The 288,358-nt window shown below is 36.8% G+C and overlaps 2 protein-coding genes and 1 long non-coding RNA gene across 5 annotated transcripts in view; 2 read left to right on the forward strand and 1 right to left on the reverse strand.

Annotated features, from left to right (window-relative positions):
• Positions 1 to 37,186: 37,186 nt before the first annotated feature.
• On the reverse strand, positions 37,187 to 206,882 carry CFTR (CF transmembrane conductance regulator). 3 transcript variants are annotated; one of them, XM_082692270.1, is made up of 28 exons: positions 206,678 to 206,882; positions 206,359 to 206,588; positions 176,544 to 176,654; positions 172,354 to 172,462; positions 160,566 to 160,781; positions 157,776 to 157,865; positions 156,756 to 156,919; positions 155,853 to 155,978; positions 151,780 to 152,026; positions 149,790 to 149,882; positions 142,500 to 142,682; positions 134,698 to 134,889; positions 113,401 to 113,495; positions 110,956 to 111,042; positions 108,288 to 109,017; positions 106,203 to 106,331; positions 98,524 to 98,561; positions 97,808 to 98,058; positions 96,337 to 96,416; positions 91,655 to 91,805; positions 90,534 to 90,761; positions 87,023 to 87,123; positions 73,057 to 73,311; positions 58,357 to 58,512; positions 49,481 to 49,570; positions 41,046 to 41,218; positions 40,109 to 40,214; positions 37,187 to 38,899 (listed from the first exon to the last, which is right to left on the reverse strand). In XM_082692270.1, exons 4-28 carry the CDS (start codon positions 172,381 to 172,383, stop codon positions 38,699 to 38,701), a joined length of 4,212 nt encoding a protein of 1,403 aa, XP_082548396.1. In that variant the 5' UTR covers positions 172,384 to 172,462; positions 176,544 to 176,654; positions 206,359 to 206,588; positions 206,678 to 206,882; the 3' UTR covers positions 37,187 to 38,698. The 3 variants fall into 3 exon arrangements, with proteins under 3 accessions (XP_082548396.1, XP_082548395.1, XP_082548394.1); XM_082692269.1 differs by having other exon boundaries at positions 206,359 to 206,882; XM_082692268.1 differs by lacking the exons at positions 206,359 to 206,588; positions 206,678 to 206,882 and adding an exon at positions 205,930 to 206,105.
• Positions 206,883 to 213,846: 6,964 nt separating this feature from the next.
• On the forward strand, positions 213,847 to 214,598 carry LOC309844902. Its single transcript, XR_014300954.1, has 2 exons — positions 213,847 to 214,037; positions 214,194 to 214,598. It is a non-coding gene; the product is annotated as an uncharacterized lncRNA (long non-coding RNA).
• Positions 214,599 to 244,439: 29,841 nt separating this feature from the next.
• Positions 244,440 to 288,358, forward strand: part of ASZ1 (ankyrin repeat, SAM and basic leucine zipper domain containing 1) — a 56,475-nt gene continuing 12,556 nt past the window's right edge. The window contains exons 1-8 of the mRNA XM_082692518.1: positions 244,440 to 244,574; positions 245,012 to 245,111; positions 247,278 to 247,400; positions 250,129 to 250,240; positions 285,234 to 285,345; positions 285,859 to 285,993; positions 287,148 to 287,272; positions 288,121 to 288,196. Of these exons, the coding sequence (XP_082548644.1) occupies positions 244,470 to 244,574; positions 245,012 to 245,111; positions 247,278 to 247,400; positions 250,129 to 250,240; positions 285,234 to 285,345; positions 285,859 to 285,993; positions 287,148 to 287,272; positions 288,121 to 288,196 (888 nt within the window). The 5' untranslated portion in view covers positions 244,440 to 244,469. The remainder of the gene's footprint in view (positions 244,575 to 245,011; positions 245,112 to 247,277; positions 247,401 to 250,128; positions 250,241 to 285,233; positions 285,346 to 285,858; positions 285,994 to 287,147; positions 287,273 to 288,120; positions 288,197 to 288,358) is intronic.

A 288,358-nucleotide genomic window follows, 5' to 3' on the forward strand; every position in this document is an offset into this window, starting at 1 on the left:
GAAACAGGAGAAAATCTGAGCCAGAGAATAGTTTAAGAAACCTTCACAAATCTCTTCAGAGAACATTCTAGATTCTAAGAAAGCTAACAAAAAGCTGCAATCTGAGGATTGTACTATCTTCACAGACTGCACACAATTATTTTCCTTTTTATAGAACAATGATATTATGAAATTTTTACAGAGAAAAATAGACAATTAAGTTTTGAATCTATCAAAGCCACTCAAAACTCATTCTAATTATTGACAGTATGGACAAGATTTTTTTTTTTTTTTTTTTTTTTTTTTTTTTTTTTTAGCTCTATTGGTAATGCTATGGTGCTATTTCTGGCTGTGGGCAAGATGGACCAGATAGCCATATAGGCTAAGTCATAATGGTCTGGATTGGAGAGAAAAGCAGTGACTCATTCAGTTTCTTCTCCCTGGGGCAAAAGAGAGGATTTGATGCTGACGGAGGTCTACCAGGATCAAATTCTAGAGTCAAAGAGGTAGAACTGGTCCAGGACCATCAAGGTTTCAAGTGAAGTGCCCTGTATTTCTAACATGCTTCGCTACTATCTTATCCTGCAACCTCTGAGAATGTATGGAAGTTTGGAAAGGGTTGATCCATGATACAGCCCATGAACTGAAGCTTCATTAGCTTTACGTGATTTCCTTTGGCAGATTCCTAAGCGTAGGCTTGAGAACTGGCCATTTATCTAAATTGTGAGTCTCTGAGTAAGTCAGAAAGGAAGGGGAGAGGAAGAAGATTATGAGGAAGGTAAGGGCTGAATATGGACATGAGGCAGTCAATATATTTCGGTGGTCTACACACAAGTCATTTTGAGACACTAAACAAGTAATTCTATCACATTTTATAGGTGAGGAAAAGAAAGCCTAAAGGTAGGCTGTCAGCTCAATGTCACAGGTAGCCTAGCAGTCAAAAAAGCAAACTTGAGAGGTGGCTGAATATTACGCAAACTTACAACAACCGTGGGTCAATGAATTCTTCATGTCTTAGAGGTTTTCTTGCCAAGGCAGCATGAAAAGTGTTTGGCCACGTTTATCCACCTGGCACTTACCTAATGAAAATGATGGTTGTAAGCACCGTGTAAAAAACAGATCTTGAGAAGGATTGCCAAATTCTGGTTCTAGAGGATTATTGGATCAGAGATGCTATCATTTCTTGAAATGGAGCTCTGAATGGCCTCTGTGTGCAGACCAGACAGTGAGTTATACATGCAAAATGTGAGAACCTTAAATCAAAGGAGAGGCAGCTTACCTCCCCAACCCTCAGAGAATAAAGTGCAAAGGAAAAGCTTCAAGTTAGATACATGGAGAATTGAAAAAAAGATTTTCAGGGCGCCTGGGTGGCTCAGTGGGTTAAGCCACTGCCTTCTGCTTAGGTCATGATCTCAGGGTCCTGGGATCAAGTCCCACATCGAGCTCTCTGCTCAGTGGGGAGCCTGCTTCCCCATCTCTCTCTGCCTGCCTCTCTGACCTCTTGTGATCTCTGTCAAATAAATAAAGAAAATCTTTAGAAAAAAAATGAAGATTTTCATATGGGTTATGGGACGCCTGGGTGGCTCAGTTGGTTAAGCGGCTGCCTTCGGCTCAGGTCATGATCCCAGCATCCTGGGATCGAGTCCCACATTGGGCTCCTTGCTTGGCAGGGAGCCTGATTCTCCCTCTGCCTCTGCCTGCCACTCTGTCTGCCTGTGCTTGCTCTCACTTCTCTCTCTATGACAAATAAATAAAATAAAATCTTTAATAAAAAAAAAAAGATTGTGTTTATAAAAAAAAAAAAAAAGATTTTCATATGGGTTAGAGAATGATCTCACATGGAAGTTTCTACCACACCTGAGAGAGAATAAACCTCCCTCATTCACTGGGGAGCCAATTCTTTATCTGCCCTGAGGTACTAACCACTTACATTTTCCTTTCCTTTATGATATTAAGTTTTCAGCCTCTTCTCTGACGCTAACACAACACCAAACCACAACACCCCCCTGCTTTGTTCCCAAGGGGCAACAACCCAACTTGCTGTCTGGGAGGAAAAATATAACTCAATAATCCTAAAAGTAAATACTGTTGATACAAAAGGATTATTAAATAAAATCCACTCTGTGTTCTGTTGACCTTGACAAAGTTTCCTAAAAGAGGTCTTTTCCTCTGAAGAAAAGAAACTTTGATAGACCAATGGTAGCAATATAATAGGCAGAAATTGGAGCTGAAGTCTTTGTTTTCAGTGTTTACCTTTAAATGGAGAATAAAATGTCAACCTGCAGAAAGTATGTAAAATCATTAATTATGAAACATCAAAGCATTGGTTATGTGAGTAAACATCTGAAAAGTCTCTTGGAGTGGCTTACCATATTGGACAAAGCTTCTGTGATTTTTATTCATTCATGACTATTTATTGATACCTCTGAGTGAGTGAGGGGTCTTAAAGGAGATCTCTTGACTGAAGTCTACTGTTCAACATTAACAATGAAGATAATGAGTCTAGGTATGGCTAGTTGAAGTACTGTATTAAGCTTCATCTGAATAACTTAGCGATAGTACTGAATAACCTCCAGACTGTACAGTAAGTACATTTCCCAGAAAGAGTGGCCATTTTTACATCATTAGATGGAGACCCTAGCCGACAATGTTACTCTTACTATATTACTAGTAGTTCTTACTCCAAGTTGTTTAAAAGGCAAAAGAGAAACTCATGATAATTTTATCACAGAGAGGTGAAAACTTCATTCCATATATTCCATATAATTCCATATATTATGAACAGTGGGAATCTCTACCTATTGGAAACCATTAAAACGATCCAAGTGAAGAAACGCCATAGAATGAATGTTTGTGTCTCCCTAAAATTTACTTTTTTTTTTAAGTATATGTGCTGCCAAAGTGAGTACCTCCCTAAAATTCATATGTTGAAACATAATTCCCACTGCGGTCTTATTAAGGAGGGAGATGATTAGGTCAGGTGGATAGAGCCCTCATGAATGGGCTTAGTCCCCTTATAGAGACCTCAGAGTACTCCTTTGCCCCTTCTGCCATGGGAAGACACAGGAAACATAGTTGTCAATGAACCAGGAAACAGGCACCCCCAGACACTGATCTTGCTGGTGCCTTGATCTTCTTGAACTTCCCAGCTTCCAGAACTGTAAGAAATACTTTTCTGTTGTTTATGAACCACCCAGACTATAGTGTTTCGGTATAGCATCCTGAACTAACTAAGCCAAAAATCAACATTGAGAATAAGCTTGTTTACTGGTTAAGGTAAATTAGATAACATAGCGGGACTACCTCCCTTCCTATCCAAAGCCAGACCTTGACTATGATTTACAGACTCAATGGCAGGTGAGAAAGCTAAGACCTTATACCAACAATACTAGGTACCAAACACATGTCATTTCCTGCCCACAGGTTATCACAGTCTTGTAGAGGGACACACTCTACTGTAGTAAGACATTGTGCAAATGCGCAAAACTTGCAAATGTACAAAAAAGTGCAAAATGCAGTAGCATCCGTTATACCTGAGAAATAGGAGAGAGGTCTCCAAAAACTTCTGGAGTATATGAACAACATAACTTATCCAGTTGTGTTTGAAACCGAGCATATGAGACAGTAGATTTAAAGAGGGACTCTGCGGCTGATTAGCAACCTAAGCATGAGGTGGTCACTATCCAGCCCAATTCAAGGCCCTAAGTAGGAAGCCTAAGAACAGGGGAGAAAAAGGGTTGGTGCCCAGTACTGTCTTAGCACTGAAAATGACAAACGTCACAGTAATACTCACTCCACAAGTCCCAACCTAAAGCCACTTATACAAAGCCACCTCCAACCTCCTATCCCATCATCCACTCAGGTGCTCTTCTGAAGTCCCACAGGCTTTACTTGTGCCTCTCTTATACCTCTTATTATCATCTGCCTTGTGTCTGAGGTATTGCTGTTATTAACACAATCCTTGAGGGCAGAAACCCATATTTATATCTCCCTCTGTACTTTATACATAGTAAGTGCTCAATAAATCCATATGTATTTTGCATTTAATTAAATGAGGAATAACTTAAGAATTACAAAACTGAGGCAGACCTGGAAGCAGGAGTGCCTGTAAGAGGAAAGGGGGCAACAGTTGTACAATCTATTTTATTTATTCTTACTATATCCCTTGCCTTGGTAGTGCCACTCCCAACCATCACAGTCCAGTCCAGTCAATGTTTAGGCTCAAAGAGATCTTGAGGGGCACAAAATCTTTTTATTTCATTTTCTGTTCTTCAAAAACCTCATCATGCAAGTACTTTCCCCAATACTGTTACCTCCTTTTTTCTCTTTCTAGCCTGACTAAAGCATTATGCTTCCTATTCCAAAGATAAATGAGGCCACTGTGGGAATGCAAGCTGGTACAGCCACTCTGGAAAAGAGTATGGAGGTTCCTCAAAAAGTTGAAAATAAGCTACCCTATGACCCAGCAATTGCACTACAAATGTAGTGATCCAAAGGGGCACCTGCACCCCATTGTTAATAGCAGCAATGTATACAATAGCCAAACTATGGAAAGAGCTTAGATGTCCATCGACAGATGAATGGATAAAGAAGATGTGGCATATATATATGTATATGTGCACACACACACACACACACACACACACACAGGAATATTATGCAGCCATAAAAAAATGAAATCTTGTCATTTGCAATGACATGGATGCTAGAGGGTATTATGCTAAGTGAAATAAGTCACTCAGAGAAAGGCAATTATCATATGATCTCACTGGTATGTGGAATTTGAGAAACACGGCAGAGGATCATGGGGAAGAGAGGAAGAAATGAAACAAGATGGAACCAGAGAGGGAGATAAATCATAAGAGACTCAATCTCAGGAAACAAACTTGGGGTCGCTGGAGTGGAAGAGGTGGGAGGGATAGGTGGCTGGGTGATGGACATTGGGGAGGGTATGTTACTGTGAGCACTATGAATTGTGTAAGACTGATGAGTCACAGACCTGTACCCATGAAACAAATAATACATTATCTGTTAATAAAAAATAGATACGTAAATAAATAAATAAATAACAAATGAAGCTGCCAGCTAGGAATTCCCTTATCCTCCTATTCTTATTTCTTGACGTACAAATAGCCAAAGCATTACAACAAAGCTTTCCCATGAAAAGGCACCATCCAGATTTCCTGATGTGCAGGTGTAAATGCTGATGACTCCGGCTGCTGTCCCTCGGGGTCTTGTGCTGCATTTGTTTTGAGGCCAGGCTTTCTTCATGATACTCCCAGCATGACTGAAGATGGAAGGGATGCTGACAGGCCCAGCCCCTGAGACATGGGACTTTTTCAGTTGTAGACCTTGGCATTCCATGGGCCTAGCCAGAACTTCCTTGGGATGGAATTATACGTGAGACGCTTCCTGCCTAATCTCCTGGTGTCCCTTTCCTTCATAGTTGTAGACCTCCATGGTTAGAAGGATCTCCCCAATTTCTCTTGCTCCCTCTTCTTGATCTTTCCCCAATAAATGTCTTACACATCTAAACACATCTTGGTGTCTTCCCAGAGAACCGTAACTAAGATACTTCTATCACGAATGAAGTTTTCTCTCTCACCTGTATGATTATCCCAGGACCTAGCTCATTCAGACCTATTGGGTACCTTTTATTTTCCCTCACTGTAGTTCTTTCCCTGAAGCCTACATGTGAGCTCAAAAAGCCCCCATTAAGAAAATAAAAAGGATCACCTTCTAACGAATGACATCTCTTTCCATGTCTTCTCATCCAGCCCTTTCCTTTGCTCCTTTATTCTTTAATCAACTAAAATGTGCTCAGATAGTGAAAGTGCTATTCCTTAAGTCACCAATGACTTTCTAATTCCCAGAACCAATAGACAGTTTTTAAGCTTGAAATTAATATATTTCTGTGTTGCATGTGTCTCCATTGACCATGCTTCCCTTGCCATGAAGACTTTCTCCTCCCATGGTCCCCAGGTCATCAAGCTTAGTCTTCTTTCTACTCCCCAGTGGCAGCCTCTCAGCCTCCTTCACTGACTCCTCGAGCTGTTCACCTCCAAAGTCCCCACACCACAGCTTTTGCACTTGTTCTTCTGCTCAGTGCATTTTTCCTCAGAGAATCTCAGTTACTTCGATGATTTTAACAACATATATGCTGAGGCTTACCAAAAGATGTGTCTATATGGCGGGTGGGACCTAGCTGACTGTGAAATAGACATCAGATAATTGCCTCCGATTTGACATGTCCACATCACAACCTATCCCTTCACCTTTCCCTTCAGGAGTTCATATCCTTAGTTTCTTATCTTGGTTGTCAGAAGCATAAAGACAAAACCTGCCCATCACCCTTATTTCTTCTCTCCAGGTGGAAACTTCATGGATGGTGGTTTCGACTATAAAACACAGAGCTTAAGTCTCTATAGCTCAATTTTGTGTGATAGCTTGGAGTGTCTCTGATAGACAGGAAAACCAGAAAGAAGAGGACAAAAGACAAGCAGAAAAATAAAGTAGGGCATAATAAGATTTAAAAACAAAAAGAAACTATCTGTTTAGTTACCTGCCTTTAGACAGAAATGGAAATAGTGTTCTTATCCCCAATTTACAGATGGATAGTTTCGACCCAGATTGATTGACTCAAGGCCAGTTAGCAAGTCTGCTGCAAAAGGGAAACCAAGACCCCAGATTCTGGTTTATTAGTGCAGAGCACCTCGCGCTACATGACAATGACTCAACGGTGACAAAGTAAATATAAGGGAGGCCAGGTGTTTCAGCAAGCACTGTCCCGCCATAATGGGACACAGAGACATCTTTCAGAGAAAGCCCCCTCTCCTCACTCCATGCAACTCTGAGCATTGGACTTAATCTCAAATACCATCTGCGCAGACAGTGCAGCATCTGTGTAAGGAGAGCAGAAGGCAACTTACTCTCCTCTGCTTGTCACCTGAAAGGAATAAATCCTTCCTGGATGACAGCCCACCCTGCTACCACCACGTCTGAGAAGCCATCTGGGGCAGTCATTCTCCTAAAATCCATGAACATCAGTGGACATCACTTCATCAGAGCAGTATCATTGGTTTCAAGGAAATTCTCGTGCTGGGAGGGAGCTCTGGGTACCCTAAACCTGACACAACATATCTCAGAGAATTATATGCTATCTGGCCAAACATGATAATGATTTCACTGAGGTGTTGGAGAGCATGCTGAAGTTATTACAAACTCAGTTTTTATAAGTCTGTCAAATCACATTGTAAAGTGGGCTCTTAGCAGAATCTAGAATTAGGACTTTTTAAAGAACAACATTTTGGTCAGCCATGAAGAAAAACAGACTAAGTTCACTGATACTTAGCAAAAGAACTTTCCAAACTTTTCTTTTCTTTTTTAAGATTTCATTTTGAGAGAGAATGAGAGAATAAGGGAGTACACGCAGGGGGAGGCTCAATCCCAGGACCCAGGAATCATGTCCTGAGCCAAAGGCCAACGCTTAACTGACTGAGCCACGGAGGTGTCACCTAACCTATTCTTTACACAGTAGATAATATCATGTTCTGACCTTCTACAACATCAAAGGCCCTGTGAACATTTCATCTGACTTAATAAACACCATAATCCTAGTGGGTACTACATTTTTGCATTTGAGGAAAATGAAGATCATGTAGATTAAATTAGTTGCCAAACCCACAGAGAGCTTAATATACCAGGAAGAGGCAAGGCTGGAATTACAATCCAGGTATTACTAATTCCAAAGTTCTGCTCTTTCACCATCTTCCAAAATAGGCTGTGAAAGGTGTCTGGCTGGCTTTCTCAGTAAAGCATGTGACTCTTGATTTCAGGGCCACTCACTGAAGCCCCACATTGGGTGTGGAGCCTACTTAAAAAAAAAAATTATGAATTCTAACACTTTGAGGAGGGCCAATCTTGAATGAAAGAAAAGTATCTTAGAAAGTGGTGACTCCCTCTTAATTGAAGAATACTATACCTTACAATGCAGTGGGAGCCCACATACCACAAATAGTTACTCCGTGGGCATGGGTGGAGTTTTTGGCTCCTTGTAGGCAGCCATAGAGCTTCTGTTCCTTCTGGTGTTCTGAGGAAGTGCAGAAAAACCAAGACCAGGGCCCACAGAGGCTCACCTGAAGTTGCCCCTCCTGCCTCTTTTCCCTTGTTCCCTGTGGCTGTCTTCTGACTTTCTAGGCTGGAATCGTCTAGGTTCCAGCTCTCCTTTCTTTCCTCTGACACATCAGATTTAGGGCTTTCCAATTTCTCTTCCCTCCACCTTCCCCCGGATCTTACAAGGCTGACCACTTCTGTTCATTTGTGTTTGAGCTAAAGTGACACCTTCTCGGGGATGCCTTCTCTAGCTCCTGGCTATCCAAATAATTATCTTCCTTCCCATGCCTCCTCTCTATTATGCTCTGTTTGCCTCACAGCACTTTTACTATCTGACTGTGCTACAGTCAGATAACCGCTGGCTGTGCTACAAAATCGCACCCTACCTGGAAATAAGGTTTTTGCAGATGTAATCACATTACATTGAAGATGAAAGTGGGCCCTAAGCCAGTGACTGGTGTCTTTCTAAGAGGAAATAACAACACAGAGAGACACAAAAGAGAATGCCACGTGATGACAGAGGCAAAGATTGGAATGATGCATATACAAGCCAGGGAATGCCATGGATTGTTGGCACCTACCAAAACTAGGAAGAAGTCAGGAGGATCCTCCCCTGACTTCTCAGAGAGAGCACAGCCTTATCAACAGCATGCTTTTAGATTTCTAGAACTTTTAGTACTGTGAGAGAGGAACTTTCTGTTGTTTTAACATACTCATTTTCTGATATGTTGTTACAGCATCCTGAGTAAACATAACATACCACTTCTCTCTTTTAAAAAAAAGTTAATCAAAATCGACATGATGGTATCAAAATTAAAAATATGATGAAAAGAATTCAAAAGTGATCTCTGAAATTTTGTCTATTTTAAATACTGGAAATTCTATAATCAAAAAGATTGTTTAAGGAGAGAAACTAACCATGATCTGGTCTGGCCTGTTAGACATTTGCTTGAAGAAATTAGAAGTCCTATTCCCATGCCAGAGAATAAGTGCTCAGTTTACAGCAGGTGAAGTGAACAAGCATACACTACTATAACCTTTACTGACAGAAAGCCAAGAACAAAGAATTAGTTGATTCATATGAATATATCCTGAGACAGCCTCTAGGAAAGCCAAAATTTACATATGCATAACATGTAACACACCTAGACAGGTAAAATACTCTTTAAACCACAGCATTAGGTAAGGAATGGTATTTATTTGGCCTATACTTTTTGGGTAACACAATCCTAACTGAAATGATCAGTTGAGGTTGTGTGTGTATATATATACACACACAAACACATTATATATATATATATATATATATATATATATATATCTCCAAAAAGTACATATACATATATGTATATGTATATAAGTACATATATATATGTATATACATACATACATATATATTATACATATATACATATATGTATAAAATCTCACTAACAATACCTAAAGGAGTTCCTTAACGCAAGAAATTTGGAAATAAAAAGAATTGAGAATAACTAAACCTACCCTATGGGAAAATAATTTTATACACGAAGAGAAAAACACTCCCTCGCCTACCCACATCCTCCCTCTGCCCCAGTAAACATGTGAGGCTTAATTACTTGGGATGGAGAAGGCTGGGTCTCCGGAAAGAACAGGCAGAATGTTGAGGTTTCATGAGACACTCCAAGATATTTTGTGATACTGCAGAAGGATAAGAGAAAAGGAAATAATTCCTTGTGCATTCTAGAGGCAGAACAAGTGGCCAACTGGGGATTTCTAGTTAAGCATGGGAAGGAGAAAAAAATGAAATAGGCCACACACAATCTACTTTATGGAAGGAGCTGCTGCTGATCCTAATGCTTCATGAATGAAAGTACTTATTTTGTTAGGCAAAAATGGTCAATATCAGCAATTTTAGAAGGTTCAACTTCATGCATTCTGCCTGGACTTCTTAGGCAGAGGACTATCTTCTTTGCTCCTTTTTTTTTTTTTTTTTTTTAAGATTTTATTTATTTACTTGAGAGAGAGACAGTGAGAGAGAGCATGAACGAGAAGGTCAGAGAGAGAAGCAGACTCCCCATGGAGCTGGGAGCCTGATGCGGGACTCGATCCCAGGACTCCAGGATCATGACCTGAGCCGAAGGCAGTCGTCCAACCAACTGAGCCACCCAGGCGTCCCTTCTTTGCTCCTTTTGGTGAGAGAAATAACATTCACATTGAGTCCAAAGGGAAGATTTTTCCACTGTCTATAACATTATTAAATAAGCTCCCTGATGCAAAGTGGGTGGGGTTTAACCTTTTACCATTCCATGCCAAATTATCAAAGCTCAATGATCCTTAATTTTATAAATGAAAATGTTTAAATCAAATCTAACTTACAATTGCACCAAAAAGAATAAAATATCTAGGAATAAACTTAGCCAAGGAGGTGAAAGACCTGTACTCTGAAAACTGTAAAATACTGATGAAAGAAACTAAACTGTGAAACACTGATGAAAGAAATTGAAGATGGCACAAATAAATGGAAAGGTATTCTGTGCACCTGGATTGGAATAATTAACACTGCTGAAATTTCTATACAATCAACACATTCCAAAATAATCAACACATTCAATGCAATCCAGTCCCTATCAAAATACCAATAGCATTTTTCACAGAACTGGAACAAATATACTAAAATTTCCATGGAACCACAAAAGACCCTGAATAGCCAAGGTATCTTGAGAAAAAAGAACAAAGCTCAAGGTAACAGAATCCCAGATTTCAAGATATACTGTAAAGCTGTAGTAATCAAAATAGTATGGTCCTGCCACAAAAACAGACACATTGATCAATGGAAGTGAGAGCCCAGAAATGAACCCATGCTTATTTGGTGAGTTAGATTAATTTAGTCAAAGGAAGCAAGAATATACATGAGGAAAAGACAGTCTCTTCATAAATAGTGCTGGAAAAACTGACATGTAAAAGAATGAAACTGGACCCCTTTCTTACAACATACACAAAAATAAACTCAAGATGGATTAAGTACCTAAATAGGAGACCTGAAACCATAAAAGTCGTAGAAGAAAAGAAAGGCAGTAATTTCGTTGATATTAGCCTTGGCAACATATTTCTGGGTATGTCTCCTCAGGCAAGGGAAACAAAAGCAAAATTAAACTACTGGGACTACACCAAAATGAAAAACTTTTGTTCAATGAATGAAACCATCATCAAAACAAAAAGGGAATCCACTAAATGGGAAAAGATATTTGCAAATGATATATTTGATAAAGGGTTAATATCCAAAGTATCTAAAAAAACTCATACAACATGACACCAACAAAAGAATCCCATTTAAAATGGGCAGACCACCCAAATGGACATTTCTCTAAGATATAGAGATGACCAGGGGACATTGGAAATGACACTCAGCATCACTAATGATCACAGAAATGCAAATCAAAACTACAATGAAATTATCATCTCACAGCTGTCCGATTGGCTAGAATCTGAATGACAAAAAATAAAAGTGTTCATAAAGATGTGGAGAAAAAGGAGTTTTGTGCACTGTTGGTGTGAATATAAACTGGTAAAGCCACTATGGAAAACAGTATGGAGATTCCACAAAAAATTAAAAATACAAATACCATATGATCTAGTAATCCCATCACTGGGTATTTATCCAAAGAAACCAAAAACACTAATTTCAAAAGATAATTGCCTCTCTGTATTTATTGTACCATTGTTTACAGTAGTCAAGACATAAAGAGGCAACTAAGCATCTATTGATAGATGAATGAATAAAAATATGTGGGGTGTGTGTGTGAGTATTATATGTGTGCATGTGTGTTTATGAATATGTGTTGTGTATATATGTATATATATATACACAATATGTATGTACATATATATGTATGAATAACCACTTAAATACAAATATATATACATTATAAAGGTATATAGGTTAGGTTTCTGCAAAACCTGACTCTGGCATATGTCCATAACTCAACTCTACAGAGAGGTCTCCACTGTGCTAGCAGATAAGACCCACCAAGTTCCTGGGCCCTAATACTAACCCCAGATTTGTTTCTGGCACTACTGAAGCTCTAAGCACTGGTCTGACAATGAAGGGATTTTGGACACCTGACCAACAACAAAAGACTCAGGCAGTAACACAAGAAATCTTGCCATTTGGAAGACCAAAATGGGGCTAGTGCAGGAAGAATCTGAATGAAAACCCACACCAACAGACATATTCACGCCCCCTGAGCACAAACCCTTAAGCCTGACCTTCATCCTAACCTTAGTATTCAAATCAGGCCTCCATGGAGGTCTCCATATTGTCAGCAGATAGGACCCTCCAAGCTCCTGGGGCCTAACCTTAGAATTGATTCTGGCACTAACATGGCCCAAAACGTCTGTCTGAAAACCAAGGGATTTCAGACACTTGAATGACATCAGAAGACGCAGCCAGCAACACTGCAGGAAATGAAGCCATTTTGAAGACCAGAAAGGAGCTAGCACAGGAGAAATCTGAATGAAAAAAAAAAAGTCTATTTATACATTGAGGGCCTACCTGAACACAAAACCCTAAGCCTGATCCTCACCCTCAAATCAGTCCAAAGGGAAAGACTGCAGGCAGATAACACCCTCCAATCTCCTGAGCCTTACTTCTAACCCTAGACTTGGCTCTGCCACCATCAAGGCCAAATACCTGATCTAGAAACCAAGGGATTTGGGACACTGACCAACTGCAAAAGACTCACCCAGTAACACAGAAGGAAATCATGCCACATAGAAGACCTGAATCAGGCTAGTACAGGAGAAATCTGAAAGAAAACCTAAGCCAACTCATATATTCAGAGTCCCCTGAACACAATCCCTAAGCCGAACCACAGCCTATCTCTTACCTTGCACTCAGGCCTCTGGGGAGGTCTCCAAACTGCGGGCAGATAGGACCCTTCAAGATCCAGGATTGTAGTGTTAAGCCTAGTCATGGCTTTAGCCACCCAGGCCTAAAGCCTACTTCTGAAAAACAAGGGATTTGGCACACCTGACCAACATCAGAAAATTCAACCAGCAGCACAGAAGGAAATCCCGTCATTTGGAAGATCGGAATTGGGTTATATCAGAAGTAATCTGAATGAAAACCTAAACCAATTTGCACATTTAGTGCCTCCCTGAATACAAGCCCTAAACTGAACCTCATCCTAACCCTAACCCTTGTCCTCAACTCAGCCCTGAATGGAAGTCTCACACTGGGGGCAGATAAGACCCTCCAGTCCCTGGGCCCTAACACTAACCCTAATCTTGGCTCTGGCACTACCCCATCCTAAAGGCTGTATTCAAAAAACAGCAAATTTGGGACACCTGAAAAGGACTGTTTTTCAACCATAAAAAAGAATGCCATCTTGTCATTTGAGACAACATGGATGTGCCTACAGGTAATTAAGCTAAGTGAAATATGTCAGAGAAAAACAAATACCATATGATTTCACTAATATGTGGAATTTGAGAAACAAAACCAATGAACAAACTGAAAGGAGAAATAGCCCCGTAAACACAGAGAACTAGGATTGTTAGAGGGGAGGGAACGGGCATAATGGGTGGAGGGAGTGGCAGATACAGGCTTTCGATTGTGGAATGAATAAGTCATGGGTAGAAAACGTACCACTTAGGGAATATAGCCAATGGTATTGTACCACCTTAAGCAAAGCATGGTGTATGGAGTTGTTGAAATACTATGTTGTACCCCTGAATCTAATGTAACAGTGTAATAATTATGTTACCTTATAGTGGGTCAACTATACTTCAACAAAAAAATAAATCACTCAAACCTAGATGATATTTCTTTATATTTTTAAAATCTAACTTGCATATCACTTTGTTTTAAATATAAATTGTCTGCTTACTGTATTGATTAAAACCACAAGGAAATAGATTAAAAAGCACAAGGAAATAGATTATTTTCTTTCATCTCTTTTCCAACCTAAGGCAAGCCTGAAGAAGTCTCACAGCCCACAGAGGCTGCATTCCAAAGATAGCATCTTGCCTAGGGAGAGCGGATGGTTTCAGACGTGCTGTCAACTATGCTAACCTAAGGCAGTCCCGTGGGCCATAACTGCGCATGAGGGGAGAGAAAACTGGTCACCGAAGTAAGATACGGTTGGCATAGATGTTTATATTGTTTTTGTCTTCATAGCAAAAATCCTGAAATCAGTAACTCATTTGTTTATGAGGGAGAAAGGAGGCAACTTTTTGGACTCTGAGAGAATGTACGCAACAGCAGTAGATGGAAATCATCCAAGAAATACCTACAGGAGAGTTGTTTATTTCACATAGTAGTAGTAACACACGCCCAACCCCTCACCTTGGTATCAGTCAGTGCCTGAGTCTCCACTGCTTTCCATGGCTAATCTCAACAAAAATCCCTTCCATTAGGAGAGATTTTATGCAGGCCGACCTACCTTCTCTCCGCTACTGTTCCAGAGTCAAAGATCTCACAGGATCTGCAACAATGATGTTTCCAGAAGATCCAACACACATTCCTTTGGGGCATCTTGTGTTTGCCATGGGTTTTTATAACCTAGACAACAAGAGCCGTGAAAAGAAAGTTTGGTGGGAGCTGACGAGATAATTTAATGGAACTTCTTCCAACAAACAGGATGTCTGTTCAAATGAAATGAAAAGAACTAAGCCCTCTGAAAACCAAATGAACCACAGTGTAAAAGGCAAGGTTAGAAGATAGCCAAAAACATTTTTAGAAAAATGCTGAGAGGATAAACATAACGCCAGCCAGTTGTGTTAATCTGTCTTCTTTCATAAGGGTATTGTCTCTACTTGTTCCAATTTAAATGTTGTTCCAGCCCCTTCCAATTCTAAAGAGCAAAGTAAAATGTAACCAGCATGCTTTATATGCCTTTCCTGGAGACTATTACATATTTATATGGGAACAGTATTCAAGATTTGTATAGAGCATGTTAATGAAATACTGGCCTTTTTTCACCCTAAAGGATAGAATATTGTAAAGACTTGATATTTATAAATAATCCTCCAAAAACAAATGTGGAAAATACAAATGAAATCCCTAAATGCTCTTTTGATTGGAATGAGTTTGCGTTCCCTTTTTTTTTTTTTTTTTTAAGATTTTATTTATTTGAGAGACAATGAGAGAGAGCATAAGAGGGGAGAAGGTCAGAGGGAGAAGCAGACTCCCCATGGAGCTGGGAGCCCCATGAGAAACTTGATCCTGAGACTCCAGGATCATGACCTAAGCCGAAGGCAGTTGCTTAACCAACTGAGCCACCCAGGCACCCCCTCATTCCCTTTTTAAAAAGAGTTTAGCTTTTCCAAAGGATAAATGCATTTCTTATAAATTACATTGATCTTCACCATGAGAAAGCTTCTACAAAAATTAGAAATAACCCTTGATGCCAGTGGAATTTAATAGAATAGTGACCATGTCTGTTTTCAAGAGTTGTCTTTAAAAATTATAAGATGTTTATCATATATTCACATTATCATATTTCTAAACCATTTCATTGTCAGTGAACTGAAAACTCTGTTGAGATAAATTTTACTTCCTAGCATTGGTTAATGCTACTGGCTAAGTCACTTACAGAGTCAATGATATCAGGTTGAATTTCAACCATATGTTGCATTGCTCCAAAGCCAAAGAGTATTCAAGGCCCTTCCCATTTTCTCTAACTCTTCAGTCTGAAGCCGGGGCAGACCTACAATCATGAAAGGGGTGAATTATATTAAGAGGGAAGTGAATTTGACTTAGAATGACTAAAAAAAACCAACACAAATTCATGTCACCCATTCCACCTTTGTGATTGAAGAACACCATTTAGACTTTCTTCTGAGACTTGCTGTTTGTTTTTTGTTCTTTTATTTTAATTGCTGTTATTGATCAGGTCTGAGTCAACCCTCCTAATACTGAAAACCCTGTTGGAGGTAGTTAAAAATTTACCTCTGCACAAAGGCATGAACCAGAAGAACCTTTGGGGTTGCCTGGAATTCTTTTGTATATGCAGTTGTAGAATCTTTGCTACTGAGTGTGGGAGACTGATGTTTAAACTGTCTATATTCTAATAAGTGAGAATCCTGGAATACCTTTCACTTACTCAACTCCAATCACTTAGGAGATAAACAGAACCAGGTGGAACTCTGGAACCTGGCATTAAGGTCATAAAGCAGAGTCTACTTGAACAGCTTGAATGGGATTGATTTAACCTTAGAACCACATAGGAAAAACTATCTGCATTCTGTCTCTAGGTCAGGGGACTGTATAAGAGCACGTGCAGACAGATGGGGAAATCTCTGTGACTCATGGAAGGACCAGAAGGAGGTATATGAAATCAGTTTGAGGAATTGAGAAAACTGCCTCACATAATACATTACTATGTGACCAGCTATAGAGGAGCCTCCGAAGCCTCCAGTTCCTGCCAGAACAGGAATCCCCTTTGAGGGTAGTGATTTGGACAAACTCATGCCGGCCTACTCTGTCATGGGCCATGATTAACAGGCAAATCTGGTATATTAGACCCAGTCAACTGAAGGATTAAGGCCTCTTTGGAAATGGGACTGAATCCTCTTCCAAGAAAATGACATATGACAGACCCACATTCAGGCATATAATTCTAGGGGTTGGGGAGGTTCATGGATACACAATGCCACAGATTAAAAATCTCTGATGCTGGAGAAGCTGACCACCAACAAGGTGAATTATTGGGACCCAATTATAGTTGGGTAGCCCCACAGTCAGCAGCCAAAAGCTGATTCAATCACTCCGTTGTGTGAAGCGAACAAACAGAAAACACATTACTTCCCTCCCTTTTGATTATAGGTTAAGAAATAGGTTGTGCATCATCATCATCATCATCTCAGCTCTGAAACCTTGAGACCAAGAGGAATTGTAAAGCTGTTGAGAAATTTCCCATCCTATCCCATGTTCTCACATAGATGGACAATAAAATCCCATCACTAAGGTGATGTGTACAGAACTTCTTGTGACCTTCAAGAGCCAAACTAATACAACTGCCAAGATATGAGCTGGGATGTCCCTTTGGGTTACTCAACTGGCTCCTAGAAAGCTGGTTTCTCTTCTCCCCACTTCCCTGTAAGATCACAACAAAGATGGGACCACCCCACATGCCAGCCCTTATCCTAGCTACTGATTAACTTTATTGCAAACATCTGTTGTTTGTCTCTTATTGTGGGCATGGAAGTGGGAAGTTTCTGGGTACTTGAACTCTGAAATGAGTAATCTGGTAACTTGGAAAACAACTGCTCATAAAGGTTGCCTAATAAAAGGTTGTGAGGGTGGGGGATTGAATCTCAATTAGAACTTGGACATATTCCTAGGATTTTCTAACTGTCCTTCAGTACACAGTGTTTTTGAAGAGAGCACTAGCCAAAATGAGTCACAACAAAAGTTCCACAGGCTACAGGAAATAGAAGCACCACAGAGATGCATAAAGATCTGGTCTAAAGAGCATTCAGGACACCACCACTTCCACTCCAACAACCACACACATGTACTCATATATACCCTCACTTCTACAGCAAAGGCTCATATCCGGATATGTAAGATTAAGATGGAACCAGGGTTAAGATTTAGGTCAATGTTCAAATCAAAGAAGACTCAAAGAGTCTTTAAAGAGAAAGTCTTGAAGAAAATGGATAATCACTTTTCTAGAATGAATTATTTGAAGGCAGGGGATTGGACAAGATTCTCTTGCTCATTTTTCATTTCTGGAATTGATAATCTTAAGGAAAATTTCAAGAAAGTGTTAAGGAAAGACAAAGCAGTTTTCTCAGCTAGATTATGAAAAAGATTTTCTGGTTTTTTGGTTTTTTTTTAAGTTTCTCTGAAAAGTAATGTTAGTGTATAGATGCACAGGTAGAGAAAACTGAACTACCTGGAATTATTGTTCACCCGTAACCATAAAAGCAGCAATAACAGTAGCAAGAAACCCACCACCTCATCACCTGAGTTCTCACCCCCTGGACTCCACATACCAACCCCCCATTCGATCCCATTTCTCAGATCTCCCAAACTGCCTCAAATTCTCCCATTGTTACCCTTTGGAATCACAGCCCTCACATCTGGCCAACTGTTTCTTTCATCACATTGTTTTAATGAAAACCTGGCTCCTTCCGAGCACACTATTTTTTTCTGCGGCCCATTCAAGTGGAATGTTCTCTTTTTCACACATCTTGTACCACCAGATCTGGAGGTAGAGGATTTCCTCTTTGACCCTCACTGTCCCATTCACACATTGTACCTCCCTCCTCCACAAATGCCCTTCCCTGAAGTTCTGACAACCAACTCTACCACTACATTACACCAGTTCTTTCTATAGTAGCTATGTCTTTAGGGTTACTCTCCCTCAATTGTTGAAGGTTTTTATCTCCAGGTTTACTGTTACCCTTATCTGGTATCATTTTTGGCGATTTTAATATTAAGGTAAATTATTCCTGATACCCTGGCATCTCTCTTGGCAACCTCTTCCTCTACCCTACTTCAACTACATACTCCTGTGCAGTACCTTGGCTTTATCATTACCAGTCTCTACATCTCACCATATTTCAAGCATTCTATTCTCCAACCAACTCCTTCTCTATGGTATCCCAGCTACAAAAACATTGAGACACCACAAAATTCACAGTCCTTTGAACCACTTACCTTTTCAATATACCACACTCATTCTGTGTCCTAATTTCTCTCCTCACTTAGTTTACATTACTGGATTCCAAAATGTCGTTTTCCCTTTGTATTCTTCTCAACTCCCTCACACTTTTTCTCTTCCCAATGTACTGCTTGTACAGATCAAAAACATTAGTACCATCTTGAGTCTTCTCATCCTGTATCTAGTTTATCATCCAATTTTGTTGCTTCTGTCTCAAGATACACATGTGCAAAATCCCACCACCTCTCAGCTACCCCATAGTTTCCACCTTGGTCTGAGTGGCTGGTCTCTCACTAAGATTATTGCAAGATATTCCTAACTGGTCTCTGCATTTACCCTCTATGTCTTTCAGCCTAGTCTCAACATAGTTGCAGAGTGACCCAGTAAAATATAACTCCAATCACTTTATTTCTCACCCAAAACATTCCAATTTTTTCCCTTATCACTTGGAGTAAAAACCAATGTTCCTATAGAAGCCCATATCATCTGCCCCATTCTTGATTCTATTTTCCTTTATAATCTGGACACAGTGCCTCTCACAGTGCCTGTACCTCCAAAGTATTGACGGTGATTTTTCCTTGCTTTTGTTCTTCCATCTGTAGCAAATACTTTTCTCCACCATACCAACACAGATTACTTCTTCACTTCTTTCAGGTCTCTGCTTAACTGTCATCTTACTGGGCCCCCTAGGTGGCTCAGTCATTAAGTGCTGACTTTGGCCCAGGTCATGATTCCAGGGTCCTGGAATCCAGCCCCTCACTGGTCTCCCTACTCAGTGGGGAACCTGCTTCTCCATCTGCCACACTCCCTGCTTGTGCACATGCTCTCTCTGTCAAATAAATAAATAATCTTTAAAATATTGCCACCTTACTAATGAGGGCTTTTCTGACTATGGAATATAAAATTATCCCTCTAAATTTCTTATTTTTCTCCTTACCATCTGCTATATTACAAAGTTTAACCACGTATTTTCTGTGTCTGCTCACTGGAATATAAACTCCACGAGACTGAAAACTGCCTTTTTGTTTGCTGCTGTATCGCTAGCACCTAGAACACATGAAATAGCCTTCAATCTGTTGAGTATCTGATTAAGAATTTTCACTGGATGTCACCACCAATTTTTTAATAAATGCCTCTCATGTACCCTCAGATGGGGTATATGGGTGGTTCAGTCAGTTAAGCATCTGACTCTTGATTTTGGCTCAGGTCATGATCTCAGGGTCATGAGATCAAGTCCCACGTTGGGCTCCATGCTGGACATGGAGCCTGCTTAAGAAGGAATCTCCCTCTGCCCTTCCCACCCAGGCCTTTCTCTAAAAAAAGAAAAAAGAAAGAAAGAAAGAAGGAAAAGAGAAAAAAAATTTTTTTTGTTTTGTTTTTCAATTTTTTTTAAATTTTTTATTTTTTATAAACATACATTTTTATCCCCAGGGGTACAGGTCTCTGTGAATCGCCAGGTTTACACACTTCACAGCACTCACCAAAGCACATACCCTCCCCAATGTCCATAACCCCACCCCCCTTCTCCCAAACCCCCTTCCCCCAGCAACCCTCAGTTTGTTTTGTGAGATCAAGAGTCACTTATGGTTTGGCTCCCTCCCAATCCCATCTTGTTTCATTTATTCTTCTCCTACCCACTTAAGCCCCCATGTTGCATCACCACTTCCTCATATCAGGGAGATCATATGATAGTTGTCATTCTCTGCTTGACTTATTTCGCTAAGCATGATACGCTCTAGTCCCATCCATGTTGTCGCAAATGGCAAGATTCCATTTCTTTTGATGGCTGCATAGTATTCCTTTGTGTATATATACCACATCTTCTTGATCCATTCATCTGTTGATGGACATCTAGGTTCTTTCCATAGTTTGGCTATTGTGGACATTGCTGCTATAAACATTCGGGTGCACGTGCCCCTTTGGATCACTACGTTTGTATCTTTAGGGTAAATACCCAGTAGTGCAATTGCTGGGTCATAGGGCAGTTCTATTTTCAACATTTTGAGGAACCTCCATGCTGTTTTCCAGAGTGGTTGCACCAGCTTGCATTCCCACCAACAGTGTAGGAGGGTTCCCCGAGAAAAAAAATTTTTAATTAAAAAAAAAAAAGGTACCCTCAGGTGCCAAGTACCAGTCTACTGTACTTATCCCTGGTTGACAAGCCTCAGTCTCTCTGGTCAAACTGCTGCTGGGCTCCACTGGTTTCCTGAGCATCAGGACTCCATAAACCCACTTTGAAAGCCCACTCTACATGGTCAAAGATTCTTAGCTGGATGCACATTAGAATTACCTGGAGAGCATTTTAAACATCAATAACCTAACCCCATGCTCCTAAGATTTACGTTTAATTGGTTTGACCTGGGGCCCTGTCTCCTGTCTTCTCAAGTTCTGGAGGTTTTCACAAGGACTACTCTGTTGATTATCTCAATCTTAGCTCAGTCTGCATAACAAAATACCACTGACTGGGTGGCCTAAACAACAGAATTATTTCTGACATTTCTGGAGGTTTTAAGTCTGAGGTCAAGGTGTCGGAAAAGCTGGTGTCTGGTGAGAGAGAGCTGGCTTCCTGCTTCCTACCAACCTTCATCTTGGTGCATCCTTGAGGAAAAAGGGCCAGAGAGCATTCTGGGATCTCTCATAAGGGCATGAATTTCATTGTGAAGGCTCCACCCTCATCACCTAATTTCCTCTTAAAGGCTTGGTATTAGGGCTTTAACATATGAATCTGGGGTGGGAAAACACAAATGTTCAGTCCACAGGAATCACTTTGACTTCAAAAGGGTAGTCTAGATCAATGGCTTTTTAAAACTTGAATGTGAATAATAATCACCTGGAGGGTTTGTTGAAACAGTTTCCTGGGCAAATCCCAGTGACTCTAATTCAATAGGTTGGGGAAGGGTTTCTATGAGTTTCTAAGCTCATAGGGAATGTTAAGATGCTACAGGCCCCAGAATCACCCTCTCAGAACCACTAGTCTAGTTCTTTCAGATTGATTAATATTTCTGTGGAGTAACTTCAGTATCTTTCCAGGGACTGAGTTTAGGAATTTTTAGAGGGACAGCATTTCCTGCACCTGCTCCTAGAGATCCCACAGCTGAGGCTCTTTCACTCACCCTTTCCTCAAAATAAGTCTCCTCCCCAGTAGTGAGGACACAGCTAACTTTCCTTTTTTAGAAAGCTTGACTCTGAATTGTGTTGATTTAGTATTTATTTAAAGTATTTATATGAATATTTGTTAAACTCCTATGATTCACAAGGCACCAGGCTGGGCACTGGAGAATACAAGTGTGTTGCCATAGCAAGATTAACCACCTGTCCCAACGTGTTTTTCTGAATTCCTTCCAAGGACTGGCATTTAGTCTATGGGATTATTCCAGAGATCTCCAGGTGGGAATGCAGATTAGGTTTCTGTGGAAAACTGGGTGTGCCCTCACAACCCTAGCAGCTACTAGCAGTTTGTCCAAGAACTCTACCTTTAAGAAACAAAAATCAGGGGACGCCTGGGTGGCTCAGTTGGTTGAGCAGCTGCCTTCGGCTCAGGTCATGATCCTAGCATCCTGGGATCGAGTCCCACATCGGGCTCCTTGCTCAGCAGGGAGCCTGCTTCTCCCTCTGCCTCTGCCTGCCATTCTGTCTGCCTATGCTCACTCCCCCCCCTCTGATAAATAAATAAAAAATCTTAAAAAAAAAAAAAAAAGAAACAAAAATCAGGTGCTATCTTCCCTAAACCGACCCTAAAGGATAACAGATGGAAACACTGTTGATAAGCAATTATTTTACAGCCAGTGGTAAGGATTTCCCATGTCCTTTCCTTGCTGAATAAATGTTATAGGCCAACCTTCCCCAAAACACGGGTCAAGTAGAACATGGAAAAAAGGTTGCATGCTCAAATATACTAGAAACATTGCATACGATATTATACTCTTATAAAGTCAAAAATGAACCTCTGCATATTATAGGCTCTGAGGTTACTACAACTAGTTAACCTAAAACATCCCACTAAACAGACTGAGAAACTACTGATACAGGTTATTTCAAACCCTTTGTTATTACAACTTTATAGACTTTGGAATATGTTAAAAAGAAGCACTCAGACATTAGCAAAGACTATTAAAAATAGATGACAGAGCCATAATGCCGAATCTTGGTAGTGCTTGAAAACATGAGCTTGATCCTGCTGTGAGCCTTCTGTTTTTCTGAGATTTTCTGTAGTTTAAGACTGTGGGAGGGTAGAAAAGAGCCAGTAGGCTCTCTAAAGATGAAAGCATAACTAGGAAATGATTCTCTGACTCTCCGTGTGGCAAACTCAGACGACTTTCCTCTGATTAGAAATGAGTCTAAATTTTCCAGTGGCTCAAAATTCAGGAGTGAGATGTGATTTCTGGAAAGACCTGCAACCTCTCTGAGCCTCAGAATGAAAGAACCTCCTTAGATTATTTAAGAAACAAAATGAGAATTATATATAAGACAGCTGCGGGCTTCCCTCTCCCCAAAGGTTAAAGTCGGACCATAGTGTCTCCCTAGGGGTGCAGGTCAACAACAGTTCTCATTACTCGATCCCACAGCTCTGTGTTGCAAAGGCTAACTCCAGATGAGTGCAACGGGGAGGTCATGGGCTCCCTTCCTCCACCAAGTCCCCTTTGTAGGATAGAGGATCATCCCAGATATGGCAGGCCAAAAATACTGCCATCACTCCAGCTCATTCATAGCTGGAAGTTCTATACCAGGAGATACAAGCTTGGAAGACCAGAATCTACCCCCTCCCAAAACTTTGCTATAAAGCTAGGGTGTAGCTCCAAGAGAAATAGAAATTATATTTGCCTCCAGCTCTGAAGCAGAAAATCTGACTCCCAGATTTTGTCTAGGTGGAAAGCCACACCATGAGGACAGAGAACTCTTGCCCCCAAAACTGACTCAAGCCTGAAAACACTCTCAGAAACAATGGAGATTTAGGTGGTAAGTAATTAAGAGTTGGTTGGTAGGGCGCCTGGGTGGCTCAGTGGGTTAAGCCGCTGCCTTCGGCTCAGGTCATGATCTCAGAGTCCTGGGATCGAGTCCCACATCAGGCTCCCTGCTCAGCGGAGAGCCTGCTTCCCTCTCTCTCTCTCTGCCAGCCTCTCCATCTACTTGTGATTTCTCTCTGTCAAATAAATAAATAAAATCTTAAAAAAAAATTAGCTATAAAAAAAAAAAAAAGAGTTGGTTGGTAACAACATCAGAACAACACGCACAACAAGCTGAACCACTGGGTCAGTTAATTTATCAGAGAGCATTGGGGGGGAAGAGCTAAGAAAAAAAAATAATAAATCTAAGTATGTCTCCAGTTGTAGTTTAATCACATAGAGGGATTCTGCCAAGTGATTTTAAATCATAGTAATATTCCTGCATCTCTCTGGTGGAATATACCCTAAAGACGAAAACAACTTGAGGGAAAATAAGAAAAAGGAAACTAAATATTCCTGAAGAATAATCACATTGTTGGTGTTGTGTTGTACTGTTATTTTTTTTTATAAGATTTTTTTTTTTAATTTATTTGCCAGAGAGAGAGAGGAAGAGAGCGAGCACAGGCAGACGGAATGGCAGGCATAGGCAGAGGGAGAAGCAGGCTCCCTGCTGAGCAAGGAGCCCGATGTGGGACTCGATCCCAGGACGCTGGGACCATGACCTGAGCCGAAGGCAGCTGCTTAACCAACTGAGCCACCCAGGCGTCCCATGTACTGTTATTTTGAAGCTAGAATGGGATAGGACAAGTGGAAAATTATATAGTATCCTAATTCTTATCATTGTGGGTGTTGTTGAGACCTAAGACTCTTGGCATGGAAGAAAGAAAATACATATAGATGATAGAAGAGGGTAAGCAAAAACCCTGAAGTACAGAATTTGAATTGGAAGTAATAGCATAAACTTATGATGTATTTTCAGGATAGTAAATATAAAAATAAAAATAGAAATATATGGAGATATATTTCTTGGCTCACTTCAAGTCTGTTATATTTTTTGTTTATTTCTTAGGTCAATCCATTGGAAAGACTAATTCAAGGACCAATCCAATTTAGCAACTCTATTTACCAAATTTTGGTCTTCAAACCCCATTTCCCACTGAAAGGAACAACAGCTCCTTGAAGGAATGATTAATTCCATGTTTGCAAGTAAGGTGAGTCAGCTTAGAATATCTTCATATACCAAAATGCAAGGAGACTATCAAAACCTATTAGAGTATATCAAAAAAGATTTAGAAGCCAAGAAAAAGCTTCTGGATCTAACTGCCAATTTATAGGAAGGAGGATAGTAACTTGTTAAACAAGACTGTGGAGATGAAAATAGCAAATCCCAGACTGGAAAACTGCAAAGGATAAATAATCCCGTTCTTCAACCAGTAAGTTGCATGGGAAAAAAAAAAGAGAGAGAGAGAAAGAGAGAGAAGAAAATGTAGGGACACTCTATAAAGGGCTTAAGAGATATATGAATCAATCACAACAGGTAAACCTTAACTGGATCTTGATTCAAACAAACTATAGGCAGTCTATGTTTTGTACTGTTGGTTCAAATTTCAGTTACCACAGTATTATCAACAGTGAATTACCACATAAAGCGTAAACGTCACTACTAGCTTTTCAGTGCACAAATCACTACCTAAATAACAGATCTGCACCATGCTCAGTGACCAATCATATCATTTTTTTTCATAGTTTGTGGGTGATCAGTCACTGTGCAATTGTTACTCAGCACACTAACAAACAACAAGGTGTGTGGAGTGTGTGGTTATGTGGCCTCCTTGTCTCACAGTGATAAACCTAAATGATACTTTACAAAAATGGAGAACCAAAAGAGACAACTGGCCAAAAAAGATGAAAATGCAGCAGAGGTAAAAAGCAATAATGACAGAAATGAGATTCAATGGAGTTACAGAAGAAAGAGCAGACCGAGGACATGCTGATACTGCGGCCATTCAAGAGACGGTAGATACACAGCCAGAAGAACTTAGTGAAGGCAAACGTAGGGACATAAATGAGGGAAGCGTTTGTGGCAAAAAGACAAAGATGTCCCAGAGAAAGTGACATCTTGGAGATATTTCATAACTTTGGAGGCCCAAAGGATAAAATGTTGGAAGGCAATCCAAACTTAGGAAGGAGTTGCCAAGACATAGAAAAGATTCTGTCTTCATACTGTAAATCTCTCGACCACAAGGCAAGTACTGCTCAAACTCTTCTTGGTAAGTATTTTACCAAGAAATAAAACTTTAATTCTCAATGTTCATAATGTTTTAAATTACAGTGTAGTAAATAAATATTAGTAACACTAGATTTTTCGTTTTCTTCCATATGTATAACCAATAGTAAGGGAGTTTTAAATGTTTAATTGTTTAATATTTTTAAAGATCATGGAACAATTATAATTTTTCTCTTCAATTATTTGTTTTATCTTTGCATGGTCACTTTTATAGTTCAATACTACTATGCAAAACAAAGACCATCTATATCTGAAAAAATGAGACAAAGACACTTGTATATTGAGTGGATATTTGAGGATATTAAGGACTTTTTTTGGTTGTGGCAATGGCACTGTGGAAATGTTACAAAAAGGGGAAACAGAATAAGAGAAAAAGTCCTTGTGTTTTAAGGATGTATGCAGCTGAAGTTATAAAATTTCTGGGATTATATTGGAGCCCTTGGTAACCACTATTCTGCCTTGTGTATTAATCTTTCTTTTTTTAAAGAAAACAGGAAAACTTATTTTTATATTAAAATTTTTGTTAAATTATAACTTTCATTTCATAGGAGTTAATTGCAAGGTACCTTTCTGTATTTTTTTAAGCATTTGTGCCAATACTTGCCAATCAGAATACAATTCAGTTTTAGCTCCATTTATCAGCATATCTGTCACTCCTGATAATTAAAGATCATTGCTATTATTCCATCAAAGTCCAGGTGAGCTAAAGAGTTGTTTATACAGCAAAACTTTTACCTTAATTTCTAATATTCACAATGGTTTAAGGAGAAAATGTCTTGGTGGTTTATTTAAGTTGGTGTGTGACTCTCTGTGCTCAATTTAGTAGTTGGCATATGTGTTTTTTTGGAAAACCAATTATACTAAAAATAAAACCAAATATCCACAAGGGGGCAGTTCTTAAAGGTCATTCTGTAATTTGATTTTTGGCCGTTCTGAAGATTCCAAATTTTTGGAAGATTCCATACTTTGAAGAATGGAAGATATAAATTGTATCTTTTTATCCAAGTTACTATTCAGCATTATTGTTGCATTAATTCATTTTGCTATTTGAAATTAAAGCCAGCATTAGCATATTCACTTAAAAATTTTTGACCACCTTTTCCAATACACTGTATCATTCTACAACTAGAGAAAACTGAGTTATTAAAAAAGTGAGCATTCTTACCATAATGAATTAAGACTATACCTTAAAATTCTGCCAAGAATTCTCACTTCTCTGAGAAAGTACATAGAGACTAATTCCCCCAATTCCCTTTCAAATGACAAATAATGACTTGGGTCTCTTTGGGTCTACACATTGGAGATAGCTTATAATTCCCAACCTATTGTTTTGGACTTCTCATGCCCTAATGTATTTGTCTTGAATTTATAAAGATTTAAAGGGTTTTTTTAATACAGAATTGATAGTCCACACCTGTTTTAACAGGCCAAGCAGGTTTTTATATTAAGCTCTTTAAACCTCATTCTAAATTGTCTTCCACATAGTATTTGAGGTTCTTTATTTAGCAAGCTACTAAAATATTTACATTGGGGGTTTTACTAACCTTTCACTCTAATATGTAACAATTTCCCAGCTCCAGAAGATCCCTGGCTACTGGAAGGAAATGTATTTGTTTTAACTTCGTTTTTGTTTTTATTTTTGTTTTCTCATAAAGAGGATGAACAAAGTAAAAGGGCTAAGAAATAAATGAAACAGTGTGTGTCAGATGGAATTAGGCATAGACTGAGAAATGGGAAACCCACTCACAACTTGAATATAGAAACAATTATTTAAAAGTAGGAAGCTGTCACCAAAATAGCTTATTTTTTTTTTAAACATTAAAGGAAAGGGGAAAATTTTCTGATATAAAGAAGGGCCAACTGTTAGTTGGAGCAATGGAGCTTGGGTGACCAATATTGACTTTCCATCTTGTTTCAATACTTTTCTTCTTAAAGTAGCGATTCTTTTGTCATATATTGTTTGCATTTGACTCCTTCTACCTGGAAAGCTCTATTTTTTTTTTTTTTTAACTCAAAATGAACTACAAAGACTCCTGCTTTTAGTCATGACTCCAATAAACCTGACAACAAGTAAAAAGTTGAGCAAACTGAAAAAAACAGTAACTCTTCTTAGATATGTCAGAGAAGTAAGGTCACAGGGCAAACAGTTGACCCCACAGGTGGAGAAACAAGAGAGTTGGATACAGACACTTACCTGAGTAAAAACCACCAAGCAGAAAGCTATGGAACCAGTACTGGGTTAGGAAAACCTAAACTATAACCACTGACTTGTTAGAGGCTCAGTGTGGACAAGCCTGAGAGATGAAAATTCTAAGGAGACCCAGCCTTCAGAGGAGAAGGACATACACATCCATGTTTTACCTCCAAGACCTCAAACAAACAAACTCACACCCTCACATCTGTTGCTTCTAGCAGAGTGAGGGTAAAACTAACTATTGGAACTCACACACACACACACACACACACACACACAGCCTTCTATTTTTCTTACCAAGACCTACCCTCAGGAGAAACTATTTTCTCAGAGCCTAACCTACCTAGGTAAAAGAAATACCCAATTCCAGTCTATTCTAACCATCCTACTCCACTTAAAAGAGGAGAAAAAGCTAAGAAACACTAGTGAAATTCACAGTCTAAAGACAGGCTTACCAAAAGACTAGGACCTAATTAGAGGACTGCAGAATGGTTGCCTTCTCCCAGACATTATTACTATACAATTAAAGATCTCTTTACCAAAGCTCCTTTTCCCTATAATATCATGTATGACTTTGAAGAAATATTACAAGGCATACTCAAAGGCAAAAAGCACAGTTTAAAGAGATCAAATAAGCATCAGGACTAGAGGAAGATATTACAGAAATGTTGAAATTATCAGATGAGAAATGCATAAAAACTATGATTAATATCATAAGGGCTCTAATAAAAAAGTAGACAAGATAGGAAAACAGATAGATAATGCAAGCAGAGAGATGGAAATTTTGATGGAATCAGAAAGAAATGCTGAAGATCAAAAACACTGTAACAGAAATGAAGAATGTCTTTGATGGAGACTCGTGTAGGTGGAACATGGCGGAATCCCTGAGTTTGAAGACATAAAAATAGAAATCTCCAAACTGAAAAGCACAGAAAAAAACAGACTGGAAAAATATAACCCAGAATACCCAAGAACTGTGAATAACTAGAAAAAGTATCATACACCTGTAACTGTAATACAGAAGAAAAAAGAGAGAAAGAAACAAAATAAATATCTGAGACAATAATGACTGAGAGCTTCCCAAATTAATGTTTATAGCAGCAATGGCCATGGTCGCCAAACTGTGGAAAGAACCAAGATGCCCTTCAACGGATGAATGGATAAGGAATATGTGGTCCATATACACTATGGAGTATGATGCCTCCATCAGAAAGGACGAGTACCCAACTTTTGTAGCAACATGGATGGGACTGGAAGAGATTATGCTGAGTGAAATAAGTCAAGCAGAGAGAGTCAATTATCATATGGTTTCACTTACTTGTGGAGCATAACAAATAGCATGGAGGACAAGGGGAGAAAATCAATTAAAAAAAAAAAAAAACTTGAAAGAAGCCAGAGAAAAAAAATACTTATATACTTTATCTATGAGGAGAAAAAATAAAAATTACATATGATTATTCCTCAAAAACCATGCAGGCAAGAAGAGTGGAGTGGAATATTTAAAGCACTGAGAGTGGGGGGGGGGGAGCCCCACCAACCTAGAATTCTGTACTCTGCAAAAATTATCCTACACAAGTAAAGGAGAAATAAAGACAGTCACAAACAAACAAAAATTGGGAAAATTTGTAGTCAGTAAATGTAACTTAAAAGAAATGTTGGGACGCCTGGGTGGCTCAGTGGGTTAAGCCGCTGCCTTCAGCTCGGGTCATGATCCAAGGGTCCTGGGATCGAGTCCCGCATCGGGCTCCTTGCTCAGCGAGGAGCCTGTTTCTCTCTCTGCCTCTGCCTGCCTCTCTGACTGCTTGTGTGTACTCGCTTGCTCTCTCTCTGGCAAATAAATAAAAACTCTTAAAAAAAAAAAAAGAAATGTTAAAAGAAGTTCTTTAGAGAGAAGGAAAATTATTTAAGTCAGACACTCAGATCTACATTCAAAAAGGAAGAATATCAGAGAATGAAAAAGTGAAGGTAAAAAAAAAGGTTTTTCTTTTCTCATTTTTTTTTTCCTAAATGAAAGGTCTCACATATTTATTACTGAACCAACCTAACTGGTACAGAAACAAAGTAACAGAAAAATCATTTTCCCTGATAAAACACATTTATTGTTCAAGTATAGTGATATCTACAGAGTGATGTGATACAAGCAAGTGACCTTCATGCAGTATAAATACTTATACCATCTCATGTGTGATTCCTTATAGACCCAGGTTCTTGGTTCTTCTCTAATGTCTCTTGTTGGAGTTGTACTTGATTTTAGTACCAGTTTTCATTCAAATCCACTGGGGAATGGGACAATTCTGCTCTTGTTTCTTGCCCTGGAATCGCTTGATCTTGAAAATCCTGGGAGAAGACATGGTGAGGAATAGTCAACTGTAAAAGCTGCAATGGTAGAGAAAAGGAGAGCTTTTTTTTCTTTTTCTTAATTGATCAAAAAAAGCCACCTGGGTGGCTCAGTCAGTTACACCTGATTTGATTTCAGCTTGGGTCATGATCTCATGGTCCTGAGATTGAGCCTCATGTCGGGCTCCAGGCTGGTCATGGAGCCTGCTTGGGATTCTCTTTCTTCCTCTCCCTCTGCCCCTCCACCTGCTCACACTCTTGCTCTCTCTCTCAAAAAAATAAAAATAAATAAAAATTTTAAAAAAATCATAGGCTGTTCAGTAAGTAGTAACAACAATGTATTTGATCACATATACTATATATAGAAATATGATTATGTTTAAATAAAATGTAATTAATGATAGCAATTATACAAGGAACAAGAGAGAGGAATTAGGAATATTTTGTGATTCTGAGCTGCCTATACTACCAATGCAGTGGTATAGTGTTACTAAAAGAGACTTAGATAATTGTAAACAAATATTGCAAATTTTAGGGTGACCACTAAAAAAAAACAGAAAAAGTACAATTGCTATGCTAAAAAAGGAGGGAAAAAGGAATCCTATAAAATCCTCAAAGCCACAAAGGGGAGAAAAAGTGAGAATGTCAAAAACACCCAATAGAAAATAGTAAAAAATACAGTAGCTATTAATTGAACTGTATCAATAATCATTATACATTTCAATAGTCTAGAAACACTGAATAAAAGATAGAAGTTGTCAGAGGGAATCAAAAAATAAGACCCAGTTATATGTTATCTACAAGAAGCCTATTTTTAATACTAAGAAGCATAGATTAAAAATAAAAGCATGAAGAAAGTTATAGCAGGGTAATGTGATACTCATTAATGCACATGTCCCTAATAGCAGCAGCACATAAAAATACATGAAGCAAAAACTGATGGAACTTAAGGAGAAACTGAAATAGATTACAGTTGGAGACTTTACTATCACTTCAAAGTAAATAACAGATTCAGCAGACAGAAAATCAGTATGGACACAGTAGAACTTAATAATACCATTAATCAACTGGATGCAATTGACATCCATAGACTACTTCATCCAACAATAACAAAATACAAACTCTTCTCAACCTCACATGGAACATTCACTAAGCTAGATCACATTCTGGGCCATAAAATACCTTAACAACTTTAAAAGAAAAAAAATTAATTGTTGTCAGACTACAATGGAATTAAACTAGAAATCAACCAAAAAACTGGAAAATTCCAGAATGCTTGGAGATAAAGCATTACATTTCTAAATAACATGTGAGTCAAAGAAGAAATCTCAACATAGATGAAAAATATCTTGAACTCCATAAACATAAAAAATAACTTCTCAAAACTTGTGGCATGAAGCAAAAGTAGTGCTTAGGTGAAAATTTACTACATTGAATGAAGATATTAGAGAAGAAGAAAGATCTAAACTTATTTATCTAAGCTCTCACATAGAAAATTAAAAAAGGAAAGCATATTAAATGTAAATTAGGTAGAAGAAAAATTAATTAAAATTAAAACTGATTAATGAAATTGAAAATAGGAGATCAATAAAGTAAACCAATAAAACAAAAAAAATGGTTCTTTGTAAAGATCAATAAAATAGATGAGCCACTAATCTGGCTAACTAAGAAAATAACAGAGAGGACATAAATCAATAATATCAGAAATGGAAGAGGGGAAATCATTACTGGACATTAAAAGGATAAGAAAATAATATTATGGAAAACTCTATGCCCATACATTTGATAACCTAGATGAAATGGACCAATTCCTTGAAAGATATAATCTGCTAAAACACAAGAAGAAGAGTCAATCTGAATAAGTCAATTAAAGAAATTAAAACAATAGCAACTTTCTTTTATTAAGATTTATGTATTTATTTATTTTAGAGAGTAAGAGAGTGTGTTTGAATGGGGAGAGAGGTGGAGGGACAGAGAAAGAATCCTCAAGCAGACTGCACTGATTGCAGAGCCTGACACAGGGCTTGATCCCAAGACCCTGAGATGATGACCTAAGCTGAAATCAAGAGTCAGATGCTCAGCCAACAGAGACACCCGGTGCCCCAGTAATTACTTACTTTCTGAAACAAAAAGCACCAGACCTAGATGAGTTCACTGATGAATTTCACCAAACATTTAAGGATGAAATTCTATCAATTCTCTACAATTTCTTTCAGGAGATAGAAGCAGAGGTGATACTTTTTAAGTAATTCCTTGAAACCAGCATTACCCTAACACTTCAAAGAACAAAGAAAAGAGATCATTATTATCTCTCATAAACATAGATGCAAAAGGCTCAATAAAATATCAGTAAGTCTAATCCAATAATGTATAAAAAGAATTATACACCATGATCAAGTGGGATTTATCCTAGGTATGCAAGGCTGGTTCAGCATTTGACAATCAATTAATGTAATCAGGTACCTGGGTGGCTTAGTTAATTAAGCATCCAACTCTTGCTTTCAGCTCAGGTTGTGATCTTGGGGTCATGAGATTGAGCTCCCTTTCGGGCTCCATGCTCAGTGAGGAGTCGGCTTGAGGCTGCCTCTCCCTTTCCTTCTGCCCCTCCCCGCTCCCTGTACTCTTTCTCTAAAATAAATAAATATATCTTTTTTGTTCTAAAGAAAATAAATTAATGTGATCATAGTTACAGACTAAATAAGAAAAAATCATGATTATATCCATAGATACAGAAAACACATTGACAAAATCCAGTACCAATTATTGATAAAAACCCTCAGGAATATAAGAATGGAGGGGAATGTCTCAACTTGATAACAAACATCTACCAAAACCCTACAGCCAACATACTTAATGGTGAGAAACTTAGCTCTTTTGCTGCAAGATAAAAACAAGTCAAAGATGTCCCCTCTCACCATTGCTTTCAGCATCCTACTGAAAGTCCTAGCTATGGAAGAAGACAAAAAAAGGAAATAAAAAGTATACAGATTGGGATGCCTGAGTGGCTCAGTTGGTTAAGTGTCCAACTCTTGATTTTAGCTCAGGTCATGATCTCAGAGTTGTGAGATTGAGCTCCACATCAGGCTCTATACTTGGTGGGGAGTCTGCCTGAGATTCTCTCTCTCCTTCTGCCACTCCCCATTCCAAGCTGGCTCACATTCTCTCTCAAATACATAAATCTAAAAAAAAAAAAAAAAAAAAAAAGTTAAAAAATTAAAGAAGATACACTGATTGGAAAGAAATTAAACTGTCCTTCCTCACAGATGACATGATCATGTATGTAGAAAATTCAAAAGAATTGAAAAAAAAACCCTCTTGAAACTAATAAGTGATTATAGCAAGGATGCAGGATACAAGGTTAATATCAAAATTCAATCACTTTCCTATTTCTAGCAATAAGCAAGTGGAGTTAGAAATTAAAAACACATCACAGTTACATTAGTAGTCCTCCAAAAATGAAATAATTATAAATCTACCAAAATATATAGAAAATCAATATATGAAGAAGATTATAATAAACTTTGATAAAAACTTTAATGAACAAAATCTAAAAAGAATTAATTAGGGAGAGATCGATGTTCATGGGTAGGACGATTCCATATTGTCACGATGTTCTTCTTCCCATCTTGATTTATAGTTTCAACATAATCCCAGTCAAAATCCCAGCAAGTTATTTTGTGGATATCAGCACACTGATTCTAAAGTTTATACAGAAAAAATAAAGACAGAGAATACCTAACTCAATAATGAAGAAGAATAAAGTCCAAGAACTGATACTACCCAATTTCAAGATATTCTATAAAGCTACAGTATCAAGAGTATAGTATTGGCCAGAATAAACAAGTAGTTCTGTGGAACAGAGGAGAGAGCCCAAAACTAGATCCACATAAATATAATCAACTTACCTGCAACTATGAGGAAAGGCAATACAATAGAGAAAAGATAAGATATTTTCAACAAATGGTGCTGGAACACCTGGACATCTTAATGCTAAAAAAAAAAAAAATGAATCTAGACACAGACATTATATTCTTTTTTTTTTTTTAAGATTTTATTTATTTATTTGACAGAGAGAGATCACAAGTAGGCAGAGAGGCAGGCAGAGAGAAGGAGGAAGCAGGTTCCCTGCTGAGCAGAGAGCCCAATGTGGGACTCGATCCCAGGGCCCTGAGATCATGACCTGAGCCGAAGGCAGCGGCCCAACCCACTGAGCCACCCGGGCGCCCCCAGACATTATATTCTTTACAAAAATTAACTCAAAATGGATTACAGATTTAAATATATAACACAGAACTGTAAAATTGTAGAAGATAACATAGTAAAAAACCTAGATGGCCTCCGGTATGATGTTGACTTTTTAGATAACAACACCAAAGGTACAATCAGTGAAAGAAAAACTGATAAAGTGGACTTCATTTAAATTTAAAACTTCTGCTCTGCAAAAGAAAATGTCAAGAGAATAAAAAGACAAGCCACAAACTAGGAGAAAATATTTGCACAACAAGACATATCTGAAAAAGGACTAGTATCCAAAATACACAAAGAACTCTTCAAAGTCACAAGAACCCATAAGAAAACAAACAGCCTAATTAGAAGATGCACAGAAGACCTGAACAGACACCCCACCAAAGAAGATAGACAAATGGAAAATTAGTATATGGAAAGACATTTAATAGCATGTATCATCAGGGAAATGCATATTAAAGCAATAATGAGACACCACTAAGCATCTATACTAGAAGGGTCAAATTCCCAAACACTGACAATGCAAAGTGCCTGGAAGCTTGCAGAGAAACAGGAACTCTCCTTCACTGTGGTGGAAATGCAAAAAAGACAGCTACTCTATAAGACAGCTTGATAGTTTCTTACAAAACTAAACATACTCGCATAAGATCTCTTGTATTTACCCAAAATAACTGCACAAGGATGTTTATAGCAGCCTCATTCATAATTGCCAAAGCGTGGAGACAGTCAAGTCCGTCAGTAGGTATATCCAGATAATGGAATATTATTCTGCCCTAAAATGAAATGAAATATCAAACCATGAAAATACATGGCTCCATGTCTTTAAAAGGAAATTTAAATGCATATTACTAAGTAAGAACAGCCAATCTGAAAAGATTACATACTCTATGATTCTAACAATGTGGCATTTAGAAAAGGCAAAACTACGGAAACAGTAAAAAGGTCAGTTGTTGCCTGGGAGTAGGAAGAAGGAGCAGATGACTAAGGGTTTGCCAAAGGTGAAACTTCATGTAAATCATGGAGTTTGGGTGATAATGATATGATTATAAAAAAGGTACTACTCTGGTGTGGAAAGTTGACACTGGGGGGAGGCTATGTGTATTGGAGTGCAGAGAGTTTATTGGGACTGTACCTTCTGCTCAATTTTATTGTGAACTAAAAACTGCCCTAAAATATAAGGTACATTAGTTTAAAAAAAAAAAAATTAGAGTAGCACATGCTCTGAGACTGACCTTTTGGGGTCATGTGTGAAAACAAACCTCTCAAATAAGGAAAGACGTGGTTGGAGGACTTAGTAGGGGTCTACTTTCTATCTACCAGACCATGGCCCTGCAAGTTACTGTAGAAACTCTGCAAGGAACAAAGGGAGACCGAAGAACCCTCACCTATTAAACATAAGGATTTAAATAAAGAAAAACCACTCAGCTTCTAGAAATACTATTTCCCTTGATGAGATTTGCTCATCGAGACTTATCAGATAGCTACCACTATTTGAAAAGGCTTTCAAATAAATAAATGGACACTCACAGAATATACAACTTTTTTTTCGATTAGCCTCAGCTTTAAAACACAAATACCGTCAAAAGCATCCTAAGTCATGAAGTGGGGAACACAACAAGATATTTGTACAACCCTGTTCATAAAAGCTTTATTCAACATAGTCAAAGGTAGAAGCAACCAAAGTGGACAAATGAATAAATGCCATGTGATATGTCCATATAATGCAATACTGAGCTTTAGAAAGTAAGGAAACTCTGACATATACTGCAAGATGATGAACTATGAAGGCACAGTAAGTGAAATAAGCCAGTTGCAAAAGAACAAATACTCTATGATTTCACTCACAAGGTACTTAGAGTTGTCACATTCATAGAAACAAAGGTTGCTTGGGACTGGGAGGGGGGAAGAAAAGAAGTTTTTGTTGAATGGCTTCATAGTTTTAGTTTTGCAAGATGGAAAATGTCCTGTGGAGGGATGATGATGATGACCGCGTCATAATGGGATGTACATAAGGCCACTGAATGGTAAACTCAAAAATGGTAAATGTTAAGTTATGTGTATTTTACCACAATTTAAAAAAATAAATAGGGGCGCCTGGGTGGCTCAGTGGGTTAAGCCTCTGCCTTCGGCTCAGGTCATGATCTCAGGTCCTGGGATCTAGCCCCGCATCGGGCTCTCTGCTCAGCAGGGATCCTGCTTCCTTCTCTCTCTGCCTGCCTCTCTGCCTACCTGTGATCTCTGTCTGTCAAATAAATAAAATCTTAAAAAAATAAATAAATAAATAAATAATTTTTAAGAGCATCTTAAATTTATGTGGGATTCTCAGGAAGCTGTATTTAAAGAAATGATTCATGTTTTGTGTTCCATGATCCTTAGAGACTGAAGTAAGAGATCAATGGGACATGAGTAATGAACACATCTGAAGACAGCTAAGTTTCACACAAATATAGGGATTTTATTGGCACATGATATTTTCTTACAGTAATAAATAGAATGTAATATTAACAGTTAGTTTGGAGTTGGGAAGGCGTGTGTCCTTGATAGGAGAGGTCAGATTTCATGGTACCATTTTCCAAGAGGGAACCTGTATGCTGGCAGGGAATCGTACAGAGGTGCAAATCTTTGTGAGCCCCCATGCTTCTCTCTACACCATCAAGGTAATTTGTAACTTCTGGTCAATAGCCCCCCGCCCAGTTTTTTTCCTTCAGTTTTACCATATCATAAAAAGAGCTAGTGCCATAAAAAACCAACATTTCACATATAAAATTCTTTTAATACAAATATAATTCATAATAGAATCATTGTAAAATACAGCCATTTATAAGTTTGAAATATTAAAATAAATATTTCCTAGAGAAAATTTTACTTGCATGACAAACTTATAAAACAGAAGCATATAAAATGAATTGATTGACTCTTCCCTGTGTCTCCCATTATCTGTCCCACTCAGTCTACACTAGGAGGAAAGGCCTACAGTTAGCCTGAAACTGTATTGACATTACCCTATACGTACCCTACATCTTTCAATTTCATGTACATCTACCTGCAGTGCCCACAGCCTATATGCTTACATATTCTTCCCAGAGTTTTTAGGGGCAAGAAGGATTTCCTGTGCCAATTTTCATTAAAGCATTTTTTCCTAGCTATCCTTCTGTTCAAAGGTCTTATGAGCCTGTTACTTTCTGGAAACTGGGGAAAGTCATGTCAACTTCTGCATCAAGGCAATTATCCTGTCCCCCACATGGGACTGTAACAGCCCTCTTCCTGGGTAAGGGATGTATACTAATTGCCTGAATTATTTGGATTTTTGGTAAAGCAGTGAGTGGTATTAACACGGATTTTCCAGATCAAGAAGTTCTCTCTCCTGACACTTAGATGTTACACGGTGTATACTGTGATGAGCTGACTTGTGACTTTTGCAGTACTCTAATACTTGCTTTGAAATAGAACAGTCCAAATACATAAGAGACAACAAAGTTGTATTTTTAAGTATCTGGGGAGAGTAGAGGCAAAGTGATATAAACTTACATAAACCACTAAAGTTTCCAATCATCTTTACTTAATCATATCTTGAAGTAGTATGATTACAGTTCTCCTCCAAAAATACAAATTAGCAAGTCTCACTAAACAGTACGTTGAACAATTACACTGGCTGACATGGATAGCTACCCTTCCAATTACTACCAAGAGGAAAAAGTTTTCAGGAAGATCTGACTTGCAAACACAAGTGGTAAATCTTCAAGGCTTTGAAGTACCTTTCACACAATTTGACCACTGCCAGGAAGCTACTTATCCAGACCCATCTGAGCGTCCTTAATTCCTCTTCTCAAAATTTTTCCTTTTAAAAATAAACATTACTCATCCTTGTGGCAGAAAGAAGGGGCAGAAACTGGGTTCTCCTCCAATTTCATGAGCGGCCAGCCCATGCCAATATCTGGAGTGTTCTCTAAAGCCTTGTTTCTTGCACCTCTTCTTCCGTCTCCTCCTTCAGAGCAGCAATTTGAGAGCGAGACTTGTGCTTGCTCGAGTTCCGGTGCGGGAAGAACCTCAGCCGGTCCGAGGGGCTGATGGCCTGCCGGAAGAGGCTCTTCTCGCTCAGCAGCCTCTGGAGGGAATCATACTGCCGCACCTTGTTTTCCTCTATGACCTAGGGAAGTGGCCATTAGTGAGGTCTTGGGCAGAAGGCAGGGTGGACCAGAGGAAGGACAGAAAGTGGCAGAGGCTCAAAGGAAGATAAAAGCCAAAAAGCAAACAAGGTGTCCACAGGCTGGCAGGCTGGATAGTCAGAGATCTCATTTCCCTGGGGAGTCCTCTTGCTTCTGGAGCTTCTCCATTTGTGAAATTAGCTATAATTGTCTACTTAGCAGCTGGAGGAGTTTTGTTTGGTTGCTTTTTAAGTGGTATAGGACTGAGCAATGTGCTTCTTCAGAGAACTTTAAAGCAACTAACATTGCTTGGTAAGCCAGAACAATCTCTGACAGATTCTCATTTATGACCTTAAAAATGAATGTAAATCTGCAGGATGAGAAAGAGTTGAGCCTCTCCAACAGGGGGCTTGAAGCTTAGCAATCCCAAATGGGTTATGATGTGCTTGAGTTTAACAGGCCTCCCTGACACGTTCAAGTTGGGGAAACCCAAGGCCAGATGATGGAGGGGTTTTACCCAATCTCTTGAACCTGGCAACAGCCAGGCAAGAGGCTATGGGCTGCCCCCCTGATTTGCCACTTGATGCTTATTGGTAATAACAATCCTTCAGTAGGAAAAGCATTTACCTCCAGGAGCCTCAGAAGCCTTAATAGAAAAGGACGAGCTATAACATCCCCAGAACTTCCTTGTGACTAAACCTGAGGGAATATGTAAACATCACATTAAAGAGTCTGTGACAGTTCTGAAAGTGTGGTAAGAAGGTGGATGGGAGAGGCACTTAACCTGAGCTCCAAACAATGACCAGAAGAATGAAACGAGTCTTTCAAACTATTGCATTAAAACCACACATCGGATTGCAAGACAATGAAGGCCTGTGCTGGACCCCATCCAAGGGAGACTTAGTTATTAAAAAGCATCAGGACTTAGACTTTATTATGACTTGATCCCCAAATAAACATCAAATGTATAGATGTTTCAATTTATTAATGTAACTTAATAATGTGCTGCTATTTTAGATTTACAGGATTCCAACCTCACCTCAGAGCTCAAACTTGTGCAGCTCTTTTGAGCAAAGTTGGGTGGCTGTGTGATACTTATTTTAAGGAATAACCGATACATTGTTGTGTTGTGATTTGCAGGAACTCCTATGTAAGATGTGGTTAACAAGAATGAAAGGAGAAATGAGATCTTAAGCAAATTATAAACTCACCAAAAATCGCTGACATTCCAACATAGCTTCTATCCTGTGTTCAGAGAGGATTACTGTGCAATCTGCAAATGCTTGTTTTAGGGTTCTTCGAATGATTTGATATGTTCTAGAAAAGAAAGAAAATACCACAGTAACATCATAGATTCTCAATAATCTGCCCTTACCTTTGATGACGTACTTATTTTCCTATTGATTTGGTTCTTTAAATTACTTCTCTTTCTTAAATAATTCTATTAACATAGTCCTGATATAGAGTCAGCCACAATCAACTTTTCAACTATGGGGTAGATCCTAAGTTTCCATAAACAAACAGGACAGATACTTTGAAGAAAATGTCACAAGTCAATACATTTTATTATCATGTGGAATCATAAGTGGTTCTTTTTGTGCTATAAAAATTTCTTATTGTATAAATAGCATAGAAAGGAAAATCTTAAGAATCAGATTTGCCTATGTAACTAAATATTTCCTCGTGCGTTGACAAGGGGGTAAATTTGTATGAAATTCCAAAAATTACACACAGAAGAGAACACAGGGTTCTTATACCAGGAAATAAGCACTTGTGCTCATGTCAAATAGTGACTTTTCTACTGGGCAATCATTTCATATCCTGGGGGGGAAGGGTGGCCTCCCCTTGCAGACATGACCCCTAATGAGAATTTGTATCAATATGAGGTAAGCATCAAAGATTCTGCTCCCTAGGGCACCTGGGTGGCTCAGTTGGTTAAGCAACTGCCTTTGGCTCAGGTCATGATCCTGGAGTACCAGGAACAAGTCCCGCATCCGGCTCCCAGCTCCACGGGGAGTCTGCTTCTCCTCTCTCATGCTCTCTCTTTCACTGTCTCTCTCTCAAATAAACAAATAAAATCTTTAAAAAAAAAAAAAAAAAGATTCTGCTCCCATCCTGGTATTTAATAGCAGGAATTCTGAAACTCACATTGGATCCAAATGAGCACTGGGTTCATCAAGCAGCAAGATCTTTGCCTTACTGAGAACAGATCTGGCCAAGCACATCAACTGCTTGTGGCCATGGCTTAGGACACAACCTCCATCCACCAGGACAAAATCAAGCTTCCCAGGAAACTGCTCTATCACAGATCTGAGTCCAACCTGCAGAAAAGAAAGAGGGAAAACACTGTGATTAGAAGGACAACTTAGATACCAGAAGGTTAAAGACACTTGAGAGGTCAAAAGTTTCTATTTCACATCAACGACCCACCACTCTTGCTCTTTGGGTTTGACTGAACCAAAATCTACATATAATCATGGCAGCTCTAAAGGATAAACCTATGACTGGGTTCAGTTCCATATTTCATTCAGGAATTTTTAAGTGAGTGCTTATTCTGTGCCAGGTGCTCCAAGTAGGGATCAAAAAAATGATAAATGGCACATGGCCCCTGCAAGACTCAGGATTTATAAAGACATACACAAATAATTACAATTGAATATGCTAGAAAAGATAATCTGTATATAATGCAGTTATTTGTATATTACAACAGATTCTTTTGTTCTACCTTCCATCCCCTACTCTGTCATAACAGAGCGTTAAAGGTATGAGAAAAGAATTGGGGAGCTTCCTCAATTCATAAAAACTTTTTTTTTTTTTTTATTTAAAGAAACTGATGAAACTATGAAGTAAAAAAAAAGAAGTTAACATAGTGGTATATAACTAGGAGATTTAAAGGTACTTAGATCTTGAGGTGGAATATGCGAGTTGTGTTAGGGCCAACAGCTTACTTTTTCAAGCTAGATGGGAAATAATAAGGTGAAAATGTGAACAAGATATAGAAATAAATTCTTTCAAGATAAAACAAAAATTATTAAATCTTTGTCTTTTATCACTTACTCAGATAAGTATGCTTTAATACTTTTTTTTCATCAAATATTCCTGAGTGTTTGAGGGCCAAAGAGATACATGGATGATTGTTCCTACCCTTGGGGAATCTGGGATTTAGTATTGGGAAGGAAGATATAATACTAATTGTAATACAGGCAGAATGGGATTATGGTTTTAGGACAGAGCCCCAGGTTCAGTGATGAATTCACTGATGGCCCATATCATCATGTCTGATCAGCAAACACTGTGTGTCCATGACAGGTACTGCACGTGATACTTCTTTCCTTGGCTGGGCTCTCATTAATGCAATCTCACTTTGTGAGAATTCATTAATTTTGAAAAGAGTTTCTGAGATGGTAGGGAAGGTAAACATATTAATTAGACAAGGTAGATTAGGCTGATGTATCTTAGAAGACTCAAATGTAAAACTGCTTTCAGATCCAAGGATCTGAGAATGTGAATAGAGACACTGGGGAGGAGTCAGAGGACCTGTGTTCTTTTTTCTCATCTTCATCTTTTTGCTTTTTCTTGGATTCAGTCTGTGAACTTTCTATGGTCTCTCCCATCACGTACCTCCAGGCTGTACTTTAGCTACTATTCCATATCTACCCTCTTTGTAGGAATCTCAAAAAAAAAAAAAAAAAAAAAATTAGGATGCGCCTGTTGTTACCACTGCCTCACAATAGAGAACATTTTTTCCTTCTTTGAACATATATTCCTTGGCTTATGATAAGCCACATACTCTATGACCACTTATTATCATGTGTGGGAACGTCTCCCTCTTCCTATCTCTTGAATATCAGTCTTCCTCACCCCTAACAGTCCAAATTCTCCTTCTGAGAACTCATTCATTTTTAGGGTATTAATAACCACTGATAAGCTAATGATTTTTCAAATCTTTATCTCTAGTCCCGGCCATATTCCGAATATTTCTTAAATCCTTCACCTGGCTAGCCCCATTTTGGTGCCATCATTATCCCTTAAGCTTCACACGGTAAATCCCAAGGGGTCAATCTATCAATTGACCACACAAACACCCCAGGGATCCTTCTAAAATACAGAGTTGACCACCTCATTTCTCTGTTTGAAACCTCTTCCTGACAGAATAAAAAGCAAGCTCTCTCATGTGACATAAATGGCATCCAGAATCAAGTCCCCTCCACTCTTGCTTCCAGCAGCAGCAAACAGCTTGTAGTTCCCTATACACTGCGACATACCCTTCTAAATATCCCTGATATTTAGGGATATTTAGAAGGGCAGTCAGGCATGAAGCCATGGCAGTATCTGTGTAAGTTTTCCCTGTTAGACTGCTTCCCGAGGGTAAAAACATATGTTCTTTAGCTCTATGTCCCTCATGCCAATACTGGGTGTACTGCCAGCCTCAACATTTGTTTACTTGTTCAACAATTATGTACTGAGACCCTAGACTGATGGCCCAAAAAAAGGTTGAAACATGGTTTTGATGATCATAAAAATGAATCCAAACTTAGGAATGATACCTGCTAAGTGAACAAGGCCTGATTTTGTTCTGCCAATATAGAATGCAGTCTAAGACAAGCCACTCCCCCTGTGTGCTCTCTTTTTCTCATTTTTTAAAAAGATTTTATTTATTTATTTGACAGACGGAGGTCACAAGTAGGCAGAGAAGCAGGCAGAGAGAGAAGGAAGCAGGATCCCTGCTGAGCAGAGAGCCCGACGTGGGGCTCCATCCAAGGACCCCAAGACCATGACCTGAGCTGAAGGCAGAAGCCTTAACCCACTGAGCCACCCAGGCACCCCTCTTTATCTCATCTTTGAAACTCTATAAAATCTCTTGAAAATAGAAGTATAAAATTAGAAGTTCCTTAACACTAATAAGAATTTTTTATATAATTTTTAAGTCAAATTAACTATCAGGAAAAGTACAGATTAGATGGATGTTAACAAGGATTATCATGGTGGTATTTTCACACTATACAATTATCAAATGATTATATTGTACACTTGAAACTAATACAGTGTTATGCATCAATTATACTTCAGTTAAAAAATAAAAGTACTGGTTAAAGATTGCAGTTCCGAAGTCTAACAGAAGTGGCTTTGCATCTGCACTTCACTCATTTGCTGATGGTATCAGGTGTGCTACTGTAAGTCTCATTTACCTCCCTTGGAAAAAATGGGGAAAATACTAGTATGGACTTCAAAAAACTATAGCATAGATTAAGTGAGATAATTTCTGGAAAGAGATTGCCACACAGTGCTGAACATGGTAAGTACCTAATCCATCCTAACTAGTAGTACAAATTGGGAAATCCCAAGGGCAGGGGCCTGGTCCTGAAATACTACCCTGGTAAGACAAGATTTGCAAGATTTTGCCTTCATAAGTTGCGTTGGGAGGTGCACTAGCAGGAAGTACTGCAACATTATTAATTTATATTATACCTCTAGTAACAACATTGAGGTATTGGTGAAAATGTGGTTGCATATACGGTATTCTCCCACAAGATCCATACCAATCTTATAGTCTTTTCCCAAGCCCTCTTACTATCTTATATTTTGTGTGTGTATTTTCCCAAATGAAACTATTTCTTAGGCAAATAATTAAATACTTAAATATTTATCACTGTCAATATTTGGAGAACAAAATTATAAAAATAAATGAGAGTGAGACATAACAATCTAGGGTCAATTCTGCAACATTCCTATCTCACTGTTTTACTATCAAGTAGAGTAAAAAATTTTTTTGAATCACATTCACTAGAGAAAGATCAACATGAGTTAGTAAAACTTTAAGTTTTGAAGTAAGTGCACATTTGACAAATTTATCAATTACCTATTTTACACCAGATATTGTGGTAGGTTTTAGAGAGAAAATTGGGAGGAAGACAGACTAATAATTGTTTTTGAAAAGATACAAAGTTATACTCTAGGTGTAACCAACTTTATGTGCTGGTAAGAATGGCTTAAATTAGCCTGAAGATTATTTGAATGTAAATGACTATTGAGTCATGCATTCTTTAATAGGCTCTTAATGAGGGTTTATTAAATTCTAGGTACAATGGCAGACCCAGGGATTCGAAGATGAATAACACTAGGCCCTTCCTTGAAGAAATTCATGGTCCAGATAGGGAGAAAATTAATATGTGAGAAATTACTGTAAAAGTGCTGTGAAGAAAAAAAAAAAGTATTGAAAAGGTAATTGCCATAGAGATAATCTTAATTGTAGCAGAATTCTTTATATGTTAACATGTACATAATATATTCATACATATTCCTGATATAATGTCATTGATATATATCACAAATTATTTTTCAGTAGGTTTAAAATAAATATAAATTTTCACTTATCTCTGTCTAAACAAAGGTAAATTAAAATTTACTAGAATCCAAACATTTCTAATTAATTTTATCTTAACTTGGCCTGGAAAGTAAATAAAAGCATCAACAGTTTTTGGAAATAAAACTTTATAAGAAAAGAATTTGCCAGCTTAACCCAGTTGAGCTGATAAATCCTGTATTTACAAGGAAAAATTTTTGTTTTGTGACATATCAAACTAAAAAAAAAAGTACTACGGTCTGTAAAGGACCAGACATTTTCTTCAAAATGTTGACTCTGCTATTGCCACACTCTGGAATGTTATTATGTAGCAAGAGTTTGCTCTTGTGACAAGAAAACATGGGGAAAGAAAACAAAAAAGTGAATTGTGTTTGGACTGAACAGTCCATTAACAGGCAGCTATAAAAATAGACACTCTCAACACCTTTAGGCACTTCTTTTGTTGCTCTGCAGGTTTTCCAAGGCAGATTTTCAAGTTAAAAGGCCACTGTGTCTCCTACTTAGCTTGCTCCTTAAAATAACTTACCTGACTATCCATGTGTTAGGAAGAGAACTACGTTAAAGGTATCGAGAAAGCAAACAATTACCAAAAAAAGCTTTCATTCTAAAACTAACAGATGTGCGGCTCCAACCATGGACTAAGAAAGCTCACTTCAGTAAGAGCCTGTGAACCTGAAGTCCAAGCAGGCAGAGAGAGCTGTTCCTGCATCCACCAAGCCCCTCAAACTGCTCAAGGCTCAGAAGGCTCATTACTAATGGCAACATCTGCCGCATACCAATCACAAGGTTGTCTTTGTGATATATCATAGGTGAATCAGTTGTGAATAAACAAATGAATCAAATCATTCATTTAAAAAATGAATTAAGCCATTTATGTATTTATTCAATCAACCAATATTTACTGACCTCCATCCACAGTCCAACCCTACTGTAGGTACTGGAAATACTGCAGTGAATGGGACAGAAATCCCTGTCCTCAAGGGACTTCCAATCCAACGGGGAACATGGACAAGTTAAGAGGTGAGTCTATCCCACGCAAGGAATGTTATGAAAGAGCTGAGGGTACAGGGCACAGTGAGGAGGGGCTCCTCCTCAGGACTGCAGGGTGTTGGTGTTGGAAGAAGGAATATGTAAAAAGAGACCTGAATGATGAGGAGAAGCAGGTGTGAAGGGCTGGCAGGGTTTCCCAGGTGCAGAGAACAGCATGAGAAAAAGCGTCGGGAGGTGAGAGAGCACATGGTACTTTAGAGGAACTGGATCATGGTAAGCAGGGGGAGGCTGGGGCATGAGTTTAGAGAGGCAAGCAAAGATCAAATCATGAAGGACCTTGGAAGCCGCCTCAAGCAGGGTGGACTTCATTTAAAGGATGATAAAGAACCCTAGGAAGGGGAGAAACAAGCAATCAGATAGGGTTAAGACAGATCACCAGAGATACAAAGAGCAGACTGAATTGTAGGAAGCCAATGAGAGGGAAACCAGTTAGGAGGCTATTTCAAACATCCATTTGAGAGTTAGTAGTGTTATCAGATGGGAATGGAAAAATTCTAGATATTTGCAGGAGATGGTATTAATAGGACTTGATAGGTGGAGAGAGGTGAAGAAATTGGGAGTTAAGAATAAGTCCCAGGTCTTGGCTTTGGGCACCTGGGAGGTGCTGATGCTATTTTTTAGAATTAGTAAGACAGGATGGCTGTGTGCACTGGGGCCGAAAAATTTACTATGGAAACAAGGTGCTTGACCACTCTAAGATGTCAGGTAGGGAACTGATAGGCAGATTTGGGAGTCACAGCATCGTGGTATTAGAGCCAAGAGGTTGCATGAAATGTTCCAGGAAGAAGGAGTAAAATAGGACTTCTATACGGGCAAACACCAACCTTTAAGAGATGGCTAGGTGAAAATAGGATCAGATAGCCAACAGTCAGCTAACACCTATTATTCACCAGGCACTGTTCTTGCCCATTATATGTGTAAGTCAGGAAAGTTACAGCAACTTTATCAATTATGATAGGGGTCTATTTTTTTTTTTCCCCTCTTAGGATTCAGTCTCTTGAAATTCTTTTTGGTCTACACAGCTGATAAAGTCAGTGCCCCTGGGGAGAAGTTATCTGGCTCGGAGGCATTTGGGGATGGGAAAATTAGACCATCTCAGTGTGAGGTCTCAGACAGAAACCCTTTTGCCCTCCTTTGCGCTTGCTTTAAATTCATCCAAGAACGATGAGTCTCAGTGTGCCAGGACGAAGGTGTGGGCCTAGGGCACAAAGAGTAAGGAAGCTATTTATGCCAGCTTTGCTTCTAAGCCTTAGAACTAGTAACTAGGCATGATCCTCATGGCTTCACAAAATCTCGTCCAGATCAGCAAGAATAAAGTTTCACACTGGAGTATGTGGCCAAATGCAAGGTAGGAATAAAGTGTTTCTTGGCCTGGTGTTGTCATCATGTGCACTTGTGATTTTCATTTGGTGGAAAACTGAATCATTAAGGAGGTGCTGTTGAGATAAGATTCAGGTGTTTGGCTAACCTGTTACTCAGTTCATTTTCCTGTACTGAAACAAGTCACAACAAGGTCACAGCGAGGACTAGATGAGATGCCATGTGTCCTGGTTTGCCCCAGACAGTACTGGTTTATGCTTTTTGTCCCAGTATCCTGTCCAGTTTAGAAACTGACACACCCCAAAATGTTCCTGTTTGGATAAATTATATGATCAACCATGTGGACAAAAGCCCAGGACTTGTAACTTTTAAACCAATGATTTTCTGCTTCTCAGCTCCTCTGAACCCTTGCTTATTTGTATGCTATGTTTGGGCCTCCTCAATAGAAAGTAATCATTAGTATTCAAAGCACATGACATGAATGTAAGGACAGCATCATCTTGGTTTATGAGTAGCAAAGTATTTTTTTTTTAAATCAGTAAAAAAGACTTAAATAAGGGTTGATCAAATGTAAATACAGACAGGTAAAATTTACGCACTACAGCAATGTTAAAATTTTAACCATGTTTTCTAAAATTTTAGATTATTTTTATGATCCTGATTCCTATAAATTTTATTGTGACTTGGCAACAGTTGCAGATTTTATAAAGCCTAATGTCTTCTTCCGCAGTTTCTGTCCCACCACATCGTGTTCCTATAGCTCATTCTCTGAAGTCACATCAAAAGATCTTCAAATGAGCCACTTGCAATTTAGTTAATGTTTTCTTTAAAATCCCTGTTTGTTGGGTAATAAGGAAACTTTGATAATAAAAATAGTTAATCTAACTGTATTTTATGAGGGGCACATTAAGGTTGGGCACTCAGTGGGTAAGTGTTTAACACTCACAAGGCTGTCAAAGCTCCTGGCAAGACCCAGTCCAAAGGGAAGCACAAAAGGGAAGAACATTTGGGATAAACAGAATTGGGCTATAATAAAGACCAAAACTATGGGAAATAGTGAAATAAAGTTGTTCTCTAAGAAGACCTTTGAATCTCAGTGTTCTTGAGGCTCATAATTACAGTCTGCTACCAACCAGGGCTTTGGATGTAAGCCTCAAGCTTAATAGAACAGTTTATGTTTATAACCGCCTAGTGGGTAAATACAGGGGATTTATTATTTAGGAATTTCAATTCCATTTTAATCCATATATTCCTAATATGGCCCTACTGACCTTAAGGGATGGTGTACGCCACAACTAGGTCATGTGACTTTTTGCCTAGAAAGACTCATAGCCACATCCCCTTAAAGCAACTGACTCCTGGTGACTTCCAGAGAAGGCTGCGGCCATTTGCAGGTGCTCTAGAACGATCATCATTTCTGAACTCATGCTTCCTAGAGAAGTACATCATGTTAGGCTAAGGCCTCTCCTCATGCTAGGAAAGCTTCAGAACCAGAAGAGGGTGGATGAGAAGATGTGGAGAGATGATACTTAGAATCCCAAATAATTCTGGTGCCCTGTAGGGTGCCTGGGTCTCTCCCAGTCTATTGTTTCACTGACATACACTGGTAGGGAAGCAGGCCAATGCAGTGCTACCTCTGGGGTCTGAGAGTGGGGGACTCACCACAGAGGAAGAGGGAGGCCTAGTGCAAAGTACTGGGGGCTCCAGGTATATTAGTGTTTTCCACTCGAAAGTTATACACATACCTACAAGCCTAAAGGTTACCATGTAAAATTATCTTAGCTATGACAACCACTCCTGCGTGTGTACAAGCTACCTCTTTCAAAATTAATTTAGTAGGCATCCTTACCTCATCTGCAACCTTCCATATTTCTTGATCATTCCACTGTCCATAGGGATCCAAATTTTTTCTAAATGTTCCAGAGAATATAAATACTTTCTAGAGCAATAAAGAAACAAAAGAGGAAAGTATAAATAACATAAACATCTTTGTATGTTTCCACTATTTTATTGCAAAAATACTTGAAGCAGAAAAAAATACTTTAAAATCAAGTGTCCATATACTTACCATCTACTTTTCTTAAATTTTATTTTTAAGATTTACGTATTTACTTGAAAGAGAGAGAGAGCATGCAGAGAGGAGGGGCAGAGGGAGAGAGTTCAAAGCAGACTCCATGCTGAGCACAGAGCCCAACATGGGGTTCGATTTCAGGACCCTGAGATCATGACCTGAGCCAAACCAGGAGTCAGACGCTTAAGTGACTATAACACCTAGGCACTCCTGGTTTTCTTAAATTTTAAAATTTTATCATAGTTGCTTTGTGTCTTCTTTAAAGAAATAAAACATTACAGCTACATTAGAAGCCCCTAACAAACACTTATCTCATCCCAATTTACTATCTTGTTCACATATGTTCCTTGGATTCCTTTGATAAATCTAGCTTCTTAAAGGATTTTGAGATTGTTTGAATGTACAGACAGTTTCTTTAAGCACACATGTTCATCTGGTCTGTAAACCAAGGCACACCTTGACTTGCACAGCCAAGAGAAAGCCACAACTTAGGAATCAGTGCAAAAATGGAAGTTGAGTCTTTGTCTAAGTGAGATCACGAACCAGATGTGGTGGAACCCGCTGAGTGGACAAAATGACCATCTAATGTCCTGCCAGGAGAAATGCACAATTACCCCCCTGAGTCACTTTCCTTGACATATCACTGTCTACTCAGGGCTACCTGGGGGCTAAAGAAAATGTTTTAAAAGAAAATCACTGTCTCACTGAGAAGTGCTGATGTCACAATACTAATATTTAGTCCTCTTTTTGTGCATACGGGTGAACTGAAAAATACTTTTGATGTTAACACTCAGAATAATATTTTCTTTGCCTCTTTTCTTTTGCCTTTGATTAATATCCAGTAGAGAATTAAGAACTACACTTTTTAAGTCTTCGTTTTCACAAGCTGCCATATACTGAGAGAGAAAGCTCAGCATCCATTTCATCTAAAAGGAACTGCACAAGACAGGTGGGTATCTGCACCTCTTGGATAGAACAAGAGTATCCTCACCATGGCAGTCAAGTTCAAAGAGGGTCACATTAAAGACCTCATTCTCCAGTGCACAGTTTAAGGCTTAAAGAACAACACTGCACCAAATATCTCAGGAACCATCTGCAGAAGGAAGAAGAAGACTGATGCTGGTATTTCTTAACCTGCATCAAAATCATCTTCCTGGGGCACCTGGGTGGCTCAGTTGGCTAAGAGTCTGACTCTTGGTTTTGGCTCAGGTCATGAACTCAGGGTCATGAGCAGGGAGCCTCTTAAGATTCTCTCTCCTTCTCCCTAGCCCCCCGCCCCCCATTCCACTACCCACTTGTGCTCCTGCATTTGCTCTCTCTTAAAAAAAAAAAATCTTCCTTTGGGGGCACTTATACTGCTTTACAGAAGTGGATATAAGGGATGAATATATAACTCATAAGACAATGGATATATTTGTGTGTCTTCCTCCTAGCTTCCCAGGAAATGAAAGTAATGTCCAAATAAGCTAAGGAGAGCAGACAGACAAAGAGCATTATCAGGGAATTCTGATAAATGAAGAATAAAATAAGAAGTGGCTCTAAAAACTCGAGTCAATTCATTATTTAAGCAATGGGGTTTATTTAGTACCTAAAGTTCAAAGACTTACCAAGGGAATTTTGCTTTTTATAGTTTTTTCCATTTTCTTAAATATTATAGTTCTTTATATAAAAGGTTTCTTGCATTACTGAGAAAGACAGGAAATAACCATTGTGAGGTTTACCAAATATCAGACAATGCATGACACGCTTTGGAGAAGCCATCTCCATTGGGAACCAAGCAGACAGAATACAGAGCTTCGTTTTATGGTAGATTTGCCATAGGCTAGGTAAGGTTCTTAACATGCATTATCTCTTTTCATCTTCCAATCAGCGTAACAAAATAAACCCTTTATGGCCCACAAAGAAATTGAAGTTGGGAGACTTAAGAGACTTTTCCGACATCACTTAGCCAGTAGATCATAGAGTTAGAATTCAAACCCAAGGGTATTTGTTTCCAAATATGTGCTCCTTATTACCACAATGAAATGTCTCAAGTCCTAGGCAGATCAGTTTTTATTCCTGATCTGGGACTCGGGAATGATTAAAGGTTGGGCAGAAGCAGCCCAATGGGTCCATAAAGAGCCGATCATTGCTCAGCAGCATAGCCTTGTGTCAGTATCACTAGCCATTCCCTGGCAACAGGCTCAGTCCCTGCACCTTGAAGGAAGAGGCTTGCTTCCTCTACCTAGGCAGAACCAGAGATGAAGGGTTTTTATACAGGTTACAATGTCTTTGTAACCTTCAAGGATATTTATACATCCAGTGGAAGAGAACACTAGGAGATTTTAATTTGGCCAAATGGAATAATGTCATTATTCTGGAGGGCCGTGGGGTGGAGGCCAAAGGTATCACGACAACAGAGCCACCACAGAAGTGATTAAAGGTAATGTGACTTGCAAAGATGCTGTAACAATGCAACTCTATAGATAGGAACCCACGCTCTTTGAGCCTCTGTGTTCTCACTGTCAAATGGGAGAAATGGCACCTTTCTTCTCAAACCTACTCTACCTATAGGCTTTCCCATTTTGTTAAGTGTATGGCAACTTCACTTCCTCAATCCAGAAACTTTGGGGTCATCCATGACTTCTTTCTCCCTGGTCCTCCCAAATGGAATTAGTCATCAGTACTGTGCATTTTCCCCTCAAATATATCTCAAATCCAGTTATTTCTCCATCCCTACTGCCACTAAAGAGTTCAAAACACCAATATTGTGCTCTGGAACACTGCAAGAACCTTCTAATTGATTTCTTCCTTTTCTCTCTTGCTTCCCTTCCAGTCTATTTTTATTTAGCAACCAAAGCAATTGCTACATATCTAAACTGGATTATCATTAACCTTTGGTTTTCCATTATACTCCAGGCAAAATGTAAAGTCCTTCAGATGGCCTGCAGACCTACCTGATTTAGCCCCTTCTACTACTTCTGGCTCATTCAGCATCCTGCTCTGTCCTCTCCCCTTTTCACCCCATCCACATGGCTTTCTTTCACTTCTTCAGTTTCTTTATAGATTCCTTCATCCCGCTTACGAATCTCAGCCTGTACATTCTTCCCATGGCCAGTCTTTAAAAGAATAATAGTAACTACCCATTAAAACTTTGATTTTTCTGTCATTGTTGGAAATGGTATACCTAACTTTATCTCGTGACAGCTTAATCATTTATACAAAAGATTTACCAAGTGGTTGTCAGTATGTTATATGCTCATTTTATTTAAAATAGATACATATTCAAAATTGTGAAGGAGACAGATGTGGAAACTGGACATCCAAAAGTCTTAGATGTAGTGGATTTGAGACTACCCAGAAATTCTGTAGGTCTTTTGTTTATAGTTTATTGTCTAGCATTAAAGTAATGCTTTCATTTTATTTTTTAAAAAATGAACTGAATGGACCGGTTCAGTTAGAATTAAATTTCATACAATTAACTACACATTTCATTCCTGTCTTATAAATAGCATCTCTTCCTTTTGGAGGTGCCAGCCAATGTCTTGGTTCTGTTTTCTAAACTGTATGAGGTTTCCACAAAGGCATCTTAGAGAGGTCCTTGCAGGTGACCTACGGCCTTTCCCCAGGTTTACAAATGAAACAGCCAAGGCCCTGAGAAGTTATGTGGCTTGGCCAAGGTGACACAGTCAGATGGATTAGACAGCAAAAAAATACGGCTGAAATGAAAAATCACAATGCTCCTCTCTTTTAAGAACCTACTCACCAATAGAAAAAAGGGGATGTGCAAATATTTGATATTTATTTAATGTCATGGATGTATAGCACAAAGAGCAATTCTTGGGACTCCAGGAAGAATGAAGAGAGCACCATTGTTCACTGGCTGACTAATCTCTTTCCTGGAGCTGATTCCTCTACTCCTCAACTCCATGGAGCCCGCCGGGCCTACGTGGGGTGCTCACATACCTCAAAGGGGCTTATATCCCACTACAGCAGGCAGTAGGCTTTAGCCTTGGATGTCAAATGAAACAAAAAGCAATTTGGCTTCCATGGTGATTGAATACAGCATCAATTAAATTAGTGGGAGAAATATTTTGCTTTGGCGAGAAGGGAAATATATATATGCATATATCATGTAAAGCTCTATTAAAATGTGGCCCCAATGCTTATAAGCAGCAGAGTGGCTATGAGCTTACCTTCTCGCAATGTCTGTAAAATTTTATTGTAAGTTGAATCTATACAACAAAAATCTATTCAATTTGAACAAATCAAGATTCTAAGATTGCATTATAGAATGTCTAAAAATAAGTTGTTTGGCTTTTAAGAATACCTATTAATGAGAACAAGGTGAATAATATTAGAAATGTTTCAGATTTGGGTAGAGACTAATTTTATAATGTTAAGGTACATATTATTTACTTATATGTAAATGACTGCATGTTGGATGTTCAAATATCTGGTTCCTGTAAAGTCATTTAATGTGTCACAACCTTTTATTCTACAACTTTCCAGTATACACTTATTAGAGATAGCATTTTAAAAAATGATTTCCAGATCTGACCAAATTATTAAAATTTTCAAGTTTTTCAGCTCATAAATAAAGTTGTGTCATACTACTATCTATACTAGCTATTTTTCTCTTCTCCCTTTTTTTCCTAAGCAAACTCCACCTGCAACATGGGGCTCAAAGTCACCACTCTGAGATAAAGAACCCCCACTGCACTACCCACTGAGCCAACCAAACACTACTTCTCTATTCATTTGAATTTGGCACCCCCCTCCCCACCATGGTCTTTGCTATAGTCCAAGATCTCACCACATCACAGCTGGAGAGTTTCTCAGCCCATCCCCTGCCTCTCAAGCTCCTTCTCAGAAGCCGGTCCTCTACACACTGCTGTCAGCAGCAGGCACTTCCGCCACCCCTTCACTCTGCTCTTCCTGGCTCAGGAAGAGTCCATTCCTTCCTCACAGACCCACGTCAGTACTTACCAAGTCTTTCCCTCTTCCCTAACACTCCCTAACAAGTGGCCTCTCCTGCCTTTTGTACCCCAACTTTTTCTAATCTCCTTCTCTGTACTTGTTCATAATATCCCTGTCTGTCTGGGATCCTGGATTATCCTTTCCACCACACCCTGCCCCCAACTTTCTAAAACCTGCAAATGTTATGGCCCATTATGACCCACCTTAACTACCACTTTCTCTATGAAACTGCCTGTATCTAATTTGTTCCTAGTAGTGGGAGGAGAAAAGGAAGGATACAGTGAAAGTGAGCTGGTGGAAGCAGCAACAATAGGGCTTCCGGCTGTCCTCAGCCTCAGAAGTACTCACAGCACCCCTTGAACAGGTGCCCTCTTTGACTCTTAACTATATCTAATTAACTATCTTTGGTTTATCACTTTGGTTTCTTCTTTTCGTCTCTGACTTCAATTTTGAACTTCTCATTGGAGGCTCATAGGTAGGATTCGGACCTCAATATCTTTCACATAACTATAGAATCTATAGCATATAGAGTTATAGTATGCTATAATTATAAGCTTATAGGAGTTTTACAACTAATTATTTAATTATTAATTGTTATTATGCTGAATGGGAACTGCTGCACTCCCAATTCCATTTCTCAAATCTAGAGATACATGTTTTGGCCCTATTTAATACCCTTCACAGCAAAAGACGTTCTAACTCTGGCAGACAGTCATATGTGGGCATGGATTATTTTCAGGTCATAAGGTCTCATTGCAGGTATAACTGATCATTTACTTGAAACAGCTTGCAGCCTTTCAAAGTCCTAATTGAAGTTTTACAAGTACGTTTAAAAATCATTTTCTTGTCTTTCAAGAATAAAGTACTCTACAAAGTTCAAGGCTAATAAACAATTTCAAGTCTTGATATTCAAATTGCCTAAGGCAATGGGGCTCTGACTGGAGAGCACACTGTCTCCCCTTCATGCCATCAGACAGAGCTCACAAGTGAAGTGAGCCAAATTAAAGAAGGCCCCACCTTGAAACATACACAGTACCCTTTTCTCTAGGCTGGTGAGTTCTCCAACATTGCTTTTTAGCTATAGTGTGTGCACACAAACACAAACACACACACACACACACACACACACACACAAAGCAAGAATCTGCCAAAACTAATAACATCTTGTGATTCTACAGCTGATTTCTCAGAATCACTATGATGGAGAGAAAAAGTTTTTTGTCTAATGTTTGTTCCTGTTTAATATGTCTCAAAACAAGTGACTATTTGACCCAGAGGTATCTGATGTTTCCAAGTCAGAGATGCCCTTGCAAGGTCAGCAAGATGGAAGGAAGCAAGATAGAAAAGCAAACAATAACAGTTCTTGGATTTTTTTTTTTACCCTTTCTTCCTTTTCTTCTTCTTCTTCTTCTTTTTTTTTAAGATCAAACTCCAGACAAAGAAAAAAAAATCACTTAATTTGAACTTCTAAAGGAAAGTTAGGAAAATAAAAGCATCTCCTAGTTAGGATATTAAAAAGACATGAGAAGTTTGCCCTCTCTCTTTCTCAGTCATTCACTTAATGTTCTCAAGCCCACTGTAGAAAAAGTAGGACATTCTGTCTTCAGATATCCCTGTGATACTAGAAGACAGTCCCAGAGGCCTGGGTCATAAAAATGTTGAATGAGATGCACCAGTTTTAGCTTGATCACACATTTTTGAAGGCATATCGCAAAGTATTTCTTGTTTAGTTTGTATAATTTTATAAAGCATGGGACGCCTGGGTGGCTCAGTTGGTTAAGCAGCTGCCTTCGGCTCAGGTCATGATTCCAGCGTCCTGGGATCGAGTCCACATTGGGCTCCTTGCTCGGCAGGGAGCCTGCTTCTCCCTCTGCCTCTGCCTTGCCATTCTCTCTGCCTGTGCTCACTCTCTCCCCACCCACCTCTGATAAATAAATAAAATCTTTAAAAAAAAAAAAAAAAGCTTGAAGCCACAGAGAGGGAAAACGAAATAAAAGCAAGTTTGGAAGATTCACTTCAGCAGAAAGAGAAGATAAAGAATTTTCATAACTGGTTCATTCAGTTTTCCTTTAGGTCTTGTATACTTAGATTTCTTAAATAAAACACATAATTTTAAAAAAATCTATCACACGGCAGATAAACTAAAGGATCCCCAGTAAAATTTAATATTTTTTAGAGCAGTATTTATACTAATACATAGATCTCTATGAATAACAAGAACAACAAAACAACAACAACAACAAAACTGAAAGCTTCGCTACTGCTTGTTAAAAATGGGACCGGGAAACTTAGAGTCAAATGAATAGCAACGCGTCTTGGACAACCGGACAACCAGACTCTATTCTGTGTTCTTCAACATTGTTATCTTGCCTAAGGCTATCTCCTCGGGATACTTGTATTCCCAGTGTTTCTTTATCTTTAGACCCTCTGACAATCCTTTTTTTCTTTCTGAAAAACAATACTGTTTTTCAAGGGTTCGACCAGGATTAAGCTTCTGGCAATATGGCAAAGTCTAGACAAAAAAATTAAAAGCATCAATCTAGCAGCTACAATATTTAGTGCCTCATTAGGTGAAAAAAAGCAAATGCTCCACTAAGGTAATCTGTCAAGAAATACAAGCTTTTTTCTCAGGCTAGATTTATAGTCCATCTATCTGGAGATGTTCCTGGCATTTGAATTTTGTGTTAAATGTAGAGAATTGTTAGAAAGTGCTGATGGAACTTGGCCCATCAGTACAAAGGGAGCAATGTGATTACTAAAGCAGGGTCTATGCCCACAGAGAAGCAAGCAAATGTCAGTAGGAATCCAACACGTGCCTTTCAGATTTGGCTCTAGGAACGACATTCCTTGGTTTCCACTGAGATCATTTTAAACTGAAACTGCTATTTCTCTCATATATAAGAAATCCTCCTCTGCAATGACACAGAGAGAATGCTACTAAGCCAGGGAAGCTAGTGATCCTTTGTGACCGGAATCAAAGAGTGACATTAAAAAAAAAAAAAAAAAAAAAAAAGCTACAGATTAATCTGACATGCTTCATTTTATCCAAAGAACAAAAAACAATCATTATACTTTCTATTTTCAATTCCACTACTTCATGCTTCCAACTGTTTCTTATTTCAGCAGCATCATTTACATCTTGCAAAGCATTTCTCAACCTGCTGGGATTGCTAAATTGGAGCTCAGACCACTGAAGGAGGGGAGAAAACACTGATTAAAAACAAAAGTGCCAGGGTGCCTGGGTGGCTCAGTGGGTTAAAGCCACTGCCTTTGGCTCAGGTCATGATCTCAGGGTCCTGGGATCAAGCCCCGCATTGGGCTCTCTGCTCAGCAGGGAGCCTGCTTTCCTTCCTCTCGCTGGCTCTGCCTGCCTCTCTGCCTACTTGTGATCTCTGCCTGTCAAATAAATTAAAAAAGAAAAACAAACAAACAAAAAAAACAAAAGTGCCATGCTTCCATGTGGATCGTGTCTTCTGGGAAAGGCTGTCAAAACTATTAATAGTTCAATCACTGTATGGCAGAGAGTTCCAAACTTTTAGAGATAGTTTCCTTTTTCCCTACGAAAACACTGCATTGCAGAATAAAAGATAGCAATAAATAACAAAGATTTTTTTTTTCTTAAGTGTCAAATAATGGTAAAAAATATACAGTCTTCTTCTTCCTTTTTTTTTTTTTACTGAGTCTTTCTGATTTACCTGTGGGATCACTCCAAAGGCTTTCCTCCACTCTTGCAAAGTTATCGAATCCCAAGACACACCATCTATTTGGATTTCTCCCTCAGTGTTCAGCAGTCTCAAAAAAGCAGATAACAAAGTACTTTTCCCTGATCCAGTTCTTCCCAAGAGGCCCACCTAGAAAATAAGAGTGACAGAATCACTCCTGTGACATACAGATACCATGCAAGAAATATAATCTGATATTATAATTCACTAAAAAAACATTGGAACTGTGTTTTTGTTTTTAATGTCACCAGGGGAAGATTTCAACTTATTCATTCAAACCTTTCGGTAACACTCCCAATTCTGTCCAGTAGTGACCTGGGGCAAAGCAACCCTGGAGAGGAATACGGAAAGTGGCCATAAGGAGCTGGACTCATAACCCTGGAGCCTTCATTTATCGCTGACCTTTACTAATGGCATATAGGTTAAAAATACCCATTCTGCATCAAGGAAAACAAAGATACAGTGTCTCAATGCATATCATTTCTAAGGACAGCCTTAAACCAAAAGCAGGAACCTATATAGCTTGATCTTGTTCCTAACATGAGTATGAGCTTGAAAATTAATGAATCTGAAAGAGTTCTAACATTCAGATACTGTCCATAATAAATTAAGTACCAGTTTAGGCCTGACAACAAACAAGAAAATCTTCAGTGAGCTCTGTGTTCCCAGAGAAGGCAGGCCAAGCCTTGCCATTTTGTGGATAAGTACTTGGACAGTTGTCAAATCAAATTCTTACATCTACCCTGCCTGGAAGGAAGAGAACTTGGAGAAACAAGAGATATTAAGGAAAAGAAGAAGAAGAAGAAAAAAAACTATTCTTGTTTCCAAAAGACTGTTAAGAACACAGAATAGAAGGGACAATGCCATGCATTGCTAGGGGAGAGCAGGTGCTACAGGGAGCCCACTGGGGCCCCACCTCTGTATTCCATGTGGGTTCACATCCAGCACTTGGACGAAGATGCTTTGAGTGGGCAGAACATTGTAGCAGTCATTAACTGAACACTGAAATATGGCCCAACATTTAGTAGCACTGAATAAATGTTTACTTCCTTCCCCTTCCATGACTTCTGTTTCTCTTTTATCATTTAGATTTTTTTTTTACAGAACAGCTGAGCCAGTGGTCTTTTAGAGTAATGCTTTTTACACTATCTGTGGCAAAGGACAGTTTCATTTTGATTTGGTTATTTTTAGTTTCTGATCCACTGCATATCAGTACTTTAAAATAAAAGATAATAAAAATGAATTTCAACATGCTTACTCTCAGTTCTTATACTTATCAGAGACCACTAACAGGTTATAAACCAGAATAAGTTCATGGACCACAGTGAAAGCTTTAGAGCTTCCAACAACCCATGATAATAATAGCTTATTGAATACTTGTTAGGAAACTGGTAATAAACTAGGCCTTTGGAATAAGTTGGAAAATAATAATGGTACCATGTCTTGTTCATAAGAGCTCTGTAATGAACCTTTTACAAATGTTTATTCTCTGAGACAACTGAGAAAATCAGATAAGCCAAAAGTTATACACAACACCCTTTTGATGTTCCTCACACAGCTAATCAGAAGCAGCTGTATTTACTTTTTCTTGATTATTACTCGTGTTAGCCCTAAGGGTTGAAACTCAATAAGGAGAGGGTAGTCTACATGTTTCCCACTGACTTCTCAGCATCTGCCATTGTGGGTGCACATGAAGTACTCAATAAATGGTTGTTTGGATTGACTGAGGGTCAGGTAGATGGAAGGATGAATGAATGGACAAATAGGATATGGATTAGATGGATGGGTGGGTGGGAGAAGGGATGGGTGGAAAGAAGGAAGAAAGAGAGGAAAAGGGAGAGAGAGAAGGCAGATGAATGAATAAACCTATTTAGTTGATCTAACAAACAAATGAATTTAGTTAATTTTGGTCAAATACCAAATCAAGTTTTATTTAAAAATCTTGTGAAATTTAATATGCATCCCTCCATTTTTGAATCAGCCCATGCTATACAAATATATTCATCATATGCCATGATTTTTCAATCACGACAGTAAAGCTTTTATAAGTAATCTGAATATGCCTTGTGAAGGTGAGGTATAGGAGATGGCAAGTTCAATAAGAAGAAGTGATTTTGCTTTAAAGTCATATCACAAATTTAATCAGACAACAAAAAGAAATAAAAGGCATCTGGATTGGTAAGGAAGCAGTAAAACTTCCAATATTTGCAGATGACATAATACTCTAAATAGAAAACCTGCAAGACTATTTGCTAAATTTCTAGAACTGAAACACGAATTCAGTTCAGCTACAGGATACAAAACAAATGTACAAAAATCTGCTGCATTTCTATATACCAAAAATAAAACAGCAGGAAGAGAAATTAAGAAATCAATACCATTTACAACTGTACCAAAAATAATAAGATACCTAGGAATAAATCTAACCAAAGCAGTGAAAAACCTCTACTCTGAAAACTACATAATACTGAAGAAAGAAAGAGAAGATGACACAAAGAAAGTGAAAGACATCCCATGCTCATGGATTGGAAGAAAAAAATACCATTAAAATGTCTATACTACCTAGAGAATACTACACTTTTAACACAACCCTTATCAAAATACCAATAGCATTTTTTTTTTTTACAGAGTTAGAATAAACAATCGTAAAACTTGTATGGAACCACAAAAACCCTTAATAGCTAAAGCAACCTTGAAAAAGAAAAGCAAAGCTGGAGGCACCACAATTCCAGACTTCAAGCTCTATTACAAAGTTGTAATCAAGAGACAGTACAGTACCGACACAGAAACGGACACATAGATCAATGGAACAGAATAGAAAACTCAGAAATGGACCCACAACTATGTGGTTAGTTAATCTTCAACAAAGTAGGAAAGAATATCCAATGGTAAAACAAAAAACAAACAAACAAACAATACAAAAAAACCAGACTGTTCAACAAATGGTGCTGAGAAAGGTAGAAGACAACATGCAGAAGAATGAAACAGAATCACTTTCTTACACCATACACAAAAGTAAATTCAAAATGGATTAAAGACCTAAATGTAAGATCTGAAACCATAAAAATCCTAGAAGAGAACATAGGCAGTAAATTCTTTGACATCAGCTATAGCAACTTATTTCTTGGTATGACTCCTGAGGCAAGGGAAACAAAAGCAAAAATAAACTATTTGGACTCCATCAAAATAAAAATCAACAAAATTAAAAAGACAATGACAGAATGGGAGAAGATATTTGTAAAGGATGTGTCTGATAAAGAGTATCTAAAATCTATAAAGAACTTACAAAACTCAATACCCCCAAATGAATAATCAATTAAAAAATGGGCAGAAGGCAAGAATAGACATTTCTCCAAAGAAGACATTCAGATAGCCAACAGACACATGAAAAGATGCTCAATATCATTGATCAGCAGGAAAATACAAATCAAAACTACAATGAGATGTCACCTCACACCTGTCAGAGTGGCTAAAATCAACAACACAAAAAACAAAAGGTATTGATTGGCAAGGATGTGGAGAACAAAGAAACCACCTGCACTGTTGGTGGTTGTGTAAGCTGGGAGCTCGCTTTTGCAGCGCATATACTAAAACTGGGGATGCAAACTGGTGCAGGCACCCTGGAAAACAGTATGGTGGTTTCTCAAAAAGTTAAAAATAGAACTACCCTATAATCTAGCAATTGCACTACTAGGTATTTATCAAGAATACAAAAATACTAATTCAAAGGGATACATGCACCCCAATGTTACAGCAGCATTATCTACAGTAGCCAAATTATGGAAACAGCCTAAGTGTCCATTGACTGATGAATTGATAAAGATGTGGTGTACATACAGTGGACTACTATACAGCCATAAAAAAGAAACCTTGCTGTTTTCATCAACATGAATGAAGCTAGAAAGTATTTAATTTTCTCTCTCTCTCTCTTTTTTTTTTTTTTTTTGAGAGAGAGAGAAAGAGAGAGCACGAGCAGGGGAGGAGCAGAGGGAATCTCACTGAGTGTGGAGCCCAATACAGGGCTTGATCTCACAATCCTGAGATCATGACCTGAGCCAAAACCAGCATCAGAATCTTAACTGCCTGAGCCATTCAGGTGCCCCTGGAGCTAGACTGTAATATGCTAAGTGAAATAAGTTAGTCAGACAAGCATAAATAGCACATGCTTTCATTCATATGTGGAGTTTAAGAAACAAAACAAATAAGCAAAGGGGGAAAAAAAGAGAGAGGGGAAAACCAAGAAATAGACTCTTAACTATAAAGAACAAACTGATGGTTACCAGAGGACAGGTAGGGGGTGGTGGATGGAAAATGGATAAAATTAAGGTGATGGGATTAAGGAGGGCACTTGTGATGAGCACTGGGTATTGTGTGAAAGTACAGAATCACTGTATGTGCACCTGAAACTAATACCACACTGTATGCTAACTAACTGGAATTTAAACAAAAACTTTTAAAAATAGATAAAAAATAATAAAGTCATGTCACAAATTTTTTACAAAAAGTACCCTGAGGTCCAGACCTCTATATCATTAGCCAGGGTTCTAATAATTAGGATAAATGACCAGGTTCCCTTTCAAGAAGCAAATATAGAATGTTTTAGAGAACTCAGTTTTTATGTTGGTATAAGACTGAATTGAGAGGCAATTTGTAAATCTTTTGTTTAGCTTTAAAGTTTTGTAGCTATTCTCTGGTTCTTCTATATTATTAAACTGCTGATATTGCATTGTGTCTGACAATTTTTAACAGCAAGGAATCTTACTTGTTCATACCTAACAAAGTCTTCTTGTTTATATAATTGGCACATGATTCTTTTCCGGGATTTGTTTTTCCAGGCTTCTCAGTGATCTGTTGGATAAGGCCAGAGTACTTCCCACAAATGAGCTTTTAAGGTATATCCTAATTCCAAGTCAGTGATTTCTAGTAACTTCAGTGAACTTCCTTTCTGAGAATTTTGGATCAAGATAAATCAAAATATTATGTGGACAGCTAAACAGTGTTGAATTTGGTGCTGGCTGTAATTGCATTGTACCATGAATAGAACAGTCTCAGTATAGGGGTGCCTGGTGGCTCAGTGGGTTAAAGCCTTTGCCTTCAACTTGGGTCATGATCCCAGGGTCCTGAGATCGAGCCCCGCGTCGGGCTCTCTGCTCAGCGGGAAGCCTGCCTCCCCTCCTCTCTCTCTGCCTGATTGTGATTTCTGCCTGTCAAATAAGTAAATAAAATCTTTAAAATTAAAAAATAACAGTGTCAGTACATTCTTTTCAGAGCACTTGATTCATGATTTTAGTATTGCAACAGACTAAAACCTACTATAATTATTTTTCATCTTCTATGGTCTCCAGAAATCAAGATACCAAATAAAATGAAATTTAGATCTCCAGTGATAATAGCTTTACCTTTATATATTTATTATTAATGAATCATAATTTTTTAAAAGATTTTATTCATTTGACAGACAGAGATCACAAGTAGGCAGAGAAGTGGGGAGAGAGAGAGAGAGAGAGGGAGAGAGAGGGAGAGAAAGGAGGAAACAGGCTCCCTGCAGAGCAGAGAGCCCAATGTGGGGCTTGATCCCAGAACCCAGGTGCCCCAATGAATCATAATTCTAACAAGTTCTTGAGAATATGCTCCTCATAACTCCAAGATAAATTACTGAATAAGATCTAGCTACTGAATAACAATTTTTATCAAGATAGGATGCTATGTGTATTTAACAAATCAAACAGACATGTAAGTGTATGTGCTGCTATGATCTGAACCCTTGATTTTGAAGAGACTACAAATAAAGAAGGCAGGTAAACTCACCCCAAAAAAATAAACCTTGAAGTACTATTAAATATCTATTTAATCAGAGGACTGTACAGGACTGTGATAGACACAACTTATCACCTAAGGCATTTTGATAAGTTCACATTTATCATGAAAGACATGGCTCCAAATTAGAATCCCAGTCTGCACTTTGAGAGGAAAAAAAAATGAAGAGATCTTCTGTTGGGGAAAGGTAATGTGGATATTAAAATTCAGACAAAAAAAATCAAAAGCTTTTAAGAAAACAGCTATTTGAAATTACAAAGAAAAAACAGGTTTTTTAAAAAGTAAAAGTTGTGAAAATCTTGCTCTATTTCTCATGCACTGAAAATAAAATTTAAAATACAGATTCTAGGAAGTAAAGGCCTAAATTAAGAGCAAAGAAGATAATGAGACACCACTTCCCTAAAATAATTGTTACGGACAAGCTGTTTTCATATAAAGACTGAATAACCATTCTGCATAAAATATAGATTTTTTAAATCTTTCACTATGTTATGAGTTGAATATTTGTGTCTCCCCCAAATTCATATGTTGGCCTTTGGCAGGTGAAGAGGTCATAAGGGTGGAACCCTCATGAATGACATTATGGCCCTTATAAAGAAACTCCAGAAAGCTCCCTCACCTCTTTCACTATGTGAAGATACAATGACAAGACAAACATCTATGAGGAAGTGGGTTCTTACCAGACAATGAATCTGCTGGCACCATGATCTCCGACTTCCCAGACTCCTGAATTGTGAGAAATAAATTTCTGTTGTTTATAAGCCTACCCTGATCTATGATATCTTGTTACAGCAGCCCAGATGGACTCAGGCATACCATCTAGCCTAGAATGCTGAAATCCATTAAAAAAATCAAACAAGAAATGTCCCCTTGCATCCTTTTTAATTTTTTTTTTCAAATGAATTAGATCACAGCTGATCTTGCAGGATTTTGGATAATCAAAATAATGAAATTGTTAAAAAAATAAAAACACTGAAGTTGAGTCTTCCTCTTAATTTAGCATGCAAGAAGTATGTTTGGGGCATTTTGTTATAGATGCTGTTATAGGTTCCAAGGGTGAGACAGTAGAAATAACAATCTTAAGAAAGCTGCTCAGAATAATATTTTGACAATTCCTACACTAAACAACCCTATGGCCTAGAAGTAGGTATAAGTTATTCACTCATTCTTATTTAACATATAGTAAGCTAGGCAATGTGCTATGCAAAGAGATGAAAAGATAAAAAACAGGATTTCTGGTTTCTAGTCCAAAATATGAGGAACTTGAATATTATTACTCTGCCCTAACAAGTAAAAAGTTGAGCAAACTGAAAATCAAAAGTCTTCTAACATCGCTAGAAAGTGAAGATCCAGAACCACAACCACTATAAATGAAGAGACAGATCGACAGATATAGAGAATCACAAATTACTAGAGAAGAAACCATGATCAGAAACCCCTGCAGAAAACAGAATCAGGGTAAAAAAAAAATCCTAAACTGTAACTGACAAATTCTGGAGGCTCAGTGTGGACAAGTCTGAGAGGAAAACAGTCCGGGGGAGGCCATTTGCAGAGGGATCCCCAGACTTTTGTAAGTATTACCTCCAGTAGCCCCAAAGTGAAAAACAGAAAAATCCCTTGGTGCATCCAGCAGGAGGAGGGAGAAGGCAACAATTTTGCAGTATTCCAGAGCATTAAAGAATTCTGCTCTTCACAAGGCCTCCCTCAAGAAAAATTATTTTATAAGACCATAACCTACTGGGGTTTTTATTAGAACCCAACTGATATAGGGAATGAAAATACCCAACTCCTGCTCACACTAACCATCCTGTGGCATGCAGAGAAAGTGGTACAGAGGGAAATTTATAGTATTAAATGCATATATTAGAAAAGAAAACATATCTAAAATTAATAGTCTAAGTTTCTACCATAGGAAACTAGAAAAAGAGTAAACTAAATTGAAAGGACACAGAAGAGAAATAATAAAAATTAGAGCATAATTGAAAATAGGAAATCAGTGGAGAAAATCATTGAAGGCTGATTCTTAGAAAAGATCCATAAAATAAAAAGCTTCTAGCCAGGCTAAGAAAATGAGAGGTGACACAAATAACTAATATTAGAATTGCAAGAGGGGACATCACTACATATCTCATTGTAAGAGAATAATAAAGGAAGACCATAAATAACTATATGCCCACCAATTTGATAATCTAGATGAAATGAACCAATTCCTCAAAAGATACAATCTTCCAAAGATCATCCAAGAAGAAATGGATGATCTAAAGTAGACATATATCCTTTAAAGAAACTGTATCAATAATTAACAACCTTCCAATTCAGAAATTTCCTGGTCCAGACAGATTTGCTGGTGAATTCTATCAAATATTTAAAGTAGAAATTCTACCAATCCTCTACTTCTTCCAGGAGATAGAAGCAGAGGGAATACTTCCTAACTATTCTTTGAAGACAACATTAACAGAATACCAAAACCAGGCAAAGTCATTAGAGACCAAGTTTCTCATGAGCATAGAATCAAAAATCTTCAACAAAATATTGGCAAATCAAATCCAACAATGAATAAAGAGATTATATATACCATAACCAAGTCAGATTATTTCCAGATACACAAAGTTCATTCAAAATTTATAAGAGAGTTAATATAATCCATTCTATCAGTGGGCTAAACTAAGAAAAAAAACACATGATTGTAACAACAGATACAAAATTCATTTGACAAGATCCAGTGCAGATTCCTGATAAAAACTCTCATCAAACTAGGAACAGAGGGAAATTTCCTTACCTTGTTAAAGACATCTATAATAACCCTATAGTAAACGTTGTATGTTGAGAAACTCAAAGACTTCCTGCTAAGGTCAGGAACAAGACAAGTATGTCCTTTCCCATAATTCATTTTCCATATTATATTGGAAATTTGTTAATGCATTAAGACCAGAAAAGGAATAAAAAGCCTCCAGATTGGGAAAAAAGAAATAAAACTGTCTTTGTTCACAGATGATATTATTAGATATACAGGAAATCTAGAAGAATCCCGAACAAAACTCCTGTAACTAATAAGTGATTATGTATAGCAACGTTATAGGATACAGAGTTAATATAGAAAAGCCAATTGCTTTCCTAAACATCAGTAATGAACAAGTGGAGTTTGAAATTAAAAACACATTATCAGGCACCTGGGTGGCTCAGTGGGTTAAAGCCTCTGCCTTCGGCTCAGGTCATGATCCCAGGATCCTGGGATGAATGGAGCCCCACATCAGGCTCTCTGCTCAGCAGGAAGCCTGCTTCCTCCTCTCTCTCTGCCTGCCTTTCTGCCTACTTGTGCTCTCTGTTTGTCAAATAAATAAATAAAATCTTTAAAAAATAATAATAAAATAAAAAATAAAAATACATTATCACTTACATTAGCATTCCCAAAACAAAATACTTGGATATAAATATAAGAAAATATATACAAGGTCTAGATGAGGAAAACCACAAAACTCTGATGAATGAAATCAGAAAAATTAAGTAAATGGAGAGATGGTCCATGCGCATGAAAAGGAAGATTCAATATTATCAAGATATCAGTTCCTCCCTACTTGATCAATAGATTCAATGCAATCTCAGTCAAAATCTCAGCAAGTTATTTTGTGGGCTGACAAACTGATTCCAAAATTTATATGGGGATGCAAAAGACCCTGAATACAACCAACACATTACAACACATTACTGAAGGAGAAAAAAGTTACAAGACTGACACTATTCGATGCCCATAACTTTGACTTATAATTGACTTAAAAGATCAAAGCTGTATAATATGAACTCCTTCAGCTTCCCAACTCTTTACTCATCCTTATCTTTAACTCCAGTTATCTGCTTTCCTTCTGTCTCAAAATAAAATAAAATAAAATAAAATAAAATAAAATAAAATAAAATAAAATTAAATTAAAATAAAAATAAAACAACAACAAAACACAAAATCTCTATAGTATAAAGGCAAAATCCCTCCATGTAGCCATCCTCTTAGGCAGGAGTTCTTGCTATTTCTTTCCCACCACCAACGTTGGTGTTCTATATAACTCCTCATTTCAGTATTCACCCATTCCCTAACCCTTTGCAGTTGGACTTGTACCCTCATTTCTCTACACCTAATGATGATCTCATTCTTGGAAGAGCATATATCAGTGATACAGATCACTGGCCTTACACCTAGAGTTTTTGTGCAGTAGAGTTGAGTGGGACTCAAGAATTTACATTTCTCACACATTCTCCAGTGATGTAGGTGATCCCGTCCAGAGAACAACATTCTGAGAACCACTGCTCTCTTGAAAATGACCAAAAACCACTTAGTAGCTAAACTGGGTAGGATTTTTAAAGTCTTCAACTTCCTTTATTACTTCAACTCTCAAGATTCATAATTTCCATCATCTTGCTTCAATCTTGTCTTCTATTTTATCCTTTATGACTCTCCCAATGTGCTCAAACCAGTCACTGTTTTCTGCATGTGCCCCATGGCTTGTATTATTCCTTCTGCCTATAGCACCCTTTCCCACTCACCTTTGCCTGTTCAAATACACAGTTCAAGTCTCAAAGTCTCCCTCTAAATGCCACTTCCTATAGAAAACTTTCCATGAATAGCCCAACTCCATGAATATTCAACTCCATGAATAGCCAACTGATACTAATTACTTCCTCCTTACCTTAGAATTTTACCTATATATTTTTTATTCAAGGAGATAACAAAGCTTTTGGAATCTGAAGCTTATACAATATGGAAGAAGAATTCTTTCCAAGAATAAAGATTTTCAAAATTATAAATAAAAAATTAAGTACAGGGCCTTGAAGGGGCTCAGGCAAATAAACTTCTCTGAAATTTAAGCTTTGCTAACTTCACAGTGGCCTGCCTCAGTTCTTACTGGATCTTGAATTTCCCCTCTTAGATGGCCATCCTCTGGGACAGATACCTCTTTTCTCTCTTTCTCCCTCTCTCTCCTTTGGCGCCTTCTTTTTTTACTTTTAAGGGAAGCGGTGAAAAAGAACTTTAAAGTCAGATAGATCTGGGTTTAAGATCCCTGCTAACTCACTTACTCAAGTGAAATTCAGTTTCTTACACTGTACAAAAGGGGTAATAATGCCTACCTTTGGAATTAAAACAAGATCAAATTTGGTAGCAAATAAATGTCTTTAAACAGTGTCTAGGAGATGATAAGCACTTGATAAACTTTAGTTTCCCTCTTTGGATGGCAAGATCTGTAGCTTTATGTAAGTAATCTTCAATTCCTCCAAAAGAACCTACCATTCCTTGCAAAGAATAGTTACTGAACACACATGGCCTATTTTCTATATAAAGGTTCAGAGAACGTGAAGTGCCTAAGCATACTGCTTCTTCCTCATTTTACAGTAGCTCTCATTATTACTTTTACATCAAGGAAACTATCTATAGAAATGAGGACTCTGCAAATTCTGTCACTCCATTAGGACTTGGTTGAATTTAATTTAGTGGGCAACTGAGCATCACCAGCACAATGGGTTGGGAGGGTGTCAGGAGGAGGGAAAGGAAATAATTTACCAGGGCTTTTCACTCTGGTTTATATCAACCTATTTGCTGCTATTGTTTGTAACTTGACATCACTTTTGGAATCTATCATGGTGGTCTCAAGGACATTCTCAGCTTCCTGTGGCATTCACTTATGTGCAAAGCAAGAGAATACTTAATTCATTGTTTTCTCAATGCAAGGGAGGAACAAAGGCAAATAATTAATTTTACATAGTTCTAAAGCATGATTTGAACAATGCAAACAACCTCATTCTAGTATAAGGGATAAATTTAATCGAAATCCAATCTTGCCATTTATCCTGATTTAAAACTGTTTTCTCTCTAAAATAACAAATGAGAGAAGAGAAAAAACAACCAACACCACAGAAATAGATAATGCACTGTTTCTCACTGTTGGTGGGAATGTCAACTGATAGAGCCACTGTGGAACACAGTATGGAGATTCCTCAAAAAGTTAAAAAATAGAACTACTCTACAACCTGGCAATCACATTACCAGGTGTTTACCCAAAGAACACAAATGCACTAATTCAAAGGGATACATGTATGCTTAATATTTACAGCAGCAGTATCTATAATAGCCAAGATATGGAAGCAGACCAAGTGTCCACTGATTGATGAATGGGTAAGAAGATGTAATCTATCTATCTATCCATGTAAAGGAATATTTTTTATTTTTTATTAATATATAATGTATTATCTGTTTCAGGGGTACAGGTTTGTGACTAATCAAGTCTTACACAATTAAAAGCACTCACCATAGCACATACCCTCCCCAATATCCATCACCCAGCCACCTCATCCCTCCCACCCTCTCCCCTCTAACAACCCTCAGTTTGTTTCCTGAGATTAAGAGTCTCTTACGGTTTGTCTCCCTCTCTGGTTTCATCTTGTTTCATTTTTCCCTCCCTTTCCCTATGATCCTCTGTCTTATTTCTCCAATTCCTCATATCATTGAGATCATATGATAATTGTTTTTCCCTGATTGACTTATTTCGCTTAGCATAATACCCTCTAGTTCCATCCACATCATTGCAAACAGCAAGATTTCAGGTTTTTATTTTTAAAGGTTTTATTTATTTATTTGACAGAGATCACAAGTAGGCTGAGAGGCAGGTAGAGAGAGAGAGAGAGGCAGAAGCAGGCTCTCCACTGAGCAGAGAGCCCGATGCGGGGCTCGATCCCAGGACCCTGGGATCATGACTTGAGCTGAAGGCAGAGGCTTTAAGCCACTGAGACACCCAGGCGCCCCAGATTTCAGGTTTTTTGATGGCTGCATAATATTCCATTGTGTGTGTGTATGTGTGTGTGTGTATACATACCACATCTTCTTTATCCAGTCGTCTGTTGATAGATACCTAGTCTCTTTCCATAGTTTGGCTGCTGTGGACATTGCTTCTATAACCATTGGGGTACACATGCCCCTTTGGAACACTACATTTGTATCTTTAGGGTAAATACCCAGTAGTGCAATGGAATGGAATATTTTTTTAACCATGAAAAAGAATGAAATCTTATTATTTTCAGTGACATAGATGGAACTAGAGAGTATTACACTAAACAAAGAAAGTCATAGAAAGACAAATACCATATTATTTCACTCATACATGGAATTTAAGAAACAAAAGACATGAGCAAAGAGGAAAAAAGAGAGAGAGAGAGAAATTAAGAAACAGACTCTTAATTATAGAGAACAAAGTGATGGTTACCAGAGAAGAGGTGGGCTGGGGGATGGGTTAAACAGGTGATGGAGATTAAGAAGGGCACTTGTGAACACCAGGTGTTGTGTGGAACTGTTGCATCACTATATTACACACCTGAAACTAATATAACACTGTATGTTAAATAACTGGCATAAACCCTTAAAAAAAACTATTTTCTCTCAAAAAAGGAAAAAAAATCCCATTCTTTTTTTTTTTTTTAAAGATTTTATTTATTAATTTGACAGAGAGAAATCACAAGTAGACAGAGAGGCAGCCAGAGAAAGAGAGAGAGAGGGAAGCAGGCTCCCTGCTGAGCAGAGAGCCCGATGCGGGACTCGATCCCAGGACCCTGAGATCATGACCTGAGCCGAAGGCAGCGGCTTAACCCACTGAGCCACCCAGGCGCCCCAAAAAAATCCCATTCTTGATGAGCAAAAATATAATAAAGAGGTAATTTTAGTAGTATGTGAATTTATTTATCCTAACAATAATATTAAAAAGAAGAGCCAGAATTTCTGCTGTACCATTTCAAGCCATTTAGCATGGTATACAGAAACATTCTTCCTCACCCTATATTTTCTTTAATGGAATTTTTTCCAGTGCATCAAATTATGAAATATCCCTAAACCAATGGATCAAAGTAAGTGATAATAATCTGTGTTGGTGACAGTGATGGTGGCCTAATGAAGCTTACTGACCATTATTTCAATGGTAAAAAAAATCTCTATTTGAAATAAAACCATGAAGAGAGAAAGTTTTAAAATTCAGTTTTCATAAAAAGTGGCTCTATTGTATTCTATCTCAATTTTTTAAAATAATCAAAAGAATATAATAATCCTATCTAGATTTATGGAGCAGCCCAAAATAAGAGATTTGAAATATAAACTATAATTTGAAATAATTTAAAATATAAAATACAACACCACATTTCTAGAACATGAAATATGAGAATAACTGCCCCTTTCTCCAAGAATCAGTTCCAGAATTGGTATATCTGAATACCATCCATGTACTCAGCCCAGGGCTGAGATCTATGAGGACTTCTTCAAAATAATACATGGTTATTTTTGCTTATTAAACAATAAAATTGTTGCTTTGTAAATAGCTCTTGTTTGGCAAATTACTGGGAAAAAAATCTAAATAATCCCTACCTTGATTAAAATTCCAAATAAACAAACTGAACAAAACTAAGAAGAAAAGTACCACTTTTTTGAGAGTGTCAACTAGGTAAAATTCATGAAGAAATTAGATAACGTCAACAACAAAATATTTCTCTTACCTGAAATGGAAAACAGTTTCAAGATGCAAAATTTAGATCATGTGATAATTTTGACTTCTTCAACAGCTTCTTTTAGTTAATAAGCTAGCAATCGATTAGATATTCTACAAGTAGAACCACATTTAAAATGAACCAACTATATAATTTCTGGCCTTGGCAAACTAAATAGCATATGAAAAAATAATGGCTTCATAATTAATAACTTGAAATATGTATATTCTGTATTGGCCTTAGTCTACAATAATAAGGTTACCCATGGATTTTACCAACACATAGCTTGAGGCTCCTGAGATTTACTTACTAAGCACAGATCAAATAAAGCAAGGAATATTTAAATCTCACCCTCTGGCCAGGACTTATTGAGAAGGAAATGTTCTCTAATATGGCATTCCCACCATCTATATACTTTGCTGTGAGGTCTTTGACAGTCATTTGGCCCCCTGAGGGCCAGATGTCATCTTCTCTCACATGATGATTCTCAGTAATCAAAACTTTTGAGAGCTGGACATCCTTGGATGGTTTGAATGACTTGGTGGGTGGTTTACTTTCTTCTGCTGGCATGTCAATAAACTTGAAGACTCTGCTTACAGATCGCATCTGAAATGAAATAACAGCATTTTATGTTTGTTTGTTTAATAACTGTAGGCAATGTCATAATTAGTGTGATGATTCCTTAAAAAATAACATGTAAGACGTGACGCTGCTCATCGTCACCTGGTTATTTATCAGGAGGTTTTTCAATGAACTAACAGGAAATACTTGGATATAATTAAAAGCTTAACCAAAGAGAATTAACTAAGATTTATATAAATGGGCTCTGTATAGACCTGTTTATTTTTGTGATCATTTAATTCAGTTATGCAAGCCACACATAAATGGCCAAATTATACTCAAAGGGATAGATGATGTCAGGGGGAAATTTTTTCTTCAACTATGAGCAACACTGCACACTGTTGTACAAGTGGTATATTATAATAAAACGCCCCATGCCTCAAAACCACTACTGAAGATTCTCCCCTTTCTCTCAAACTGCCTGAGAAACGGTCTATAATTCTGTATGTCAGCTGGGTGGCAAGTGATGCTTAGTAGATTTTGAATGACTTCACGATAATCTTTAAACAAATTTAAGTCATTGTCCTGTATCTGTGGTTAAATAATTACATTTTTTATATAAACTACTTACAGATCAATTTCCATTGCTGACACTGTAAAATGTCACTGCATATAAAAGTTGTATTTGAAATTAAATACATGGTTGCTCTATAAATCTATTCATGTAACATTAAAAAGTATATCTTGAATGTCTACAGAAATAAAAGAGCTCAACTATTTCTCAAAGGTGCTTAAATTCTTTAACAAGAACATGTTCCTTTGGCTAGTTATGATTTATTGAAATTTTGAATATAGTTTTTAAAGTAGACTTACAAATAATAGGTACCTTAATAAATATTTGAAAAATCCATAAAAGAATAAACAAATGAATATGTGAATGATTACAAATATATGAATCAGTAAATGAACAATAAGAAAGAGTTGAAGACTTTGAATTCACTCAATTCCTATTTTTAATAGATATAATCCTTGATGGCTCAGCCCTGCCCAGGAATTACTAGCTTACTGGAAGGAAATTCACTGCTTTTTTTTTTTTTTTTTTTTGTCTTTAAAGTAATTACTGATTCTGGCTTTCCTTGGTCAAGAATTCAACCCTCTTGGGTTGAACCCTGGGTGGCTCAGTCAATTAAAGTGTCTGCCTTCAGCTCTGGTCATGACCCCATGGATTAAGCCCATTAAGCCCTCACTGGGCTCCTTGCCCAGTGGGGAGCCTGTTTCTCACTGTCCCTCTGCCTGCCACTCCTCCCTGCCAGTGCTCTCTCTCTCCTTCTCTCTGTCAAATAAATAAATATAATCTAAAAAAAAAATGCATTTAAAATATTTTATTATATTTATCCTGCATAAGAATAAGAATAATATTACACTCTTGAAATGATTGAAAGAAATGCAAAAATGAGGCTTAATTTTATGAAATAAAGTAAGTCTGTTGACATTTCTGCATGTCAATGTTGTGAAGAATTCTAAACTAGTCTTTGTTAAATGCTTTTAGCACATCAGAAGAGACACCATATTTTAAAAACTTTTTATTTTAATACTTCTAAACAGTAAGCAAAACACTTAAATATTGCTATCTAAACTACTCAAAAATTTATGTAGTACTATTAGAAAATGACATTTAAAACCATTATTTTGGCAGCACTGAAATGTATACAATTTTTTTTTTTTTTTTTTTTTTTTTTTTTTTGCATAAGGAGTTGTAAAGAGTATAGCAAATTATGTACTCCATTAGTAAGGCTTACCACTGAGGGTGAACCTAGAACTTATAATGTCAAATTAGTAAATGGAATGTACCTATCAAATTTAGAAAATGGGGCACTTAGGTGGCTCAGTTGGTTAAGTGACTGCCTTTGGCTCAGGTCGTGATCCTGGAGTCTTGGGATCAAATTCTGTATCAGGCTCCCTGCTTGGCAGGGAGTCTGCTTCTCCCTCTGATTCTCCCTCTTCTCAAGTTCTCTATCTCTATCTCAATCTCTCAAATAAAAAAAAAATCTTTTAAAAAAAATTTACGAAATGAAATTTTCAACTTATCATCTTCCATATAGTCTAGTTGCTTAAAGTGACCCCAAGACAGACTGTTCTAGTTACCCACAACTTAGTCAAATATCCCTGACCAAGAACAAGTTCGTCTTAACAATGGGCACTGATCCATAGCATGTAAGCAGACACCTGTTCAGTTCAGCGGGTTAGGACATTTTCTGATGAGACAGAAAGGTGGCTAGTGCAGACACCTGCATTATGGCAAGTTTTGCAACCACTGAAATGCTGTTACTGAATAGATGATGTGGCCAGATAATATTATAAGTTACTAATTCCTTGTCCCTCACAGGTTCTCTAACTGGCACATTCTACTTCCACTGCTTTTTAAAGAAGAAGCCACAACAGAACCAGAGTAGAAAAAATGAATTTTGGTCCTTCAAGTTTCAAAAACTGGCTTTTGGAACCAGTGATGGATAGTTTGAAAATTTTGAGCCACCTGAATATTGGCTATTAAGTTTCAAAAATCAAAGCTTGAAAGACTCAAAGCAGTGTTTATGCAAAAACAGTAGCCATAGACGAATTTATGATGGATGAGAAACAGCTCCTCTCTTCACCCCACAATCTGACTCATGAATGGGGCAACAAGAGGACTTAGGTACCAATTCCTTTAAAAAGGAGTCCTGACTTGCAACCAAACTCTAGTTCTATCCTTGAGTAGATTTGGGGACTTTTTGGACACAGGAGGCCTATGCCTTAATATCAAGGTGAAGCCCAGGAATGAGGCATGCCTTAGAGAAACTTCCAGTATGTGGAATAGCATGGAAGCAGTAGAGTGGACATGGGTGCTTGGCATGTCTAGATCCAGACAGCTTTAGACTTCCCTTTATTTCCAGAGTGGTGCTAGATGAAAACCAAATTCCAATCCTTTGGTCCCTCAGGGTCTTCCATGCCTTGGTCATGGGAGAAGTTGAGAGAGAACTCATCAAAGTAAGGCTCATAATCAGGATCAGAAAAACAAAGATGCAGTCTCCATGGACTATACACCTCTAGGTCAAAGAGCAAAGTCAGTGCCTCAGAGACAGCACAGACAAGGGGAAACCTAGGGCCAGATGCTCCCTCCCCCAGTGCTTTGGCATTCTGTAAACTCCATTTAGAATTTAGATTCACTTCCAGCAGAATTTCTGAACATGCTGAGATTGCTTCTTGTACTCCGCAGCACATGTATTCAATCAGAAAATAAATTCAACTACAGCAAAAGGAGAGTCATACATCTTACACACTTGATTTCATAGCCAAAGTTTCATGGCTGACCAGGGATGGACCCCAGTTTGGTGGAAACTAAAGCTTAAATAATTGAAGGGTTTCTTCTTATGTGAAAGCATCAGAATTATGCATTTATAATTAAGTATGGGGCCTCAGAAGGTGTCCATGCAAGAGAGAGGATCTGAAGCTGATCCTCCACAGGCTTCTGGTTGAGGCCACACTGCCTATTACAGTCACCTGATTCAAAGCATTCCTTATTGTATCCTCCCCATCTAGGGCTTAGCACCAAGCAGTCCCTTAATAAATCTTTGTTAAGGATGAGTGACCCCATTGTTCTACCTCATCTGCAGAAAGCAGGGTGAATGACAGTGCTGAGTCCCTCAGCAGGCAATGGAGGCAGCCATTGTACCTCTCAGCTTCTCAGTCTGAAAATAGACATTGCTATTTGGATTTGAAGGAAATGGCAGCATACCAAACTATTTTTAGTCTCATCTAGTTGTTTTCAGTTGAGCTTTTTATTTTAACTTAATCCTTTTTCTAATTTAGAATATCTATTAACACTGTCAGGTGATATGTAAAAACCACTGTGCCACTGGACGGAAATTCAGATTTGGTAATTCTCAGAGTGACTGTAGACTGTGGACAAGCTGCCTCTTCCTGGGCAGTGAAGGGTGTTCCCGAGGAGGAATGAGGAACAGCTCTGCCTGGCCCTCTGACAGGAAAAGTCTCAAAGTAGCCATTACCAGCTTAGGTGAGAGCATTTGTCTTAGATTTTCAGAAACTAACGATGAAGGCAAAATGAGACTCAGACGCTGAGATGCTCAACATGTTCTTCATGTGAAGAGGAAAACCTGAGGTCATCTGTACAGACTTCTACAAAATTAAAGTTTAGCCAAAATGAGGTGGGATTTTTACTTGAGAAATGGCTGCTTTAAATTTCTGGTTTTGCTAAAAATAATAATAATAATAAAATTAATTAACTAGTTAATTAATCTCTGGTTTTGTTATTTAAATTTATTATGCTCCAAAACTTCTCCCAAATCAATCTTTAACACCGAATCTCATTATCTTTATATTAACTTCTCAAGTTTCTAATCTAAGCATCAGAAGAACAAAGTCTTTAGGCAATGTGATGGTTAATGAAAAGAAAGCTCCACAGCCTTATGACAACCTTATTTTATAAGTGATGTGTTCAGTGGAGGGGGGAGGGGTGATTCCTGACTTTCCTTTTCCCTCTCTGTTGATGGTCAGTGAAGAAAATTCTTTTTTTTTTTAATTTTTTATTTTTTATAAACATATATATATATATTTTCAGGTTAATTAACATATACATTACATCACATATTTACTCAGTTTTATAGTGACGAGAGCACATGTGTTCTACTTAACGAATTTCACGTGTACAATAAAGTTTTAGTAACTATAACCACCATGTTATACATTAGATATCCTGAACTTATTTATCTCATAACGGAAAACTGGTACTCTTTGACCAAGATTCTTCATACATCTCTTTTTCTTTGCTCTTGAGCTTATGCTTGCTGCTTTTTTTCTTTTAAACATCAAATTTAAAGAACTCAAAATTTGCAGTCTTCAGAGAAATCCAATTTTATGAATTCAACATCTTTTCAAAGGTTTAGGGACTACAGAGCTAAGGATACCATCTTCTATCATCTTGTTTGCCTCATGCTTTTACAGTCTTCTACAAGTCCTCCTGAGCTGGGAAATGAATTCTGTCTCCTATTTGAGCTGCCCTTGTGGGGAACAGCTGGAGCAGGTAAGTTCTTTTTCTAACTTCTCCTGAATTTGGAGAGATATAGCATTCTGTAAATTGTTAAATTATACTAGGGATGTTTTAGTTAATTTTGACAGAAGCTAAATTAAAAGTTATCGGGGTAAAATGGGAATTTATTGATTCATAATACTGAAAAGTCTAGATATAACATTGGCTCCAAGTTTGATCCAGGAGTTCTCATGACATTATCAGGACTAGATTTTTCTCTGATTTTTTTTAAAATTTTTCATTTTTTATAAACATATATTTTTATCCCCAGGGGTACAGGTCTGTGAATCACCAGGTTCACACACTTAGTGAAGAAAATTCTTAAAAACCTTTTCTAGAATAAGTCAGAAAGCCAGACTCCCCTCCTCCACAAAAATATTCGCTCTATTTCCTTTTATCCTTTGGGTTGTGTAGAAAACAGGGCATTAAAATTATGCATGGACATCAAAACTATATGCTTAACACCAGAAGAGTTATGATAATAAAAATATATTTCCTAAGCCCGACGTCTAGTGGGCAACACTTACAGAGATTTCACAACTGGTTTTTATAGGAGAATCACAAGAAATAAATGTGAGGAGAATCATTGGCAAAACTGATACAAGGTGAAGAACTTCACACATTATATTTTCGAACAATGAAGTATACAAAAGGGAGGTTTTACATCGTAGATCCTTCCTGCTAGGTCCAAACAAAATGTTTTTCAGGACTCACTAATACAACCTGTGACCCAAAGCCACATTACAGTCATTAGCATAATCTTTAGGCCATGCACATAGACTTATGAGATAATGGTTATCATGTAAATATTTTCTCTGCCTAAAACATATTCCTGAAACTTTAGTCTATCCTTCTGTGTCTATCACTTAGGCTCCTAGAGCATTAAAAAGTCAGTCAAGGACTGCATTGTTATAAATTATTAACAGCATAAGTGAGCTACTTATAGTGCACTATACACTCTAAGTCTTTGTAAATTATTATACCCTGCTAGCTACACAAACTGTTTACTGCAAACCTGTGGTAAATCACATGGCAAATCAATATTACCTTTTCTGACTGCAAGAAGTAATAGAAATGGTGTTCTTTAAATAAGAGAAAGAAAGTCCATCACAGCTAATGACAAAAGGAATAACCTAAGAAACACAGAGGTATCAAATATGTTGGTGTCTATTTTCGGTAATTAACAATGTCAGTAATCATGGTTATACTAAGTGTGCCAATAGGCAGGAAAAACTCTTAAATTTTAATTTGAAAAATACCATATCACTTACTGAATCTACTACTCATACTTGAACTTACACTCTGTCTGGTATTACTATTTTTTAAAAGCAATGACAGGCCATCAGCAAGTACTTAATGAATAAAATTGAGTACATGTGGTATCCATTACAAGTATTTCAAAGAAAATCTCAGGAAGAGGGGTCTAAAGTATCATATCAAAATATTTTTTCAAGGACAGAAAAACAAAGAAAAATATGATATTAAACAATTTTAATGAGATTTTCTCTAAACATCTTAATTTTGAAATATTTTGGCTTCCCCAAAGTACTATTACTAAGCATCATCCTTTTATATCCTATTACAGATATATTAGTTAATATAAAAGGCAAAAATGATTTGCTGGTGGTCCATCAATTCCCAACTAAATTCTATTCCATAGACCAGAGATCTATGGACCAATGGTCAAATCCAGCTACATCCAACTGTTTATATTAGTTTTGCCCTACAAAGGTTGAGTTGAGGAGTTACCATAGAGACCATATAGCTCTGAAAGCTGAAAATAGTAACTTTATAGAAAATGTTTGCTGACCTCCTCCTATGACACACACAAAAAGTCAGAGCTAAAATGAATGTTAGAGAGTATCTACTCCAGTGATTCACAAGTCTAGATACACATTGGAATCACCTGGAACACTTTAAAAAATATAGACATCATCTCCAGCCACTCTGCCCCTGACCAGGAGAAATGATTTCATTGATCTTACAGGACCCCGGGTAATCTATATTGTTGTAAACTTTCCTCATGTGCTGTTGAGGTTGAGAACTTCTGATCTAATCCTTTAATTCTTGGTACAAATGAAAAAACCTAAACCCAGGGAGCTAAAGTGACAGTCGCAAAACTCAACAAATTTTCTCAACTTTCCAACACTCCAGCAGTTCTTTATGGCTCTCATAAGCCTCCCCTACAAATTCAAGACTCTAGAGCGTCTCAATAGCACTTTCTCTGTTGGCTCTAATAACACACTGGTTCAGTTCTTTGTTCCGCTCCAACAACTGCAGTGGTAAATGACTTAATCAGTGGAGTTTAGGGGTGAAGGACAGTGGCAGGTAAGTCTGATTCCTGTGGACATCTGGAATAATACCTACATCTATGTCAATCAAGACTTGAAATCTTTCATGTGAAAGATTAGATTCAGAAGAGAATGTCAGAGCTAACATGGACCTTAAAAACATTTTGTAACCAAACTGTTTCCTTTTACAGAGAGAAATGTGAAGCCCTCAGTGGGGGTGATGACTTGCCTAAGACAACACATCTTGGTGATAAAAGAGTAGAATACAGAATAGAAGAGCCACTCTGTAGGACAGAAAGGACATGTTTGGAGGAAAAGAAGTCTTGGGACAGATGTCATGAATGGAAAACATGCTACAAAGCCTCATGAGGACAGAAAAACAAAGAAAGTTATGATCAACAGACCACTGAAGAAAGGGGGAAAGAGAAGAACTGAATTCTCCCCTCAAATTCTCAAATTCTTGGAGCAAAACTGGATTCAGTACTAGAGAACTGGGCATCAGGTGCAACAAAGAGAAGCCAGGTTCCCCTTTTTTGTTCTCTTGTTGGTTACTGTACCAGTCACTTGATCTTTACTGGAATCCAAAAAAACCAAAAAAAAAAACAAAAAAAAAAAACCCCAGAGGTAATAAAAGGATAAAGGAGAAACAGAGGGAGTCTCTATTGACACAAAACTCTTCTCATATTGCATCACTCTTGCAAGAACTTTCTGGAGCCTCATTACCTGGAATCTAAATGTGAGCCCTGCAGATACAGTGTCTTCCCTCTTGGTGGTTTCCTTCCCCTTGTCTTGTTAGGAACACATAGTACAATAGGCATGTCTTATCTGCTGCTGTAGTTAGAGAATTAAGGAAGCAGGATACTATTCACATGCTCAGATCTTTTAGTTGTGCTCACTAAGTGGTAGACATTCCTGAAAAATACATGAATTGTCAACTGCCTCATTCAAACTGACTTTGAGTGTGGGTAATCCACCAGTCACCAGATAGCTTGATGTTGCTAAGTCTGAAACATCACCTCTGCACCCATTCTAACTCTTATTTATTTAATTATCATTCATTCATGGGTTCAGAAATATAGGTATATACATTGCCTGTTTAAGATATGTAATTGCTTACATAGCTAAAAATAGGACAAAAAGACACCTAAGGGTACTAAAAATGGCAGGTATCTTGTGAGTCCAAAGAAAATAAATTAGTACACAGATTTGTTAAGAATATAAAAAACTGGGTCTCAGAGTGGCTCAGTCAGTTAAGTATCTGCCTTCAGATCAGGTCATGATCTCGGAGTCCTCAGATGGAGCCCCACATTGGGCTCCCTGCCCTGAGGGGAGTCTGCTTCTTCCTCTAACTCCACCCCTCCCCTGGCTAATATATTCTCTTTCTCTGTCTCTTATTCACTCTCTCTCAAATGAATAAATAAAAGTTGCTTTAAAAATATACAAAAATTTAAAACAGTAGCTTTAGCAATAACAAATGTAATTCATTTAGTACTTGAGGTATGGAGTTAAAAGGAATTAATACTTCTTTTTCACCCCATCTACAGAATGGTATAAAATATACAAATCAAATAAATAGACAGACATATACACATATACACATTTATATACATAAGTGAAGAGTGAATTTGAAATAACAGTATTTAAAATATCATGATATCAACTGAAATAATTGGAAATTCCCTAAAAGGGGGTTTTCAGTGGGAATTATTAAATTTGACTTTCTGGCAATTTTATTATTTTTTTAAAAATTTCTGGGTGACTCACAGCCTAGTAATCTGTATCATTCATAAGGTGACAATGTTCAGATGATTTTTCTTTCCAAACTACTATATAAAGCCAGACAAATTAGTAAGTAGAACAGAAGTTGTATTCCCTTTTAATGGTCTCATGATACCACATGTTGTATTTTGAGGAGATTCTAGATAAGAACTTAGGCCCCAAAATGTCAAGTTTACTGGAAGACATTCTTATCACTGTGCTTTCTAAACACAGAGAGGCATCAAGTTGTAGTGTATCTTCAGAGAGTCTGGTTTAGACTAGAGATAGGAATGAGTGATTGAGAGATGGTTTCTATAGCACAGCGTTAGATGGCAGCAGCTAGCGAGAAGACAGAAGAAGGCTGGAATATAGCTAATGTTCAGAGACCTGTAAGAAGAGGAGGGGCCAGCAAAGAGAAGTAAGGAGGAACCCAAGAGGTAGCAGAGACGGTCAGGAGGATCATCATGGTGGTGAGAGAAGAAAGTATCCAGAAGAAGGATTTGTCTATGGCATAAGTACTGCTGAGAGGGTAAGGGAGACAAGGACATTGGACCTGGCAAAATATTTGCCATGAGTCATGGGGCTGATGCAAACAAAGAGAAGTAGGCTCTGGCAAGAATGGGAAGGAGGAAATGGAGATAGGCCCTCTTTCAAGAAGTTGTGCCATAAATAGATCAAAGAAAAGAGGTGCAAGTTATACATCAAGGGAAGATAGTTTTATGATGGGGACAGAGGTCCCACAAAGAGCAGTTAATTGCGTGTTACTCGCCTTTAAATGGGAATAAAGACACAGAGGGAAGGTAGGGCATATAAGTAGAGGTGAACAGGCTGGTGCCACTGGTAGAAATAAGGAAATTCTTGTTGGTTGCATCTGGTTTTTTCTATGATGTAGCAAGGTCATTGGCTGAGAGTGCAGGAGGTAGAATCACCAGAGCTCCCAAGAAAAGATAAGAAGGTGGGAAAGAACTATCTTAGGGAATATAATGAAGAATTTATTAGGAATATGTAATCAAAGGGTTTTTGGTCAGCTTTGAGTGCTGATAACTGAGATGTGCAGTCAGTTACAAAGTGACATGAAGTAACAATGAGGAGGTGTTATCATCCAAATATTACCCTTACTGGCTGAAAGCTAATAAAATCCAGGCACCTGGGTGTAAGCAAATGATGCGCAGTAAAAGAAAAGTCATTCTGCCGTTTTATAACTTCATAGTTCTGTTTATGTTTGATTCTGTGCCCGTATCTAAACTAGGCTAGAGAGGTAAATGAAATACACTTTCTAAGTCTAGTTTTGTTTTTTGTTTTACAGAGTAGCCCTGTACTGGAAAACTGGAAGTCCATATCATACAAAACTCCCTCTTCACTGCATTTAAACTCAGATCTAAATTCAGTTAAGACATTCAGTAATGTAACATGAGAACACAGTGAATTTCTCCTTCAGAGGTCACAAGGATCTTCTGTGTTAATATCACATAGATGTAGAATTTGAGGGCACAGCTATCTCCCCTCCTATTCACAACATATGCCAGGTGAAAACAACAAGATTACTGTACAACTTTAGTAGGGATAGAGGTAAAAAAGGTAATTAATATTAATAACTAGATGAATGTCCACAGGGGCCCAGGAAAGACCGCTTGTATATTTGGCAGGGAAATGAAAACTAACATGATCACTTTTTTTTTTTTTTAAGATTTTATTTATTTATTGGACAGACAGAGATCACAAGTAGGCAGAGAGGCAGGCAGAGAGAGAGAGAGGGAAGCAGGCTCCCCGCTGAGCAGAGAGCCCGATGCGGGACTCGATCCCAGGACCCTGAGATCATGACCTGAGCTGAAGGCAGCGGCTTAACCCACTGAGCCACCCAGGCGCCCCTAACATGATCACTTTGATATTTAAACAAAAGAACATGAATTTTTAAAATGAGATCAAATGCAAATATTGATACTTTTCATAGGCTGTATTAAAATATAATAGTTCTTTGCAAAATTCTTTCATGCCATAAGATCAAAGACACAATGTCAAAGCACAGGGTTACAAAGCTCAGGAATGCCCATGTGAAAAACTTAGAGAAGTCAACATACCTTAAACAAACTATTTTTTTTTTACACTAAACTTTAATGGAGATTGGACAAACAGAATAGAAATGTACCAGACAAAGGTTTCAGCATCAAATATATACAGGTTGTTTCATAAACCAAGAAAATTAATACAACAAAGGAACTGTGCAAATACAAGGTGAAGAGATATTTTTAGATAAAGAAGTAAAGTACATGAAAATTTTAATTGTAAAGTCAAAGTTGTAGAAAATTTGAACAAAAAAATAAATGCAAGCACAATACTGATTTATTCCTCTCCTGCTATTTTCCAACAGAAATCTCTTTCTTTTTTTATTTTATTTACTCTCACTTTTATTTATACTCACACTCACAGAGAGAACGAACACAAGTGGTGAGAATGGCAGCAAAGGGAGAGGGGAGAAACCGACTCCCTGCTGTGCAGGGAACCCAATGTTCCCTGCTCGACCCCAAGACCCAGGGATCATGACCAGAGCCAAAGGGAGATGCTTAATGATTGAGCCCCTCAAAAGCCCCTCAACAGAAATATTTCTAAGAATATGAGACCCAACTTTAAAAGTGTAAAGAGTTAAGTGAGGAAATAAATGGAGTCACAGAAAAAGCTAGCCAACCCCCCAAAAAATAACATTCAAGGAAAAGAGAGAAACCTTACTATAAATCGTCTTAGGGTTAAATTACATTTCAAAAAATTAATAAAATGCTTTGCCTAAATAAAATATTAGATACATGGGCAGGCATAAGGCATGAAAAGTTGTTTTTTCCCCAGAGATATTGTTTTATAATGATATTTGTTCTCTTTTTTTTTTTTAAAGATTTTTATTTATTTATTTGAGAGAAAGAATGAGAGCATGAGAACAGTAGGAGGGGCAGGGAGAGTGACAAGCAGACTCCTCTTTGAGGTCAGAGCCCAATTCTAGGCTCCATCTCTCTTGACCCTGAGATCATGACCTGAGTCAAAATCAAGAGTCCGCCACTTAACCGACTGAGCCACTCAGGTATGCCATGATGATATTTCTTCTGATAGGAATTGGTTATAAAATTTTTACAGCTGAATGAACATGTGCATTCTGGGAACATGGGACCTATTAGGAGAGTGGAGAAGGAATCTAGGCAAAAAGTGTAATGATGATGTTATATGTATGGTCATTTTCAACTTGGCTGTCTAGCCCCTCTGCAAACGCAGAATTGGATGACTGATTTTTAAGTACGTTATTCCCGGCAGACTAATCAAAGTTGACAATGCAGCTATTCTTGAAAATCATGTATTTTTTTAACTAACAGTGGGAAATCTGTCCTTCTTCCTTTTACCTCTCATTCTTGCTGCCATGGGATTTGTGCTGCTGACACAGTATTCACTCAGTTATATACTACAGCAGGCTCTGCATTCTGGAGACCCAAGACAAGAGAAACAATGAAACCAAAACATGGTCTTTGTACCCACTAATAAAGTATATAAGTGTGTGGGGATATTGGCCCAAAGAGAGAGAGAGAAAGCAAAAAGAAACACTCTGGGGCGCCTGGGTGGCTCAGTGGGTTAAGTCTCTGCCTTCGGCTCAAGTCATGATCTCAGGGTCCTGGGATGAAGTCCCATATCGGGCTCTCTGCTTGGAGGGGGGCCTGCCTCCCCCTCTCTCTCTCTGCTGGCCTCCCTGTCTGCTTGTGATCTCTCTCTCTCTGTCAAATAAATAAATAAATAAATAAAATCTTAAAAAGAAGAAAAAAAAAAGAAACACTCTAGGAATGAGAAAGGAAATATCACTAAACACTGGAAATTTAAAAACTAAGAAATATAAAAAGAATACTATGAAAAAGATAATGCTGAGGAACTGGAAAACCCAAGACAGGGAAGGGTTTCTTAAACAAGATACCAAAAGATAAAGGGTAATATTAATGAAATTAACTTCGTTAAACTTAGAAGCTTCTTTTCATCAAAAGATACTATAAGCTAAGCCACTGACTAGAGGACCATGTTTAAAATATACAGAATCGACAACCCAGAATTCATAAACTTTCATGAATCAATTAAGAAAAAATTCAGCTTACTACAAAAATGGGCAATTGACAGAAACAAATAATTAACAGAAGAGGAAGCCCATAAGCCAATAAATATGTATTAAGCAGTCCTATCTCTTTAGTAGTCACTTCACATCCATCGGATTGCCAAAACTAAAAGGTCTGACAACCTGCTGAAACTGAGAATTCTTAAACTCTCTTGATGGGAGTATAAATTTATACAAGATATTTGAGAATAATTGGGTACCATCTGGTAAAGCTGAATGTGGGTGAATTCTATAACCCAGTATAGCCATTCCTGTGTATCCATCCCTTGACAAGGGTTTTTCACTGCAGCATAAGATCTTGACTGTGGCTGTCTATGTGGAGAAAGGAAGAGATACAGGTCTAAGCTGAGATACATAGTAGTCTTTGATTCTTCTGTAATGTTTTATTCCTTAAGCTGGGTGTTGGATATGTAGTCCTCTCTTATGTCATTATCTATGCTTTTTGGTTTGTCCAAATTTTTTCATAAAAGTTAAAAAATAATAATTACTTACCAAGCTGTCCACATCTATGCTGGAGTTTACAGCCCATTGCAATGTACCCATGATATTCATGGCTAACGTTAGAATAATACCAACTGCTCCTACTCCTTCACCTATAGGTGGGGAAAAAATATAAACAGGCTTTATGTTATTCTCTCTGCTGTGAACCTCTTTATGCTTCTCCTAGGGCATGCATCATATCAAAGTTACATTCTAATTTTGTGCTAATTTTAACCATCTTTCATCTCAGTTCACCACAGTATCTACCACTAGTAATAATATCTTGCATATAGTTAAGTAATAAACCAATGTTTTAAGTTAAAGAGTGACTGGGACCCTCTGGGTGGCTCAGTTGGTTGAGCAACTGCCTTCAGCTCAGGTCATGATCCTGGAGTCCGGGGATTGAGTCCCACATCGGGCTCCCTGCTCAGCACGGAGTCAGCTTCTCCCTCTGACCTCTCCCCTCTCATTCTCTCTGTCTCTCAACTAAATAAATATTTAAAAAAATAATAAATTACGGGCGCCTGGGTGGCTCAGTGGGTTAAGCCGCTGCCTTCGGCTCAGGTCATGATCTCAGGGTCCTGGGATCGAGTCCCGCATCAGGCTCTCTGCTCAGCAGGGAGCCTGCTTCCCCCTCTCTCTCTCTGCCTGCTTCTCTATCTACTTGTGATTTCTCTCTGTCAAATAAATAAATAAAATCTTTAAAAAATAATAATAAATTAAAGAGTGACTATTAGGAAAGAGTTGCCCTTAAAAAAAAAAGTGTCAGGTATTGAAGGGGCTGCTGGTGTCAGGTAAATACCACGGTCATCTCTTCTACTACTCCTCTGTAATACCTTCAAAGTCTACAATGGGCAATGACAAAAAACTTCGATGTCTGGATGAGGTCCTCCACAAAGAAGTCAAAAGCACGAGGGCACCTGGGTGGCTCAGTTGGTTAAGTGACTGCCTTCAGCTCAGGCCATGATCCTGGAGTCCCAGGATTGAGTCCTGCATTGGGCTCCCTGCTCAGTGGGGAGTCTGCTTCTCCCTCTGACCTTCCCCTCCAATCTCTCTCTCTCTTTCTCTCTCTCCCAAATAAATAAAGTCTTTTAAAAAAAGTCAAAATCAGGAGAAAGGTTTGAGCAGTATCCATTAGATGATTAGATATGCTTCCTGCCTTTGTGAGGAGAACTTTTTCTACTAAGCAGACACTTTGGGGTACAAAGTGGACTTAGGGTTTCATGAGGAAGTCAAAACTCATGGGTCTGCCATTGAGAAAGGGAGAAAACTGCCTTTTATATAAAAAAAAACAAAAAAAAACTACTAAAAAAAAAACGACCAGTTTGCCCAGGATGAATAATACTTAAGTGTTTAATTAGAATACATAGCTTCTATGTATGGGGCTGGAGAGGACCACTAATTTATGACTATAAAAATTTTCTAACAGAAATGTTTTTAAAACTTTAGGTTATCAAGTCTCCATTGAGAGTCAGTCCTGGCAAGTATACTATAGGATAAGATCATTACTGGGTTCTAAAATTGGGGGAAGTAATTTGTCCTATTATTAATTGAAATTTTTTCTTCCACATTTCCTCTGACAGAAGACAAACCATAGACAGTAGGCATGTGCTTTTAATACTAAATCATTTATTCCAAATAGGTAAGATTTATCAGAACCCCAGTATATTACTCATTCTGAAGATTAAGATGAGAGTAAGATAAAATTTTAATAATAACAAGAATAAATAATATAATATTTATGGGTATTTAGTAGGAACCAGCACTATACCAAGTGTTTTACACAAATTATCTCATTTAATAGTCACCCAAACCATATGATAGATAGGTACTGTTATCCTGTGTATTCACAATATGAGGAAAATGAGGGCCTTAGAGAAGCTAACTAGTATGTACAAGTTATCACAGCTGAAGACTAGGAGAAGCGGGATTGCTATTCATCAGGTGGCTAACATTCACTCTGGCTTAGAATCAGGTTTGACTAACTGGTCCTGAACTAAAGTGATCTATCAATGTTTTGACTACCGCCCTACTATATCAGGACTTAATCAGATCCTTAACCACGATTTTACAGCACATGACACATTGTTAACAAATCTTCATCCATTCAGCCCTCTTTGATCTTGTTTCAAATAACTTAAAGGAAAAATTTTAAAATTCTGAGCCTAAGAAGAAAATTGACTATAGTATTAAGGATTTTAGTTCATTTGCCTGTTCACTTATATTCATCACAGAGAGTCATTTCCCACTGCGAGTTGAGAGAAAGATGGATGTGGGGAACCTACTCCTCTCACAGCAGTCAAGGTGAGCCTGTTTTCTGTTCTTTCCAGTACTCTGTACCTGGTCAAAGGAACGCTGCTGTTAACTTCAGGGGCCATAGGCAGTCACTGTGGCACAGCTCTGGTTCACCCAGAAAACCAGTCATCAGAGAGAGAGATAGAATACAGGAAGCAGCCACAGAGGACTACACTCAGGCAGCATCCAGCCACAAGAGATGAGGATGTCTCCTCTGTTCCCTCTGGAGACCCAGCATGTTCCTGCCCTGGGCTTCACGGGACCCTCCTGGGATTCCAGCCTGTGCTTCCTTCTGTTGGAGAAGGATTCTATTTCTAACAACTGAACGATCCCTCAGATTTGGCAGGTACTCTAAATCTGTCCACTGTGGCATGTATAAGCTATTTCAACACTTCTAGCTCAGTTAATTCAGCTTCTTAACTTAGAAGAACTCATTTGTTCATACAGAGTTTCATTGTACTTATGGTGAAAAGTTCTGTGTATTTCACCCAAAGATCTTAAAATTCAAGATCTTAAAATTCAAGACATTATTTTTTTAAGAATATGGTACTTCTGGGCACCTGGGTGGCTCAGTGCCTTCAGCAGGGTCATGATCCCACCCTCCTGGGATCAAGCCCTGCATCAGGCTCCCTGCTCGGTGGGGAGCTTGCTTCTCCCTCTCCAGCTCCCCCATGCTTTTCTCTCTGTCATAAATAAATAAAAATCTTAACAAAAACAAACAAAAAAAGAATATAGTACTTCTATCTAAGTTATTCACTCCTGTGGTAGTTTTTCATCATGTAAAATTCACATTAGGATAGTGAATTGCACAACTGGTAGTAAAAAGAAACAAATTTACTAGGGTGGGGGCATTTTGTGTGCATATGTGTATAAACAGGGATGTTTCTTTCCCCCATTCAGAAAGCACTTGAATAAATGAAATCTATGATTTTTGACACCAGGATTCTTTATCAATATGAGAGTCAAAAGATGATTTTTTTTTCTTTCAATCACAGATTTGTATCTGACCTTCTCTGTGTCTCTTTTTCAAACTGTAAAGCTAAAATAATAGAGCTCTCATTCAAAGAAATTATTTGTCCCACAATAAATGAAGTTTCAGATTAATAAACTCCCTCCAAAATCTATTTAAAAGTATCTAAAATGTTCAACCAATGAGAATGTAGCATTTTTAGGGTTGACAAAGTTTTAAATTAAATGGTCAATTCAGTAGTTAACGAGTTCATATTACCTGTTGTTAAAATGGAAATGAAGGTAATAGCAATGAAGAATATGACAAAAATAATTTCCATTCTCATTTGGAACCAGCGTAGTGTGGATAGGTACAAGAACCAGTTGGCGGTATGTAAGTTCAGAGCCTTGTGAAATAGAGTTTCGAAGTAAGGCTGACGTCCAAAGGCCCGAAGTGTCCATAGTCCTTTCAAGCTTGTGACAAGATGAGTGAAAATTGGACTCCTGCCTGCGAAACAGTCCACAGAAAACAATGCAAATGATGTAGCGATATAATGCAAATTCTTACTACCAGTTACCTGAAAAAGATTAGCTTAAGGAAGAGTAATCATTCACCAAAATCATTGATTAGATGTTTTTCATACTGGTGCCATACTTTGAATAGTTGTCTTTCTTAAAGACATCTTAAATAAATTAGTCTCCTTTGTTACTTGGCCACCATGGATAGGAGCTTATCATAAAATCAATACCATGTTTTATTTATATTTCTTGGCTACCCTAGCTAATCCTAAATTTTAACAAATGATTTATTAATTTATTCTAAATTAATCACTGCTGAGAGAAAATGTTTTTTTAAAAGACAATTTATTTAAGTTTATATGAGTTCAATTAGATAATAATCTCAGAAGAAACACACTGTGTATTTAACTCTGAAAATGCACCAGCAGCAATGCTATTACTGAAAAATGTGCTTCCCAAACAGCTCAAACAGTGCTCAGGCAGCACACAAAAAGGTAGTCCCCAGGGGAAAAGAAAGGGTATCTGAAAAATTTTATCCAGTGTTGTTTGGGAACCCAGACAAAACTTTAGTAACAGTAGCTCTATCATTTTAAAATTTAATTTATATAATTATGTATATTATATATGAACATCTTACACACCAGCCCTCATAAGACCACACACTTATTTTAAAACCAAAATGAAGTCCCATGGTCATTAACAAACACAATCTATGTGTGCTTTGTAATTTACTGTGTCCTTTTGCATACACCTTCTTACTGTGACATAATGTAAGAGTTTAAAAGCAGGGGGAAAAGTGCGAAAAGTAGGTGAATGATCGAGAATCACAAATAGCCTTTGTGGTCGTTTTCCATGGCGAGCATTGCATGGGCAGCTTCATACCTTCAGATTCCAGTTGCTTGAGTTGCTGTGAGGTGTGGAGGAAGTAGGCCCTCAGCATAATGAAAGCTGCTATGACGGGCACTGTTGCTAGGAAGATGTAGGGTTGCAAAGCCGAAACTACTGTTACAGCTCCAATCACAATTAGTAACAACTGCAGGACCAGAGAAAGCACTTGGGTGAGTAAATGTTTTCATGTTGTAAAGCACACAAGAGTATGCCAGAGATGTCTTTCTAAAGACCCTTTTCACACTCTGTTCCATTCTTTTTTCTTTTTTTTAAGATTTTATTTATTTATTTGATAGAGAGAAAGAAAGCAAGAGAGGGAACACCAGCAAGTGAAGTGGGAGAGGAAGAAGCAGGCTTCCCAATGGAGCTGGGAGCCCTGGATGGGGCTCAATCGCAGGGCTAAATCCCAAGACCCTGGGATCATGACCGGAGCCAAAGGCAGCCTCTTAAAGACTGAGCCACCAGGTGCCCCACTCTGTTCCATTCTTAACAAGAGGCAACTAACTTCTAGTAGGAAAACAGCCATGTGAACATAGTGTTTTTCATAAGCTCTATCAAAATTCAAAATATTTGTCAGGTTGCTTAGAATAACATTCTGAAGTTTTGAAAACATGGTGTTCTTGGATATCAGGATATTCTCATTTCCCATATGCCTTAAAATGCTGTATGATAAATAATCATAGATGAGTATGATTTTTTTCCCTAGCCTGGTCTTCTTTCAAAATAATGTTTTTTAATTTTGAAATAGTTTTGGCATAAATGTGAAATTTTAGGATTGATTTAATTTAATTTAATTTAATTAATTTAATTTAATATGATTTAATTAAAATGGCCCATCACATTAAGTACCAGTATGTCTAAAAGACCAAAGCTCTTGCATTGGCATAATAGAAACATTCAACGATTCCATTAGGCTAGGGATCCTTCACTTGCTGTTGACAGTTGTGAACAGCACTGTATTTGTTTGGCTTGTGCTATTTTTACCATATAATTACAATTTGGTACTGTTGGATTATAATATTAGTTAGAAAAAGTGATGGTTCTGTTTTCATGATTGTCGATATGCTAGAGATTCTTAGGACTGAAAATGCAACTATGTTACAATAGAATAGGTAGAACTGGGTAGACCCAAGATGTCATAGAGAAAAACGAGAAAGGTGGGTACAAGTGGAAATTATGAAACAGTCACAATATAAGTTTCCAACAATTAGAATCATCCTGAACATTGCTCAAACTGAGACATAATAGAAAAAGAAGTCTAAACATTGAGAAAAACAATTCTATTCGCTCTATAAGAGGCCATCCTTAGGAACTGAGGTCAGAAGCTAATAATTTAGCACTGGGGCTTAACTAAAGGCACTGGTGTAATATATTTGATATTCTCATTACAAAAGACACCTTAAATTCTGTTCTAGTTTTTAATTCACAGTGGATAAGAACCCAATCATTTTAGACCAGGTGTATTCATGAGACAACAACAAAATAAATAAAAGGAATTCAAGACAAGATGAAAATATGGACACAGAATTCTAATTCCTAATCACCCTTACCCAAATCCTAAACTTCTTCAGGAAAAAAAATTTTTTTCAATAGACAGTAAAGCCTGCAAGGCACCATCCATTCATGGGCCCAGGAATTAGACAGCACATTTTCACTCCCTGAAACCAGCTCAGAAGCATTCCTGTCACTGAAGAGCACCTACCACTGCCTGGGAAACTAGAGTGGATAAGAGTGAAGGATCACTCTGAAATCTACAGTAAGTTAATGAATGAACAGAAATAGATATATAAATAAATACCTATTTAAAACAAGGAGATGAATACCAGGTTTGAAATTTAATCCATAAATGAATTTTTAAATAAGGTATTAATGGGATTAATAGAATGAGTGATGGGGGGAAGATGTAAAAGAAATCAATGTAGTAGGACTCTGTGGAATCATATATTGGGATAAGAGAGAAGAAATCTAAAGACCTAAATGTTTTAAGGCTGAAAAGAGAAGATTTTGGTATTTTAAAATACATCAGCTTCAATTTAATAAAAAAAAAAAAAATCATTCACCCAAACACGGAGATAAGTAGGATGTTAAGACATGGTTTTTCTCTGTCTCACAAATATACCTGGTCTAAAATGAATTGTTTCTTACCCACTCTGAATTCAAAACTAGGACACGATTTAAGGTTTCTTTGTGTAACAAGAATATCAACTATATTAAACCAGTGCCTTTAGTTTTGCACACACTGCTAAAATTATTAGCTTCTGACCTCAGCGCCTAAGGATGGCCTGGGCACATGCGTCAATATGGGCCATTTCCAGTATGCTAACGTGAGGCGAAGAAGTTGAGTACTGAAAGTGACCATCATCAGATTTATCTACCTTATTTTATGGGTTAGAAATAGAATCACACCTTCCATTTCCACTATACAATGTTCCAATACAGAAAGCAAATTTACTAGAACATTATTAAATATTAGAAAAAAAGAGTAAACAGAAACTAATTTTTTAAAGGTATGCCTTATTCTGGGCAAAAATCTTTTCCTGGAATGTTCTGAATTGAATAAATTTCTTTAATATGAACATTATTAATATAACCAGAGAAGCTCACAATCTAGACAGGTTTTTTATAATAAAACTGTGATGAATGACTGATTTTTTTTTTTTAAGATTTTATTTATTTATTGGACAGAGAGTAAGCAAGCACAAGCAGGGAGTAGCAGAGGGAAGGGGAGAAGCTGCCTCCCCACTAAGCAAGGAACCTGATGCAGGGACTTGATCCAAGGACCCCAGGATCATGACCTGAGCTGAAGGCAGACACTTAACCCATTGAGCCACCCAGGTACCCCGAATGACTGATTTTTTAAAAAAAGATTTTATTTATTTATTGGACAGAGAGAGATCACAAGTAGGCAGAGAAGCAGGTAGACAGAGAGAGAGGGAAGCAGGCTCCCTGCTGAGCAGAGAGCCCAATGCAGGACTCAATCCTAGGACCCTGAGATCATAACCTGAGCCCAAGGCAGTGGCCTAACCCACTGAGCCACCCAGGTGCCCCCTGAATGACTAATTTTTAAATAAAATAAAAACTAAACAGATTTTCCTGCCATTTGGTTATTATATATTATGTTTCATGTAAAGCCCTCTTCTAAATAAAATAGGGAAATTAAATAAATAAAAGAGTCCTTCCAAAATTACTTGTGAAACCACAACAAATGGATCGAAAAAACATTAGAAGTTGAAGAAAAACTATTTGCATTGCTTTAAACAGAAAGGATTTCAGGCCCATTGCCAGGTTTCTAAAAAGTGTTAATTTATAAAATAGAGACTAAAAAAAATGTTTGTCCCACAGGATTTCTGAAGCAAGCTTCACACTGATTCAGAAAATAGTAAACTACTAGAATAAAAAAAAAATTATCAAGGGCCAATTTCTGAATCCTTTTGCAATCATGTCAAGATGTCCATGCCCCAGTTTGTACCTAATTTAATAATACTATATTTGGGACCAGTCCATTATGCTCCTAGAATGAGGAACAGATCAACTGCATTTAAAGACATGGGACATGCTCCTTCAAATGTATGGCCCCAAAGCATCAGTAAAAGAATTCCAGCAGCAATTACTGAGTTATATCTTTAAACAGAGAAACTGAAGGAAATCCAAAATGCTTATGTGGAACAGTTAATATGTTTAATTGTGCCAATCATTGCAGATGAGGCAAACTGACAATCTGGTTTTTCTGCACCTGCCAATGTCAGTTGTGTATACACACAAATGTGGTAGCCCTTATTTTGTTTTACAGGTCTTCTCTATAAAGTATTATTATGGGGGAGGGGGAAGAGAGAATGACTCATCATAAGATGGGCTGCAATGTTCCAGCTGTCTCTCCAAGAAGATCATGGAGACTGTATTTGCTTGACCTAAGCCACACAGGAAGCTGTTTTCAAACCTGGTCCAATAGCCAAGGTCATTAACTCACAACATTCCTTAAATCCTGCCACTCATAGAGTCCTAATATACATCCCCTAGGTCATCTTCATCTCCATGTTTTCCTTTTTTTCTCATTCTCACTTTCAGTCAATCATCACACCTCAGGGATACACGCTCAGAGCCAGCGGCCTCTTCAGATCTGTCGCCCAGGGACAGTCCTCACTAGGGCTCTTTCCCCTCTCATCTGTTTGGAAATGTATCCGTTCTTCTGTCCTGTATTATGGTCCTTACTGTGAGGATGCTGGCTAGCCAGTCTGGGCTACTATCCATTATTATTGGATAAGATTGGTTGAAACTGTAGCGCATCAAGGAATAGCTTTTTATTTTTAACATGGGCCCCTTGGAGACAGGTGACTTCCATGAAACAGTAATGCCGATTCAAGAATGTCATACTTTGTAGACAGTGATTTGGGGAAAGATGCTCTATTATATCTTTCAAATCATCCCCAAGCACATGGCTATTATATCTAAATGTGGAATTGCCTTGGGTTTGGGTCCGGTAAACAGTTCTGACTTATCACTGAATTTACTAAATTTATGCCTATTTTGAAGACTTTTGATATTGACAGAATTAACACAATAGATAGGATTTCAACTCTCAAAAGAAAAATAAGCAAAACTTAATTTACCTCTTTTTCTAATTGTTTTTAAAAGTATGACAAATGTAAAGACACTTAGTAATTCTTATTTTTACAAACCTGGACGAAGTCAAATATGGTAAGGGGCAGAAGATCATCCAAAATTGCTATGTCTTTGGAGAATCTATTAAGAATCCCACCTATAATACAAAGGAAGATAAATTCTACAAAAAAAACCACAGTAATCTTGAGAAGACAAATCAATATTTGATCAATCTGGATCACTTGATCAACTGTGCTCCACTTATGGTCTCCTACTTTTTAAAACTTCATAAAATGCAGACTGAGCTAAGATTCATCCTACTGTTACCATCTCACACTTGCAAGCCTAAATTTAATGATAATTTACTAGATATGCTAATACGATTCCCGTACATCTCTATTCCATAATGTGTGGCTCTCCCTCTCCTCTGACTTCTACACCTTTCTGACATACCTAAGCAGAACCCATGGTTACTCTTAATTTCTGCCTGCCTCTTATGTGGACCTTCTTTGTCATGTTTTCTCTTTCCACCCTCTTTACTGGCAATCTAAGCTTTAGCCTATCTTCTGAATTCCAGACTCATGTTTATAAATCTGATAATGTTTCCCTTCAATGAACAAAAAATATATATGTAGTGTATACTATGTGCCAGGCATAATGCTAGGCACTGAGATAACAGGTGAATAAGCCATGCCCCTTGCCCTTAAGGAATTCATTGTCTACGTGCAGTTAAAGACACAATTAGATAAAACATCATACAGTACAAAGAAAGTGATATTGAATCTTATCATCCAACCCCCTCATTAACTGCATGATAAAGTCCAAAATTCTTAGTTTAATATTTAATGCCACCCAAAGTAAGTTCCCCATAATCTCTCATATTTACCTTTTTTTTTTTACTCTCTTAGTAAATTTCAGTGATATTATATAGTGTTTTCAATTATAGTCAACATATTATAGATTAGCTCCTCAGACCTTATTTATTTTACAGGGCAAGTTTTTGCCCTTTTACCAACCTCTATAGTGGTGTCAAAAAATACTTTAAAAATATGTTCCGGATTTATTTTTCAACTTCCACCAAAAGAAAGAAAGAAATAATAAAAAAAAAGAAAACCTTAGAGAAAATTTATTTGATCATCTTTTAACAGTTACATGAAACTAGATTATTCTACCTCATCAAAAGACTTCATTAGTAAAAGAATTTTATATTTTCCTTGGTTACTTCAATTCTTTTCTTTTAAATAATACTATACATTGACAATAAGATACCTGAAAATGGGGCTAGACCAAATATCTGAATCAAGAAGGACAACTAATCCAGAAGGCCTGTTTCTGTTGCTACACTCCCATCAGCAACATGTTTATTAGCTAAGACAGAAAAATGAGGAGCAGCAATGTCTGATAGCCTACATCATCTAAAAAATGTGTGTGCCAGTCAGAAGGAAGATGCTTCCATCAAAAGTCAATGTTGCTGCTAAAAAACCAATGAAATCATGGGACCTTTTGATTGTGGATCAGCAGTATCATTTTGTATACCTAGTCAAATACCTGCTTTCAATGCGTTGAGGGTTGACATAGGTGCTTGAAGAACAGCATGTAACATTTTGTGGTGTAAAATTTTCGACACTGTGATTAGAGTATGCACCAGGGGTAAACCTCTGAAGAATCCCAGGGCAAGCAAAGTGTCTGCTACTCCCACATAAATGTAAAAAACATAATATGTGCTGGTACTGGTGAAGATCACTGTGTAACTGCTATTTATGCTCTGAGTACTATTCCCTTTGTCTTGAGAAGCTGTTCTGCAAAGCAAAAAGAAATCATTACTTGGCATCCAAACTCACCCACTGAATTTCCAATACATGTAGATAAAACTGAACTTGAGTCTGAAGAAACACACATATTTCATTAGCATGCATTATGCCTTTGATCTCAAAGACTTACTATTGCAATGAAGTAGAGTACATTTTTTCACCACTAAAACATAAAGTTGACCGTTACTAATCAGTCTGAGAAAATACTAAATGTAAAATGCCCCTTTCAAAATCTGTATTGCATTTTATGAAAGCTAAACATAGCTAAATCCTTTGGGAACTGGCAAACAGCTGCCGAAACTGCATATGCTTACAATTTAAACAAAAGAACTTAATTTTCCATTTTTATAATACTATGGGGAAATGAAGTACCATGGATATTATAATATTTAATAAGACCCATATAATCAATAGAACCAAAATATAATCTGCAATAGGACATGGAATACTCACTTTTTAAGTAGCCACAACACAACCAAAGAAATAGCCACCTGGAATAAAACAATACACATTTGATTTTCTTTCAACGTCTCTATCTATTCCTCCCGTACTCACCTCTAATGCCACCACCACCAAAAGGAAAATACACACAATCTCATTTTCCTTTGCTTTGCTTTCCTGGGTCTAGCAGCTGCAATAATTGTTCTAGAAATTATTATTTGTGCTGATAACATGTTAATAGAATTCAAATTTTACTCTTTTAAATACTTTGCCTTTTTTCTCCATCATTCAACAGGAAATATTCATGGAATCTCACAGAGGAGCTAAGATTACAGTTAAATTATTTAAATAATAAACTCTGTTCCTAATAAAGAGACTAATAACCTACTGGAAGATCATTTATTTAGTTAGTTGTCATAAATAATTTCATTTATTGCAATGGATGAAAGACTAATTCTTATGAAACCAATTAATTATTGGAAAATAAATAAATATTTATGAAAAGTAATTAAAAGTTTCAAGAGTGCATCCAAAATATTTGAAGAACTTATAAAACTCAACATCCCCAGAACAAAAATTCCATTTAAAAATCGTCAGAAGGTATGAACAGACATCCAGGTGGCCAACAGACACATGAAAAGATGTTCATCATCACTTATCATCAGGGAAATGTAAATCAAAACCACAATGAGATATTACCTCATACCCAACAGAATGGCTAAAATCAATAACACAAGAAATAATAGGTGTTGGAGAGGATGTGGAGAAAAAGGAAGCTTCGTGCACTGTTGGTGGGAATGTAAACTGGGAATGCAAACATCCACTGTGGGAAACAGTATAGAGGTTCCTGAAAAAGTTAAAAATAGAACTACCCTACGATCCATCGATTGCCCTACTGGACATTTACCCAAAGAATACAAAAAACCCTGATTCAAAGGGATACATGCACCCATATGATTATAGCAGTGTTATAGATAATGGCCAAGACATGGAAACCACTCAAGTGTCCACTGACTGATGAATGGATAAAGAGGATGTGGTGTATACACACACACACATACACTCAGAGGGAATATTTTTTAGTCATAAAAAAGAATGAAATCTTGCCATTTGCAAAGACATCGAAGCAATCAGAGAGTATAATGCTAAGTGAAGTTAGTCAGAGAAAGAAATTCCATAGGATTTCACTCATTTGTGGAATTTAAGAAACAAAACAAATGAGCAAAGGGGAAAAAAGGAGAGAAACAGACCAAGAAATAGACTCTTAACTACAGAGAACAAACCAACGGTTATCAGAGGGGAGGTGGATGGGGGGATGGATGAAATAGGTGATGGGGATTAAGGAGTGCACTTGTGATGAACACTGGATGATTACGATAAAAACTTAACAAACAAATTAAAATCAGAAAAAGATTATTCACCCAAAAAAAAGGTCTCGACAGTATGAAAATTCAGTTTATTATAAATTCAGTTTGTTATAAAGACAAAACATCCACTATAGGTGAAAATATACACTAACTAGTACTACTCAGACTTTCCCAAGGTGGAAGTTTTTGTCTAAGGAATAAATATTCTATACCATAACTGAAAAAATAAAATTTTTAAAACAACTGTGATGTTTTTAGTTCCTTCAATATTTAAGAGATCTTCACTCAGTTCTATTTCAATTTGCTATTCTATTCTCCTAAAACCTCTGGACAATCTTCTGCTAATACCATCACACTTGTGATACTACAAATGACTATGATTATACAATTCTCCCAAAACTAACTTTACCAAAGACCTAATAGCAAAAAAACAAGAAACTGTGAGTAAAATTATCTGAAAATTAATACTACATAAAAATTAATAGAGAAGAAACAAATATACTCAAGTCTCAAGTGTTCTTTCATACTCAAAGTATTTAACAGTACTATATAAAAATGTATAGAGAACATTTGGGATTAACTAAGAAATTATGCTATAAAGTTCTGTATTTTAAAGAGGTGCACAGGGTGCCTGGGTGGCGCAGTCAGTTAAGCATCTGCCTTTGGCTCAGATCATGACCCCAGGGTCCTGGGATCCAGCCCCCACATCGGGCTCCCTCTCTCTCTCCTCCCAACTCGTGCTCTCTCTCTCATTATCTCTGTTACTATCTCTATCTCCCTCTCAAATAAATAAATAAAATTTTTAAAAAAGAGGTGTGTAAGTTGTAGTTTAATTCACATTATCATGAGTATAATAATGAAAAATCTAAGGTTACTATTCTTACTTTCTTACTTTTTTCATTGTACACATAGCCTCCATGCATTGCATTAGTAAAGAAGAGAAAAAAATAATTCCTGTTTCCTTGAAATTTAAGAAAATTCAAATTGACAAGAAAAAAGGGCAATAATCTGGCTATTTCAAAAGTCTGTGTTCCAGTACAAATGCTTTCTTATTTCCTAAGACTAATAAAATCACTCAAGAACCTAGGTAAGGGTATACTTCTGAGTCACTCCTTGGTTATTATAGCCCCTCTTTGTTCCAATTAAAGAAATATTGACACTCCAATTAAAGAAGTGTCAATATTTCTGGCATTGCCAACATTCTTGGGATAAGAATAAATCCCAGAAACAAATATTTTATAATATTTAGTGATGTACAATAAACAAAGCAGTTTTCCAAAGAACTGGTCTAGTCAACATAATATAAAGTTATTTCCTGGCTGTTGTAAATCGAGACCACTAGTAGATAGAGACACAGAACTTCCACCGCAAACTACTTTTGTTGACTGAAACAAAAACCCTTCCAAGGACTTGACATAATGATATAAGTACAAATATTTGGGGGCATAATAGAAACAATTGATTAAGCAAATTCTATCATTTCATTTCAAAATGTTTCAAAGTTCATACAGCTTATGATACAGTGAGAGTCCTGGGTCAATAAAAAGGAAAAGCAAAATGCCTTTATTATTATTTTTTTTAGGGATTTAAACTTCAATCCGTATCACCTAGGAAACAGTATAGTCTAAATCAGCAATGCCCAAAAGAAATTTCTACAATGATTTCTACTATATCTGCATTGTTCAATTTTGTTGTCACTTATTACATGGGACACTTGATCACTGGAAATGTGGCTAGTATATGTGACCGAGAAACTGAATTTTAAATTTCATTTTATTTTACTTAATTTCACTTAAAATTTATATATTGCTGGTAGCTACTGCACTGGACAATGCATGTATAGAATAATTATAGGGCTGTAGACAGTATTTATTACATATCCATGTAATAATCCAGTGATGGCATCTCTGCACTCAAAATCTGATGATGGCATCTCTGAGGACCGCTCCATGGATTATCAAGATGATGATTCATGAACTGTGCCAATGACCCCAAGATGAAAAAGAAGTAGCCAGTATTGGGGCCCTTGGGTGGCTCAGCTCGTTGAGCATCTAACTAGTCATGATCTCAGGGTTGTGGGACTGAGTCTGCCTCAGGCTCTGTGCTCCGTGGGGAGTCTGTTTGAGATTCCCTCTCTCCCTCTCCCTCTGCCGCCAACAATGCTCTCTCTCTCTCTCTGAAATAAATAAATGAATCTTAAAAAAAAAACACATTTGAAAAAGCAAATTATAGATCATGTACTGTGGGGTAAAGTTAAAGAATCCAAACCAATTTATTCTACAAGTTTTTAGATACACAGGATTCAGATCTACTCCTAAATCACACAATGAGATCTGTACGTAAATGAATACCTATTAAAGTACAACTGTTATTTTGAGTTGTTACCAAAGGAGCACAGCATTATAAGTGTTCAGCTAACATAATGCACATCAGTACATTAGTGCATTCCACCCATGAGCTCTATTTTGTTCACTATCCACACAGCACACACTATAAACACAGAATTGTATAACACATTGAAAGAAATATGTGTTGAAGGAGTAAACAGCTGCATGAATGGCAGGCAGTAGTAGCAAAGTGACACATTTTCAAATCATGCCCCAAAACATAGATCCATGCTAAGGAAAGCTGCATTAAAAGAATTATTATTAATCACTTATAGCAGAAGTACTATGGGAGTATATTACATATCTGTTTTACTAGTAATATAAGGCTACTCAGGGCTTCCTTCTTAACAAAGAGATGATAAATCACAAAAGAATAGGATACAGCAGTACTCTGGCACATTTCTTAAAAATTACAGAATGAAGGGGCACCTGGGTGGCTCAGTGGGTTAAAGCCTCTGCCTTCAGCTCAGGTCATGATCCCTGTGTCCTGAGATTGAGCCCCGCACTGGGCTCTCTGCTCAGCAGAGAGTCTACTTCCTCCTCCTCTCTCTCTGCCTGCCTCTCTGCCTACTTGTGATCTCTGTCAAATAAATAAATAAAATATTAAAAGAAAAAAAAATTACAAAATGAAAATACTAAGCTTAGGATCTTAAGATACTCCAGTCAACAATACCCTCTGGTTATTATAAAAGGAAACTGTTTCTTACTCTTCTTTGTATTTCTCTACCTAGTCAGTGAGTACTGTCAAGGAGAAGCACTAGAAAGCCCAACATGATAGAAATCTTATAGCCTGGGGTACCTGGGTGGCTCAGTTAGTTAAGTGGTTGCCTACCACCCAGGTCATGATCCCAAGGTCCAGGGATTCAGCCCCATGTCCGGTTCCTTGCTCATCGGGCAGTCTGTTTCTCCCTCTCTCTCTCTCCCACTGCCCTCCCCCAACTCATCCCCCTCTCTGCCTCTTTGTCTCTCAAGTATATAAATAAAATCTTTAAAAAAGAAAGAAATTTTATGACCTATGCCCTTGATGCCAATATCAAAGAACTTATAGAAAATATTGCTTTGCAGTAGAAAAAAATCATATAAAAATATAAAGGTAGACTGACTCCCTTATCAAAATAACACATTAATGATATGTGATAACAAACTGCATAAATCAAACTAATATTTTCAGTTTCATGCTTTGAAGAAATAAGAAAGGGAAACATTTGGAACCAACTGATAAAATCATAAAATCTAAATTGAAGTATGGTATCTATGAAAACTAAAAATGGATAAATTACTGTCATCAAGGAAGAAATGTATCTTAACCTTTCTTCAGGTTGATCATGATGAGTATGAGGCTCTAAACAAGGTTTAAAAGAACTAAGCTATCTTCTGGGGTTAGAACCTGCTCCATGATGCATACTGAAGAGATATGTCAATGGTAATGAGAAAGGGGCACACTGGTATTAAGAGAGAAGTTTAATGTAAAAGAAGAACCATGTAAATTTTGACTCAAAAAGGTGACATAATTGTGAACATCAGTGTTTAGCGATATAGCGTGCACATCATTAAAACAATTGTTTGTCTACTAACACACCAAGGTTTGTTAATCAAAATTTTGACAGCCACTTTATTGGCAATGCCCCCAGGATGCTGGCCAAAAAACCTCACCATAGTATATCATTTCTTGCCTAGAAAATGGCATTATCAATGTCTTTTGTCCATTAAAAAGACATTTTTTTTTCTGGCAATAACCGGGAAGGCTCCACTAATCATTTACATTCTCTCTTGTAATTTAGTTTCTAACTTAAAGACAAAGGGTCACTGTCTTCATGATTAAATGAGCTAGTAATATTGTATGCAAGTACAGCAGCACAATGCTCAATCACTAATTAGTTAATTAATTATACACCATTTTGAAAGGAGCATAAGTTAAACTCTACGGAGCTGGATAGGACAAAGATCCTGTAAATTAACATAAATCATCACCATATTCAGAGAGGACCATTTTTTCCTACGTAACTATAAATTGGGGACAATCAAGAAATGTGACCTTCCAGTGCAGAGATTTAAATCATTAACAGTTACAAAGGGCTGGTTTGAGATTAAATGTGACACAAGAGTATGTTTCATTCACATTAGTGCTGGTCATTTGGCATGACTAGCAGAGATTAATGAGATAAATTTAAAATACATTTCAAAGCAATTTTTGACTCATGCGAGAGTATCAAATTACCCAACCCCATATTTTTATTAAAGTATAAAAGGGATTATTGAAACTTTCATTATATCTCGGTTATAGATTTGCCCACCTCAGACTATCTTGAGCTTTATAATAACGTATGACATTAAGGATGTCAATGAGAGCAGCAACCAGCATTGCTCACCATGTGCCAAGCCCTATATTAAGTGCTTTACAGCCAAGATGTGTCTTAACTCGCAAACATGACCTAGGAAGTTGGTACTATTACAATCTCCATTTTGTAGATGAGGATATTGAGGCTCAGAGTGATTAACTACCTTACTCCATTTCATAGTGTTAACAAGACAGACTGAGGTTACGGCCAAGTGCATGCAATACCAGAGTCGTTAGTGTACTACACAACTCACAGCAAACCTCCATCTGGTGTCTTAATTTACAAAAGAAGAGATATCACCAGAACTCAAGGAATAAATGGAAACTGATGGTTTATCAGTAAAAAAAAAAGTATCTACAACTTTTTCTATGTATATACCTTTTGATATTAAGTTGATCAGGGAGAAGTGTTGATATTTTATGTGGACCACATTACTGAGGTTAGAAACATCCCAACAATAGGAAAACACCTATAGCTATAAGATTGGTTTTCGGTTACATATACATTTACACTGTCTCAGGAGAGGCACTTCTTCACCTCGGTCATTTCTTCCCTGAAGGCAGTATGGGACTTCATAAATTTAGCTTGTATATTAGGGCGCATCCCGTGGTGTCACCTGGGAAAAGTATCTAGGGCAACTAGTCATTCACAGGCTGAATCCAACCCACATGTGTGTTTGTTGAACTCACTTAGCGCTCATTTGCTTGTTTTTATTTAATCAGCTATCTACATTTTAAAAATGAGAAGACTTCACAGAAAAAAATCTGGATTTCTATCTTATCTCAATAAACAAAAAGATTTAGCAAAACCGATCCCAACTTCCCTCACAGCAAGTCCTTGGCTAGTGCCACGTTTCCCTTGGCCCCATCAGACAACTGGAGGGCAAATGCTCTCCATTCAGCCTCTAAGCCACTTCACCCACAGACATTCTCTGCCAGGCTCTTTCTGGCATATTGATGGCTTCTCCTCATCTAGAGAGAAGCCTCAGCCACCATCCAGCTTCAAGAATGTCTTACATGGTTGTGTACTTCACTGGTAGTCCCTACTATGCTCTTGGCACTTCCCTCCCTTGTTGTTTTAATCTGGTGATGCAACAGACAGCAAGGGTGTAACAAAGAGACCAAGATGGTGGCACCAAAGACAGACAAATTCTATAAGCAAGGAGATGATGTGGATCTCTGAAAGGATTACTTTAAATGGTTACCAAGCCATAAATACATATTTATTTCAATTTGTGAAGATAGTCATTTAAAGATGGTGATTCATTACTTGCATATTCAATAATGCACTATGTATAGTCAAGTGAACTTAAAAGTGAGTAAAGAATAATTTTCACTGTTTAATTTCAATCCATATAAAGGTATTCTACTTAGAGGTTTTGAACCTCTCTATTAAAAGCTCTTCAACTAGAGGATTTAAATACATTTTATATGTTATATATGAAACAGCAAAATAGCACAGAACTATATGAAACTATAAATTTCATTATATAATGTAAAATTATAAATATACCCATATATATGTGTAGATAAGTACACATTATCTATGCATAATATAACTTTAAATCACAGTAATATTTTACAGCAGAAAATTCTTACCTCAGCCAGAAAAATAACTAAGCACCAAATTAGCACAAAAACTAAGCTCTTGTGGATAGTAACATATCGAAGGTATGTGTTCCATGTCGTCACTGGTGGTATGCTTTCAACATCGTCAATAAAGCACTCCTAACAAAGAGAATCATGGTTATTACAGGGAGAAAACAGAGTTTCACACCACCATTGTGGTTTTATTTGGAATGAATGTGTGGAAATAAAGGAACACTGGTATTTGAAGCTAATGGGTTTCATTAAATATGAACCATCACGAATGACCTGTGTGATGTCACTCTATAGCCACTATAATGTCCACTAGAAGAACACAACTTTTGGAAAAATGAGAAATGCTGGAATTTTTCAAAATTCTGGAAGTAAGTCACCGATAATACAACTGTATTGATTTTGGACAATTTTTACCATTTTAATGTTTAACAGCAACATCACACGTTTTATCAAATAAATAGTACCATCAAGCTGAAGTTGCTAGAACTCTCCTTGATTAACCCATTTCTTCAGGGCTCTGTGGACAAATACAGTTTGGAATTTTGCTGGCTACAGAGGTCTGCCTAGAGAAGTGAAGGCCAGTTGATATCTGTATGTTCCTCAGAAGCTGGGATTATCTCTCTTTCCAGATATGACTTAAGTTATATAATTCTAATCTTCAGCATATTTCCCTGAAGTTTTTATCTGTCTTTTGGTAGATGTGTTTCCAAAATCTGAAAAAGGGCAAGCCCAGATATTCCTAAGGGAAAAGATACTTTTGTTTTCTTATGAAGTCAACAAAATTCATAAAAGCAGCCTCAGAAACTCAGAGAGGTTCTGTGAAATTGGAATACAGCACACGGATTTGAAGTAAAAATTTCTAGAAGTGAACAAGCCTGGATTTGAATTTGAACTCCACCACTGACTTCCTAGGAGCTGCCTGAATTTAGGCAGCTGGACTCCTCCAAACTTTAGTTATTTTTGTCTGTAAATGAGGATAAGGATACATTCCTCTGGGGATAGTGGTGAGGACTAAATCTACACTGCCTGGCTCAGAAGCAATCAGTAAATACTAACTGTTATCAGTTAAAGAGATCATTCTTTACAATGAAATTCACAGTTCTGGTTTGAGAGATTTCATTCGGATTGAAATTAAAACCATACAGATAAATCATCCCTTAGGAACCCTTTGTAAAATTGTAGAAATACTGAAATCATGCATTTTAGAAATCATCTGTTCTGTTCTCTCATTTTACAGAGCAGGAAATTTGGGTCCCAAGATGTTAAATGACTTGTGCCTTGCCAAAGGCCATACTACTCTTAAATGATCTACGCTATTAAAACAGGTCAATTCATTACAATGCTGCCCAATTCATGCAAGGCGCGTGAGGAACTTTTCTAGCAACAACAAAAACAAAACAAACAATCAAAAAAACAAAAACCACAATAAACAAAAGCCCTCCCCTTTTATGTTGCCTCCTATTTGAAGAAAAAAAGCATTTTGTTCTTCAAAACTTACTATAGAAGACTTTCTATCTGAAGGTTGGCACTAACATGCATTGAGTTTCATATAACTTCTTTAAGAGAAACCTGTCCAGAGAGCCACCTTACAAAGCAAATTTAAAAGATAAAAAGAAGCCCACACAAATGTATAACTGAGAGACTAGATGCTTATATACCTTACACAGGTTACCTCCATACCAAATACCCCTTGGCCTCTAAATAACTGAAGCTGCTATTTGTTTATATATTTATTTATACTCCACTTCCTTCCACAGAAGCTTTAAGGTGGTAACAAAGCAGATTTACAATAGTTTATAATTTACTAAATTTATAATAATTATCACTGCCCTACTCAAGGACCCAACACTAGCCCTTTCAATACATTTTACGGGAAGAGATACATTTGCTGCCAAAGGAAATAGTTTATTCTTGTACATTTTGAAGTTGCTTATATAATTTGTGGACTCCAGACTTTCTGACTCTTAAAATAATCCTCATCTTCAGCCCACAATTTGAGTAAGTTTTATATCATATTATATACTGTATTTCACTCAGTTGCACTCAGTGACAAACACAAAACCACTGATCGTTTACACATACCTTTAAATCTTCTTCGTTAATTTCCTCACTGATTTCCAAGCCACTATCTTGAGATAGCCGTCTTGAATATATATCCATTTCAGTTAAGTTTGCCTGAGGAGCCAGCGACATTTTACGTGTGGATGAGGCTGTCCTTCCATGAAAGCTTTGACCTTGGTTCCCTGGGGAGCATGTCATCAGATTCAGAACAGACTGCCTTCGTTGTCTCTGCAACGTGGGGCCAGTGTTGATCATGTTGCTTCGAGGCAGGATGGCCTCTCCTTGCTCAGCACCATCAGGAACCAAGGACAGCCTTCTCTCTAAGGGCTCATCGGAATCTTCTTCAATGCCATTCATTTGTAATGGAGTCTTCTGTACAACTGAAAATTTTCTGATAGAATTCACTGGATTAAGAATAGAGTTCTTCCTTTTTTCACCAAACTCTCCAGTCTGTTTAAAAGATTGCTTTTTTGTTTCATTCCAGGAGACAGGCGCATCTCCTTCTAATGAAAAACGCCGTAAAGTCTCAGTTATGATTGAATTTCTTCTTTCTGCACTAAACTGGTCAAAAGAATCATATCCCATGAGCTTTGAGCTGAAGTCAGGCCGTAGATTTTGTAATTCAGAAAATGTCCCATAAAAATAGCAGCTACCTTCATGTAAAATTAATATTTTGTCAGCTTTCTTTAAATGTTCCATTTTAGAAGTGACCAAAATCCTAGTTTTGTTAGCCATCAATTTACAGACACAGCTTTAAGAATATAAAAAGATATAAACAAGATATCAATTATATAAATATTTTATTACAAGTCTTTGTATTATATTCTAACATTTTATTAATGTATTCTTGTGTAAAACGGCTATCATAACAAAGTCATTATTATACTTAAAATAATTCTAAAAGTAAATGATAGCAATTAATTTGGTACCTCTTGAATTAGTATAGCATGAACTATATTATTACTGAGCTATTACAGTATACTATACCCTAAAGTTGAGTGATTAACAGATCTAGAGTGAAATTAAAATCTGATATTAGATAAATGTTGGATTTAAGCAAATTGGTTATCCTCTGGGTCTTGGTTTGTTCATCTAAAAAATGAGAGAACTGTTAGATAACCTTTAAAGATCCCTGGGGGTTTGTATTTTTGTGTCCTTTAAGATGTCAGAGCTTTCACATTCTTTACATTTTCTATTAATTTCCTTTTACATTTTAAGTTGGCTACAAATTTAGTTTTCAAGAGATAATATCAAGACTAATCTGATTTATTAAAAAATAATAATAAACCTGAGAATTGAATAATAAATTTGACCCTCCTCTAACAAAATTTCCTTTTAGTTTAAAAGTAAATCCTGACTAGAGCCATCTAGAACCACTAGACCAGTTTCTTTTTGTTTTGACATTAAGACATCATATATTGTATAGAAAGAGGCATCATTCTAGAGGCACCTCAGTCACTCAGTCAGACTTGATCTGCCTTCAGATCAGGTGACGATCCCAGGGTCCTGGGATCTAGCCTTGTTTTGGGCTTCCTGCTCAGTGGGGAATCTGCTACTCCTCCTCTTCCTATTCCTCTCCCCCATGCTCATCCCAGCTTCTCTAAAATAAAATAATTAACAAAATAAATAAAATCTTGAAAGAAAGAAGTTATACGAGATTATACTTTAACATACTAATATAGCTAACAAAGTTTATATTAGTAAGAAATTAATAATCACACTCATAAGATTGTAAAATCCTAGGTATTAAATTTAAATTCCAGGAAAGGTGTTCTAGGGGTAATCAAACCATTTTATACATACACACATCTCTATATCCTTATTGCTTAAAATACTTATTTCAGAAGAGTATTGTAATAATTCTCCTAATAAACTACTTTAGAGTTCATGAAATCATTTTGAAGCTGAAATCAAGTCATCTAACAAACTGCTCCTCTTAGGAATTTTACATATGTTGAATCCCAGTGGGAGCTCCCATGAACTTTAAGTCCCTAGTTTCGTGTGACTAAGGAAGAAATTCTGTAGGAGGTATCCAGGTAGATGAAGAGTCTGATCAGTCATCTGCATTAAAACATTCAACTTGTTTAGTTTCTTAAGAAATATCCTATTTAGGGGCGCCTGGGTGGCTCAGTGGTTTGGGCTGCTGCCTTCGGCTCAGGTCATGATCTCGGGGTCCTGGGATCGAGCCCCGCATCGGGCTCCCTGCTCCGCAGGAAGCCTGCTTCCCTCTCTCTCTCTCTCTCTCTGCCTGCCTCTCTGCCTACTTGTGATCTCTGTCTGTCAAATAAATAAATAAAATCTTAAAAAAAAAAAAAAAGAAAGAAATATCCTATTTAAGGAGAAGATAAACTAAAACACTAACACAGAAAAGTAAAAACGCCAAGTATAATAACCAATTAAAATAACAGATGCCATAAGGTGATAATAATGCAAAAACTACATAGATAATGATTGTTGTAACAATAGCAATGGAAGAAATTGGTTTACCATGAGGTGGTCAGAAAAGGTTATTGATCTTGAATTTTGACTATAAAGGGAAGATCGGATTTAAGTAAGTACTATGAGTCTTTCTCCCACAATGAGTCACAATGGTGGTCATGATTCTCAAGAGTAAAATGCAGTCTCTGATGGTATAGTTGTTCTTTCTTGTCTTTTAGCATGAGCATTATAAGTTATTCAAAGAACATACCTTTCAAATATTTCTTTTTCTGTTAAAACATCCAGGTATCCAAAAGGAGAGTCTAATAGGTATAAATCAGCATCTTTATATACTGCTCTAAAAAGAAAATTGATATGAAATTAGATTACTAAAATATTTCCTGTCATTTAGTACAGACAGTTCTAAATCAAAATCAAAAAGGTAATTCACAAATGATTTTTGTGTTTTTTTACAATATTCCAAGAATGACTGAAGTGACTTTGCTAAATTAAGTGACATAAACCAGCAGAAGTTAAACTGAATCTCATCATACCACACAATTTAAAACATTACCTTAAAAAAAGAATATTTTAAATAATAGTATCTGTTTAGAGCTAAGCACCATGCTATGTTCTGGGAATATGATGGTAAAAATTACATAGTCCCTGCCCTCAAAGATCCTGCATGGTGGTGGGAAAGCAAAGAAGAAGATACACTATTTTGATGCTGTAAAATGTCAGAGACCACAATGAAATAGCACACCGAAGTAGAGGTAAATTTGACCCCTACCAAAAAATTCTTGCAGCTATAAATTACTATCATGTTTTGTTCCATAGAATTTCAATCTCTGCACCATATTTGTAAGAATTCCAAACAAGTGAAGGATAAATAATTCACAACAAAAATGTACACCCATATCAGTTTTACTTTTCAAGTTAAAAAAATATTACAAGTAAGTATAATCTTCATCAAACTGATCTTAGAACAATAACAAAATGAAGGTATAGTCCCATATTAACAGAAATAAGACTAAATATTTATAACATTTGAATTTTTCAGGTGTGGGTTGTTAGTGACATTACCCCTATCCCACACATGGGATTCAGTGTTTACATATAATTCTTGGTACTTTCTATAAAAATTGTATTCAGTCAGCTTGTAACTAAGAGAAGTAAATTTAAACAATCAGAAATGACAGAAAGGCAGTGAAATCTAAAAGAATTGTGCAGTATAAATTATTTTTGAAGATAACATGCAGGAGCTAGATAAAAGACGCCTATCAAAATGTACCCTCAAGGTCTTTCCTCTCCGCTACTCAGTTTTTCTCTCTCCCCTTCATACTTATGACCACAGTTTCTCAAGAAATGGAAATAATGCATTCACCATCTAACACTGGACAACATATAACACATTCCAATCAGAATAAGAATAAATAATTACTTTCAATAGTACCTCAAATTGTGTGTATCTTACAATAAAACCAAATTTTAAACTTTTATTGATACAAACTCAATTCTGTGTTAAATGCCAAGAAGCCATATAACATATCTTAAATTTGAAATGGAATGCTTAAGGTAAGTTTTCCTTTGGCTCCCAGATTAATCAGTTTCTAACTCTTTAGAAGCTATTATATTGTCTGTGAATTATCCATATCTAGTGATTTATGACTTCATAAGTAATCCCAAAATCAAGTCATGGTTTAACGTCGAGAGTCAAGAGGATCTGGTTCAAACTGTGACTCTACGATTTCCTGATATAGTTTTTGGCAAGTGAAGCTCTAATAGCCTCAATTATCTGATGATCTCTTTCACAGAGTGGGGAGAACAATTCTTTCTTTGCAGGGAAACATGAGGGTTAAGTAAAATTACACATACATACATACACACACACAGTCCACCTAGAATAATACCAGGCAATTGCAGGTGCTCAGTGGGTTTACTGTTCCAGCCTTTGAAAGCAGGAGAAAGTAGGAGAAAGGAGCCAACATATCAATAAATCAATGTGATTTCTTGTTAACAACCTTGCAACACAGTGAGAAGAATTCTATTCAAATAAAACTGGAGGAATATTTGACTTCTCATATTACCAATAACTTTTTAAACTGAAAGTTACAGTTTAACCACAAAGCCTACTCCTTGACACAAATTCAAATTAACTTTATATGCTTTTCTTTGACAGCTCAAAATGCAGAGACTATGTCTCTACCAAGGGACTTCACTGTCCCCCACAATGTTAGATGTGCTTACCCTATTTATTTTCCCTTAAAGATTACAGACTTGAAGCCAAGTGGCATCATTTGCCAAAAAAATGTATGTTTATATAAACTAGGAAGTAGAAGCAGAAGCTTAAAACAGGTGAGTGCCTTGTGGGGTGGGGGTAAATGAGGAGTCCTGTGACAGACTTAATAAAAGCATACTTTTTCCCTTTTGCTATGCAGAAACTCAGAATTTTCTACTTGTACTAAATCATACCATAAGGTAAATAAATGTAGAGATGCCAAAGAGCATGCCATTTGAAAAAGCCATCATCTTTATCAAATATGAATACTAAACCATTATCTGTAGCTCCTAAAGGTGATTCTTCACCTGCTAATCATAAAACCCGAGGCATTTTTCAGTTTCAGAAACAGAATATAAAAAACATAGAAATGTCTATAATTTTTACATGCATGATATTTACAACAAATGCTCGCTGAAGCAATAATGCGATATTCACCTTGCTAAGGAAATTCTTGCTCTCTGCCCTCCACTCAGTGTGATTCCACCTTCTCCAAGGACGATATTGTCCTTCTCTGCAAACTTGGAAATGTCCTATTACCAAAAACAGAAAGTTAGAGAGGAACTGTTCATGTGTTTCTGAACTTGAAAGGTACATTTTCCTTCAAGTGCAGTCATATATCAGACTGTCGCTCTAACCATAGCTGAAACTTAAAACACCACATCTCAATTATTTCAAATCCACTTTAATTGGGCAAAATGTGCCTGAAATTTTAGAAATAAATTTTTCTTCAGTTTTTAGAATGTCCTTCATGACCATGAAATAAGATTTGGAAAAACCAAAAGGCAAACTAAATGTACATGTATGGGTATGTAAATGTGTATATATAATCCACAAGTCTATTACACAAATTCAAATACTGCTAACATGCTAAAATGCCATTACCTTCCAAATTAAACTCAGTCTTTTAAAAGGAAATCTCCAAACATGAATAAACCTCCTAACAAGAAAAACTAAAAATACTATTCATATCCCCTATGGTACCTAAGCATACTGAGGGGTGGCCAAGGATACTGGTAATTCCTTTCCATACATCTCTTGCCCACCTACCAGTCTTCTTCCCCACCATCCTTAGCACCTCAATCCAAAGTCTTCTGTCATCAACTCTGCCTCTCTTGTCACCAATGTCCACATGGGTCATAACATCCTTACTCCCAGTTAGTGAGCTTCTCATACCAGGCATTGTAAAAGAAGTTTAGCATTTATAAAAAAATAGTCCTTGATTCCCACTCATTGTTAAGTCTAAATTGGAAGACAAGCCATAGTCCTGGAGAATGCTAAATAACATCTCAATGACTTAATTAATTCTTTTAAGATAAGTTACAAAACAGTACACGACTAATTGGCAAATTAATTGTATCCTGTAACAGAAGTATCCTATAATAGAAAATCCAAGAAGGCTTTCTGGAAGAAATGAGGTTCTCCTGAGACATGAGGAAGGAGTTAGGTAGAACTCTCACTTTAGTTAAGAAAAAGTTGCTCTCCCTGTGCTCTACTCATCCCCAAACATCTACTCCTCTCTTTTGTTACCACCTTCTTCTCTCTCCATCTACTAAAAAAAAAACAAAAACAAAAACAAACTTTCTCCTTTCTCTTTCACAATCCAGAAGCTATCCATCATATCTCCTTGACCTACCACCACCATTATCAATATTTAAATTGTCAAAATGGTTACTTCTATAATTCATTGGTTTCTATTGTCTACCTTATGAAAATTAAATAGAACTTACTAAACAAAACTCTAAACTCATAAAGCAGGTAAATGAACAAATATTCATTTATATTAAAAACTATTTGGCAGCTCTGGGAGGCTAGAACCATGGTAGCCATTGCCCCTAACACACTGTTAAAGTCAATAGTCCTGACATAGGGGGACCAGAGGCCAGAGATAAAAAAATGCTGACATATTGGAGGAGACACAGTAGGACTCAGCAGAGCTGGTCACGCAGGCTTTGAAGAATGATCACAAGAAGACGTCACAGACAGCCAGCACCCCTGCCGGTGAGGAAGACCTTGAGGGTTGAGATGTATCAAACCAAGTGCCTCATTTCCTTCTACTGAACTGAATGATTTTTTTTCAACTTATGAGCCAAAGCACATATGCAGGAGTCTATCCAAATACAAGGTCTACATTTGAATTCCACAGTCCTGAGTCTAAAATCTGTAACCTCACTGAAGAAGCACCTCCAGGAACACCTCAGTCCTTAGGTATTTACTGAGGTGTTGGTTGAACCACACCCTCTGTACTTGATTGAGAGCAACTAACAAGAAAGCTCGAGTCCCGCGTCGGGCTCTCTGCTCAGCGGGGAACCTGCTTCCTCCTCTCTCTCTCTCTCTCTCTGCCTGCCTCTCGGCCTACTTGTGATCTGTCTGTCAAATAAATAAATAAAATCTTTAAAAAAAAAAAAAAAAAAAGAAAGCTCGCATGTGTATTTTTCTCCTATACCACATTTACTTCCCCAAATCCCATTCTCTTTTTTAAAAATAAATCTTTTACAGTGAAAAAGATAAAGAAGAGGTTGCCTTAGGTGAATACATTGAGTGAAGGCTTTTATAAAGGAGGCAAATTTTCTAACACATTGTTAAAAAGCCAGACAATGCTGGAATTATTGGAGTTTTCATTTCCCAAGATTTGAATTCAATACTACACTAGTTAAAAGCTTTTAATATTTTTAAAATTTAGAAATACCAGTAGTTATGTTGATAATATGATTATGATATAGTTACACTTAGGGAATAGATTGTGAATTTAGAGGATACAAAATCCTAGCCCAGTACAAACATTTAATAATGATTTGTGGAATGTAAGAAGAGAGAAAGAGAGAACAAAGGAAGGGTGGGTAACTAAACATAAAGCAAAAAAGAAAGGTGTGCATATAAGAAAAGAAAATGAAGAAGAGTGTAGAGAGTAAAGAAAGAAAATGGGAAAGGAATAGTGTCAGAAGTAGATGTTCCTAGGGGCGCCTGGGTGGCTCAGTGGATTAAGCCGCTGCCTTCGGCTCAGGTCATGATCTCAGGGTCCTGGGATTGAGTCCCGCATCGGGCTCTCTGCTCAGCAGGGAGCCTGCTTCCCTCTCTCTCTCTCTCTCTGGCTGCCTCTCTGTCTACTCGTGATTTCTCTCTGTCAAATAAATAAATCTTTAAAAAAAAAAAAAAAAAGAAGTAGATGTTCTTAGAAAAAAGCAAGAAGATATTGGCAGAATAAAAGAGGCAAGAAATTTGAAGAGGAAAATAAGAAAAAATAGAAGATCATGAATGAACATTTTCACTTTTCTTACTGACTTTAAATGTCCAAAGAGCACAGATGCAATTTTATTACATTAATTTTATTTTATTAAGATAATAAATAGGAAGCTATTCCAGCCAAATTTCTTTCATTTGTCTTTGTGTGTTATAGATATTAACAATTTTTTCTGCTATTTGTTTTCACTCTGTTTATACCATGTGATCTGCAAAATTTTCATTTTCATGAAGTCAATATATCTATCTGGAATTTCTATATTGGTTAAAAAGTATTACTCCACTTTCAGGTTGTTCATGTAATATCCTAAATTTTCTCTTAAAATTTTTATTATTCTTATAAAATTAAAAAAAGATATTCAAGGTACAATTTTTGTTTTGTTTATATACTGGTGTAAGAATCTAAGCGTCTTTCCTCTTAGTTGGATAGGAGACACGGTTCATTAAATAATGTTCCTCTGAATTTATATATCATCTACTATATATAAAATTCTCATATTTTCTAAGATCTATTTCTGGGTTCTCTGTCTTATTTCTCTGATCCATTTCCTATTCCTATACTAATACCCTGCTGGGTTTTTTGGTTTTGATCTTTTACAGGCATTAACTATGATTTAATATCTGGCAAAGCACAACCCTTATTCATAAATCTTATGGCTCTTTTTGTTCATTTAATCTTCTATATAATAACAATATCGGCAACAGCAAAAGTAATAGTAATATTAGCTAATGTATACTGAGGGCTTACTGTATGTCACATACCATTTTAAGCACTTTAAATGTATTAACTTTTTAAATATTCAATACAGCCTTATCCTTATTTTAAATGTGAAGAAATTGAAAGTTAGAAAAGATTAAGTATCATTCCAAAATAGCACAACTAGTTTGGAGCTAGGATTCAAACCAAGGCAGATCTTGTTTTAGATCCGTCAGTTGAGTTTACAGTTCTTCATATATGTCCTATATACTTCCTGTTAGATTTATGCCCAATTTATTTATTTACTTTTATTATTTTATTTATTTGTTTGCTTTAGAGTGAGAGAGAGCGAGTGTGTACACATGTGTGCACAGTGGGGAGGAGCAGAGGGAGAGAGAAAGAGGAAATCTTAATCAGGGTTCATAGCCACCATAGAGCCGGATGGGGGTGCTCAGTCTCACAACCCTGAGATCATGACCTGAGCCAAAACCTAGAGTTGGACCCTTAACTGAATGAGCCACCCAGGCACCCCCATCCCTAATATTTTTAAATTGAGATATAACTGACATATAAAATTGCATTAATTTCAGGTGTACAACATATTTGTTATATGTATATCTTGTAAAATGAGTCACAATAAATTTAGTTAACATCTATCACCACATACAGTTACAAATTTATTTTTCTTGTGAAAAGAAATTACAAGATTTGCTCTCTTAGTATTCCTCCAAAATATACTACCGTATTGTTAACTATGGTCACCTTAGTGTACACACTATATCCCCAGGACTTAATTTCCTTAAAACTGGAAGTCTGTGCTTTTTGATCACCTTCATCTATTTCATCCTCTCTCACACCCCCAACCCCACTCCTGTTTCTGGAAACCACCCATCTGTATGCTGTATCTACGAGTTCCAATTTTTTACGATTTCATGTGTAACTGAGACCATACAGTGTTTATCTTTTTCTGTCTGATTTATTTTACTTAGCATAATATTTTCTAGGTCTATTCATGTTGTCACAAACAGAAAGATTTCATTTTTTTAATGTTGGATAATATTCCATTATATGTAGAAGAAAATATCTTCTTTATCTACTCATCTGTCAATGGGTACTTATGTTGTTTCCATGTGTTGGCTATTCTACATAATGCTGGAATGGTTATGGGAGTACAGATATTTTTTCAAGATAGTGATTTTGCTTCTTTTGGTTAAATACCCAGAAGTGCAATTGCTAGGTCCTATGGTAGTAAAATTTTTAATTATTTTAATTAAAGTTTCCCAAAGTGGCTACACCAATTTACATTCCTACCAGTACTCCTCAATATTTTATTTTTTTCTACTATTGTGAATTGAATAGCTTTACATTTTTTTTAAAAGATTTTTATTTATTTATTTGATAGACAGAGATCACAAGTAGGCAGAGAGACAGGCAGAGAGAGAGAGGAAGAGAAGCAGGCTCCCTGGTGAGCAGAGAGCCGATCCCAGGACCCCGGGATCATGACCTGAGCCGAAGGCAGAGGCTTTAACCCATTGAGCCAACCAGGCCCCACATTTTTATTTCTTTTTTTTTTTTTTAAAGATTTTATTTATTTATTTGACAGAGAGATCACAAGTAGGCAGACAGGCAGGCAGAGAGAGAGAGGAGGAAGCAGGCTCCCTGCTGAGCAGAGAGCCTGATGTGGGACTCGATCCCACGACCCTGAGATCATGAACTGAGCCGAAGGCAGAGGCTTAACCCACTGAGCCACCCAGGCGCCCCCACATTTTTATTTCTTGATGACCATTGCTAGCTTAACGGAAAGTTAGTTATTATTGCATGCTTATCTACTATCCAGCCATGTTATTGTACTCCCTTAATAATTCTTACAGATTTTTTAAAATTTATTTATTTATTTGACAGAGAGAGAGAGAGAGAGAGAGATCACAAGTAAGCAGAGAGACAGGCAGAGAGAGAGGGGAAAGCAGGCTCCCTGCTGAGCAGAGAGCCTGATGTGGGGCTCAATCCAAGGACCCTGAGATCATGACCTGAGCCGAAGGCAAAGGCTTAACCCACTGAGCCACCCAAGTGCCCCCTTAATAATTCTAACGGACTTATGTTTTCTGTTTGTTTGTTCTTTGCTAGAACTTCTTTGGGTTTTTGTTTTTTGGGTTTTTTTTTTTTTTTTTTGTATAAACAATCTCTTCACCAACATTTAATATTGTCCCTATTTTAAGACAAATGACATTAATTTTTCAACATTTAAAATCATGTCTACTTGGGGATGGTGGGTTAAAAAAAGTTACTGCATTTAAAGTTTCCTTCTACTTCTATTTTTTACTTTAAAATTTTATTATAAATATAAATGACTGCTGAATTTTTTGTACACTTTTAGCATCTACTGACCCTGCTATATGGTTTTCCTCCTTATCAATATAACAAATTATACTGTTTTTACAGATTTCATTCTATTGCAATACAAGCACCCTTGCATTCCTATTATAAATCTTTCTTGGTCATATTTTATCACTTCTTATACCATGCTGGAATCTACTTGTTAATATTTTATCTGATAACATTTTATTTGAATATCTATATCATTATGATGGTTAGGTATAGTTTTGTTTTTATATTAATTTACAGATTTTTGTACTAAGACTATCCTGGCTCTAGGAAAATGGGAGAAAAGGGAATCCTTGTGCACTGTTGGCAGGAATACAAAAAATGAAATAAGTCAGACAGAGAAAGGCAAGCATATGATGATCTCATTTATATGTAGAATCAAATAAATAAATAAATAAAGCCAAATGAGCGAACAAAACAGAAACAGATTCATAAAGAACAAATGGGTGGTTGCTAGAGGGGAGAGGGATGGAAGATGGGCAAAATAGGGGAAGGGGAATGAAAGGTATAAACTGTAAAGCACAAGGATATAATGTACAGCATAGGGAATAAAGTATGCGACAGTATGTGACAACTTTGTATGGGGACAGATGGTAGCTAGATTTATCATGGTGATCTCTTCATAATATGTATAAGTGTTGAATCAATATATTGTATACCAGAAACTAATATACTATTGTATGTATATTTCAATTAAAAAAAAAAGAAAACTAGTTGAAGAGTTTCCCACCTTTTTCTCTGGTTTGGTATAGTTTAAATAATATAGAAATATATGTTACTTAAGGGTAAGATACAATTCAATTTTAAAATCATCTAATGACAGTGTTGTTTGAACTAGCAGACTCTAAACCAGCTTTACAATGGTAACATATCTATTCAAGTCCTTCTGTGCTTTGAAATAAATTCTGATCACTTGTTAGTAAATTATCCAGTTTCTCTGGGTGAAGAAATTTTTTTGGTATTTATTTATTTATTTACTCTTAATAGATACATATATTTTTAGGTTTTTAATTTTGGGTAGCAGCTGTGATAATCCCTGGTTAGATGTACTATACTTTAAAAAAAAATGGCATTTTACACACCATTAAAAGGCTGTTGAGGAAAGCATTGCTGGAAGATAAAAAATTTTGTCTAACACTTAAGACATATTCAATTTCCTATTAGTTTAGATCCCCTCCAAGTAATTTTGAAGATCACTTCTCTTTAGCTAAGACAGAATTAAACATGTAATGATCTTATTAGGGGAAATATAGATGTATAAGTTAACAGGGAAGAAAGCAGGGAAGGCTGGGAGATATGTCAGACCTAGATGCAAGTCCAACCCCCAAGTGAAGGAAAGAAGGGCAGAGGTTGGATGGAAGAACTCAAGACCACTGTCTAAATCTAACCAACTCTTGGAAAGCCATCTGGGAGTCTCTGAGCCAAAATCAGTTAATAACTAGGTCCCACATCCTCTAAACACAAATCTGCTTTAGTATCCTGCAATATTCCTGATTCACAGGAAGCTGCCTGTGGAAGAAGTCTCAACACAAACTCTAGGTGTGAAGAATTTCATGTATAGCAATTGGGGCCATTGTTCAATTTCACTGTAGTGGTCTGTAAGGCATATTTCATAACTACCACAATACCTGACCCTCCTCAATTGGCAAAGAATATGAAATCAGAATGGCAAACAAATAGGAAAATATGTATAATCTCACCAGTAATCAAGGAACTACAAATCAAGGGAAAAGAGAGAGAGAGAGAGAGAGAGAGAGAGAGAGAACACACCTCTGGGTGGCTCATTCAGTTAAGCACCTGTCTTTGGCTCAGGTCATGATCCCAGGGTCCTGGGATCGAGCCCTGCATCAGGCTTGCTGCGCAGCTTCTCCCTCTCCCTCTGCCTGCCACTCTGCCTACTTGTGCTCTCTCTTCCTGTGAGTCAAATAAAGAAATAAAATCTTCAGAAAAAAATAAAGTATTGGGTTGCCTGGGTGGCTCAGTGAGTTAAACCTCTGCCTTCAGCTCAGGTCATCATCTCAGGGTCCTGGGATCAAGCTCATCGGGGAGCCTGCTTCCCCCATCTTTCTGCCTGCCTCTCTGCCTGCTGTGATCTCTTTCTCTCTCTGCCAAATAAATAAATAAAAATCTTTTAAAAAAATAAAAAATAAAAATAAAAAATATAAAGTATCAATAATGAGAGCTTTCAAAGATGTGAATCAATGGGAACACTCAAAAATGACTGATAGTAGTATAAATTGGTATAACTACTTTAAAGTGCAAATTAGCAGTGTCTAGTAAAATTCAGAATGTGCCTATGTACACAAAAACACCTAAATTCAATTGCTAGATATCTATTCCAGAGAAATTCTTGCAAATGTGCAAAAAGAAATATTCAAAGAGTTTCACTGCAGTATTGTGTAAAATCTTGGAGAAATCTAAATGTTAATCAGTAGCAGAATGAGTAAATAAAATGTGGCATAGGAGTAGAAGAATGAAAAAAATTTCCACATATAAGTAGCATGGCTAGACCTCAAAAAGGTAATAGGGACAAAGAGAGCAAGTTGAGAATGATGTGTGGAAAGTCCACCATTTACATAAATTCTTAAGCTACCCAAACAGAACTTAAATATTGCTTATTGATAAGTATATGTACACATAGGTGTAAATTCCATTAAATGGACTGGAAAAGTATATATCACATTCATCAGAGTGACTGCCTGAAGCTTGGGGTTTTATGGGAAAATGGTGGTGGAAAGATTTGTTAGGAAGTTCTACTTAGAGTTTGTCCAGGCCCCTAAGGCACTTAAAAAACAGGGATGTTGTCATATGGTTATTTCCTACCCAGAATGGATACTAGTGATATAGGCTATCTTTCAAAAAGCAGGAAAAAAAAAAGATTCCCATATCTGAAAAGATTTGAGGTTCTGAGCCAGCATATTTGGCCTCTTTTCTCTAGACAGAAGCCATTTATGAAGAGAAATGTATAAGTGTGGATAATTAGGTAAGTTTTTCAAAGAACGTAAATCATAGGAAACAGTTGAGATTGAAAGGAAACAAAATAGTAAGGATACATTGAATAGAATTGTGAATAAGCTCATTATTTTAAGATCAAATAAATTAGTAATACCAATATCCTGTTGCTAATGTGAGTACTTGCCCTGATTGTCTTGTTTATTGTTCATTTGTAGATTTATTAGTGTTTGGCTTTTTCTATTTGGTTAAACATAAAACACTTTGTTTTGTATACATTGTTAAACATTTATCTTTGCTGATTACTAAGGGCACTCAAATATGATAATATATTTATCTTAAGGGTGGTAGTTTTCAATCTCCACAACATATTTTCTTCTACGTGAAAATTAAAAACTAAAAAAAAAAAAAAAAAAATTGTGGGGCGCCTGGGTGGCTCAGTGGGTTAAAACCTCTGCCTTCGGCTCAGGTCATGATCCCAGGGTCCTGGGATCCAGCCCCGCATTGGGCTCTCTGCTCAGCAGGAAGCCTGCCTCCCCTCCTCTCTCTCTGCCTGCCTCCCTGCCTACTGGTGATCTCTGTCTGTCAAATAAATAAATAAAATCTTAAAAAAAAAATTGTACTGCCTGGTACTGTCATGAGTTTGACAAGCACCGTAAGGACATGGGTTGGTTAGAAATGACTCCTTGCACAGAAACAAATGGTTTTTCTCTTCATTGGCACACAACTTGAGTTCCTCAGGAGCTATCCATAAAAAAGGTTGGAGGAACTCATTCAGTGCCATTAAGATGCTGGGCATGATGTGACTTCTCATGTAAAAACTGACTACTGAGATTTTTAAATAAAAAACCTAAACCATAACATAAATCAAATATAAACTTTTAAACATAGTGCTAAACTTTCTTATTGAAGGAGACACTGAAAACCCTTTTTTTGAAGCTCTGCTATACCACCATTTCATTTCTTAATAATTTTCTCAGCACAGCTTAACTACAGATAAAATTAAATATGTGGATCATTGTTTCTCAAAGTGAAGTATGTAGAGCCAATTATTTCAGAATCACCTGGGGAGCTTGTTCAAAATGTTATACATATTCTCACTCAGATGAATTAGAGAAAAGCCCAGGAATTTGCATCATGTAGTTATTCTACCTGCTCAAGGAGATCCTTACTCTTTTGGCTAACTTCCTTTACAATATGCTGGTCAGAAAGGCAAATGCCAACTTCAAAGGATTCTGTGCATATATGAGGTCTATTTGAGATTGTAAAAACACTTGAAAATACCTAGATAAAGAGCATGAGAGAAGGTCAAAGTAGTAATATAACAAGTATGCAATAAAGATTATTATTAAGAAATATACAGTATACTCAACATGATACATGCACTTTTCACACGAATGTTTATCATTTTACTTTTAAAAATGCACCTAAACACCACCCTAATATTATTTAACTGAGCCAGACAAACCAGAAGTTGTTAAAGAGGAATTGCTAATATAAAGCTCACTAACTGACTTGAACATTGGACAAAGGAATGATACAAGGTGTCATTACATTAAAGAGAGGGAGAGCTTTAAGAAAAGGGTGGAGTATTACATTTAATCGGTCTTTGTAATTTTGCAATATTTGCTGAGTACATTTGAGCTTCCTGTGACTTTGTAGATAGGAAAATATCATAAAACTTGTTTTATGGCTACCTTATCACTCTTTAGAACAACCTTGACAACATAGCCGCTTGTGGTAAGGGAGGGGGTGTGAAACTTGGGTTGAGGGAACATGAACTTTAGAGGTAATAACATGCAATAAAACATGTTTTTAAGAATAAATCACTAGACAGTGCCAATTTTATTAATGTTTAATAATTACTAAGCTCTTATGCTTTATACATAAGGAAAATGAGCAAGGAGGAAGATGAAAAAAAGTGTTGGAGAACAGATGAAGGGGTAGGAGAACAGAGGGAGGGAAGGAGAGAATGGAGAGGGCTAAAGTGTTCTAGAAAGAGAGTGAAAGAATGAATTTTAACCATTTTTGCACAGAGCTTTTGTTTTTGTTTTTGTTTTTTTTTTAAAGATTTTATTTATTTATTTGACAGACAGAGATCACAAGTAGGTAGAGAGGCAGGCAGAGAGAGAGGGAAGCAGGCTCCCCGCCGAGCAGAGAGCCCGATGTGGGACTCGATCCCAGGACCCTGAGATCATGACCTGAGCCGAAGGCAGCAGCTTAACCCACTGAGCCACCCAGGCACCCTGCACAGAGCTTTTGTAAACATGGATGTTATCTTGATAGTGCTGGGAAGTTCTTATGATTTATCAACAGAACTTAACTCCTCCGGCAGTAAATACACATGAATGAATACATAAATTAAAACCTGGAGTTCAGGGATGCCTGGGTGACTCAGGCAGTTAAAGCGTCTGCCTTCAGCTCAGGCATGATCCCTGGGTCCCGGGATCAAGCCCTGCATTGGGCTCCCTGCTCAGCCAGGAGCCTGCTTTTACTCCTCCCCACCTGTGCTCTGTTGCTATCTCTCTCTCTCTCTGTCTCAGGTGAATAAATAAAATCTTTAAAACAAAACAAAACAAACCTGGAGTTCTGCTTATTAGGAAAGGTAATTTGTTGACCTAAGTCAAACTTGATTACAAGTAGCTGTACACAGAAACACTGGCTAAAGATTAATCCTTGCTAGAAAGCATAAGAAGTGAGAACTTTTTATCAACTTGAAAAATAAAAGCTCTTCTTTCATTGAGATTTGATCTGGACCAAATTTATAGCAGAAAATTCAAATTCCAATATAATTTTTATTGCCAGCAACAAAAATACAAAAAGCTAGTTCTTTTATATAATGGATGTTACAGTCTTGTCACAAATATTAAACTATTGCTTAACATTCAGGGATATACATACATATATATGGTTTTATGTATGAACTTGTGAGTATATACATAATTCTGTTGATATCTCTATGCCTCTTTAGTGTTTATTTCTGTATATATGGAGGTCTGTATTTGTATTTGAAGATAACATAAGCATTTTTAAAGGAAGAACTGGAATGCAATGATTTAAAGTGTCCTTGAGTAAATGCTCCTAAGGAAGTAAAGTTAGAAAAGATACTTAAAACAAAGTATCTTATTTCTCCTATTCTGGCTCTACATTAGATTCATTTAATTTCTGGACTCCAGATCTCAGATTCTCTGAAATGACATTTAAAAATCCAGTTTTTAGGGGCACCTGGGTGGCTCAGTGGGTTAAGCCACTGCCTTCGGCTCAGGTCATGATCTCAGGGTCCTGGGATCAAGTCCCGCATCGGGCTCTCTGCTCGGCAGGGAGCCTGCTTCCCTCTCTCTCTCTCTCTGCCTGCCTCTCCATCTACTTGTGATTTCTCTCTGTCAAATAAATAAATAAAATCTTTAAAAAATAAAAATAAAAATAAAATAAAAATCCAGTTTTTAAAAGCTTCCTAGATGATTTTGATTCAGTTGGTCTAAAAATTGGCACTTAGGGAGCTATTAATTCCTTCACTATCTTTTCTAGGTCTACCCACCCAAGATTCTGGGACAAATCCAATGCCCAATAAAGCACTTCTCTCCCAGTACTCTGCCGCCACAGTACTATGCTATCCTGCAGTTGCTCCTGCTCTGGACTTCCTAACTCAGATCCCAGCTCCCCAGTGCCTAAATCAGCTTTGGAATTCAGTTCCTTAGCTGCCAGGCTTCAAAATGCACTCACTCATGCCCTCTGAAGTAATTCCACCACGATCCTTGTTCCCTCAGGACCTGACATTGGAGCCTAGTTGCCCAAGTGGCTCCAAGCAGGCTTCTTGCCTTCTACAGACTGCCCTCCTACTTGGACCTGTATTTATTTATTTTTAAGATTTTATTCATTTATTTGACAGAGACACAGTGAAAGAGGGAACACAAGCAGGGGGAGTGGGAGAAACAGGCTCCCTGGGGTTTGATCCCAGGAGCCTGGGATCATGACCTGAGCCAAAGGCAGATGTTTAACGACTGAGCCACCCACGCGCCCCCGGACTTCCATATTTTAAATTTGAGGTTATGAGGCTTGAAGAAGAGATTCTGCCTCAAGGGCAAAGGAAAAGGAGAAAATAATTTGGAAGAGGATCTGGGAAGAAATGTCCTGACTTATTTAAATTTTAAGTGTGTGGTATAGGTGGTTTTTCCAAGATATGCTTATTTAGGATCTGCAAATAGTTTTCACAACTATGTCATGGAATTCTCAATGCCATTAGGTCACAAGGCTTTGCTATCATAACTTCCCCTTTACAACTGGCAGGTTTATAGTCTTAATGGTTTAATGATACTGTTAACATCGCAGTGCAATTAACTAGCCTAAAGTTCTAACTTAAAGCCAGCAATAGTGAATGGGTAAGTCACTAGAGTCTAATCTAGAGTTTCTTTTCTAATAAGAAATAACACTAATAGAGTATAGGAAAAAAATGAGTCAGAAGACTTGGATTCTCTTGCTGGTCCCATCAATTATGGATCTTCAACAAGTCCCTCAAAAATTTTACTTCTTTTCTTTAAAATTGGAATGCCAATATTTCATTAACTTCTAACCACAACATTTCCATTATCCCCCTCCAATTTGCTTATTATATTAGATGAATCTTCCTAAGATACTGTTTTTATTATGGCACTTCCTCCAATAAAGAAACGCCATGGTGGAGGATGCTAGAGACCCACTTGCTCTCCTCCCAGGGTACTTCCCTGTGCTCCCACCAATTACCACATTTCTCTCACTCCTCTGCAGCTAGAAGGCTGTTTGAGAAGTGGATTTCACCAACTGAATTTATATGAAGCACAAAGTGAAAGGGGTGACCTTTGTCTTTCTGCCTCCTTTTTTTTTTTTTTTTAATTGCTGGCAAATGGAAGGATGGAAATCATGATCTGATTGGCCTCTCCTAGTTCAGCTATCGCGATATACCCCTGTCTTTCCAGATCCCAGTCTTGCTGCCCTACCTAGAGCTCCTGCAAAAGTGCAATGCTCTCTCCTGGCTCTGGGCCCATTTCATTATACACTCTGGCCACACAGAACTGACTATAGCTCCTCAAATATAGAGTGCTCCCTCTGGGTTCTCGGCCTTGTACATTCTGTTCTTTTTCTGGAATGTTCCCATTGTTCTTCTTCGCTCAAATGACTCCTGCTCATCCATCATCTCTCACCTGAGATGTCACTTCCTCCAGGGAAGCCTTGCCTGAACTTCTAATATCAGATTAAATGTTACTTCCTTGTACTCATTAAAGGACCCTATATTAATCAATATCATAGAATTTATCAAACTGCTCTGCTTTTTACTTGGTCATCTCCACTAGAATAAAACCCCCTTAAGGACAGGGATTGTGTCTTGTTCATTAATAATTTCCAGAGTTTGGCAGAGTCCTTAGTTGCACTTACAAATATTTACTAAATGAATATATATATATATAATCTTTCCCCGCAAATATCTATAAGTAAAAAATTAATTGCAGACAGGGACCCTTGTTATAATTGAAGGCAGCATCCAGAGTGCCTAAAATGTTACACGTCCATGAGAGGAACTCAATTATTCGCTGAAGTCAACTTTTTAATTTAGAAAATGTGAATCAAGCTTAGCTAAACCTTCTGAATAAAAATTAGGTATTACAGATTTTGTTCTGAAAGACACTAATGGTAATACAATTACCATTTCGAGGGTTGTTTTCTCAAGGGAACACTTATACTCAGAATTTTTAGAAAAAACAAGTTTCCTTTCTTACAAAGACCTTTATGAACATCACTGAGTTCTAAGGTATGAAATATAAGTGTATATATTGATCTTGTTTTGTTAGCTACTGCTACAAAGAAGATAATTCTTAGAGTGCATGGCTCAGAATACCAGTTCTTTGGGAGGGATGAAATCTTGAGCACAGACATGATGATACATCATGGTTTTTACCTTTGGAAAATGTCGTGATTTTTTTTTTTTTTTTGTCTTTTAATACAAAACCTTACCTTGAATATCTTCATTTCATTATTTATTCCTGAGATAGCCTGGTCCCAGACCATTATAATTAAATTTTTATATTACTGTTCTGTTGACTTGTCCAAATCTTACTGAGACCAGCACTCTTAAGGCTATTTTGGTTTTAGAGATGTAAAACTCTCATTTGTTAAGCTAATAATTAATTCCAGAATTTGCAATTTCAATTACTAAAATCAGGTTCACACTTTAAGAATTCAGCACAGTTTCTCTCTGACAGCAAACTCTAAGCAAAGCTGTCACGAGATAACAAGAAAGTGAGAATTCAATGGACCAATGTGTGCAGAGTGCTTAGCACAGCAATGCCAACATGTACTCTCTTGATAGATGTTAGCTAGAGTTTTTTTTTTTTAAGTTTCAGGGCTCAAATGAAGCGAAATAACAGTTCAATTCAGAAAGTGCTATGGCATTTCTGTTAGGTTCTGGCTCAGTGATTCTATAAAATAAATGTACTTGCTTCATATTACAGTAAATAAATGGCTGTGCTTTCCAACTTAATTAACTATTAGGAGAAAATTACAGGTGGTTCAAGGTGCAGTCATTAAGTATGGTTTATTCTGGTTTAGGGGACATAGTTCAATGTGTTTCAAATATCTGTTTTATGTCTCCATTATGTCTTGGCTGTTACTGAATGCAGATGTTAATTCCTATGGCTCCCTTTTATTTACAGATCTCTCAAATGAACGTTCCTGCATTCTCCTGTAGTGGTGGACTGATCAACCAAAGGTTAAGCCTCTGTTCACACAGGTTAGTTTTGGCCAGATCTGGATATCCAAAAGTCAAATTCAAATTTAATTAGACTTGCGGTATCTGCATGATGGAATTTATTTTCCAGAACAGTTATTAACTCATTGCTTTGCTTACTTCCCTCCCAAGTTTTTCATATTTCTTGCCAATTTCCCTCCCAAGTTTTTTTTTTTTTTTCCTTTAGCAACTCCTTGCCAATTTTCCTCCTAATTTGCTTTCTTCTAGTGACTTAAAGATGAAAACTGCCAAGCAGTGGTGGTAAAGAAAACACAAACAGATTTTAATTCTGCAACAAACACAGTAAATATTTTTATTACAATGCATATGTAATGGTTGCCAAGACAGAGTACATAATGAAGACCATTTTGCGGTTACAAAAGGATCTCAACATATCTGTGAAAACCGATTATATATCCTAAGTCCCTAGCTTCTTCTCATATCCCACGCCCCACCACACACTATCATAAAAGCCAAACCCAGGTACTTTTACAAGAGAGTGAGTCACTGAATATAGTCAGTCCAACTACCCATTACCCAAACACCAGTCTGCCTAGAATTCTCTTGCTGTCAGCTGTGGGTTCTATGGTAGGGTAAGGTATTGGTGAAGTGTGAAAAAAACCAATAACCTGAAAATAAAGAAAGACAAGAGAACAGTAAAGTCTGTTCCTCTTTTAATAACTAAACAGGGTTATAATCTCCTTAAGAGATAAGTAAGTTAACAAGGGCCCAGTTCAACAGAGTCATCTTTTTTAAGCTAGCAAAAGTCTCCAGGGTTGGTTACAAAAACGTACAAAATTGAGAAGGACCCTCAGGGGTAGTCTGGTTACATGGAAAGAAGAGAATAAGCTGATTGGCACTGGGATATAAAATGGTATCTTAAAAAAAAAAAAAAAAAACACCTAAGAAAACAAATACCTCTACATTTGTCTAGAAATCTGTAGTACCATCATCCAGATCCAAAAGTAGGAAACATAAAGCAAGACATGGAGACATTCGTAAAGGAGAAGGGCCGAAGGCAAAGGATCCACACCTGACTTGCTCCCTCGGGTCTGCACACCACAAGTCATTCTATAGCACAGAGCTGTCTCCGGGCCCTTCCCCGTGATAAAGTCTTTAAGCTACCCCTCTGAGGGAAGAGTTTTCAGCAGACTGAAATCAGAAAACTATGTGAAGTATGTTGTGCATGCTGTTTCCTATCCACGCCAACTTATCCTACCAGCCTGCTCCTATGACGGCAGGCATCACTACATACGCAAGTGCTCTGTAGATATTAGAGCTGAACAAAAACACAAAAATGAGGAAGAAAATATCCCGTTCTCATCTCCAGTTCCAAGTCTGGCTGGAGCACATTCAGAAACAGATCAACACTGGCAGTCAAAATGAAAACAGATGGACTCACGACTCTGCGTACTGGTGACCAGGGGCCCTGCGGGGGACTCAGCCAGGGTGACTGTGGCGGACACCAGCTGCTCCCCCTTGGGGACACTGTGGGTGTTTCATGGTCCTCAGCTCCAAACTCCTCCACATTTAAAAAAGAAAATCCTCCCTTGGGAAGGCCCCTACAGGCCTCTTCTTGAAAGGTGAGGAATATTTATTTCATGAAAACAAGAAAAATACCAAAAGTAGAAACTCTCAGGGACTGAAAATAGGGACACCTTTGGTTTTGACTAAGATAGTCTAGCACCTGTAATTCCTTTCCTTACTCCCTACTCAGTAACATACTCCTGCCATGGAACCATCTCGTCCAACCCTGAGACTGTGAGACTCAGAGGGGAACAGCTGCTGAGCACAATTCCCATAACTGGCATGCCTACTCCAAGATATTGCTGAAATAGTCACCTGAAAGAATTTACAAAACTGCCTCTCCACGTCCTGGGCAGCATATACCAAAATAAATCTTTAAGAGTCACAGCTCTCAAACAATTTGCCATGTGGTTGGATAAATAACAATGTACAGGGAATATTCAGCAACAAGAAAAGAAGCAGACATGCTCTATATTCAGTGTACTCACTACATTTGCCAGTATCAAGTACAGAGAATTTAGGGTGCTGGGTGTATTTTTGCCTGTTATAACATGACTAGAAAGGCCTCGTTGCAATAGTCAGCAGGACAGGAGGGAGCAGGGACTCAGAGATCATTAGAAATGAAAAGCTCAGTGTTTTGACAACTTAAGGCAAAGGGGAAGAAGAGTGAAGTGTACATTACAGAAGCAAAATGTATGTCATCATCATTATAAAGTTATTTATTCAAGTCTACCTAGTGGTGTCCTCCACTGGAAACCTTATTAGTAAGACTTATGATCTTTCTGTCTTGATCAGATGTCTCAGTTGTATGTCATTCACCTTCACGTGTTTCTGTCCTAAACCCATGGCAATCCTACCTATCCCCCTTTTCAGCTCCTGTCATGCAAGGAATCCTTAATCCTAAACCAATTTCTCTCTTCTTCTAATTTCTTCAGGAAAAAAAACTCTCAGTCTTCCCTGAAGGCCCATTTTCCCTGACACCCTTTCCTTTGGATGGAAATAGTATATAAATATGGCATTCTTGATCTCCGCACAATGCCTCTGCTTAATTTCTGTTTCTTCTTGTCCCTTAAAACCATTATCTGGATTACTGAAACAGTTCCTGTTAGTCTCCCTTCTAGTCAGAACAGCAAATACTACTACTATGATGATGACGACAACAACTACTACTACTGACTATTTTATTAAGTAATTTTGGTGAGCCAGAAAAATATCAAAATAAATAATATAATCTCCATATTGAGAGGACAAAACTCAGTGTATAACAGGATTAAGTAACTTTCTTTAGTAACCCAACTCTGTCAGATTTCAAAATATATATTTTTTCTGCCATCCCAGTTTCAAAATGCACCCACCTTAATTCTGTTTCTCATATTACAGCCAAGTGATATATCAAAAATACAAAACTGCCTGCATCCTTCTTCCCCTGATTAAAGCTCTCCAAGACCAAATTCCTGAGATTGGTGTGCAAGGCCCCCAGGCCGTGGTCCAATGGGTTCATTCCTCTTTCCACACTCAGTGCCTCCAAGTTATATTCTGGTTCTATCAAGACATGGTTCCCTGCACTAACCAACTGGTTTCACATCCTATGTTTCTGCTCAGTTCCTTTTGTCCAGAATACCCTTCCCACTTTTACTCATCCCTCAGGTTGTCCACTTTTAGAGAAAGCCTTTCCTGAACTGCTGAGGCAAACCGAAACTGGGCTTCCGCAGTGCCCTAAGAATACCTTTATTCCAATACTTGCTATCTCTTCCTTTATGTTTTCCCCCAACCAGCCCATAAGTTATTTGAGGAGGGAAAATAATGTTTTCATTTTGTACCTGCTCTGACCCCACCACAGTGAACAGTGTCTGGTACAGAATTGTGTTTTGGAGTGTGAAAGGCACATAGAAACTAGAATCACCGCCAACCCCATTGCCATTTCTGGAGCATGGAAACAATGTGCCTGAACTCTAAACTGTCCAATGCCATCTGGTTTCTTTGACAGGATACTCCAACTTCTGTTTGGGTCAGGAAGAACAACTACCATATTTACAGATAACCACATTTATCATTTTTCTTAGAACCACTTTTGTCATCATTAAAGTTCACATTGATGACTTTTTATAGCCATCTTAATTATACCAAGTTCCATCTTATTTCCATAGAGGTCACTCTCTAATAAGAACTGACTCTAAGAACACATTTATCTTACATCACGTTCTCTAGCAGTATTCACCACCTCAAAAGAAAGTAGAAAGGAGCTAATATTTATAGAATAGATAATTTACACCAGACACTATGTTTTATACCCTATATTCATCCCATTGAATTTTCTCAATAATCCAATTACCATTTATTCATCAATCTCCCACTTCTTCTGACCAACCTAAACTTCTACTTTATTGGCAGCTCTAATGTTCTTAATCAAAAAAATTCCTCCAAAGCCACCAATTTCCCTCTTGTTACATTGGAACTCCACAGTGAATCATTCTATTAGAGGAATTATCCTTGTACCACCTTTGGAGGTTATTCTTTACATCAGGCAGACAGAGATCTATTGTTACGCTCCCTCTTTTCACTCCTACAGAAATCACTCTTTCATTTTCTATTAGAGCACCAACTACATTCCTTATTAATATGTTTCTTTCCCCTACCGGTCCATGAACCTCTCAAGTATAAGGATCTTATTCTATTTATATTTTTACGAAATGCAGCAAGCGCCAAATGTTTTCAAAATGAAGACTTCTTAACTTTTTCTAGTTTAAAAGTTTATTTGGGCACAAAAGGCCATATACTGAATGTTTGCATTTGTGTTAATTGTCCACAACAATTAGAGATACAAGGTAGATTAGTGGTTGTTTAGAGCCAGGTATGCGTGCTGGGGGGCAAGGTATTTTTTTTTAAGATTTTATTTATTTATTTGACATAGAGAGATCACAAGTAGGCAGAGGCAGGCAGAGAGAGAGGGGGAAGCAGGCTCCCTGCCGAGCAGAGAGCATGATGTGGGGTTCGATCCCAGGACCCGAGATCACGACCCGAGCCGAAGGCAGAGGCTTTAACCCACTGAGCCACCCAGGCACCCCTGAAACTACTTTTAGAGGAAATAAAGATGTGATGGCCTTTCCTTTGGATGGAAATAGTCCATAAATATGAGTATATGAAATAAAACTAACTTACACACATTAAAAATAATTTTGAGGTCGGTCATAGAATGAGAAAAGAATATGCTCTTCTTCCTCTTATTCTCTTTACTTTCGTTATTTTTAACAGCTTTATTATGATATAATTCACATACCATACAATAGTTCATTAAAACACAGATCACTATAACATGAACCTTTAGAAAATGGACTGTGTATTTTTCAGTTTGGTTTTCCCACACTTAGCATGTTAGTGTTAGTAAATGCTCATTTCATAAATGAGGGACCCACAGCTCTGAATTTATTATTAGTAATACAGCTATGGTCTATTTGGGTTAAATAAATATACTTTTATTGTTGGATTCAAATAACCATTTATAAAATTATTTCTTGAGGAAAGGTATATTCAAAGCAAAAAATAATAACAGTAATAATAAAGCTCACCAGAAACCTTCCAATACCTTTCAACTAACAAATAAAGCTTGTGATTTATCTTGCAAGACACTACCACTCCTATAACCCAGTCCCCACCTAGACAAATATCTGTGTTCTCTAAAAACACCCAATATGTTTTGGATAAAATATAATCACAATTTTATCTTTGATTCTCTACTGGAAGATCATTGCTCATTCTGCTAGGCTATGGTTGTTATTTAAAATTACTAGAATCCTCTCAAGTAATTTTGAAGTATTTTTTAAAAAATGCATGCATATAAGTGTCCACTGAGGACACATGACTCACGAATGAGTCAATAAAATTCTCTCCATTTCATAAAGAGGTTTTATTGTAACCAAATCAGCCCATCATTTTAAAAATAAATTGTACCTTCTCTATGTTTTTGTAAGTCTCCTAGAGCAGGGATCATATATTTTATTAGTGGTCATATATTTATTAGACATATATATTTTATTAGTGGATTTACTTAGAGTACTTTGCCCATGTTGGAAACTTGGTTAATATATGTAGACTGACTTATTGAATAGGGGACTAATTATATATCTTAAGTAGTTTAAAGATTTCATATGCATAGTCAGAATTATGTCACATAGTGACTTACCTCCTCTAGCTGGCATGCTTTGATGACACTCCTGTATCTATACTCATCATAAGAAACACCAAAGATGATGTTTTCTTTGATGGTGCCAGGCATGATCCAGGAAAACTGAGAGCAGAATGAAATTCTTCCACTGTGCTTAATTTTGCCCTCTGAAGGCTCCAACTCTCCCATAATCATCATCAGAAGTGAAGTCTAGAAACAAAAACCATGGTTATTAAATTAAATCACTTGATCAAATCATTCTCAGAATATACCTGCCTCCGGCTATTATCCTAAGCAGATATATTTGTTCTGATTTTGAAGGATTCCAGATTAATTCATTTGATTCAAAACTTACTAAGCACTTCCTATTCGGGATATGCTGCTATGCACAAAAGATACAAAGAGGAATAAAAGAGACAATTACAGTGGAGTGTGGTTAAGTGTTGTAGTAGAGGTTCACAGGGATGGAGCCACTGATTCAGATCGTTGGGATGGGTTTGGAGAACATCAGGGAAAGATTAAGCTAATATTTGTTGATACTCGGCCTATGCTGGGTGCTGTTCTTTGTGATTTAACTGCATTCATTTATTTAATCACAGCTATTAGAATTTAAATAAATTCTGTCCATTTATTTAAACCAACAATGTAGATTCATTTTGATCTTCATCTAACAAAAGAAGAGATGAGTTAAAAAAAAAAAAAAGATAATATTGTTTCCACGAGCCCTTCTTGAAGAAACAAGGATAAAATGAATGAAGAAGCCTCACCAAAAGGACTATCAGTGAGCAAAGACTTTATATAAAAGACTATGAACTAAAATTTAAACTAATGTGGGAATTAGAGTTGAAGAAGATAATTTAAATACGTTATATGCCCTGACAATAGGAAAAGTTTTAAGTAAAATACAAATAAAACAAAGGAAAGAGAGTATAAAGGAAATTTGCTGATTGCCTTATCAAGAAAAGCTGGAAGTCAAAGGATACCATGTAAACGTAACACCGTGGGTAACAGAAGCATAAGCATATTTAACAATACAAATATAAAGCATTAAGAAAGATAACACAAGGGTGCCTGATTTGGTTCAGTGGGTTAAGCCTCTGCCCTCTGCTCAGATCATGATCTCAGGGTCCTGGGATCTGGCTCTCTGCTCAGGAGGGAGCCTGCCTCCCTCCACCTCTGCCTGCTTCTCTGCCTACTTGTGATCTCTGTCAAATAAATAAATAAAATCTTAAAAAAAAAAAAAAAGAAGAAAGAAAGATAATATGACTGACTAAAATGGTATAGAAGAAAAAGAGGCAGCAGAGAAAGAAAAAACATTAACTTTATGAGAGCTCACATTAGGGAATCAAGGAAAGAAAATCCCGAAGATTTAACATAAAGTTATTATAAATATAATCTCTAGGGGCGCCTGGGTGGCTCAGTGGTTTGGGCTGCTGCCTTCGGCTCGGGTCATGATCTCAGGGTCCTGGGATCGAGCCCCGCATCAGGCTCCCTGCTCCGCAGGAAGCCTGCTTCCCTCTCTATCTCTCTCTCTCTCTGCCTGCCTCTCTGCCTACTTGTGATCTCTGTCTGTCAAATAAATAAATAAATAAATAAACAAACAAACAAACAAATAAATAAATAAATAAAATCTCTATGACAAAACACCTCCTGAACCTCTAAAAGTTGGAAGGTCCTTGGGCTCATATGTGGACCCCTTTTTATCCATACTCTGTCCTTCGGAATCTCATTTGACCTCAAGTTGTTACACTGACAGATCCCATTCCCTTGAAACCAGACCTGTATATCCAACTAACATCTCAACTTGGATGTTGAATATGCATTATAAACTAAATGCATAAGTTTCTTCCATAATCTTCTCAGGTAATTGTACCTTCAAGCTTCCAGTTACCCTTGGACTCATCCTTGATCTCTGTTTTTTTCATATGCCACCTTCAATCTAATTCTGTGGTATCTTTCTTAGAAACATGTCCTGAGTGGTGCCTGGGTGGCTCAGTGGGTTAAAGCCTCTGCCTGTGGCTCGGCTCGGGTCACGACCCCAGGGTCCTGGGATCTAGACCCACATCGGGCTCTCTGCTGGGCGGGAAGCCTGCTTCCTCCTCTCTCTCTGCCTGCCTCTCTGCCTACTTGTGATCTCTGTCAGAAAAATAAATAAAATCTTAAAAAGGAAGGAAGGAAGGAAGGAAGGAAGGAAGGAAGGAAGGAAGGAAGGAAGGAAGGAAGGAAGGAAGGAAAAAAGAAAGAAAGAAATATATCCTGAATTTGATTACTACTTCCATCACTACCTGGATTAAGCCAATATCATCTCCTGCCCAATTAGCCCAAAAACTCCCAACTGCTTCAAAGCTCCCCTTGCTTCTGCCCTTGTCTCTCTAAAACATATTTTCAAAGCGCCCCCATCAAAACCTAAGACAATCATATTACTTTCCTCTTAAAACCTTCCAATGGACTCTCATTTCCTCAGAAAGAAAAGCCTTACTCGTTACAAGCCCCTTTGTAAGACCTTTCAGGCTCTTTTAGAAAAGCCCAAGTACTGGTCTAGCCCACCTTACTCCTCTGATGGCTCTACCCTCTATGGCTGACTGTGCCAACCCCACTGACCTCCTTGCTGTTCTGTGAACCATACAGGCTAATTTCTATTTCAAGGCTTTCTCCACCCTCTCTCTGCAAGATTCTTCTGCAGGTAATCCACATGACCTTGTCCCTCACCTCCCTCAAGTCTCTGCTCAAATGTTACCTTTCAGTGAGGGTTTCTCTATCTCCTCTATTTAAAATTGCACCCCATCACCAATCTTCTTTTCTCTGCTTTATCTTTATAGCAATTTCCATCAGGTGTTATTACATATACTCATTTTTTGTTTGTTTGTCTCCCATAAAATGTGAGTTCCTTAGATGGGGATGAGAATATGTTGTAGGTTTTGTTCACTACTATATCTTAAGGGCCTAGATTAATACTTGGCACAAAGTAGAGACTCAGTAAATTTGTTAAATGATATAAGTTAAGAATATGATACATTAATATTAAATTATAAGGGCTCAATAACTTGAAAAATGAATTACTATTATAGAAGAAACAAACCAATGGAACAGAAATAAAACTACAAACCAGATCCAAATGCACAAAAGAATTAGTATTCAATAAAGGTGGCATCTAAAATCAGTGGGGAAAGATGGATTATTCAATAAACGGTGTTGGACACTGGACTGTGTCCAGAGGGCTAACAAAAAAATTGTGTTTGTACCTCATACTATATTCATGGTGAATTCCAAATAGGTCAAAGAAAAAGTACAAAAATAAGTCCTTAAAGAAAACACTGGGGGATGCCTAAAGGGGGGAAAAAACCACTATGGAGTAAGAAAGCTTTCCTATAACTCAAAATCCGGAAGTCACGAAATAAAAGATAAATTAAACCTCTTTTTAAAAAAAGCTTATGCATGGAAAGCTAAAGGAAAAGAGTGTAAAATTGAAGTAAAACTTTACAACTTAGAACACACAAAAGAATAATTTCTCTCTAAAGAAATGATTCTAAAATCAAAAGGAAAAAGAAAGCAAATCCATTAAAAAATGTACCAAGTATGTGACTAGTTATTTCACCAAAAATGAAAATAGAGGAGACCTTTGAACGTATGAAAAAATATTGTACTTTATTCATAATAAGAGAAACCCAAAATTTTTTTTAAAGATTTTATTTATTTATTTTACAGAGAGAAATCACAAGTAGATGGAGAGGCAGGCAGAGAGAGAGAGAGAGGGAAGCAGGCTCCCTGCTGAGCAGAGAGCCCGATGTGGGACTCGATCCCAGGACCCTGAGATCATGACCCAAGCCGAAGGCAGTGGCTTAACCCACTGAGCCACCCAGGCGCCCCGAGAAACCCAAATTTAAAAAAAAAAAGGGAGAGAAACCCAAATTAAAAATACATGGATATGCCACTCGTCCCTATAGTAAGACTGGAAAAGAATTAAAAATTAGATAACATCATCTGCTGGTGATGCTACGATGAAATCCACACTTTTATATAGATCATATGGTACACACATATTAGTGCAATCTTCAGGGATAGAAGCTCAATGAATACACAAATGCTTTACCATTTCAAGGAAGCTACCCTACTGATACACTTGCAGATGTGCTAAATGACATGTATGCAAGGATATTCAGTGTCATTTTGGGTTAGCAAAACTCTGGAAGCAACTCCAAAATCAATCAATTGATGATTCATTACATCATATAACATCCACCTGTACAGTAGAATACTATGCAGTTATTTATATATATATTCAAAAAATTAAAACTGGCCACATGGGTTGGGGGAGAGATTGGTGAAAAGTGGAAAACGGAGCAGAAACAGACTGAAAGGGAAATTTTTCAACTTTTTATATCTTTTAATTTTCTAAAGTTTTTTTTTTTTTCTTAAAGATTCTGTTTATTTATTTGACAGACAGAGATCACAAGTAGGCAGAGAGGCAGGCAGAGAGAGAGAGAGGAGGAAGCAGGCTCCCTGCTGAGCAGATAGCCCCATGCGGGGCTGGATCACAGGACCCTGAGATCACGACCTAAGCCGGAGGCAGAGGCTTTAACCTACTGAGCCACCCACGTGCCCCTAATTTTCTAAAGTTTTTAATTGTCAACTAAGTTTTAATAAATAATAATATCATCTAAAATACATTAGGAAGAGGGCAGGATTAAGTAACAGACCTCTTTATGTTATAGATTTCAGTATATTTTGCAATTTTTATTATATGAAGAAAAATCTAAAATACTTTATTTCTATGTAAAATCCTTTTGTATAAAAATTAAATCTAGAAAGAATAGTTATTTTTAAATATTTTTAGAAACAAATCTTACATAGATGAGCTTTATAAATCTAAACAATGGAAAAGATCTTACTATCTATGTTAAATGCATATAATATTTACATTATATATTTATATTATATGATATATTAATGTTAATATTTATTGATATAATACAAATACTAAAATAACTATATTATATATGAAATATATAAAAATTATTTACCAAGCCTTCAGTCAAGGGTACCCAGTACTGCAGACTCTTATACCAATTTTGCTTAATTACAACAATTCACAGAGGTCTCATAGATGAAAGACACTTAATGTGGATTAGAACAAAAAATCTGTTTTCCCAAAGATTGTTCAATTAAATAAATTTGTATCAAGCACTAAGATACTCCTTGGAATACAGAGTAAAGAAGACATGTGTGCAAGGATATTCAGTGTCATTTTGGGTTAGCAAAACTCTGGAAACAACCCCAAAATCAATCAATTGATGATTCATTACATCATATAACATCAGAGTCTAGATAACTGTAAGAGGAAAGAGGGATAAAATTAAACCTGACCTTAGTGTTTAAAGAAAATAATATAGATTATTAATATAGATATAAATTATTATAACTTTGGAAAATCTAGAGATACAAAACATACCCCAAATTGTCTACAGCCATACCACCCTGAACACGCCCGATCTCATCAAAATATACCCAAAATCTCAGAGATAGCCACTTGATCCATAAATGTCCTTCCAGACACACACACACACATATATATATACATGCTTTTAAAAACACAAATTATGTATATAATATTTTATAACTTGTTCTTTCTTAACAATATATAAATACGTGTCCTTCACAACCATTTTAAACATCCTTTTTACTGACTGAATAACATGTTATTCTATCACTACACTAAAATTTGTCTAATTGATTCCTTAATAACAGATATTTAGGGGTACCTCCGATTTTTTTTAATTCAAACAATGTTGTGATGAATACCTTTGTGCTATAAAATCTCAGCAAACACACTAGGTTAAGTCACACAAGTAGAAGAATTATTCAGTTATCTTGAGAGCTTTTGATATATCAAACTGGGTGAGATGGGATTTGACTTCAAATGCTAATATTTGCAATTATTCAATCTTATATGTTAGCTAGATCTTCTGTCTGGTAGATTATAAAATACTCCATTCCTAATACTATGAAAAGCCTCCCTCCTTGCCTGAGCTGCCAAACCCTCAAACTTATCCCGAAGGAACCACTGCTTTCCTTGGACTCGGTCTTCAGAGCTACTTCTCAGAAGATGCAAATACAACTCCAGCCAGCAATTATCTGCTCATCAGTTTTTAATAGAATTGCCTGAAATTTAATTGTTGGTAAGTCTTATAATTTCTGAGTCCAAATCTATTTTTTGTATACCTTTCAAAGAAGTAACTCTAAGCATATAAACAGAATTTTAAAAATTACATGAAATACAATTACCTCTCAGCAGCAAACATTCTTGTTTAGATCATCGATACTTTGCTGATGAACAGCTCCTCCTATGGTTATCTTTTTATTTTAATAGTGAAAATTACTACTAATACTATATAAGAAGTAGAAGGAAAAATAATACTTAAAAGGAGGAACAAGTTCGCCTAAGAAGAAAATATACAACTACAAACAACTACTATATTTAAAAGGCCTATTTCTAAAAAAACAAGTAAATAAATAAAATAAAAAACCTGTCTCGCATGTAAAAAACATAACTGGAGAGAGAAACAACCAAATTGCATTAGTAGCATTGTGGACACCAAATTTAACAACTATTTTCTGCAGCATTTTGTTTCCCAAGTTTCAAATTAAATTCTCCAAATATATCGTTCTTCCCATGTTAGATATTAATGAATGTCTTTCAAGAATGTTTTTTAATTTCTACTTTTACATACATTTTTATCTTAAAACTTCAGTGCTCCTTCCTTCCTTCCCCTTTCATCCTTGAGTTTAACCTTTCAGCTATTTTTGCTTTATAACCTATTAATTTTTGTCAGACATATCTCTAAATATTCTTGACTTATATAAGTTGGGATAGGGGTAGGGACTGGGAAGCTGACCAGCAATGAATAAATCAACATTCCTATGTATTTCTTTCAAAAAGCTATCCTAGTCAGTAATTTTTCCTCATAATAAATCCTAAGCAAGTCTGAGTTCATTCCCTAAAATCCTAAAACAACCAAATAAGGACCTTCTGCCTATGTGGTTCCGAGGTAAAATCTATGCCATGATTTTCCTGGACCAGCCCTGAAAAAATGTCTATGCCAAAGATGGGTAAAAATTAATAGTTCATTTATTCAATAAAGTTACTGAATGTCCACCATGTGTAAGACACTGTGTTCACTTATATGTGAACTCTAAAAAAACAAAAGAAAGAATAAACAAACAAAAATTTTAAATGCCCATAAATACAAACAAACTGATGTTTGCCAGGGGAAGAGGTATGGGAAGATGGGCAAAATGAGTAAAGAGGAGTGGGAGATACAGGCTTCCAGTTATGGGATGAAGAAGCCCCATGGATGTGTGATACGGCATAGGGAATAGATCCAGTGATATTAGCATAGCTTTGTGTGGTGACAGACGGTAGCTACATTTGTGAGCACAGTGTAATGTACAGAGGTGTTCAATCGTTATATTGTACCTCTGAAATTAAGGTAACACTGGTTGTCAACTGTGTTCCAATTTAAAAAAGAAAAACATTTTTAATAAATATAAAGATCAACATGTGGAAAAAAAAACACTGTGTTGTGTGCCATGTATCACATAAAGATGCAGAAGAAAAAGTCACTGGAAATAAGACAAAGGAAAAAAAAGACTAAAGAATATTATCAGTGGAATAATTTACATTATAAGGGACACTCTATCCAAGAATTCTCCTATTACCAATGTTAGAATTTCTCCAATACATCCTCTTACACTACAAACTAGAAAAAGAAAGAAATGCATACCAAATTAAGTTCTCAATGATGAGAAATAGAAGACATTACCTTGCCTGCTCCAGTAGATCCAGCAACTGCCAACAACTGTCCTCTTTCTATCTTGAAACTGATATCTTTCAGGACAGGAGCACCAAGAAGTGAGAAATTGCTGAAAAAAAGGCTGTTATCAACATTGGAAATTTTTCTGTCGTTACTGTTTTGTTTTGCTTTCTCAAGTAATTCCCCAAATCCCTGAAAAAAATATAGAAAAATATAAAGGTAAGTTTTTCAGGTATTATCAATAGGTATTTTTGAAACAATAGGTATTTGGTTCATGTATTAGCACATAAAGCACATGGCATCTGATCCACACTTTATAGCATGTAATTATATACATGAGTTCTAGAGTACATGATGGGAAACACTGAAATTTTTAATAAAGCATTTAATAGAAACATAACCTCAATATCCTAGATTGTCACTCACCCCTAAATTAAACTTTATTTAATATTGAAGAAAACATGTACCTTCTCCTATAGGCTGAGCAAATAAATGTTATCTAATCCTCAGCACAATAATAATATCGGAGGTAGATTTTCCAATTCACCTCTTTCAAAGCGATAGACCTTGTGGCTCAGAGATGAAATGACTAAATTGGCCAGAGTGATTTACAACCCAATCTGACCTCTATTCTAACATGCCACTGGCACCTTCTTGTAAGAAGCGTAAAGCATTTAAGTAGTAATTAAGTATAAATGTGATGAGATTGCCAGATAATTCAGATGAGTTCCCTTACAGGAGAATAGTGGGAGGAAGGAATTCCCTTTTAAAAGTGCCCTGCTGGGACGCCTGGGTGGCTCAGTTGGTTGGGCAGCTGCCTTCAGCTCAGGTCATGATCCCGGCGGCCTGGGATGGAGTCCCACATCGGGCTCCTTGCTCCGCAGGGAGCCTGCTTCTCCCCGCAGGGAGCCTGCTTCTCCCTCTGACTCCTCTGCTTCTCCCTCTGACTCCTCTGCTTCTCCCTCTGACTCCGCCTTCCATTCTGTCTTCCTGTGCTCGCTCTCGCTCCTCTCTCTCTGACAAATAAATAAAAGTGCCCTGCTTCTCTACTGCCCCATGGGGAGCTTCAGTCTTCAGTCCAGAGTAACCAGCCTCAAAGACTGATCAGGAAGATCCTCATGCACACAGTCTTAAGGAAATCGATTCCACATCCTCAGGCTCCAAATATACTCCTTCCTAAAATCAATCTGCCTGAGATCCGCTTGCTGTTTATCATTTCTTCTTTTCCACTTTCCAGCTCACAATCATACTTGTCTCACTTGACACAGAAGAGGAGTTTGTCCTCAGTCCTAAGTCTTATTGTCCTGTCCTTCCTGGAGTCTAAAATCTTCTAGGACCAGAAAGGGATCACAGAAGAATAATTTTTTCATGAAAGAGGGTCCCATAGAAACAAAGCCAGGAATACTGAAGGAGGAAACATCTCATTTCACCTGAAGGCAACCTGTGGGTCTTACGAAGATTAGAATAAGATTGTAGAAATGAGTGGCAGGATAAGGCATTTTAATTAACTAATTCTTTGATAACTTAATTTTTAATAATTTAATAAATTTAGTTGGTACATATTAATTATTTGCATTGTAAGGTTGTGATAATTTTTCTGACATAAAGCAAGCTGAAGTCTTGATAATGAGAACTGACTTCATAAATTGATTTATTTTCCATAAACTAAATGCACTCAAACTATAATGCCAAAGTTTTGACAAAAATCCATTTAACATGATTAGACAATATGTAATAAACAGGAATTACATGTCTTGCCACCACTTAAAACTACATAAGAATTTATGTCAACTTCACAATGTGTCAGAGATAATGTGTCATAGAATTCCAAAATTCCTTTAGGTCAAATATAAGCCATGAAGTTTGGAGACCACTGCTTTGAGTTCTCATGATATGGACAGCTAACATCCCCCTTAGTAATCAAACAACTAAAAGCAAAGCTTTTAAGAAGCAGACAATAAAAAGTCTTTTTAAAATAGGACAAAGGCATTTGTTATTTTGTTATTAATTTTTTTAATATTTATTTATTTATTTTAGAAACAGAGAGTGTGAGCAGAGGAAGGGGCAGAGGGAGAAGGAGAGAGAATCTCAAGCAGACTCCCCATTGAGCATAGAGCCTGACCTGGGGCTCAATCTCAGGACCCTGTGATCATTACCTGAGCCAAAACCAAGAGTCAGATGATCAACCAAAGGAGCCAACCAGGGAGCCCTCCATTATTTATTTATTTACCTCACAGATATTTATTGACCATCCCCTCTGTCTTAAAGACCACTTCAGGGGCGCCTGGGTGGCTCAATGGGTTAAACCTCTGCCTTCGGCTTAGGTCATGATCTTGGGGTCCTGGGATCAAGACCCACATTGGGCTCTCTGTTCAGCAGGGAGCCTGCTTCCCCCCTTGCTCTTTCTGCCTGTCTCTCTGCCTATGGTGATCTCTGGCAGATAAATAAATAAAATCTTCTTTCTTTTCTTTTCTTTTCTTTTTTTTTTTTATTTGACAGAGATCACCAGTAGGCAGAGAGGCAGGCAGAGAGAGGGGCAGAGGCCCTGAGCCGAAGGCAGAGGCTTAACCCACTGAGCCACTCAGGCGCCCTGAAATAAATAAAATCTTAAGAAAAAAAAAATAAAGACCACTTCAAAAGTCCCACATGGGAGAATAGCTATGAGTAGATATTAATACTGAAACATGCTTCGTGCTAGAACTGGAAATCACACCAAATTTTATAGGAGTACATTACAGAGGGAAAGCAACTCAGCCTGGAACTCGACCAAGTAAATGACATGCAGGCTGAGTGAGGAGGGATAGAAGTGGGATCTCACAAGACCAACAAATAAATGGTATAGGTGCTCCAGGAAGACAAATCTGCATATACAATGGTTCAGGTTTAAGAAACAGAATATGTCTCGGAAATGGTGAGTGGCCAGGTCAGATTTCTGTGACAAAATGACAAAAGATGTCCTTGGTAAGAAGGATAATGCAGTCTGTTGAAGGCAGTGCAGTCTGTTGAAAGTGGGACTTTTAACCAATAAGCACTTGGACCAACGGGAGGCTTCTGTAGCTAATAATCTTTGCTTCTATTTACAGAAGTAAAATGCTTATTTCAAGACAATTGGAAAATACAAAAAAAGCAGAACAAATAGAAATCACTTGTAGTACTACCACTGTGAAGAAACAATACTTAACCTTTCAACTGAAATTCCTCCCCTTTCTCAGGACGCCTGGGTGTCTCAGTTGGTTAGGTGTCTGCCTTCAGCTCAAGTCATAATCCCAGGGTCTTGGGATCAAGCCCCGCATCAGCCTCCCTGCTCAGCAGGGAGTTTGCTTTTCTTCTCCCTCTGCCCCTCCCCCTGCTTGTGTTCTTGCTAATTCTGTCTCTCTCAAATGAATAAATAAAGAATATTAAAAGAGGGTGCCTGGGTGGCTCAGAGGGTTAAGCTGCTGCCTTTGGCTCAGGTCATGATCTCAGGGTCCTGGGATCGAGTCCTGCATCAGGCTCTCTGCTCACCAGGGGGCCTGCTTCCCTTCCTCTCTCTCTGCCTGCCTCTCTGCCTACTTGTGATCTCTGTCTGTCAAATAAATAAATAAAATCTTTAAAAAAAAAATTAAAAGAAAAAAATCCCTCTACTTTCTTACCTATATATATAAATATATATGATTTTATATATAAATATATACATATAACCAGGGATGAAGGGTACAGGAAAGCAAATACAGTCAATATTATTATAATAACTTTGTATGGTGACAGATGGTTATTAAACTTAGCATGGTGAGCATTTTGTAATGTACATAATTGTTGAATCACTATGTTGTACACCTAAAACTAATATGTCAACTATATTTCAATAAAATATATATAATTTTTCTACAAAATTGAGAAAAAATAAGGTGGTGATCCCCTTTTTCTGACTTACAATAAGTCATCAATATTTTCATATACCATTAAATATTATGTTTAACTTAAATTTTAGTGGTAAGATAGTATCCAAGAGTATGAATAAACTATTTGCATGTGCTTTGCTATAAATTGGAGAGCACATTTTTTTGGTATAAATTCCCACAAGTGGAGTTTCCAGAGCAAAAGGTATGTGAAAGTCCAAGTCTTTTCAATTGTAGTTCTAAATTTTCTTTCATCAATAATTATATGGGGGAGCTTATTTTCAAGAACCCTTAACAATACTGATTTTTGGTTTTAGACTTGTTTTAACTTTTTTTGTGTGGTTTTATAGTTGAAAATGGAATCTAACTATTGATCTCACTTTTATTCATTTGCTCCCTAATGAGACTGAAGAGTTTCCATGCTTACATGTCCCCTTAGTTGTACATGAAATGCTTATGATATTCTTTGTTTTTACCCCATTCTTGTGACATATTTTCATGTATCTGGCTAATAGTTAACAAGTCATTGTAACATACTGAACTTCAGTGTCTGGTGTTGTTGAGGGCATCAAATGAGATCATATACATGTGAAAGCAATATATGGTAAGGCAGCAGTCATTCTTTTTTGTTTTGTTTAAATATGGAGCAGTATGGTGAGTGGCAAAGGGTTTTGGAGTCAGAGAAACAGGCTGACCTTTTAGCTCTTCCCTAAATAGTTATCTTTGTTCCAGTTGTTTAAACTAAGTTTCAGCTTCCTAATAAGTAAGTAGTAATTCTACCCATTGCCAGGTTTGGACTGAGTATGGAATCATATATAATTCACCAAGGACTCGCCCCTTGGGTAACTGGGTGAATGGTGACACCAGCAAAGGTAATAGAAAATACACTGGAAGAGGCAGGTGTGTCAAGTTTGGTGAGTGGTGAATGTAAAGTGCTTGAGGAGCATGCAGGAAATTCAGAAAATATATGTAAGAAGTAATGAAAGAAGCTGGGGCCATAAATTTGCCTTTAAGACCATCAGCACATTGATGTCAGTTGGCCCTGAGCTTGAAGTCACCCAGAGAGAGCATGAAATGCTAAAAGAAAACCTAAGTGGGACCCAGTGCCCATCACCATGGAAGCAGCAGGGAAGAGGTAGAAGTTGTGATCTGAGGGTAAAATAATATGGAGAGAGTGGTTACACTAAAGCTAAGTCATCAGTTCAAGAAGAAAGGAACTGTTTTCTTGGGTTGGCAAGTGCAGAATCCAGACTGCAGTAGGGAGAAACCCATGAAAGATGAGGAAATGACAACAGTTGTGGCAACACAGGGACAGAGAGAGGAATAAGGTTTGGAGGATGAAGCTGCGTGGGCAAAAACAAGAGAAGACTTTTTTTAAAAAAAAACTGGAAAATATTTGAATGGGAAAAGGAGTCAGTTGAAAGAAGTCATTGAAGCTTCTAGAGAGAAGACTGCTGGCCTCCTCTTCTAAGAAGATGAAGCAAGGTCGTAATAGTTCAGTCAAGGGCAGGGGGAAACATCTGTCTTTCTTGTAGACATGAAGGAAAGAGGAACACATAATTCCAAAGGTGAACAGGAAGCTAGAAGCATTCATACATGATAATGGCTTCTTCTTTCTTTCTGTTTCGTAGGAGGAAAAGCCATGCAGATAATGAGAGAAGTAGGGATTCAGGAAAGTGGTAAAAATCTGGAATAGCTTCTGGGGAAATGGTAAAGAAAATTAACTAAAGACAAATGAAAAGATTTCCCAAGAAGGTTTACAAGCCCCACTGAGGTTGAAACAAGAGCAGTGTAAAGCTTACAAATGACGGAGGTGTGTTATTTTTCCCAACACCTACTTCACCAAGGTCCATAAGGTAATGTTTTGCAGCAAAGGATTCAGTGGAAGGAAAGTGGAATTGAGAGAGCTGTAGAAGAACTGAAATGACTGGTCTTGGAATAAGCAGATGTTCAAACAGGCAGGGTCCAAAGAGAGCTCTGAAGAAACTAGAAACCTTGAACCTGAAAGACTACAGTACAGGTAGGATTTAGAGACAGAGCTGAACGGTTAGGAAATTCTGGGCTGGGAACAAGATTTCAGAGTGTAACATTTGCAAACAAGCACCACTATCCTGAGCAAATATGATCAAAAAGTATCCGGAGTTTGGCAGGTGATAAAGACTGAAGGACAAGGATATAGCCAGATGGGAAGCAACAGTCGGGTGAATGGATTGTAGACTATGACTTCTGGGTCCAAATTCTGGCTTCAGTTTCTGACAGGTGTGTGAGCTGAAGCAGGCCACTTAACCTTTCTTAGCTTCCATTTTGTTATCAGTAAATTACTTAGGTCACGGGAATGTTAAGTGAATTAAATGAAACAACATGTTTAAAGCACTTATCCTAGGTCTTGGCACAGAGCAAGGTTCTGAACATGCCACCTATTTTATAAGATGGAAGAAGAGGGAAATGGAAGATTTTCACAGCAAGCAGGGAAACAATTTTGTCTGAAATTGGGGGTGGGGGGAAATGTTAAACTTCTTATTTTCCCGTCATGCCTAGAATGGCCTTTGAAACTCCTAAAAACAAAGAAGTAAAATCAAACTGATCCCTTTCTGACATGACACTTTCCCACAAACAATTTTGCTAGGCAGATAAAGAATTATTCTCTAATCTGTATCTTCAGAAATGAAGTAAAGTGTAGTCCTGGCTATCAAGCAGCTTATATAAATAAAACCAGTTTCAGATATTTTGGAAAATGTAGAAATAGGATAGTGGTTTCATAAACTCCTATCTTTACTCAACAGATATAAATGATAATAGGAACTCAAGAGGTGTTCTCAATCATCAAATATTCCTTCTTGAGAGGCTGAATATCCTTGATAATATTTTTCTGACTTGGAGATATATAAGAGAATTTTTAAGAGGGAATGGAAATAAGTAAAAATAGAAAATAACACAGGCATGTGTCTTTCCAACATCTTTATGTAGACCACTATGTTGCAAACACGCTGGACAGGAAAATGACAAAACAGAAAGGAGCATTTCTTGAGGAACTATATTATGTGCATGGTACTCTGCTGAGCACTTCACGCTTCATGCTTCACAACAAACTTGCAAGAAACCAGGCACTGGTTGCAAGGGAAATATTAATATTTCACTTTATGGCTGGAGAACCAAGTTCTCCACAAGTAATTTGATATTGATTACACACAGAAGAAATGGCAGAGCTAGAATTCACGCCCTGCTCTTGCTGAGCTCCCAAACCTATGAGGCTGGCATCACTTCCCAATCGTAATTGATCGAGGAAAAGTAGCAGCTCCCCTCCCAGAGCTACAAGTTCAATTATCATTCTAACTTTCTTGTCTATTAGGATGAAAACCAGATTCACAAAGGAGAAAATGTTGAAGTATTTAGAGCAAACAATTAAAGAAAGAATTCTGACCTCCTCCCAGAAGGCTGTTACATTCTCCATCACTACTTCTGTAGTTGTTAAGTTATATTCCAACGTCTTATACTCCTGCTTTTGTAAGAAATCCTGTTTACAAAAGAAGGCAAAAACATATTGTAGAACTAGAATAGCATTACTGCATTATTACACCTATTTTACACTCTGATGGTTCTGTATTCTGTATTTGGATTTTATGAAGATTACTGAATATATTAGAAATTACTTCTTAATAAAATAATTGTTCACAATGTTCTAAAGTTAATTTGCCAAGCACTTGGATTTATTACATGTGAAAGGCACTTTTAAAACGTGTGCTATTTTATAAAACTGGTTTTATACATTAGATTGTAACACACAACTGATTCTTCCTTCCATTCTTACATATGAACCTGAGTGATAAATTTATAAGGCCTCCCTGAGTTACCCACCAATGTACCTCAATTCAACATTAGGACAAACAGAAAGCTAACGTCTTCACATCTGCAGCACCCTCCTTATTAGAAGCATCGACAGCATCACTTCTCTGGGTTATGTAAACGTATGAAGATCTGATATAACTGATTTGAAAGCATCAGAACCTTGACTCTAAAAGAAGGGCTTTATTAGACATTGGTAGGGTTCTATGAGGAAAGGTGGGAGTGTCAGGAAGAATTAAGTGGCTATATCCTGAAGTTCTCACTGCAGCAGGTATAGAGGACAGCCTGCTCCTTGCCTCACTTTTGCTTTTTCTCCTCTAGTCTTCTCTCACTCACTATCTCTGTTTTGGTTTCTCTCTTCTTCTCTGTTTTGTTTCTCTGCCGGTGTTCCTGTTCACTGACTCTCCAGGTCTTTGCGGTGTTCTCTCTTTGAGTCTGTATGTATGTTCATGTTCTCTCTCTCTCTCTCTCACTTGAGAAGGGTTAACAGACGAAATAAGATTAGTCCAAGGGCTACTATGGTTTTGAACTACATTCTCCAATTAGTCTAACTTGGAGATCTCAAACTCACATATTTTCAAGAAGATAAACTTAAGGACGGTGCCTGAGTAGAGACTGTGTAGAACTAGAGAGGGCAGTCCCCTTTGAGGGAGGAGTTGCCACAGTTTTTAAGGAAAGAGGACCCAGTTCCTACATATTCCAATTCTTCAAAAGAGGCTGAAGATAAAATTTATTGTATATGTAACATCCCCCAACTTTTAAATGCTCCCAACTAATGCAAATAGGTTGTTTGTTTTTAATTTAAAGATCAAGTAGAAACAGTTTCAAGCCCAAAATTAGGTCCATGGACAACCACTGGCAAAGTCTGGCCAAGATTACATAATGGCAGAATGACCTAAAAGTGGCTCATGCTGCACCCTCATTTTTCCTTCTATTACAGTGATTTTTTTCCTGGTTAAATATTTAAATGAATATCAAAAAAGTATAATAATACATTTTTGATCTGCACATTAATTATAAAAATTATAACCACACAGAAATTCATGCTAGTGATTCAATTAGCTTTCCATATACTGGGTATAATCACCTGAGGTCTTTAGAACTTCTCTTCCAAGCTACCAGCTACATCAGCATTGCCAGCGTGTGACATAAAATGCCATTCTCATCTATCTTACATTCTGGAAAGTATTTTGAAAATTTTTTCAAAAGTTTAAGGTGAATACTCTCAGTTTTAGCTAGAATATTTTATAACTTCCTGGTCAATTTTTTGCACATTCGCCAAGTTCATTAGAACTGATCTATTGGTTGATTACTTAAATAAAATTCTCCAGAATACAGAAATAGTATTTTCTTCAACTTCTTTGATTTAAGAGAATCTCACAGGCCTTCATTTATTTCATTGGGCTTCATCACAAGGTCTCATTAGACCACACATAGATATCAAGATAGGAAATCCTGTGCATCGAACCAGCCCAAGACCAAGACTTCATTTCCAGAGAGTGTGCTTGCTATAAAAGTTCAAAACTGTTCTAAAATCATTGCATACGATGCAATGTTAAGTACATTACCTGTATTTTGTTTATTGCTCCAAGAGAGTCATACCATGTTTGTACAGCCCAGGGGAATTGCCGAGTGACTGCCATGCGCAAAACGATGCAGAATGAAATGGTTGTGAATATTTTTCGGAGGACGATTGTTTTGATCAGTGCATAGGGAAGCACAGATAAAAACACCACAAAGAACCCTGAGAAGAAGAAGGCTGAGCTATTGAAGTATCTCACATAGGCTGCCTTCCGGGTCAGTTTCAGTTCTGTTCTATAAAAAAAAAAATATAAAATTTGGGATTCTTATTAACTTTTCAAATACCAGGCATCTTGGAATGTAAAAACCTGACCAGATGCTCTCAAGGCTTTCTGTCTGTGTTCTGTTCCTAGCACCACCCTATATAAGCTGTGTGATTTTGGGCAAGTTATTTAATCTCCCTGGGCCTCAGTTACCTTCTCTGAGAGTGGGATGGTAATGAATGCACCAGTGTCTTGGACATCATATCTGTAAACATTATTTTTTTTTTTAAAGATTTTATTTATTTATTTGACAGACAGAGATCACAAGTAGGCAGAGAGGCAGGCAGAGAGAGAGAGAGAGAGAGAGAGAAGCAGGCTTCCTGCGGAGCAGAGAGCCCGATGCGGGGCTCGATCCCAGGACCCTGAGATCATGACCCAAGCCGAAGGCAGCAGCCCAAACCACTGAGCCACCCAGGTGCCCCTGTAAACATTATTTTTATATTATAATTCATAATCTCAATTACTATTTCTATTGTTAGGATAACAATATGTTAATATCTTTAATCATTTCATTATTAGTTTGTAAGATTAGTAAGACTTTGATTCCAATTTTTTATTTGTTGGTTGGTGTTTCAAGCAGTTAAGTGTGGAAATGAGGACAACATTGTAAGAGTTATAAAGGAAAATGTAATTTTTCCTTTGTGATTTCCTAATGAATTCTTAACATTTTAGAAATTCTAGCTTGGCTTTGGGGAACACTGAAAACAACATCTAAGCAACAAAGGTGTGGTTTCTCAAACCTTAGCATGGGTGAAAATAATCTGAGAAACTTGTTAAAATACAGCCTCAGGCCCACCACTGAGAGATAATGACTGAGTCTTCAATAGGCTTCCAGAATCCATGTTTTAAACTAGAACCCAAGCAATTCTGTTGCAGGTAGCTTTTGAAAAGTTAGAAAAGAATAGCTACTCTATCCTCTCTCTCACTTTAGTATAATTACTAAAAATCATCTTTTTAAAGATTTGATTTGATTTCTAAGTAATCTCTACACCCATCCTGGGGCTCAAACCCAGAACCCCACCATCAAGAATTACACACTCCACCGACTGAGCCAGCCAGGTGCCCCTGCAACAATCATTTTTTACTTCTGATCTTCTAGTCTGAACTGCAAATGTGAACTTTTTTTTTTTTCTAACACATATCAAAGAGGATTCAGTACTCTAGCAGACAGAAAACAGGGAGTGCCGATGCTGGTAATAAGAGAACAAAGCTGTCTTCAACCTCCACCGCACTCTGCCAGGACCAGAAAAATTAAAGTCAGTTATGATCCTCCTCTTCGGCTCTTGCTGGGAAAAAGGCAGCCAGGAACAGAGAACAGAGGGTTCTGTGGCGAAGAGCAACACAAGAGCTGTGCCTGGCATCTGGGGGCTAGTTTCACACATTTGTAAAATTCAGAGAAGTTCTCATTCTCAAGTGGTAGAATTCAGGGGGAAAAAAAAAAAAAAATATATATATATATATATATATATATATATATATTTTTAGTCTGAAAAAAAGTCTAACCCTGAGCACTCTGATAAAGGAAATTAAGTTCCATGTGCCCAACCTAGACAGTATTCACATTCTAATGTGGTCTAAGGCTTCTTATTTCAATCATTTGGCACTGAAAGCAGACTGGGATTTTGGAATCTCATTGGGGTTTGACTCCTGGTTCTGTCAGTGATAGCTATGCCATCTTACATACATCCACATGTGTAGAAGAGAAACACACAATCTCCAAGGCAGAGACATTGCCATGATAAATGAGAACACAGCAGAGGGCCTGGCACTAAGAATCTGCCTAGGATCCTTAATCTTCAACAGAAAAAAAAAAAAAAAAAAAAAAAAAAGAATAATATTGGCTAGGCTGATGTTAATAAAATGCTAGAAAACCCTGTTCACCAAAATGTTCACAAATTTATGAGAATTGTTGTTGAAATGTGTTAGAAACCAATGAGGAAAATGGAAGAAGAGGTATGATAAGAAAAGAATAATGGACTCAAGAACATTTATAGCGATCACTTATAGAAAGCAGTATTCTCCACAATAAAATCACTTGTACTTTATGAGTCATAAAAATATTTTATCAGTTTCTTATTAAAAAAAAAAAAAAAAAGAACTTGAAAGTGGCTTTATTACAGAAGAGCAGTAAAGGAGCAGATTGCCAGGGAGTTTTACATAGTCTCTGCCCAGTTCAATAGGGGCCCAGGCTGAGGTAATCACCCCTTCGAACATATCCTGGCAATTTCTTTCAGAATATCACATTTTATTTTTTTTGAGTACAAGCAACTCTTGTTTTCCCATATTTATGTCAGCCCTTCCCAGCCTTTTTGGGTAACAATTTCATGCCAGATTACAGAACCAGATTATACACGTTCCAACCAACCATTTGGTATTACAATTGGTCAGACAGAAACACGAAATAGAAAGGATGAATTTCATCTTTTGAGGAAGAAAAATAAAAACCAAAGTCAAGAAAAGTCAACACCTAAAATGACCAGGAGTTTAATTTCAGGTCTGAGGCAACCGGATCTTCTGATCAACTCCTCATCCCCTTCTTGGTATGCCTGTGCTTACAGACACAGAAGTGACCAAGGGGATAAATCTGATGAAGAACTGCTAATAAGAAAAACAACTTCAACTGACTAAACAACTCCCTAAGATCTTTAAGGATGTTTCTGGAAAGAAAATACAATTTCTTTCCTGGATTTGTCTTGAAAGGCATAATAAAAACAGGTGACCAATGACGTTTGGGAAATATTTACTCTTTCACTCTTTCTATTTACATGGCAAAGGACTTAATATTTCAGCATTTCTTTTGTTGTTCCAATCACACACCTGCAGCTCAGTTAGCACTGTCTACCAGTATCAGCAGCCCCAATTCCTCATAACCATATTCACACCATCCAAAAGGTACTCTGCTTGTACACTTTTTCTCTGTGAAACTCTCATGTGCTATAGGACCTGAAATTATCTGGTCTTCAACAGTAGTATGTCTATCATTGAGTCTCCTAGAATCCTTTTCGACTGCAGTTTGTAGAACATGGACATTGACTGAAAAAAAAAAAAATGGTCTCATGGCTGCAGAAATGTCCTAATTTATATTGTGCCCCAAACTGTCACAGAAATCATATCTCAATCTGGGCTGTACTTTTTTGCTGGAAATAATCTTTACTGATCAGTGAAAGAGAAGAAATCTGAGGTGAAACAAGACTAGAGACAGGTGCGAAGTACTGATTCTATCTCAGGTGATGGCTTTGTTGCTTCAGCTGACCTCTCAATTACGAGGTTTTTAGAAACACAATTTATGGATATTACCTGCATTATTACTCTTAGGCTAAGGAAGAACAATGATATGATATTTTAACCGAAGAGAAGGGTTTCTTTCATTTTTCATGAGCCGTAACAGAAGTTAAGTGAAATGGAGTAACAGAAAACCACTTATTTGGTTCAGAATTATACAGTTATGAATCTGGTAGTTTCATTTAAGGTTTCAATCACCCTCCAGCATCGTAATCATTATTTTAGTCAAGCAAGTATAATAAGTAGCTAGAAACACATATAGGAAATTCTTCTATAAGGCATAAATATCCTTGTAAAAAAAAATAACACACTTTACCAACTACATAAAAGTACAGCCCATGAAAATGACTTTATGCCACTTAATATTGATGCATGAATATTGATATAACTTAAAACAATTGATAGAAACTTCAAATACGAACTGGAAGTAAGTCAGTAAGTCCACTGTGACATAATCATTTTTAAAATATTAAACATTTTTGGCTAATGATATTAAAATTATCAGAAGGACTTACTGTCTTATGCTTTCAATCATTTTTTCCATTGCTTCCTCCCAGCAATATGCCTTAACAGATTGGATATTTTCAATCATTTCTGAGGTGATCACGAGTCTTTCGTTGATCTTTCCAGCTCTCTGATCTCTGTAAATCAATCAAATACTTAGTAAAACCAAGTCAAATTGTCACTAAGAACTACAAAAGTTATTTTTTTAAGGCCATACTTCTTATTAAACAGGTGGATATTTATTTTACTATCTGATAGAGGATAACAAAAATAATAGCTATCTTTTAGTAAATGCCCTCTATGTACCAGACACTATTGGACACATTCCATAGACTATCCCAGTGTAGGACACTTCATGGTGCTCCACGAAAAGTGGTTATCTCCATTTTAAAGATGAAAAACCAGAGACTCAGTGAGGCAGAGTGACTTGGAATTCAAGCCAAGAGCTAACAGACTCCAAAATTTGTATACATTCTATCACCTTCTAGCTGATAAACTCTAGACGTCCTCTATCATACACTGGCACTGGTATCACTGATTCATTCTGTAATAAAAAGTAACTAAGGTTCTGGTGTGATGATCCATGAACCAGAGTAGGAAAAACTTATGAAACTCAATCCAAAAACATGCATTCCCACCCATATACACATTATCCCTTCTACCTAAACCTTATGATCTATACAAATGAACTGAATCTTCACATATTCAAAAAGAAATTCTATAGGCTGATAAACCAAAAAAATGCCCTGTTGATATAGGGAATATTATTTACACCATTAAAATAATTCCTTTTCAGTGACACCCAGTAAGTAGATCCTGGTTCAGTAAATAGAGTGGTCCTGGATTTACTACAGTAGACTTTGTGAAAATCTAATTTAAAACTGTTCCGTGCTATGTAACTAAAATGCTACTACCTGTACTTCATCATCATTCTCCCCAGCCCGGCTTGAAAAAGGGCGAGGACTATGAGGAAAGCAAGACCACAGAAGGCAGAGGCTTGTAACAAATCCCAGAGCAGGCCCATCAAGAGCGTCACTTGTAAAGGAGCAATCCACACAAAATGTGCCAGTGCAAGTCCCTGGAAAATAAAATCACAGTGAAAACTAGTGATGGACAGACAAACAAGCCTAGATGAGAGAGAGAGAGTGAGCACAGAGAACTTAGATAATCAAACACATCATGATTCCCAAAATGCTAACATCAAGGCATTCATTCACAGAGCAACGTGCTTAAACATTCTACAAATAGACTAGGATTTCCCAAGGAACAAATTTCGAGTCATTGCATCTTTCAGTGTATTTTTATTCAATGGGCTTAAGATGAACTATCTTAAGTATCATGTCAGGGATTTATTTTTCATAACTTACTTCTATTTGACTAATGCAAGAGCCATGATGTAAACACGCAAGAGCAAAAGGGTTTCCAAAGGCTCTCAGTATATCAACTCTATCACCTGACAAAATATTAAGAATAAATGCATGCTTAATTTAATAGTAACTTATTTAGCACCTGCTGTGGGTTTAACAATCTGTAAATACTGAGAATGCTAAGACAATTAAACACACTACACGGTCTACCCTCAAAGACATTGCATTTATTTGTGTAATAAGAGAGCACTGAACAAGAATTGTTCAGAGTATCATATTCAGCCAAAGTAAAAAACTGATTTAAAGTATTAAAAGGAAACAAGATCTGATAAAACTTGAATTTTGAAAAACTTTATTAAATACACAGTGAGCTAAGATGTCTTTGCATTGGGTGGTACTATGAAACCCCAGAATGGTGCTCTGCTAACAACCATCAATGGCAGAAATGGGCAAGGTAGGGATGTGTATAACTTAACCCCATATCACCATTAACTGACCCAGGAAAACCCTTGGGCTTGTATGAGTTATAACAATAATGCAGAAAAGATTAAATCAGTAGGTACGTACTTCATCAAATTTGTTCAGGTTGTTGGAAAGGAGACTAACAAGTTGTCCAATACTTATTTTATCCAGAACACGGCTTGAGAGCTTTAAAGTCTAAAGTGAAAATGGGAAGTTAGGTGATCATGACAGAGAGAAGACAAAGATATCAATAGGTTGCCTCAAGGTAACCTAGTACACACACATGATACATTGAATGAGTTAATTTATATTTATATACATAAACTTATATAAATGAGTATATATTAATAGGGTGGTTAAGAGAAGGTCCACATACCTGGTTATGAAAATCTGGATTTTATTGAGGAGGTAGAATTTAAGATGGGTGTGGAATAATGACTAGCATTTAGGTAAGCACAGATGAAGAAGGAATCAAAGCAGTTAATTTCAAAACACTATTAGAACAGATGACAGGCAAAATTCTATAGAGCTGTAATACACATGATTCAGTAACAGACTGTCTGTCTCAGGTGATTCTGAGTTCTCCAGAGGGCTTACCAGGGAGCTATGTGCAGAGTAAGCACCTCAGTAAACCTCAGTAAATATCTGTTCATTTAATTATCTCTATCTTCTAGTCACAGGTAAATTCACATGTAAAGATAATTTAGTTTGTATTTAGATTCATTATTTTCTTGTATTTCTTAATTTTTAATTGAGGTACAGTTGACATACAATCCGGTCTTAGTTTCAGGTGTAAAACATAGTGATTTGACATTTATATAATATATTTAGGTTCATTATTTAAAATATAATTTGAATGTATCATAGCTGCAGACTTTAGAACAAAGCAAAATAGCATTGCGGGACAAAATCTGGGATACTATTAGAGCTAGTAGCTGCCTGCCATATGGATGGAGCTGGTCAGATATGAACCAGTTAACTTTAGGCTCACTTTAGGGACCCAACCACAGCCACATGAAGATACAACTGCATTTTCTGGTGATGATGCCAAGGCAGGCCAATAATTGTGCCCAGAGGGGTAAATAAACCAGGTAATAACACAGAAAGAAGGACAGATAAAATAGCTTCAAACCTTTCGTGAATGTGTTCTGGATCTGAAAGCACATATATTGCTATAATTGTGCTCAGTGTTATATATGGACTTATTTACAAACTAACCTGCTCCTTCTCTGATCTCTCCTCCCCCTTAGCCCAGGGTACTTTATACCTCTCTCCTCCTATATAACACAATTTGCCTTGCTATATTATTTCAGTGCTTTTCCGCTCTAATATTTGGAAAATCCTCCACATCAAGGACTATGATTTACCCATTTCAGAAATTTTCAAGTTTTTGCACAATTCTCTATACTTTTTAGGTCTTAGTTTCTTAAAATATTTTATGCATAAAACAGGGATAATAGTTCCTACCATAGAGAGTTTTGGAGGAGATAAATGAAATAATAAACCTAGTTCACTTAGAAGCTTGTCATGTACATCGTTAGCTATCACTTATTATGATGATAAAAAGCAGTTTTAAAAAATATTTTTTAGACTGAACTGAACTTCTTTTAATATTCATGCGTGCAATTCTACCTCCCAAGTAATACCTAATAATTTATTCACTTACCTAAAATTTCTGGATCAAAATAAAATTTTTGTTGATTTTTTACATATGTTTTCCTGGTACTTATGAACTGAGGAGATTGTAGCTGAGATGATCTGATTAAACTGTGGACTCCATTTTTTTCTTCTGCCTCCATAAAAGGCTATTTTGAACAATAAAGTATGACTATCAAGGTTTTACAGTACACCTGACCTTGCATTTATATTATGGAAGTGTTCTGGGTTATTTGCCAGGTAATTTCAGATTCATGTCCCTTATAAGCCAAGTATATAAAGTTTTCACATTGGGGGCAAGAAAAAGAAAAGAAGGGTAAAGCAATATCCAAATGATTCAACCAAAAGAGATTTCTATAATGACTTGGTAGAGCCAAGCAGTCACACATAGTCTAGAAAACACATCACTGAAATGACCTTAAACTGTTTTTGTAAGATGGGTAGGTCTAATCTGCATTCACCTAAATCAAGCTTCAGCAACTTGGCCTTCTGACTGGAAAATGCATACAGAAAAGCAGAAAAGGATCTTAGGGTTGCCATGCATGTGTTGTTGCAAAACTTTTTTAAATTTGCAGGACTCATAGGATGACAAAAATCTAACTCAAAATAAAATAGTGGATGAGTATCACAATTAATTAAGGTAGATACTGTTAGTGCTTGGATTATCACTAACAATTGCATACTACACTCATTATTGAACGTAATGATACATGGCATTTTACCACAAGATAATATTTTGTCAATGACTTTTTTTTTTTTAAAGATTTTATTTATTTATTTGACAGAGAGAGATCACAAGTAGGCAGAGAGGCAGGCAGAGAGAGAGAGGAGGAAGCAGGCTCCCTGCTGAGCAGAGAGCCCGATGTGGGACTTGATCCCAGGACCCTGAGATCATGACCTGAGCCGAAGGCAGAGGCTCAACCCACTGAGCCACCCAGGCGCCCCTGTCAATGACTTTTTAATGCAGACAGCAAGTATTATTTTAATGGGGAGCCAAAAATTCCAAAAAATGATGACATGAGTAGTTTTAAAAAATGAAATCTATAATACAGGCAGTTTATAGAAGATGATCAATAATTACTAGCTGAAATGAACTGAATTAATTACCAAGTAGAAACATTAATTATTGCTGCCATTTACTTCACAAGCATACAAAATTGACTTGTGTTTATCCCACATGTATATCAACATGATGTTTAAGACATTTTAAAACACAGAGACTGTGCAAGAAAGCATTACCTTCTTATAAATCAAGCTAAACATAGCTATCCTCATCTGCATTCCAATACGATGAAGGCCAAAAATGGCCGGGTGCAGGAGCAGCGTCCTCATGACAAAGAGAAGGCATAAGCCTATGGCTAGGTAAATCGCGATAGAGCGTTCCTCCTTGTTATCTGGATCATAGGAAGCTATGATTCTTCCCAGTAAGAGAGGCTGGACCGATTTGGTGACTTCCTGAACAGAGGAAAAACAAAGAAATTAGATTTCATTTCCCTTTCATCAAATGGCCCCACAATTTCAACACAAGGATTCTCATTTTTAGAGGAGGATTTAAAACGGGCCTACACAGAGGGCCACACCATATGTAAAACACTTGACACTACTTTCAATATCTTAGAGCTTTGAAATAAGATTAGATTTTTGATTCTAGCAAAAGTCATTTGGAGATGCGTTTATGTATAGGGTATTTTGACTGAAAAGTGAATAGTGACCATAGAGCAAAGCTGTGGTTTCTGGAATGGTGTGTTCATTACTAATGACCTACATAATAACAATCTACATAGCACTACTATAGCTACATAGCAGGGTTTATGAAATATTTTCAGTTGATTATCATGACATACATGAAATATTTTGGCAGTTGAGCTATACATAGAGTTTTTGGAATTAGAAATGTACAGCTGTACCTAAGTGTTCTTCCTCTTGAGTAATTTGAACTACATCCCTGCTACCGTCTAGCCAGTGTATTTTTCCCATAAGCTGCCATCTCTTTCACAACAGATCTACTTGGTGAGTGGTTTATTCAGCTGCAGTTTTTAACAAAATAAGTAAAATGTGTCTTAATCTGATTCAGGCATCTATTTTACATATATCAGTCCTGAATTAGTTTCATCTTGCTTCAACCAAAAGATGACATGCTCTCTTTGAATAGTAATGGCTATTCCACAAAGACATCAGTAGTACTACTTTGGGAGGGTTCATATTCATAGAAAAAAAATGTAGTTTATTTTTGGTAGAGAAAAATGTCAATACAAAAGGATCATCTGCAAATAGCAAACCAATATAAATCTCACCACAACATAGAACTGTCAACATTCAAGGACAAAGTCAGCACTTCAACCCTCCCCTCAACAGTATTTTCCCTAATCTGTTTGAACCAGCATGTTCTCTAATATTTACAATGGAACTACTTACAGATAACATCTGATTTTTTTTTTTTTTAAAGAAGGAAAATGATAGTAACAAGCTTGGTTTCTGAAACAGAGTCCTTAAAAAAAAAAAAACTCATCCCTTGGGGCACCTGGGTGGCTCAGATGGTTAAGCCACTGCCTTAGGCTCAGGTCATGATCTTGGGGTCCTGGGATGGAGTCCTGCGTCGGGCTCTCCGCTCAGCAGGGAGCCTGCTTCTCTCTCTTTCTCTCTCTCTCTCTGCCTGCCTCTGTCTACTTGTGATCTCTCTCTGTCAAATAAATAAATCTTAAAAAAAAAAAAAAATCATCCCTATAAATGACTAGGAATAACAAAGTCCTCTATTCTTGATATGTGAAAGCTTTGTATATTTCATGGTTTGGACTATTCTGGGACTAAAGAAATTTCCCAATTTGCCACCAAAAAGAATAGTGGAAGCCAACTGAGCTTTGAATGTCATAAGGACCAACATAAATTTATTTGAAAATTTGATTACATTTCATTATATTGTTTATCACATGTTTATTGTTTTTATTATTACATGTTTATTACATATTTTATGACACAAACCAAGATGCAATTCACTTAATGTTTCACTTAGATAAAAGAAGCCTGAATATCTATTTTTAAGCTAGCGCAACAATGAAATTCAGAGTCATGAAACCCAAGTTCCTATCTATATTACCTACACTATCTGTGTCACCTTAGTCTCTTCCTTTCTCTGGACATTTTCCCCACTGACAATCCAAGTGGGGGCAAGGTGATCTTGAAGGTCCCCTCCAGTGCTAACATCTCTGTTTATATGATTTGAGTCTGAGGAGTCACCTGACAGAGGCTAGAGATTCCTTCAGCAATTTTCCTGGTCCATATCCTGCCACCGCCATAGGCAGCATCTGCTCAGGGGGATGCAGGTCAGAACAGTGTGAGTTTAGACTATTTAGGTAGAGAGGGTCAAGTTAGATACCCAAGTGATTGCATTCCCGGTGGGAATAACCGTGAGTCTCAATTCAGATCAGCCTTCCAGGGAAAATTTAAGAAGACTGAAAAGATCTGCTGGGAACCATATCTGGTCTTCCATAAGGATCCTCCATACCAAAGCTCAAATCACTGTAGATGAGTCTAAATTCTTTCATCATTTCTGTTCTACCTGCATACCTTGGACAGGGCCAAATGCTTCTAGAAAAAGGGAAATCTGCCTGATATTCAGATCATGAAAGAAAATTCAGGTGAAAAGAGAAACTTTGTTCAGGCTTGAAATTACAAGACTACTTTAAAAACTACATTTCTAAGTCCAAAGCACCGTTGTTTCTTCTGATAAACGTACACAATTAGTTGAAGAACTTCTAAAGTTACTTGAATTTCTATGTTATGTGGTCAGCAAAATCATTACCATCATAATCATCATCTCAACTTGTTTTAAATATACTTTATGTCTTTATCTCAGGAATACTAGACATTATTTGAGAAATGTTAAGAAGTAAAGATTTCTCAATATTGAGAAATTAATAGAGTACCCATAGACTGTAGAAGAATCTATGATTATCTCAAGAAACAACCGTAAAGAAATCTGATAAAACTTCAATCAAAACTGGCATTGATACATCCTAAATATTCTTGAATATAAGTGTTACATTAACATAAGAAAGAAATTCTCCCTCAAGACAACAATCGGCACCTAATTAATTAATACTAATAAAGTAAGTAATAAAACTATAGAAGCATTACCTTTAGGTTCAGGCAAACACAAAAAATAGGAATACTGGTTATTAGAACAATTTAACATTTTTGCAGAACTTTTAGCTGATACAACTCAAGAGAAATGATCGATGTATGATTATCATAAAGAAGTGAAAATTAGAGTGCCTGGGTGGCTCAGTTGGTTGAGCAACTGCCTTCAGCTCAAGTTATGATCCCTGAGAACCAGGTTCAAGTCCCACATCAGGCTCCCAGCTCCATGGGGAGTCTGTTCTCCCTCTGACCTTCTCCCCTCTCATGCTCTCTCTCACTCTCTCTCTCTCAAATAAATAAAATCTTTTAAAAAAGTGAAAATTATTATTATCAGCATAGAATATGACTATCCATACAACAAATTTATGTGAATCAAGAGTATAATGGGTAGAAATTTAAAAACATAATTATACTAAGAAAATAAATTCCTTTATACCAAGCATAATATTAAATAAGGATCTCATTAATATAACAATTGATATGAGACATTATAAATATCAAATTTATATATATGCATATATATATACATCTTAAATGTATTTTCCAAACATTCCTAAGACATAAAGTCTTTTGTTTTTAGACATAAAGTCTTAAATAAAAATCTAAAGGACTTAAAAATTATCTATAAAGAAAAGTTGAACACTATGAAAATTCCATTCTCATCCAAATTATTTTGTAAGACTAACACAATCTTCACCAGAATTTCAAGTAGATTCTTTGGAACTGAAATTTCAGCACCAAACTAGCAGGGACTGTTTGTTTTAGTTTCTACAACAATCCCAACATGATGCACAACACCTACGACAAAATGTCCATTCAGTGAGTATTTGCTGAATCAATGGAAAAAGGATTCTAAATTCCATTTGAAAAAATGAGAAACTAATCAAAAACATTTGACGAATAAGAAAAATGTGAGAGGGTTTACACTACTGCATATAAAAAGTCATATTATACAGCTGTTATAATATGTGGCATGACAAAGAAATAGATTTATCTGTGAACAAGTCCAAGTACATGTAATAATTTTATGTAGGATATGGCATTTTAATTCAGTGGAGAAGGTATAGATTATGCAATAAATGATGAAGAAACTGGACACTCATTTTTAGATTTCTATCTCAAACGTACACCAAAATAAATCCCAAATGGATTAGATATTTACATGTAGAAACATAAATATTTGGGTAGGAAGGACTTTTAAAAACATCTGATGACAAAAGCAGAGAACAAAGGAAAAAGTTTATAGATTTGGGAGCAAATTTTTAAAAATCAAAACTTCTAAATGTTAAGAAAAAAGGTAAAAACTCACTAGAAACAAATGGTAGGCTGGGAAAATTATTTTCTCATATGTCAAAAAGAAAAAGACAAGTACTAAAATAGACAAAAAACACAAAAAGTCAGTTGCATGTACAAAAAGAAATACAAATGCTTGATATATAAAAACTGTCTAAACTCACTGGAAACCAAAAATATAAAAACAGTTAGAATGGCCAAAATTAATAAGACAGGAAACAACATGTGTTGGAGGGGATATGGAGAAAGGGGAACCCTCTTACACTGTTGGTGGGAATGCAAGTTGGTGCAGCCTCTTTGGAGAACAGTGTGGAGATTCCTCAAGATATTAAAAATAGAACTTCCCTATGATCCTACAATTGCACTCCTGGGTATTTACCCCAAAGATACAGATGTCGTGAAAAGAAGGGCCATCTGTACCCCAATGTTTATAGCAGCAATGGCCACGGTCGCCAAACTGTGGAAAGAACCAAGATGCCCTTCAACGGATGAATGGATAAGGAAGATGTGGTCCATATACACTATGGGGTATTATGCCTCCATCAGAAAGGATGAATACCCAGCTTTTGTAGCAACATGGATGGGGCTGGAAGAGATTATGCTGAGTGAAATAAGTCAAGCAGAGAGAGTCAATTATCATATGATTTCACTTACTTGTGAAGCATCAGAAATAACATGGAGGACATGGGGAGTTAGAAAGGAGAAGGGAGTTGGGGGAAATTGGAAGGGGAGGTGAACCACGAGAGACTATGGACTCTAAAAAACAATCTGAGGAGTTTGAATTGGCAGGGGGGTGGGAGGTTGGGGTACCAGGTGGTGGGTATTATAGAGGGCACGGATTATGTGGAGCACTGGGTGTGGTGAAAAAATAATGAATACTGTTATGCCGAAAATAAATAAAAAATAAATTTTAAAAAATGCAAGTAAAAATAATAACATACTCTTTCTCACTGAGCAATTTAGAAATGTTTTTAAATGATAATACCTATTATTGATGAGGACTGAATTTGCACACTTTAGTAGCAAGAAAGTAATACCTTTACTTTACAGAAAAAAGTAACTTTACAGAAGAAAGTAATACCTTTACTTTAATACAAGAAAGTATACCTTCTGATTTGCAATTTGAAAATCTGAAAATTTGCTAAAATTAGGTTTTAAAAGGATGTGCATTGAAGGACTGTTTTGTTTTTTAAAGATTTTAATTAATTTATTTATTTGACAGAGAGAGAGATCACAAGTAGGCAGAGAGGCAGGCAGAGAGAGAGAGGAGAAAGCAGGCTCCCTGCTGAGCAGAGAGCCTGATGTGGGGCTTGATCCCAGGACCATGAGATCATGACCTGAGCCGAAGGCAGAGGCTTAACCCACTGAGCCACCCAGGTGGCATCTGAAGGACTGTTTTTAATTATGAAAAATTAGAGGCAATATTAATATTTAACAATGGGCAACTGATAAATTATGGCACAGCCACATGAGTCATTAAACATTAAGGTGACTAGGTAGGAAAGCAGCTAATGACAGGAAACACATTAAGAAGAGAAACAGATTTATAACATATTATATAAAGCAATGATCACCCTCCCTTTATTAAGTATACATTCCCATGGGAAATAGACATAATCTGATATTGTCATAATCTGATAGACATAAATCTATCAGTAATTACCTAATTGCTTTCATAATCATAAAAATACTTAAAAGAATAATAAAATTTTGAAAAGAAAATTGCATATAACTTACTGATAATTAATAAATGGTAAAAAGAAAACATGCACACAAAAACATTTCTAAAAGAAAGTAAACACATATCAGGTATATGCCTAGAACTTTTCATTAGATACAAAGAGTACTGGCTTATATACCAAAGCAAAGGCGTCAAATTCTGCTTTTGACATGATAAACAAGAGTGTCAAATTTTTGTTTATCTCAAGATACACTAGAGTCTGATGGTAATTTTTGGCTTTATACTAAGCGCTAAAGGAAGAATTTGCCCATATTTGGCATAGAAAATAACACCTATTACCTGCCTCAATTGTTTGTAGTTTTTATAAAATTGTTTGTATACCATACCAAGACTACAATCTCAAAAAATATTGAGATTCTGTCTACCTCTGAATCGTGTTTTTAGATTCAATGCTTAACACAAAATGTTTTGTTTCTGCTATTTTCCTTTTAGGGTTTATTGATTTGTTAACTTTTTAGCAACAACCTCACTGGAAATCTAAGCTATAGTCTTCATATTTTATAGGGAAAAAGTTTTTGGATTTGTTGAATAGCAGGAATAATAGGTTTAATCCAGAAAATGTAATAATGGAAGATGCATTAAAATATTAATTTTAATTTCTGAAATAAAGCTTAGAAAATAGCTATCATTTTTAAACATTAGCAAAACATATTTCTGTGCCCTATAAAAATCATATGGGTGCTTTAAGATTGCTTGCAGCATTTAGAGGGAAATGCAAATGACATGAGTATTCATGCAGGTGGGTAGATATTCTACTTAAAGATATAGTAATAGCTAGCATATATAGCAATAGCTAGCTGCTATGTACTGCAATCTATTCAAGCTTGAAAAACTCGCCCAGTGTCACACAGCTACCAAGTGGTAAAGCTAGGCTTCAAACCAACCGTTTGACTCCAAAGCCTTCCTCTCATTCATAACCATAAATTGAAATGGAAAAGTTATAACATGAACTATTTCTCCCTCAACTGACCATTAGTGCAAGGATTATGATTAGTTCAACATCCACTCAGCAAATCATTTTATAAGTTTAGATCACTGTGATTTAAGAAAAATGCTACTTCTCTAGAACCCATAGCATGGACACATAATTTAAAAGGTTGAAGAGATCACAGAAGTTATACACTTTACTACAGCCCTTTTCACCCTATAGTCAAGGAAACTGAGATCCAGGCAAGTTCTTCGATTTGTCCCAAGATTGTAAAACAAACTTGTGGCATCAAGGCACGAGCACACCCAAGAGGAGTTAAGAAAAAGAAAAAAAATCCCTCTTTTGAAAAAAAATACATACTTGAGTGCATCCCATATATTTTATTTTATCTCAACATATCTTATTTATTAGTCACTATTGGATAGTGGTTAACTATAAGAGCTAAAAAAATGCAGCATACTCCCACCAGGAAAGGGAGGCCTAGATGCCCTCATAATCAGTGTAAGTTTTAAAAAATATGATCACAAACAATTCCTAATTTATAATTCAATTTTGTTCCAAAATTCTACATGAGTGAACAGGAGATGCACTTTGTCTTAGATACGGTATTCTACTGGACATGGTATTGGATTCCCAGTTTAGCCTTCAAGGTGGGGTGCTGTGGTGCCACAGTTGGTTAAGACCCCGACTCTTGGTTTCAGCTCAGGTCCTGATCTCAATGTCATGAGATTGAGCCCCATGTCAGGCTCCATGCTCAGTACTGAGTCTGCCTGAGATTCTCTCTCCCTCTCCCTCCGGGCCTCACTCCTGTTCTCTCTCTCTCTCTCTCTCTCAAATAAATAAATAAATCTTTAATATGTATATTAAAGTTTGAGAAGCATTGCTCTTTTGTCATTAAGAGTTCATATTCATTTTTATATGTTTTTAATTTTTTCCATATTATCATTAAGAAAAAAAATCACACTAACCCTAAAAAGTTCTCTCAAAGTGGGCCACCCAATGCCTCCCTTAGATTCTAGCAGAAGTCAGATGCATTCAGTGATAATGGTGCTTGTCTACCTGAATCAGAATCACCTTGACAAGGATACTAGTATCCCGGGGCCCAAACAAACTAAATCACATTATCTAGGGTGGCACTGCTGGACACTTTAAAGAGTGATATAAAAATTCCTTATATTTCAAAGAAATCCAAACCCTAAGAACTTCAAACTCTTCTTATCACAGGAACTGAGGGAAGGTGTAGATTGTCTTCATTCAGGTAGAGAGCACAAGGAAGTGTGTTTTAGAGATGGGGTTCTAGTAGTGAGTAGAAATAGGATATAGGGCCAGTTTAAGGAATACAGCAGGCAAGACACTGCTGGGATTAGAGAGGGAGCTACAGATGGGGAGAGGTAGGCATGAGAAGGAAGGTGAGAAAGGGGTCCTACCTAGTAGGCATCTGCAAGAAGGAGATTTGCTAGATAGCTGTCCTTAGGTAGACAATCATGTGAAAGGGACATAACATAAATCAAAGCCTAAACCAGGGTCTGTGTGCAGAATTCCCCACTCTCCTTTCCTTATCAGTAGGCTTGTATTCAAATCCCCATTCAATGTCTTTGTCAAACCATAATGGACAAAGATCTTCTGTAATACAGACCGCGGGACTTGAGAACTCTAGTCACATTAGTACTAGGGCTTCTCCTTTACGTCCTTAACCTTCTTGGGGTTTAATGAGTAAAAGGAGTTTGACCCAAGCTGCTCTGACACGCATCTCACCTTGATAATGGAAATATGCCCAGAGCTGCCTAGGTCCCGAGAAAGGATAACCATCTCTTAGTAATCTGCTTACAGAACTCTCTGCACTTGGCTTGCCTCTCAAGATCCTTAATTGACTCTCATGCTCAGCTTTTCAACAGCCAGTTTCCTAGTTTCTCTTCTATGCTATGAGTCTTAAATGTGAAAGATAATGTTTTATCTGGCTGCTGAGTCAGATGGAGGAAAAAAACAAGCACAGAGCTAACTAATGAAGAGAGGCCATAGCTAATATGATTTAAAATTATATCAACTCTTACAGAGAGACAAGCTCCTTTATGATGGCATTTCCTTTTTGTTTTTTAACCTTTCACAGTCGAGAGCAGATTTCATAGTACTTTTTCTAATCAGTCCTGAAACCAACCAAATGCGCCTTATATCACAACTGCCCTTATTCAGAGGGACTAAGGATGTATAGGACATTTTGAAAGCATGTCCACCTTTTACCAAGAGTGGTATTACAGCAATTTCAAGAATCTTCAGTCATTTCATCGACTTTAAACAATTACCAAGCTGATGTACACAGAGAAAAAAAAAAGGAATGGTCAAAGAGAATACCATCAATACTAAAGCATTGGTGTAAGTTGTTTAAAAAGACAGAGGTCTTATAAGAACAGTTACATTTTCTCCCCTTCTTTTCTTCTGGAAGTAATCCATGGCCTTTCAAACATGCAGATGGTTCCAGAACCTAGGTCTGGAACCTACAACTCAGGGTTCAGGGTAGCTGGAGAGTACATCATCCCTCAACACCACTCATGGGAAAAGCTTTCAGATTCCTTTTGCTGGGACATGTTGAAGACTTGAGAAGTTTAAGAATGAGTCCTTCTCCATACCCACTCCATTCTCTCTTAATTTTGTTTATAAGTTTGACCCTAGCACTACTGGTCCTTGGGTGGATTTCACACAGTTCCTTCTGGAGCATAAGCAAGGGAGAAGATTCTCTTTAGTTCCCAAACTGCTTCCTACTGTGAACTTTCTGCAGATTTGCCCCCGAGATGACCCTGGAAGAATCCTCAATCTTTCAGCTTCTGTTAACCTGGGTCTCCTGAGAAGATGCAAAAAAAACTCAGCAGACCAAAGACTGGTTACCAGAAACACTATTTTCTTGACTAACTAAATATAATCATTGCAAATATAATGATATCACAATTATAATCTGCTATTGCAGAAGGTTCATAGACTTTGGAGCTAAAGAGACCTATCACTCAAATTTACCATATGTGTGACTCTGGGAAGTTTCATAATTTCTCTGAGTTTCAATTTTCTTTTCTGTATATTAGGGATAATAATATATGTTCCATGGAGTTACTAGAAGAATTAAATAAAACAATCTGCATAAAAGACTTAATGCTGAACTTGGAATAGATTAGGTAAAATAAACATTAAACTCAATAAAAAACTGTATTCATCATGGTTTTGTAAACAAGACAAAAAAATTGATAAATATGCTCCTGTATTATCTTAACTTTCATATTTAGTGAGTGTTTTTGTTTGCATGAATCTTTGATGCTGCTGGATAAATTATTTCAGAAGACAGGGCATAAAAGGTGCTTGATCATGAGGCCTCTCTTCCTGCTTCTACTTGGTAGTGCTTATGTTAATCAGTGGAAGCAGCTCATGATGGAGACCATGTCTGAGAACTATCAGTCTCACCACCGTTTCAGTCAAGACAAAACAATTGTTGGAAGTGTTAGTCACGTCAATCCAACAATGACTTATTGAATGTTACATTCTTATGTGTGACCAGATTGAATTGTATTACTATACACTGACTCAAATGTATACAGTATAATCACTAAAACAATAAAAGATTTTTTAAATTAAGTCAAATAGAGCCAGATTCTATGGATAAAACTATTTCCGAAAGTTCTGAGTGCTCTCACAGAGAAAAATCACCTCAAAGACATCTTAAAAGGTAATTAGTTCTTGAGATACCTTACTCATATTTTAAAAATTATTAAATTTAAAAATTAATTTAAAAAATTAAAAATTAAAAAAATATTTTTACCACCAAACTGTTGCAGGTTTCTATAGGAATAGAGTGGAAGAAAGATAGACAGATAGGTATGTAGGTAGGTAGGTACATAGATATGGGTGGGTGGGTGGGTGGATGGATGGATGGATGGATGGATGACAGATAATTTCAAAAGCCAGAAGAATGTTTCCAGGTGATTGTCAGGAGCATTACAGAACATTCTGGATCTAAATGTGATCATCTTTGTTGAGATAAATTTTTAAATGCATTTTTTCTTGTTATGTACAAAACTACACATTCTTAAAAACATACAACTTGAATGACATCATTTTGGGAGACTTGATGGCACTTTTAATTCTCCAATGCATGAAGACCAATATGAATATATGTGAATCCAGATGGTACTTTTACCAAAGCAAATATTATACACAGCCTTTACTTAAAGACTAAACAAATTTCAACCCATCATTGCCTTTTATAGGTTATAACCAAGGATATGAAATGATGCTCTGGTGATATAAAAAATAATAGATCCAAGTCAAATTTAACAGCAGCTAGGAAATATCTCAGACTGCATATAAAGCCCCAGGCTTTCAGGCACAGAACTCTCTTCTCACTGATGGAGACATAGAAGACTGAGAAAATATACTGCAACCACACCTCACTGCCAAATTTTAAATTTTTGCTATTTTTCCTTGAAACTCCATATGCAGATATGATTTCAAAATATTACAGATATTCATATTGATAATTGACTAAACTTGACTTCATTCTTCTCTTGATGTTATATCCTGAAATTCTACTGTCAAATACAGAAGAATAAAGCACCAGCAATTTGATATTCTAGTAAGATAACATAATTTGGGATCATAACAGAAAATAAACCTCTTCAAAAAAATTTATTTTACTGAAACCATTATTTGTTTGTTTATTTATTTACCCACTTTAAAGTAGATTGCCTGCATTCCAGGGCTCCTTAGGGCACTTTTATTTGTCTCTACTAGAGTTTTAGTAGTTTCTTTGTATCTGGAGTTGAATTAGTCCTTTTAGCTGAACACGAATTACCCTTGTCATAAAAATGAATGTAAGTCCATTAGATTAATAAAATTATAATAATGAATACACTTATTATCCATAATAAATTTACAAATGAGATCCTTACCCCTAAATATAATATGATTCCATAGAACATAAATCTCCAGAAAAAGCATCGCCGAAGGGCATTAATGAGTTTGGGGTTTTTCTTTGATGCCAGTTCTCTGTCCCATTCTCTGCAAAAGAATGAAAAACAGGACCAATAAGTTGCATGTGCAAATATTTGAGTTGTTTTATTTCCCTTAACATAGTTTTAGTCTCAGAAGGACATCCAAGGAGATTAACCCAAGTGACTGGAGAGACAAAAACACCTTGTGGAGACCTTCCAACACCAACAGTCAGTCAGGTATCTTGCAGAATTTGATGCTTCTCCATATATCAATTTTCAGGGAGCTGACTCCATGACAAGGTCAGATTTTATATATTAAAGAAAGATTCTTGCAATAGGTGGACAAAGTACAACTCTTAAAAATATACATTACTGTCTTTGGGACAAAGTGAAAAATAAACAAAAATTTAACTTTTTCCCCCTTCACCTTTTGATCTTTACTTGCTTAAAACTTTAGTAGATTTTACAAAATTTAAAAGTTAAAAAAAAACAAAAACTAGAACCTCAACATAAAAAGCCAGGTAGATTTTTCTGTTACTAAACATTAGAAAAACTTGTCTAAATGGCTGTTATTAAATATAAGGGTATAAAAAAAATACTGTCAAACTTCATTTTCAACTATTAAAGTCATTTATTAGAGTAAAAGTCTCTGGAAAATTAGAACAGAATCACATTCTATATTTTCTGGTAGGCAAAGACACCATATATTCTGAAAGAATTGTAGTATCAAATACGTTTTCTTTTAAAAACTGAAAGTTTGGGGCACCTGGGTGGTTCAGTGGGTTAAAGCCTCTGCCTTCCGCTCAGGTCATGATCCCAGGGTCCTGGAATCGAGCCCCATGTTGGACTCTCCGCTCGTTGGGGAGCCTGCTTCCCTCTCTATCTCTCTGCCTGCCTCTCTGCCTACTTGTGATCTCTATCTGTCAAATAAATAAATAAAATCTTTAAAAATAATAATAAAATAAAATAAATAAAAACCAAAAGTTCATCAATGGATTATATTTACATTATAGCCACTTCTATCTGTTAATGAAGGCTCTTTCTCTTCCCAAATGGTTAAAATATATCTCTAAATGTTACCCTGGCCTTCATTACTAAAGTGTACAGAGATGAAAATTTCACAGGCAATAACAAGTGAAGGTTTTGCATTTCACTAAGAGCTATTTCCATTACTATTCCTCTATGATTATCAGAAGTGGTTTTAAGTTACACCAAAGGAAAAACACGGGAACAAGTGGGATGTGACAGCAACATGGCAGTCTCTGTGCACAGACTCTGGCTGCCCCAAGAAACTTACTGTCTACAATGCCTAATCACCCTCTCCCATCTATCCACGTCTTCACTCTTTCACTAATACACAGGACTTGTTCCCATCCATATCATTCAATGACTCACAACAGGGTAAGTAGCTAAGTATGGAGGCAGATTCAACCTCTCTTTTAAAGGAAGAATGAGTGAGATGAGAAAGTCTGTAAAGAGAGGTGGTACATACACCAAAGAAATGGTTTCAAGGGGAAGAAGTAGTCAACATGAAGTCACGTAGGAAAGAGTCCATTTTATTTGACATTAAGGGACTTCTGGTGACCCTGGTCAATATCATTTTAGCAACACAGCAGACTTGGAAACCATATTTCAAGGAACTGAGGTATAAAGGTAAGGTGAAGAAATGGAGAGATCAAGAGAGCAGAGAAATAACAGCTATTAAACAAGGGGTGGGGGGAGATTGAGGCAGCAACCTGGGGGAAAGGCCAGGTGGGAGAATTTATTTTAATGGGAGGGAGTTGAACAATGGATAGCCTGAGAGAGGGAATGAGCAGGGAAGAGGAATTGATGTGGTTTCCTCAGCACCATGAGAGACACAGTAAGAATCCCAAACACTGAGAGTTAAATTACAAAGGAAGAAGCTCTATACTTATCAGTTTTGTAGCTTTTCATGGAACAGATGAGCAGGTTACACAAAGGGATGATGTAAAGGGTTCAATACCACAGAGCCCAGTGGCCCAGTGGGCCTCAACAAAGTGGTGACCACCAAGGACCTTTGTCACAAGGCAGTTATGATATGGAAGGCCAAGGTCACTTCTAAGGATGCAGAGGCACAAAGTACTAGAAATGGTATGTCAGTCTTCCAAAATGTTTCCATAAATTCTAAATAATAATTTTACTTTTAAAATTTTTTATTATAATAAAAAAATTTTTTTAAGAAAAGAAGTGCATAGGGTTAAAACAGATACAAAATAAAGACAAAAGTAAGAAAGACAGAACTTAAGGACTTATGCTGGCACAGAGTTGTTGAATTAAAAAAATAGGTATATTTTTAATTGAATTGATATGGGAGATATAATAAAAACAGGAGAAAAAAGTCTTAGGCCAGATAATCCTACAAATTTTCGTATCCTCTATTTGGCCATAAATAAAAGTTTATCTGGAGTACACAGTCTTTTATTAACCTACCCCTGCTCTGATTAATCTCTCCCTCAGCATCCATTCAGAACTTAGGTATTCAATATCTACTGTTTTATTGTGAACTTGCTGATATACCTACAATGTATTATATTTATATACCTTATCTCTGTAACAATATTACAGGTTTCACATAATGCTAGTCATTTCACATTCAATTATCATTCATTCAACAAATATTTATTGAGCATCTACTATATGCCAGACCCTATTCTAAACCAAACCAAACCAAACCAACCAAAATATCCTTGCTTTCATGGCATTTCCACACACTAAGTCCTCGGTAATAGAAATAGGGCCTTGATCTTGGAAATATGAATCTATTATTCCCACTAGCCTAATTCTTTGAATAAAATTAAGAAAAATAAGACTGAAGGTCTTACTTTGCCTTGAAAATATTTTTTTAAGGAAAATGAGTTAATTGTAAATAAGGTAAACAAATTACAAGTCTCAACTTTTTTTTTAATTTTGGGTCCTAAAGTAGCTTTTTCTTTTTGTTTCTTCCCCCCCCCCCCCCTTTGGTCTAAGGAATGAGTGTGTGACCCTAGAGTATCTGGGATTTTTCACATTTGGCCAAGGAGAAAGGTCTCTTTTCTCTGTGGTTTGTAGAGAAATGAGCAGAGTTCTAAGGACCTGCTGCACAGAGAAATCCGAAATAATAAACCACACAAGCAAATGCCACCAAGTAGCATCAGACTCTCTGGTTCCACTGAGTCCCTAAGGCCAGTTCTCTGCCTACGCCCCTCACACAAGTAGGTACAGGAGCCAACAAATTCCTTCTATTTACTTAAGCTAGTTATTGGATTCTGTCACTGGCAATCAAAAGGGTTCTAACCAATACCTAGAAAAGGGAACTCTGAGAACTTGCCTACGATGGGAAGCACTGAACACGAAGAGGCGGTAAGTGTAGATCTGGGTTAGAATCGTGGTACTGTGAGGGGTTAGATGGAAAATTCCATCACCTCTGAGTCTCAGTTTGCTCTCTGCAAGATGGAGGTAGCAATGCTTTCTTCCAAGAGTGGAGAGGAAATACTATACCTATCATTTAATATGTACTCAAAAATATGAAATATTTACATTTTTTTATATCCAATAGCCATTAACTTGGGATTTGCAAGTATATGTATTCGTATTCACAAATTAAGATTTTGAAGGCAAACATACCAATTTCCTTCATAAAGATGCTACTTCAGTCTTTACAATATCCATTTCATGTTCTTTAAAGACAAGTAACACTTCAGAATTATTTCAGAAAAAAGTCATTTGCCAGGAAAATGGTTAATCCTTCAAACTTTCATTGTTTAATTTTTTTTTAAGATTTTATTTATTTATTTGACAGAGAGAGATCACAGTAGGCAGAGAGGCAGGCAGAGAGAGGGGAAGGGAAGCAGGCCCCCTGCCAAGCAGAGAGCCTGATGCGGGACTTGATCCCAGGATCCTGAGATCATGACCCGAGCCGAAGGCAGCGGCTTAACCCACTGAGCCACCCAGGCGCGCCTCATTGTTTAATTTTTAATTGATCAACACTTCAGCAAGAAATTAAGATGCTCTTATTTTAAAGACACCATTTTGAGATTTAAGCCATCTAATAAGTTAGTTCTCCATCATCTAAATAGAGTATTAATAATATAAATGATTAACAGTGTTAATTCCTCCCTTCAACTAATGAACATTGTGCATGAACATACCTTTCCAATTTTTCAGAGAGATTGTCAGCAGAATCAGCAGAAGGGATTTGATATATGTCTGATAATTCCAGGCGCTGTCTATATCCTTTCGTCAAAATTGGTCTGGTCCAGCTAAAACAGAGATGGGACAGATGTAAATATTCACTTGATTTGGTCTCCAATATATATCTGGAATCTGACACTGTTTTAAATCTTTTGGCAGATGGGAAATGGTGGATGCATAAATATGAGAATAAACAATCCAAGGTATAAAAACACCAGTGTATCATCTCTTATAGAACACATCTGTATAGGGGCGCCTGGGTGGCTCAGTGGGTTAAGCAGCTGCCTTCGGCTCAGGTCATGATCTCAGGGTCCTGGGATCGAGTCCTGCATTGGGCTCTCTGCTCAGCGGGGAGCCTGCTTCCTCCTCTCTCTCTCTGCCTACTTGTAATCTCTCTCTGTCAAATAAATAAATAAAATCTTAAAAAAAAAAAAAAAGAACACATCTGTATAAAACACCAATACCTCTGAACTAATGGGACCGAGAGAAAGTATCAGGAATGATAGTAGACTCCTTCCCAGAGGAAAAAAACAAGCCACTACACATTCTATATTAAAAGTAGTCTTACAGGGGCGCCTGGGTGGCTCAGTGGATTAAGCTGCTGCCTTCGGCTCAGGTCATGATCTCAGGGTCCTGGGATCGAGTCCCGTGTCAGGCTCTCACTTCCTCCTCTCTCTCTCTCTGCCTGCCTCTCTGCCTACTTGTGATCTCTCTGTCAAATAAATAAATAAAATCTTTTAAAAAAAAAGTAGTCTTACAAACAAACAAACAAATAAACAAAAACTGCCTGGGTGGCTCAGTTGGTTAAGTGTCTGACTCTTGGTTTTGGTTCAGGTCTCTTCTCATGGTCCTGAGATCAAGCCCCGAATCAGTTGCTGCACTCGGCATAGAATCTGTTTAAGTTTCCCTCTTCCTCTCTCTGCACCTCTCCCCACTGAACACTTTCTCAAATAAATAATCTTTTGTTTTAAGTTGCCCCAAATAACAAGATACTAGGAGTTTATAAGGGCTGAATCCAGTCTCTATCATTTTAAGGATAAAATGATCTATGAATGATGACAGAATGGACTCTCAATCAATATCCCTACACAATGTTGTTCTTGTAGTACATGGTCCTCAGCAACAAGTTATTTATTAAATGAACTGACTATAGCTGAAGGATTAATGAATAGTTTGTACTGGTTTGTTAACCTAATTATCTCTCCTGAATCATTACTTGACAGTGGGGATCATGACTTTACATTCTGTCTCCTCATCCCACAGCAGCTACAACACACTTGCCCTCTATACCTCTAATAAAGAACAATTTATGATGGAACCTAGTGAAGCTGGTATGGTCAGTAATGAGACGGGATACCCTGGTTCTTTTCTTTCCATTATTTTTAAGTATATTGTTTCTAACTAGTATGGATAAGACAAAACAATCTCCAAAGAGATAAAGAGCCTAGACACAGGAAGACTAAAAGCTGGCAGACTGCAGGGAGTGGGGTGGTACTCAGGCAAATCTTCAACCAGCCCTTCTCCAGGAGAAAAAAAATAAACTTAAGTCATTTGCCAAATTCTGTGGTGTAAATACTCTCACTCTAAACAATTTCAAACTACCAAATGTGAAGTCATTGAACATAGAGTTTGGAAGAGATACACAGTTGCATATTATTATATAGTATGTTCACCTTTCAGCTACAATGAAGGTAAATAACCTCAATGGCACAGATAGTAGTAAAATATCAAATTAGGCAGTAACAATTTTTGAGTTTTTATTACATTTGTTTTAATATAAGTGTAAGTTTATATCACCCAATTTTTAATACTTGTTGTACTTAACAACTTAGCTCACAGACTTCCTAAAAATTTAACAATCTGCTCAGCCAGAAAAGGCCAATGGCAAAAGATCATGACTACCAGATAGCTGAAAGACTTGAGACAAGGGTAATGGCATTGAAGACAGAAAGGAAGGGATCTATAGAAGATCTAGTAAAAAAAAAAAAAAAATACTCTATTAACAAATATTGCATGTTCAGTATGTTTGAGATTATTGAAATATACCAAATTTACAAGTAAACAGAATTTTACTACCTATAAATTCCAAATACCATAAGACATTAGCAGGAAATTAAAAAATAAATCTTTTCATCTCTTTAGAAAATATATAAACATACATCTTTTGGTCCATATCTAAGATGTGATGATCACTCCCATAAATGAGTTTCAAGCTCATTTTAAAGTAATACACTTTGTTGGCTGCCTCTATCAAAAGCTTCCTATGTAATTTGTGCCCATTTTAATATGTATATTACACCTTGATATCTAGGTTTGATTATCAGAGTTCCATAGCCCAGAATCATCAAACCAAACATACCCAGTAGTATTAAAACCCAAGTTAGCCATTTATAATTATTTATAATTATTAATAAAATTTAGTGTTTCCTGATAGGTTTACCACAGTAAACCTGTATTTGTATTCTGAAATAGAAACTTGGCTTAAAGTGAATTATGAGAACTAAAATCAATTGACTTTAGGCGGCCTAGCAATCACCAGACTTACCCTAAAGAAAACAAAAATGTATCCTGTTAAGTTAAACTGGTAACACTGAATGAAATTTCTGCTCCAATGAGTTCTCCATGCCTGCCTTAAGCCAATCTTAGAAATATAAAAACAAAGACAAAACAAAAACTTCCCCAGATATCTACACCTGTGGACACTTTATGAAACATTAGGCACTGTAAAACTCCAGCCACCACTCCTTTTGAATAATCCCGAGTAGATTAAACATACTTGGATAGAATATAGGAATGCCTGGTCAGGATTGCTACTTCCATTATTTCTTTCTTTGGGGATCAATGAACGTCAGGTGGCTCATGAAGCAAAGCAGATACGCCTGGAATAATCAAAAGCAATACACCCTGTCCTTCTCTTCTTCAAATCTGCTCCCACCATCTTTTCCTCTCATCTCTAATTAATTTTATCCTGCTTCATTCATAACCAATCAGTATATAGCGACAATGGGCTTAAAAAATGGTCTTAGAAATTGTGTCAGCAGGGGAACCAGGTGGTAGGTATTAGGGAGGGCACGTATTGCATGGAGCACTGGGTGTGATGCAAAAACAATGAATACTGTTACACTGAAAAGAAATAAAAAAAAAAAAAAAGAAAGAAAGAAAGAAATTGTGTCAGTTTCCAAAATTCTGGCTATTTCTAACAAAACTAGCTAATATTTACCTATAGGGTAACAGACATCCCTAAGGTATACAGTTCTTTATAACTTAAAAGTGCTAAAGTAATTTTGAAAAAAAAGGGGGGGGGTCTAGTACCCAGGATACGCTGTTCTATTCACTTAACTCTATGAGGCTTCAGGTTCTATTGAGGAAAGATATTATCACTTCATTTTTAAAAAACACACACATAGAAGAAATTTTTAAAATTTCATTTCTTAGGATAATACTTCCAATTTTTGCACAGAGTGACTTATAATTTCTTTTTTTTTTCTTTGAGATTGTATTTATTTATTTGACAGAGAGAGAGACAGCGAAAGAGGGAACACAAGCAGGAGGAGTGGGAGAAGGAGAGGCAGGCTTCCCACTGGGTGGGGAGCTGGATGTGGGGCTCGATCCCAGGACCCGGAATCGTGACCTGAGCCAAGGCAGATGCTTAAAACTGAGCTACCCAGGTGCCCCTAGAGTGACTTGTAATTTCTTATAATGAAAATAATTTTTCAATCATAGCCACTGTTAAAGCCTTGATTTTCACAAAACCTATCTCCCTAAAACCACATATTTAGAGCTCAAAATCATTTTTTCCACTTGACATTTGGCTTTATTAATCCAACAGAGACATCTGACATTTTCATGTGCTAGAATTTAAGATTGAGGTCAGGTGTTAAAACTTTTCAGCTCAAAATGATTTTGTCTCTATAAAACCATCATGTTTCCACAGTATTTCACTTTACATTTTAACTGGCCAAATGAAATAAAAGAGCAAATCCAACAAACACTGGTTCCATGACACTTCTTGCAAATACTGACAAATTGATATACTCAAAGACTAATAGCCTTTTTCCTTTTTGCATGATAAAATTAATGCTTGAGGAATTAAGTAGAAATTACTCTATTTTGTGTAGACAAATTTAAATATACCAGAGATTTTCTCATCATCCGATTTACTTACCATGAGTTTGAACTAGCCCAAATAATCTGAATAATTCTAATTGAAGGGAATGCTAAATTCAATACAGATGAAAGATGGGGATTCACTTAAACACATTGTGATAATAGGAGGTTGGGAGAAGGGGGTGGGGTTATGGACATTGGGGAGGGTATGTGCTTTGGTGAGTGCTGTGAAGTGTGTAAACCTGGTGATTCACAGACCTGTACCCCTGGGGATAAAAATATATTATATGTTTATAAAAAATTAAAAATTAAAAAATAACCCACATTGTGATAATAAATCTCAAATTTCTGCAGCAAAGCACTATCATTTTGCTTTGGTTTTTTGGTGGGGAGGGATAATTGCTTCTTTTGTTTGTTTGTTTTTGGTTTTTGATAAATGGCTATGATGGGAAGGATTGATTTGAGACCAGAAGTCATTCTCATCTTTATAAGGATTTAAAGAAAAAAAGTCATAGAAATAATACTTCAGAGGTGCCTGAGTGGCTCAGGTGTTAGTGTCTGCCTTTGGCTCAGGTCGTGGTCCTGGGGTCCTAGGATCAGCCCCACGCTGGGCTACCTGCTAAGCCAGAGTCTGCTTCTCCCTCTCCTTCTGCCCCTGCTTGTATTCCCTCTCTTGCGGTCTCTCTCTCTGTCAAATAAATAAGTAAAATCTTTAAAAAAGAGAGAGAAAGAAAGAAATAATACTTCAAATGTCATAGTTGCTTTATCAACTTAGATTCAACATTATCTCATAGTCAGATGTATTATTCTCATTGAATTTTAGTGAAAATAACACTTGAGATAGTAGTGATATTTAGCTCTCAAAAGTCCTGTGTAAATCGTACAGGCTTCAAGGGTGCACCCCAAAGTAGTAGCTCTGGGGTGCAGGTCAGGTCAGGGAGTCATTTTCTGATTAAGGACATGTTTAAGCAGTGTTTGCTGCTTATCCATAAAATGGTGAATTTATAAGTAACAGCAACTTGAGTCAGCTCAAAAACCTTTAGGAAGAACATGCTTTGCTAAAGATTGGCCATTTTTGCATTTGAGAGTTAATTACTTATAAGGATCTAATTTTACCAGGAAAACGATATTAAGTTCTTTTTCTTTCTCTAGATGAGTGAAAAGTACAGTAAATGTAGTCAATGAATTTCAGGCAGCCTGAAAAGATAATTGCTGCTTAAAAAAACGACAACGAACCAAATCTGAAAATCTTCTGGAAGTCCAGAATTTATAGCCATACAGGCATCCTAATATAAATTAACTTAACTTCATGCTTAAAGAATCCAAACATTAAATAGAAAAATATATCTGCCCATTTTATAAGATGCTTCTAAATATAAGTATATTAGGAATGTATGCATATAAGGAAATGTCTGAAAGGATATTTTCTTTTTTGGTTATCTATATTCTCCAGTGTTTAACTATGAGCATGTGTAACTTTGGAAATAAGGAAGTTCTTTTTAATTAAGGAAGAAACATATAGTTATAATCCATTACTTGTAATGGCTATCCAATATGAACTTTCTAGTCAAATGTGTTTGTTTGCTTTTAATTTTTATTTATTTGAGAGACAGACAGAAAGCAAACATAGGCCGGGGGAGTCAGAGAGAGAAGCAGGTAGTCTGATAGCAGGGCTCAATCCCAGGACCCCGGGATCACAGCCTGAGCCAAAGGCCGACTCTTAACTGACTGAGCCACCCAGGCGCCCCTCTAGTCAAATGTGTTCTAACTCCATGATTCTTACATAATGTTTATTATCAGTGCTAATTTCTCACAAAATAACTTTTTTCCCTGATATGATTGTATGAGGTACTACCTCAACATGAAGACTACAAAAAACCAGTCACTTGACTCCTACCATAAATCTTTTACTGAAGAAACTGAATTTGTGATTTTAAGGAAAAAAGACCACTCCAGGTTCTCCCCGTCTCTAGCATTTTTCAGTCACATGATCTTGGAAAATGTTCTGGATCTCTTAGCTGCAGTTCCTGATGGAAAGAACAACTACTATGACTACTTTACCTGGTTTTCATGGAGGCCAAATGCAATGTTGTCTATAAAGCAGTACAAATGTACCTTCTTAAGCACTTCTTCATGTAAGAAAATGCTTGGCTTCAATTTAATTCTCAGAGCACTAGAGTTTATTATTACTGGGAGTATAATAGTAACAGCTAACATTAATAGAGTTTTACCACAACCCTGCAAAATGCTAGGGATTTCATATATATTATTTCATTTGACCCTCCACAACAATTCATAAGTCCTAGCAGTATCTCCCTCTTTCAGATAAAAGAGCCTGAGGGAGCTTAAATAATTTGTCCACAGAAGAGTTAGAATTAAAAAAATAAGACTGTGATACTTATATCAAATGTGCCATATTAGGACCAATTTAAAAAAAAAAGCATATACTTAGATATAACACCAAAAGCACAAGAAATAGTAGAAAAAATTAAACGAAATCATAAAAATTAAACATTTTTAAGCTTTAAAGGACACTGTCAAGAAAGTGGAAAAATAACCCAAAAAATGGGAGAAAATGTTTGCATATCATACATGTGATAAAGAGTTTTATCTCTAGTATTTAGGGACTCTCATATTAGTAAGACAACTCAATTTAGTCAGGGGCAAAGGATCTGAACAGATATTTCTCCCAAAAATCAAATGAAAGGATATTCAAACTCATTAGCCATTGGGGAAATGTAAATCAAAACCACAATGAGATACCACCTTATACCTGCTAGTATGGTTATCATAAAAAAGAGGTAATAATAAATGTCCAAAAAAACATGGAAAATTAGAAACTTCATCTCCTGTGGTGGGAATGTAAAATGATGTAGGCACTTTGCAAAAATAACCTTAAAATGGTCTTTGAGGCATGTCCTCAAAATATGGAACATAAAGTTTCCCTATGATCCAGCAATTCTAGTTGCTGGTACATGCCCAAGAGAGATGAAAACAGACGTCTGTGCCAAAACTTGAACATGAATGCTCACAGCAGCATTTTTTGTAATAAGCAAAAAAGTAGAAATAATCCAGATATCAACTGTTGAATGGATAAATGGGTATTCCTACAAATAGAATATTACTCAGTGATTAAAAAAAAAAAAAAGAATGATGTACTGACACATAGTACAGCATGGGCGAATCTTGAGAACATCACACTAAGTCAAAGAAGTCAGTCATAAAAAGTGCATGATTCCATGCATATGAAATTCCCAGAATCATCAGTCTATAGAGATAGAAAGCAAATCAGCAGCTGTTTAGGATGGGGTAGAGGATAGGGAATGCTTGCTTACAGGTATGGAGTCATGAAAGTATTCTAAAAAAAATTTTTTTTAAGACTTTATTACTTATTTAAGAAAGAGGGAGAGCATGGACAGAGGATGAGAGGAAGAAGCTGACTCCCCACTGAACTGAGAGCCCGATGAGGAACTCTATCCCAGGATCCTGAGATTGTGACCCAAGCCGAAGGCAGATGCTTGAACAACTGAGCCACCCAGGCCCCGAAAGCATTCTAAAACTGATAAGAGATTGTTTCACTATCTGCCAAAACCATGGAATTGAGTATTTTAAATGGGTAAATGGTTTGGCATGTGAATTCTATCTCAATAAAGCTGGTATTAAGACAAATAGCACACAGAAATTGACTGTCAATTTTACCACATTTTATTTTTCATCCCTAGAACTTGCAAAAGGCAAATTCTTATTATGGTGACTTTGACACTCTAAGTCCACTCAAACAGGTTAGTGCGTGGGCAGGTACTACAACTGATTAACACCCTTTCTATAAACGGATCTAAGGATTGTGACATGCATTGTAAGTTGTACAAATAGCTTATTTCCTTCCCGCCCCCAGAAGCAAGGTACTTCATAGCTTAAACTACTATAAATACAGAAAAAGTGACCATAGTGATAATAGAGTAAAGAAACCGAGGAATAGGTACCATTGACGAAAAACTGTTTGTACCAGGTCAACTTCATTCACTGGATTTCAGGAACTCAAGCAAGTGAGACAATAAGCAATGGTACAAAAATTCCCATCCATCTTGAAAGAAAACAGAGAAGAAACAAAGCATTGTGATTTATAGCCTATGCCCATGTACTTTTGAAAAGCAGCCTCCAAGTGGTATTCCATTTTTGTTTGCTTTTTATTCTATCTGGGCAGGAAGCCACCAATAAAAGCCACACAATTTTTCATAGCTGGAACAACTGCTAGAAAGATAGGATGATGAACTGCTCACTAAAACTGCTATGTCCTATATAAGTTCACTTTTAGGAGCTCTTTACCAACTAAGACAGACAAGTAACACCATCGCTCTCTAATTTCTGGGTTTTATTTCCATTGGCAATAAAAAATATATTTGAAACCAAGAAAATAAGGAAGCGGGGAAATGGATTGGCCTTAAGATTTTACGGTAGAAATGCCACTGGGTACTGGCTGGCATTTGTGAAAGCTTACAGAGAGAAACCTGTTACTGTCAGAACCTCACCACTCTTATTGTTATTTTAGACAACTGCATTCTGGAGAACAGAGTGGGGCAATGGTTCCAAGCATGCCCAGTGCGAGCTGAGAGACAAAGAAGGAAAACAAGTCCTGTCTCTTCTTCTCTCTGGGGTAGGAACAAAACCTACTTCACAGGAATGATATATTAAGGATATCAACCACATGATATATTGATTTAACTTTGCTGTTATTTATTTTATAACTATCCCATTTACCTGGTATTCTCTCCCTTTTTGTAAAACCCTGAATCCTTTATGGAAGCTCTTCGTTTGGTTGGACCCCATGACTATGACCCAAAGTAAACAGTCTCTGATGGACTTCTGCATTCATTCTTCAGCAATAAAATATCCACATCCTTTCGAAGGCCTGGTTTTCATTCTAGAGTTAACTCAACATCTGGAATCAAAGGTACTTAATTTTTCTCTGTTAAAATGTTTCTCACAGTGTGGAGATGATAAGCCTCTCCTGGGGACAGTAATCCTCTGAGAAGCTCTGAGGTGTATTTGGTATAAGCCACCACAGACAAAGCAGAAGCTAACTCTCATGACCTTTAACATCCAAATCATTTAATGATACCTCTCTATACAACAAGTATCACTACTTATTAAATCCTCTCTGAGATAGACTTTCTACTCATTGCCTTGACAAAACCTTTCCCAAAAATAAAAAATAAAATAAAATAAAAATACAGTGTGATTCCAACCCAACACTGTTTATTCTGATGCTCACTCATTTGTTTATTTTGCTTGAAAGATGAAATGATAAAATGGAGGTTAGAGGCCACCTTGGAAATAATACTCCCATGGTAACACTGATACATGCTGCGTCAGGAAAACAAAGTTGATGATTTTTTAAATTCAGTCATGATAAAGTTGGTCTTGAGGGTTCTGCTTGAAATCATCTAGCCAGATAAATGGTCAGTCACATTTTAGATTTTTTTCTCATTTATGTTAACCTTTTCTTCACCTTAATTTATTTATGCTGTCTGCTCTCTATTACTCATGACTGCTTCTCAGAATGATTCAAAGAGGACCATGGCAATGGATTCAGACTTCCCAGCTTCAGATGATTTCCCATCTTCAAACTATATGTGGAATTTGGTTATCAGTGACATTTTAACTCATTTTATGCTTCTATTGCTATTTCAAATATCATTGCAAATTATAGCACTGAAAGTCAATTTAGCATCCTCTCTATGTCTTCTCCCTTTGGTGACACATTGCATAACTCAACAGTTAAATTTTAGATCCTGTTCCTAAGGTTGTGGAGCAATGCTAATGCTATTTCTCATTTTCTTAGAGCCTTGATATTCCTGTGGAGAGGCAGGCAGAAGACACTGACAATCAAACTCCTGAGAGGTTCAGGGAGGAGGAGAGGTGGCTATAACCTCACCCTTGCTTCACTGTGAATCCCAGAAATAAAGGAGCCTGACACAGGCAAGGCATGGAGACAGCCAGAGGATCAAGGATGACCAAGGAAATAAAACTCTACTGTAAGAGTCTTACTTTAAATCCCCTTCACTTAATATTTACATCTTTTATCATATAAGAAACATACAGGTAAATATAGGTCGACACCCTACGTAGCTTTTCTCTCCCCAATAGTAAAACACACAATAATAGATGCCTGAATTATTAACTAATCCTAATAAGCAAGTTAAGAGTACAAAATGGTCACCTTTCCAATCAGGTCACTGAAAACACAAATCATAAAACAAATCATGATAGTTTAGAGAAACTCATTTTATAGGCATTTAGGAATTACTATGATCTTAAAATGTCATGATCTCTTGCTTCCACATGCACTTTAGGAAAATGAACTTTCAAGGAAATACCGAGCCAGATTCTCTTCCTTTTGAACTCTGCAGGGGTTCCCAATGGATGAAACCATTGGTAATAAGGGGGCTCTGAATTTTTTAAAGGATTCTCCTACTCTCATCACCTAACAGGGCATTTTCTAGTCTTATTCTAATACCAACCTAGGTGCCAGCTTACCATGAAGAAAAATTAATAAATTCCTTGAAATAAAATCTGACCTCTATTTCCAAGAAAATTCAAATGCACTGAAACTGTTTCACATATATTATGTATGCATGAGCCTTTCTGCTATCCAGGTTTACTTTTCTTCCTGCATGCTCTATTCTTGCCTGTACTTCCTCCACCTGAGCTGTAACCACAAATTGTCTGTTTACTTGTCTAAAATCCCCAGTCTCCAAACACACTGCACTGTCAGCTCCATGAGGGCAAAGACCTTATAGATTTTCTCTTTTTCTGCTGTATCCCCTCCACCTATCATACAGTGCATAACTTTCAATAATTATTTTCAAAATTGTTAATGTTACATTATACTGTGTTTGCTAGTTTATTTTCCTTATAAGACAGACTTCTTGAACAATGTAAGTCTCACATAAATCTTTATATCTCCGTTTTCCTCTTCAGTATTTAGGACAACAACAAATAGAATAAGTTAATGTATTAACTAATTACTCAAAGATGGGATGCTTATAGCCCATCTGAGGACACTGATATGACTGTAAATAAGTGCTATTCAGCCAATACATCTGTTCAAATGTATTAAAAGGGGGTGTCTGGGTGGCTCAGTGGTTTAAGCCTCTGCCTTTGGCTTAGGTCATGATTTAGAGTCCTGGAATCAAGTCCCACATCGGGCTTTCCATTCGGTGGGGAGCCTGCTTCCCCATCTCTCTCTGCCTGACTCTCTGCCTATCTACTTATGATCTGTTTGTCAAATAAATAAATAAAATCTTAAAATAAGAAACAAACAAACAAAACAAGAAACAAACAAATTAAAATAAACAACAAATGAATTACAAGCCAAAAACAAGGTGAACACATTTTTAAAGTATATGGTAAATGCAATGCAAATGTCAAGTGGTCTATATCCTCATATGATATACACTCAAATGTTAGGGCTGGCTTAGTGACCATTCTTGAAAAAGATTTCTGAGTCATAACCTAAGCCAATAATCTTAAAAATTCTAGCCCAATTTATTTAATTCTCCTCTAACACCTTTCATTACCAAACATTCCTCCAAATATCTGACCCTCATTCTGTTTATTCTTAATGGAGATGTACCAAAGTTTCATAAATGGAAAGTAATTCTTCACTCTACTAGGAGCAAATGGTCCTTTTTATTCTACCCTCCTTGATAATCATGTCATCTTCTCCATTTTCTCCATGTCATTTCTGTACATGAAAGATGAAATACATATAACTTTTTAAAAGATTCATAAACAAGTGTAACTCCTTATGTGTATTATATTTTACAGTTTCAAATTGCTTCTGTATTTCATTCTGTTCTGACCACTGTTACTATTGGGAATTGAATTATATTCCCCCAAAAAAGATATGTTGGAATCCTACCTCTCAATATCTCAAAATGTGGCCTTATTTGGTGATAGGATCTTTACAGAGGTGATCATGTTAAAATGAATTCATGCAGAGTGGGCCCTGACCCAATACAAATGGTGCCCTTATTTTAAAAAGTGAGATTTGAACACAGAGACAGAGACAGAGACACTGATAGAATTCCACATGAAGATGAGGGCACAGGTCAAAGTGAGGCCTCTTCAAGTTCGAGAATGCCAAGAGTGCCAGCCAATCACCAGAAACTTGGGGAGAAGCACAGCACAAATTCCCCTTCAGAGCCTCAGAAGAAACCAAACTTGGTGACAACTTGATCTTGGACTTTTCAAATTTAGAATTGTAAAACAATAAATGTCTGTGGTTTAAACCACCCAGTTTTTGGTGCCTTGTTGTAGCAGCTCTAACAAACTAATACCCTGGCCCCCAGGAACAGAAAAACTCAATGTTAGGACACTGCATGCAAAGGGACAAATGAACAAAGGGGATAGATACTCTGAGGTTTTAAGATAAGGTTAAAAGTTGGAGATAAAAGCCAATGGCAAAGCACAGGGTGCAGATGTGGAATCAGGTAGGAGCATTTGGGAGAATGCAACCTCCATAATTTAGAGAATTCACTGGGCCTCATTCACAAAAGAGAAGGGTTAAACTTAGAGAAGAAAGGTATTTTCTTAAAGCCTGACAGTGAAGATGAATAAGGATTAATTATAATAATCATGCTGATGGCAGTCTTTACCACTTATCAAAGATGCACTCCCTGTCTGGCATTACTCGCTGTCATTTAATATATGGACAGTACTTAATTTCATGTGTTAACTTAGAGGGTGTTTTTGAATAAGATTTATATTTAAATTGTGAACTGAACTCTGGGTAAAGCAGATTGCCCTCTAGAATGTTGGTGGGTCTCATATAGTAAGTTGAAGGCCTGAACAGAACAAAAGGCTGGCCACCCAAAGCAAAAGAGAATTGCCTTCTTATTCTGACTTCAGAATAACCTGGGAACATCAGCTCTCCTATCTCCAGTTTAACAGCCCACCCTGCATATTTTGCACTAGCCAGTCTTCATAATCACCTAAGCCAATTCTTAGAATAAATCATATGTATATATGTATGTATATCCTATTGGTCTGTTTCTCTGAGATCTCTGACCCTGACTAATACATACAGTAAACACTCAATGAATATTAGATATCATATGAATGCTGAGCTGTGTTAAATGAGGACAAGTGATTGTACTGACAAGTATAGTATCATCATCGGAAGATAAGTAAATTGCGCAAGATCACACTGTTAATAAGTTACAAAGTAAGGATTCCAGCCAGGTTTGTCTGACTTCAAAGTACATCTTCTTCCACTAAATATTGCCACCTAAGAGTTGACAATAAGGATTAGACACAAGGTAGAATGTGAGATTATTTTATCTAAGTATGGAGTGGGTGAACTAAGAAACTCAAGAGAAGGTCAAAAACAACAATCACAGGAGGGAACACTAGCTCTGTGATCTTAAACTGTGGGCCCCACTATCTGGTAGTCCCCAGAAATACTTCAAGAAGCTCATGAACTGTTGATTTGAGATGTCAATGTTTTTAAGCATGTTTAACTATTTTAAAAATAGGAATTAAAAACATCACACTAAAACATATATGAAAATTTTAGCCTACTGGATTCATCCAAATGTGTTCATGGACAGTCAAGCCAACTCATTCAGTGTCCACTCTGGAGGAAGGGTTCCCCTGACATCTTTTTGCACATATTTTAAATATTACCATCTGTCATTGGTTATTTTCACACTTCAGAAGTGAGCGTGTCACTATGGATGTACGTGGGCCAAGCTCAGGTGGGCCAAGCCCACCATATCTCTGCATTCCTGCTCACACAAGCACTAACAGAATTGTGCAATCTCCAGGGAATACTAACAAGCCCCATCAGGTATCATCATGGTTTTACAATACTTTATCATGTTTATACCACAATACAGTGAAACTGATTATAAAACTCACCATCAATTTAGTACTAGCCTTTCCAAAAAGAATTACTACATTAAAAATCCTTTTTTAAAGAAATTTTCAATATTATACACTTAGGCAATTACCTATCCCTTCCTATTTATTATCATAATCTAAGTTTTATTCTAAGGTTTCTTCACATTCAGATCAAAAATATTCTTTTGACTCATTCTTGGCTACTCACAGCTATGAAGAGGGTTACCGTGACAAGCTGCATTTGTAACAGAGCCTCCTGTAGGACAGGCAAGATAATTTTGAGGCACAGTGAAGTGCTGAGGTTGGGGAACTTCAACTTTAATTACAGAGTCTGGGCTGACAAACTTCATAATAATATTAACTGTTCCTTTCAAAACTAAACCACAGAGTAATTTTTCTCAAGAAACTGCAAGCAAGAAACTAAATTTAAGTTAAAAGTCAACCTTGTGAGGTGCAACCAGTACAAATACTTCAACTGAGGCCACCGGAATATATACCTTCAATATATTGCTAAGTTTCCATATTATAATTCCTTCCTGGGCCTGATGGCTGACAAGTTTCCTTTGATATCAGTTGTAAGAGGCATCTCAATTTCAGAAACATTGTGCATAAGGCATACATATGGGACCAAGAAAATAATGCATAAATGTTATAGAATCATTTCAACCTTTATTTGGGAGCAAGAAATTAACTGTATCTTTGTGTTAATGGAAGAGTTGTTGTCTTACATTGTCACTTTTATTTGCATATATTGCAGTTTCATGAGAGATTCCATTTGCAAGCTGGGATTCATTTATGAACCTATTGTTTTTTTAATTGTGAAAACCACCACAAGTAGGAAAATCTGACATTTACTTAAAACAAAGTGTCAAACATCATACTGAAGAACCATCTGACAGGTCTCTCTGCCTCTTCCTTCAATCCAAAGAAACAGAATAAGAGTACACAGAGAGAAACAGAAGACAAAAATGCTGAACATCTAGGACTTGGTGATCACAGCTGGACCCCAAGGAGGGGAACATTGAACTGACTGAACTGGGGATGCAGGTGAGGGCTGAAGTTGGTAATGTCAAGAGTGGAAGCAAAACACGCCAGGAAGCCTGGAGTAGCAGGTGTGATGAAGTGGAAAATGACAGGCAGGTGGATTTGGAAAACAAAAACAATGAAGGGTGATGGCTAGTCTCTGGATGGAACAAACCAGCATAAGAAGTGCAGTCTGGTTTTGTAGAACTGAGGTGTTCCCATGTGATAATGGTTGGCTAGCGGCATGCTCTTTAGCTGATCACATCTTTCATTCTCCAATTGGACCTTTAGAATTTTGAAGACACCATTAACCCAAGATAAGAAAATGCCCTTTCACTCCTCCCATCCTCTCATCTTCATCCCCCAAGCCCCAAACTCCAAGCAGCTTGTCACATGGACCTAGTGGGAAGGCATGTTTCTGGAACTTCCAAGAAGAATAGAGTCAAATGCCTTATTTAAATGACATTATTTATAAAGCTTATATCAAAAATAATAAATTTCAGAGGCAAGAAAATTAAGAAAATCTATATAAGAATGAAGTGAAATTATTAAATTCACCAACTCCATTCTAGGCTTTTGGATAGTGTGTTGTACTAGTTAAGAGCAGTAAATCCAGAGCTCTGGATTTAGACCAATATAAATACACATCTTGATTTCACAGTAATGAGCTGGGTGACCTTGTATAAACTCTTCATAATCTTTCTAAACCACATATTTCTTAGATGTAGAATCTCTTTGGAATTGAAGAATTCCCCAAGGTAATAGAGACAATCCCTGGTACATTGAAAGTGCTTAGAAATATGTTAGGAGGTAGTGGGAGACCAGAGAACAGATCTCGCAATAACTATGCGAGAGGAAATTTTGAATTCTGTGGCACATTAAACTGTATCTATGTTTCTGTTGTTAATTTGCTGAAAAAATGTCAATAAATTCAAAATCCTCTTCCCTTGGACACTAAGGTTGGAAAGGAGGAATGTTGGGAGAGAGAAGTTTCTTGGAGCTGGGAGAAGATAGAATCACCTCCATATCCCTCATTTTTTATGATTATGTGGTAGAATCCCGTTGTCCTCAAATCTATAGTTTTCCAATCTTTTACTAAGATTGAGAAGCAGTAGTGAGGCCATTTAAACAGTTTCTTAAGACTGACCTAAGGGTTCCAGATTTTAGTAGACAAGAAGAATCACCTAGGATGTTGAGAAAAATGTGATTGCCCTTTTCCAGAGATTGTGACTTAGTAAGGACAGAGTGAGATCTAGGAATCTGCATATTTGATATGGTATTTCTATCTTAATTTAAGTTTACTTAATTGATAATTAATTTAATTAATAATCCATTTAATAATATGTCAATATTTTTTAAAGCAGGTATTTGGCAGGGCAGTCTGATAAGCACTTCCCTAAAGCTATACAAATACTGTTAATTATGAAGAGGCTCCTAATTTTCAGAGTACATGTATTCAGCTTAAGAATTTCTTTATCTCATTTCTAGTTAGATTTCCCTTTCAACAGAATAACTAAACTTCGATCAAATTTCCGGAAGCAGCAGATTTGATGTTCATTGTTTTTTTTTCATAATAACTTATATATATCTCCTAATCCCAGAATTTGATTCTGTCCTGCAGTAATTGTGGCTAACGTGACAGAGTGTGACTTGAGAAAGCCATGAGTTGTGTTGCTACCCTTAACAGCATCAAAAACAATTGAATCAGGGGCACTTGGATGGCTCAGTCAGTTAAGCATCCTCTGACTCTTAGTTTTGCTCTGTGATCTCAGCGTTCTGAAACTGAGCCCCACATTGGGTTATGCGCTCAGTGCAGAGTCTGCTTGGTATTCTCTCCTTTTCCCTCTCTCTTCCCCTCTGCTACACCCCACCCCCCACTCCCACCCCCAAACCTGCATGCATGTGCCCATCTGTGCACGCACACATTCTCTCTCTTTCTCCCTCTAATAAATAAATGAAATCTTTAAAAAACAAAACAAAACAACTGAATCAGCAAAAGTTTACATGAGTTCAAAAAGCCTGCCAAATTACCAAGTTAATACCTCAAGGGATCCAAACACTCTGTTCAAGGATTAAATCTGACATACAGGGGCACCTGGGGTGGTTCAGTCAGTTAAGCAACTACCTTTGGCTCAGGTCCTGATCCCAGGTTCCTGCAAGCCGTGAGCCCTGAGTCCCGCATCAAGCACCAGCTTCTCTCTCTCCCTCTGATGTTCCCCTTGCTTGTGCTCTCTCACTCTATCAAATAAAATCTTAAAAAAAAAAATTCCAATATACATTTCTAAAGGTAATCACCTTAAGTTTCTATTTCATAGGAAAATTTTTTTTAATTTTAAAAAATGCATCAATTTTTGTTGTCAAGGAATTCTACTGTTGACTTCAAGTTAATTTTATTATGTGAGATGATCTTTATTCAGTCGATTTTATAAATCAATTAAATATTTAAGTTTCCTTCATTAAATGGGGCAAGGGAAAGATGTATAGATGATGACATCTGTGCTCCAAAGGGAAAATAATTGCATCATTAAAATTATAAACATAGGGGCGCCTGGGTGGCTCAGTGGGTTAAGCCTCTGCCTTCGGCTCAGGTCATGATCCCAGGATCCTGGGATCGAGCCCTGCATCGGGCTCTCTGCTTGACAGGGAGCCAGCTTCCTCCTCTCTCTCTGCCTGCCTCTCTGCCTACTTGTGATCTCTCAGGTAAATAAATAAAATCTTTAAAAAAATTAAAAATTAAAAAAATAAAAATATAAACATAAAAATTCTTTCTTATGTTTTATATATAGAATTTTTATATAAAAATACATAAAAGAAGAATAATTAGAATGTATAATAAGTTTTGATGTGTTCTAATTCAAAGTACTATATTCCTGGAACATACCAGACACTCAATATTTATGTTAAATAAATGCATGTATATGTTCAAGGATGAATGACTTGACAATCACATAGGCGTTTCAAAGTTATTACTTTTACATTAATTAGTTCATTTTATAGTGATTGCCTTTCTTTCTTTTTTTAATATATATATATTTTTAATTTATTTGACAGACAGAGATCACAAGTAGGCAGAGAGGCAGGCAGAGAGAGGAAGGAAAGCAGGCTCCCCGCTGAGCAGAGAGCCTGATACAGGGCTCGATCCCAGGACCCTGGGATCATGACCTGAGCTGAAAGCAGAGACTTTAACCCACTGAGCCACGCAGGCGCCTGGTGATTGTCTTTCTAATAAAATTCCACTACATAAAACTTAGTTCTCATTAAAGCTACTTCTGAGCTTTAATTTCATCAGTTTATAAATTCTTCAGTATGTGAATACAATTTTGGATCTCATTATAGGCACATACATACTTTTTAAAGTTTTTATTTAAAGTCCAGGTGGTTAACATACTGTGTAAATATTCATTTCAGATGTACAATACAGTGATTCTTCACTTACATACAACATCCAGTGTTCATCACAAGTGTCCTCCTCAATCTCCATCACCTTTCTAACCCACCTCTCCTTGGGTAACCATCAGTTTATCTTCAATAGTGAAGAGCCTGTTTCTTGGTTTGCCTCTCTCTCTCTTTTTATATTTTATGCTCTCAATTAACTGATTTATGTAAATACCTAATGTCTAATTGTTTTAATGACGTTGGTCCCAGTTGACTCCAGAATCAAATTAACCCATGGGGGATTTATTTGTGTTGTGTACTTTCATTCACAGAACATATATACCAGCTATACATTGACTTTTCTGGATAAAATAGAGTAACGCTATTAAATATCAGATGAAAGAGGTAGAAAAAAAGCTAATATGAGTTTTTAGAAGTCAACCCTATCTTTGAGTTGAAAGAAATGCTTTTGGTAACAAATATTCATTAGCCTGTTTATTATTCTGTTGAAAAATGTATTCAGAGGTCCAAGACTAAAATGAATAAAAGGTCCTCTTTTTAAAAGACTAAATTGTGGTACATACATTTAGAAAGATATTTTGGAAATAATCATTTTAATAACCTGATTTAAAACTAAACTGTCAGACACACTGAAGACTAACATGAGATCTGAAGAATAAAATACTTCAGGAAAAAAGTCTATCTATAGCAAAGCGGATCATCATCGATCTCCTGAAGAAAAACGATAGTTTACTAAGCTGGAATTTTCCTATAAAGTGCCATACATTACACGAGAAAATAAAGGAAACTGATTTTCCTATTTCATGTAATACTTCAGAACACATGGATTTGGTAAAAACAAAGAATATTTTTATTCAAAATTAGACATTTTATCTTCAGAATATCAAAGTTTAATGTCCATGTGTACAAGTAAATTTTTACATTTCCATCAAAAATTAAATTTTAGAAGTATATCCATAAACTGAATTAGTCAAGTTTTATTCACTTCAACAAGCATATCTTAAGGGCCTACTAGGTCAAGGAGTCACACAGATGCCTAGTACCAAAAAAATGGATAAGTGCTTCTATCTTGAAGGACCCATTAAAAGGTGCTTAGGCAAACAGGAAGTCAAGAAGAAATAGTCAACAGGTTCCCAAGAGAAAAAACTATTCTGAGAAATTAACAGCTGTTAAGCTACTATTTTCCTCTTCGGGAAAGCCCATTTTGCTTCACTTTTAAAATTGTGTGTTTCACTCCCTTTTTAAAATTACTCAATTACTGAATAACAATAATATGAATTATATATGAGCCTTAAAAACTTTTTCTAGATCTTTAAGTAATTTTAAAGCTGTACATTTTGAAGCTTCTTGCAATAGACTTTTTTTAAAAAGAATATATTGTGACTGATTATGTAAATACCTAATGTCTAACTGTTGAAAATTATAGGTGAAAACTATGAGGGACACGTAGATGGCTCAGTTGGTTAAATCGCTGCCTTCAGCTCAGGTCATGATGCCAGGGTCCTGGAATCGAGTCCCGCATCGGGCTCCTTGCTTGACAAGAGCCTGCTTCTCACTCCGCCTCTGCCTGCCACTCTACCTGCTTGTGCACGCCCGCACTCTCTCTCTCTCTGACAAATAAATAAATAAATAAATAAAATCTTTAAAAAAAAAAAAAAGGAAGGAAGAAAACTACATGAAATTCAAATTTCAGTGCCCATAAATGAAGTTTCATTGGAACAGAGCCATGCCCACTCTTTTGCATATTGTCTCTGGCTGCTTTCCCACAATGGCAGAAATCACATAGCCCACAGCATTGAAAATATTTACTATCTGGATCTTTACAGGAAAAGTTTGCCAAACTCTAATCTAAAGAATAGCAATGCACTTGGGGCTCCTGGGTGACTTAGCTGGTTAAGTATCTAACTCTTGATTTTGACCCAGGTCTCCATCTCAGGGTTGTGAGTTCAAGGCCCACATTGGGTCCTGCATTGGTCTCCGCATTAGGCATAGAACCTACTTTAAATAAATAAATAAATAAATAAATAAATAAATAAATAAATAAAAGTATAGCAATGAACCTGGATTGAGAACATGAAGCTTTGTTAGCTCTTATTTTCCAGAGTTTACAAGAATGTTTAAAATAAACAAGATGTGTAGAGAGCTTCCTATATAGTTTCTCCAAGATGCTTTCTCTAGAAGTAGGACTGGTAAACCCCACCAGTAGGAGACTATTCTTTTGTTGCTCTCACAACCAACACTGGCCTCCAAACTCTGGCCTTGAACTTCTTCTAAACACAGCTGTCAGACATCTGGGATTCTGCCTTTTCAGCTTCATTTTCACATACTGACCTGACTGGTACAAGATGAAATTTGTGGGGCTCTCTTTCAAATTAAGAACTTCGAGAAAATCACTAGGCATTTGGGGGAGAGGGGGGAGAGAGGGGATGACATTGGGTAGAAGCTCAGTAGGCAGTGTTAAGAAAGTTCTGTGTATTTTAACAGGCTCAAAGTTTGAACACGAAACAATGATACCTGATCTTTTCCAGAGTAATGAGAATCTTTTGTTAACACAAACACAAAATATTTCATGCTAGTAGGTGTGCTTTTATTTACTTAGTCACTGCAGACAGGACCTGCAGCCCCAGCCGATTTTCATACCGCCCTGAATGTCTATGATCTTAGAAATCAAATGTGTAAAAACCACTGAAAGAAGTGAACTTTCAGTGAGATGGAGGCACTTCAGACCCCACCTGAGTCAGTGGGTTTGGGAGGGGGGGAGGTAGAATATCTAAGTAAATCTTACCTCCTGCCATCCCTAAAACACAGCTGTTGACTCCTGACACTCTCAAGGTGACTCCATAGCACAATAAAGCCAAACAAGGAGCCACTCTAAATCCTTCCCTGGACACTGTCCTGGACTTTTTACTGAACAGCACGAGGACAGTATTTATAACCCTGTCACTTCAGACTTTTTAATTTCTCTTACCTCAATCTGGAAATCACTATTTTCAAATAGCCTTATTACCAGGCCTGGAGCTATATACATCATTTTCTTTTTTAAGTTTAAAGGGAGCAGAGGGTCCACTAGACCTCCATCCCCCACCCCCAAGCCTTCTCCCAATCTCCTCACCCAGCACATTTCATCCCCCCTTTACCCAAGACAGAACATCTAGACATTATCCTTGACGCTTCTCTATCCTTCACCTTCCACTTCTAATCTATTGCCAAGCCTACTCCTGCTCCCAAATGTCTTTCTTTTTCTCTTTTTTATTCCTAAGATTTTTTACTTTTAAGTAATCTCTACACCCAATATGGGGCTAGAAATCATGACCCTAAAATCAAGAGTCACATGCTCTAATTAACTGAGCCAGCCATGTGCACACACCCCGCCCCCCGCAATGTCTTTCAAATTCATCTTTCTATCCCTACAGCCCCCTATTTCCTTGGCAAAACTGCAACAGTTTTGAACTGGTCATGTCACTCTTCTTGAAATCCATGGCTTTTCATTTCTAATATGATAAAGCCCAAACGAAGCTCACCAAGTCCCTTTTAATCAGGCCCTGAGTAGAATTTCAGATGCATCTCCCACAAATCTGTCACATATCTTATGTTCCAGTCACAGGGAAAGTCTCTGAATTCTTTGAAGGTGTCATGCTCCCTCTTGCTGACAGTCCTATACAAAGTCTGCTGCTTCCATGTTTACATTTTTCCTAACGCATCCCCGCCCTCTCTGGACAATCTCCTTTAGGTGTCAACTCAGAAGTCACTTCTCCAGCAAGCCTTCCTTAACCAGCCTTAGACAGGATTGGATGCGCCAGAGTGTTTTTACAAGCCTCTGTGACTCTGGGTTGCAGAGAATTCATTCCACTAAGGCAACACCAATTTCTTTCTTGTCCATCTCAACTCTATTAACGCCCTGCATAGCATACAGAAGGTGGTGAATGAATGAACCTACAAAGGAAGTACTGCTCTGTTTCAGCTCCTTATAGCAACCTCTGGGAGATTTCTCTGATTATACCAGAGTAAAGCCCAGTTTCAGGGCTGAGAATCCTAACAATAAGGACTTAGCAGAAACCTTTAAATCATTTCCTTATCCCATAAGTAAGGAACAACCAAGCAGTCTTCCCCAGAAAGGCTAAGACCTGGCCATAAAGGGACACAAAAAACATTTGACAGAATAATTGTTCTGGGCAATAAAAAATCTGTCCATGGCCCTGCTTGCATTGACCCCTTTTTATCAGAACAGTGGTGCATTACAAAACTGTTGAGTGTAAAGTACCTATAAGTCTCTTAGGTTGATCACCATGGAATCACCATCATCACAAAGAAATATTTATTAAACCATTACATGCTGTGGTCTCAATACTTTATGAAATGAGTCATAGAAGGTCCTGACATCCAGGGCTTTATAGTTAGAAAATCATCATTGATGCTAAAAGGCAGTAATAAGCTAACGGAGCTGCAAAGAGAATAGCAACCTTGACAAGCCTTGCCACTTGGAAACAGCTGCAAAAGCCAGGATCTTTCAGAGCTCTGTAAGAAATATATTCATTCTCTACACAGAACAATCTAATTGAATTTTTACAGGTTCCTTGATAAAAGAAGACTAAACTCCGGGCTGACACTAAACTCAATAGTTAAGCCACTTTGTAATGCTAATTTCCCTTTCAAACAACTACCAGGTAAATTCTTCCAGAGCTGGTGAGAAGCCTCTGAAATGGTAATGTTTTGCTCTGGCGATAAAGTACTGAACGTTTTAAATACAATACACCTTCAGGCAGGGTCCACAACCAGACCTCCTCCGTTGTAATCTGTTTTCCCCTCTTGACCTCATTACAGCTCCAGGATTTGGTTCCAGGGACGTGCTTTTTACACAGATGCGTCAGGAATCCGTGGAATCAAAATTGCCAAAATTGCTGCTGAGTCAGAGTTGTTTTTAAAAATTTAACAAACAACATATAGCTGCATGCTAAATGGTTAACACCCTTTCCTGATGGTTTCGCAATCCTATACTTACATTGTAACTGTATCACACTGAAATTACAGGTTCCTGTGAAACAACACTAACAATAATAATACATCTTATAGTGGTGCTCCTTTAAGGGCCTTTTAAACAAGTTTGAACATTTAGGCATTGAATATTATCATACTAAGTCCTACTTCCTCCCACAAAACACAAACGGAAAATTGGAAAACCGTGATTTCCCTAGTCTATCAGTTGGCTCCAAGGGATATTTTGTTTGTCACATCAAACATAAAATATTGATGGGGCCCCTGGGTGGCTCAGTGGGTTAAGCCTCTGCCTTGGGCTCAGGTCATGATCTCAGGGTACAGGAATCAAGCCCCGCATAGGACTCTCTGCTCCACAGGGAGCCTGCTTCCCCCTCTCTCTGCCTCCTCTCTGCCTACTTGTGATCTCTATCAAATAAATAAATAAAATCTTTAAAAATAAAGTAAAATAAAATATTGACGAAGGAGTTTAAGAAAAATAGATTCCACTTCTCTGTTTAAGAAGGAATCAGCTATGCATTTTCTTGCTGTTGTTGTTTTGTTTTTTTAAAGATTTTATTTGTTTATTTGACAGAGAGGGAGATCACAAGTAGACAGAGAGGCAGGCAGAGAGACAGAGGTAAGCAGGCTCCCCACTAAACAGAGAGCTGGATGTGGGGATGGATCTCAGGACCCTGAGATCATGACCTGAACTGAAGGTAGAGGCTTAACCCACTAAGCCACCCAGGTGCTCCTTCTATGCATTTTTAAGTATATAAGAATACTCCTGGACTGTCAAGTAAGTAATAATTTGAACCACTGAAATACACTTCAAAAATTAAGGAGGAGGGGCACCTGGGTGGCTCAGTGTGTTGAGCCTCTGCTTTCTGCTGGGGTCATAATCTCCAGGTCCTGGGATCGAGTCCCCCATAGGGCTCTCTGCTCGGCAGGAAGCCTGCTTCCCCCTCTCTCTGCCTGTCTACTTGTGATCTCTGTCAAATAAATAAAGAAAATCTTTTAAAAAAAATAAAGGGGGGGAGGAATTTTTTAAACAACCAAAATTAACTAAAAGGAATTTAATTATATATACATATATTTTACATGTTAATATATATACATAACTTCAGTTTCGGTCATATTACACGAAAGAGATCATTTTAGAATTCAGAAAGTTAAATCAATCAAGACTGACACATCCCAGTTTGGAAAATCTGAATTGTATTATACATGATCGGCAAAAGGTGGATGGATAAAAAGGGATAGTCAAGGACTGATGTAGGGAGTCAACATTTGACAGTGTTCAGACAACACTGTCCAAGAGAAAGAGGCATCTGTTTTAAAAGTGGTCTCTTTCAATTCCTCTGGAAGACAAAGCCAAGAGAGCATAAGAAAACCCTGGGTCATCCTTACTGGATGTGCACAGACTGACTAGATGGACTTGTGGTATCCAGGCTCCTTGGCAGCTGAACATCTCAAGATGAATTGTGTGTCTCATGTTGGCCTTTTGTTTCATGCATCTATGTCTTTTGATCTGCAGAGGCTCAATTTTGTCTGAGAGACAAACCTGAGATAATGCATGTGTATTGATCAGGATAAGACTAGACCCTTGTTTGAATGGCCAACTGATCTTTCTCTGCAGTGGTTCTACAAATGCCTGCCAACAAACTGCAAAAGTGTTTATGACTCTATTTTGATTCTGCCGTAATTTTAAGATTTCCTCATGCCTTACCAACAAGTAGTGAAATGTAAATACAAAATCACTATATTTTTTACAATATGCCATAATTTATATAATCAAACAAGTATGGTCCCCTTCAGAACTGTGATCTTCATGGTTCTTTCATTATAAACTGATTGCAAGTATGCTTCTGTTGCTCAAAGCACTTATATTTAAAAAAAAAAAAAAAGCACTTATGTTTTTCTTCATTAGGAAATGTCTATAAAGTTTGCAATACATTTTTTTCAATGAAAATTCCTAAACTTAAGTAACACTTGGCTTTAACAAAGCAAATTCTGATGAAGAATCTTTATACTATCAGCGTAGATTTGATTTCAAGATACAGCCATAAGTCATTTAAGAGCAAGTTCCAGTCTGGGTAATAGGATTAATAATCTAATGCAAGCTACAACTAAAAATAATGCTAAACAGTAATGGGCCCATTATATACCCATGAGAAGAAACTTATATACTATTTTTAAAGGTAATTTCATAAAAAGAATCTGAACTACTTTGATCAAAAGCAGAATGTTTAGAATGAGAGTTTAGTTTTCATTGATAGCTATTTTGATTCACCATACCCATTCTAATACATAAATTCTAGTTTGTTTAAAAACCTCTCATTACTTTGTATTTAGTAGTTATAAAAGTATCTTAGGGACATCTGGGTGCCTCAGTCATTTAAGCAGCTACCTCCGGCTCAGGTCATGATCCCAGAGTCCTCGGATCAAGTCCAGGGTTGGGCTCCTTACTCAGTGGGGAGCCTGCTTCTCCCACCACCTGCCCTTCCAGTTCCCCCTGTTTGTGCGCTCTCTCTCTCTGACAAATAAATAAATAAAAACTTTTTAAAAAGTATCTTAAATTATTTAGTACTTATTAAAGTATCTTAAATGATTCTATTATTAAACTGAGACTTATGTAATTCTTGGCCTTAGATCCTAATATTACTGTATTTACTCTTTGATCTTATTGACATTTCTCTGTGGAGTTTATCAGGAACCCCGTCCAGTTTTTGTTTTTGTTTTTAAAGATTTTATTTATTTATTTGAAAGAGAGACAATGAGAGAGAGCATGAGAGAGAAGGTCAGAAGGAGAAGCAGACTCCCCGTGAAGCAGGGAGCCCGATGTGGGACTCAATCCCAGGACTCCGGGATCATGACCTGAGCTGAAGGCAGTCGCCTAACCAACTGAGCCACCCAGGCGCCCACCCCATCCATTTTTACAAGACTCTGTGGCACTTGGATTCTGTGGGGCTCTGACAATTCTTCAAGCATTGATCTAGACTCCTGGTATGGATGCCATGACTACAATTCAAAGTATTCAAGACTTCAGATGTCTTTCAAATTTTGTACTTGATGTGAAGCCTATGCAAAATTAAGAAAGTACTACTTAAAACTATCCCAAACTTTACTAGCTTTTCCAATAATAAAACCTGAACAATGAAGGATTTAATATAATCTATAACCCAGACCAGAATAGCTTTACCCTTTGATGACTCTGAAACTGAATGGATCATATTCAGAAAGTTAAATTCTAAAGTAGTTAACCTGCCATTCTAGTTGAGATATTACCTAAATTGTTCTCATCCAGGCCCATTCTTACAGACTGATAGTCACACAATTATATTCAACAAAGATGAATTGAGGATCTGATATAAACAAAGTGCTTGGTATTATAATGAATGTAAAAATATGATAATAAAACTAGCTAACATTTACTGGGCTAACCACTTTACATGCATTTTTCTCAACAGATAAACCCTTAGGCCTTATGTCCTATTAGTCTCAAGTTTTAAAGATCAAGTAACACAAATACAGAGATGTTAAGGGACTTGCCTCAGGTCACACAGCTCAATCTAAACAACCTGAATCAAAACAGTCTGAATGCAAAGGCAAAACCCCTGACCCCAAAGCAATATTGGTCAATGCAGAAGGTAAATTTCTGACCCTATGCAGAAAATAAATTTTTTACCCTTTTAGAATTAAAACCAAGAAGAAAATTTATAATCACTGCTATTTTAGGTGATTGTCAGTCCCCATAAATAGTAGAAACTTAACTTTTAAAAAATACACCTCTTTTTAAAAATTTTTTTATTTTTTAAAGATTTTATTTATTCATTTGACAGGCAGAGATCACAAGTAGGCAGAGAGGCAGGCAGAGAGAGAGAGAGAGAGAGGAGGAAGCAGGCTCCCTGCTGAGCAGAGAGCCCAATTCGGGGCTCGATCCCAGAATCCTGGGATCATGACCTGAGCTGAAGGCAGAGGCTTTAACCCACTGAGCCACCCAGGTACCCCAAAATACACCTCTTCTTAGACCAATTTATTATGAAATAGTTTGGAGAACAAGAATGAGTATGCTCTTAACAAACTCAGTGGTGATTATAATACATTTTTTAATAAGTCAACCTCAAGGCATTTTTAAAAATTATCCTAAAATATATGAGGTGGGGCGCCTGGGTGGCTCAGTGGGTTAAGCCGCTGCCTTCGGCTCAGGTCATGATCTCAGGGTCCTGGGATCGAGTCCCGCATCGGGCTCTCTGCTCAGCAGGGAGTCTGCTTCCCTCTCTCTCTCTACCTGCCTCTCAGTGTACTTGTGATCTCTCTCTGTCAAATAAATAAATAAAATCTTTAAAAAAAATATATATGAGGTGATCTGCTAAAAAATATTTTGATAGATTAACAGTGATCTAATTTAAATCAACAATGTATTAATTAAAAGTTCCTCAACACTTAGAAGTAGGTCTAGGATATTCATTTTTCTGAAAGCTGCATTTTAGACTGATTGGCATTTATGTTCCTCAAAGTGCTCTGCTAAAAGTCTACAATTTATGACAATTAGCATTCTGATTTTGTAAATAGTAGGAAGATAAATGGACAGATAATCCAATTTTTATAGATGGGGTAACAAAAGGTGCTGAAAACCTAAATACTAAAGGTAATTCTAAAGAGTAAAGTCCTACTCTCTTATCCACAGGGATGATCAATGGTCAGGAGTCATTCCTTCACACCTGAGTTCCACACTTACTGCACATGCAGAGAATAAAACATAAATAAGAGAGTCTCTTCCCCCCACACACATACGGGCATATTTATATTTGGCTTTTCATGAGTCAAGTAATATTCCATGACAGATCTATACCTATTTATTCATTCAAATAATGTAACAGGAACAAAGTAGATACAGTATTCAAAGAACACCTCAAATTTAAAATGCTACATCTAATTACACTTTGCCTAAGACTGCATTTTTAAAAACATCATTAGAATAAGTTCCAAGCTTTTATGACTCATCACATGCAAAGGAGGATAAGAGTAAAATTTATTACATGTCAATTCTGCATAACTTCAGTATCCTGTCCTATATCTTCACATTTCCATGATCATTCTGAACTCCCACCCACTCCCCTCCCCCGCACCCAGCGCTTAAATGTGTAACTTGCAGGGGTGTCTGGGTGGCTCATTTGGTTGAGCACTGGACTCTTGATTCCAGCTCAGGTCATGATCTCAGGGTCTGGGATGGAGCCCAGTGTTGCCCTGCTTGGGATTTTCTCTTTCCCTCTGCTCCTTCCCCTCTCTTAAAAAAAAAAAAAAAAAAAAAAAAGTTTAACTTGTAGAATTTGTTTTTCTTTAAAAAGATATTTCAAAGGATTTGCTTTCATCCCTAAAAAAATAATGGAATGGTGGCAAATACTTCTTAGATTTACTCAGTATCATAACAATAAGAACTTTAAGGTCCTCTTACCCACTTCACACATCTCCCTCCAAAAAAGTGTTTTCTGAGCACCTACTATATGCAAACATTGGCACTTGGAATAGGATGCCAAAGACATCTAAGTTTCCAAGGCACTGAGTGGCGACAGTAAGAGACCAAATTGAAGTACTTGTTATCAACAAGGTTCTCATTCACTAATTAGAAAAGTTAAAGAAAACCCTTGCACAGTAGCACATTTGGGTCTCCAAAGCGCAACTTTCAGTTCCAAGTAGTTCAGACTTCAAAGTTAAGCTAAAGTTCTCTATTCAAACAATTGGCTTCCCTTTATTCTTTCTTTCACGTTTCCTATTTGTTCACAAAACCCACATTCTCTCCCATAACAATGAATGATAGCGCATCTTTATAACAAACAAAAAAGCTATTCCTCTTTCCCCAAAACCCAGCCCATACACACACGGCCTCTTCTTTCGTGGGCACGTGTCCTTCCAAAACTCGGCAGGACACCCCCTCACCTGAAAAAAAGTTTGGAGAGGACGCTGGCCTTCTCCAGAGGCGACCTCTGCATGGTCTCTGCTGGCGTCAGGGTCCCTGCCCGGGCAGGCTGGACTAGAGCTCCTAATGCCAAACGCCTTACTCCTCTGGCACAGGCTGCTCGCCCCTTTTTCTCTGACCTGCTGTGATGTCATTTGCTTCCAACCCCCCCACCCCACTTCACACACTTCCCCTTCCCTTTAGCTCCTTCCCCCGCCCCCACTGCCCAGGTTAAAAGCTGGGCGCTGCCTGGTCCAGCCCCCAATTTGCCCTAGCGGCTTTCTCCACCCTCTGCGCACCCTGACCGCTCCTTCTCTCCTTCGCTCCTGGCTGCTCCGCGTTTCCCTTTTCCCATTCTGACTCCCAGCCTTCCTCCCTCACGCGCGTTCCTTCCAAGCCCGCGTCCCTACCGTCAAGCCCCCACCCAGCCTGCAGGTGGGGGACAGTCGCTGCCGCTCTCTGGGTCCTGTCTCAGACGCTCAGCGGGAGCAAAACCAGCTCAGGGGCAGTCTCCTGGACCCTCCTCCGCGCCAGGTTTCGGGGGAACGCGGGGCACACGGCAGCCAACTTCTGAGCCTTTTTCCTCTCACTTCTTCCGAGAACCTAGCCAGGCTCGCGTTCCGTTTTTGCAAGGTGCATTCTGCAGGGAGAACGAAAATATGTCTCTGCTGTAACAAAATGCAGCCTCAGAGACCAGAAAAGTTCGGAGGCAACGAATGCTGTGTTCACCTTAGCGCTTCCTTTGAGTGTCGGAGGGAAGAACCAAGCCTTGTTAGTTTCAGGCTTAGGTGAGCTGAGTGCTGCTCAAACCCTTGGGAGACGCACTCATCGGGGGAAATCCTATAAGATGGTAATCGCTTTGTCCTGTACGCTCTCAGGATTTGTTCATTGTCTTAAATCTTCAGCCCGGCTTAAGTTCTGAAGGAAGGTTTTTGTGTGTGTTAAAGACTAAGATGACAAATCGACAGTGTGTAAACTAACCCGCCCTCCTATAGATTTCCTAGTCTCGGTCAGCAAAACACCTTGACTAATACACCGGAAGGAATCCAGTCTTTGAAGGGAAGGTAGCGTGTTAACCCCGTCCCTGAATCCTGTTGTGTAAAGACAAGGGTACATTGAATTTAAATTGAAAAATTCAACTGAAAGTAACAATTTTAGTCTGATAACTGCCTACAACTAAGGAAACTAAAAGTAAGGAAAGGGTGTTTACTTGTAAATTACCATATTGTTGATTGTGGTCACCCAAATACAGTACAAATAAAACGTGCATTTCACAGTAACAAGAACACACATTTAAATTAATAAACATATTCAGCAAGTTTTTATAGCTTCACTTTCAATTTCAACGATATCTTTTTTCCATCTTAATCTAGGTTGTATAAACATTTAAATTCCATTATGCTAAACTTTAACAGTAGAGAAAATAGAGCAAAGATATAAACCAAAATGCATGGAGTGAGATACCAAGATGGAACTTCAGCATTTCTAATTCATGATCCTTGCTTCAAATCCTATACCCATGTTTTCCTCTCTCCAGTCTGACATACAAATCAAGGTTCTTTCACTCAGTCTTTATTATTGACTTTTCCCAGGTATGTGACTGAACTCACTCCATCCACTTCCCCACCTCCACTCTATTGTTTGCTTTATAACTGCTAGTGTGACCCATCAAATATAGTACACACATTTTGAAATGAATTAGTAATCAGTTCCTCTTTGTTACCAAAGAGCAAGTGATAATAAAGGGATTAACAATTATATCCAAAGAACACAGAAGCTGACCAAGTGGTATGGTTTGAAAAGACCCCAAGTATGTTAATCCATCACCTTCCTCTGGAAAGAATAAATAAAATAGTGACTACTTCTTGAGTTCTTACTATTTGCCAGGCATCATCCCATGTAAACCTTTTAACCACCATGTAAACAGGTGTTATTTTCCCCAATTTTTGGTTAAGGAAACAGACAAGAGCACTTAGGTAAATGTCTGTAATGGTAGAGCTAAGATTCAAACTTGGTCTAATTCCAAACCAGGACTCCTATCAGTGTATAACATTGGTTCTAATCAAATCATCCCTCCTATATTGATAATATTCTATAACTTAGAAATGAACCCAGTTTTTCTCCTCATATTGGTTTTATGAAATCATAACTGCTAGACCTATTCAGGACTGAGATAAGAAAGCAAAAGTCTACAAACCAAGTAGCTATTGAAGCTTTATATTTTTAATAAAAGACATTTAATTATGATATTCTATTTTAAGCATGTACATGCATGCATACAGGAAGACTCCAGATTTTTATCGTAAAAGATTACACCCCAAATTTGTTCTGGGCATAAGTAGGATATCACTATTATTCAGAACATTAACACTGTTAGCAGATATGAACAAATGAACTGATACATGATACTCTAAATTTGCATCTAGGTACATACCTACTGAGGGAATGCAGACTTATGCTCCAGGAAAGTGCTCAAACATGGATGAAGGTCATAACTAAAATCCTAAATGTGGCTTTGAGATGTCAGGAATAGGAAAGAAATCAATGGCCAGGATGAGAATGGAAAGAGGTAGTAAGAAACCATGATGCTCTTCCCTCCAAGCTGCCTAATTATCAACTCGTAAAATTTTATTATAATAGCTCGTATTTGTTGAGCACTTACTGTTTATATGCCAACTGCTGTGTCAAATACATGACATGCTTTGCCTTTTTAAATCTTTATAACATTCCCATGGGATAGGTATCTTCTTCATTATCCCACATTAAAGGTGAATAAACTAAGGTACAAAAAAGGCTAGCAATTTTCCCAAGCAAGTTCCACAGTAAATAACAGAAAAAACAGACTTGAACCTAAACATTCTGTTGCCAGAGTCAAGCTTTTACCCACTATACATACTTCCTTGACAGAATTTCCTACTGTTGTAAGCAGAACTGATATTCAATTTAGAAGATTATCTGCCTGGTTGGCCAGTTGGTTACATGGTGGCATGCAACTCTTGATCTTCGGGGTTCTAAGTTCAAGGCCCATATTGGGTACAGAGATTACTTAAAAAATGTTAAAAAGATTAGGTGGCCATTTGTATATTATTGTATATTTGTATATTGATGTTATGTATATGCATTGTGGTAAAATGCATATACATAACATCAATATACAAATATACAATAATATACAAATGGCCACCTAATCTTTTTAATATTTTTTAAGTAATCTCTGTACCCAGTATGGGCCTTAAATAATTGTGGTAAAATGCATATACATAACATCAATTTACCATCTAAAACCATTTTTTAAATGTACAGTTCAATGGTAATACCCTCACATTTTTGTGCAACCATCACTACCATCCATCCCTACAACCCTTTTTATCTTGAAAAACTGAAACACTATACCCATTACACAGTAACTCACCATTCTCCCCTCCCCCTAACCCCTGGCAACTACATTTCTTATCTTTATTATTTTGCCTTCTCTAAGTACCCTCATAGAAGTAGAATCAGATAGTATTTGTCTTTCTGTGACTGGCTTATTTCACTTAGCATAATATCCTCAAGATTTATTCATGTTATAGCATATTGTGGAATTTCTTTCCTAAACAATATTCCATTGTATGTATATATCACATTTTGTTTATCAATTCATCCACTGGTGGACACTTGGGTTTTAGCTCTCCTGACTAACACTGCTATGAACTGTGGTATATAAATTATGTGGCATCATTTTAAAAGTATGTTAAAAGGAAACAAGAAGAAGGGTACCTGGCTGGCTCAGAAGAAGGAGCATGTCACTCTTAATCTCAGGGTTGTGAGTTTGAGCCTCAGGCTGGGTATGGAAATTACTTTTTAAAAATGAGTTAATAAGGGATGCCTAGGTGGTTCAGTTGGTTAAGCATCTGTCTTCTGCTCAGACTCAGGTTATGATCCCTGGAACTAGTGATCAAGCCCTCTTGTTGTACTCCTGACTCATCCAGGAGTCTGCTTTTCCCTCTCCTTCTGCCCCTCTCTCTCCCCCAGCGCCACCCCCACTTCCACCCCCACTTGTGCTCTCTCCCTCTCTCTCTAATAAATAAATATTTGTAAATTAATTAATTAAAAAATGAAAAAAAGGAAGCCAACATTTATTTAGTACCTACTATGTGTTCAGCAATGTGTCATATGTATCCTACAAATGATCTGGATATATGAAAGCTTATGAGATAACCATCCTGTCATAAGTTACTCTGCCAGATGATGCCTCAAGTCCCATCATTAGATATCACCAGAGCAAAACTTCACTATACTTTACTTACCCATTAGGTTCCATTTCATTTGAGAGTGTTCCTCAGATTCTTTCCTGAGAATGGGCTTTAATTGTGATAAGTAAGTAGTGGCCATGAGTGCACTGAAAACAGGCCAAGTAAAACGAGGAAGGGAAAAGTCGCCCCCATCAGGAAGCTCATAAAAAAGGAGAATGGCAAGGCCTTGTTAAATTCACGTTCATATAGGCTGGTTCTGCTTATAAACTCATCTAAGAGGAAAGGACAAGGGCAGCCAAGGCTCCTCAGTGTGCTGCAGCGATGACCAAGCATATGTAAAGACACATTATATAGACCTACAAAGACATTTCAGACCCAGATAGAGGTTCCTGGCACATGAGGAGGCCAGATGATCATTTACTTTTACTGCTTTCACCAAGTTTGATCTGACAATTCTATATGTTTATAGATACACATAACACATACTTTTATTTATATATACACACTTACCCTTTTTGTCCCACAACCTCCTTGGAGACAGGAAGTGTGTCTTCTGTTTTCCTTTTACTCATCTTTTGTTTAGTAATACAGTCTATGCAATCAAATAACAATTTTCTCTTGGACTTACTGACCTAAGAGTTGAAATATTATCCTCAAGGGGAAACCTGAAGATGCTCAAGAGATGGATGATTACCATCAATCTTCTGGCAGGCAAGAGCTTGCCTTAGCACTTAGCACTGCTAAGGCATGTACACAGAATATGGCAGAATCTCTACTCTTCAAAGCCCAGACTCTACCAGGGATCATCAAAATTCTCTGAAGATGGTAGCACAGCATAATTGAAAGAGCTTGGGCTTTGAGAAAATAGCTAAATTTTCAATCCTGGCACCACTACTTACTTGGCTGTATGGTCACATTTCCCGTGTCAGTTCTCTTCCCTGAAAACGAGGTTAATCATACCTACCTCATGCACAGCACAGTGAATCCAGACAACAATATTGTGCTATAACCATCAACCTCGCTAAGAGACTAGAATGTAACTATTCCAACTACTAGAAAGAATAATTAGGTAAGGTGACAGAGGCGCTAATTATCACGACAGTGGCACTCATCTTACAATATGAGTGTGTCATTAATATTTCGTACCCCTAACATTTACACAATGTTACATGTCAAATATATTAATATTATAATTAAAATAAATTATAATATTATAATTAAAATAATAAAAATACCCACCTCACCAAGTTGTTGAATGGATTAAGTCAGGTTCTTTCTACCTTGGCACTATTGACATTTGGGGCTAGGTAATTCACTGATGTGGTGGACTGTCCTGTGCAGTATAGAATGTTTAGCAGCAGCTCTAACTTCTACCCACTGAATGCCAGTGAAACTAGCCTCCCACCACCACCCAAGTTGTAAAAATCAAAACTGTCTACAGAGATTGCCAAATCCCCTGGAAGGTGGCAAGGGCAAAATTCTCTTGGTTGAGAATCACTGGATGAAATTACTTAAATATGATGCATGTAACAGACATAAAGTGTTTCAAACTGAATAAGCACTCAATGAATTTTAGAAATTGTTGTTATATATCACTGGTGATAAATCAGAAATCAGTATAGCATTGCAAAAGAAAATGCTAGAGAAAACTGAACTCCCTAAGGCTATCGGAATTCTCAGAAACATTGAATTCTCTCATTCCCTCTAAAGTTATTTGCATGTATTTAGGAAAGATGAAAAGGGGGAAATTTAGGCACTTTCCCAACTATATGGTAATTTACATTTAGAGGCAGAACTAGATTTTTGTATGGTGCAAGTCCTCACTCCTTTGCATTGAAATGACATTTGAAACCTTTGTTTTTCAGTTCCTTAAATTTTCAGCTCATCACCAGTCTTATATTGTTAACTACTGTATCCAGATAGAATTTGGCACCCTGATGGGTCTTCTGTAAATTAAAGGCACTTCCTCATAAAGGAAATCTTAAAGAGACCCAATCTGTACAAAATGAGAACTTATTAGTGCTATTAATAAACTGGAATAATTATGAACAATATTTTCAGTGATACAGCTTTGTCATGAGTATAAAAGCTAATAATTCTGGGGTTTTCTAAAACTGCTGTTGATGAAATGTTTCATATTTATGCTGGTTTTCTTTTCACTTTCCTGCTGAAGTTTTTTTAGAAACAAGAGAATTTGTAACACCAGATTAAATTTTCACTAGTGGTATCAGGCTGAAAGCCAGGTGCAATCTACAGCATTGAAACTGTGGTCTTATATATATAGACTCTAGGAAGAAAAGTGATAGTTTATTCCTTCAGGTGAATTCTATAATAACTTATATGCTACATAAAAGAGTCACATTTGGAAAGGCATTGGAGTACAGCAGGTAGTTAGTTATAACTATTTTCCCCCAAGTAGATAATTTATAATAACAACATGTAAATAAAGAAATATGTGAAATAAAGAATAAGAGAGACTCAGTGGGAGACTGTTAATGCACCTAGGAACTAAAAGTAATTATGAATGTCTTGACCCTCAAACCCCAACATGTTGTATTATTCTTGTTGTCTAATATTTGGTAGAAGTTATTGCTCAAGTTCACCTGGAAATAAAAGCCATCCTCCCTTCCACCCAGTTTGAAAGAGTTGCCCCTGAAAGCTTATAGAATTGTCACTGACTGATATCACAGATGGCATTTTTAGCTATAATTTTTTTTAAGAATCATTTGTTTCATGATCACTTCTTATACCGATGAACATCAAGGATACAACAGGGAGTTAATTATTCAAGGGAGTTCTTGTTCAGCTGGGAAACTATAACTTGAAAACCCCTAGGTTCTGCTTTGCTTTAACTTACCCTACATTGACAGAGTCTGTGAGATCTTATTGTTTTAGGACACTATGCTGGTCATTTATTGATCTTCAAGTTCAATACAATGGGTGAAACTATGGTGATGAATCCGTATGATCAGAAGGACAACCAATTCCTGGTTCTCTGACTACAGCTCATTAGCCCCTACTGCCCACATGTCCACGTCTCCCAAAGTGACTGGAATGTCTTCATTTTATTTATTTATTTTTTTTTTAAAGATTTTATTAATTTATTTGACAGAGAGAAAGATCACAAGTAGGCGGAGAGTCAGGCAGAGAGAGAGGAGGAAGCAGGCTCCCGCTGAGCAAAGAGCCCGATGCGGGGCTCGATCCCAGGACACACTGGGATCATGACCTGAGCCGAAGGCAGCGGCTTAATCCACTGAGCCACCCAGGTGCCCCTGTCTTCATTTTAAAGGCTGTTAAGAGGCAGCACTGATGGAACTATGGCAAAAGACTCTGGAACTCTTATTTACATGTGCAAAAAATTATATGTAAAGATAGGTATGAAAACTATCTAAATAATTTTTGGATCAAAGCATATCATGCTAACTAAAGAAAATCAAATTGATGAATACGTGTCATAGCTTTCCTCTAAACAAATATGACTGTCACAAGGTTTTACAAAAAAATTAAAATGGTAATTTTTTATGATAGCAATTTAAGCTTAGCATGATCTTGTTTTTGCTAGAAAACAATACAGGTTTTATATACCAGTTTGTTGCATAAATTGTATTGCATACCTCAGAAAAAGTTGGCATATTTGATTATCACTCTCATTCCCTTTCACAGAAGAAGAAACTGAGATATAGAAGCTTAAATGCCAAGCATCAGTTCAAGAAATAGAGCCAGAATCTGAATGAAGCTGCAAAGCTGGGCACTTAATCACCACGCTGGGTGTATAACTGGACCATATAGGATTGTTTTAAGAGGAGCTGCCTTTTACAGTTTGCCCATTTGCTTCTCTGTTTAGCTGAAAACAGGTATTTATCACAAAGGAGTTTCTGTTTCGTTTTTTCCTTTTTTTCTTCTTTTCTTCGGAATCCACTAAGACGACTGTTCGTTATAGGAATGTAAAATAGGTAGGGATCCACAGGGCGGGAAGGACTGAAGAAAAACTTTTCTTCTTTTCTTTTCAGATTCAACATAGTTAGGAATTATTTCATGAGGGGAGATGATCCTGACTGAATTGTTCAAATATGCATGCCAAGGGTGCCCAAAGAAGACATGATACACCATGAGAGAAGAAGTTTAATACCAATGCCTACTGCTTGGTGGGAGATGGGCCACTTAGCAGAGGAAACTGGAAGTTTGCCTTTACGCACCCAGCATGGGATGCTGGGTAGGCTTTCAAAACTACTGAAGAAACTTCGGAAGTCCAACTTATGAAAAAATTTCCAGGGTTCTTGCTAACTTCAACATTTAAAAGTTAAAAAGCCATGTGACCTTACTTGTATCCCAAAAAGTAGGTGAAAAGAGACATACAAGTTGCATATATATGTTGGCATGAGCATTGAATAAAAGCTTTGGAGGGACAGATGTAATAATAATTTCATTCCATAAATTTCTAAACATTTCAAGTATTTCTGCAGAACAAGCGAAAGGAATGCATCCTGAGAAATAAAGTGGCTTTCTGACTCCATTCCACAAATGTTTTTGGAAAGCCTATAGTGTGCCAGCTTTTGGCCAGGAAAGGGGGAAAATGAACAAGACAGAATTCTATTACAACTTTCAAAGGGCTTCTTGGATCTTAAATTGCTACTCAAACTGACAAAGCAAAGCATTAGTTGCCTGAGCCCAGAGGAAATGACCAGCATCAGTGTTTCTTTCATTTACTCTGGATTCTTGTTGGCCCTGCAAAATCTACAGTAACTCCCTAAATCTCTTTCACCTCCCTTTCTTTTACCCCCAACGGCAGGCCTGCATTCTTTTCCCATTCCTGGTTTGGGGACTGAAAACAAAATCATCTCAGAGATCATTACATCTAGTCACAAAGATACCCTGTGAGGAGTAGAAGAAAAATCCTTGCTTCAAGTAACTTTAAACATTTGACCCATAATCTGCTCCCACCACCGGTAGTTCACTAGAAGATAATATTCTGATAAATCCTAGGAGTTTTATGTATATCTTTACATATCTGTGTAAGCGCACAGTACACCACATTTTATTTTTTGCATGTTAGGATCATTAATTTTTAAAACACAAACATATAAAATAAAACACAATTTTTAAAATTCTATCTTGGCAATTTCTTCCTTAAAACAAGAAAACACTAAAAACTTCCAAAATGGGAGGTGCCTGGGTGGCTCAGTGGTTAAGCCGCTGCCTTCCGCTCAGGTCATGATCTCAGGGTCCTAGGATCAAGCCCCACATCAGGCTCTAGGATCAAGCCCCACATCAGGCTCTCTGCTCAGCGGGGAGCCTGCTTCCCCCTCTCTCTCTGCCTGCCTCTGCCTACTCGTGATCTCTTTCTATCTGTCAAATAAATAAATAAAATCTTAAAAAAAAAAAACCCTCCAAAATGGGAATGTCCCAGTCCTCTGTTTCTCCAGAAGACTGTGCAAACTCCTCACTCCTCTCAGAAGCCTGTGAGGAGCAGTAGTGGGTTATCACACACCTGGGAATGCCAACATCAATCCCCCAAAGTAAAGCAGGAACTCCACTCCTCATGGCCCTCAGGGCCCACAGGGTACTTGTCTTGTTAACTGTCAGACAACCTGCATGCCCTCAACACTACTAGGGAACAGAAACCTTGAACGTTTCTGCACCTGCCAGTGCTTGGCACTGTGGGAACCCGGCAACTGACAGCTCCCTGGAGGACAGCCAGGCTGGGTGGAACACACAGTCCCACGCTGCAGGCTTCTTGCCAGGCTCCAAGCCAGCCCCCAGCTGCAAATGTGCTGTTGTCGCTTTGAAGACCCACTTTGGTTATGATTCTACTTGTCTTTAGAAATTCTTTTTGTTAATACCTATTAAATAATAAAGCAAATGAGTCTTGGAAATGATCAGGTAGGGAAGACCAGCCTATTTGATAATTAACGTTATATCTTGTTTGCTTTCAATAAAGTGAGGATTAAAAAAAAATTGCAAAGTAAATTAGATTTAAAGATCTGAGAGAAAATGTAGACCTCTATTCAATCTCCCGAGTGGATGGATGCTCACACAAACCTGAACCAATCTGAGGCTTGTAATAATCTGAGTAATTCAGGAAAAATGGACTATTTTCTGGAATCTGTTTCTATGTTCACTCAGACTTAATTTTAAAATATACTTTCATTTGACTGTGTGATTATCTCACTTTAAAATTTATTTTCGGGGCGCCTGGGTGGCTCAGTGGGTTAAAGCCTCTGCCTTCGGCTCGGGTCGTGATCTCAGGGTCCTGGGATCGAGTCCCGCATCGGGCTCTCTGCTCAGCAGGAAGCCTGCTTCCCCCTTCTCTCTCTCTGCCTGCCTCTCTGCCTACTTGTAATCTCTGTCTGTCAAATAAATAAATGAAGTCTTTAAAAAAAAAATTTATTTTCTATCAGGGGCGCCTGGGTGGCTCAGTGGGTTAAGCCACTGCTTTCGGCTCAGGTCATGATCTCAGGGTCCTGGGATCGAGTCCCGCATTGGGCTCTCTGCTCAGCAGGGAGCCTGCTTCCTCCTCTCTCTCTGCCTGCCTCTGCCTACTTATGATCTCTGTCTGTCAAATAAATAAATAAAATCTTTTAAAAAATTTATTTTCTATCAGATAGCATGGCACAGGGAATCAGAGCTCTTCCACTGGAAGCTGAGATTTCTTCATTTGTAATATGGGGGAAACAAGAGTTTCCATTACATAGGGTTGTTATGAGAATTAAATGAGTTATGAGAATTAAATGAGAATGTTATGAGAATTAAAGGAAAAAAATTTAATGCATTGCCTGACCCAGAATAAATGCTCAATAATACTGTGTGTGTCTGTGTGTCTGTGTGTGTGTGTTTCAAACATCACACCCTCACATTAGTGATTTACTGAAAGCTAAACTTGTCCTTCCATGATTTTGTATTACAAGAAAGAAGGAAATATGTATGGGATAATTCTTTATGACTTTTTAAATGCACATCTCCTCAACCAGTTTTAGTTTTTGTTTATTTAGTTGTTCAAAAAAAAAAAAGGAAAATAAAACTCAACAATAAGGAAATAACCCAATTCAAAAAATAAGCCAAACATCTGAACAGATATTACACCAAAGAAGATATACAGATAGCCAATAAGCCTATGAGAAGATGCTCATCTTCATTTGTCATCAGGGAATTGTAAATGAAAACAACCATAAGACACCACTGCTCACCCTTTCGAATGGCTAAAATCCAAAAAACTGACAATTCCAGTCACTGGGGAGGATTGCTGGTGGGAATGGAAAATGGTATAGCTACTTTGGAATGCAGTTTGGCAGTGTCTTACGAAGTTAAATATAGTCTTACTATATAATCTAGTAATCACACTTTGAGATATTTACTCAACTGATTAGAGAACTTCAATCTACACAAAAATCTCCATGCAAATGTTTATAGTTATATACTCAATTGCCAAAACCTGTAAGTAAACAAGGTATACTTCTATCAGTGAATAGATAAACTGTGGTACATCTACAAAATGGAATACTACTCAGTGATGAAAAGGAACAAACAAATTTTTTTTTAAAGACTTATTTATTTATTTTAGAGAGAGAGAGAGCACGCAGAAGCAGGGAGAGGAGCAGAGGGAAGGAGAGAGAGAGAGTCTCCAGAAGACTCCCCGTTGAGTACAAAGCCGCACAATGTCCAATCTCAGTGAGTTCATGACCTGAGCCAGAATTAAGAGTCTGATGCTCAACAGACTGAGTCACCCAGGCACTCCAAAAAGGAATGAATTATTAAGCTATGAAAAGACATGAATGAACATAAATGCATATTGCTAATGAAAAGCCTACATACTGTATGATTTCAATTACACCTATTTTGGAAAAAGCACAGCTATATAGAGATGGTAACAAGTCAATGGTTGCCAGGAGTTTTGGGATGAGGAAGGGAAGGGTTAAATAGTGTGAAAATTAATAAAATGAAACTTGATTTAAAATGGAACTGGTGATCAGGGGAACTCTCATGCCCTAATACTCCTCCTTAACTGCAGATATAAACAGGAAGACACCTAACCTGCATTCCTCATAGAAAGAAGTCTATACACCATCAGGAAGAAGAAATATTTTCTCCTTGTCCAGCAACAGACCAGCCAATGAGAAACTATCAAAACACAGCCAATGAAAAGCCACTTAACTTAGAACTCCCAGTTTACTCCAATGGGCTTTTTCTTTACAATAGCCCCTCCCAACCAACCCCTGTACCTCCCCAACCCCCAGCCTTTCCTCTATAAAAGAGGGTTCCAGACTTGCTTATTGTTTTTCCATAGCCTACATGTCTGGAGTTGCAATTCTCTATTATTCCTGGATGAACCCTTTTTACTGGTAAAATAACTGACGGTTTATTTTTTAAGGTTAACAATAGGTAAAGCACAAGGAATATTTTTAGGACAGTGAAACTATTCAGTATATGAATTTTTAAAAAATCATTTAGGAGATGGGGGAAGGGAGGAATTCCAGAATGGAATGCAGAATGTGACAAGAGAAATCTAAATGTATTATGAATATATGAAACAATGTCACTGGAAGGAGTGGGAGGAAAAGACTAAGTACTAAGTAACTTTGAAAATGCTAACAGTAGAAGGGCCAACATGAAGCACACCTCTGGCTGATGAAATTGTATCCCACGGGATACCAATGAACAATTCTGAAAACAACATGTACGTATAATGGAAATGAAAAATTAAACAGATAGTGGATGATGAAATTCAGGTTTCCCACTGTTTGAGTGGGAAGTTACAGATAAGCAGGGTTAGAATGATCTGTGTGGTAATGAATTAGAATTAGAGACAGCAGTACAAACTCCCATTTAGCTTAATAAAGATACAGATGTTTACATACAGAAATATTTATAGATGTGTGTATGCACAAAGTGAGTATACATGCTCTGTCAGCTCAGTAGCAACCAACACACCCTAACACCCAGATCTTGATTTGTAATACTATTCCTTAATAAGAGAAACCAGAATTCCTTTTAGGACCAAGGCAAGAAATGCACAAGATGAGTGTGGAACAACCTGTAGTGCTAGGAAGTGCTTTAATAAAACCAGCAAACAAACAGTAACAACAAAAATCACAATGATGTGTATTTTAAAGGGACACAAGAGTCAGGTGTAAAAGCCCCCCCCCCCCCGCCAATGGTAAAAGCTAGAACAATCTGCCAATGAAATAATTATAAACCAATTGAATTATAACCCAAGGATAAAATAAATGTCCACAAGTCCATGCTGACATAAATAAATAATTGGATAAATTAACAGGGGAGAATGGACAAATTTCCTATATAGAAGAATTCCAGATAATTTATGAAGATACAATACTCACAAGGAAGTGGAGCTCAACTCTTTACTCCTTTTAAGTGTGGACGGTACATGATGACTTCTTTCCAAAGAAGTATTTGAGGGGAGAGAGAGTAACTTTACTAGGAAGGAAACTGACAAACACTATCTCAGATGATCAAGATCAACATCAACAGTGATAGGTCATGTTGATAGTACATACCCTTGATATTTTGGAATGAAAATGGTACTTTACCTTTGTGGTCCTCCTCCCAAAAAATCCATAACCCTGGTTTAATCATAGGAAACAAAATAAAACAAAACAAATCCCAAACTCTGAAAGTTATCAAAAATAAGGAAAATCTAAGAAGCTGTAACAGCCAAGAGGAGCCTAAAGAGACAACAGAAGTAAATCTAGTGTGTCATCCTGGATGGGAACTCAGAGCAGAAAAAGATCATTAGGTAAAAACTGGGAAAATCTGAATAAAGTATGGACTTCATTATAGATAATAAGGTATCTATATTTGTTCATTAATTTTGACAAATGTACCATATTTACGTGGGATGTTAATATTAAAAGCTGAGTATGGGGTATACAGGACTTCTCTGTAGTACCCTCATAATTTTTCCATAAATCTAAAACTGTTTTTTTTTAAAGAGTTTATTTATTTATTTGACAGAGAGAGAGTGAATACAAGCAGGGAGAGTGGGAGAGGGAAAAGCAGGCTTCCCTCTGAGCAGGGAGCCCGATGTGGGGTTCAATCCCAGGACCCTGGGATCATGATCTGAGCCAAAGGCAGCCGCTTAATGACTGAGCCACCCAGGCGCCCCTAAAACTGTTTTGATATAAAAATTAAAATTTATATTAAAAAGCTAAGGAAAATGTTTTTTATGTGGCACATTTTCCATGTAACAACAAATTATTAACAATTTGAACATTAGTAATATTTAATAGGGACGCCTGGGTGGCTCAGTCAGTTAAGTGCCCAAGTTTTGGTTTTGGCTCAATCATAATCTCACAGGTCCTGAGATTGAGCCCCACTTCAGGCTTCATGCTCAATGGAGAGTCTGCTTGAAGGTTCTCTCCCTCTGCCCCTCCCTGCACTTGCACTCACTTGCTCTTTCTCTCTCTAAAATAAATAAATGAATCTTTAAGAAAATAAAATTTCATAATAATATCTCAAGCCCAGTCAGATCCTCTTATCTCATATTTAGCATTTTCAAAGTTAATACTCTTCACATTTATAATTCTCAATTAATTATTTCTTTTGAAGGGGTGACAATAGGATCTGGGTCTTAGAACATAAAACCTCATAGGTCTGGAAAACTGGCTTCAAATTTAGTTCCTCTTTGACCTTAAAAAAATTTCCCATCCCCAGTGGGAAACAATTCATGTAAAAAACAAGAATCAATGAACACTTCTTTAAAATATATCAAAACTAAACAAAACCCTATTAAATTTCATGATCCCACGAAAGTTCACAAGAAAAATAAAATCCTCATGTTCCCTTGTCAACTTGGGACCATCAAACTAGTTTGCAATTATTCAACAATCTATAGCTACTATTAAGAAGATGGAATTCATCAAACATGCCAAAGTTTCAAGGTAATATTAGTCACTATATTATGTAATATATGTATTATATATATATATATAATATATATATTAAGTAATATAATATATTACTCACTATAAAAGTGTATGACTTAAAAGTGAATTTGGCCACAGGGTGATAATACCTTTTTACTCCAAGGTATTGCATAAAAAAAATTTGGATTCTTTAAAAAAAAAAAAAGAATTAAAACATGTACCTTCAAGGGTCTAGTCTTTAATTTCTCCAAATATCTTTTGACTATTTTACTTAAATAATTGATTCAATCTGTGTAATTCCCTTTCCACCTTTCCACTCACTCTGTTCTCTCATTCCTATACTATAGTTACAGTTACTGATTTTTAGCTTTATTTTTATTATTGTTTAAGAGTTTACTTATTTGTCAGAGAGAGAAAGCACAAGCAGGGAGAGCAGAGTCAGAGGGGGAAGCAGGCTTCCTGCTGAGTAAGGAGCCTGATGTGGGACTCACTCCTAGAACCTTAAGGTCATGACCTGAGCCGAATGCAGATGCTTAACTAACTGAGCCATCCAGGTGTCCCTGATTTTCATCTTTAAACGTTTACATGAATTGACAAAAAGCTGTCACATTTACCTCAAAAAAAGTATTCTGGAAATAGTTGTTCTGCCATAGGTTTGACATCTCCTTTGAAAAATGTGTAGTAACTAACACCTGTTTTAAAAACACAGTTTTATTTTTTTTGTGGAACCACTATTAGAAAACATTGAGGCACAAGCATCTTTGCTCCTCCCTTGACTGTACCTGGCTTGTTTTCCAATCTGAATCAAACCCACTTGTATACCCAGGATTAACTAAATGCAAGAAATTAATTAGTATGGAGTCTTTAAAGTGCTATACCTTTTATGTGTTTTTCTCATTTAACTCAGTATAATAATACTAATATTATTATAAGATAATTATTATTATACCACTTTACTCTTGAAGAAAGGAAGTTTCAAAAGAATCTTTAACATACTTATCATCGAGTACAGGTTGTCCTAGATTAGATCTAGCCAATCCCAAGACCATTCTCCTTCACTACATTGTTGTGGGGTTAAAAATGCCATTCAGGGGACGCCTGGGTGGCTCAGTTGGTTAAGCAGCTGCCTTCGGCTCAGGTCATGATCCCAGCGTCCTGGGATCGAGTCCCACATCGGGCTCTTTGCTCCGCAGGGAGCCTGCTTCTCCCTCTGACTCTGCCTTCCACTCTGTCTGCCTATGCTCCCTTTCGCTCACTCTCTCTCTGACAAATAAATAAATAAAATCTTAAAAAAAAAAAAAAAAAAAAAAAAAAAAATGCCATTCAGCGGGGCGCCTGGGTGGCTCAGTGGGTTAAAGCCTCTGCCTTCGGCTCAGGTCATGGTCCCAGGGTCCTGGGATCGAGCCCCACATCGGGCTCTCTGCTCAGCGGGAAGCCTGCTTTCTCCTCTCTCTGCCTGCCTCTCTGCCTCCTTGGGATCTCTGTCTGTCAAATAAATAAATAAAATATTTTTTTTTTAAAAATGTCATTCAGTGAAGCAAAATCATTGAGAGAATAGGAAGTTGTATTAATTTCCATTATATTTTTAACAAGAGATCTTAACTGAGAAAAGAATTCTTTAAGTTTTTACTGTGTAATACCAGTGAAATAATTTAAACTAGAAAATTCAACTGGCCCAACATCACACAGATTTTTGGCATTTAGCAAAAAACAATTCTGTGTGGTTATTTCCTGAAGTCCCAAGAAGTCCATGCTACAGAACAAAGGGGAAGTAAAGAGAATTAAGGAAAATACCCTCTTCTTACACTTCCTGGTTGATGGGACATCTCCCATACAGAAATTTGGGCCAGAGCTCAAACCAGTATTGTAGGATACGTAAATGACAGAAAGGGTAAAGCCTGAATTATATGTATGGAGAATAATGGCAGTTTTTTGCACTTTAGCATGGAATTCCGTGTTATCTGTATATAAGGACATGGACAGGGTTTTGTTTTGTAACACTGCACAGAAATATTTAAGTTTACAGTTTTTTAAAATAAGAAATTTAAAAATCTTTTCATAATCTTTGGAATGGTTGAGATTGCCTTGCATATTTCACAGCTATATAATTAAGAGTTTTGCACACATACAGATACATAATTTCAAATACCGATTAGCATATATATGTACTGTCTACTTAACTAGAAAGTGTCATTAAGTCATTATAAGAACCACTCAGGCATATTTCTGCATATGCAAACTGTTGTTTGTCCTCAGGTTTTATAAAACTATCTTCATTTTTTTCTGTAAAATTCTACATTGATAACATTTGCATATTAATAGTTTTCTTACGTTAAACTGCATTTTATTTTAAACATTTTCATGTGCTACACTTAAAAACAAGTTGTAGGTTAACAAAATGCCTTTAAAAAAAAAGATTTTATTTCTTTGATAGATGGGAGAGAGAGAGAGAGAGAGCAAACAAGCAAGGAAGTGGCAGGAAGAGGGAGAAACAGCCTCCCCACTGAGCAGGGAGCCCAATGCAGGATATGATCCCAGAACCCTGGAATCATGACCTGAGCCAAACACAGCTACTTAGTGAACTGAGCCACCCAAGCGCCCTTAACAAAATGTATTTGACTCTTGATAAATTTAAAAATTTATAGGTTAAAAAAAATGAGAATATAAAAGACATAAGGGTATGTGTTATTCACATAGCATTTTCCTTCTAGTCACTGAAAAACCTTTAGTGATATTACATATTTCTTAAATGTTTGTAATGTATAATAAAATTTAAATGAGTCAATAAATTAATGTATTTCAGATAATGAGTAAACTTGACAAACTATCTTATCTTCCAAGTTTTCATGCATTTTATTATCACTTAGGAATAATTCTTATGGAGGACACTTCAGAATCACTTATATTGTATAAATTAATTAATTCTAACTTCACTACTCCTTGGTTCCTGATCCATCTCTACCCTGTTCCTTGAACCACTAATAATATAGGAATATGTCAAATCCCTCAGGTGTATGGGTATAGGAAAAAAGGTTGATACCTGATGTTTAAATAACCAAATTTTCTTTCTTATTGTTGAATTATCACAAGTAACTGGGTCTTCTTTATTTCTTCTTCTCCTTTTTATTATAAAATAATTTTATAGAAAAGATTGGGTTTATATTAATATAGCAAAGAAGGGCCTAAAACACATCATTCTACTAACCAGTCTAAGAAAATGAGATCAGAAATGAATACCCAAGTAAGTAGATACATTTCAAAAAGTAAACAACGGTAATACTAATAATGAGTCCATGCTTTTAGGAATGCCTAATTTCTATGCACTATATTAAGAGGAGGATCACAGAGATACCAATTCATATATTTATGTACCTCAGTGGTAATACCTCTAAACCAGGCAAATTTAAGCTCTACTAATAGCAGAGAATTATTTAGTATTGATATCAACTTTGATCCCTGCGGCAATGAATTCCAAGTATTTTTGGAATTTCATTATTTTTCATCCCTAGCCTAGTTTCCAGAAACAAATTATGCTGATTCTCATCAAGTCCTCGTTAGTCAGTCAGAAGAGTCACAGAGAACACAATTCTCATTATGTGTCTCATACATAGTACAGGGAAACACGCAGTCAGTCAGTCAGTAAGAATGAGTACATTTTCTCCTCCCTGGTGTCTAGTGCTTTGATCTGACAAGTGTAAAACAAGTAGAAGTTAAATTATAGACATTAAATTAGCAGTTGATATTAACTTTCAATCTTATTTTTGAATAATATTCTGACCAAATTAAAAAATAGGAATTAATGCATTATATTTATATAGAGCACCTTTTGGTCATATAATTAGGTTTAACTCACTTCAGTAAATATATATCAGGTGTCCACCATGTGTAAGGGCCTCTCACACAAAAAGAGGATCCTTAGGCCCAAGCCTCAAGTGATACACAGTTCCACACATATGCTGACAAGACAGAAAGAAGACAGTCACCAGTCAACGTTGAACTTGTGTCCTGTTACCAGACAACATCAACTTAAGTATACCATGAGTTCAGTTTTTTAGAAATCTTACTAATACCACAATTCCTTTAGGGATTGTTGTTTGAATGTGTTTTAATTGCATCCACTTGTCTAATACAACATTTAAAATAGACCACAATTTTGTCACCCTGCCAGTTTTTTGTCACCCTTCAGTTTTTAATATATTGAGGACCTCAAAAAAAAAGCCTCCACAAATGCCCCTGACTTTTCTGAGTATCTGACTGGCTCTGCAGGAAATTGTGCGAACTGTGGGGACAAAACACAGCCTCTGCTTTCAAAGAGCTTATTGTCAGCAGAAAAAAAAAGAAATAAAAATGAAAATACTCATATAGATGATAGGATAAGATAAGAGTCATTCTACAAATGTAAATAGACTCAAAGGCACCAAAGGTCATTCCCAAGTAAGAATTAGAGTGTCTTCAAGAGGACATGTCATTGAAGATGGATCCTGAAAGATAAGGAGCCACTGACAGCAAGAAATGGGTGAGAAAGACACCAGTAGAGAGACATATTTAGAACAACACTGTTGGGTTGATGTATGAAAAGTAGAGAAGAACATGAACACAAGAAATCAGATTGGAACCAGGGAGTTCAGAATCACAAATGACAAGGTCCCCCTCCTACTATCATTGGCAAAAAGAAGGCAGTATGGGTTGTGAGCAAGGAAGTAACATCAGTCAGTACACTGTACTTCAGGAAGATTAAACAGGAATACATATACACAGTGGCCTGATCGAGCAGGAAGAGATGACAGGGGAACTAGGGAGAAGGAGGCCATAGCAGCCCTAAGCTTAAGGGCTCTTCACTCTGCCAACTGGAAGACTTTCCTTTTTCCTCAGTCCTGAAGCCTCCTGCCTTGTATTCTCCTGCCACCTGCTTCCCAAGCTTTAAGCTTACCTTGGAGGGATAACCAAAAGCAACCCTTTTTAATTCATTGTTTTGAAATACTCCGTATTAAGACCAGGGGGGACTCCTCCTCAAAAGTGTAGCTTTTCTTCCTCATCCAGCTTAGTTCTTTTAGAACAACCAGATCTTATCCCATAACATATTCATCACACATAGTCAGGAAATTCAAAACCAATTCACAATACCAGGAAGCAGTCAGGCTAAGATAACTAAATGACAAACATTATTGCTTCCACTTGCTCAATAGAGTTAGGTGTTCAGAGTCACTCAAGTCAAGGTTTTTCCCCCACTGAATAAATGAAGAATAGAATTAGGACTTCTGAGAATGAGATTATTTTTCAGGTTTTTCCCTTTACAGAAGGATCCATTTTTTACAACTTTTTTCAATTTTTCACATGATCCCACAGGCTAATTCAATAACTAGATTAAAGTTAAGATAAGTAGGTGCCTGTGTAATAATAGCTAATGCTTATAAAGCACTCACTGTGTACCAGCAGTGTTCTGAGCACTGCATATAATTTTGACAGGTCAAAAAAAGATACTTACAGATGATGTTCATAATAAGGAGAGGTAAGAAGGAATTCCTGTACATGGAATAAGCAGTATGAAGATGAATCCTCCCCATGAGAGAAACTATTGAGTTTCTCTCTGCTCCTATACAATAAGAACAAAGGAATTATTCAAGCAAGTGGAGAAGTCAAAAATCCAAGCTAATGCTTGACTTCTAATTCAACAAAGGTTACATGCAAGTTGTCTTCAGCTGCTGAATTACATAGTTTATCATACCACCTAGTGTTTTGAAAAGCATGTTTTATTATTGATTAAACAAATTTAAAGTTGCAAGAGAAAACATCTTAATATACCTAATAAAACTATATTTAAACTTTCCTGTGGGGTATAGTACTGCACTTGGGTCTTCTTCAATTATATAGACTCATTATTTGATCAATAAAACTGTAAACTGTAAACTTTAAACTATAAACAATAAAACTGTAAAAATCCTTAACAACTCTGCATACTGAAGTAATGACCAAATGGCTGTATTAAGTTACATAGCAAAATAAGCACACAAACATATTCATAACTGAATTAGAAAACCAATGCAAAAGGAGTCTAGTTAATCAGCATCACCCAAACTAAGAGACGACCCTTTGGACCTATGACCTAAAAATATGAAGAATATTCATACTTTCAATATAATCACTGATTCATAAACAACTAAAAATTCAAAGAACTAATTTCATCTGAAATTCACTAGGCCAGAAGTTATCTGTTAAAAACTATAATTTCTACTTAAATTGTTTCAAAATAGAATAATTAAAGAGAGAACAAAATAACCCGCTTTGTAAATATTTCAGAGGCATGTTTAGCTGGAATCCAGATAAAGATGCTTTTATTTTCTTCTCTCTTCCTCACCCGCCCTCTTCTGGCAAAAGAGAGAAAAGTGAAAAGTAAGGAAGCTTCATCCAAGTGAAAAAGCACATTTTATAACAAGAAATGAATAGTGTTCTAATATTTTTCATAACGCCAGATTAATTTGTCATCATAATATCTCACCACCCACATGTGAGTTAAGATTGAACTATTAAAAAATAATGTTTGTAACTTGGACATATTTTCACTATTTAACATAGCTCAGATAAACAACTGTGTTATAGTAAGAATACAATCATCTGAAAATGTCAAAATGGGAGAGTACTTGTGTCATTTTTATCTTCACATCCTTGCTGACCAAGTTAACATGGACTGACTGAGAGTCCCACCAGTGGTATTTGTAAAGGACTGAATGACCATATCCAAAACAGTCTGATCGCTGGTCACTATGGGCCACAATGATGGTTGATAAGGATGGTCTGCAGGGCTTTATCTTTAGTTCTTCCTGAGGACCAATGCTGAGAATGAAGCTCAGTGAGTTCCAAACCATAAAGATCTCAATAGTCTGGACATTGAAAATTCTACCAGGACAAAATAAAACAGGAACTCCTATGGATAATCTGAAATTTTGCACGAGCTTCCTGTTCCTAGTACTTCCACTTGTGGAGACTTTGACGTTTCTGTGATTAGGAAACTCAAGATAAGTTTACAGTGTGAAGCAGTCCCAAACAAAGTTAACAATAAGTGCCTTCACCGAACACTTTGTGTGGGCTAGATCTACACTGAACACTTCACATATATTAGAAAACCTCAGAATAATGCAAATTTGCATTTGTGATTGGCTCATTTATTGCCCAGCTCTCATTCTCTAAAAGGGATGAACTATAAAATTCCTGGGGAAGGAGGATTAAAAAATGATCTCTCAGTTAGATACAAACTTTAATTTTTTGGGTGCAGCTTAAGTTTCAATATCTTTACTGTTGTCTTAACTATGAAAATATGGACTCTTTAATCACACAGTTAGCCCTGCATTTTAGGGAACTGACATTTTTAGACCCATTTCTTTTTTTTTTTTAATTTAATATACACATAGAAAAAGCACTCAATCCATATATGACAACTTAGTGACTTTTTACAAAGTGAATACAAGTAAGGAACACCAGATCAAGAAATAGAGTGGCCCAGAAACAAAAGCCTCCCTTCATGCAAATTATGTTTGTGGGATTCATCCATACCGTTGTATGTGAAAGTAGTCTGTCCATTTTCATTGCTACATACATCCATTCTATTCCTAATGAACATTTGGACTGTTTGCAGTTTTTGCATTTCTTTTTGAAATATCTAGGAGGAGTAGAAAATCAGGTTCATAGGTTTTGCCTATGCTTAGTTTTAGGAAAAACTGGAATCATTTTCTGAAGTGTTAGTCCCCATTCTTTTTTTTTTTTTTTTAAAGATTTTATTTATTTGTCAGAGAGAGAGAGAGGGAGAGAGAGAGTGAGCACAAGTAGACAGAATGGCAGGCAGAGGCAGAGGGAGAAGCAGGCTCCCTGCCGAGCAAGGAGCCCAATGTGGGACTCGATCCCAGGATGCTGGGATCATGACCTGAGCCGAAGGCAGCTCCTTAACCAACTGAGCCACCCAGGCGTCCCATTAGTCCCCATTCTTAATTTACAGCATGTGGCAGCACTTGTCGCTCCACATCCAACACAATACTGAGCATTACCAGGGTTTGGTTTTTTCCTCTTTTTAAACTTGAGTCATTTTGGTGAGTAAGCAGTAGTATTTAACTTTGGTTTTAAGTTTCATTTTCTGATAATTGATGATTTTGAGCACATTTTTAAGACAATTCAATGTGTCCATTCATGAAATACTTTTTCAGCTTACCTGATCATATTCCCAGTAGATTGTGTGTTCCCTATCTCTCACTGATTTTTAGGAGTTCTCCATTTATTCTGGTAGAAGTTCTTCAGCAGATATAATATATCACAATTATTCTCTTCCCCTGAGTGGGCTGACTTTTCACTCTCTTACTGGTATCATTTTGTGAAAGAAGTACTTAATTTTGATGAAGTCCAATTTCTTAATCTTTTATTTAATAGTTAAAAGCTTTTGTAACCTGTTAGATATGTACAAGGATCTTCACAGCAAAAATCCAGGCTTATTTCTTTGCCATCTTGGCTTCTCAAGTCCTGGCTGCTAATCCATCATTTGAGCTGGGGAAGACAGGGCTAGAAAGAGACCTGCTGTTGTCTTCAAATAGTGGAAAGGCTATCACAGGGCTGAAAACACTTGAAAAATAAACAAATAAATAAATAAATAAATAAGACCCCAGGCTGGAAGGCCAAAGAAGGGAAAGCTACATTTATACAAATTTTATGTCTGACTGGCCTAGTAATGAAATGAGATTGTACATTCTCCTTGTTACTTAAACTACAGACTGAGGAATGGTTTGCTGAGAGTGGATGTTGTAACACATAACCCTTAAGCCAATATACCTGGCTTTAAGAGTGGCTACAGCACATGATGCCCTCTGTGCCACCACTTTAAGGAAGTTAGGGTAGAACTCCCATAACATCTTTATTTTTCTCTTAATAGAATACATAAACCTATGTAAATTTGTATTTGCAACTATTTATACATACAGTCTCTGTGACCTCCACTTTTTAAAATAGTATGGTAATTCTCTTCATCTTAACTTTTCACTTTGAAAATTTTTAAGGGAAAATCTCTATTTCTAATATTCCAGAATCTGTCAAATAAGATTCTATTTGTCCTAAGGAGAGCCTTCAGATTTTAACTCCAGTCCTTTCCCTTTCTACCTTCATCTACTCAGAAGAAAAGTCTTCTATTTGTTAATTGTTTGGAATGGGGGAGAGCAAATATCCTCCAATTCTTTATTCTAAAATGTCATTTCCTATAAATTTTCCTAAAGATCTATGTATTTCCTGAAATTCACTGGTCAAAACTATATGAATATTTCAAGAGAGAACATAATAGTAAAATAGTAGTATATTGTACTGCTTAATTGATTGGACCCTAAAGACAGATCTAGTTCAAATTCCATCTCTACCAGCAACTAGAACATGTCATTTAAACTTAGTAGGCCCTAGTGTACTCATCTATAACTGGAGATAATAGTACTAGCTGTCCTTTTGTTTTGGTTGTGGGGATTAAATAAGATATTGTACATAAAATGTTTAACATAGTACATAGCTGATAGCACATACTTTCTTTTAAAAAAAGTATATACAATGGAATATTACCCAGCCATCAAAAAGAATGAAATTCTGATACATGCTGTATCATGGGTGAACTTTGAAAACATGCTAAGTGAAAGAAGCCAGTCACAAAAGGACAACTATTGTATGATTCCACTTACAGGAAGTTATCTAAAATAGGCAAATTCATAGACACAGGAAGTAGAATAGGAGTTACCAGGGACCAAGGGTAAAGGGAAATAGGGAACTATTATTTAATAGATACAGAGTTTCTATTTGGAATGATAATATTAGGGATATAGAAAAAATTATGTGATTGTTGCACAACATGGTGAAGTACTTAATGCTACTTAATTACACCATTAAAATGGTTAAAATGGTAAACATTATGTTATATATATTTTACCACAATAAAATTACTAAATAAACAAAATTTTTTAAATGTTTAAATTTTTAAAATGTTTAAACTAACATTATTACCTTCCCAAAATCTCTAGGAAAGGTCTACACTGACTCTCATAAGATCCTGTCCCCCCAATGATAATTCGAGTTATTTCTTAGACATACGTATTATCTTATACTTAGCCATACAAAAGTCTAACTATCTTTTTTCTGTCTTCTACCATTTCAGATTTCAAAAACCACTTTGTTCATTTTTATCACTTCCATATAAAGCATTTGTTATGTGATTATGAATTTGGTGATTTAATGTAACTACCTGATTTATAAATTTTTAACACTAACATTGGCACTTCTTATAAGAAAGCCAGCTACCAAATTTTTCTTTTTTATTTAAGTAATCTCTATGCCCAATGTGGGCTCAAACTCATAACCCCGAGATCAAGAGTCATGTGCTCCACCAACTGGGCCAGCCAGGTGCTCCCAAATTTTCTTTTTAAATAAGTTACTGTACCAACTCTTGTACTGGTTTCTTTTTTTATTTTTTTTTAAAGATTTTTATTTATTTATCAGAGAGATAGAGGGGGGAGAGCGAGCACAGGCAGACAGAATGGCAGGCAGAGGCAGAGGGAGAAGCAGGCTCCCTGCTGAGCAAGGAGCCCGATGTGGGACTGGATCCCAGGACGCTGGGATCATGACCTGAGCCAAAGGCAGCTGCTTAACCAACTGAGCCACCCAGGCGTTCCTTGTACTGGTTCCTAAGTCATTTCCTAATTAAACAAAATTTTCCTCCAATCCCACAGTCTATATTAATAGGTTCTGGTGTGGATGGGTATGTGTGTATGTGTTTTGGGATGTGTGTGAGGAATCAGTGGGACAAGCAGGGAGAAGGAAGACCTCGTCAAAGGCATTTTTTTCTAATGTTAATAAGTTACATCTACTTGTTCCTCTTTTTTCAGATAGCTATTTATCACTTCAATGAACTCACCCTGATTGGGTGGCATGATTTTCCCTTACGTAAATCATTGTGTTCATCCCCCAATAGATTGTGTTTGCTTAAATGTTCAACAATTATACCATTCATTAAAAATTCTACCAGCTTCCCTGACCTTGAAGTAAAAGCAAGCCATCTGTAATCAAAAAGGGCCTTCAAAGGAATGCTTTGCGTGGATCGATTACACAGAATTTATTTGTAATGATAAGACACACATTTTAGTCACCAATGGTAGTTACATTAATGTGTGCTTGAAAATACAAAGTCCTTCATGAACACCACCTGGCCAAATTATTTTTTTCTTAATCTTTAGTATTTCCAATTCCTAATCTGACACGTTTTAATATATACTTATTATTACATATACATTTTAAAATCCTACTTGTTTCTCAAAACTATATATTCCATCCAATACTTAATAGGTACCTGAAAATCTATAGGCAAACACCCCACAATGCTCTGAATAGAGAAAATACATTCTCTTCCACAGAACCTAGTTTTCTGTTATCAGAAAGTATTCCAATTTTGTTTTTAACAGATATAATTTTCATTAACCGAAAAAAATGCAAAATATTAAACCTAATTCTACTCAGAGGAATATATTCTGAAATTTCCACTGGATATCCTTGGGCCAGCAGCTCACACTCCTGATTACAGAAATGAATCTATGTGTGGCTCTAAACTACCCTCAGTATAAAGGACAGAATATAAGAGCAACTGAGCTTGAACATGATGTATTCACCACAAGCAATCACTCTATTGCCTTATCCATTTACATAAGCACTCTAGGAAACTTCTGAGAGAGAATTTATCCTAAGGAAAGAGAGAAATGAGTAAAACTCTCTTGGTCCAACAGGGGGGGAAAAAAGGTAGTGTATTATGGTGGTTAGAAAATGGGATTAAGGGGGCGCTTGGGTGGCTCAGTGGATTAAGCCGCTGCCCTCGGCTCAGGTCATGATCTCAGGGTCCTGGGATCGAGTCCCACATCGGGCTCTCTGCTCAGCAGGGAGCCTGCTTCCTCCTCTCTCTGCCTGCCTCTCTGCCTACTTGTGATCTCTCTCTCTGTCAAATAAAATAAAAATCTTTAAAAAAAAAAAAAATGGGATTAAGAGGGGTGCCTGGATGGTGTAGGTGTAGTCAGTTAAGCATCTGGCTCTTGGTTTCTGCTTAGGTCCCGATCTCAGGGTCCTGCTCTCAGGGTCCTGAGATCAAGCCCTGTGTAAGGCTCTTTTTTCTGCTTGTCCCTCTACTTTTCCCGTGCCCCCATCTCCCACTCGCTCTTTTCTTTCTTTCTCTCTCAAATATTAAATCTTTTAAAAGAGAAAGAAAGAAAATGGATTATGAGTCTGTCCTAGGTTAGATTCCTTAGAAGACCCTAAGATGGATTTCACTGGGTGTCCTCTCAAAAGTGAAAGAAACAGAATAGGTTGAGGAAGCAAGAATGTGTCTGAGATAGAGACTAATTTCAGTTTGATCCCACAGGAAGCTCTGGACCATAAATTACACCACAGGATTCGGCTCACCTGATCAAGTGTTTAGCCCTTTGTAACCCTCTTTGTAATTCAGCCATTGGTCAACATCTACTGGTAGGAGCAGGAGGAATCATAGCCTCCTGGGAAAGAGCAATCCACTGAGTCATATCTACTAGAGGATGGGAGGGTCAGCAGAGTAAAGTGGATCAGGTTGCAGGATCAGCATCTACTGCAGGATCCAACTAATATGGCTTTGAACCCCACCACATAGCTGCTAGCCATTCAACAATCATTCTCTGACCTTGGCTTCTTTATCTATAAAACTGGAAAAAAACATTTGTCTCTCAAGATTGTTTTGAGAATTTAAAAAAAAAAATGCAATCCTAGCATTTGGGCTAGTGGTAATCAGATACTTTAAAAATGTTAAGGAGTTAGAAAGCAGAAGTGATTGAAAGAATAGTATGATTTCTCTCAATAGGACATGCTGCTTAGCTCAGTTCTACAAGTAAGGAAATATTTTGGGGTTGCCCTCCTGCAAAGCATTACACAATAAAGATATCTTGCCTGTTTTCACAGACATCTGCATAATTACTAAGTCCCCAGCAATCCAGTGGTAACACTCAATGGAGCCAGGACGGCGGGGGAAGTGCTATGATTTACATGAGAGCAACAGCCTTGCCCAGAAGATATGGAATAACCAGCAGAAGTCATAACACCCAGCAAAAGGGAACTAGTACAGGAAGAAAAGAGAAAATGTTTGAACCCACGTCATAGCTGACCAAACTATTTGTTAAAACATATGACACAACTGTTGGGGGAGGAGTTTGCACCCAACACAAGACTCAGGTCGTACACCAGCAAGGGGATGGTGATGGAGTCAGATAAAGAAGAACAGTAATGGATCCCTAGGGACTAGAACAGTCATTTTTATTAATGTTGGGGATGTTTGCCTTACTTATAGATACAGGCTGACAGGTGACATTTGTGATTGACATCAAGTTCAGTTGGCTCACCTGGAGCACTATTCTAGGGTAGAAAGATACATCAGAAATAAAACACAGATGCCTGCTATAATATATAACCTAGCAGGGGATAAATATAATAAACAAACAAACAAATATCCTGCAGTATGTTAGAAGGTGGTAAATACTATGGAATTAAAAATAGAGTAAAATAAGACATGAAGGAGTTGAAGTATTAAAGTAGTCAGGTAATGTACAGCATAGTGACTATCATTCAAAATCCTATATTATGTAATTGAAAGTTGCTAAAAGAGTAGATCATCAAAGTTCTCATCATAGGAAAATTTTATAACTATGTGTTATGATGCATGTTAACCAAACTTACTGTGGTCATCATTTCTTAATATATACATATGTCAAATCATTACCTAAAATGAATAAATACAATGTTAATGTCACTTCTCCCCATCATGTATATATATACATGTATATATTTATATATATATATACATACATACATACAGGCTGGTGATGATTGGCCTTCAGAAGAGGGTAAGATTTGAGCAAAGACATAAAGGAGATGATAGGTTTAGTTTAGTTGTTTAATGGATGTCTTGGGGGAGCATTGAAGATAGAAGGAACAGCTACAGCAAAGAAAAGTCAGCAGAGAATCTGGTGTGTTCAAGGGAAAGCAAGGAGAGGAATGCAAGGAGAAGAGGGGTAAATGAGGTCATGAGTGACAAGCAGCAGCAGTGATGTGTGCAGCAGGGGATTAAAAGTGGAAGAACCCTTCGGGGTTGTTACTCATCCTCTCTCTTTCCTGGCCTGGCTCCTGCTCCCTATTAGATTAGAAGCCACAGCTTAGAAGCCACAGCTGTGCTGTTCCACTGTTGAGGGTCATCTTTCGCCTGCACTTGCCTTTGGTTGCGTTTTGCCTATGGGATTAAATGCACTACACTCTCTTTTACTCCCTGGTGCTAAGTCCTGCTCAAGTTTGTGATATTCTTGGGATTCTCCTGCAACTAGCCTATTTTTCTCCTTAGCCTTTCCACCTCCGTGCTCCTGGGGTCCAGGTGTGTTCCACTACTGTATTCTTCACCATGCTAAGGGGTGGGTGCTGCAGTCTGACTTTGTAGGCAACTCCCATCAAAACTTAAATGCATTAAACAGGGTCTTTCTGTATACCTTTGCCCAGCAAACAATAGTCCACCTTAGCTTCCTAAAAATGGAGAATTTGATAAAATGACTCTACCTGGCAAATGATATTTCATAGGAAATACATTACAGTAATAAAATTCTCCTTCCTTGTGTTTCTCAAAGCATATTTTTTAAAGCTCTATGCCCAAAATGGGCTTGAATTGATGACTCCAAGATCCAGGGCCACATGTTCTATCCACTGAGCCAGTCACATGCCCCTCTCAAAGCCTATCTTGGTGTCAGGCAATATTTGAACAACTGCGGAGCAAGAGACTAGACTCAAATCCACATCTCAGGCTTAGTGATTTTTTAATTTTTTAATTTATTTAATTTTTATTATTTTTTTAAAGATTTATTTATTTATTTATTTGACAGAGAGAGATCACAAGTAGGCAGAGAGGCAGGCAGAGAGAGAGAGAGAGGAAGCAGGCTCCCCGCTGTGCAGAGAGCCCGATGCGGGACTCGATCCCAGGACCCGGGGTTCATGACCTGAGCAGAAGGCAGAGGCTTAACCCACTGAGCCACCCAGGCACCCAGGCTTAGTGATTTTAATCAAGGTATTTAAACTTTCTCATCTTTAGTTTTCTCAAGCAAAATGGGGCTGACACATAATTCTCAGGGTGATTTCCTGACTTAAATAAAAGAGCATTAAATAAAATTTAAAGTCCCCACACATTGTAGGTGCTCAATAGTAACTCCAATTTCACCTTAAATACGCCTTTTCTTCTTTGTGTTATTGCTTTCCGTTTATCTTGCTGATAACACTCAGCATAAATCTGCGGAACTTTAGAAGATCTATTCTTTAGCTCATTACATATTAATAACTCATATAGGCCGGCCAATCTGGATACTATACAATCTGGATATGTTTACGAAAATAAGAAAAACAATGACCATAAAGCCAGGTGAGAGCAAGGAGACAGCTGATTCTTTCTCCCAAAATATAATAAATACCATTCAAATGGCCCCCATTTGGAGATCTGTTTGTTCTCCAAATAACAAACTGCAAGAGGTACATTTCTGAAATTTTTCTCGGAGGCCAGAAAAATTCCATCTGCATTACTGGTCTACGTTAATGTAATAATTCCAAACATAGCTTTAAGTTGAAGACATGCAAGTTATAGTTAGCTTTAATTACTGTACACATATAAATAAATACAAATTAAAAAAAAAATAAAAGTGGTATGTGCCAGAGGTCTTTTTTTGCAAGTTCACAGCAACTGTTTTACGTGCATTCTATGGCAGCAATGACTGCATAAATCCATTTTCCAGAGTTAAATTGACATCTTCCATAAACTCACAACATTGAAAGAGGAAAGCTGTTTGACATGGTGGTATGCTAACAAGAAATCTACTAAAGGGATACAATGATCTATTTTGTTTGTTTACAAAGCTTTGTAGAAATTTAAAAAATCAATGTTGCCTATTAGAATAGGAAAAACTTAGTAAGGAAGAAAATTAATTTGATTACAAGAAATAAGATAAAAGATTAACTTCAACCAAAAAACTACTTGACATAATTGATATTAGTGAGTTTTTAAATTTCTTTCAAGCAATAGCAACAAAGTGTACAATTCATTTCCTGCAGAGAATTTACAATTACTTAGAGTAATAGTTTATATAAATAGAGCCATAAAAATGTGCTAAATTTCAAGCAACCAATGGAACTAGCTCTTATAAAATATGGTACCTCAGAGACCATTGTTAAGAAAGGAAATGAAGATATATTTAAATGCTCAATTTTGGGTTTTTGCTTTTATTTATTTTTGACAGAGAGAGAAAAACATAAGTGGGGGGAGGGGTGAGCTTGAGCAGCAGAGGGAAAAGCAGACTCCCCGTTATGCAGGGAGGTCTGATGCGATATCTTGCTCTATCCCAGCACCCTGAGATCATGAGCTCAGCCAAAGGTAGGTTCTTAACCAACTGAGAAAACAGGCACCACTTAAATGCTCAATTTTGAAGTTTTAAGCCTTTGCTTAGGCAGGAAAATTTTTAATGTAACACTAGTTTGATTCTTCTGTAAATTTTATTTAAAATTTGTCTTAAAGTAAAAACACCTATACTTGCAGGTGTCTAATGAAAAATGCCCTGGTTCTACATAGATCTGAGATTAAGTCTCTGGTCTCTTTGACACAATTTTGATCTAGTAGTCCCAATTATCAAATGCAAATGGTGATACCTACCTCTGTTTTTTTCTTGCAGGATTTATGAAGAAATCACAGGTATAAAAATTCGTATGAAAATGTGTAGAATTCTTTGAAAGGGTCTTTGCAAATAAAGTTAATTATGGTGTTTATTATTATTGGTCAAGTAAGAAAATATAACTCCAATAGTAAACATTTATTTGATTTTTAGATAATATCTTACCTATTATTAAAAACAACATGACATTAATAAGCATGTTAGGACATTATATGAGAGAGCATTCACATGAGAAGGCACAACATAGTATCATGTAAGGCTTTATTTCCATAATGCAGAGAGGTGGTTGAGAAGAGTGGACTCTGGAGGTAGACCACCTGAGTTGATTCCTTGTTCTATCATTTCTTAATTTTTGGACCTTGGTCAAGTTTCATAACCTCTCTACATCTTAGTTCCCCATTTGTAAAATGGCAATACATAATAATACCCATTTGGTAAGGTTTTTATAAGGATGACATGGGTTTGTGACAGTCACTATTGGCTGCTTAACCCAACACGCTTTCTCAACGTTCTTTTCCCTCCTCCTGCTCTACTACAAAGTCTGAAAAAGTGTAATACTTGATTTCTCAATCTCCCTTGCAATCTGGGATGGTAGGTGACTGACAGCAGAGGAAACAAAAGCAGAAATCTGTTGGAGATTTTGGAAGGCTTTGTCTTCCGATAAAATGGGACGGATGTGACTGGGACCATCTTTTCCTTCCATTCTTTGGCTTTCAACACAAACACACTACTTGGAGCTGAGAGAGATATCTTACAACTATGAGGACAAGGCCAAAAGAATGGAATAAATGCTGCCAGAAACCATAGCCACCAAATCAATCCCAGTTGCCAGATTCTTTTTAACATGAGAAAAATGAACCATGTGTTTTTTAAACTACTGATACTGAATATCGTCACTTGTAGCTAAAGGTATTCCCAACTGGAACAAAAAAGTATTCCTAACTGATAAAGAATTAACACATGTAAAATGCTTGGCATATTCTTAGCTATGGTAAATATTTAATATTTTAGAAGTTTTATTTTGCAGTTAATAACATGCTGTAAATTGTCCACTTAATATTCATTCCTTGTGATATGTATTTGCTTCGTGGGTCTTGTCTTACAGTTTCAATATAGAGCTGTGATATTATTTAAAATTCATTGCAGGGGCGCCTGGAGGGCTCAGTGAGTTAAAGCCTCTGCCTTCAGCTCAGGTCATGATCCCAGCGTTGTGGGATAGAGCCCTGCATCTGGCTCTCTGCTCAGCAGGGGGCCTGCTTCCTCCTCTCTCTCTCTGCCTGCTTCTCTGCCTACTTGTGATCTCTGTCTGTCAAATAAATAAATAAATAAATAAAAATAAAAATAAATGAATTCATTGCACTTTTAAATACATGAAAAATTTGATTTTTTCTTATAACAATTAATCTAAATGCACACTTTCTGCTATCTGTTTTAATTTAGGAGCCCATTACATTTGTTGAGCTCTTCTTACTATTCATCAATATGTTATAAATTTAAAGATGCTCTTAAATTTTGGAAAAGTTGGGGCACCTGGGTGGCTCAGTGGGTTAAAGCCTCTGCCTTCAGCTCAGGTCATGGTCTCAGGGTCCTGGGATCGAGCCCCACATCGGGCTCTCTGCTCAGCCAGGAGCCTGCTTCCTCCTCTCTCTCTCTCTGCCTGCCTCTCTGCCTCCTTGTGATCTCTCTGTCAAATAAATAAATAAAATATTTAAAAAAAAAAATTTTGGAAAAGTTGCGCTAGAATTTCATTATTAGCTAGCTAACTTTCAATTCCTTTTTAAAAAACTAGTAATTTTTTTGCAGGTTTTTGACGCAAAAATATTCAGGCATTTATGACCTTCTACTATTTCCCAGAAGTCTACATCCATAATGTTTTGTTTGAAGTAAGGGTTACAGTACTCATAAGACACTCTCTTACACAATGCCTATCTGCAATAAAGAAGCTTTATAAGTATACATTAAAAATCTTAGAAGAAAAAACAAAATTACAAGTAAAAAATTTTTTTAAATGTGCAAAGGCTGTCTTTACAAGTGAAGTAAATACTGGAGTAAATTTCCTAGTTAATATAAATAAGAAATAGAAACAAAATTGAAAACAATTATTTTAGGCTACTGATCATTCAGTCGTGAGCCTCTATGTAACTCTCTACTTAACACCCCATTTTAGAGTTGATTAGCACTCTATATTATGAAGTACAAAGTGATACTCTTGATGTCAATAGACACCCACACCTATACCTACACACACACACACACACACAGACACATATATCCCTGCTTTCCCACCCATTTTCTGTCATTACTCTCATTTTTCCCATTTCTCCATTCAATCATCACTCAATTTTTCAGGACTAACTTTGGAGACCAATCCTGACCCCATCTTTCTTTTTCAGCTCACTTTCCATCTCCCTGCTGCATCCACAAAACCCTGTATCTAACATCAGGCCACCTAAAAAGATAACTGTTCTAGATCCAGCCTCCCATATCCTTCTACAATCACTTTCAAACCTGGGCTACATATCAGAATATTTGAAGAAACAAACATGACACAAACAAACATTTTCATTAACCATTACTTCTTTGTGTTATATTGGTTAATGCTTTTTTTTATCCTTTCCTGAGGATTATTTTCTTCTTTCTTTAAGGATGTGTTTTGTTCTTAGATCTAACCATATTCCTTAAGGAAGAAAATAGATTCAGATGAAGATCCATTCCTGTTTTAATAGCTTAACTTAAGCATTCTGGTTCTTTTGTATTTTCCTACTGGATATAGATAGCTGCTCTGGATCCAGCCCCTGACATCTTTTTTCCACAACCTTTTCCCTCCCTGGCTACATATTAAAATCACCAGAAGAGCCTTAAGAAATACCAACTCCTGGACCCTATTCCCAGAGATTCTTATAAAATTGGCCAGAATCATCTCCAGGGGATTCTAATGTACAGGTAGGGTTAAGGCCTTAAAATGTTGTAACAAACTCGTAACTAGAATTCCTGATTCAATTCTTGTCCTCCTCCTTACTTTTCTCCTTGCAGCCAGAATAACATTTTAAAATGGAAAATCAAAGGGCAGCTGGGTGGCTCAGTCAGTTAAGCTTCTGACTCTTGGTTTTGGCTCAGGTCATGATCTCAAGGGTCATGGAAGATTGAGCCCCACATCAGGCTCTGAGTTCAGTGAGGGGTCTGCTTGAAAAGATTCTCTCTTTCCCTCTGTCCCTCCCTCGGCTTGCTCTCTCTCTTTAAAAGTAAATAAATAAATAAATCTTTTTAAAAAATGAAGAATAAGGGGCTCCTGGGTGGTTCAGTTAGTTAAGCAGCTGCCTTTGGCTCAGGTGATGATTGCAGAGTCCTAGGATCGAGCCCAGCATCAGGCTCCCTGCTCAGCAGAGAGCCTGCTTCTCCCTCTCCCTGCCTCTCTGTTTACTTGTGCTCTCTCTCTGGCAAATAAATAAGTCTTTAAAAAAATGAAAATCAAATCTTTGTAACTTCCTATCACATTAAGAAGAACAGTTCATAGAGGTCTTCCCTGAAATCTCATTTTTAAACTTCCAGCTGCTTCCGTTACTCTCTATCTCCTTCACCTGGTTAATTTTTCTTCATAGTATTAATAATTTCTTAATATTTATTTATATATTTGTTTGTTTTTCTTACTAAACTCTAAACATTTGGAAATTAAGGATTTAGCCTGTCTTCCTTGCAATTTCATCCTCTATGCCTAGAAAATATAGTATTTATCGAATCACTTAATACCATATAATAATTTTTAAATACTGCCTATCTCTCCCCTTGACTGCCTTGTGAATTCTAATAATGAAACATGAATTTTAATAATAAAAAATGTATTTACCATTTTTATGCTTCCAAAATTACCCTTAAAAGAGACAGTTAACCCAACTGGATCACAGACAGAATTAAGAATTAGGGATCCCAACACATACCACCAGATCACAGGATTAAGAATTAGGGATACCACACATCTCACCATAGAAAATAAGCAAGAGGGGCGCCTGGGTGGCTCAGTGGGTTAAGCCGCTGCCTTCGGCTCAGGTCATGATCTCAGGGTGCTGGGATCGAGTCCCGCATCGGGCTCTCTGCTCAGCAGGGAGCCTGCTTCCCTCTCTCTCTCTCTCTCTGCCTGCCTCTCTGTCTACTTGTGATTTCTCTCTGTCAAATAAATAAATAAAATCTTAAAAAAAAAAAAAAGAAAAGAAGCAAGAATTATTTTTAAAATGTGGTGACATTAAATTTAAAACAAGTTCCTCACAAAATACAGCATCATCATGTGTAATGGTATATAGAATTGTATTACCTAATCATCACTCATGTCTGAGTCAAAGCTTAAAAGTTAAACAACAAACAAACTAAAAATGCCCAGGAACTAAGGAGAACCTAAATTTGAGTAACTTATTTCTCGGATCCAGCTGGTTTCTTGCCCTCTTTGTTTTACCAGTCTCCTGTCATCACTGAACCAAGCAGAACACTGCAGTCATTAACAATGTGAGTAGGTGGCTTTCTGACCCACTCCAGGAAGTCACCCTGGGGGAATTCCCAAATCACTTCAGACAAAACTAAATCACTGATTTCTTATCTGTCCAGGAATGAAGCCTGTGATTAACCTGTAAATGAGTCAACATTTATTCTGAGTCTGATTTATTAATCAGATGAAATCAGCTTGGGAAAGGAGCCCTACAGTGTGAAAGTGAAAACCCATGGCCAAAACGTGTAACCCCTCAAGGCGAGAGTGCTGCTGTGGACATCACTTTCCCACTCTGAAGCCAGAGAGCCTAGTGTGAATTCTGATCATCCCACTAAGCAGCTGCATGATCTTGGGTGGCCTATATAAACTTTCTGCACTTCAGTTTCCTGCCTTCAAGCCTTGGTACTAGCCATTTCCTCTGCCAGGAAAGCTCTGCTTTCTCACTTTTTATGGCTGGCTCCTTGTCATTCAGAATTCTACTCAGATCTAACTACTTCATCTAAAATAGTAACAATAATAGTAGTAGCTAAAATTTATTTACGTCTTACATTGAGACTAACCTTATGCCAAGCCCATTACTTTACTTTATTCAAACAATGCTATATGGCAGGTACATTTTACAGATTAGAAAAGTGAAACAGAAGAAAGAGGCTAGATTGCTAGAGGGCACACAGCTGATGGCAGTAATTGGTTTGGATGGAAAACTTAAGTGGTGTGATTCCAGAAACCCAGCACATTTATCTCCTTTGTGGCAACTCTAATTTGCAATAACCTTATTTATTTGCTTACTTGCTTATTGTCTTTCCTGGTTAAAATGTGAGCTCCTTGAGGCAGCTTGTTTTATCTTTGAGGTTGCCTCCCTAAACCTAATTGTGCCTGGTTGTACACAACGATTCATAACGTTTATTAAAGGAATGCACTTAGAAAACACAAGGTGGGGCTGAAAATAACCAAGCTATTTAAAATACTTACTTGTGAAATTATCTGAAGGAAATAATTTCAAAATCTTACATTGGAGGTTCTCTAAGGAAAAAATAAAAAAAAAAAGTACTACAAAACTTTCAAAGAATGGTGTACATCTTTTTTCCTTCTAAATCATCTTGGGCGCGGGGGTGGGGGGGGCGGTTTGACGCTGGGTGGCTCAGATCATGATCCCGGGGTCCTGGGATGGAGCCGGCATGGGGTTCCCTGATCCACCCGGACCCGCTTCTCCCTCTGCCTACTGCTCCCTCTGCTTGTGCTCCCTCTTTTTCTTTCTCTCTCTGTCAAATAAAATTTTTTAAAACAATGATCTCGAGGGACACGAATGTGCATTATTCCTTGATGGATCTACTTTTCTGTGGCAAAGATAATTAATGTGTAACCGTTTCATCCAGAAGTTAGATGCAGAAAAGCCAGTTTGAGGTGGGGCGGCTTTCACCTGGAGTTGTTTGTATTATTTACTTGCTCTCAATGTTTAAATGATGTCTTCTTCCTAGCACTTTGATCCACTCTCTCCCCAACTCCCCCTTTGCTGACTGACTTTTTCCTTTAGGGCATCCATAGTGTCTAGCTGGGAAAGTGTTTTGATGATTTTAAGTTTCCAGATCTATGCTGAGATCTGAGGTCACATGAAAATTAAAGGAAGAATTCTTCCTTTGGGATGGTATTTTCTGCTGGCTCCTTTGTCAGCTCCCATTCGACCGCTTTTTGAATGCAAGGATAGCGCTCCTATCTGTGAGTTGCCCCTTACCCAGGGGTCGCATGTTTGACAGGCTTTCCGAGGGAGCAGATGAAGGAGTTGAGGAGAAAGCCTAGTCTTACTTGGCATTTTAATACCCATTATGCTCCAAGAAAGTGCGGCATTCCTTGAAGAGCAAAAACTTCAACAAAAAAAAACTAAAAAGAATGAGTAAGTCCCTGAAAAGAACCGGAAGCACTCACCAGAAGCATGGCGCCCAAAGCCTTCCAGCAGCTTCAGTTCTAAGAACCCTACCATGTTAGGCAGGGTTGCACTGGCCCTATACCACAGGGAGGGTAGGTGAGGTCTATTACGCATGCCCACGCGCCTGCGCCTCAGGTCCCAAGGCCTCGACCGTCGCACACGTTCCTTCCCGCGCAACCGTGCGTGCTCCTCCAGTGCGCAGGCGCCAGGGGAGTGGGCGGTGCTGTTTTATTAGAGAGAGGTTGGCGGGCATGGCGACGTGTACGCTACGCGGGCTGGCAGTGGCCGGTGGAGGCGAGAGTAGCGAGAGCGAGGATGACGGCTGGGAGATTGGTTATCTCGACCGGGCGGTTAAGGTAGCCCAGGAGGCCTTTTGTTTTGTTTTGTTTTGTTTTGTTTTGTTTTGTTTTGTTTTGACCGCACCTGCATCAGCAACCCCCTGGCCTGACCTCGTGAGACTTCTTGCTTTCCTGTGTTTCCCTAGTGGAAATACAGGCTTCTAGACTCCCAACAAACCCTGCGTTTTTCTGTTTCCTACTGTGCTTTCCCCACCAAATGTGCTTCTTTAGGTCGTGGATGTAGCGCTTCACTTGGGTTTGGACCCATAGCATTATCCATTCCCTTTGAAGATAATTTTAGACATGAATTCCTTATGAGATTTGTTATGGTGCACTCCCCCCACATACCCCCCAAAGAGATGATGGACCTGAAATCAGTCATTGTTTTCTGATGGAGTGGAAATGAAAATATGTATAACAGGTTTTTGTTTTTTTTTAACTTTCTTCTTTTTTAGAAATTAAAAGGGCCATTACTCCCTGAAGAAAAGAATGAAACATTTAAAAAAGCATTGACCACAGGAGATATTTCATTGGTCCAGGAGCTTCTAGATTCTGGTGAGAGATAAAAATAGTTTCAACCTAACACAGTTGTCTACATTTCTGAGGGTCCCTTATTTTAAAAGGTTTTGGGTTGCTTTTCTAATGAAAGCACAATGGATGTTCATGTAGCAAGTATTCTATATACCTTACTTGCTTCTGAGTTCTCTTTGCCTTACTTTGTTCTTCTACTCTCAAATTTGGAATGCCACCCTATTGCTTCCATCAGTTCTACCTCCTTCAAGAAGCCTATTCCGGGCGCCTGGGTGGCTTAGTGGGTTAAAGCCTCTGCCTTTGGCTCACCTCAGGATTCCAGGGTCCTGGGATCCAGGCCCCACATCTGGCTCTCTGCTCAGCGGGGAGCCTGCTTCCTCCTCTCTCTCTGCCTGTCTCTCTGCCTACTTGTGATCTCTGTCTGTCAAATAAATAAATAAAATCTTAAAAAAAAAAAAAAAGAAGAAGCCTGTTCTGATGAATCCTACCCCACTCCAGTAATTCTTACACATTTTTCTCAGCATTTGCTGTCTATAATATTATTACATTTCTCCAGAATTGTTTCTAGTTATGTATATTTTGGCTATGCTTTTTCCTTGTACTAGGTGTTTGTGTAATGGGGCCTGAGGTAGGAATCACAATATGTGGATATCTGTTCCAGCTTTATTGCCTATTCATTGTAGTTTCTTGGGAAAGCCATTAAACTTCCAGAGCATCATTTTCTTTTTGTAAAATGTCATAATTCTTTCCAGGGTCCTGTAACATTTTTCTGTGATCAAATTAAATATTAATTTTTTTGAATTATGTGATGTAGGAGTGTGTGTTGATGATAATAATGATTGAAATTATCCAAAGGCGTAACAGGCATTTACTATCTATGTGTAAATCAAAAACATTCACACAGAATAGTTAAATGAAATTGTATATAGCAAAATGTTTTTCTTTTATGCTAGAGACATTGCATGGTTTAGTGCAAAAAGGAATCATTTTGGAGACAGTACAGTTCTGGGTTTGATTACTAACCCTGCCATCTGATGGCTCTGTAATCTTGACCCAAGTTAACAAACCTTCCTACACTTTAATTTCCTCCTTTTTAAAATAGGGATGCATAATATCAAAAGGTTTGGGGGGTGTATTAAAATGAAAGAATACGTAAAGATCTAAAACATACAGACATTATGTAAATACTAGCTGTTGTAACAAAAAAGAAGGTTCTGTGTGACTTTGTGGACAATGAAACTTGAGTTTAATTGAAGAATGAAATGAAATAAAATTTGAGTAATTGAAACAGGCTTAATACCTAATATGAACACATGCAGGAGTGTGCATAGTGCTGGATGGGATAGAATAGTTAGAAATTTGTTTTAGAAAAGAGAATTTACCATGGGGCATGAGTTTGTAGTAGGACTAAGTGCAGTGAAATGATGAATTTCCTGACAGATTAGGACTTGAAAAGACCTACTGGTAAAGAAGATATTTAGTCAGGCCTTTAAAAATGTTTTAATTACAAACATTTTAAAAATTCATTTTCAAAGGCCAATAATAAATATATAGCTGAAGTAGAAAGATACCTTTGTTCCCACTTTCTCCCTCAGTATCCCTGAAGTCTTACTTCCACAGGTAACTTAATTTAGCATTTCCTAGGTTACTTCTAGATGTCATTATTTCACACTTTAAAAAAAATATCTTATTTTTGCCTTCCAAAGTTATTCTTGGTTTTGGTACATATTTCTGCACCAGTTGAGAAGTTTGATAAAAAAAGAAAGTTCCCTTTGAGTCGGTCACTTCTAACAGTTCAAGGAGGTCTCCAGTCTTTCTGTTAATATGTTCAGGTTTCTTTAAATTACTAAATATTTCAGATATTCTAAAAGGTAGAGCAGTTTCTCTCCTTACCCCTGGAGATACCACTCTGCTGTACTTGGTATTTATCATTCCTATGCATGTCCTTCTATTTTTATTAGGTATGTATATATGTACCCCCAAACCATATAGTGTACTTTGAATGTTTTTGAGCTACAGTCATTTACTGTGTGGACCCTTTTAAACCTAGGCCATTATTACCAAGAAATTCCTTTTTGTTATAAATGACGTGGTATATGTTACTATCCACGGTATTTTAAGCATATGAAATTGACAGTAATTTTTGTTTTGGTGGGAGAGGCTGTTAAAAACTTGAATTTTGCTTTACAGGAATTAGTGTAGAGTCCAGCTTTCGGTATGGATGGACTCCTCTTATGTATGCTGCTAGTGTTTCCAATGTAGAGCTGGTTCGGGTCCTTTTGGACAGAGGTGCTAATGCAAGTTTTGATAAAGGTAAGGTGTTTTAAACATTTAAAATATGTGAGTATTTACTTTGTTAGGTATCTCTGTTTAGAAGCCTAATTATAATCTGTTTGGGGGTTTATATGTTCCTTTAAAATAAATCTTTGTCCTGGGTGCCTGGGTGGCTCAGTGGGTTAAGCCGCTGCCTTCGGCTCAGGTCATGATCTCAGGGTCCTGGGATCGAGTCCCGCATTGGGCTCTCTGCTCAGCAGGGAGCCTGCTTCCCTCTCTCTCTCTGCCTGCCTGTCTACTGTGATCTCTCTCTGTCAAATAAATAAATAAAATCTTTAAAAAATATAAAAATAAAAATAAATAAATAAAATAAAATAAATCTTTGTCCTTAAAAAAAAAAAAAAAAGTAAGATGTTGAGTTAGCCCAGCTGATTATGTTTACTGTGATTTCCTTGATTCCCAAGCAGCTATTCTGCAAAATGAAAAAAACTAAAGCTGTTTAAAAAACAAATCTTCCTATTAGTTATATTATGTAATTAAGATACAAAATCAAATTAAAAACCATAGTCTCTCTTGGAAAAATTCTCTTTCCAAGAAGGTAGATTCCATTTATATTATCTTAATAACTGCTTATGTTTTTATATACCTTTAATTTCTATGCTAGAGGGTTTGGTTATTTTTTAAAGGAAAAAAATGCATTGAGAGAAAACAAAAAGCTAATAATTTTGTCAAAAATTACTTGAAAATCAGTCTTTAGAATTTAAAACTCAACTCTGAATTATATCACTTAAGGTTGTTTCAAAGATAGCTTATTAAATCCATTTGTTTCTTTGTTATTAGATAATTTCTACTCCATATTGTTTTGGATGCTTTCAAAAAAACAAGAGTATATGTGCAAATCCCACTTAATTATTATATTGAATTATTGCTTACTTATTTTTAATGTGTTTCCAATAGGCAGTTAAATTCATTTCATAATTCATATATTGATTTCACTTTGGAATTAATTTTTACATTTACTTTATACCTACATTAGATGTTTGTAAAAATATTTCTAGTCTGTTTTTTCATCTATGTATATTGTATAACTTCCCATCTTACCAATAGTTTTATGTTTAATCTGCTTCTGTGATAGGTTTTTCTTATTATTATGTCATTTTAAAATATTACCCAATGAAAACTGGACTTAGGAATGAGATTTCTGAAAGTATATAATATTCTCAAAAAAATTAATAGTTTGCTTAACTATAAGAGAACAAATTGATGGTTACCAGAGGAGAGATGGATATGGAGATGGGTGAAATAGGGGGAGGGGATTAAGGAGTGCACTTGTGATGAGCACCGAGTATTGTATGGAAGTATTAAATCACTATATTGTACAACTGAAACTAATATAGCACTGTATGTTAACTAGCTGGAATTGAAGTAAAAACTTTTAAAAAATGAAGTTTTCTTTCTCTGATTTTTGTAATCAGAGGAATACTTACAATTATAAAAGTTTATATTGTTCTCAGCATGTTGACATAAATTCTTTTACGTATTCAACATTAGCCTCATTAGGTAAAGAGGGCAGCTTCCTATCTATAAACTAGATCTACTGAGATATTAAGGTATCACTGGAGTCAGTTTATCAGTAGCAGAACTGGGATTAGAATCTTTATACTTGATTATTATTAAATCACTGATGTAAACCATAGCTGCCATGACCTACTTTGAATTCCCCAATTATTATCTGAAAAGTGTTTTTATTTTGTTTAATCTGTGATTTCTTCTGGTGCCATAGGGACCACGGGGAGAAGTTTTTAGGAAACAGGGTGAGCTCAGAGAGACCCAGTAGAAAAGGACCAAAAAGAAACCAGTAGATGTGGCAGTTAGGTCATTTTCAGTAGGATGGTTTGGATAAAAACCAAAATTTCACTGAGATGTAAAATGAATGAGAAATAAAGAAGTGAAATCAGAGAATATCAATTATTGTTTTTCTTTTTTTTAATTTCCTTTTTTTTTTTAAGTTTTATGTATCTTAGAGAGAGAGCACAAGCAGGGGTGCAGGAGAGGGAGAAGCAAGCTCCCCACTGAGCAGGGAGTCCAATGCGGGGCTCTGTCCCAGGGCCCTGGGATCATGACCTGAGCCTAAGGCAGATGCTTAACTGACTGAGCCACCCAGACATTCATCAGTTATTTTCAACCACAAGTTCAGCAAAGCAAATTTTAATCAACCAAAGGCTATTTAACTCCAGGCAGTATCTCTACACAGCATTCATGTTCTTACCACTTTCCTATTTTCTTAAAGGAGAGGGAGGGTTGCCTGAGTGGCTCAGTCACTAAGCGTCTGTGTTGGTCTCAGGTCATGATCCCAGGGTCCTGGGATCGAGCCCCACATCAGGCTCCCTGCTCAGAGGGAAGACTGCTTCTCCCTCTCCCACTCACCCTGCTTGTGTTCCTGCTCTCGCTGTCTCTCTCTCTGTCAAATAAATAAATAAAATCTTAAAAAAAATAAGGAAGGGGAACAAAGAAGGAAAATTAAGAAATGAATTATAGATATATAAACATATTTTGAATATATAGATACATTTTGGAGATTCAGGCAGTTCATCCCTAATCTCATTTTTTGGTGAAGGAAGACAAATGTATCTACCAAGAGTAAAAGATTTAGGAATAGGATATAAAATTTTGAGAGTACAGTAAATATTTAGAATCTTTTGAATGAAAAAAGAAGTGAGCTTCACTTCTTAATGTGTGTGGGTGGTTTCCTCACTTTTCACTACAGATAAGCAGACTATTTTGATAACTGCATGTTCTGCACGTGGCTCAGAGGAACAGATCTTAAAGTGTGTAGAACTACTGCTTTCAAGAAATGCTGATCCAAATGTTGCTTGTAGGTAAGAACCTTATTATCTATGAAAAACGATGGATATTTTTCTTTGATTATCAACCCATTAAACATTTGATACCATGATTTTTTTAAAAATCATAAACAATGTGTTTACTTGGCTATATAGTTGAAGAATGAAAATAGGTCATAAGGTTATGGTTCAAACTTTATAAGAGTATCAAAGGAAGGGCATATCACAAAAGTAGTCTCTTCAGCTTTTAATTTTTAGAGGAATGTTCTAATTTGAAATGAGAGGGAAAGGAAGACAAACTATCATTTCTTAAGAATCATACACTCAAAAGAATGATTAAGATATAATAGTAAAACCTCTTAGTGTTTTCTTTGTATAATACTTACCTGCTAAACAATCTACACAAATACTAAGAATTCCAAAATAATACATTGAAAGGTTTTCATTTTCCTAAGACTTTTCCAATTATGTTATATCATATAGATAATAGTGTCTAGATGCATAGAAAATTTTGGGTCTGTTGAAATGTCAGTAATTTAAAAAATGAATCAGCTTAAAATTTCTATTACTGACTTCTTAATCTGGCTCTGTCTTCTGTTTTATTTAATCTATTTCTATTTTATTTAACCTTCAAAACTAATAGAGTAGGAAATAGGCTATCCAACTGAAATATGTCTAGTATGAATAGAGTTATTATTTATAATTCATTAAAATAATAATGCTCTAATGCCTGATATATAGAAATAACTATATTTTAGAAGGTTTTTTCCTCGTAATTTTAGTTTAATTTCTATGACAGCTAGCTAGACAGCAGGTGTCTGTTTTGTCTCCCAAATTCCAAGTAACATCTGGAAACATTTTTGGTTGTCACACCTGGGAGATTCTGCTGGTTTAGAGTACACTACTGGCTTAATGGGTGGAGGCCAGGGATGTTGCTAAGCATCCACAGTCCATAGGACAGCCTCGCAAAACAAAGAAGTACCCATCCCAAATATCATAGTGCCCGGGTTGAGAAACTAGTGTGAGAAAAGTAAAGACTTACAGAGTGGATAATCAGTATTTAACAAATAGATTTTTTAAAGATCTGGAAAGACTACCTGCAAATTTTTAGCAAATCAATTCACAGGAACTTTTATTCTATCACATATGGTATAATCCATAGTTAGGTATCTAACTTTTGGATTTGGCTGTACTTGGAATTGGGAACTCCAAGACATCTAGCTGAATTAAGCCTCAATGGGTACTATAATTTTGATGTTTACCTTCAGAAGTGGCTTATGATAAGATTTGCCATTCTGGGTTCAATGGAAAATTGCTTTTTGCGGGTGCTCTTTTTTTTTTTTTTTAATTGCTTCTGTACTGTATTACAGAAAGCAAAATCTTTACCTTTCCAATTACTTGTGTTGTAAGCACACTGAAAAAAAGTCAAGCAAGCCATTGTCATAGGTTCTAGACTATTCTGCTTCCATAAGAACTAGAAGATATCTTCTAAATATACAGCGTATACTTAGGGGAAAAAAAACTTAATTCATTTGAATTAAAATAATATAAGGTTAGCATCTCAAGCTAAAGCTATAAGGCAGCCACATAATTTCAAAACTGAAAACTCTAGAAAAGCTGATGAATCTGAAAGAATATAAAATTTGAAATGATATGTGCTCAACTAAAATAAAGAGAATTTTACAGCAATCTCTACCTAAATAACAAATGTGAGAAATATCTGAAAAACTATTCAGCTCTTTTTAAGCTCAAAGCATAAAGTAGTATAATAATTGAACTGTGTTTTCTTATAGAAAATGAACATCTTGATAGAGCTGAAAAGAGTAACTCATGGGAAATAGTTCTTTTAGGCTGCAAATTTTATAAGAAGGATAGCATTACTGGATAGATGAGGATAGCCTGGTGTCAATGTAAAAAGGAAAAAAATTTCAGGACCTAGGGAGTGTGCAGTAAGACTTGGTGGGAATTTCATAGATAATTCATTAGCAACAACAAAAATCAAAACCTGTTAGAAGACTGGGAATTTTAGTTTGAATCCTTTTTCTCTCCCCTCTTTTCTTTTTTAAAAAAATTTATGGTATTAAAGTATATGTAACATAAAACTTGACATTTTAACCATTTTCAGTGTATAATTTAGTGTATTTTTCTACCATAAACTTGTGCCAGGCACCTGAAGCTTGCAGTCTTTTTGAGCATTGCTCACTTTTCTGGCCTGAGATCTGAGTTAAGCTAAATAGCGACCAGCAGCTTATATCTGTTCTTCAGATACCTGTGACTGTCTGCTTCTTTGTTTTACCTACTGAGTTGTTTTTTTGGGAAATCATGTTTGACATTTGTTGCTGTTTGTTTTGCTAAAGCAGCAGACATGTTTACATAAGTGTCCTGAAGGTTGCTATCACTAAATGCTTTTATTCCACTTTTCTTCTACCACTCTAGCCATTCTGGTTCATTATTATGGTGAACATATAATAATATTCAAATGTTTTAAAGATTATTTGAAAAAGCAACTCTCAGATGCTTTAAAATTTTATGTTGCTTTCTAATACTTTATGTAAGTAGACTTTAGAATCTACTGATACGGGGGTACCTGGGTGGCTCAGTTGGCAAAGCATCTGCCTTCAACTCAGGTTATGATTCTGGGGTCCTGGGATCAAGCCCCAAGTTGGGCTCCTTGCTCAGCAGGGAGCCTGCTTCTCTCTCTCTCCCTCTGCTGCTCCTTCTGCTTGTGCTCTCTTGCTGTGTGTGTGTCTCTCTCTCTCAAATAAATAAATAAAATATTAAAAAAAATAAAATCTACCATTTGATTTCTAGGTGTCAATGTTTTTCGACAAATTTTCTTAGTTTCTTCCAGCATCTCTGACATTTCTTCTGTTTCATCTTGAAAATGGCCAGTGGAAAAAAAATCCATCTCTTTAAGGTGGTATCATTATCACCTACATCAAGCATCATTATGACAAACATTTTCTAAATTTTGGATTAATGCCTCAGTTCTAAAAATACCTCATTCATTATCTCTTCAAATATTACCTCTCCTGTGTTCTTTCCTCTTTCTGAGTCTCTGATTGTATCTGTTAGACCTCATTTCTCTCTTTTTTTCCCCCATCTCTTTGTTTCACTGTGTCACATTCTGGATAATAGTTTTCAGTCGGCCATCTCAGTCACTGAATCTCACTTCTAATTTATTGCTTTTAATTTATTGTTAAACTCATCAGTTGAGTTCATAATGTCAGTTTGATTCTTTTTAAAACCAGCAGTGTCACATTTTTAAAGGCTTATTGGAGAGAGCAAGCGTGTGCGTGCATGCGTGAGTGCACAGAGGGAGAGGGGAGGGAGAATCCTAAGTGGACTCCAAGCTGGGTGTGGCGCTGGTCACAGGTCTTGATCCCAGGACTCTGAGATCTCAACCTGAGCTGAAACTAAGAGTAGGACACTCAGCTGACTATGCCACCTGGGTCTACCAGCACTGTCACTTTTTATAGCTCTTTGTTCCCTGAAGACATTTTCAAGCTCTAAATTAGAACTTCTTATATGGCAAACATGCAGTTGACCCTTGAACAATGCAGAGGTTAGGAGCACCAACCCCCTGTAAGGTAAAAATCTGCATATAACTTTTGATTCCCCTAAAACGTAATAACTTCTATTGAGCAGAAACCTTACCAATAGCATAAATAGCCAATTAATACATATTTTGTATGTTATGTGTATTATATACTGTATTCTTACAGTGAAGTAAGCTAGAAAAAAGAAAATGTTAAGAAAGTCAGGAGAAAGAAAAACTATAGTACTAGACTATTTTTTTTAAGATTTTATTTATTTATTGAGAGAGAGAGAAAGAGAATATGTATGGGGGAGGGATACAGAGAGAGGGAGGGAAAGACTCTCCAGCAGACACGGTGCTGAGCATGGAACCCAGTATGAAGCTGGGTCCCACAATCCTGAGATCATGATCTAAGCTGAAATCAAGAGTTGGACGCTTAACAGACTGAGCCACCCAGGTGCTCCTGTACTATACTGTATTTATTGAAAAAAAATGTGTATAAATGGACCTATGCAGTTCAAACCCATGTTGTTCAAGGGTCAACTGTAGTCTAGAAATAACAGTAATAATATCTGAAATCTCGGTGGGTTTGTTTCTATTAGCAGTAGCTTCTCATGCTTCTGACTCATGACTAGGTGCTAATCATTAGAGTTTAAAACTTGTCAGAATAACATGATGCCATCAGGTAGGAATTTATACGTTTCTAAAAGGTACCTTGAGCACCATCAGTCCAGCAATCATGTAACCTAAGTTCAGAGGTTGAAGTTCCCTGGATTATTTGGTGATATATACTAAGAAAGCTAGTTTCTGTCTGGTGTAGCTTTTTTTTTTTTTTTTAAGATTTTATTTATTTATTTGACAGTCAGAGATCACAAGTGGGCAGAGAGGCAGGCAGAGAGAGAGGGGGAAGCAGGCTCCCTGCCGAGTAGAGAGCCCGATGTGGGACTTGATCCCAGGACCCTAAGATCATGACCTGAGCCAGAGGCAGAGGCTTTAACCCACTGAGCCACCCAGGCGCCCCTATTTCTGGTGTAGTCTTACCCTGAAGGTGTAACCCTTAGAGTTCCAGCTTAATGTATATTGAGTATGGTTTAGTAAACTTTCTACTTTGTATAGGCCCAGAACTTTGAATTTTGTTCCTCTTTGTGTTCACTGCCTCCAAAGCCACAGCTCCTTTTTCCATTGAGTTCTTCTGGACTGGCCAATGCCCTAAAGGCAAAAGCAACCACAAATGCTATGTTTATTTACCTCTTTGGAGTTTTGCCATCTAGATTTTGGTTTAGTGGTTCTTCAATATTTTATTAGTCCTTCAGTTTTTAAGAAATAAAAATAAAATTTCACTTAGCTATTTTAGATGCCTTCACAATTTTGATACAAATTAGCTTGCCATTAATAGAAGTAGAAACTGCATCTTCTAAATGAAAACATTTAGAAGTTTTTTTACTTATAGATCTTTTGTTAGCTCTTTAATTCCTTGCATTCCATGCAGACTTTTATCTTGTTGAAAATAGCACTAATTTAATATTCAATGATGAACTTTCTGTATTACCACCTATAGACATAACCTTGTTTTTTTATTATTTTCTCTTAATTTTTAAAATTATTTTTATTTTTCCTCCTGTGGGACACATGGTTAAAAAAAACTGACAACTTGAAAGCCATTTTTTTTTTTTTTTAAGATTTTATTTACTTATTTATTTGACAGAGAGAAATCACAAGTAGATGGAGAGGCAGGCAGAGAGAGAGAGGGAAGCAGGCTCCCTGCCGAGCAGAGAGCCCGATGCGGGACTCGATCCCAGGACCCTGAGATCATGACCTGAGCCGAAGGCAGCGGCTTAACCACTGAGCCACCCAGGCGCCCTTGAAAGCCATTTTTAAGTGAACACAAATCATATGTTAATATTTCTCTTGGACCTTGCTACTGACGATTCTTAGCACAGTGTACTGTGTCTAGCAAATATGGAAATTTAACTCTGGTTTAAGTTTTGTCATTTTTTGTTTTTTGTTTTGTTTTGCTTTAGAATTTGTTTCTGGGGTTAGTTTTTTAGCTCATTTTTAAATGAAACTGTGTACCAGGCAGTGTGTTGATTGCTCTTGAATAAATTTTCTAATATCATCCTTACACCTGCATGGTAGATAATGTGTTTTTTACAGAACAGAAAAGTGGCTCTCAAATATTTAAAACTTTGAATGTAGCACAGCTTTCATAAAGGAATTTACAACAGTTTAATCCAAACAGGATCTACCATAGGAATGTATTTATGTTTCCCATCTTGTCTATGTTCAGGATTTTTCAACACAACCAGTTTAAACAACATGGTCTTTTCTAATTGTTGTAAAACACGTGTTTGTGTTACTTGCCTTATATCTTGGAATAGTTTTTCTTTTTCCCAAATTATTGTAGATAGTTGATTGTTTTCATTTTAAAATTGCAGATATGTCAAAAGCAAGTATGTGAACACAAAAATATTATCACTCAATGTAGCTTAGTCATATTTAGCCCTGAAAACAAGATGACCTATAATCAAATTATTCCCAACTTGGCAGTTGTGCCATAATATGGACTTACCAACCACTGTTTTTCTTTTCATATGGGTAATGTGGTAACCAATGACATTATAAATTATTAAGATCTAAAAGGTATGTATTAGATGACTGGATATATGATAAAATTTGAAAACTTCTTGGGGCACCTAGGTTGCTCAGTGAGTCAAGTGTCTGCCTTTGGCTCAGGTCAGGATCCCAAGGTCCTGGGATCGCGGCTTACATCAGGCTCCCTGCTCAGTGGGGAGCCTACTTCTCCTTCTCCCTCTGCCTCCTGCTCCCCCTACTTGTGTGTGCTCTATCTCTGTCAAATAAATAAATTCTTTAAAAAATTTTTTGAAAACTTCTTCAGTCTAGCCTTAAGTTTGGAGTTGAAATTTTTATTGTTAGAGTAATAGTAAGCTTTCAGAAAGTGTATATAATTATAATTTCTGGGGTTTTTAAAAGGACTTTATTTATTTATTGGAGAGAGAAAGCCAGAGACAGAGCATGAGCAGAAGGGGAAGGGCAGGGGGAGAGGGAGAAGTAGACCGCTGCTGAGCAGAGAGTCTGGCATGGGGCTCCATTCCATTTCCAGGCCCCTGAGATGGTGACTTGAGCCCAAGACAGATAGTTAACTGACTGAGCCACTGAGCACCCCTATAATTTCTGTGTGTGTGTGTGTGTGTGTGTGTGTGTGTTAAGGTTTTACTTATTTGTTCGACAGAGATCACAAGCAGGCAGAGGCAGGCAGAGAAAGGGGGAAGCAGGCTCCCTGCTGATCAGAGAGCCTGATGCGGGGCTTGATCCCAGAAGCCTGAGATCATGACCTGAGCCGAAGGCAGAGGCCCCAACCCACTGAGCCACCCAGGCACCTCTATAATTTCTGTTTTTAGGAATTGTGTGGGTTCTTCTCTCGAGGTTTTCTGAAACATTTTTTCTGAAACATTTTTTCTTGCATTAAAAAATGTTGTATATATTTTTATGTTCAGAAGGCTGTTTTCCTGGCAAAGAAGTTTATTATATTCAGACTGCTCAGACATGAGATAAAGGTTTTGTAGAATGATGTGGCATTTTAATTTCAATAGATGTTTTTATTACCATTGATAAGACAGCACACATTAACTGATATCCAAGGTTTTGACGTAATCATTGTGTGATTGTTAACTTGTTGAATGTTATTGCCTCTTCTAATAGACAGAAAATACTCTGGGAAAAATGTTACTTTCTCAGAATATAAATTTAGTTGTAAATGTCACTGGAGCATTTGGTAGATTGAGGTGTAATTTTGGATTATAAGATTAACTTATTTTCTAGTCTTAAGCAAATATGTAGCATATCTTTGCTCTGAAAACATTGGCTGAAGTCACAATAATATTTTCAGAAAGAATTTAAAAATAGCTTATTTAGAAAACAATACTAGAAATTGTTATGTTGCAGGGTTTTTCTTCCAGTGTATCTTTGTAAATTGCCTATCCAGATCCTTTGCTCATCTTACTTACCTGTGTTTTCTTTATCTGCATATAGGAACTGATTTTATCTTTGTTAGCAGGTTTACCATGTATGCAAACAGTGACAAATACCTTTGTGTGCTATTCATAAACCTGGAAATCTACTTGGTCCTTTTGAAAGCACAGAATGGAGAGGATAGAGCTAAGAAAAGCTAGTTGATGAAAGCCCTTGACACTAATCTTTGAAAACACAGAAACCAAGACTTTAAAACAAATTAAAAAAAAATAGCTTCCAAATTCTTACTTGACTTTGTTTTATTGGTGTCTAGCACCAGTGGTTAAGTTGTGTGTTGGCCACTAAACCTTCCCACTTGGAAAAGATAGATACCATTTCTTTTATTTAATTGTGGTCATATCTAACTTTAAAGGAGTGAGGAAGTATAATTTTACTGTGTCACAGGAGAATCAGCAATATTGGGTGGACAGTCCTAATGATTACCATGTCACCTTAAATGGTGGAGCGCCTGGGTGGCTCAGTGGGTTGGGCCTCTGCCTTCGGCTCGGGTCGTGATCTCAGGGTTCTGGGATTGAGCCCCATTGGGCTCTCTGCTCAGCGGGGAACCTGCTTCCCCCTCTCTCTCTGACTGCCTCTCTGCCTACTTGTGATCTCTCTTTGTCTGTGTCAAATAAATAAATAAAATCTTTTTTAAAAAGTCTTTTCTTCGGGGCCACAATAGTTGTATTTTCTTTTAACTGTAATCTTCAAGCAATAATTAACTTTGAATTTTGAACATAAATTTGTAACAAGAAAAATTGGTATTTATCTCTGACTTTTCATTTGCTTTTATATATAATTTGTCCCAGGGTGCCTGGGTGGCTCAGTCAGTTAAGCGTCTGCCTTTGGCTCAGGTCATTATCTCAAGGTTCTGGAATTGGAATGGAGCCCCACGCCAGGCTCTCTGCTCAACAGGAGTCTGCTTCTCCCTCTCCCTATATGCTCACTCACTCTTTCTCTCTCTCAAATAAATAAATAAAATCTTTAAAAAATGTTGTCCCTAATTTGTTCTTTATACTATCTCTTAAATTCATTGCAGCTTTGATATTTATAATCCTACCTTAAGGTCTGCCCTAATTGCCTCCTAATTGATATTTTTGACTGCACTAGGTCTGTAATTTAGTCAGTCTTATGTGCAGTTACCTGTAGAACACACTTCGTTTTGTCTTCTCGATAAAAGCCAGACCTCTCTGTAATTTGATCCCACCTTAATGACTTCTCACTACTCCCTAAAGCCTAACTCCATTTCATTTCAACATTATTCCTCAGATACATGGTCATTCCTGCCTCTGTGTTTTTGCTTTTGTTATTCTTCAGTTTGGAATATCTTCTTCTTCCTTCACTGTGTATTCAAATTGTGTCTTCAAGTGTCAGGTTAATAGCCTACGATGCTTTCCTTTGTTTTTAAGTCCACAAGCTATGATTTTGGGTGTGTGAACATCTTGTTCAGCACATTTTTAATACATCTCATATGTTGTCCTTTCGTTGTTTTCTTGTATGAAAGTCTTGATTTCCCTGTGAGCCACTTGACTATCCTGGCACTATATATTTTGCGATTCCTTCACAGTTCTTTAATTTTATATTTATCAAGTTTGTATTGACTTTAATAGATTTGACATAGAATGATCATTTGTCTATTTTCTTTACAAAACTTAACTGAAACATTATTTGTGAAGTAATTAATATGTCAATCCATGTATATCACAGAAAACGTGAAACATGACTTAGAAGCTGAAGATCTGGGTCCAAATACTATCTCACCTATTTGCCCAAGCTGATGTAGCCATTAAGTCTTTTTGGAGTATTTAAGGCTCATTTTCTTCAGTGATTGATGGATGTGATACCTAACTAGCTAGTGGGGTAGCTGTGAGAATTAAAACAATATAATAAATATGAAAGTACTAAACATGTTACCATTTCATAGTAGATGCTTACCAAATGTCTCATTTACTTAAGTTGATATTTCCCGTACTATATTATAAGAGCATAATTTCTGAAGTACATATTTCTTACTGATTTATAAAACTAAATTGATAAGGGGCGCCTGGGTGGCTCAGTGGGTTGGGGCCTCTGCCTTGGTCTCAGGTCATGGTCTCGGGGTCCTGGGATAAAGCCCCGAGTCGGACTTTCTCCTTGGCGGGGAGCCTGCTTCCCTTCCTCTCTCTCTGCTGCCTCTCTGCCTGCTTGTGGTCTCTCTCTCTCTGTCAAATAAATAAATAAATAAATAAACGAACTAACTAAATTGATAAGTATACTATTTTTCTTTACACATTTTTATCATGTTAATAAAATTTACATAAATGTGTAAGTATATCTTATCTTTGAACTTAAAAATTGTTAAATATTTCAATATGTCAAATATCTGGATTATTATTGTTGTGGTTGAGGAGTACAAGAGAGTTGGGGATGTGGAAAGAATGGATATGACCTACCCTTTCTAGTAACTTAACAAGAAAGAAAAGATATTGGATGCTAGCTAAATAGGAAAGTTAGTTACATGGTAACTTCAGCAGTTAGTCTTTAAACTCTGTTCTAACTGCTGAAAGAATGTTTTTTTTTTTTAAGTGAAGCTGTAGTTTGTCTAACACTAAGACTACCCAATTAGTGATTATAATTGTTTCAGATGCTTCGTAATTAGAAATTATAATCCATCCTTTTCTGAAGTCTCTCTTTGAACTTTGGTATTGATTAGCCTTAGGTCACCGTACACGTTTTCACACAAAAGATTAATTTGAAATAAAAACCAATTATATTTCATGTATTCTGACACGTTTTCACATAGTGGCATCTCTAAAATTGGTGTGCTTCCTAAAACTGATGGTGTCATAGATCAAATGAAATATAATTTGTTACTTACTATTTTAATTGCTTTGCCTTGGTTTATATTTTTTGTATTCAGTTGTCCAGTGGTACTAGAAGTCCTGGAAGAAGTGAATAGTATAAAAAAAAAACATTTTAAGCTTTCTCTCATGATTTTATAGCTTTCAGAAGTGAAAGGGGTTTTTTTCTTACTTAAATATAACTTGTTTCAGTGGTTCCCACCAAAATAGATTACTTCCTACATATTAATGGTCTGTGCTAAAGAAGGATGGATTGCTGATATAATGAAGCATAAGATTAAAATAATTTATTTCTCCATTATGCTTCTCTTATATACATATAGATAGTATTTTAGCAATAAGAAACATACTGCTACAGTTATATTTCCTTTTGAAAAATTTTCCTGCATTCCAGTGTTAGGGCAACAACTTCATGAATGAGAACAGAAGTGAATCCATTTTTGTTAGGAAAGTTTAATATCTCCTGTTAATATGCCTTTGTAGAACTGTCCACTAATTAGGGCCTTCACTTAGTTGAGAGTTATTAGATCTTGTCAAGATACTAATTTTTAATATCCATTGGCCTTTACTAAGGCCAATAAAACTTATTAAAAATCAAGAAAAAATAAAACTTTGCATATTAAAGCTGTAACTCTCATAGTCTTTGAAAAGCCATGTATTGATTCTTATTTTGCTTTAAATATGTTTAAAATAATATGCTACGATTAAAGGCCGCTGTGCATCCTCCCCAGTCATACTCACTTCACTTCTTTCTTCCCCACAGTTAACAAGTAATTTGTATTATATTTTGTATGTAATTTGTCTTGTAGTTTGTATGTATTTTTCCTGCCCAAGTTGGATTGATTATCATCCACATGTACTTAGATACAGTAATCCATTCATATATCTATAAGGATAATCTCATTTGGTACATTTTTTATTTCATTTTTTCACTGAGATCTGATGTACAAGATGAAATGTACAGATATTAAGTGTATAGTTTGGAGTATGACAAATACACCCATGTAGCTTGTATCCTGTTCAATACAGAATATTTTCCCATTACCCTAGGAAGTTCTCTGAGGTCCCTTCCAAAACAATCATCTGAACTCTAGAGGCAACCATTATTATTTTTTTCCTACCCTGATTAGTGTTTTTTTTTAGTGCATCATACATTATATACTCTTAGTATCTGAATTCTTCACTCAGCATAATATTTTTGAGATATATCCATGTTTTATGTATCAGTAGCTTGTTTCTTTTTATTGCTGATAAATAGTCTGGTGTTTAAATATATCACATTTTTTTTTAATCTCTTAGTTTTCTTTTTGTTGTTGATTTCTGTCTTAATTCCACTGTGGTCAGAGAACATCATTCTACATGATTTCAGATCTTTACAGTTTGTTGAGATTTTCTTTATGGCCCAGAATGTGGTCAGTTTTTGCAGGTGTTCCATGTTCACTTCCACAAATAATTTGACAGTATTTGGGTATAATCGTCCATGTATATTAATTAGGGCATATTTATTTGTTCTGTTAGCCAAACCTTCTCAATGAGTACTGATTTTTTTTTTTTTTTTTGCTTTTTCTGTCGTCTACTGTGATTTCTATTTTGATAAGTTTTTGCTTAGGTTTTAAGACCACCATATTCCTGATGTATTAACCCTTTATGAAGTATGTTTCTCTGCATGTTTAGTAATGCTTCTTTATTATAATATACTTTAATATTAGTATGTCTGCGTCATCTTTCTTTTGGTATCTTTTTCCATCCTTTTGCTTTCAGCCTTTCTGTGTGCTTTTATTTAAAGTAAACAACAGGTAGTTTTTTTTTTAACTAGGATTAATAATAGTTCCCTTTTAATTGGCATATTTAGTGCACGGCATTTAGGATACATGCTGATGTATCTGTTTCATTTAGTTAATGCTCTTTTTCTCCAAGATCGTTTTTGGATTAATCTTTTTCTTATTCAGTTTCTTGTCTTGCTGGCTATTCATTCTTCTGTTATTCTTTGAGTGACTACTCTGGAGGTTTTAGCATGTACTTTTTACTTACATAAGGGTCCATATTATACTAATACTTTTACCAACTCCTAGACAATGTCAAGAATTGTAGAATATTTTAACTCCATTTGCTCATCCCACTTGTTTGTGGTGGTGGTGTCATACATTTTAAATCTTTATGTGTTTTAAATATCATAGCACATAATTATCGTTATTTTATTATTGTTATCAAGTATGTTGTTATTAAAGACTCTTATTTAGATTTAATCATATATTCATTCTCTTTGATATTCTTAATTCCATCCTATATTTTCATGTTTCAATCAGGGATCAATTGTCTTCTTTTTTTTTCTTTTTTTTCATTTGTCTTCTTAAAACCTTTCTTTAGTATATTTGCTGGTGACAGAGTCTGTTTTTGTTTGAAAACACTTTTTTTTCTTTTAGCTTTTTAAAATTAAAAAAAAAATTAATATAATTTTTTATTTTTTTATTAACATATAATGTATTATTAGTCCCAAAGGTATAGGTATGTGAACTGCCAGGTTTACATACTTCACAGCATTCACCATAGCACATACTCTTCCCAATGTCCATAACCCCACCACCTTCTCCCTACCCCCATCCCCCCCCCGGCAACCCTCAGTTTGTTTTGTAAAAGTAAGAGTCTCTTATACTTTGTCTTCCTCCTGATCCTATCTTCTTTCACTTATTCTTTTCCTACCCCCCAAACTTGTCTCTCAACTTACTCACATCAGAGAGATCATATGATAATTGTCTATCTCTGATTGACTTATTTCGCTAAGCCTAATGCCCTCTAGTTTCATCCACATCATCGCAAATGGCAAGATTTCATTTCTTTTGATGACTGCATAGTATTCCATTGTATATATACACCACATCTTCTTTATCCATTCATCTGTTGATGGACATCTAGGTTCCTTCCATAGTTTGGCTATTGTGGACATTGCTGCTATAAACAATCGGGTGCATGTACCCCTTCGGATCACTACATTTGTATCTTCAGGGTAAATACCCAGTAGTGCAGTTACTGGGTCGTAGGGTGGCTCTATTTTCAACTTTTTGAGGAACCTCCATGCTGTTTTCCAGAGTGTCTGCACCAGCTTGCATTCCCACCAATAGTGTAGGAGGGTTCCCCTTTCTCCACATCCTCTCCAGCATCTGTCATTTCATGACTTGTTAATTTTAGCCACTCTGACTGGTGTGAGGTGGTATCTCACCCCACCTGTGGTTTTGATTTGTATTTCCCTGATGCCGAGTGATGTGGAGCATTTTTTCATGTGTCTGCTGGCCACCTGGATGTCTTCCTAGCAGAAATGTCTGTTCATGTCCTCTGCCCATTTCTTGATTGGATTATTTGTTCTTTGGGTGTTGAGATCTTGGATACTAGCCCTTTATCTGATATGTCATTTGCAAATATCTTCTCCCATTCTGTCAGTTGTCTTTTGGTTTTGTTAACTGTTTCTTTTGCTGTGCAAAAGCTTTTGATCTTGATGAAGTCCCAGTAGTTCATTTTTGCCCTTGCTTCCCTTGCCTTTGGCAATGTTTCTAGGAAGAAGTTGCTGTGGCTGAGGTCGAAGAGGTTGCTGCCTGTGTTCTCCTCAAGGATTTTGATGGATTCCTGTCTCACATTGAAGTCCTTCATCCATTTTGAGTCTATTTTTGTGTGTGATGTAAGGAAATGGTCCAGTTTCATTTTTCTGCATGTGGCTGTCCAATTTTCCCAACACCTTTTGTTGAAGAGAGTGTTTTTTTTCCATTGGACATTCTTTCCTGCTTTGTCGAAGATTAGTTGACCATAGAGTTGACGGTCTACTTCTGGGCTCTCTACTCTGTTCCACTGATGTATGTGTTTGTTTTTGTGCCAGTACCATACTGTCTTGACGGCGACAGCTTTATAATAGAGTTTGAAGTCTGGAATTGTGATGCCACCAACTTTGGCATTCTTTTTCAATATTCCCCTGGCTATTTAGGTCTTTTCTGGTTCTGTGTAAATTTTAGGATTATTTATTCCATTTCTTTGAAAAAAATGGATGGGATTTGTTTGAAAACATTTTTATTAAAACTTTAATTTTGAAAGTTATTTTAATTGAGCATAGACCATAAGTTAGATGTTATTTCCATTTGATATTTTCAAGCTTTCATTTTGCTGTCTCCTGGCTTCCTTTGTTTGTATTGAAAACCTAACTGTTAATTTATTGTTGAAGGTATTGTGTTTTATCCTCTGGTGGTTTTATGATTTTGCTTGTTTCTTGGTTGAGTCAACTTTGTGATAATACTCCTAGGTATATCTTTGAATTTGTTCAGTTTGGGATTTATAGAACTTTTTAAATCTGTTTAAAAATTTTTAAAATTTATTGTGAGTCAAAAGTTTTTCAGCCAATATGTCTTCAAATACTGCTTTTACTTCATTCTTTCTCTGAGATTTAGACCATTATACCCATATCACATTGTCTCTTAATTTTTCTTTATTTTTTGTCCTTTTTCCTCTTCACACTTCACCTTGGGTATTTTCTCCTGGCATCCTCCTAATCTCCAGGTTACTAATCTGCTGCTGCAGTTAATCTGCCATTAAACTCATCTATTAATGTCTTAATTTCAGCAGTCCTGTTTTTCAGTTCTAGAATTTCTGCTTACCTCTTTTTTTTCCCCCTAAGGTTCAGGTCTCTAAACTTATTCTTTGTCTTCTGTTTTTTGGAGCATATGAATCACACTTATTTTAAAGTATATTTCTAGTAACATCTATAGGTCTTTTTTAATTGTCTCTTTTTCTCTTGGTCACTTGTTTTGTCTCCTAGAATTCCTAGTAATTTTTGATTGAGTGCTAGGTATTATATATAAACATCTGTGCAGGTCTTTTTGCTTCCAGAAAATATTTTCTACTGACTGGGAGTTAGAACCTTGATCTAATCACTGATTATGATGGTTCAGGTTGGGTTTCAGGATTAATCTATTTCCCTTATAGCTCTTCAGTGATCTCAACTCAAACGTGGTATTTTACCTGAGCCATTTACCCTTTAATGGTCATGAATGATAATTTTGTCTCCTCAGTTTTATGGGAATTCTAAAAGCTCTTCTTACCTGTCTGTTCAGCCTCTTGGCATCTGTTTTATGGTCTTCCTCTTTCCTCTCCACACATATTTTGTGTATCTTAGGAATCTGCATATGCCTTGAAGATAAAAGCACAGGAGAAGATCATTTTTCTACAGGGTTCCTTTTATTTTTTGCTATTCTCTTTTTTTTCCAGACCCTTAATCCTTGAAATTCTTGGTTGGTAGCCTTGAACTCCAATTTTTGTGTCTATTTCCACATAAGAAGGCCTAGAGTTACTACTTTCTATTTATGCTGCCCAGGAATTGGTGACTGTATCAAGAGAGAAAGTGACAGAGATTTTGGTACTCAGTTCAACAAATGCCTCTTTTCCCCCAAGATACTGGCTTCTTGTGTTCTGGCTGCCTTGATTTTCTAGCAGGACTTCAAACATATTTAGTATTTTGTCATCTTTTACAGCCTTTGTTAGTAGGAGGATTAATAAAATAAAACTACCCTGATAGCTGGAAATGGATGTCCCTATTCATAGCATTTTATTGTTTTCTGAGTCTCCTTTTTAATAGTTGTTACATTAATACCCCAGCTAAAGGTTTATTGCTTAAAGCAGAGTATAAAAACAGTAGATAAAACTTAATTATATGGTAAAATTGTGACATGCAGACAAACCAACCATTTTGCCCTTGGTACAGAGAAATTATAAATATATCATTATGATGGTACATTTTTTTCCTGTTAGGCTGAGTTTGTTTCTACTTTTCCTTGTATGCCCTCTAGTGGAAGTTTTATTGAAATGAAATAGAGATAAATGGCTCTGTATCATCCAGAAAAAAATTTTAGTAATAATAATATGTGTACATTTAATTTTTTTAGCCAGCTCTTGACCATTAACAATTTTTGAGGAACTGTAGTAGAGAAGGAAAAAACAGTATCGCTGGTATATTCAGCTAGGTTTAATTAAACAATATGTGCTAAGCACTAGGAGATACAAGGTAACAGATTCGTTTCCTGCCTAAGGAATTTGACGATATAGTAGAAGAGATTACAAAACTATAAACTTTTACAGTATAGTAAGATTAGCGGTAATAGAGGGTTTCTCTATGAATAGAAATTAGGAGAGAATTTAAGAGAGATGAAGATATCAAGTGAAAGATTCCTATAGTTTCAGCTTTAGAATTGAGACTTGAGGTGCTCGCTTCGGCAGCACATATACTAAAATTAGAATTGAGACTTGAGGAATGAATACCAGTCAAGTGATGGTAGAAAAGAATATTCAGTGTAGAGGGAGGTGCCTCTTCAGGCGGAAAAGGATAAGTGTGCACATTTTATTCAGGCAATTGTAATTTATATAACCAGATCATATGGTATTAGAGTAGAAAATGAGTCAGAATTTAGCAGTGGCTAAATAATAATCTGTTTAATCCATGCTAGAAAATATGAATTTCATCCTGAAAGCTGTTGAACAATTTTAAGAAAAAGAAATGTATTAGTATTTTATAAAGTTTATTCTGACAGTAGGTTGAGGATCAGTTGGAGCCAAGAAGTCCAGTTAAAAGGCTGTTGCTCTTGCCAGAACCATGGACTATGTATTCAGAATTGAAAATAGTAATTTTGCTTGAATTTGAAGAATGTTAGTTCCATTGTACGTCAAGATAGTTATCAAATGCATTTTTACTTATAATTCTAATTACAAAATGTTCCTGTTAAAATTTGTTTAAAAATATGTAATTTAGAAAGTGAAAAGCCTTTTTTTCTACTCTGTAATAGGCTGTTATATATTCCTACAGAATTTCTTCTGTGTTAGCATTTTTGTTTTGTTTTCCTTTGCTTTTAAATGGAATTATATGCTATCTACTGTATTGCAACTGTTTTTTCAACTGATCTGTGTTTCGCAGACATTATACTGCCAGCATGATAACTATAGTTCTCTCTTTATAATGGCTGCATAATATTCTACTGTATAGATGTGTTGTTATTATTGCTTAACCTGATATTTTACTGGAAAACGGTTGGACTGTTTTCCATTTTTTAGTATTACAAAAAATGCTACAGGGGCACCTGGGTGGCTCAGTGGGTTAAAGCCGCTGCCTTCAGCTCAGGTCATGATCCCAGGGTCCTGGGATCGAGCCCCGCATTGGGCTCTCTGCTCAGAGGGAGCCCGCTTCCCTCTCTCTCTCTCTGCCTGCTTCTCTGCCTACTGGTGATCTCTGTCTGTCAAAAAAAAAAAAAAAAAAATGCTACAGTGAACAACTTTGGAAATGTGGGTAGGTTTTCTATGGAACATATTCCAAGAGTAGAGTTTCTGACTCAAAGATATGGTTATATTTAGAATTGTGATAGATGCTGTCAAATTGTCTTCTGAAAAATTTGGTTACTTTATGCTACATCCAACAGTATTTGAGAGCACATATACCGTGATATCACTGGATATTTTTGATGTTCTAAATTGTCCAGTCCAAACAATGATTCTTCATTTTTGTTTGCATACTTTTCAATAATACCTAATTGATTAGTCTTTCACGTTTTTGTGACCTGTTTATATTTCTTTGTCTATTAGTTGTCTATGATGTTTGCCATTGTTTCTGTTTGGTAGTCCAAATGCTTCTTACTGATTTATAAGATCTTTTTGTAAATTGGATCTCTTAGCTTTTTGTTATATGTGTTGAAGATGGTATTTCTAGTATGTTTTCATTTGTGCTGTTTTTTGTTGTTTTTAGTTTTATGTTGTGATTTCTATCTTTTGAGGAAAAATTGTCAGAAAGCTAACTTCCAAAAAAAAAAGTGCTAAGCTCACGGAGTTGAACAAGCTACTACTTTTAAATTTCTAAGGAACAGATTACACTTGTACAATTTAAATAGTTCCAAAGTATAAAAACAGAGAGAAGACTGTCAGTTCTTTTTTATAAAGCAAACATAACTGATTCTGAAATCCAGATTAAAAAATTATCTACTCCAACAAACTTTATAAATTGATCTCAGTTACAAATATAAATACAAAAATCCCAGATCTTTCATGAAGTATGAGGAAAATTAATGTTATCAGCAAATTTAAAAAGTAACATGTTGGGGCGCCTGGGTGGCTCAGTGGGTTAAGGCTTTGCCTTCGGCTCAAGTCATGATCTCAGGCTCCTGGGATCGAGCCCCACATTGGGCTCTCCATTCAGCGGGGAGTCTGCTTCCCCCTCTCTCTGTGCTTGCCACTCTGCCTATTTGTAATCTCTCTCCCTCTCTCTCTGTAAAACAAAAACAAAAACAAAATGCAGTGATCATATGGGATTCATGTCAACTACAAAAAAATGACTCAATATTAGGGAAATATATTTTTAAATAGATCGGAATTTTTTAAAGGGAGGGTACCATCATAATAGATGGCCAGAGTGGTGTTTTTACAAAAGTTCAAATCACATTACAACTTTCATAACCTTAGTCCAGTTTGATTATATGAATAGTTCCTTAATGTCATCAACATATAACTGAAACCAAAACAAGTCATATACTTAACAGAGAAACACTAGAGGCATTTGCATTGATTCCAAGAAGATGACAAGGATGCTTAACATTAGCTCTCTTTTTGTCTTAACATTGTTTTAGGTATTATAGGGCAATTCAGTTACGTGCAAAAGAAGAAGACAAGATACAAATAACAAAAATAGCTAATAATGACAGATAATTTATTTAATCTTAGTATCTGTTCTGGTTATTGAACATTATTATGTCATTACCACAGGTATGATAATATCACAAATAGGTGCCACAAACATAGAAACTATTTTCATGTCCCTATAAAGTTAGAGAAACTGAGGCAGTAAGAATGTAAGAAACTTCACAAGGTTACACAGACAATAAATACTGAACACTACTTTTGAACTTCGGTAGAATGACTATACTTATATTTACAAGTATACAACTTCTGCTTTAATTTTTTTTTTAAGATTTTATTTTTTTATTTGTTGGAGAGAGAGCGAGCAAGAGCAAGCACAGGCAGACAGAATGGCAGGCAGGGGCAGAGGGAGAAGCAGGCTTCCTGCCAAGCAAGGAGCCCGATGTGGGACTTGATCCCAGGACACTGAGATCATGACCTGAGCTGAAGGCAGCTGCTTAACCAACTGAGCCACCCAGGCATCCCTACAACTTCTGCTTTAAACCAAGAGTTTGCAAACCTTTAAAGTTCTACTGGAGTAGGGCCATGCTTATTCATTTATGTATTGTCTGTGACTATTTTCATGCTACAACTGTGGAGTTGAGTGGCTGTAACACAGCCTTGTATACCCTATAATCCTAAAATATTTACTCTTTTTCCTGTTATAGAAAAATTTTGCCAAATCTTGTTTTAAACCACTGAACTATGTTACCTTTGATCAAACTATTGGGCCTTTTTTATTAGGAAGGAGGGGATAAAATTCTAATAATTTATATTATATGCCTATATGCTTGGTAAACCCCAAGATAACCCAGAAATTGTTAGCAGTAGTAATCCTAAAATGATACAGTTTTTTTTTAATACTAATAGACAAAATAAAGTTGGTTTTCAACTTACAAATAATAACCAGCTTGGGAATACAATGAGATAATAGATCCCAGTGTCAAGAGCTAAAAGCGTAAATATTTAAGAGTGTACAAGAAATGTGAAAGAACCAAATGAAGAAAAGTTTAAAACTACACTGAGTGAAACAAAAGATTAAATTAAAGAGATATGTCATGTTGACTGGGATGATAGCATTAAAAAAGGACATTTGTTTTTAATCTAAATTAGTCTGTAAAATTAAACATCTCATTCAGAGTGTCAAGGGAATTGTTTTAACTTGATGAAATGATTTTACAAATTCTGAGAGAAAAACACAACCAAAGAAAAGACCAAGAATTTTCTAAAAAAAATGGGTTTATGACTTTGAGATGTTAAAGTGGACAAATGCTTAAGTGTTGCCCCTCCACAACAAATTTTAGATATCCATTAAGTTTTTTTTTTTAAGATTTATTTATTTATATGACAGAGATCACAAGTAGGCAGAGAGGTTGGAAGAAAGAGAGGGGGAAGCAGGCTCCCTGCCTAGCACAACACCTGATGTGGGGCTCAGTCCTAGGACCCTGAGATCATAACCTGAGCAGAACGCAGAGGCTTACCCCACTGAGCCATCCAGGCGTCCCGTTATCTTTAAAGTTTTAGTAAGGTTCTTTTTGAAACAGGAAAGGGAATAATGTCTGGAATGGATAAGGAGTAACTTCCTAAAGAAAGAAACAGATAGGAACCCTCCCTGGCAATCCCTAAGAACCACACTACTGATAGGCGAGGCCAGGGTTGCTGTCTTGAACCTTCCATGCCTGAGAGGCCTTTTCAGGCCAGAAGACGGTACACAATCAAAAATCATCAAAATCTGGGGACGCCTGGGTGGCTCAGTTGGTTAAGCGGCTGCCTTCGGCCCGGGTCATGATCCCAGCATCCTGGGATCGAGTCCCACATGGGCTCCTTGCTCAGCAGGGGGCCCGCTTCTCCCTCTGCCTCTGTATGCCATTCTGTCTGCCTATGCCCTCTCTCCCTCTCTCCCTCTCTCTGACAAATAAATAAATAAAATCTTTTAAAAAAATCCTCAAAATCTGAAGAATATAAATATCATAAAACAGGGATAACAAATTCAACAAGAGTAACTTAAACTAGAGAAAGTGGAAAAAAAAATTTAAAAATGAGTTTATTCTTCTAAACAATAAAAGAGGGGTTTGCTTCCACTAAATAACAGACATTATCAAACAAATATAGTAAATTATGAAAAAAAGGAACTTATTGAATATTAAAACTAAGTATGTGAATAACAGAAGATGGCATTCAGCTGAATTGCTGATTAATGAACTAGAAGATAAATGTAAGGAAATCTCCTAGAATATGACACCAGGGGTTACAAAGGGATAGATACAAGACATAGGGAACTGCACCAAAGTTCTAACTCTTATTAGCATTCCAGAAGGAGAAAATCAAAGAGACTATATTTGAAGTAATAGTAGCCAGAATGGGTTCTTCTCAAACTGAAAACACAAAGTCTTAGGATTGAAAGATCTTTGAAAGCAAGATTTACACACATACACAAATAGATAAATATACATAACATATTTATAATTAAAAATTAGAATATATGGACACACACACATATATATATATATATAATATATAGAATATATGGACACATCACAACTTCAGAATATCAAGAATAAGGGCAAAGTCAGCAATCAGACAACAAAAAGAAATTAAAGACATCCAAATTGTCAAAGAAGAAGTCAAACTATCACTCTTTGCAGGGGATATGATCCTTTATGTGGAAAACCCAAAATACTCCACTTCAAATCTGCTTTTGTACAGAAATTCAGTAAGGTCTCAGGATATAAAATCAATGCACAGAAATCAGTTGCATTTCTATACACCAACAAGAAGACAGAAGAAAGAAAAATTAAGGAGTCAATCCCATCTATATCTGCACCCAAAACCATAAGATACCTAGGAATAAACCTAACCAAAGAGGCAGAGTCTGTACTCAGAAGACTATAAAGTACTCATGAAAGAAATTGAGGAAGACACAAAGAAATTTAAGAATGTTCCATGCTCATGGATTGGAAGAACAAATATTGTGAAAATGTCTATGCTACCTCAAGCAATCTACACATTTAATGCAATCCATATCAAAATACCATACTTTTTTTCAAAGAAATGGAATAAATAATCCTAAAATTTACACAGAACCAGAAAAGACCTAAATAGCCAGGGGAATATTGAAAAAGAATGCCAAAGTTGGTGGCATCACAATTCCAGACTTCAAACTCTATTATAAAGCTGTCGCCGTCAAGACAGTATGGTACTGGCACAAAAACAAACACATACATCAGTGGAACAGAGTAGAGAGCCCAGAAGTAGACCGTCAACTCTATGGTCAACTAATCTTCGACAAAGCAGGAAAGAATGTCCAATGGAAAAAAAAACACTCTCTTCAACAAAAGGTGTTGGGAAAATTGGACAGCCACATGCAGAAAAATGAAACTGGACCATTTCCTTACATCACACACAAAAATAGACTCAAAATGGATGAAGGACTTCAATGTGAGACAGGAATCCATCAAAATCCTTGAGGAGAACACAGGCAGCAACCTCTTCGACCTCAGCCACAGCAACTTCTTCCTAGAAACATTGCCAAAGGCAAGGGAAGCAAGGGCAAAAATGAACTACTGGGACTTCATCAAGATCAAAAGCTTTTGCACAGCAAAAGAAACAGTTAACAAAACCAAAAGACAACTGACAGAATGGGAGAAGATATTTGCAAATGACATATCAGATAAAGGGCTAGTATCCAAGATCTCAACACCCAAAGAACAAATAATCCAATCAAGAAATGGGCAGAGGACATGAACAGACATTTCTGCTAGGAAGACATCCAGGTGGCCAGCAGACACATGAAAAAATGCTCCACATCACTCGGCATCAGGGAAATACAAATCAAAACCACAGGTGGGGTGAGATACCACCTCACACCAGTCAGAGTGGCTAAAATTAACAAGTCATGAAATGACAGATGCTGGAGAGGATGTGGAGAAAGGGGAACCCTCCTACACTATTGGTGGGAATGCAAGCTGGTGCAGACACTCTGGAAAACAGCATGGAGGTTCCTCAAAAAGTTGAAAATAGAGCCACCCTACGACCCAGTAACTGCACTACTGGGTATTTACCCTGAAGATACAAATGTAGTGATCCGAAGGGGTACATGCACCCGATTGTTTATAGCAGCAATGTCCACAATAGCCAAACTATGGAAGGAACCTAGATGTCCATCAACAGATGAATGGATAAAGAAGATGTGGAATATTATGCAGTCATCAAAAGAAATGAATTCCTGTCATTTGCAACAACATGGATGGAACTAGAGGGTATTATGCTGAGCGAAATCAATCAGAGAAAGACAATTATGTGATCTCCCTGATATAAATAATTTGAGAGGCAATGTGAGGGGTTTTGGAGATAAGGAAGGAAAAAATGAAGCAAGATGGGATCGGGAGGGAGACAAAGCATAAGAGACTCTCAATCTCACAAAACAAACTGAGGGTTGCTGGGGAAGGGGTGAGAGAGGGTGGCTGGGTTATGGACATTGGGGAGGCTATGTGCTATGGTAAGTGCTGTGAAGTGTGTAAACCTGGCAATTCACAGACCTGTAGGCCTGGGGCTAATAATAATTTTATGTTAATAAAAAATTTAAAAAAATTTTTAAAAGAATAAAGGCAAAGATCATAAAAGATTCCTGTAGAAAAAGCAGTTTATCACTACAGTTCATATCACAAATAACCATCTGATATTAGGCTTCTTAACAACAACTATATGCAGAAAAGATAAATGATCTGCGGAATAAACTATGAACCTGTAATTCTATATTTAGCTATATTTATCTATCCTGTCATTCAAGAGTGAAAGCAAAATAAAGACATTTTTGTGCATATGAAAACTTATTTCAGTTCAGGCACAGTTGACATTTTGAGTGAGGTTGTACTGTGTATTTCAGACTATTTAGCATCCTTGGCCCTCACTCACTAAAAGCCAATAGCTCCCTCCAGTCATTTTGGTAAACTAAAATGCTTCTACATATTTGGTAAACTAAAATGCTTCTACTAAAATGCTTCTACATATAGAAAAGTGTTCCTGGCCAAGAACCACTATTCTTCTGACTGATGAAAATAACATCTAAAAAGATAGCTGCAGAAAGAAAAATAAAGCCAGAAGAAATAATGGGATGCAAGAAATAATGTTGGACAAAGAAATTAATAAACATTGGTAAATCTAAATAACTTTTAGCTGTTTAAAAGAAAAGATCATTTCGATGTGGATGGAACTAGAGGGTGTTATGCTTGGTGAAGTAAGTCAATCGGAGAAAGATAACTATCATATGATCTCCCTGATATGAGGAAGTGGAGAAGCAATGTGCGGGGTTTTGGGGTAGGAAAAGAATAAATGAAACCAGATGGGATCGGGAGGGAGACAACCATAACACAAAACAACTGAAGGTTGCTGGGGGGAGGGGTATAGGTAAAGGGTGAGTGGGTTGTGGACCCTGGGGAGGGTATGTGCTATGGTGAGTGCTGTGAAGTGTATAAACCTGGTGATTCACAGACCTGTACCCCTAGGGCTAATAATACATTATATGTTAATTTAAAAATAAATTTTAAAAAAAGAAAAGATCATTTATAATAAAATGAGAAATTACACTAAATTTCCATGCCAACAGCTTTGGAATTTGAGAGGCTGAGGGGAGAATGAAGCAAAACAAAAGTTAACTTATCTCTTCAGATGAGACCACAGTTATTGATTAACTTTAGTCTTTGTTGAATGGTAAGATTAAGAGTATTGGGAAGAAGGTAAGAAGGAATTAAAAGTAAGTACTAAAATAAGGATATTACATGCTCTCAGATTAAGGGGTTAAGGGTGGAGATAAGGGGTGGATAGAACAAACAGAATTTGATTAGTCTAATAAGACTGAAAAGGAAACAAGGAAGCATGTATTTACCGGAAACATGGTGAATAAAAAGCTCAGTGTCAGAAGTAAGTCTAACCATATTAACAAGAAAGTAATATAATTGGTAAAACTCAGTGACTAAAATATAGGATGAATACATGTTGGACTGGCAAAGGCCCATACACATGACACAAGGATATCGGGGAAATTGCCACCAAGACCTCATTCTCTTCCTCTTTCAACTCTAAACTATTTGCCTTTCTTTGATCCTCATTCAACTGCTGAGAACTTAAGGCAGCTGGATGCTGATGATGTCTCAGGCTCTTGGTTCCTGTCCCTGCAAAATGGTGGGAAGTCATGAGGGGTACACCCAAATGGAGAACACTTTAATCCCATAAAAGTTTGACATTAGAAGATCTATGGATCTGGGGTGAAGCTGATCCTGCATGAATGTCTTAGGTTTCCAGATTCCTAAAGACTTGGAGCTAAACAAGTGAGCGGAGTTGGCTCTGTTGGTAAGGTTGGGAGATTTGGAGAAGATAAGAAAGCAGGGAGAATGTTCCAGGTACTTCTGGGGGGAGTGAATAGCCTGCTCCTAAACTATGGACCCACTGCACAAGAAATTTATTTGATTTTCAAAATCTGTAAGGATTTCTGCCATTAAGAAATCAATTGGGGGCGCCTGGGTGGCTCAGTGGGTTAAGCCTCTGCCTTCAGCTCAGGTCGTGATCTCAGGGTCCTGGGACCGAGTCCCACATCGAGCTCTCTGCTCAGCAGGGGGCTGCGTCCCCCTTTCTCTCTGCCTGCCTCTCTGCCTACTTGTGATTTCTGTCAAATAAATAAATAAAATTTTTTTTAAAAAGAATATGGCCAATTGGTAAGGAAGAAATAAAATTCTCACTTTTTACAGATGATATAATACTGTATACAGAAAACTCCAAAGACTGCACCAAAAAACTTAGAACTGATGAATGACTTTAATAAAGTCACAAGATAGAAAATCAATACAGAAATCTTTTGTATTTCTATATACATTAATAAGTAGCAGAAAGTGAAATTAAGAAAACAGTCCCATTTACAGTTGTGCCAAAAGCAATAAAATATCCACGAATAAACTTAACCAAAGAGGTGGCTCTAAAAAGTATAAAACACTGATGAAAGAAATTCAAGACAACATGGATGTATGGGAAGACATTCCATGCTCACGGATCAAATATTGTTAAAAACGTCTATACTACCGAAAGTAATCTACAAATTTAATGCAATCCCTATCAAAATACCAACAGCATTTTTCACGTAACTAGAACAGACAATCCTAAAATTTGTATGGAACCACAAAAGACCCTGAATAGCCAAAACAATCTTAAGAAAAACAAAACTGGAGGTATCACAATTCCAGACTTCAAGTTATATTACAAAGTAGTAGTAATTAAAACAACATAGAACTGACATAAAAATAAACACAAAGATCAATGGAATAGAATAGAAAACTCAGAAATAAACCCCCAATTATATGGTCAATTAAACTTTAACAAAGGAGAACTGAATATCCAGTGGGAAAAGGACAGTGTCTTCAACAGATGATGTTGGGAAAACTGGACAGCTACATGCAAAAGAATGAAACTGGACCACTTTCTCTCACCATACACAAAAGTAAACTGAAAATGGATTAAGGACCTAAGTTTGAGGCCTGAAACCATAATAATTAGAAAAAATCCCAGGCAGTAATTTCTGTGACTTTGGCCATACCAACATTTTTCTAGATATGTCTCCCTTTTTTTTCTAATTAACATATATTATTTGTTTCAGGGGTACATGTCTGTGATTCATCAGTCTTCCACAACTCACAAAGTTCACCATAGCACATACCCTCTCCAGTGCCCATCACCCAGTTACCCCATCCCCCACTCAACTCCAGCAACCCTCAATTTCCTGAGATTTAGTCTCTTATGGTTTATCTCCCTCTCCAGTTTTGTCTTACTTCATTTTTCCCTCCCTTCCCGTATGATCCTCTGTTTTATTTCTCAAATTCCTCATATCAGTTAGTTCATACGATAATTGTCTTTCTCTGATTGACTTATTTCACTTAGCATAATATCCTCTAGTTCCATCCATGTCATTACAAATGGCAACATTTCATATTTTGATGGCTGCATAATGTTCCATTGTATATATATACACCACATCTTCTTTCCATCTGTCGATGGACATCTAGGCTCTTTCCATAGTTTGGCTGTTGTGGACATTGCTGCTATAAACATTGGGGAACACATGCCCCTTCGGATCACTACATTTGTATCTTTGGATATATCTCCTGAGGCAAGGGAAATAATAGCAAAAATAAACTATTGAGACTACATAAAAATAAAAAGTTTCTGCACAGTGAAGGACATAATCAATGAAATTAAAAGATACTTAGTGAATAGGATGAGAAATGTGCAAATGACATATCTGCTAAAGGGTTAGTCTCCAAAATATATAAAGAACTTATATAACTCAACACCCCAAAAACAAATAATTTGAAAAAAAAATTGGCAGAAGATCTGAACAGACATTTCTCCAAAGAAGACATCAAGATGGCCAGTAGACATGAAAAGATGCTCAGCATTACTCATCATCAGGGAACTGCAAATCAAAACTAGAGTAACATATCACTTCACACCTGTCAGAATGACTAAAATCAAAACCCAAGAAACAACAAATGTTGGCAAGGAAATGGAGAAAAAGGAACCTTCTTGCACTATTGGTGGGAATGCAAACTGGTACAACCACTGTGGAAGACAGTATGGAGATTCCTCAAAAAATTAAAAATAGAACTACCTTATGATCCAGTAATTACACTACTGGGTATTTATACCCAAAGATACAAAAACACTAATTCAAAAGAATACATGCACCCCTATATTTATTGAAACATTACCCACAATAGTCCAACTATGGAAGCAGCCCAGGTGTCCCATCTATCGATGAATGAATAAGGAAGAGGTTATGTGTGTGTGTGTGTGTGTGTGTGTGTGTGTACATACATACATACATATACATAATATACACACACTCACATACAGACAGATACACACACAATGGTATATTATTCAGCCATAAAAAGGATGAAATCTTGCCATTTGTAACAACATAGATAGAGCTAGAGAGTATAATGCTAAGCAAAAGTAAGTCAAAGAAAGAAAAATACCATATGATTTCACTCACATGGAATTTAGGAAACAAAACAAATGAGCAAAGGGAAAAAATAAGAAAGAGAGGAACCAAGAGACAGACTCTTAATTATAGAGAACAAACTGACGGTTACCAGAGGGGAGATGGGTGAGATAGGTTAAGTAGGTAATGGGGATTAAAGAATACACTTATCATGATGAAAAAATTAAATAAGAAGAATATTACAATAAATAGATCTTGGTTTTGAAGAGGCAAGAGAAAAAACTTCCCAGCAGCTAGAAAAAGGATTGGTCATTAAAGTATTTGCTTGCCTAGTACAATAAAGTTCCTGACAGAGAATGGTGAATACCTAAATTAAAAATTAAGATCCCATAAGGAGATCAAAATGCAGCATGAAAAAAGATCTCTTGAAACTTGAAAAAAAAATGTGATATTTGAATTCAAAATTCAGGAAAGAAAAAGGAGCAAGTGCAAGACTGGACTGGTAATAAAAACATTCTAGAAAAAAGAAATGGTTCCTGGGCTGGAAACTCTGAAGACTGCTTATTGAAAGAAAGACTGCATATTGGAAAAGTTCTTGAGTTTTAGTTTGGATTGATAAAAAAGAAAAGACACACCTAGGCATATATTCTGGTTAAAATGTGTAAACTCAAAAAAAAAAAAAAGGGAAAATTTTCAAGCTTCTGGGCAGAAAGAGTTAAGTTTTTAATAAGAGGAAGTAAAAAGTTCAGAGTAGCATGACTTCTCTTGTACACACAACTGTAGGTATAAAGGAATGAAAGTAGATATTAAGGCCTGTAGCCTGAAAATCTTATTTTCAGCCCCTGACAGAGTGAAAGAAAATGTTCAAGGATATGCAAGAACTCAAAGTACATTACCCAAGTGCTCCATCTGAGGAGAATAACTAAGAAAAGACTAACCAAACAAACAAACAAAAAGAACCAGAACAGATACCTCATGAAAACACAGGATGAAAACAAGCAGAAGCAGTGAAGAGAGATGAACTTTGATATATGTGTAGGTAATGGATAATATGAGACTGTCTGGGAATATGAAGTATGAGTGCTAAACAAAGAGTGGTGTCTGGAAACCAGACAAACTAAGTAAAACCTTAATAAGTACTAAATTATGCCAATAAAATCTAAGAATGTTAGTTTACAAAGAGTTGGGAGCAACCTAAGAGGAACTTAAGAGTATTCAAAAGACTATACCCTATTAGAGTAGAATCATGGGAGAATTAAGGCATGGTGTTGGAGCAAACCATAGTCTCATTAGGAGAGATAGGTCTTATCTAGCTTACTTATTACAGGGTCATATGTTTTTTGCTAAGAGCAGAGAAAGATGATAATGCTTAATGACATTTAAAAAAAGGTGGTGGGGGGGGTAAGCAGGGATGCCTGGGTGACTCAGTCGGTTAAGTGGCTGCATTCAGCTTGGGTAAGGTCCTGACACCAAGCCCCATATCAGTGTCCCTGCTCTACCTCTGCCCCACTTCCCCTCCTTACACTCTCACTCGCTCGATCTCTTTCAAATAAATAAATAAAATCTTTTTTAAAACAAAGGAAAAGCAGAGTCATCAGATTTTCAATGTGGAAAAATGTAGTGAATAGCAATTTATTGAACCAACAAAACAAATATTGTCAATGAAATTATCAGTCATTACACTAAATGAGAATGGACTGAATTTATCAACTTAGATGTTGGTTTAAAAAACAGAAGATGGCTAAATGCTACTTACAAAGAAAAAGTTGAAGAAAAAGAAATACAAAATCCCTTTACAAGTGAAGGCAAACTCTTGGAAATCAAGATTGTTGATGTCAGATATTATTAATATTAAATACAGTACATAGAATAAAGAACTCTGACAATAAAAGGCAATATCAGTGAAAATACAACAAGCATAAACCTATGCACACTAGACTACATGGCCCTTAAATCCATAAATCAAAATCTATGAAATTCAAGGAGATATAAACCAAAATAAAATTATAGCAGGAAATTTCAACAGATTTCTCTCAGGCAAATCTAATATGTCTAAAATGAGTAAGGACATAGATGCATTAAAAAATGCAATCAATACACATGTAATGATGAACTATGTAAAGAAAACATCCTACCTGTATTAAATGTAAGCATGACACAAAACACAGAAACACGGTTATCCTAATTTTTATGTGGATTGGGGGTGGATATAGAGATAGGCTAAGGTCATTATCCTGAAAGAACTTATAGTCTAGTTAAAAATAGATGAGATGAACAAATTCATTTTGGCCTGATAGCTGAACTGATACAACTAAGCACAAAATGCTAAGAAAACAGAGGAAAGAGGGATTGCTATCTAAGATGTGGTAGGGCTTCAAAAAATTGGGAAATGTTGGCTTTTAAGATGAAGGCTTAGAAGTAGACTATGAGTAAGCCTCTTGACGAAAAAAATGAAAAAACATTTCATCCAGAGTGCTCTGAATATAGGACATCCAGAGGAAAGAGAAATTGTAATTCATGCCTTTCAGATATGACCAAAGCCTTTTATTAAGATGGAGTAAACTGCAGGTGCTAAAATGGCAGACAGAGCACTTAGCAGAAGGATACACCTATCATATTATAGATGTAACCTTGAAATTTTTAAACAGTAAGTTGACAGGACTCACAAATGTGGAGGAAAAGACTAGAAACAAGGAGACAGTAATCCGTGTAAGAAATGACAAGGACCTAAACACAGGAGAGAAGGAGAGAGAGACAGCAAAGTAGACAGATACAAATGATGGGAAGGAGGTAAAATTCACAGGAATGCTGACTTAGATACAAAAGCACAATGAAGAGTCATGAATAAATTCCAGGTTTCTGGGTTGGCCAGTGCATGGATTGTGATGCTGTTCACAGAGGTAAGCAATAACAGAATTGTGTGTGGGAGGTAAGATGGTGACTTCAGACTGGGATATGTGTTGGATATGTGTTTGGTTAGGATAGCCATGTGGCAAAGACAGATACAATCTGGAGCTCAGGAGCAAAGCCTGGCCTAGAGATACAGATTTAGCAGCCATTAGTGTGCTGACAATAAAGATAGGTGAGTAGGTGAGGTCATTGATCATTAATCAGTAGCAGGCAGAAAACTATAGATGTTACAAATTTCTGTAGATATAAAACCAGTGGAAGAAGAATTCTCTCCCGTCTCAAAATTGTCCATGCAACATTACTGATGTTATCAATAACTTTAATAACTCTTTAGAAGCTAAGTAATAAACCTTCTAGGTAATGTAGACACCCCTATTACAAGAGTTCACTGTTCCATTCAGTAAATTCAACTTTTCTTAGAAGAAACCAATGCGACATTTTTGTAACACATTTTTCAGTAGTAATCTAAAGCTTCTTAGTAAGCAAACTATGCTGGCCCAGTACTTTGCTGGAGGAAGTAAGCATCTCTAAGAAACAATTTATGTCCATGTGATTTGAACAAAAATTACCATCTCTGCTGATTTCCAAGATTGCAAGAGAAGTTGATATTTCAAACAACCTCAGTTTTCTGTGAAATCTCAAAACAAATTTCAGTACAAAATCAGAAGTTTCACTTCCAATTTTCAGTGATAAATTTCAAACAAATGGGACACTCACACTTTCATGTCACCTTCTCTGGATATTCTGCCAGAGTGTCACTTCTTTCAGATTATGTTTTAGCCAACTTACTTTATTTGGGTTTGTAATTTTGCCATCTTGTGGAGTGAGTTTATGAAATTTATCCCATATTTCATAATCAAATACATAAAAAATTTAGGAAGAGAGTACTTGAGATGTCAGGATAGATTATAAAAAGTGATTTTCAGGAGATTGGGGGGGATAAGCAATCTTATTTCAATAACACACCAACAGTGATCTTTCAACAAAAATTATTTATTTCCCAACCTGTTTTCTCATCTCTAAAGTGAGAATAAGTTCTACTTTATAAGGTGATCTTGAGCAGTGAATGAGGTAACTGCCTAGCCCTGCATAATGATTTTGTTTCTCCAAATTAATAAGTCAATGCTGAGGTTACCAAATTTTGATGATTCTGTGTTCTAAATTGGTGTTTACATGTAAGTTGTTTTTTACATGGGTTGAATTATATGAACTAGACTTTTGTAAATTAGAAAGAAATGATTCTGCCTTGTTGATTTTAGTTCTATTCAGTGATGGCTTATCATGAGTTCAGCAAGGTGAAATAGTAATTGTAACTAATGTGTGTATTCCATGAGATCTTGTATCTTAAAACCTTACTAATTCATTTATTAGTTCTAGTACTTTTTTTGTAGATTTCATCAGATTTTCTACATAGACATACAGTGCTATCTGTGAATAATGACAATTTTATTTATTTTTCTACCTAGGTGCCTGTTTTTTCTTGTTTTATTGCACTGGTTAGATCTTGAAATACAATGTTGAATAGAAGTGATAAGAACAGACATCTTTGTCTTGTTTCTGATCTTAGGAGGAAAGTATTCACTCTTTCACCATTAAGTATGTTAGCTATAAAGTTTTCCAGTTGAGGAAGTTCTCTTCTACTCTTACATCGCTAAGAATTTTATTAGATGTTGGATTTTGTAAAATGCTTGTTCTGCATTTATTGAGATAATCTTGTGGTTTTCTTTTTTTGGTCAAATGTCAAAACTAATCTTGCATTCTCAGGATAATTGTACTCGGTTATGATGTATTATTCTTTTTATGTATTTTTGGATTCTATTTGCCAAAATTTGTTGAGAATTTCTGCATCTGTGCTCAGTTAATATTGGTGTATAGTTTTCTTTCCTTCCAATGTCTTTCTCTAATTTTTGTTATTAGAGTAATTCTTGCTAATAGAATGAATTGGGAAGGATTCCGTTTCAGTTTACTTGAAGAGTTGGAGTAGAACTGGTATTATTTTTTCCATTAACTGTTTGGTGGAATTCACCAGTGAAGCCATCTGGGCCTGCTGTTTTCTTCGTGGGAGGTTTTTATTTACTAATTTAATTTTTTACAAATACAGGACTATTCAGGTTCTTTATTTTAATGAGTGTGTTTTGGTAGTTTGAATCTTTTGAGAAGTTTGTCCATTTCATCTAAGTTTTTCAATTTATTGGCAGAAATATGTTCATAATATTCCCTTATACTTTTAAACTATGGAGAATCTATATTGATGTCACCTCTCTTAGTCTTGACACTGGTAATTTGTGTCTTCTTTTTATCTTGATCAATTTGGTTATATGTTTGTCAATTTTATTGATTTTCTCCTCTTACTGAGGATCTGAATAAGGTGAAGAAGTATGCAGTATGAAAGTCTAGGAAAAGGTGGAGGGAACAGCCCCTGAATAGTCCTTGGAAGGGGAAGAACTTGGCATTTTCAAAGAGAATAACCTCTGAGTGGTCAAGAGCAGAAGCATGGAGAGCAATTACAAGGCTATGGCAATAATATAGGTCAGAGAAAGATGACGATGCCTTACACTGCTTACAGTGATGAACAGGATGGTGCAAAATGGCTAGATTCAGAACATATTATGAAAGTAGAGCCACTAGGACTAGATGATGACTTGTGTATGACTCCATATACAAGAGGCATAAATGGAGTCATGGAGAAGAGTCATAAATTATGCTTAGTCTTAGGCCAGAGTTATGTGGTTAATGGTAATTTTGTGAAATAGGAAGATTGGAAGGAGAAGATTTGGGCTATTACAGAGAAGGTGGGATGAAGAAAAGGCATCAAGAGGTTTAATTTAGACTTAGTGGAGAATTTGAATGCATAGACCCATATTTTTATTCTATTGTATGTATTTCCCATGTTTTCTTAAGTTATCCAGGCAATTGACTCATTACTTTGTAAAGATTGTCTGTCTAAAGCCACTATGTAGGAGATATTCAAGATAGAAGAGGCAATGCTTGACAGCTACCATAGCATATAATTTCCACTAAACATTGAAATTTTAATAACACTATGAAATAGGAGAAAGAAGTGTGTGAATCTTTTTGTGCTAAAGACATTAGTGTAAAGTGATCAGATTCAGGATATACCTTATGTTAACAATCCTTATAGAGAAATTTACAGGTCATGTGAGTTACCGAGATTAACTTCCATTTAATGAGATTAAAACAGAATTCTGAAGTTATTTAATAATTTGTTATTCTTTTGTGAAGTGCTTTCCATATAAATCAGATATTTGAGGCAACTTAGGAAGATTGAGCGTAGAGTCCCAGATCTCCTTTAAAACAGAACAAGATACTAAGTTCGGCCCACATAGAACTAATAGAATCTTCCAAGTATCCTTTGTAATAGAAGGAGAAGCTGACTAACTTCCAGGAGGATAGGAATTGAATCTCTATTTTGAAAAATGATACACTAGAGGGAAACCACTGTGCTCTCTCAGAAGTCTCAGAGAGTCTGGCTAAACTATTAAACTAATTTCTTTCTTGATTAGAGTAAAACTCCAAGACAGGGTAAAATTCTTTCAGGCTTAAACTAAAATAGAATCATAATGGACTACATCAAGAAATAAGAGAAAAATTTTAACTTTTATCTTTATTAAATGTAATAAATAAAAGCATTTAATAAGCATGAACAGTACTGAGGGGACAGGGACCTTATTTGTGTTATTCATCACTATATTCCCAGGATAAGCATTGTGGGTACTCTGATAGTTTTCTATATTAATATGTACATTAATGAAACTTACTCACATTAGGAATTATGGCTTGTTTAGTAATTTTTTAAACACATGTCTTCACTAGAGGGTGCTGTGTAAGCATTCAATACTTAAAAGTGTTTTACATTTGCTGGGAGATTGGATTTTTAAATCATCTGATTTATTAAAAGCTTTCATTTCCTTTGCTTTCAAAACAATATTTTGGTATTGGATATGGTAAAATTCATGAAATTGAGTAGCTATTAACGGCAGCATTAACACAGGTGTTTCTTTTCTTCCTCCTCTTCAGGAGACTTATGACTCCAATCATGTATGCTGCCCGAGATGGTCACCCTCAGGTTGTTGCTCTCCTTGTTGCTCATGGAGCAGAAGTTAATTCCCAGGATGAGAATGGTTATACTGTGAGAACTGATTGCACAATGTTCCTTTTTATATCTTGTCATTATCAATAGTCCACAAAAAAGTTTTTAAGAAGTAAAAATTACAGAGGGGCTGGGTTATAATTGCTGTTTGGTGAAGAAAACTGCTGAAATGAAAAAAAGAGAAATGATCTGTTTTTGTCCTCACCCTTGACAGAAGAAGCTGTAACACACAGCAAAGCCTGGGTTAGGGAGTATACATAGAATTCATTTTTACAGAAAACAGTTCAGGGATTAGCAGATATATTATTTCATTCTCTAATACCACTTGACTACATTATTTGGTTTTATAAAATCAGTGAGCACTGGCAGTCTGCTTTGCAATTACAACTTTGGAAATATGTTTACATTATATTATAAAATGAAGAGATTGAATCATTCTGTTAATTAGCCATGTTCACTTTTTTATTGTGCCATAAATACTGTTGAAAAGTTTTCCTTTCTGTCTCATATATACTCCCTCTCTTTAAACATCTTCTTTTCCCTCACTTACAGGCTTTAACATGGGCAGCACGTCAGGGTCATAAAAATGTAGTTTTGAAGTTGCTTGAACTTGGAGCTAATAAAATGCTACAAACCAAAGATGGAAAGACACCAAGTGAGATTGCAAAAAGAAATAAACATCTGGAGGTATCCTATATATTAATTTTTCTCTGGCATGTTACATTATTATTTCAGAACTTTGTATTATTTTGTTAGAACTTAGAACTGTTCTAATGGTGTAGCTGGCTATTATTAAATGCTTAAGTATGTAATCTTCCTTTGGCCAGTTAATGAAAACTTTATTTTACTAGAATACTCACTTTTACTAAATAAGAGGCATTTATAATGTGGTAATTTAAAAGCTACATAAAGAAATAATAAAGTCTTATTCTGTCCCTAGAAATAAAATTGTAATAGACCATTTAACAATTCGAACTGGTCCAGACTTTTAAAAATTAACTAGTGTTTTGAGAAAGCTAGTAAAATGTCAAAATTTGAACACGTAATTAAAATGTTTTTTAATTTTAATTAATACATATTAAACATTTTAAAATTAAATCCTTTAAGCTACATTTACTCCTATACATGTGACAAGGTATATAATACAGTGATAACATATTTGGGTGGATAATCTACTGTCATTCACATATTAAAGTCAATAATAAATATTAGCCATACATTAAATCACTTTATTGATACAAACTTTTAGTCTGAATAACAAAGCTTTTGGCCAAAGGCCTGTAATTTATAAGCAAGTATATAATACAGTACAACTATGTAAAACTAACATATAGTTCAAGAGCTTCTAAACCTGAGTTTCTGAGTTTGAAAGCATGTAACATTCCATAACTTCCATCACATAATCAGACCATGCCACTTTTACTGCATGGAAAATAACTTTCTCTATATTTTAAACAATCTGATAAACATGCCTTTCATAACTCAAATCTGCATTTCCAAAATTATTCTAGAGTAATTACTAATTACTGACAAAATTACTAATTACTAATGTGAAACTTCAAAAAGAAATCTATTGTTTTTCTTCTAAGCTTTGAAAATTTAGAAAATTTAATTTGTTTACTGCATTATTAAATTTAGGGTAGATGACACTGAATTTGACATATTAAATTTATGAACATCAGAGATTATTTTGTGTTATAAATTGTTTTTAAAGAGATCTGATTTTGTGTTCTGGCTGATTATGTGACACAACCCTGACTTATTAAAAAGTTAGATCTAAGTGTAGGTGATAGTATATAATAATGTTAACTGTATTTGAATGGCTTGTTAACTTTTTACAGATCTTCAATTTTCTTTCTTTAACTTTAAATCCATTGGAGGGAAAGCTTCAACAGCTAACTAAAGAAGAGACTATCTGTAAACTATTGACAACAGATTCTGATAAAGAAAATGATCACTTATTTAGGTAAATAACATGTTTCTATCCAATAAAATATCTATAAATAAGTAAAAAGTGTGCATGTCTTTAGCTTTAGTAAACATGATGACATTTAAAATATATTTTATACTTTTGCAAGCATTTTTTCATATCACTGAGAAATGTCTGGATTTTAAAAATGCTTTTTTCTCCAGATTTTTAGAAAAATTTTATGTATGTGTACTAACAGTAATGAGAATAATTTCTGACTTTAAATAAAATAACAACAATGAAATTTATTTCTTTTTAAAAAATTTTTTTAATTTTATTTATTTATTTGACAGTAGGCAGAGAGAGGGGAAAGTAGGTTCCCTGCTGAGCAGAGAGCCAGATGTGGGGCTCGATCCCAGGACCCTAAGATCATGACCTGAGCTGAAGGCAGAGGCTTAACACACTGAGCCACCAAGGCACCCCTACAATGAAATTTATTTCTAAAAAAGGTCTAAGATTACATTTTTGTTAGTGTTCAGACTAGACTGCATCTTGCTTTCTAATTCTTTTTAGCAAATTTCTGACTTTATAAGCTAAAATTAAAAATACATTGTTTACTAAACACACTTCACTACATGGCCACAAAATTGTCTCTGCTTACCCACATTTAAAATTATTAAATCTTTACTTTCTACAATTAAAGAGATTTTCATGTATAGAGACCTTGCAAGGAACATACATATAGGCAACTGTTTTACTGTCATTGTTTTCTCTGTTTACTTAGATCATCACTCAAGAAACTTCCTAATTTCTTTGATATAACATAGGTCTAGTGTGTAAATTTACAACTACGATTGTGCACTTACAGTCTGTTCTGAAATTAACATTTCTATAAATATGTATAGTTCATATACAGCATTTGGAGACCTGGAAATATTTTTACATGGTCTTGGACTTGAACATATGACAGATTTATTAAAGGTAAGATCTTGTGTGAGATACATTGATATGCTTATTTGTTAACTAAATATTAATTCATAAGCATGCTGATATCAAAGTGCCAAGTACACTTTTCTCCATAGTTTGTAATAGATCCCATTTTAAACTTTAAAACATTTGAAAATTTATTATTCTAGAAATTTA

This window comes from Mustela nivalis, assembly GCF_964662115.1.
Source record: "Mustela nivalis genome assembly, chromosome: 12".
Lineage (NCBI taxonomy): Eukaryota > Metazoa > Chordata > Mammalia > Carnivora > Mustelidae > Mustela > Mustela nivalis.

Coding starts and splice junctions, on each gene's coding strand:
- CFTR (XM_082692268.1), bottom strand. CDS start 205,982: ATGCAGAGGTCGCCTCTGGAGAAGGCCAGCGTCCTCTCCAAACTTTTT. Junction 41,219..49,480: donor TATGGAAGGTTGCAGATGAG/GTAAGGATGCCT, acceptor TCTTTTCTGCAG/GTTGGACTCAGATCTGTGAT. Junction 40,215..41,045: donor AGTGCTCATTTGGATCCAAT/GTGAGTTTCAGA, acceptor TTTCTTTTCTAG/AACATATCAAATCATTCGAA.